The sequence below is a fragment of the Anser cygnoides genome, chromosome 5 (genome assembly GCF_040182565.1).
Source record: "Anser cygnoides isolate HZ-2024a breed goose chromosome 5, Taihu_goose_T2T_genome, whole genome shotgun sequence".
Lineage (NCBI taxonomy): Eukaryota > Metazoa > Chordata > Aves > Anseriformes > Anatidae > Anser > Anser cygnoides.
The window spans coordinates 54,435,314-54,723,671 of NC_089877.1; the positions used below are offsets into that span (position 1 = coordinate 54,435,314).

At 38.1% G+C, this 288,358-nt stretch overlaps 1 protein-coding gene and 1 long non-coding RNA gene across 4 annotated transcripts; one reads left to right on the forward strand and one right to left on the reverse strand.

Moving 5' to 3' along the window:
• Nucleotides 1–11,757: 11,757 nt before the first annotated feature.
• Nucleotides 11,758–163,747, reverse strand: BEGAIN (brain enriched guanylate kinase associated). Of its 3 annotated transcripts, XM_048069803.2 has the most exons (8): nucleotides 162,797–163,747; nucleotides 126,680–126,708; nucleotides 89,151–89,240; nucleotides 74,645–74,806; nucleotides 68,565–68,631; nucleotides 21,509–21,616; nucleotides 18,022–18,105; nucleotides 11,758–14,756 (listed from the first exon to the last, which is right to left on the reverse strand). In XM_048069803.2, the coding sequence occupies exons 1-8, from the start codon at nucleotides 163,721–163,723 to the stop codon at nucleotides 13,404–13,406; spliced, it is 2,820 nt and encodes a 939-aa protein (XP_047925760.1). In that variant the 5' UTR covers nucleotides 163,724–163,747; the 3' UTR covers nucleotides 11,758–13,403. The 3 variants fall into 3 exon arrangements, with proteins under 3 accessions (XP_047925760.1, XP_013054931.1, XP_013054930.1); XM_013199476.3 differs by lacking the exons at nucleotides 89,151–89,240; nucleotides 162,797–163,747 and having other exon boundaries at nucleotides 12,235–14,756; nucleotides 126,680–127,559; XM_013199477.3 differs by lacking the exons at nucleotides 74,645–74,806; nucleotides 89,151–89,240; nucleotides 126,680–126,708; nucleotides 162,797–163,747 and adding an exon at nucleotides 69,744–70,272 and having other exon boundaries at nucleotides 12,232–14,756.
• Nucleotides 33,102–36,283, forward strand: LOC106047815 (uncharacterized). The gene is made up of 3 exons (XR_010832007.1): nucleotides 33,102–33,218; nucleotides 34,668–34,752; nucleotides 35,711–36,283. It is a non-coding gene; the product is annotated as an uncharacterized lncRNA (long non-coding RNA).
• Nucleotides 163,748–288,358: the final 124,611 nt, after the last annotated feature.

Genomic DNA, 288,358 nt, shown 5'->3' on the forward strand with positions numbered 1-288,358 from the left:
TTCCAATAAAGGCTTCCACACAACGTCATTGTGCAGGTCTAACCATTACAAACTCCTACACAGCTCTTTTCTTTTTGCTTTTAAATATATCTTTTGCCATATATCTCAATATCTCAAGAATTGTTTTAAATTGCTCTGCTTTGCTGATTTTTTTTTCCTTGTCTGCATCTAATATTTCTCTGCCAGTCCATCTTTAATGGCTCCTCAGAAAAAGGGCTACCATGTTTTTGTATGTCTGTAAAGCACGCTCTTCCCATCGTGTAGGAAGACCCCTGATGTTGGAGGACTCAGCCATCAGTTTTATCTGGCCTCTACAGAACATGCTAAACATGGTGGCAGTGGCCGTGTCTGGGAAGCTATTAAGTATGTATCAACACAACAGTGGCATCGTTAATCTTTCCATTTTGAGTGTCATTTTTCATCAGCTGAATAATACGATGATTTGTCAAAAAGGCAAACATGAAGCAAATTATTTTCTGCTCATCCAGGTGTGGTGCTTAGTTTTCCAGAAACTAGTCTTCAGAACGGCCTTTCATTCAAGCAGCAATTTATAAACATCTTCTAGTGTTATGACATGTGCAACCAGTGAGATGATAAAGCTTGTTTCTCTTTAATACTTCTTTGACCTTATGAAGCATGTAGGACATTCATGGTAGCCTGAAATTCTGTTTTCGTCTTGTAACACACTGTAAAGGTAACAAGCTTATGTTTCATATATTACACTGGTCATAGAACAGAGGGGGTCCTGACGTCCTACTTGCAGAAGATCACTTCCCAGGAGGAGACATCAGGGTGAGAAGTGCATAATACACTTGTCAATTCTCTTTAATTTCCGAAGAGAGCTCCCAGCTACAGGATTTCATGTCAGATCCCTTGAGCTAGAGGCTGTGTATCAGAATGGCATTCTCTCAAGAGCAGACCCAGCTCTATCTGGGCAATGCATTGTTTCTGGAAGAGACAGCTTTTGCATGGCTTCTTGCCATCTGCAGAGTCCTTCAAAGGGAAGGGGGAACTAGAGGAAGTTGGAAGATGCAGTGGCAATGATTTTTGCTCCAGAAAGGCTGATACCTTTCTGTGTTGAGCGTTTACTTGCATCCTCATGCAGGTGAGGCACCCCTGTGACTACCACAGGGGAGACAACCTCCACTGGGCTGGTGGAAGATATCCATAGTGAAAAGCCTCTCTGCTGTGTTTGCATAGGAGTTCTCAGTCTGTACTCTGGAAATTGCTCCTACAGGCTTTTGGAGGATTTGGACGTGGATCATTTCAAAGGGTGTGCAAAACCCTATGTTAAACATTTAGCACATGTTCATGTGCAAGTGCAGTGGTAAGTCTTGGTGTCACTGTCAATCCTCTGGCAACATAGTCTGCAGGGTCCCAAAGGGTATGCACATGGTGAGGTATTTACTGACAATACCTTTACTTGAGAGGTTGATCTGTAGACCCTCTAAGCCTGTGACAAAACTGTCCTTTTGCAGAAGTGCTGGGGAACAGAAGAAACTTAGTATTTGAAGAAGAAAAGCAAACTGCTATGTACTTTTGTACTTCAGTAATATTTTTAGGATGAGTTTTGAATGCTTTAGTGGAATAAACAAAAAAAAAAGTGGAACTAACAAGTTGTCTTGCACCTTTATTATGAAGAGGAGAATATTCTGTAATCCCAAACTCCAGGAAGCCAAGCGCGTCAAATTTCTGCCTGACATTGTGAAGTTTTTGCTTTGGGCGGCATGATACCCACTCTGCAATGGGCAATTGTCCCAGATAAGTCTTCTGCAAGGAGAATGTTTCGGGAGAATGAGTTCCTCATCTTTCAAGGAATTATGCTGTTTAACTGCAACATTCGTTCCTCGTTGTAAACGTAATGCACAGTTTTGCTTACTGATTATATTCTATCTTTAAAATAGGCTTTTATTTGTGTGCCAAGGGCCTGTTGTGCATTTAATGTCTCTTTTGTGTCTGGGGTTATAAATGTATATCTAGCTTTTACGATACAGATTTGTTTCTCAGGTTTCAGATTAAATGTTCTTGCTGTGTGGCTGAAACTCATCTGAATTATTAATAGAAAGTTTTTAAGGTAAGAAAATTGTCATAATTTCATTATTAGGAATAATTCATGTAAGTTAGCAAGCATTATGGTAGAAAATATCTTCCTCTTAATCAGGATGTGTGTATACATGCAAGGATAAATAAACAGCTCAGCAAAAATCTCTGCTATTTTTTTTAGGCAAACAACGTAATACAGCAGTCAAATGGAAATTCATTTGTTAAATAAAATTCAGAGCAGGTTGCTGTAGCTACTGGGGGGTTATGCTGACAAGGATCAAGATGGGTAGTTCATCTGCAGTTTGTATTCTAATTTGTCTAAATTCCCAAATAATTCTAATGTGATTCAGATGTGTAAAGCAATTAAATGTGATGGTCCACAGCCAGATAGCACGCTCTGTGCATCATCAGTATGTTTAAAATGAGTCCTAAATCCTTTATACGATGTGGTGTGTGGGATGTCCCTAGAATGGCTAGAGGCATGAATTGAATGTGCTGTAAATAAACTATGGCATGAAAACTTTCACTAGTGCCAAGAGAGGAGAGAAAATGCTGACGAAAGTTGAAATTATAACATTTGAATGCAGTGGCTAACTTCTGCTTGAAATACATAGGGCTGGAGCAGAGAAAAATTGATTAATTCAGCCAGCACAAGACAGAAAGAGAGAAGCATGATTCTGACACTACCATTAATTAGGAAAAATTTTGAGAGGGAAATCAAGATATGCTATGTTTTCACATCTGTGTTTCCAAGGAACTACTGCCCTTGTGTCCTCTCTGCAGATGTGGGTCTACAATACAAAGAGACACAACAATTTTTGTGGGGTTGCCCTGTGAGCCTGTGGGAAAATTTAGAACTTAATAATTCTAATAATTCACAATTGATCATGTCTCCTCATTTCCAGTCTCTGGATAACAGGCAGCAGGATCAGCATGGTAATGGTAAATGTAATGGTAGCCTAGATCCTGAGGATCTGGGAGGTCCACAGATTTGGCTGCTGCTTTCTCCCTTGTTCTCTGGATGTGTCTCGCTTTGTTGTGTTGTTTGTCACTATGCAGTCGAAGGCTAGTATTACACGTATGCCCCAAGATGTCAAATGTAAGCATGCATTTTTTCTCTTTTGTTCCTGTGATTTTTTTTAACTTTTTATTTTTTTACAACTTTTTTTTCCTTCAATGAGTTTTTTTTTTTTTTTGTTATTTGTAGCTGTGCAGTTCCTTGCCCTATGCATGTCACAAATGTCAAAACCTGCCTAGATAGCCTATATTACCTCCATATCTGATGTAAAGAGCAAATGTTCCTGTGTGGAGTACAACTAATGCTGCAGTATCTGCATAGCAACTGAGAGCCTAAAAGGAATTATCCTAGATTTGTACAAGTGTAAATGTGATGGGCTTAAATAAACTTAATAAAGTTTATATATATATATATATAAATAAATAAGCTTAATAAACTAGGGCTTCTTCAAGACTCTTGCATACTAGCCACCTGCTGAAGACAGGGAGTGTAGTGTGCTTTGCAATAAATGGGATATCTCTGGAAAGTCTCTCTCAGATGATGGGTGCTTCCTTCTTGCCTTATTAGTAGGTGCACCAGTCCAATAATGAACTTTCTGTGTAGCTCTGCTTCTTTGAAGCCTGCCAGCCTTCCTTTTTTTTTTTTTTTCTTTTGGGAAAAGCTATTTCTTGTAATCGTTGTGTGAAGCAGTATTCACTCAGCAGAAGATTATCCAAAAGGTTCAAAGCAATCCATAAATATTGATGTTTAGCTAGTTTAGATGGCACTAATGGAAGAAGGGGCAGATGTGTCAAGGTAGTTTGTGACAATGCCTTTTTTTAATAGATCTCTTGTATGGGTTGATAAATAGTTTTGGCTTACAGGCAAGTATATATAAATTGAGGACTTAAGAAATATGATATATATAATGTCAGTGCCTGTAGAAATATGAGGTGGAATCCTGTAATTTCTGAGTACTGTATGCTGAGATGTTTGCTCCACTAATGTAAAGTCTCAGTGTAAGAGGGCTTTGTAAAGAGAAAGAACTGGGAAGAGAAAGGGATGGACTGGGAAGATGAAAGTAATGGACTTTCTGCAGACTCTGGAGAGCTGTCAAAAGGTAGTACCAGGTCCCCTGGCTCTAAGAGCTCTGGCCAAAGTCTGACATATTTGCTCTCGATCTCAGAGAAATAGAGGAAACTATTTGAACCTTGTCCAGTACGTGAAGTATGCATGTGTCTGTGGTAAGGTACATAGCCCAGGAACTGGCCTTTGAACAGGACATTTCAGATTTCACATTCAAAGTGATAAAAAGTAAAGGGTAAGAAAACATATATTTGGTAAAGGTAGGCAGGTAATGCAATATGCATGGTCTATGCAATTACAATCAAGAGACTATCATGTCAAGTACTGTATAATCAAGTGATAAGAGACAATCCGTCATTCATAACCATACATTATACAAATATAGAAAAATTATCCTAACTTTTCTTAAAAATAAAGCACAAATGTTGGACAATAACTTTTTGGCAGGGATTGGGATTTGTGTGTGTATTTTCATGAATTGCAAGTTAGGTGGTTTGAGTGGGAGCAATGCTTTCTCTCTGAACAAAACAGAAATTTAAAGCTCAAAACAGAATTGGCTTAGAAGTGAGAGACAAGTGGAGTTATGAGGATCTCAAGCAAGAAATCAAGTTTAATTGGTGCCGTCTGAAGTGCCAAAAAGTGCATTTCATCTTCATCATCAATAGGGCATGAAAGAAAAGTAAAAGATATTCTAAATCTATTTTAAATAGAGTACATGTTCATGTTCTTTTCAAAGTCTGACTTCAGTGGATTTGTTGTGTTTCCACACCTTGGCTTCCTGGGCTCTGAGGTCTCAGTAATGAGCTGTTTACCAACACCTGTTTCAATTAGATAATTTGTCTCATGGTTCTTCTGTTGAACTGATTTAGTCTCTGGATTGTTTTTCTGCAATGACACAAGTCAGGTCATTGTAAGCAGGACTAACAGTTCTAGCAAAAACTCCATATCACTGTAACTTGCACTACACAATCTTTGTCTCCTTAAAAACAGAGAGAGGAAAAAAAAAATCAAAATGAGAATGAAAGAAAATAGTCGGTGTTTTTCCTGGGACTTTTTCATAATATACCTAAAGATCATGGGAACACGTTAAATGTTGTGAGTGGAATGTTTTACTGCATTATCATTGTGCTGACACATCGAGCTTTCTTGCCTTGCCTCTGTACCCTTATCTGTCATGGACCTCATCAGGGAAACTCAAGGTGGTCCAAAACAACAAGCCACGAGTTCTCACCTCAGTTACATATTTGTCTGGACAGCTCAGTTGTGTATGATCTCTGAGCAAAATAAGAAAAAAATGTGTTTTATTGTACATGAACACTAACATCTTAGAAATGATTTGGCCTTTTAATAGTTTTGATGTAAGGATTAATATTTGCATTTTCCTTCTTCCAGTTTCAGGTCTAGTCTTCATCACCTTCAGACTACTGTGGGCTCTGAAAGCACAGGTAAGGGGGGTGAATCAGAAACTATGATTTAGTACTTGTGCTAAGACTGCACTTGAGAAATCAAGCTTTCATTCTTTATTTCCCAATTAATAACAAAACCAGTAGAAATTAGGCCAAGATCAAAATCAAATTAAACTGAAATAGTTAACTCCCAAGAATCTTGCTGGGATTAGCCATCTCATCCTACTGTAAGTCTCTGGGCTTTGGGGATAGGAGCATTTCCCTAAATTTTGGAAGATAATGACTGTGAGGTGCTGAAGGCCCATTGAAGTAAATTGTCAAATTACAGTCAAGCGAATCATAACCCCTGAATTTATCTCCCTGACAGAAATAATCCCACTAGAGTCAGTGCTCATTTCTCGGTTAGAAGTGCTGCTGCTGCTGTCTGCATCTCACCAGGCCTGTGGCACAGTAAGATCCCCCCAGTGAGAGGTTGCATGCTGTCTCTTTATTCAGTACAAGGCTTCCTCCTCATACCATGCTGCACAACTGGTGTCCAGAATAAGGGGTACTGTAGGAATGAAGCTAAGTGAGGGCTTGACTGGGAGCCCACTGAAATTCATAACCCATACGTACTGAAAATACTTTTTATTCCTCCTGATCTGTTTTGATGTGTCACATGTGAAGAAGTGAAATGGGAAAGGATGCTGACTGGCACTGATAGTACAAATGCAATTAATCTGGGTCTTCACTTCTTCTAAATCACAGAGCTGTCATTGCTCAGCTTGGTATAGTAAATATTGCTGTGGCTCATGTGTGAGCTCTGATTCAGAAATTATGATGAAAAAATCTAGATGGGTGGATAAATTTAAATATGAATTCATTAGAGCTGACTTCAAAAATAAGAATTTGTCTGAAGAATCACAAAGTATTAATGCATATATGTCTGTGTTGAGCATGCTGCTGAGAAGATATTTAACTCCCATCAGGAATCTTTTTCAGTGATTGCATCTTGTATCAATTACAGTTTTGGCCCTTGCAGGCAAAGACATTCTCCCTACTCTGGGATGCAATAATTTTATGCAGGGATAATCTCTCCTCTTGGGGGCTGGAGGGACCTTGTCAATTCCCACAGGTATAGGGTGTGAGTCCACAGGCAGCTCTGAGAAGCTCTCATCTGGCGGAAAGCACAGTGCATTTCTCTGCAGCATGGGTTCTGCAGAAGCCTGCAGAACCCCAGATCAGGGTGCTCTATATAGCAGCTTTCCACAACCTGCAAGGAGGTTATCATGGTACAAATTACATGGCTCTTCACAGCGGTGCCTTAAACACCAAACTGGTGTCCAACCAGACATTTTTGGGTAAAAAGCTGTCCAGAGATGACTGAGGGTTGGTCACCGTCTGAGCCTACCGCCCACTTCTGTTGCAGATTGTCACTTTATTCCGGGATCTCACTGGATCTCTGACCGGTATTGTTAGCTGAAATTTAACTCAATCTTTTCAAGGCTTTAGGAAACGTTGTTCCAGTGTTACATGGCAGTAAATGTGACATTAGGATCCTGTTTCCCTTGTGATTCCTAGGAAAGGCAGAATCCTTATCTGTTCTTTCCTACTAATCAGGAGCTTGTAGTAGTTGGCTTTGTGTGTATTTGGGGATAATTTATAGGAGAAGTTACTGTAAAATAGGAGTTCATAAAAAAAAATTAAATTTTAACTATTTTGGAGCAAGTTGAAGCTCAACATCAGTGTATTTTCCATTCTGCAATTTGTCATGAAAATGATTAGTAGCTATTCATTGGAGACAACATATATACATTTAACTACCATTGTAAAGGATTATGGTATATGGCTCATATTAGGCAAATTCTCATGGCACACAGTAGATCTACAGATAATGGTATATCCTCTCCAATCACATAATTTCAGCAGAGAACTTAAGTGCACACTGAAATAATCCTGAGGTTAAGTTTCTCCTTGAACATTTATTAATTCATTTAGAAAGCAAATCTAGAGGAATTAGGATAGACTGAGAAGTGATAAATATGGCTTTGTAAGGTAGACAGCTCTGAGATTTGAGGGTTATAAAAGGTCCTACAATGAAAGTGGAGAAGAATTGCGATAGAAGCTTTCTCAAGAAGGAGAAGAAAAAAAAAAAAGACATTTTTCTGCAGAGAGAAAACACTAAATGAGCAAGTGAGAAGGGCAAGACTGAACCTCACTGGAAGTGCATCCACTGCACAAGCAGCAAAGCCCTTTATTGCATGAGAATTCAAGTTATTCTATTTAGCTTCAGCTGAACAAAAACACACAGTGACTAAGAACAGCTTTGCTAATACAGTCACAGGAAAATACAAAGAGAAAACAACTGCAGAGGGGAGCTGGAATGAGTGACAGGCTATTAAGAATGACTGAATTACTAAAGTTGTTTTATAACAATGAGGTTTTTAAAGAAGACATAGAGAAATGATTAGGAAAACAATGAAAATCTTCTGATAGTGTTGATATAACACTATGCAGACAGGAATATATCAAGATTTAATGAATGCAGATCAACCTGTCTGGCTCATGGTCACCATTACACTGAGGACTGTTAGACCCCGGGCACTTTTGAAACTGTCTTAGTGCTTTTCTAAAAAGTTATGTAGATCTTTAAGGCTAGAAATTAAACCACAATATGGGAATAGCAGGCTAAGAAAACTTGGTACTAAGGAGCCTCAGATCTATTGACTTCAGGAGGGATGCTGGAGTCTGACAAACCTGCAAGTGAAACTGTAAAACTTGAGAACATAGGAATTGAAACCAGCATTGCTCACCAGTGATGGAAGAAGGATAATACAAATCAACTCCACAGTGTTTGAGTCCATCTTTAAACCGAAAGCTTTTTGAGAGCATCCGTCATGTTACTATGTAAGTGCTGAAGAAACCATACCAGACACAATAGGGAAGTACATGAAAAATCCTTGCCTTTCAAATGCACTGATTTCCAGGAGACAAGCTCCCACTCCAGAAACATGGCCAGGCATTCTTTGCATCAAAATGCAAACTTGCAATTTGGTTATGTGAAAATACATTTCATTTGAGTGAGGCTTTGCTTGTGGATATCTCGGACCAACTGCCTATGTCAGTGCCAGGAACAGAATGCATGCAGTCACTCTCATCTGCATAGTCCCCTCCTTTCCTTCCACTGTCTTGGCATTACCAAATATTCGACCCAACTTAGTGTTCATATTAAAATGCTCTGGTGTTCAGCAGCAGAAAAGTGAAGAGGATGTTTCTTGAAAAGAACTAGGAACAGTTAGAGTCCTGAAGGGAGTGTCTTCCAAAGAAAAAGTGAGTGGACTGCATCTGCACAATTTAAGCAGTATTTAAGGAGAGGTATCACAACAGTCTGTAAGAATTACAAGGCTGTAAACATGAATGGGGGAGAAGCATTTTATAAGAAAGTCCAAAGTCTTTAAATTAGTACATTAAAATTAAACAAAGGGAAATTAATCTAAGTAGCTGTCTAATCATGCTCTGTGATAGATTTTGGAGTGGAAATTCTTTTTAATTAAAAATGCTGGAAGGAGAAAGGATTAACTTGATAAATTTTCTAGTTTGGGAGCAGAAGTTAGAAACTGTCAAACTGAAAACTACCTAGTTTGGGGTTTGCGTGGCTTAAACTTAAAAATTTCATCTATTTGTAGACTTCTAAAAAGTTTGAAAGGAAGTGATATGTGTTATTCAAATTTATTGAGACTTTGATTTTTTAAGTTCTAATTTGTGAGAAAAATATTTTCATATCTTAAAAATGTATTTGCTCTTCATGATTTCATAATACTTCTGCAACATTTTTCCTAGTGAATTGTGTGCTATTTCCCAGGTATCTTTTTGTATTCTTTTCTGTTTTGATATGTGATTTGGTATGCCTCACTCTGATCTTTCAGCCTTCGTTGTTTTTCTGTGATCAATGTTCTGTGTCATGTACACTTTGGTTTCACTTTTCATTCATTAATATGACATTTCTCATCTTCTGCTTCACTGCACTGTCAAGAACTTGTCACATATTTTCTTCACCCTTTCTGTTCTTACTCATGGCAAATGCAATAGTTGATCCAAGCAAAAATCCTGTTTTAGGTACCTACAAACCCTGCATATAGAATTCGACTACTTTGGTCATCACTTGGAAAAGTGAGGTTTTGTGGCAACATGGAGACACCGTGGCAGTTTTATAATGTTTGAGAGGAAGTCAGGCTTTTATGTCCTTGGGAAAAGCTATCTCAAGGTAAATTCTCAGACACTGGAATTGGGTCTGAGGCACTTGTCTTTGACTGAAGGTCTCTTGTTTTGTATTTCTGGAGTCACTTGTCATTAAGTGAATGTCACTTAACACTCTCTGATCACTTAATGATGAAAGTGAAGTTCATCAAACCACACCTGCTTGAATGAAAAATCAAAGTAAGATGTTGTGAGAACAATGGTTTAGATGTTGCTCTCCATTGTAAATGTCCTGCAGAAGGTAAGTGCTCTGAGAAACACTGTGGCAGTCAGCTCCATTTCACTTGGACCAAAGAAAATCTTCTCCTTCTGAACAAGAAGTTGTTGATTTGCTCTCCCACCCTCTACTTTTTTTAACCAAGCTTAGTCTCCTAAAACTTCAGTGACTGTTAAAACCGTACCTGGACCAAGTACTTTTTCTGGTGGTACAAGAACCCTCCTAAAGCCACAAGGCACCATGATGAGTGGAGGACTTTGTCTGGGGAGTCCAAGAAATTCAGTAGCTAGTCTAAAATATCTTCAACTATATATTCCTGAAATTAAAGTCATAACAGGATTATTGGACGACTTTCTCTCAGTGTGAAAACTGAAGGTAAGCAAAAAAATAAAGCACTACTACCACAAAGAAAATTGAAATCAACAGTGAAAACACCTTCCTAGCCTTAAACCTCAGGTCTCTGTTGTAGTCTCAAGAAATCAGAACAATGTATGAAAAAAAGGAGAAAATCTCTTATTATAATCTTTCAAAATTTCTTGTACAGAAAAGAAAAGAAAACAAATCTTGGCTAAACCAGTAAACCTGAGAAAAATTGTGTGATTTATTAATTTTTTTCTTATGTTCATAGAAAATATGCAAACTTACTGACAGTTTTTCTGATTAAAGAGTTTTTTTTTAAATCAATATATTAAAGTTGAATAACTTTTCTAGATATTTTGATCAATTCAGTTGAAATTCTTTGCAGGGTTACATACTGTTCTGTAATGAAATTCGATACAGAAAAATGTTAAAGGGTTATAGGCTATTTTACAAAAAAAGCCCAGTACTAATTGGCTGAAAAGTCAGGTTTCAATCTCCATATTAGTGCACAAAAACTGAGAGAAAGAGTCAAGTGAAGCATAGAAGCGTACTTTGAAACTTCAGTAGAAGGAAAGAACATAATACAACAGGATATTAAATAATCAGATCTGTAATAGCTAAAAGAAACTTAATTTTGTATAATTGCCAAAATAGCAGTTTTGTGTCAAATAATGAATGATATCATAATAGGATTGCTCTGATACTATGTTCTAGTTCATAAATATCAGGATTTATTGTTCCATAGTGTATATACTTTAAGGTGATATAAAACTTAATTTTCACCTCTTGCATACAAATCTTTGTATTCATTGACAAAAGAAGTGAATATCTCATTGCAGACTGCCTACATTTTATGTGCCCGAATAAGTCAACGGTAAGATTTTTTTTTTTTCTAGTCAGTTTTCTCTCAGTGAGGAAGGGGGAGATAGCAGATTTTCTGGATCTCCGAGTCTGTTTTGTGCAGGTCAGATTCTGCCATAGAACCAGTTTGCCTTTGGGAACTTTTTTTTTTTTCTTTCTAGTGGACTTGGTGGAATTGTTTGTGACACAGCCTCCCACTAGCTGTACGTGTGGGAGCATAAAAGCACAAGGTGCATAATAGTTTTTGTACTGAAGTAAGGCTCACTTTAACCTTCTGTTGTGGCTTACCTGTGTGATATTATTAGCTACCATTGTTCTCTTCAGTGCTAGTACAGCTTTCTGAGGAACTGTAGGGATGTAATGCCAGATCTTCAAAACAGCACAGCAAGTACTTGCATGCATTAATAATCGTCAAATTTTTATATTATCCAAGCAGAATGTGAAGAACAGTATGAAAAGCAGTGGGAATTATTGATGCCAAATGCATTGAATGTGTGGCTTCACAATTTAAGATACTTATGTGGGAAGTAAGCAGTTCTATAGTCCTGGTTCACATTAACTTGCCAAGTGACAATTTTCAGTCATTCAGTAGAAAATATATATTTTTTGAATATGTAATGAATGATAGGTCATTATTTTAGCTTAATAGGAACTATTTTAGATTTCCACAGTGATCTCACTGATTTACTACCACATATTGCACTAAGGAAGGTCTTTCCCTATATATGAGCCTGTCAGAGACTGTATTTCAAGTACAGAATGAACATGACATAAAAGAATGATTTAGCATTTACTGCTGTATTCTGCCTGTTAACAAGAAGCAATACTCAAGCCAGGAAAGAAATCCACAGGATTTTCCCTTCTCTCTGTTTTTCTCCTCTTTTGCTCTCTTCCTTCTGCTCCTGTCCAAGTTGTACACTTTGCATGGAATGATGAGAAACAGAAAACACTTGGAGGAGGAAGTGCAAAAACTACAGGTTAAACTATGGCTTCTCATTGCCAGGGGTGAAACTGCCATAGGCTACAGAAGACCAGCTTTTCCTTACATGTTAGAAAAATATCTGTGAAATACATATGTGAAAGTACAATTTTGGAAGATCCATAAAGACCTGAAGGGTTGTGTCAAGTACATGTGTAATAGAGGAAGAGCTTATGTCACAAGTTTTCAAGTAGATTTCAAGTTTCTTTTCAGTGTGAAGACCCTTTCCTAGTGAATTTAAGGTTGTTGATTAATGGTTTATTTCCTTGTTTTGCTTTCACAGGCTGATGAGAACCAGTCCTTCCACTCCCTCAGGCCACAGGATGAGAACTGCTGCTCCGTGGTTTATACAGACTCCTTTGGAAAGCAATCTAAAACAGTAGCTTTACTCAATAACTTTTGCTGCACTGATACTACCCAGAGCAATCCCATATTCTATTGTCCAAAGCATGTTTTAATGAAGGAAAAAAAAACCATAAAATATCTCCACTGGTGTCTTTTATTAAGTAATGCAAAATACAGTATTAATTATGACACTGCATGCATTTTAGACAATATAAATGCAAGCCTACAGAAAATGTGACAAAGAAACCCTCAATTACTTTTGAGGTAGTATACAAGGAAAAATAGGAAAGCAGAAACACAGTGGATTAAAAGAACAAAATATTGGTATCACTTTGTGCATACATTAGTCACTCATAAATACATTTGTATGAAATAACTTAAGATACAATTCCATTCTTTTTAAAAAATATACTTCTTCAAATTCACGATTCTTGTTAGTTTTGTTTTCATATGACATTTTATGGTATTTTATCAGGTGGATTTATTTTTTTTTTGTCACTGGCGTCATGATTGTACCCTTTTCCTCCAAGAGTTTAGGCACAGATGGCCTCATGCACAAAAATAAATAAGAAACCTGCTTGAAGGGAAAAGAATCCTGTTCAAATAGCTTAGGATAGTATAATAAATACCATTTTGTTTATAAAAATATTTCAGGTTTATAAAAGAGGGGAGGGGATGATCTCCCATGTGGAAAGGATGTTAAGTGAAAAGTGCTGTATAACATTTTTGGAGAGATTTTGTTTTAAACATATAGTACCATTATGAATATATATTTTATAATAATCCTGTTTCTGAGAACCTTATGTTCACTAGAAGTATCAAACGCTGTTTGCTTCCTTTTGTGTGTTGTCTTATTGCAGTTCTGGAAGATGCCTAGTTCAGAAGGGTTCCGTATAGTTGTGCTTTTGTAAGGCTGTCCTTCCGACTCAAGCCAGTACTTCCAGTCCGTTGAAACTGCTGCTGTTTGCTGTGAATACCCGAATGGCTTCCTTGCTCCATGGAAGACTGGTGGATTTCTGAAGCCTCCATCGAACTCTGATTGAGGGACTCTGCCGAGCTGTTGGGGCTCACGTCCACGTATTCTCTTTTCAACACTGGGCTATTTTCAATGTTTTTGCTACTGCATAACTGGACAGTGATCCTTTCATTTTTTTGGTCTCTTGATTCTTTTGTTTTGTAAGTGGGCAACTTGTCCTGCTTACAGCTAGTGCTGATGTCAATGTTCAGGCCACTGTCTGTTCTCAGGAAGCAAGAATCCACAAGTCTGCTTTGGCAGATATCATCTCCCTCTGAGCAGCTATCTGCTTTGTAGCTGGCATAGATGGGGCTTGTTCGACTGTCTCCCTTTTTAATCGGGCTGCTGTAGTACTGCTCTGAAAAACTGCAGGGCGATAGCCTGCCAGTGTTCCTGTAAGAGTATGCACCAATGTCCTCCACGCTCAATTGCCTCCATCGCCCAGGCAAGTCTTCTTCTGAAAGGTGGGTGCTCATTTTCTGATTCGCTAAAGCCTGCTGTGGTGTCATGGCTGAGAAATGAAAGGGTTCGTTTGCATAAGGAGGCAGAGTCCTAGTGAAAGTGGGCGAGTTCTCGTTGTCGTCAGCAAGCTCCATGTGCTGCGCAGGTTTGGACTTGGCAAACCTGGGGCTTCCCTGATGCTCGTAACCTGCAGGTGACTTTCTTTCAAAGAGTTCGTCTCGGTTGCTCATGTAGATCGCTTGCTGAGAGGCTGTCATTGTGTTGGCTTGGGCGTTCTCCTTCTCCTCGGATGTGACACTGAAGCTGGAATAGGAGCTGGAGGTCGGCAAAGAGGTAATATACTCTGGGAAGGCTTCGTGAGAGAAGCTGGAATGGAAACCATCTTCTTCGACAGTACTGTCTGTGGAGTTTTGGGACCGCAGGAACCCCACGTCTTTCACTTGCGTGTCCACACTCTGCCTCCTCTCCCTCCTCCTCTCCTCAGGGCAGTAAAGGGCAGTGTCACTGCAATAGATGTCTGACTTGTACTGGGGCCTTTGCCCAAGTTTTCCAGCAGAGTCCTGAAATTCCCTTGTAGAGGGGCTTGACAAGTGTGAAGACAAGCTGTTTGGGTCTGGTTTTTCCAGTACTTTGGCAATGACGCAAGTGGGTATGGTGTCCGCGTAAGATGTGTGGCACAAGGGGACAGAAAGGCTGCACCCATGTTTTTCCAGATGGATGCTGACTCTTTCCTGAAAGTCAGATGGCAACTGCAATACAAAGAGATGGGAGAGGGAGGGGATAGGAGAAAAAGGTGCATATCAGTTCTGGTGTCTCCTTGGGCTTATGCAACATTGATAGAGGAGTGCAGTTTATGACATTACATAGCTCACCATATACGGCTCTTTGACTAATGTGATGGCCACAATCTCTGTGCATTTCTGAAAACAAATGTAATCAAATTAATTTTATTTATTTACTTAACATTTGGAAGTCTTCATTTGCTTCCTCTCACGGAAAACACTGAAGCTGAAAGGGTTGCTTCCTAATTAATTGAAGTTGGATAGAAATGAAGTAAGGAACATGGTAAACAATGACCTTAAAAAGCCAGGTGAGGAATTACAGCCTACAGCAACACTTTCCGAACAGTGTGCATGTGTGTGATTTGAAGTTGGGGTGTGGAGGTCTCTGCTGGGGTGAGGAAAGAAGAGGAAGAGGTCAGATATATTCTGTTCTTTTGCCTTTCTTTGAGCTTCTCTTGCATCCAGTCCAGAGCCAAATTGTCTCCTGCCCTTCAGTGCTGTGTTTTATAAATGATGTTATTTGAAGAGGCAGGATAGTTGGTTTCACTGACACTTAAAGCAATGGTACTGGTTGCTGTGAGAGGAGTGTTTCTGTGCTGGGAGGAAGCAAATGAAACCAGCTACCTTGCCCCAGAACTTGGACCCTGCTTATCAGGTTGACCATCCTTATAAGCCTCTCAGCATACCCTCTTCCAGCAGCTGCAAGTGGCTGCTTTTCTAGTTTCTTACTGCACCAAAAGAAACAAGAGCTAAGACCTAAAGATGTATTTTGATTCCTGTGGTGGACCACTCAAAATTAACCCATAAATCTATTATGCATCAAAAATCATATTGTTTCTAGGGAATGATGGGATCGGCTCTGTGGGCAGTGATTCCACCTGCCATCCTCTCATGTGGAGCAAAAGAGGTTGAAAGACTGCATTCTGTGGTGCAGCTCAAAAGCCCAGTAGGTAAATATTACACAGGTATAACCAAGCATGATACTAACCATACTTTTTCTACTTGGCTCATTTCAAATCTCTACTGATGATTCTGCAGGAATACAAGTGACTGCTGCATGAGATCTCTCCCTCAGTATTTCTTGCTGGAAATCAAAGAACTCATGTTTGGGCTAAGTTTGTAACTGGATTTGTGACTTTGTGACAAGGTTAGCTCCCTTGATATCCATGTTGATTTGTGCTGCTTAAGAATATAGCCCCTGAATTCTTGGCTGCACTGTACTCGGCTCTAATTATTATTATTATTATTATTATTATTATTATTAACTAGAAATCAAGTTGCTCTTTACCAAATAGATAGTGGTTACTCTTCTATCCCCAGTTATCACACTCCCACCTTAACTTTGTTTCTCTAGAGGAGACAGCCCTTTAAATATTGAGGGAGTCCCCCTCAGCCCCTCTCTTTAGGCAAGAAAAATTCAAGGTGTCTATTGCCTCTAATGATCTAATATTATATAAATTGTGAAGTCTCTCTTTTAGCTTCACTGGGAACAGATTAAAGTTGGTTTAATCCCCAAAATTCAGTGTATTCAGTATGGCATGCTGTGAAATGGCACTCTTGTTAGTCTGGAGTAGGATGAGAGCTTTTTCAACCAACGGAATTTCTGTTATTTTAGAATAATCATTATGTTGATAATTAGCTCATATATCTTCCACTGGAAATAAAGAGTGCGATATTGCCAATCTGCTGGCAGACAGCAATATTAGTCAGAGTAAGTACGGATGGAACAAAGATTGAATAAATGGTTTGTAAAATAGGGCTGCTGTAAATTGCCACAAAAGTGACAAAATGAAATACGGTTCATTTAATATGAAATTGCTGTATGGGTCAACTATCATTTAGTATCCTGTAACATCACTCTTTGGTCTATTTTGTATACATTATTTAGATTATGAAATGCATTAAGAAAAGGTTTTTTTGTTTTGTTATTATACTGGAAACTGGAATTACTAAAATGATATTGCTATCACATTACTTGTCTTACTATAGTTTAGGTTTCTGGATAATATACAATACTTCAACAGGCAATAATTGTGCTTGTAAGGAATTTAGTGACTGTGACAATGCATTCACACTTGTTACATTAATAAAAACTTGGAGTTAGGAGTGGAGTCTGCCCATTTAACTGAGTGTATGACAGTCTGTGAAGTTATGGGAGGTCCCTTTTGTGATGGTTTTCTGCAGGTGAACAACTAAGTAACTTTAAGGTCCTAATTATTGCTAATAGGCAGGGTGCTTTTGATATGAATAATGTGATGATGACTCCTGGATAGGAGTTGCTAAGGAAAGTCAGTTACTAGGAAGAAATAACAGGATGATGGTTAATCTGGAAGTTTTATCTCAGTTCCAGGAAATCATTGCCCATTTGACTGAAGAGTATTGATCTATCTTTGTCAGTTTTGTTTAGTGCTCTTAAGCAGTCTACTAGCTTAGAAATGGTTTATACATTTCACATGCAATTTTGACATAATTCTGTCACAGAATCGCACAAGAGAGGCCATCTGGGGGGGACACTAACCTGATGGAACTGATAAAAGGAACGCTTTTCTCTGTGACCTTCAACAAGCAAATATACATGAGGAAGGAGCTGTTGATTTGAGTAGGGTCCTACTTCACTAAAGACAGCCTTGTTCATGGAGATAACATTTGCTTCCCCTTTAAGGAGTTTGTTTCTCATGCCTAGCTTCCTTGGAAGTGAAGATTATTAATTAAAGCTTACAACTTGGAAATCAATCATCCAGTGCTCTGGTTGCTTCACAGAAAGATATTTGTTCTGTCATTCTATTTTAAAATTCAGGTTTATAAATTAGCTGGACTGCAAAATAGCTTCAGGAGGAAAGCTGGTTATATCAGAATCTCTGATGCCTACAGGTTGTAATTTCCCCCCTCCTCCCCAACACCAACATTTTGCAGTCCAGAGTTCTCACCACTTGGTTTTAATAAAACCTTTACTTTTCAACATGGTCAGCAGAGACCCCATTCTATTGTATAGCAAAGTTGTGGGAAAAAGAGTGCCATGAGGTTACATTACCAGCTGTGATTTTGTCAGCACCCTTTCCAGCTACACAGAATAGCAGCACCCTTCCACTTGCTTAAAGAATGAAAAAAAAAAATCACAACCTTAAGGGCAACAGAAGTTCTGGAATTGATACATGTAAAAGAGCCTATTTTCCATAAAATATTTATTTATTTATTTATTTATTTAAATATTCATCAGTTTTAGTCACATTACCTCAGAAAGTTTGTGTGCCCTGTCATAATTCTTGCTGCACTGGAGCAATTGAGCAGCTAAATTGCAGTCCTTCCTATAGAGCTCCTAAAAAAAAAATAAAGAAAGAAAAGAAAAAGAAAAAGCCTGTTTTAGAATTTGACGGGGAACTTTGGAGCATACTTTAACTTTTAAAATCATTAAGATTCTGTGTTTCTTGTGTGGTGCAGAAAAGTTTGTCCCTTTGCTCCGTGAGGGTTGATAAAATTACCAGAAATTAAAAACTAGCTATAGAACAGTAATCTGCATTTCAGAAGATGCATACTTACCATTAGGAACTTGACTATACTGTTAACATGCATGGAGCTATGAAGGCTAAAATAAGCATGATATTTTAAGCAAAAAGGAAAATTTAAGAACTGTCAATTTTTACTGAGTGTTATCGAGATCAGCACTGAGATAATAGTTTATAAAATGATGAAAAAATCTTATGAGACTGTGGGAGAAATTCACTGCAGAAATATAAATTGTATATTTTTTTAAATGTCCTTTGTCTCCCTATGAAATGTTCTTGCTGGTTCTTGGCTCCTTTCTTATCTTCCAGAATGTAACTATACAAATACATTAAATCTCCCTGCAAACATTTGATGCTAAAGAACAGCACATTTTCCTTGGATAAGAAACTATCATGAGAATTTTACAAAGGGAAAAAGAGAATTTAGCAGGCTAGTTAAACTATTTTTGTATTGAATGGCTCCCACAGCCTATCTAATGTGAAAATTCAGTACAGGGATTTGCCCTTAACTCATTTTTCACCTTAATTTAATTGAATATACATGGTTGTTACTGTGTCCTTCAACCAGTTTCTTTGGGTCCCTGGAGGTAAGAGTTATATGTTGCTTCTGATCAAGGTGCCATTAAAAATTAAGTTGGCTTCACAAATTGACTTTATAGGTTGATTAGATGAGACAGACAAAGCAAAAATGACTGTGGACACTAAGCCATGTTAACCTGTAAAAATTAGAAAATATTTATAAGAAAAAAGTGTTAAATATGGATTTTTTTCTGGTGCTAATATTATTTCATCGCATGCGCATTTTTACTGTTTTGCTTGTTCCTTTATGGATACATTTTCTTTGAAAAGGACAGACGGAAATTCTCTCTGTTTAGAAATATAATTTTAAATGTATTCTGCAATAACAGGCTCAACAAGATGTTCCTGGGAATCTGTGAGGCATGTGGGTAAATGTATTTTTCTCATGAATATTAGTTTATTTATGTCTTCATATTCAAGGACCCTTAGAAACTTTTTCTGTGTGTGTGTCTGTCTGTGTCTGTGTGAACATTAAACATGCTACTTTCTGCTTTAAATGTACTGGGGAGATAGATTTCACTTATGTAGGTTTAAATTCTATGTTAGTACACATTATCTTTATTCCTTAAAATAGATGCAGTAGGAATCCAGGAATTCAACTTAGAAGCAAAATCTGTTGCACATGCATGTGATTCTGACACGTTACATGCACATTAAATGCATAATACATTGCTGTAGAATGGATAGCATAGACAAGTACCCCAGGTCCCTTACGGCGCACAAAAATGAAATCACTCCAAAATCCAATACTTTCTTTAAAAGCTTTGGGGCTCTGTTTCTGTGAAGTGGTTGTCGTGGAGAGTAGAAAAACCATTTCTGGCACTTTATTTTTAGCTACTTTAAAAATTACTACCAAAAAAATTACATGTGATTTGGATGTGCCATATGTATGTTGTTCTCAACATGTTAGGGCACACTGTGTGACTGGACAGACTTTGTCTTAAATACTTACCTGGATGGTAACTAGCCACATCTGTGGCAAGCAAAACAATAATCAGATCCTAATTCCAAAGTGTTTTCCATTCTCTTAAATATAGTTTTGCATCAAAATCATCATTTTATGTGTTCACCAATGGAATAGGGGGAAATAAAGTTGGAGGAAGAAATACTGGCAGGAAAAACATGTTCTCCCCTGGTGGGAGTCTTCAGTTTAACACCCTCTCTTCTTATTAGACATAATATTAATGGATTGTTTCATATTTCTTTATTTTAAAATTTGGAATTTATCCTTTACTTTTGTTAATTGCACCACATAACTAAGGGCAGAATTTTGTCTGTGAATTGACATCAAGTGTGAAGCACTTATATTTGAGGCTTCTGTACTGTAATGTAATATTCAGCACGGTTCACAATAATTCTGATGTCTTGGAAGAGTACTCTGTATTCCAGGTCAGTCTAATCTGCCTTTAAAAAACTATCAATATTGAAAACAATTCTTCAGATGTGGGCTCAAACCTGACTTCATGAAGTAGAGATAATGCATGAATTCTTATTATGAAAGCTTTACCATTTCTTTCACTTCCATTTTAAATATGAATTAACTCTACTGATTTCAGCTGAAATTAGTCTGGATTTATAGGTGTGCTTCCAAAACCCAAAATTAGCCCATTGAATTTACCAAGTTCATTTAGTTACAGATAGTGGAATTATGAAGTATCTATTGTTTCAACGGTTTCTGTAGAGATAAAAGATCATACTGTGGACTCTGCATTGGATAATTGCATTGGTTAATCACATAGGCACAACTCACATCAACAGACATGTTAATTGCATCGGATGACCCCTGCTTTGATTTCTTGTGAAATATGGGAAGATGGCAATGTGTTAAAGCATTAACAGAAACACATCTTCTGTAGGTGATTTTTTTTTTACTAAGTGTCTAGGGAATGGCACAACAATGAACTAAATGTCTGCAACTTTCCTTTCTTTGCTGTCTATATTAGGTTTGTCCCTGGAAGGATTTCATGAGCTCAGTTGCCAGCTGCAGAACATATGCCAGGTTCCAGCACTGTTTAATGAGATGCAGGGTGACAATCACAAAATATATACCCTGTTTCATTTCACGGAGATAGGTAAAGTGTTAAATGTGAACCATAGCTGGGGAAAACCTGGCTCCCTCTGTGATAATCTGAATGACCAGGTTGGGTCAATCTTATTCACTACTAGCAGAGCTCTCTCATGCTGGGCAACACGTGTCAGTGAGCAAATACTGAAAGATTAGAGGAACTGTGGGAAATGTTGGGTTGTACACCGTGCCTACAAGCCTTATGATGAATCCTCACTTGAGACATGTTCATGCAGTAGCTCAGAGCATGCGCTTCTACTTGTCTGCTGTACTAGACCAAAACCAATGGCAAATTCATTGTGGAAATATTTCCATTTTTTAGAATATATTTTTAATCAGGTTTTGGTTAGACATAAGGAAAAAAAGTGTCAGTGAAAAGATTCACTCCAGCCCCTTAACTTTAGAAGAGTCAAAATTACAAAATGGTGAGAACATCAAACATGAACTTTAACTGTAGGTAACGTTACATTTAATGTAAACATTAAGAAATTATTCTATAACTACATAGGAAGTGTATTGCCTAATTTACTTCTGAGTATAACCTCAAGATGTATTCATAATTAAATACTTACATTGTCTTCTGACAACTTATCTATCGTCACCTTGGCCTCTATTAAGTGATTATTGAGTGCAATTATTTCATGGCTCAAAGCCCGTTTTTCCTCTTCGTAATGTTGACCCTATGAAGAAAATGGAGTAGTCAGTATTTTTTATACTGTCAGAATATTTCAGTAAAATGCCCAAAGCTTGATGTCATTCTCAAACCTAGGGGAAAGCACAACAGATCAATATCTTTTTTTTTAATTTTTTTTTTTTTTGCTATTTTCTCTCAGCAGATAAGGTGATGTGCTTTGAAAACACAGAGGTCAAATTAAACTCACACTAGGTACCTTCACAACAGGCTCTAGCTAGCGTGTGAAAAAGGATTCAGTTCAGCTTCATCTGTTCCTTGTTTGATGGAAGCCAGGGTTTCTAACCTAGAAGTGACTTAGGCTGCTCTTGGCTTTTGCTACAAGAATGTTTCAGTTATGCCATTAGCTCCCATTCTCATTGGGATGGAAGAACAATGTTTAAAGAGGAAAGTAGCTGTGCCTGAGCCAATTTCTTTTTAGCTGTTGACTGTTCTGGCTGCTTTAAAAGTCCTGAATGTGGTTGTTCATTTCTCAAGATGAATGTTTGCCTGACTGCGGGGTTAGCACAGGCACTAGCAGAATGTGACCCACTGGAATAATAGGAAAATAATCTGATTCAAGCTTCTTTCTGCCCGCCAATTTAATCTTGTTACCGTAAAGTTGTAACTCTTTATTATAAATGCAAAAATTCAGCAGGAAAAGTAAAGTGCCACTGGACCTTCCCCCTTGTGTCCCAGTTTCATATTGCAGCGTTTGTTGCACCACCTCGTATAAAAAAAAAAAAAATAAAAAATGATCATTTATAACCCTGCCTCCAGCTTTACATTAGTAATGAAAAGTATGGTAGGTTCTGCGTACTGTATCTCAGATCAAGGTATCTTCTCTGTGCTGTATGAGACCATGATAAAAAGGAGGCTTGCCAATTATCTGGAGTGATATTTTAAAAAGCAGCTTCTCAATAATAGAAAGTAGGGTAAACTTCAATGTACATCTGTTTTGTTTTGTGAAACTACTCCAGTGACAAATTCACAATCTCACCTTCCATTCTAAAATTGTTAGAGTAATTTGTGAAGGATTTTCTCCAGCAGGCTGATGATGTTAGCTACTGAAGTTTCCCAAATGCCATATTGCTGGGGTCACACAAAAATCTTCCATCAACACATGCTCGGCATTGTCAGCTAATTGACAGCGATGGGAGCATTGTGTCTTGAAGTCTGAACGAATATCAAGGTTAATTATCCAGCTGCAAAGCACCAGGCTATATTATATAAAAAAGGGTGATTACATTGGAAGTGGCAACTCATCCTAAATCGCTGTTTAAAGAAAAACACTTTCTAAAATGGTCTAAGTGAACCCATATCTTGCTTTAAACAGTGAAGATATGATTGAGGGGTCACTGGCCTAGACTGTTTTAATATCAGCTTTTCTACGGACTGGCTGCTCCCTGCTGTTACAAGCCTGGAGCCTGGTGTAGTCTCAAAACTCTCCTGTTTTCTTCCCCTTTGATCAGTTCACCAGTGCTCTTGCTGGCTGCCTGGGGATTCTGTCATGGAAAGCCAAAGTGTAGCTTGGAGAGCTTGCAGGAGTGGCAACCTCACTGGTTTGAACAAGACGCATGATCTTAGGGGCTATGTTTTTTAATTAGGCAGATCGACATGGTTTTATACGAGGCCCTTAACTCTCATTGATTTTAATGGGAACTAAACAGCTAGGCACTTGGTAAACCTCCTGGACATCTGTGCACCTCTAGAAATCTGTCTCCTTTGAGAGCGTGACTGAAGATTACATTTTCAAAGGTATTTAGCTGCGTAATGAGGTAGACAAGTGCTATATTGGCATCTCCAACTACCTAAATACCCGGGGAAAATGTATCCCCTCAGTTTTCTAAATTGTTTCATGCTTTTGAAGGGTCCAGGTCCTCTGAGTACAGACTTAATCTTCCATATAACTTTGTATTGAAGATTTTATCAATCCTTGCATGAAAAGTTGTCATCAATGTCAGGGCAGCTGATTTGTGGGACCCCTTTTTGCTCTAAGTCTGATTTCAATGCATGTTGCCCTTGCCTAACCAAACTGAACTTGGCTTAATATATTTTGCAGTTCAGGCAAGATTGCCCAATCTAGGATTTATAGGCTTCAGCACAGACAGGAACTCATAAAAAGGCAACAGATTCAGGCTTTGGAAACAGTATTTTCCATTGCATTAAGTAATGCTGAATTGACTGAATTATGGTTTCCTTTTATTCTAGTTACTGAAGCTTTTGGGCTGACATTTTCCAGACTTTGTATCTGACCAAGTAAGATTTAAAAATATATTTTGGATTTGTTGAACTGTAGAATTCACCTCAGTCCAAATGTATATTACATAGGCCAGGAGCTAGACACCAAAGTTACAGCCATCTCATCCATGCTGTGGAGGATTGGGAATGAGAAAGAAAGGCTAGTCTCAGTTTTCTTCACCAGTTTCTGTTAGCATCTTTCTCTTAAAATCAGTGTTGTTGACATGAGCAAAGAGCAGTTTGCCCCACTGTGGCAAAACGAGGTGGACTGGACCCTGAAAGGCTTTTCTGTATTGACCACATGTTCTGTGTCCCCATCTTTGAAAGTTTAGGGCTTCAGCCAGATATGACTGTGGTGCATTTTTGGCAGCAACAGAGCAGAGGCTTAACCCTGAGACCAGCTTGGGGAAAACAGTGCAGCTGGAAGATGTGGCATGGTAGTGCTGGATAACTGCATTGAAAGGATTGCTGAGTACTGGCAAGCGCAACTTTGAACTCTCCAGTTGCAGTCAGGCGGTCATTTTTCCAGCAGTGATTATAAATGATGGAGTGGGCTGAAAGGAGGACAGCCATCATAATATCAATGCTATGATTACAAGTTACAAATAGAGATGCTTATTTTACTTATAGCCACCTTCTGCAGAACCCTCTGTGCCTGGCATCTCTAGGATGCTTTCTTCTCCTGCTCGTCCACAGTGCTGGTGACCTCTCCTCTCTCTCCTTTTGGCACAGCTTTCTGTTCTGCAGGTGCTAACAACCTATCTCCTAAAACTCAGTAACAGATCAAGTTAATGGGGTTATTGATATGCCAACAGCTTACAGCTGGGCTGAGGGCTGCTGAAGCTCGATCCAAAATGTCGTGCATCTTTGTTCAGGAATTTTTGTTGAGTCAGCTCAATGCGTCTTGCCCTGGCCTCCTCCCTTGGCGCAGAGCCAGCCTGAAAGAGTACAGTGCATGGTGTCTGACTAATTTGCCAGAACTGCAATCATGTGCCCACGTCTGAGTCAGACCAAATTAGTACTGCTGGGTGACTCCAGTGCTGCACAGTGCTGATACTCATGTTGGGGGATGCAAGCGCTCATGGTTGTGGCTCCTAGCCCGAATTTAGCATGGGCCTCACTGCCTCCTACTCAGATCCCTCCTGATGAAGGAATTGGGTACCTACTCTTTCCAAGGGAGTCTGGAACCTTCTCTATCTATTAATATTTATCTATGACAGTTGCAATATCCCTCATATCTTCACAGATCCACAAAAATGTAAGGTGTGACTTTCAAAGCTCCCTGGTATTGCCTGGTCCCTGTGCCTGTTATTATGAGTGGGGTGAAAAGAGTTTTGATAGGTTGATACAGCATGAAATACTTAATAGATAAGTGCATTTTGGTATGTGACAAAATCTGGATGAAAAGATCTGCTCGAAGCTTTTCTTATGTATTAGGGCATCAACGAAGACTCCTACTCTAGTCCTTCAGCACAGATGGATAAAATGTAATGAAGTTGGTCGTCTCCCTGGTAATGTTTTACTTTCCCTTCAGTGCTTTCCTGTGTTCCAGCAGCTGGAGGGTGTCCTACCGTAAAGTGTCAGCTTTTTGGTCAGGGCTAGGCTTTGTACTTTGCTGTCCTGCGGGAGCTCTGAGATGTGTACAGACCTTTAGAAAGCAGTCTCAGTTTTGCAAATGAGCAATGCTGCTCTGTGGAAATGTCAGCCTTCTCAAACATAGCAAAGTAAATCTGTTCTTGATGTTCCTGTAAGGAACATTTCAACGGATAGCATTTCAATGCTGTCACGAGAATAACGTCGTGGTAGCAGTGACCATCAGGACAGACCAGCAGCATTCCTTCGGAAATGCCTCTTAATAAGTGACACCTGAATGACAAAGAAAGAGGGAGAGAAAATTGTTCTGTTACAAATACCAACAAAGTGGCACTGTTATCCCATCCGGAGTGCCTGGACAGAGGTTTACCCCAATAAAATAAAAATAAAAATTAAAAAAAATAAAAAATTCTCTCTCTCTTTTTTTTTCTTTTTTTTTTTTCCTTTTTTTCCTCACTGCTGTGCTTTTCCAGGAGGAAGACAGCACTTACACAGGAGAAATTCCCCACCTTCAACACTGTTATCTCACTGTTTTTCTCAGAGAGTGCCAGTCATGTTCTTTTCACTATAAATATTAATAGGTGCTGTAAGGTATCTGCTAAGCAGCTACAATGTATTTCCTGTTATTCTGTTGATCTTAGTTGGTGGACAAGCGTCTTGGGGATATATTTTCAAAACAAGGTCTGTATATTTTATGGCCATATTTTATATTCCCTTTGAAATCATCCCATGAAGAACAAAACAGAGCAGTAGCTGAGACACAGAACTGGTAGGAGTGGCTGACACTCCAGAGGGTTGTGCTGCCATCCAGTGGGACCTGGACGGGCTGGAGAAATGGGCTGTAACCACGTGAAGTCCAACAAGGGGAAGTGCAAAGTCCTTGCACCATGGCAGGAACAAGGCCAGGTAACCATGCTGGGGGCCACCCAGCTGGAAGGCAGCTCTGCAGAAAAGGATTCAGGGGTCCTGCTGGGCACCAAGATGAACATGATTCAGTAACGTGTCCTTGCCACAAAAAAAGACTAACATTATCCTGGGTTGTCAGCAGTTCAAGAGAGGTGATCCTTCCCCTCTGCTCAGAACTGGTGAGGCCACACCTGGAGTACTGTGTCTTGTTCTGCCCCCCACCAGTACAAGACGTGGAGCTATCAGAAGGAGTCCAGCAAAGGGCCACAAAAAATGATTAAGGGCCTGGAGCATCTCTCCTATAAGAAAAGGCTGAGAGAGCTGTGACTTCTCAGCCTAGATGTGAGAAGTCTCGGGGGGAATTCATCTATGTGTATGAACATCTGAAGGGATCCAGGCTCATTTCAGTGGTGCCCAGTGACAGGACAAGAGGCAATGGGCACAAACTGAAACACAAGAGGTTCCTTCTGAAGACTGGGAAGCTCTTCTGTACTATGCAAGTGACAGAGTACTGACACAGGTTGCCCAGAGAGGTTGTGCAGTCTCCTTCCTTGGAGATCTCCAAAAGGTGCCTGGACATGGTCCTGGGCAGCCTGGTCTGGGTGGCCCTGCTTGAGCAGGGGCTGGACCAAGTGGCCTCCAGAGGTCCCTGCCAACCTCAACCACTTTGTGATTTTGGTAAGCAATTATGGCTACCACACCTCACATGATTGCTGTGATAACCAGCATACAGCATTTGGGGTTGTTATAATATTTGGTATTTTAATATCCTATCAGAAGCAAATATGGACATCTGCCATAGAAGAAAATGCTTCTACTGTTATGCAAAGGAGATTTAATATATAATTAATACATCCTTAGGTCCTGATAAAATAGTGAATAAGTATGTATTGAATATAATACAAAGTCACTTTCTCTCTGCTATTCTGTCAAGACTTCAAAGAGACCTCAGGTTAGACTTGGTGCATGTGAATGCATGTCTTCTGGAGTCAGTGGAGCAGCATCTAATTATTATTAATAATTACACTAATAATGAGGGTGAGAGTGTACTACCTATCACAAAGAAAGGGCACCTAGATGCTCAGTAAATTCTCAGTGATTGTTCAGTGACAGTATCTCAATGATGAGTGAGGATGAATTTGCTTTATAGCATCTGTCAGTGTACCTCTTATATCATAGTGAGTTATAAAAGCAGTCATCCCTTGGACAACTGGAGGCTGGGAGGGTACACAATAGTCTCTCCCACTAGGTGTGGAAACTTTTCACTGTTGCAGAAGATAATAGTGTAGCTTAGTTAAAGCTCATATGAACTCTTCTTTCCATCCAGGTGTGTCACAGTTCCTTCTGAGCAAGGCACAATTTGAAATACAGTGTTTGAACCAAGGGGCCTCTTAGCTTGCTGGCAGTCTTAAATAGAAACCAGGGTGGTGCTGGGGATGACTAGTCCAGGGGCATATCTGACAAAGTAAACAAAACAAGAATGAGAAAATTGTGAGAAAACCTTTTTTTTTTTTTTTTTCTATTATAACTCCTTAAGTTAGCAGCTGTTCTATTTGCAATGCTTCCTCATAGACCATATGCATGACATATGTTTTATCAATTGACTCATAAAAAAGCAAAATATGGTTTAGATTTGCAGATATGACTGGATATTCTCTGCAGCAATTCATGATGTTAAGCATTACTGCATGTTAGTTTCTGCTCTGCAGATCTTCTTATGACAGATTACATGTTTGTGTACCTGCATGTTTATTGATGCTTTGGAGCTATGTGAGTTTGTATGTGAGTTCAGAGCCCAGCTATAGATATCCCCTACTCACACACACTTGCACCCAGGGGCAAAACCTGTAATGAAAACTGTGAGCTAACAAGATGAGAACAAGACATAAGAATAGTGAAATAATTTTCAAAATGATAAAACTGTGCCAGCTGAAGCCAGTTCATGACTTGAACCTCGGGGTATAGGTATTTTGGTACTGACCATTGCTTGATGACACCCTTCAATGCCTCTTGCATTTTTTTTTTTACTTCTTTGCATAATAGTCTTATTTTGTTTTAATGGCAAAATAAGTATCCAAAGGAGCTATTTTCTTACAGACTCACTGAATCCATGAGTCTGTTTAAGAATGTGCATGTTTATGAGCAACTAGAGAAAAAGAGCCAAATGTTTTTGTAATTTATTAGGCAATTCTTTGTCGAGTTACAAACAAAACTGCAGGAATCTGTAGGGTCTTATGCAGAGTCGGTGGCAGCACCCTGACTGCGTTTCAGGATGTGCCACTGCTTCATCTTTGCTTCCCACTGCAGTAATCCCCAGAACACTCATCCTTGTCTCAACACCTCTTCATAATGCTAATAAAGCCTGGCTTTCGGGAAAGCTGTTACATTATGGTAAGGAGTAATGACTAATTCATTATATTTATTCTATGGTATATTAGATATTTATTGAGAATGATTTTCTGTTTCGAAGCACAAGGCAAGGCTGCATTCTTCAGAGACAAATTTATGACATTAAGGGCTTTAAAATTCTCACTTTCCTGGGAAGGACAGAAAAAATACATTGTTGATGTATCTCGTGCCTGAGGCCTTACCTGTTGCAAAAAATGTATGTCATGTTGGAGTTCTTCCACTCAGAGAAGATAGTGGCAAGAGCATTGCAACATGACAGGCCCTTCTTATGACGAACACATAAGAAAAGGGAAACGACAGCTTAAGTTGGCTCAGAAATGGTCTAGATTGTATGCTGTTGCCATAGCTTAGGTTATTTTGATTTTATAATTTTATCTAGGAGATAATCAACATAATTAAAAAAGATTACATAATCACGGTGAAATGAAAGGGAATGGAAGATTCAGCTGAGCTACTGGTAAGGAACAAAACAATTTGCAAAGAGAAAAAGAATTGGTATGTGAATGGGTAGAAACGGAGAAGTACCATTACTTCAGATCACACCAGGTAGGCTCACCAGGCTTGGAGCTTGAAGCTGTCTCTCTAATGACTGTTTAGTGCTCAAAGTTTCTAGCCACACAGGTTCATCTGTGGAAACGGAGAAATTACTGGAGACAGGATATTGCTTAGACTCTACTTAAATGGACTGGGAAGAGAAAGATGTGTTAGTGTCTCTGAGTAAAAAGTAAAATGGCCCGGGAAAGAAAATGGGGAATTCTGGAATTTGGAATCTTATATTTATTCATATTATTTGCAGATAATTTTAATATGTAAATACATATTCATTGGAGTTAACTACCTAAGCAAGGGCAATTTCCCAACCTAGCAACAAAACTAAGGCTAGACTATTTACAGTACTTTGCTCTTTAACATTTTGTTCTGCTCTAGGAATTTTTAAATTTACATTTCCTGTCACCTTTTGACATCTTTTCTTAATAATTAGGTATGTAAAAGAAAAATGAATGTAATTGCTGTCTTAAAATAACTGTTTAGCTAAATGCTCTCTCGGGAGTTAACATAATTCCCTCTCAGAAAAGCTTGCTCTGACTGATCACACTCCTGTGGCAAGGCTGAATAGGCTCTGTAGGTTTATACTTGAGCTCGAGTGCTCAAATCTGTTCTTGTAGTGCAGATCCAGAATTGCATCCAAGTCCTGCTCGGTGGTGCCTGGCCAGCTGCAACAGGCTGCTTGCAGGCTGCCCTGCTCTCCCTGCAGTGCTTGCATGAGAGGAAATCATGGTAATCAGGGTACTGGTCTTATTGCTGTGTTATTTTTATCATTTAGGTTTCTGTCTCTTGAATATCCTAGTTCATGTTTAGGGCTGACCCTTTTGTTGAAACGGATCCTTATAAACGTCATCATACAATATGTGTATGTCCTATATAATCTGCTCTTTTAATCTTTTAAAATTATTTAACCTACATTGAAACATCAGCTGAGATATTGATTGGAAAGTTTTGGTAAACTGGGTGAAAAATTGCAAATACAGTACAGGGAATGGTCACAATGTACTTGAGTCTCTTCAGTGTGAATTAGCCCCTCATGTTTTATTAAAAAATCTCTCTGCTATTTACTATGTAAAATCTCATGTTGGATAAAGATATTTAATTTTTTTTTCTCCAATCATCCCCAGCTCCTTGATAACATTGTGAGAAAATCCCCATAATGTGTTTTCAAGGCAGAGGAGGGGAAGTTTATTAAAGTAAAATGCTCTGTTCAAATATCCAACACCTCAGACCTTGCTAAAGAGGTCTTTTTGGCAGCGTCCCAATTTGAACTGCCATAACCATGTATAATGACTATATTATACTGGGCAGGAACTCTTTATCAGGGAGTGTAGAGATAGGACAAGGAATAACGGCTTTAAACTAAAAGATGGTAGGTTTAGATTAGATATAAGGAAGAAATTCTTTACTCAGAGGGTGGTGAGGCACTGGAACAGGTTGCCCAGGGAAGTTTTGGCTGCCCCATCCCTGGAAGTGTTCAAGGTCAGGTTGGATGGGGCTTTGGGCAACCTGGTCTGGTGGGAGGTGTCCCTGCCCATGGCAGGGGGCTGGAACTGGGTGATCCTTAAGGTCCCTTCCAACCCAAACCATTCTATGATTCTATTAAATAAATAATGTGAAAAAAGGTCTAAAAGATAAAAGAGTCATAATATAAATTGCCTCAGTAAAGAGAGAATTTTGCTTCCAGTCCAGCTAACATGTTACTCAAATCTCCGCTGCCTCCTAACAGAGCTTTCTGCACAAACCACCACGTTCTGCAAAACCACCACTGTTTTGGTGGTGGTTGATGTATTGCTTTCTGACATGGTTTTAGCTGCAGAATTGCTGAGAAACCTTGGCTGGAGGGACAGGCAGGTGCATGCAAGAGCACACAATGGAAGTTTGCTGCATGGTGTGGTGACATGAGGCTTTGCTAGCCAAAGTCATATCTGATCCTTATAGCAGGGCCACTGTTTTTGCTGCCTTGTGTTTCAGGAATAAACTCTACTTGTATAAGGAAAGACTGCAGAATGGATCACTCAGAGTACTGATAAAGGTTTACTATAAAGGAAGTGCAACATTTCCTCCTCATCTGACTGCTGGAACAAAATCCAAAGAAAATTAAGTAAGGATACATCTTTATGAAAGGATCTGCTCCTACAAGCAGACAGGAAACCCACTGCTCTATGTTCTTTACTTTGCTGTTCAGGGTGGTCACCTGAACTGTTGTCTCCAGAGTTTGTATAGGTAAGAGAGGCTCTACTTTTTGGTCAAAAGAGATGTCACACCATTCTTCCATGTCATAAGGGGATTGCCATATGGATTGCCTGTCTTACTTGAGTTGACTATACTGTCCTCTGCCATTTCAGAGCTATGCAGTACCCCATCCAACTGTGCTGGCACAACTTTGTTGCCATACTGCAAGCAAGAGTGGTTAAAAATTACCATTTAAAATGGAATACAAACCAAAAATTCCTCACTTTGTTTCAGAGGGAGGTCTTTTAAGCTGTCTTTGCCGCCAAGGAAGGAGTACATGGAGTCAATACATTCGGTACTTCTTTGTGGCGTTCAGAAATCTGGCCCACTCTCTGAATATTTTCCTTAGTACCTCAAGATTAAATTTTCTTTTACCCTAGAGCTTTGCAAAAATTTAAACACTGTGATTTTTTGATGTCATTTATCATAGCTATTCATATAGCTCCTAATAATATTGTCTCTAAGGTATTATTTTCACAGCAGCTTATAAATATTAATATCCTCTTCAAGGAGGCTAAGGCAGGCCTTCCCTTATTTATATGTCTAGAATGCTATTGTCCAAGTACAAGCCAGTCACCTGCCTGCCTTCCTTTAATCAGCTCAGAGAGTTTTTCAAAGCATGATTTCCCCATTGTGTAGTGATTGTTTTGAGAATTGTCAGAGAGCAGCTCTCCAACTGTGCCTGCTTCTCTCCGCTGGCTGTTGGAGTTGCTAAGGGTGAAAACGGTTCAGACATGTACATGCTAAATAGACATCTTGCTTTTAGATACATAAAACTAGGTAAAACGAAGCTTTATGAGCTAGGTGCCATACAAATCCTGTTTGATAGAGGTGAGAGCTGAGTCCTTATCTCCCAAGAGGTAACTCCTTTAGCTCATGACAGGCTTTCTTCTCTGGGTCTGTAACTGCCCTTGGGGGACAGTGTGAAGGCAATGTGCATCTCGTGAATTTAGATGAGACAGGTTTTCAGTAAGTTGATTCGAAGTGACTTGTTGCCATATCGGTTTTGGTGAGAAAACCTCAAGAAATGGAGCATGTGCTACTTCCCTGGAAAACAGCAGCTCTGTGCCTCTGCATTTGCAAACACATTGCTCTTCCCCAATTGAATCAGTCAAATCAGCTGAAATCAGTGTAGTCATCCTTCTTGTTTAGTCTGATTAAAAGCTGTCTGGTATTTAGTATTGCCTCCATGTGAAGACATTTATACAAGTCAGTCTCTTTTTGCCACACTAGTGAGCTTTTTTAGTCTGTTGCTGAACCAGCTTCTTTACTTCTCAGTCTTACTTTTCAGTTGTCAGTCAGTTTGAGTGATTTTCAACACCCTTTTAATAAATTAAATAGCCGAACTTCATCCACTGACTTCAAACTGGATTTCCCCTTGTCTGAAACTGTGGTAAAATCATCATTCTTCTCTAATCACTTTTTTCATGCTTGTACAAATACTATTTTTTTTTTTTGTCTCTGTTACGGGATACTGCTGGGAGCTCATGTTCAATTGTTCAACCAGTCTGACTTTCAGAGTTACTGACCTTTCCTGTCATTACTTTCCAGAATACAGTGCCCTCCTTTTGACTCCCCTTCCCTGTTTTTTGGATGTGGCCTGCAGAGAAATTTCATAGATTTTGTGCTTCTGGTTGTCCATGGAAAACATATTTTGACTGAATGGGCACAGCGTATGAAAGGTACAGGTCATTCTGCATGATTTACTTATCACTATTTAACAATGTAGTTAATCCTTATCTCAATTTATCAACCATTATAACGTTTTTATTTTTAGGGTGCAGTTGAAAACATTGATGAATGCTGAGAACTCTTAAAAGACTTTATCATAATGGAAATACCCCAGTGCTTGCTATTCTTTGAGGTGGCTTTTAAACATTTTGCAACCTATCTACTGATGGCTTTTGCTGTTGCATGATGTAGTTTTTAGTGAGAATCCTGTACGTGGTACTTGCTGTGACTTACTCAAGTTCAAATATATCTACTTGATTGACTTTGCTAAAGAAAGTGTGATTTATTTAACAATTTTTCATATAAAACATCTGGGCTTCCATTATTTATACCCTCGTGATTTAATTTTCCAGTAGCTGAACCTCATAAAAAATCACTTTATGTTTTGTTTAACCTCTATTTACCTCGTTCTGCACTTGACCTCTTAGATGTTGGTACAAACAAACATTTTTTTTTCAACTACTCAGAATTATCCCAACATTCAAGACTCATTTAAAATAAACATCAGCTGAAGACATTAATATGTATTTTTAATTCAGCTTGGAATAAAAAGCTGAGAATCTGCTCAGCCAGTTGTTTTAGAACTCTTATGTGGAAGCTTGTGTAGGCTGCTATTTTTTAAAAATATATGTTTTTGTGAGCATTCCCTAAGATGTATTGCTCAACATTGTCTGTAGTTTCCATCGAATTTAGAAGTTGGGTTGCAATCAGCTTAAAACAAAGAATGACACAAGAGTTCTGCCTCCTGCTGAGAGCAGCTGAGTGAAGAGGGGAAGATGCTCAGACACTCTTTGGCCCATGTCGCAAGGCAAGGACTTGAAGTGGCATGAAATGCCCACTATGTCAGAAGGAGACATCTTCTGGCACAGGCAGCAAAAGCCCCAGGGAACCTGTGACAGTGGCCTTGCAAGGCTGGTGTAAAAAGCACCTGACAGTGATTGTGTAGTCAGCAGGGAGCTGAGTCACATTTGGACACCACAGGGCCACTGAAACAAAATGATGTGGGGAGGGGTGGGATGGACTCTGCTCAGGATTGTTGTCCCTGAGCTTCCAGTTACCCTAACAGCAGAAGGATTTAGTACATCTCTGTGTAGTTTACACAGTAATTTTGAAAAATTCTTTTTCATCAGAGACAGAAACGTTGTCTGTAATGAGCGTTCAGTCTCACCTTAACACACGAGATCCCTTTTTTCAACTGTGCTGTTTGTCTAGTGACATTTCTCTGAAAGTGAATTAGTGCTTATAACTGATTAATTTGCTTTCAGACACAACTCTCTGGGGGAAAAAAAAAAAGCCCCCCCCCCCCAACAAACAAACAAACAGGCACCAAACAGAAACCATATTAAAACAAATTGTTTTCAATGTGTTCATTTGGTGATTTGTTTTTTCTCTTCTCTAAGGGATGGTCCTTCAGTCTCAGATGCTGAAATCGTTGGACAGCAATGTCCTTCCTGCCAAGGGAGTATGAAAGGCCCTCAGAGCTTGGTATGTAAACTGTCCTCTGGCACTTAGAAAATGAGATTTAGATGCCTTTACCAAATCCTCTCTCACCGTGAAGAATAAGGTCTTATTGGCTTATGTGAAAGGTAGAAACTGGGCAGGATGTTGGTCCCCTGAACCAGTCAGAAAAAGAAGAAAAATGAATAGACTTGTGCTTAGGATCAGCGCTGCTTGATCTTAGAAAAAACATTAGGGAGACTTTTTTTTTTTTTTTTTTTTTTTAAAATCATAAAGTTTGGGAAAGGAAATATCAGAGAATTCCCACACAAAATTGAAGGCTGGAGGCAAGGCCCAAAAGCACCACTCCAGACAACTCTCTATCCTTCTCCAATCTCTGCCCTGCTCTATCTTGCTTTCATTCCCATTCCTTTCACCTTCCACCTCACATGTTGGACAGAAGTATTTCTGTGGGAATAATTTTAAAGACTTTTTTCATCTAATTAGTCTGACTTCATCTTAAAGTCTTGGTTTGTGACTATCAGCTTTTGTTTTCCTTGCATTTTCACATTGTTCTACTTGAAGGATGGATGTATCATCTACACAATGTGGTACACTGCATGTACTACTTATCTTCAAAATTGACATCTACTTTACTGGTCCTTTTCAAAGGCTTCCTGTCATATTTATTTTTATTTTATTTTATTTTATTTTATTTATTTTATTTTATTTTATTTTATTTATTTTTTTTATTTTATTGTTTTAATTTTTGCTTTAAGAGTAGAAATATAATTTGTCTTTCAGCTACCAAGGTCTGTTTATTGAGAGAAATGGTGTTAATGTGGAAGGACATTGAAGAGTTGAGTTGATTCTCATTAGTGATAATAAATTGTCAAGTCTTTAGACAAAATTTCTGATTGCCAAAAGGGCTCTTTTATCTTAAATTTTTTAGCTCTAGCTTTTAATCTTAACAAAGATTCTGCTCTGTTCTGCTCTGCCACTCCAGAAAAAGAAAATGAATACTGTCCCCATGTGTGAATACATTTGAGGCAAATAAGAGGCCAAACTCCAGGTAACCTGACAGATAGACAACAATGTTGGATGTCTCTGCTCTAGTCCCAAGGTTCAGCAGAAGTCATAGGAGTCATTCTTAAAATTGAGAAGGTCAAGTTCTGGATCAAAGCTTATTTATTTCCTCTTCTCTAACCTTCTACGGTAAGGAAAACTCTTGACATGTTCCAGAATCTGGCTTCAGTAAATGGCGTAAAGCGATCAGCAGAAGTACAGCATGGTTCCCTCTCAATTTACTTGCTATAGCTGTGGGGAAAAAAAATCTTAATATAGGCATTTTGAAATATGTTAAAGTATAATTTAATACAGGTAAGGTAATACAGGTAATAATAAACTCTCATTGTTGGCAGTGGAAGTCCTATTTAAACTTCCTAACAGCCTGTGCTGCTCATGGTGATAAAACTAGGCACTCCTGGGAAGTACAGAAACATTTCCTACTGCTCTGGCATGATTTCAAAGTCCATATTTTTCTAGCAGATTAAACACAGGAGGTTGTTTCTAAGCAATGTCTTAATTGCCATTTGATAGTTAACAAAAATGCAACTTAAGAGCTGGCATGAGGTGTCACATCAGATTTTAGGTCCTCTAGATCTGTCTTGTGTGAAAATCCAGGCATTCATAATTGTGGCCAACACAGTCAAAGCAACATATTTTTTATAGGTTTTCCATGCCAGCAAAAAGACCAATGTGGTTCACTCATCTGATCCATCTAGCTCATGCCATAAACATTTCAATTAGCAATTCCCGTGTTCGAAGAATCATTATTATTTCTATTGGTAACTGCTTGAAGATCCTGCAGAAAGCTGGCTAACTTTTCATGAGATGCTTGTTGGCTAGCTGAAGAAGGCTGAGTCTGCGCTTGCCCCCTGTGTGCCCTGGAGCAGAAAGAACCACGCCAGAGGTGTCTCATTGCTCCACATAGCTGAAGGTCATTAACAGAGCAGCCTGTCTGCTGCTTGGGTTTGGCATTTTGTGCAAGCTTTTAACTGTGGTGGGCTGCTCTGAATGGCCACGTGAGTCTGTCTGGTCTTCCTTGGGAAAGCCTTGACAGCAGTCAGCTCTCTTCAGCCTCAGTGAGAAGAAGCCCAGAGTCAGGGAATTGACATGAGAGGTGTGAGGAATGCGGAAGAACGAGAAAAATGGTAGTCAAATGGTGAGATGTTTAAACTGTACAACATGTTAATTGTCACTATTTATCACTGTCAAGTGACCATAGACCTGTTAGAAGTTTAGAATTGAAAGCCTTAATGTATTCTTTATAGGAACAAAAGCTCCTGAATTATGCAACAGCCTGAAATGTTCCTACCACAGGTGACTCAGCTTCTCTATGCATTATTTAAAGAGTCGTATGATATCAGTCTGCTGCTATGTAGCTGCAATTTATACTGCACTTTTTCACTGGATTTTTTTTACAAATCCCTACTTCTAACTGCAATCATGGAAAACAGTCCTACTAATGGACTTCTGCAGTGTGCATTCATTTTCATTTAAGTTTGTGGCTGTCTCCAGCAGTATTTTAAATATATAAGAGAACTGATGGTGACTTTTCTAATTCTGGAGAATGAAAACAGGAATCTTATTTGCATTTCTAATCTGAGAAAAGACATTTCAAGAGCATCTAATCTCTGTGCTAGGAGATTGTCTGGAAGATGTGAAGCAGCATCAGAACAGGAGGTTAAGACGTTCAAGTGTTCTGTGAGCAGGAAGGAGGAGGTGGAAGCAGCTCATTGCAAGTATTTAAACTAACTGTCAAGACAGAGACCTACACCCTGACCCAGGTTGGGGGTTTAATTTTAATATGATGCAGACGAAGAAAAAAAGTTTGAGTTATGAATTCTCTTCAGGCTTCAATCAGAAAACCACTGAACGGAAACCACACATCTTATATCACTTCAACATCTCCTCCACCTCTGAAAGACGCATATTACTTTGGTTGCTATTCTTGTAGTGTTACTTAAATATAGTGTCCTGAATATTTAATAATATGAAGGGATTCCATCTCAGGTGATTTTCCGTTATTCATGCGTTGCTAAAAAATTTTCCTCAGATTACCACTATAAAAACTCTATTATGTATTTGAAAATGCAGTGGACAAAACTGAGTTTTCAGAAAGAATTGGTTTTCCAGGCTTAAATCTGAAAAGCATTACTCATGCTCATGACATGAATGAGATGCACAACATTTCTTTTAAAAGAGGATTTAAATCCAATAATCTCCTTGGGAAATATTATAGTTGCAAATCAGAAATGATGAGAGAACCATTTTATGATCATACCTCTTATTGTGTGAGGATAAACAGGAATTTCCAAAATGAAGAGCCAAGTGGTGGTGGTAGGAGGGGGGATGTGGGGAGGAAGAGATGGGGATGGAAGTAAAATCTCTCCTGCCTGAACCTTTTTGTAATACTGATGTTAATTTCCCTTCTCTCCCAAATCTCATTTTTAAAGTGACTTTTCAGTTCTCTTGATAATGGGGAAGAAAAAATGATTATTTCTACAGTGATTGAAAAGGCTGCCACCTCCTGACTACTGGGAAGAACTGATGTTAGGAGTCAGAATTGAAAATTGAGTCAGAATAGAAAATTTGTTAATTTTTCATCTGCTTAACTACATGCAACAGTACTTCTTAATGATATTTACTATCAGGACCAATTCTTAAAATTACTCTAAGTTACTCTGTACGTTAACTCTGTGCAGGACTCTGAAAGCTGCTCTGTTTTGGCATTTCTAAATCTGAAATACAAGGCTTAACAAGTACTAAATATGCTCCTGTTCCCTCAGGTTGAACACAACCTATCAATTTTAGTAATAAAATCTGGAAAATGAATGGCCTTAGAGTGCTGGGAAGCTACTTAATGCTCCTACCTTCTCAATTGCTTGCTGAGATCAGGATAAGTAAAATGCATTTTGCCTTTTATGACAAATTAAAAATAACGTCAATTATAACAGTAAAACTGGAAGAAAAAATGCAGGTGCATGTGCTGTTAGGCATATAAAAGCACTGCAAGGGTGAGTGCTCACCAAAATGAATACAAATATACCACAAGATGTTACTGCATTCCCCAATGTTGAAGCAGTGCCTGGAAGCCTCATTCATGGAACAAGAGCCTGTACCAAAAAAAGAGGAAAAATGAAGAGATCCCAACATCAGAGGGATAACTGTAGGCCTCAAGGCCTGAGACATACTTGAGCTAGATTGTATTCTTGTATAAAGTTGCATGGTTTTGTTAGAGAACATGTTAGGACTCATGCTGTTACATTTTCATCATCCCTTTGGATTCATTCTTAAAAGATGACTGTTGCCAAAGACACAAATCTCAGTCTCTTCAGCTGGTGGAAAATTTGGCATGTTTCTCACACTTGCCAGACATGAACGGGGAATTGCACACAGCTGATACAAACAGATTCAGGAGACTCCTAAAACAGCTTGATAACTTCTTGCTACAGGTACTAAAGTAAGGGAGCCAGCTAGGAAAGTGCCCTCCTAGATCTGTTACTTTTGAGCATAGAGGGTCTCATGGGTGAAGTGGAGATTAGTGGCCATCTTGGCCATAGTGACCATGAAGTAGTTGAGTTCAAAATCTTTGGTGATAGGAAGAAAACTGCCACCAAAACTTCAACCATGGATTTGGGAAGAGCAGACTTCAGGCTGCTCAGGTAACTAGTTAGTAAGGTCCCCTGGGAAACTGCTTTTAAACACATCAGGGTCTGTCAGTACTGCTGTTTCTAAGTATCACCTCTTAAGAACATAGGAACAGGCAATTCCAAAGTGTTGGAAGTCAAGCAGATGGGGCAGAAGGTCAGCTTAGCTAAGCAGGGATCTTCTTTTAGAGCTTAGGTGGAAAAAGAAAGTGTATGGCTACTGGAAGAAAGGTTGGGCAAGATGGGAGGACTACAGAGATGCTGTTCACCATTGTAGAGAGAAAATTTGTGTGGCCAAAGCTCAATTAGAATTGATTAGAAACTGTGGGGGACAATAAAAAGTTTTTTTTTTTTATTTTTTATTTTTTTTTAATATGTTAGCAGCAAAAGAAGGGCCACAGAAAACTTGATGGGGATGGTCACCTCACAAACAGGGACACAGACAAAGCAGAGATGTTTAATACCTTCTTCACCACTGTCTTCAGCACCAACGATAGGCTCTGGAACCTCAGGTGCCCTGAGTTGGAGGACTGTGACTGCGGTAATGATATACTCCCAGCCAACCCCGAGCTTGTGTGGGATTTGCTGCTCCAGCTGGATGCATATAAGTCTATGGAGCCCAATGGAATTCCTCCCAGGGTACACAGAGAGCAGGCTGATGTCATTGTGTAATCTCTCTCAATTATTTTTCGGAGGTCTTGGGAATCTAGACAGGTCCCAGTCGACTGGAAGCTGGCAACAATATCACCAACAATATGAAGTTAAATAAGAGCAAGTTCCAAATTCTGCACCTGGGAAGAGGCAGCCCTGGATACATGTACAGACTGGGGATTGAGAGGCTGGAAAGCAGCCCTGCAGAAGACGATCTGGGGGTTTTGATGTATTGAGTTTAGGTGGCAAGGTTTTGGTAGGGGCAGCTGCAGGGGTGGCCTCTGTGAGAAAAGCTCAGAAACTGCCCCATGGTAGATAACGGCAAGTTCCAGCTGGCTCCAAAGGGACTTGCTGCTGGCCAGAGCCAAGCCGATAAGTGATGTTTTTTGGGCCTCTGTGACAGCAGATTTAAGAAGAGGAAAAACCTGCTGCACAACAGCAGCTGGGAAAGTGAGGAGTGAGAAGCTGTGCTTCAGACCCCAAGGTCAGTGCAGCAGGAGGGCAGGAGGTGCTCCAGGCACGCAGCAGCAGTTCCCCCGCAGCCTGTGGAGAGGCCCCTGGTGGAGCAGGCTGTCCCCCTGCAGCCCATGGGTCCCACACGGAGCAGATCTCCACGCTGCAGCCCGTGGAGGAGCCCCCAGTGGAGCAGGTGGATGTGGCCTGGAGGAGGCTGCGGCCCATGGAGAGCCCCCGCAGGAGCAGGCCCCGGGCCGGAGCTGCAGCCCGTGGAGAGGAGCCCACGCAGGAGCAGGGGTCTGGGGGGAGCTGCCGCCCGTGGGGGACCCGTGCTGGAGCAGTTTGCTCCTGGGGGATGGACTCCGTGGTACGGAGCCATGGGGGAGCAGTTCTTGGAAAGCTGCTGCCTGTAGGAAGCCCACTCAGGGTCAGTTCGGGAAGGATGACATCCTGTGGGAGGGACCCCACGTGGAGCAGGGGCAGAGAGGGACTGTGAAGGAGCAGCAGAGACAAAGTGTTAGGGACTGACTGCAGCCCCCATTCCCCATTCTGGGGTGCCGCTTCGGGGGAGGACGTAGAAAAGGGTGGATGGGGGGAAGGTGCTTTTAGTATCTCACTGCTTTAGCTTGTAAGTAATAGGCAGTAAATTACATTAATCTCTCTATGCTGAGTCTGTTTTGTCCGTGATGATAATTGTTGAGTGATCTTCTTGTCCTTATCTCAACCCTTGACACATTTTCATTGTGTTTTCTCCCCCTTTCACTTTAAGGGGGGAGAGCAAGAGAGTGGTTGTGGTGGAGCTCAGCTGCCTAGTTGAGTAAAACCACCACATTTGGTCAACAGCAAGTTGAACACGAGCCAGCAGTGTGCCCTGGCAGCCAAAAGGGACAATCATACGCTGGGGAGCATTAGGCACAGCATTGCTAGCTGGTTGAGGGGAGAGATTTTCCTGCTCTACTCTGTGCCGGTGTGGCCTCACCTTGAGTAGTCTTGGGCACCTCAAAATATAAAAAAAGACATAAAACTATTAGAGAGTGTCCAAAGGAGGGCTGTGAAGACAGTGAAGGGTCTGGAGGGGAGGATGTGTGAGGAGCAGCTGAGGTCCCTTGGTTTGTTCAGCCCCGAGCAGAGCAGGCCGAGGGGAGGCCTCATGTCGGCCTGCAGTTCCCTCACGAGGGGAGCGGAGGGGCAGGCGCTGAGCTCTGCTCTCTGGGGACAGCGACAGGACCCGAGGGAACGGCATGGAGCTGGGACAGGGGAGGGTCAGGCTGAGGGTTAGGGAAAGGTTCTGCACCCAGTGGGTGGTCAGGCACTGGGACAGGCTCCCCAGGGAGGTGGTCATGGCACAGAGCCTGACAGAGTTCAAGAAGCATTTGGACAACGCTCTCAGACACAGTGTCTGATTTTTGGGTGGTTCTGTGTGGAGCCAGGAGTTGGACTCAATGATCTTTGTGGGTCCCTTCCAACTCAGGATATTCTATGATTCTGTGTGTTTGCATATATATGTATACATGGTATACAGTGCTGAAAGTAAAGGAAAAAAAGCAGAGGTACGGTTTGAATTTTATTGATGGGTGTGGGCTGCTGCCTTGCACAGGAAATACTTTCATGGAGATACTGATGCTTACTTAAAATTATGGTTATATGGTGGTATTCAGATGACGAGAAATTACCTCTACTGCTCTATTTTAGACACCGATTTTTTGTCTTTATCTGGATATGATTCTGTATCAAAATTGAGTATGTTGGTAACTCACAATATATCCTCTTAGCTTTTGCCATTGCTTTGTTTTCTGTCCCCTGCCCTTTTTTTTTTTTTTGTGAGAAAACAGCACATGTTGCTTCTACCTTAGCCAGGCTGAGCCTGTTTTTCTTATCATATGATAAGAAAGAAATGAAAATGTCACCAGCTGCTGAAGAGTCAGCACACTCAGCTAGGTGTATCCAAGGACAAACGTTCTGTGGCTGTGGACCATTTCTGAAAATTTGACTTTTGCCTCTGTGAGGCATGAAGGGCTTTGAAAACCTGGCATGACACATAAACACATTGAATACAGGGCAATGCTGAGAAGATGCTCAGTTCACAAAGAGAAATGTTTGAGGCCAAGGGTGCATTGGATTAGAAAGGACCCTGTGAGTTAATGAGTCCCTCTCCTTGCTATCGCAGGCAGCAGTGCTGGAAATCCTAATCATCAACTAATCATAGTCCAGCATAAATGTAACTGAGTGGTGGAGTTGTCCCTAATAAAAGTTGTTCTAGTCCTCTGGAGGTTTGTAACCTTTGTCTAATATTCAGGCTAAATTTCTTAATGGCTTGTGTCTAGCCATTTGTTATTGTAGCAGCTCTGTCTTTTAGTTTAAAAAGCTCTTAGCCTTTGCTGTGTACGTCATGATGAGTTTTTAGAAAGCAGTCAGAATCTCCAAAACCTTTATTCTCTTAGGCTAAACAAGCCAGCATCTTTTAATCTGATTTTGGAAGATAAATTCTTCGTTTCCTTGATTGTTGTAGTACTGTTACAGACTGGATTAATCTTCCCTGCATCTGGGTGCCCAGAGCTGCACATTGTGTTCCAGATGGCCTCATCATGGCCTTGCTCTTTAAAAATGCCTCGTGAGGGACATCTCAAACCAAATGACTTCTAGCGATGGTTGACTAATCAACCCAGAATTTTGCCACATCCAGGGGGCGATCCCTAATTTATAACAGATTTTTGTCATTAGTCTGAGGGCACAGGTTGTGTTGCCCATGGGTGGGTACATATCTGATCAAACTGTTGAAGCGCAGGGCCCTTGCTGCTTATTCAGTTGGAGTAATGCAGTTAGCTGCTCCAGGAGACTGCCTTATGTTCTAACTGATGTTGGAAGTGCCCATCTTTCCTGTTGACTACAGAAGGAACGTAGAGTTTTACGTTCCTAAATTGAGTTACTTGGTTAGGTGGGCTGCATCTGGTCAAAGGGCCTCACCTTGTAGTGCATGCTGCAAAATTTCATCTTGTTTCTATGACTTGGGGGCATCCATTCTCCTGTATGCTTCCCATTTTTGCATCACGGCAGCATGATGGCTAGAACTGATGTAGGACAACTGATCACTGATCTTAGTAGGAATGTATATTGTTTTTTTGTGACCATAAAGCTGCATCTTTGGATTGAAATTGCAAGGTCTGTAACAGAACTTAGAAAATGTAGGGATTCACTTATTAGGTTTACAGTGCTATCCTCAGCATGTGACTATTCCAGGTCTATTTTTTCTTAGCATTTCTTATCCAGTTAAGCCCTTTCCTTAGGCATATCTGTCTGTCCTAATACACCAGGGATTAAACAAAGTATCTTTAAAACTCAAGACTGAGCTAAAAATCCTCCTGTGTAGGTAAGGTCTGGAGCAGACTTACATGTCCTGCTGACATACAGCACATGCTGGCCACTGGGTTTCAAGTACTCATTTAACATAAACCGTGGGTTACAGACAGTTGACAGCTCATTTGTCTGGAGGTTTAATTGCTCTGGTGTGCTTACTTGCATTCTCTCTCCTCTCTCTCTCTCCCCACTCCCTCCTCCTTTCCAGTGACATTAAAACTAGCACCTTGGAGATCCGTATTTGATAACCCACCCAAACATCAGTGAGATGTGTTTGATTTCTTTCACAGTTTATGTCATGGGATGTTTAGTTGAAGGTAATTTTAGCTGCTTGAACCATGTTAAAGGAGGGCTGGGATTTCAACTATCCTTGTAGGAACTAATTAATAGGTCATAAACATGTCACTGGAAGCAAATGTTTACCCTTAATTTTGAAAAGAAGGTAAATTAGGAGTTTTTTTTACATCCTCATAGGAGGAAAACAATCTGCTGCAACACCAGTTCCATGTACCTCTTAATTAGGTTATTTAATCAGGATGCTTTTGATCTGAACATTATTGTTCTGTATTGCAGTCCAGAGGGACTGATCAGTCTGAGATTCAGCTTCCCATAGATAACCAGCAGCACTTGGCTGCAAAGCAGGTTGATCTCTTAAACTACCTGGAAAATTCTCTTAAGAGCTGCCTCAGAACACGGGGATTAATCTTGACCATGTATTTCATCTCCATTTCAATTATTTAACTGTTTGCTCACTGGAAAAGAAAATAATAAAACTTTATGGCCATTCTGAAGGGCATTTAGTTCTTTTTTAGACGTCTGTGCATTTCAACCACACAGGAACTTATGAAGAATACAAGCTGGTGATTTAAATAGGGTTGTGGGAATAGCGCTGGGAAAGGCTGAACAAATAAAATGGAACTAGTGCATTCATCATTTTAATGGCATTTAGCTTGCCTCATAAAGAAAGTGGCAGCTTTTATTGCTCTTACAAGGACTTATGCCACTATTAAAGAATGATGCTTCAGCTTCTTCTGTTCTGAATTGTGGAGTGTGACAAACCCCAGTGGACTCAATTCCATTTACTACTTAGTACCTAAATACTAACTAATAAAGCAAAGTGGAATGGCAGTGTTTGGAAACAGCAATTACAATATTTAAAATTTGATGGCAGGGAGAAGAGTAATGCCTTAAGTAAAAATGTTTTGCTTGGCATGTTGAGCTCTTAGATGTTTCCAGATTCAAATCTGTTGACTTTTATGACTTCATGTTGTGTTAAAACACAAAGGTGTGATAGGATTAAAGCTTCATCAAAACCTGACTCCTGCTCTAAAAAGCTTAGGTGCTGGGACTCCCAGTCACTGTGGAAAAATCTTGCTGGATACACTCTTAAATCATCCTAAGCCTGCCACTGATTTTCACCTAATCTCTAAAAACTGAGCTTTTATACTAAAGTGGCAAAGCGTTTAGGCTTCCCCAGATTCAGGATTTATGCTACAAAAATGAAAGATGAGAGAGAGGTAAAATCCCTGTTTGTGCCCCAAAATGTCATTTCAGAAATGTTTCCAGGAAACATCAGGCCAGGTAGCTCCTGTATGCTTCTACCTTATGAAATGGTATCTCTGGGTTTCTGATGTGTTCTGTAGTCTATTTTTGTTCTGAATCACTGCTATACCTCATGGGATCTGTTGTTCATTCAGGGCAGATGGTGTAGAGAAGTCAGAGAGACAAGGACCCAAATGACAAATCCATGAGATGCTTTGATGCCATTTCTGACACAGAATTCAGCTGAGTTTGTGGTTACAAAACAAGCACCTTTCCATTTTTTTCTAAATGAAAAGATGACGTTTGCCCTTAAAAATCTGTCACTGAGGAAAAATAATCCAACATCATCATTTTGGTGATCGAACATCAGGTTGGGTAATTTTTCACTGAGAAAGAGTTAAAACAAAACCTTCTACCAGACTTGTAGAAGGCTTTACAGGCTTCTCTTCTACCATTCTACTAAGCTATTGTTATCCATTCCTGCAGAGAGCATTGTTAGCGTCTGGACTTTCTTAAATCAAACTCTGATCAGTCTTCACTAATACCTTTACTCTTGTGTTTCCTCTTGCAAATGGTCAAGGATAGCTACTAACTGACTACTGAGTCTCTGTGGGTGTAATTTGGCATAAAATTTTGCTAATGGGTTAGGTAGAAAAGAATAGAGCAGGAAAAGCTGTGAGAGGTGGATATAAAAATATCCTGGTAAGGATAACCATGAAGGAATGAAATAAAAGCTGTTCCTATGAAATGAGAGCTGTTCCTCTGTCAGATTTATTTTGTTTTCATGGTTTACTCCTCTGACTTATAGGTAGCATCAGCTTACACTTTCCAAGCTAAATATTTTACTGAGACCAATAAAAGGTCTAAACAACACAAAAATTGTACTAGTCAGGCCAGAGGTGCATCTAACCTACAACTTGTTTGAGAGCAGAGGTACCCAGAGAAGTGTATAAGAACAGAGCAAGCACCGTCATACTTTCCTAGAATATCCACCCAGCCTCTAGCAATTCACAGTTTAAGCACTTCCTCACTTACAGGTGATACTATTTCAAAGGAGATTTTATTGTATGGACTTGTCTTATCACTTTCTTAATCCAGGTGTGATTTTAGCACCCATAATACCCTCTGGCAGGAAAACTTACAGTTTAACTAGATGCTGTGTGAGCAAGTGCCTTCCTTTTTTTGGTTTGAATCTGCCACTTGCTACAGCTATTTGATGCCCTTCAGTTCTTTTATTATCTAGGGTAAGAAATCATTCGTGTTTTCTTTACCTTGATGCCCGTGGCTTTTGAGATGCCTTTCCTGGGATTCTACTCTCTGCCATTTACTCCACATATTGAAGAGTCCTGTCTGTGTGTTTGCACTTTTTATGTGGAATGTGCTCAAAATTTTTCTCCTCCTGTTGCTATTTGCTGTTATTATTATTTTTTTTTTTTTCTATTTCTCCTATATCTATTTTTAGGTGGACAAACCTAAACTGCATACAGCTTGTGCATCATTGGATTGTACTATGGCATAAAGATGTTCTTATTCTGTTCTTTAACCCTTTATAATATACAGAATAGTTTTAAGCTGTTGTTTTCTTAGAAATATATGTTATAACTCAAAACCCTGTGTGGTAACAGCTAGTTCAGAATCTCCTGGGGCTCGTGTGAGGTTGGAGATGGGTTTCTGATATGCTGTCATTCACTCTGCTCTGAAATCCTTTGGTGGATTGTCACAATCTCCTCTTACCCCCACAGCCCTGAGTAGCTCACTGCCATCAGTGAATGCTCTCATTGCACCAGTGCTCTGCCTTTTATAGGTCTTCTCTGAACATGCGCAGGCCAGAGATCAGATCTGCCTCTCATTTTTCTTCATTCACAGAATGGACTATTTATACTTAACGTTTCATTTCACACCTTTTAGTATCTCTTAGCAATAGTCAAATATTAATTTGTAACCAGCATTGTCTGTTATACCATAATCTAAATTTAACCCCACATCTCTTCTATACCTCTTCTATGTAGAAATTATGTTTATGGTACAGCAGGTTTATAACAATAACAAATTCAATGTCATTATTCTGGTTGCCAGTAAGCACTGGCAGGGACCTATCTTGACTTCCACATCACGTATTTCTGGTGCAGGCAATTAGAAATAATGAGTATAAAGATATGAATCTAGAGTTAGCTGGTTTGTTTAGACATGCAGTTCAATCCCACCTATCCCTGAAAATGTGTTCTTTTTTTTTTGAAGATGTTTTGTCTTTAGCTGTCAGAGACCACTTGGAAAGCTAAGGTTATGACATTGATCCTGGATCCACCACTGTTATCTATGTGGTATCCTGTTCTGATTAAGGATGTGTACTGCCAACTCGAAAGCTTTAATTTTGATGTTTTGCTTAGTGTTTGGTTGGAGAAGAAGTAGGAATAATTGTCTGTAATAATGGACTGTTCATGCCTGCGAAGTAAAATGAACACATTTATGGGCTCACTTCCTTCTGTTGTTGGTGCAGACTGCTTTATTCAAACTGATTTGCAGGGGAAGCTTATCTCTAGGTTCTGGCTGTGAAAGGAAAAGTAAATAAGCCTAAGCAATTAGAGTAATGTTCACGCAGGTGCAAAGAGCCTGCACAAAGCTCTATTTACTCTTGCCTTCAAGCCCCTTTAATCATCATTGCGGAGCTTAAGCTATACATGAGGCTTTTGTGTGGTGCATTTCCCACATAGAATATTGAGTGGTTCTATTTCACTATAGAAATCCTCAGTCCTAAAGACATATCTGGTACCAAAATAGCTCTGAGCATCTTCTCAGTCCTTGATGGAATGAGGCACTTAAGTAATGAGTGGACAAGCTGTAGAGTCTCCAAGGGTATTCAAAGGTTTATAGTACTGCTTAGTAGCACTGTAAAAAATAAATAAATTCTGATGTATGTAATTCTACAAATAGATAAAGGCAGCAACTATAAAATGCTGGGAAACAAAGACCTCTGAAACACATCAGCAGTAACCTGGTAATTATCTGCTCATCTAATGAAGTGTAAACCCCCATGGAAATCAATATACTACTGGCATTGTCTTTTCTGTAATTTAATATTTTTTATAATTCTGTTTTCTTTGATAATGGAGTCTCCTTTCTTTTGCTTGCCCTACTGCCACTTTAAAATTGAGCAGTTAAAACTGTGTTTCAAGGATTTCCCCCAAAAAGCTTTATTTATGTTGGTGAAATTCACAATAACTGCTTATTTCTTTCTCTTGTGGTGCATCCTAAAATACCAAAGCAAAAAGTGAGTGATTTATCTGTTTAGGTTTACATTAGTGATGGCCTGAGGGGATAATTTCAGGCAGAAATTCTATAATATTTTCTACAGCAAAGCTCTTGCTTTAAGGGCAGAAAAATCACAAGGCTGTTGAACTGATGCTTCTATTCTCTGGTAGTCTACAACAAAAGAGCAATTTCAGCCCATTTAATAAGAAAAGATTCAAGTATAAATATTTGAGCAATGTGTATTTTATTTTTGGATGAAGGATTTGTAAAATTATCTGAGTCATAGATTTTAGGGTTTAAAGATAATGATAAATCAGCTAATATAATCTCATTTATAAATCAGTTCACTGAATTCATCTTGCACTAAGACCAATAATATGTTTTGACTAAGGAACATCTATAAAGTATGCAAATTTACTTGTACCTCCTATCAGAATAACACGTTTTTTTTTTTCCTCTTTCCTCAAAGCATGAATGATCTCAGATACCAGGCTTATTGATAGCTGAAAATTTGGATCATTTATTAATCACTACCTTGGTCAGTTTTCAGACTTTGCTCCCATCTGCTACCACATCTCTCATCAGTTTTATTCTCTTTTGCATATTCTCTCTGCACATCTGTTTTTCCCTTGGTGTCTTTTCCACCCAGGCTGACAGGATAACATTTATTTATTTATTTATTTATTTTTCCTCCCAGCCAAGATATTACAGGACGAAGAGAGGAGAGCACTATTAAAAGCTGGAGCTGGAGAAATGAGAGAGAATAGCCACCATAAAAATCTGACTTTTTATTCACCTCTTCCTTCTGGAAATTGGAGGCCAGTCTCATGTCTGGGTGACAAAACTTGCCCAAGCATTATGGTAGGTCAAATTAATTTTTACAGTAGCAGTAAATTCCTGGCAAAGGGAAGTGTTGAGGAAGCAAACTGAAAGGAATTATTTGCATTTCGAAGCTGACAGGGTGAAGGATGAGATCTCTGTGAATCAGCAATGGGGCTTAGGGTGGCTCTGACTGAAGAAAGATTTAGCAAAAAGCATTGGGATTTTCAAAGAACTGTAGGTGTAGGGGTAGAAACAGTCAAGGAGTTTTTCAGAGGAGCTCCACACAAGAGTCTCAGGCTCTCATCCCCTTTCCTTCACTCTTCTGGAGACAAAGATTTTTCCTCACCGCCAGGTAGTTGACAATCCCTACCATTTCTCACAAGAACTGATTTGGTCTCCCTCTTCCCTTTCCAAACTTCTGGAGGAGAGAAAGGGAGATGAAGGTTGTGGTCTACTTAAGGGAAGAGAAATAAAGGCCAGGAGGAGAAGTAGGAGAAAAGAAGCTGTGGAGAGCTCTGGTGAGTACTGCTTTCTGTTCCTGGTACTAGAAGGAGTAGCAAGGACGTTACAATTTCTTGAGGGAAATACCGACTATTGTGCCGTGTCTTCTACAGGCCATACCACAAATGCATACGCTCCACGTCCTTTTCTCTTTCCTATTTATAAGTCCCTCTCCTAAGCCAACAAACTTCAAATCTTGTGTAGACAGCAAGATTTCAGGTTTACCAATTTTGAAGTTGGTATTGCTAATTTCCAGGAATGATGACCAAATCCTATGAAAATCACAGGTCTGATGATTCGTTTTTATTGTGTCAATTTTGCTTTTCCTTCTTATTTCAGTAGCACATATATCTAAGTTCCTTCTGTTCCTTGTACAGAACACAGTTGGCACCTTCTCTTTATATCAGCTTTAACTTCTACTTGCTTCTATTTCATGAAATCATTTTTTCAATTACTTGTATTATTATTTTTTGTCTACCCTTCCAAATCTGTGCAACTGCAAATCGGTCCAAATGAATTCTATTCACCCTACAAGCCCATTTCATCTTCCTTTTTCATGGGGAAAAGGTCCATTATATGCCTGGAAGACATGAGTATCTCAGACACACTCCTGCTGTAATTCTTGCCACTTCATTGAATAGATGTCATTCTATCCTGCAAATTCAGTAATTCTTCTTGGATGCGTAGAGTTACTCAGATTGTCTGTGTTGCTTTATTTACATGATAGCAGAATAAACTAGATACTTGTGGGTACAGCTGAATGCAATGGGATCCAGGCATATTCAAAATACAGAACACTAGCAAGGGCAGCTCACTGGTAGCTGGTTCTACTTCAGGCCGTAACTAATAACTGAATCCTTCAATACTCGCTTGAAGAGATACAGAAGTCATCTGCTACAGAGGAATGAAAGATGGCAGCTACTGGCCTAAGTCATGAGCCTTTTTGGTAGAGGATTATTTGCTCTGTACTTGATGAATTCATGTATTTTTCCATTTATGTTCATGTTATCCTGACAATTGAATAATAAAAATAATATTTATTTTATTTTATTATTTTATTTTATTCTGGCTTTTGGATGAATGTTTTAAAATCATATCTGTTTTCGTAGTGCAAATTTAAGGTGTTTCTCAATTATGAAAAAATTCATCTTGTAGATGGCTGGGTGCTTACTCTTTCCAATTATTTGACTTCTACATCTGCTTTTAAGAAAACCAAGAAATAAGTATTAGATCCGTCAGCTAATTTTGGAGGGAGGATTGCATTTGAGAAGCAAATTTGAGGGTTGCAGGGTTGAAAAATGCAAAGAACTGTCCTTTTCCATCTTGGAGACCTATCATTCTTCACTGTGTGAAAGAAAATGTCTGCCTGACCTTCAGGCCTAAAACTAGATGATTGCTGCCAGACACCTATGAGTAACTGCTATTATGCTTGAGAAAAGGATGAAGGGTTTGTATTTATATAACAGAAGTTTTAAGTTCAGCACTCTCTGTACCGAATGCTGTGCTCTGAAAAGTACTGAGTAAATGGTAATGTTTTCTTTGTAAGCATAGAGCTGAAGTGACTTCCAGTTGGAAAGGTCTGCTTTGGGAAGGAAATCTGATGGAGACTGGGAAAGGTGGAAGATGCCTGGGAGACATGAGCCTGTAGTCCATGAAGGCAATAGGAAAGCCACTCATGGGAACTGGTGAGTGAGGCTGTGATTCTTCAGACTCAGTTAGGCACTATGCCATTCAATACCCACACTCTGAAATACCAAGAAGTGCTTTGAAAACTATCATCTCCTGAAGACATATCCCGTCTCTGGAATGAATTCTATAGCCTCTATTTATAGGAAAAGTGCTGCTGAAGTCACATACGCTGAATTCTCAGTGTAGATTTAAGTGAAATAATGTTAAAACCCCCATGAAGTGCAAATTAATTGGAAAGAGCCTAATTGGAATCACCAATTTATTGGGATATTTCCCAGGAAACTGATTTAGTCTAATGAGAATGGATGGCGGTATCTGCTGATTAACTGGAAGAGTGTTAGCATATGTTGAGTTTAATGGGGAGGGCTCCACCAAGTTTCAAAGTGTGTTCAAGGTTTTTCCTAGCTCAGAAGGGTGAAGTCTGCTTTTTTGTTTCTATAGTGGAGATTTTATTTAGGAATGAATCTCATCCAGACTGTTTTGTATACCAACTCTTCCTTCCACCAGCAGATCCTCCAACTGTGATGTAATAAGGAAATGTATATTTCTGAAAAGTCAGACCATCTGTCTTCCTACAATAAATATAGTTAGAGATAGCTAAAAGGTAACTTAGCAGAGAGAGAAAAGGCAGTTCTGCTGTCAATGGACAGAGCAGACAAGACAGGATTGATAGATGCTTGTGATATTTTAACAGATATGTTCCTAGACTGTAAACTGTTTGCCTCATTTGGGTTCTAAAAATGATTCCCAGTCAGGGGATTTATTATTAACTTTAGCTAATATGCTTAGCTTTACTGAATTGCTGAAACCCCAGCTGGATCACGTATGAAAGTTTGCCTTCAAATTTCTTTGAAGTGCCACGTCTAAGACACATTTCCAGTTCTTGTTTTTACTGTCTTTTCAGATCCTTTCCCTGTTAAACAATCTCTGTTCCTCTAAAATTCTTGGTACCCAATTTAATACAATTCAAAATTTCCTGTGCAGTGTGTGCTCTAATAACCTATGCCTTAATATCTAATAATATTGGCCTTTGGTTATCCTTAATTGCTTATAGAAAGTCGCTTAGGTGAAGAGCTTTTACTTCGAGTTCAAAAACTCCTTCTGTACAATAATGTCCTGCTGAAAAGGTTCTGATTTAAGACCTTCCCCTGTTTAACTTGGTTCATACTTAAATATTTGTACTGCTGAATTTTAATGCTCTGTACTTCACCCAGGGATTCAGGGCAGAAAATTTGGAGTGCAACAGCAATACAAATGATAATGCAGCCTGTATCAAAGTTGTCCAACTTGCTAATCTGTATATTTTCAATGTTAATGTTTTCTATAAAATTGTCAATTAACTTGTCTGTTATGGTATTAAATAATTCTGGCTGCCACAGCCAAGCTGTGCAGAAGTCAGCTACACAGTTATTAAACACATTAAAGTAGAAGATAGCAAGAAAGTGCATTTTCCATTCCCCCAGCACCCTTTATTTGGTGCAGGTGTTCGACTGTATTTCAGGAGTTGTAGCCGAAAATCCATGAAAACAGCTTATTCTCCAGGGTTCCATTTCACTATAAAGACAACAGTTTATAACACCATTCTGCTCTTTCTTAATTTCTACTGTTGATTTCTGTTACTTCCTTCTACTTCCTAATCTATCGCACCCCTCCCATGTGAGACTAGACCTCCAACTGACAAACTGTGGTTGTGGAAAAAACATTCCTCTTTTCTTTCTAACTGTCATTTTCCAACTACCGTCTCCCATTAAAGCTCTCATAAGGGCTTAGATGGATGGCTCCCATTAAGGCTGTCAATCACGTGAAGACTTCTTGGGTTCAGTCCCCCTCTCTGGACTCAAGACTTTTCCCTGACATGATACCCTTCTCTCTCCCCTGCCTACTGTAAGCAGAATTTTTTTGCTTTTGTACCCCCACCATACTCTCTAGGATGATATCCGGTCCTGTTCTTTAACTGACCACATATTGAGGCAACTTTTCTTGTGCACCTCATGTTCTAACATCAGCTTTCTTCTACATAGATGAAACTTCCTTATGAATTACCAGGACAAATATACAGCATACATTTCTGAACTAGGGAGAATGTGAAAATATAGTTGTTCTTTGACCATAGGAAGTGGTGTAAGTTTATAAGAGATTGTGGATTTTTTGAGTCTATAAAAGCAACTTGTGTTGTCAAAACAAAACAAACTTCCACCAAGAGCCCCCTGACCTGCTATTTCCCATAGAAGCTATGTGCCAATAGAAGCATTTCATATTCTATGAGGAGAGGTGTGGATGGTTTGGGTTTTTAATAGAAAATCATGGATCTCATCAAAGGGAAGTATTCATCTGATTACTAAGTTATTTTCAACAAGAACAAGTTGCAGCTAAGAGCTGACTTTGGTGCCTACATCTGTCTGAGAGAGTTTTGCAATTGAATTCTATCGATATGAAGTTATGTTTAAAAATATTTATTACATTTATACTATGAAGAATACATTAACGCTATTAAACCTGAGCTCATCACTCTTTCTCTTCAGGTGAATAATTGCTTGATTCTCACTTAATGATGTAATGACACAAATAGAAACACTTAAGAAAGTCAATCATTTAGAAGACAGGGTCGGGAATCTTGGTCTCTCCTAATTGTGTTAGCAAATTTTGACTTCGTGAGCAAGAACTTCCCATCCTGCAGCATTGAAAATCTCTGCAGAAATATTTTACTATCTGCTATTGATGTAGAAGGAGGGGATAGAGGCTCAGTAGGATGGGAAAAGATGTGTGGACACACTACAACCACATCACAGCATAGGGCTCCAGCAATTCTCTTCAAAACCCAATGTGCTGCAACAAAGTTGAGCGGGCATTAGTGTATTTGGTAGAAGGAGGATTGCAAGTAAAGATGAGAGTAGGTAGAGAGGCTTAGAAAATCTGTAAAAGAAGCTTTGTAGAGATGACCTTCCTCTGAGACTTCCTCCAGCAGCTGAGACCTTAGGCGAGACTGAAATAAGCCCTTAGAGCTCATCAGATTTTTCTTTATAAACCCACAGTTACAGGGACACCCTTCAGGTTGTGCAAAGTCTTTGTTCACTTCAAGTTAAACCTGATCTCCCCTTTATAATGAATCAAAGCTTTTATAATCCTCAAGTCTTGGTAAAGGAACTGTTTTGTTTTAAAAAGCATTGTTGGAATGAAAGAAACAACAAAGCTAGAAAAGAGTAAAATATGAGATTTTGTACCCTGCTAAACATAGAGTGATACTTATGGATGCTACTCATGCAGTCAGCTATTCAGGACTATATCCTCTTGGCCCAACATACCGTCAAAATATTATCATTACTGACATTGGCTCTGCATGCTTAAGTAATTATTCTTGACTTGTTTTTAATAGCTGTTCTGATATTTTTCCCAGCTTAATACATTGTTTTCAAGAAAATCAATTTTCATGGCACAGCTTTTTAACACATTGGACTGTGGACTGGATTTATCTGCTGTACTTAAATCTTCAAAGTCTTCAGTCTCTTTTCTCCTTAAGAAAGGATCAGCTTAAGTGTATTACTCCTCTAGAGCACAAAAGAAGCAACACAGATATCCAGGGTGAACAGGAAGGGATTCATAGGTTTGAATGATAGAGTATTATCACAGACACAGGAAGGCAGTATTCATCTCACATAACTTGACCTCATCTTACCATCTAGGAATAAGGCACTGGATAAAGCTGCTTTTCTAGTCCCCAGTCAGTGGAAGAGATGTGTCCAAAGAACATTTATGCTTAGGTGCTTAGACACCTGTTTTAAGATGACACTGTAGAGATGTTTCTTTCTTTTATTTGACTAGAGGAACCTGAGGACTAGCTGAGCTCTTATACCTAATTTTAGAAAGGTAGGTGACCTTTTGCACACCTTTTGTCTCACAGTCATGCTTGTAGTAACTTTGTTGAAAATATAGTAAGCGACTGAGAGTAAGGGGAAGAAAATCTAGCATGCGGCTCTTGGGGAAAAAAAAATCTGAAGACCTCTAGTTCACTGCTCGTTCCATTTCATTTCTTTTATATAGTGACATATTAGTTTTCTTCCAGACTTCTGGCAATTCTCCATGGTTCTTAGATTTGTTAGTTATACATTTTAAACCTCAAATGCTTGTTTGATATAGCAGTTTCAAAACCTGATACCATGTTTGTAAAAAGTTGTTGATTTAAAACCATCCATTTTCAGTATCTGTGTTTAATATTGTCCTTGGTTACTGACAAAATACAAAATATTTTGTCATCTCATAATGGAAAAACATCTTAACCTGAATACAAAAAAGATCATAGACTTCTTCAATAGAGTACTATAGTCAATGCACACTCTACCATGCCTGGTAAATAAAATAACAGAGCCATTCTTTAAATTTCTTCAAGTTATATGAACTTCAGATGCATCATTACATCCAATAACCTATAAATTCTTTTCCTGTATCGTTATTCTTCCTTTATCTATTCTCTATATTTCAGGGCTTATAATTGATATTGACTGCTATCAGTTCTTCATTACACTTGCTACCTGTACATTTTCTATTTTACATAGCAATTCTTACTTTCAAGGTTTTTAACCGCAACTTTCTTTTATTTTATTCCTAAACATGAGATCTGTCTTTAGCAAAGCAATGTGAATGGTGACTGGTAAATATTTAAAATCGTTTCTCCCAGATGGTTTGGCTCAAAATAATGATCAATTTTGTGAGATTCACTTTTCCCTTTTTGCATTGAATACATACATTGTTGGATTGTATTTTATTCTGTGTACAAATATCAAATGCAATACATTCACGATCTCTTACCCTTAAGCTACAATTCATTTCAGTTCAAAGATCATTCTTTGTATTTATCATAATAAAGGTAAAGAGAGAATCTCTTTAATGCAGCATTTTCATAATTAGGAAATTTTCATTATAAATCTTTGTAACCAGTTCTAAAGAGCTCTGTACTGGCTGTAAACTATCATCAGCATAGGTTGTTAAAGCTAAAGATGACAGCATTCTTTTTCTTGCGTGCTACAAATAGCAATGTATAGAGATGCTGTTCACCTCCTTCTCTGTTGCAGTGTGGTGGTCTGTAGCTGCATAGACCAGCATGTGATCTGCCTCTGCCTTCTATTAATAATTCAAAAATATTCAAGACTACTTATTTAGAGTTGCTAGGCACAATACAGAGTGCCATTCCCAAGTTCTGCAATCCACTTGATCTGTCCTAAACAATCTGATTTAAATATTTTAGCCACAAAAGTCTTTTCTGTAACTTCAGTCAGACTGTCTGACAACAATACACATGCGTTGCATGAAAACTTCCAGTTCTTCTAGGTTATCGCTATATTGCTAGCACTGGCATAAGAGCAGCTAGAGAGTCTCTTTTCATACCCCTTGGTGACTTGATTAGTTTTATCCTTGACACCTTGATTTTTTTTTTTTAATTTTATTTTTGTTTTATTTAGGTTTGATGACTGGCTGGTATAGCTGGCCACTTCCACATAACGGTACTTTCCTATTTGCTTTAGCAGAGGACAGCTAAACCAGACAGCTTCTCTTCCTCATAGTAAACGGATCAGCACTCCTCAGAGCCCAAATCTCTTATCTCAGTTCATGTGCCTGGTTAGCAACTCTCTTCCTGGGCATCCTGCTTTTTATCCTGTTCTACTTGTAGGACAGGAAGAGGTCTATGACCAGGAATTACATGGATGGCTCCTGTCTTTCAGCAGTCACTGGGAACATTTCTGTTGAAGAAAATGAAGCTAGTTAGGCATTAGCCCCTTTGAGGAAACTGCTAGTAAACTTTTTCATTCTGATCTCTGGGCCTCTATAATTGTGTTAAATCAGCTTAAAGAAGAGTATATATAGATATAATATTTGAAGAAGCAGGCAGATCCATGCTCCTTCAGCACTCTCTTCCAAAAGGGCTTCTGGCCTATAATTCCCCTTCCTCATTGAATATGTTGTCACTCTTTATTCTTCAGCTCTGGCTGTTTACCCAGAAGACAAATTCCTGGAAGTTGAGCAATGGAAAGCTGGGCAAGACCATGTAGTGAGGGTTTATCAAAATCTCATTGCAGCAGATAAAGCCAATTATGTGAGTCACCATGGAGGAAAATGAGTCTTGTTCAAATTAATTTTCTTCCCTTGATGTTATATTTACTGAGCTCCTGCATCACTTTAACTGGGAACCCTGAGATGTAGATAGATTACTATAAGAGTATGATAATTCACAGAGGAACACAGCAGCTACAGGGGAGGGGACTAACAAGCAGATAATTCTGTAGTTGCCCCGGAAAAGGAAGAGGAGACAGCCACTGTCCTTGGTGAGAGTATATGGCAGGGCTGCTAGCATCTCTCCTGTCTATAGACTATTTTCTTCCCCAGTGCACGTCTTCTAAGAAGAAATATGTAGCTGGAAAAAAACCAGGAGTGTACATGGTATCTGTCCTGCTGTCTAGCAAAAACACCACTGATGGGGTGGGCTCTTCCTGACTGCAGCGAGGGACAGAGGCAATGCCACTCCTGGGGTGGCTCCAGGGAATGGTTTTGCTCCCTCAGCTTAATACTCAAGTCAGCCCCATGAAGACAGATGACTTGAGCTTTACAGATGGGAAACCTTAGTGCAGCAGGTTGACATGGCCATATTTTGCACTCTCTCCGTTTCCTTATTAGACTGTTTTAGGAGACCTGACAAAACCATATTCCTTGTTGAGACACATCTCATTAGTATCTTGAGTTGGGTATTGAACAGTTGATCCCTATTAGAAGGAATTAAATCTATTTTGCTTGATAACTTAGATATCTCTGATGGCATTTAATTTGCTTTCCTGGCATCTTCTATAAAAACTTAAGATTTATTTTACTTGAAATCCTTTGCCTATGCGTGCACTATATTTCTTGATATCTCTCTGTATCCTTACAGGAAATTTGAGAGAAAAATTCCTAAAATGTTTAAGCAGGAAAGTATAGAAGTTTTGAAGGAAACCTTTAAGTGTCAGGTAATTATGACACACATGCAAAAAAATCCTCAGTGTGTCTGTCTGTGCTCTCTTCAGTTAGACCTGAAACACAGAAGACCACATATTGTGACAAAACAGAATCAGTTACTACTCTGACATCACCCAACATTGGAACAAACTTCATTGATCTTACTGCAGCTGGTATAAAAAATCCATTCAGTAAATTATGCTTTAAACCCTGCATTGAGAGACTTGGGCAAATTTTATTAGAGGTTTTAATTCTGATTCTCTGTCTAGTAGTTAGGTAAGTGTAAAAGAACTATTTATTAATTTAAAGCTCATACAGCTGATTGATGCATGCTAATGCATTTTGAATTTAATAATCACATCTTCCTAATTGAATTGTATTTGCTCAGACAGAGCATATAATTAAATCAAGTCTTTTCTAATCCTTCTCATGCCAGATTATACTATGGTGCATTGGGGAAGAATAGTCAAAAGTAAGAATTTAGTTAATTTAAGCCCATTGAAAAAATATATAGTCACATTGTGAATGTTTTGGATATTCCTGACTTCCAAAAATCCCAAAAGGGATGTATTTTTCCATACACATCTTTTGCTATAATTAATAAGTGTATAGAGGCAACAAGGCTGAAAAATATGGTTAGGAAAGAAACAGGTTTAAGAAAATCCATCAGATTTACACAGCAGATAGTGAAATTTGCATACCACATGACTAGCAAGCTCTTTCAGACAAACATCTCAAACTCCTTTATGGAGAAAGGAGAGAGTCCCGTTGCTTAGGAATATTAACTTGCTTTTACCTGTTCCTTACTATTTTGTTTGATGATGCAGAATTGAACAATGTTATCAGAGAGAAGACATAGAAAATGCCAAGACATAGTTAAGAGTTCACAGAAGAGGAGGAGATACTTTACAGGGACACGCTGATGTGCTTGTGTATACAGGGTCACGTGTTTCCAGGATGCGACTTCAGGACCAAGGGGATTCCAAGTCACAAACCTGGCTTGAATGAGGGAGTTTTTTTTTTTTTTTTGATTGGAGATGTCTTTCCGTTGGTATGTCTTCCTGAAAGCTACAGCAAGAAAGGAATTTGGCAAGAAAGAGGTTGTCAGATGAAATTGTTGTGATCCATGTTGCCCCTGTACTAAAAGAGTTGGAGGAGGAGGAGGGTAGAGTTTAGACACACAGATGTTCACTTTTCTAACACTTCTTAGAATTCATAGCGGGATGTTCAAGTTTGACATTTATTTTATGATAGATAAGAGGAACTGGATATGTGTTACCAGTGTATCTCTTGTGTCCTTAACACTTTAAAATATTTATTCTGCAAAACAGAGCTATGGAATGAAGCAGCATCTTTTTTTCTGATAAACAATGTAATGCCTCAAGTTTAAATTACCGGCCTGATCTAATTTGTCCGGCAGAGCTAAATTATAGAATTTATCTTTTTTTAATAAACATCACTGGCTGCTGATTAAAAAATGACCTGTGGCAGAGTCTGATATCTCTTCTTGATTTCCAAACAGAATAATATTATTAAAGATAACACTGTAGGGCTATAGTGATTTGTCTGAGGATTTTGATCTCATGCTCTATGACATTTCACTGGAAGAATGATTTGCTCTTAATATTATATTCAACCTTGTACTTGGAGAGGTCTTATAAAGATTTGTTTCCTTGACTACCCCATGTCACAGTCTTGAAATGTAATTCCATAGCGGTACAAGAAAAAAAAAAAAAGAAATCCAGCACTGGTGTATAATTAATAAAGTATCACAGAAAGAAATGTGGTTAGAAAACTGCTGTCAAGGTGCTGTTTCTGAAGCAAAGGCATGCTTTTAATTGCAAATGATTTGTCAGATATATGCAGGATGATTATTTACCTTCCCACTATAAAAAGTACTAGTGTTAGTCTAAAGTTTCTTCATGTGGACAGGCATGCATTGACTGAGGTCAATAGGAACATAGCCATTCTGATCAGGGTACGCCAATTTATACTACTTATCACTGACAGCTGAATCAATTTGCTCCTTCTTTGAAATAAGACCAACCTACACCATGTAAAAAGAACTGCTTATATTTGCTCCTCCTGCTAGAGGTGACAGTGCCATCTGGAAATATATCTGAGACTTTCAGTTCGATGAATGCCCCATGTTACATGAGCTAAAGGAAAAGGCACTTCTCACCTCTTATCCAGATCATTTGGAATGGAAATCTGAACAGAAAAATTAGTATAAACAGCGACACTTTGTTTATCTAAATTAAATGAATGTAGCCTGGCCCTATTCTGGGGAGGGGTCCTGTCATTCCTGGCCTGGGTTCTGCTTATATATGCACTTCAATATAAAATATGGATGAAGGGGGTATCACTGCACTTCCTGATTACTCCCCTAAGCAGGAACTAGCTGGCTGCTCAGTAGCAGTTGCTTTGCAATTTCTCCACAGGATGAGTCTCTGCACAAGTGGTTGCACAGATGAAGTTAAGAGCAGCACATCTGTACCCTGTAACCCTGACTTATCCCACTGTATTCCTTTCATTTGGTCAGGATTTTACTCCAGGCGCTAGATATCATCTGTGGCTAAAAGTTTATTTGCTGTTTATCTGTCTGATCTGTTTGATCTTGCTAACTTAGGACCAGTTCTTTAGGGAATCAGCTGTGCTTAGGGTCAGCTGTTTATAATTGAACACAATCAGCTCACTGTCTAACCTCACTGATAATGTGGCCTACTTGTTGGAAGCCAGAGGTGTAGTTTTACTTGCCATCATCCTCCCCAGTATTGCAATTATGCTTGAAAAAAATATACCTATCAGCTTCTCAAGAGCCTTTCTAAGCTGGGTAGTCAGCTTCCCACTCTGTGCTCTTTCTGCTAGTAATTCAGCTGAAGCTGACAAAACATGCTTATAGTCTGTCTGTGTATCTCCCACATTTCACATCAGTGGCATGTCTTTCCAGAATAGCCCTACTGGAAAACAAAACGCTAAATAAATTACGTTTGGAGGGACAAGAGGTGGTGTTGATTGATTGTAATTTTCTGAAGTAAATGTAATAGTACCTTCTGATGCTGTGTTAGTGCAGCAGATTGAAAGAAGAGATGCGTGTTTCTGAAGAAAAAAGAAAAAGTTTACAACTCTTTTGAGCAAGGAGGACTCTGCTTGAGGTACAAGCCATGTGTGGTAAAAGTGATACAAGGTCTTACGATGTTGATGATCCCATATGCTGAAAGTACAGTTCAGTGAGCATGAGGGATTCAAATAGAACAAGAGAGTATACAAATCAGTCTTCCTCTCTCCCCCCTCTTTTCGTTTTCTCTCCACAAAAGTCATTATCTTATGTGAATTAATTCTGCATTCCCTCCTGTACGTTATAAATGACATGGTCTTAAGTTCTGTGTCTGCTCTACTATTTCATAAAGGTACTTTTCTTTATTTTGAAATAACATAAATTATAGAAACAGATGACAGAAACTTTCTAGGTGAAGCTCGTCTAGATGGGCCAATACTCTCTCTCCCTCTCTCTCTCTCTCTCTCTCTCTTCTGATGAACTCTGTCTTTGCTATTTTCTCTTTAAGTTGTAAACAGGATATATGTAGTTGGCATCAGAAATTAGACTGAAGAGAACCCAACATGTGTTTTGATCCTTTTTGGAGACACTAGATTTGGGTAGAGAAGACTTGGGATTTATTTGGAAATTTGCTCTTTGATGAACAATTTTCCTTGCTGATGACCTTGGCCAAGACCCTTCACTCTCCTGCACTTTGTCTTCCACGTTCATAGATGCTTTCATGAAAGACTTTGATGTGTGGGGTGCCTGCTACACTGTACCTTTTCAGGCTTACTCTTACTTGTTCTCTTTCCCTTTCCTGGTGGTGGACTGACAGATAATCACAAGGGCTAAAGCACTATAAGAAAGGCAGAGGTCAAGGATACCAAGTCCCAGATTTTATTATTATTATTATTTATTATTTATATTTTATTCTTTTCAGTTACTTTGAAAACAACAGCTTTTTCTATTCTTATCTGGCCAAGAGGGTAGCTCTGGGAATGTCCTGACAGGTAGAGACCGAACCATGGAGATTGGGATGAAGAAAAATATTGTTTAAAAGTTCAGATATCAGAAATGCATACAGGGGGCCAAGAGGTAAGACATGTTGAGAAGTAAAAAGCTCTGGAGCTCTGTCATCATTAAACAAAGAAGATATTGGAGGTGAGGCGTGTCCTTTGTCACTTTATGGCTCCCCTACGTTGCTAGTGCTTGTGGAAGACATCCTACTAAGAGGGAAAGACATAGCAGAATTACTCTATGGTTTCAGAAAAAGGAAAGAGTTTCCAGAACAGTCTTTCATGATATTGTGCTTATGTACATTAACTAAGAAGAGGCCAGTTCTCACAGGAAGTGAATCTCCATTCAGAGAGTGTTGGAGAAAGGACGGAGGATGCCTGAAAGCCTGTGTGCATGACTGTGCTTGTGTGAGGCACAGCTGTTCCCCCAATTTATACAAGGCTGCAAAACTGACAGATCTACTTAGTTTGAGTCTGTGTAGTTGCTACGGGTGTTAATGTGTGTGGGTTTAAAAGGCTGGTCTTACAGCCTATCTGTTTTTTTTTTTTTTTTTTTTTTAACCTGGAGAATTAATGTGAAAAGAATTAGCGAGAGATGGAGAAGATATTTAATGCAAAATGCCTGTAAGCATAAAAAGATGAAAGCTAAAGACCTCTTAGAAATGCATTTTTTCAACCACTATTTTTATAAATGATGTGTTTTTGTAGCATATGTGGTCACTTCCTTCCTTAGAAATGTTGTTTTGCAGTTGTTTTAGTCCACAAAGCACAGACCTTCTCTGGATTCCGCCTCAGCTAACCAACCAGTATAAATTTCTCTTGAAATTCACAGCTGTCTTCACTGAATGTGAGTAAATGAGCCTGTCAGGTTGAGCTGACTCTAAACTTTTCTTGTCTTTGGGATGCAAATGCTTTTAAGTATATTTAGGTCATCTCTGCTTCTTTTTCATGGGACATATTGGGGGTGGGGGTGGGGGGAGGGAGATCCACAAGATATTTTTCATAAAGGAACTAAACCAAAAGAGATGTACTTTAAATCACTGTGTTCAAAGTCATTGTCAAAGTTGTCATCCTCTTGCAGGAAGCCAAATATGCTGGGCTTCTACTTTCCTTAGGTTAGCACAGAAATAGGCAGACTTTTTTTCCATTGTTATCATCATTCGGTTACGGTTTAAACTATTTTAGGGAGTCACTGATAGCTGTCATGAGAAACTCAGACACAGTCTAGTGAAAGGTTTAAATTCCAAAGCCAAGGCACTGGGCTCACCCTGGTAGCCAGGTGGTTTTAATGCCTGACTGGAGTTGTTCATCAAATTCCTCCCCATTTCATATTCTCTGCCTTCCTGGCCTGGACATCCAGGACTTTGCTTACTTTAAAATGACAATTCCCTGACACAAAGCTTCAGAGCATGGCTGAAAATTACTCAGCTCATATTTAATTCATCTTTGAATTTCCTTAGCTGGAGATGCTTGGGTACATATGGCCAGCAGAGTGGAAAGCCCCAGATATTCAAGAGCTGGATAAATAACTTATAATAACATAAAGTATTTGCTGTACCTTTTAGTCCTCCTCTAACTCAGTGGCAGAGGAAGAAACAGGATAGAAATCAGCACAGTGCTCAGATATTGTAGCATTTCAGACCTGATAGTCCTTAATGCAAATCCCTCTTTACTGCTAGTTTATATAATAATTTCTTCCAACTTACACCCCCCAGCCTGCCTCAACATGAATGAAAAATCAGGCATTGATGTGGTGTAACAGTTTTAATTTTGACAGATGGTAACATATAGTATGCATGGTGTGCAGAAGGATGATGCTGGTTTTGCACAGAAGGAACTGAAGCCCTGCTGGCTGGGCCTGGTGGGGCTGGTGCCCAGCAGCTCCTGTGCTGCTGAGCATAGGAGTCCAGTCATGTCCCTGGTGTCTGACAGTACTCACTATTGTTTACAGTGTCAAGAGGTCCTGAACCAGTGCTGAGAGAGAAGATATATATATGTGTGTGTATATATATATATATGTGTATATATATGTATATACACACACACACACACACACACACACACACATATATATATATATATCCTTAAAAACAGCAACCAAACCCAATTGACCTGGCGATGACACTTTGAAGAACATGAGGTTCTTTGTACCAGCACATCAAGGTGTTGGTTTGGTGGCAGGCTTCCTGGAGATGGGTCGGCAGCCCAAGGAGTAATGGGAGTAAGGGTTTACAACGTGTGTGTGTGTTCTAGCTAGTTCCCAGATCATCAGACGGCACTGTTTCTTCCCCCGTTCCCCTTCCCTGTCCATCTCCATTGCTGTCTGTGCAGATAACATGACTTTTAGACCAAACAGAGGTGTAAGTTTTGCCTTCTTGAAGGACTTGGCACAAGAACTAATCTTATACAATGTAGGAGTCTGCCAAACTTCCTAGATACAAGAGAGGTATTTTAAGGTCTTTCTGGGGAATAAGGTCTCATGAGCAATTTGCAGCTGGATTTCTGGAATCAGATTTTCAAGAACATTCAAAATGCAAATGGGGGAGGAGAATTGGGTGCGATTTTCATTATCGTTTAGATTTATTAAGCAGCTATTATTAGGTATCTATTAGTTCTTCCCAAATGTAAACACCATTAAAACGTGGCTTATAGCTTTAGAGGTAAAACACAGATCTAAGTACAACAGAAAGCCTTAAAACTTCAGAATATTTTTAAAATAAGTGAGGATCATATGCAGAATACAGTTTAATTGAGATTATATAAAAGATTTCTTAATGTGTGTTTGTGAGGGCTTGTATAATCTACTTGTAAGTGCTGCTTGTGAACAGCAAGACCATGGCAGAGCATCTTCAGGAAACTAAGACCAGCATCAGGGAAAGTAAAGAATGCTGGTAACAACTGCAATTAGATAAGAAAAAAAAAGTTCTTTAATTCAATAGTCCTGTGATAGAATCACAGTACAAAATTTAAGGACTCTGCTTAGTCTGTTACCACACCATAAAAGAAAAAAAAAAGAATTATAAAGCTTAATTATTTAAGAAGGACAGTTCGCATATTCCCCAGCTTCACCAGTGCTTACAGGACCAAACAAATCTTCTCCACTTAAAGACTGTGGCTGTGTTAGCAACAAAAGTTTATACAAGTAGTGACAGCAGAATCTTAGTTTTTTTGCCTCTATGGTGTCATCTATTTAGTCTTGTCCAATTTAATACAGCAAACTCTCCACTGATTTCAAGGTTGCATTTTTCAGTCCTTAGCCAACACAGACACTCTGGTTTATATTTTTATTTAGAATTCTGATGTGACACAGGTTTCAACTGGATACCATTTGCTGTGATCAGAAGTGTGCTTTCAAATATTTTTAAATATTTTATAGGTTAGCACTCAAAAGGAAGCAGAGCCTAGAAGAAAAATAACTGCTACTTCAGCTTCTTTTCTGTGACTGCTGATGAATTAATGATTATTTTTTACACCCCTTATCACAATAACAGGCAAAAAAAAAAGCTTTAACATTCAGGGTATCCAAAAATCATTAGAAGAAGGAGGCCAGGGTGGAGTCCCAGATTAGTTATGATGAGCTGGGGCCAGCCCCTGGGAAAGGGGAATTATGGATCACCTGTAAAGGCAGGGAGAAGGGGTTCTCCTGGGAGCATCCCAGGTCACCCTCAGGCAGGGAGAGCCAAGGGGGACATCTTCTTTTCCCTATTTTTTACTTTTGACACATTAAATGGTCAAAACTTGTGTAAGAATCTGAGTGTACACGTGTGCATATATACACAGAGAGATGGGGAAGGGGAGATGGGGAGAAAATAAATATGTATGTTTATGTATTTGGATTTGCGTAAAGGTAGAGAAATCAAAGACTTTTGATTTTAGAATGTCAAACTGAATAAATTGGATCAAAAAAATAAACACAGCTGCTCCTCTTAAATAGGAAAGAGAGAGAAAGGTATCCAAGAGCACAGTCCACCATAAGCTGTTGACTAGCCAGACCAGCTGTTATTTAATCCAACTTGCTATGAAGTATTGACAGTTTTTGAAATAACCTGAAGATCAAACAATTTAGTACTGTTAGTACTGTTTTTTTTCTATTTTTTTTCCAATATGGTACTATTTCTTGCACTTTTTTTTTGTTTTAAGTAGAATTTCCATCTGATTTTTTGTTTGGTTTTATTTTATGTCTTCAGTTTCAGTGTTTCAGAAGGCAAAACAGTCTGAATTTAAGTGGTGTACAGAGCCTGGTTGATCTTCTTCAAGCCTCTGAAGCTGCCTTGGATGATTGTCATACTAATGGGATAAAGAAAGGTACAGTGCTCCGTGGAAGCAGTCTTGCTTCTTCCTGAAATCTTTGCTCTGGGTTTTAAGTGGATGCTGAAACAGCAGTTTAAAAATTCTTTGCTTTGATCTGAAGTGCCTGTTAAAAAAGCATGGATTTCCTGGAGTCCTTTCTTTCTCTTTTAAAAAAATAAAATAAAAAATTGTTGTTGCTTTTACCAGTCAGAATACAGTTACTTTATTTCTCTTTTGTAGCATATATGTAATAAATATTAGGCCAAAGAAGATAAATTCCTGAAGTGATTTGGATAAAAGGAAAAGGAATGTAACAAAGGAATAGTGGAGAAAATAACAACATAAGATCAAATGTTTTTTATGCTTGTACATAAAAAAAAAAAAATCAGCTGTAACCCAGCTGAAACTTTGCCCTGTTGTTAGCCAGCTACAAAAGCATCAGTACTTCATTCATTGCCAGCTATTTAAACAGACTCTCGAGATAAGAATAATGACGTTTTCAAAAATTTCTTTCCAGTTCCTTTGTAAAGGGTGGTGTCTCTCGAGTATGTTGCCAATCCCTATTTATTTTCAAAGTGCAATAATCTGTTGCCCTCACTTCAAGCAGCCCACCCATGCAAATGTTACGTACGAGACCTATGTAAAATGTAGGCTTAATGTAGCATCCTTAGAGCAGTATGTCAGGACTCTGCCTGGACATATATCCTGTAAGTTCATGACTGTGCACTGTTCTGGCTTGGGACGTGCCAGTTTTGGGGCTGGGCAGCAAGGAGAGCAGGAATGACCGATCGTACTGATCTAGGAGAGGAAGCTTCTCGGGTTGTGTTCATGACCTGAAGATTTTCAAATCAAAATAGTTGTTTTCCTCTTTAAACATTACCCTTACATTTCTCTCTAACTTTTCTCCTAGCAATGGTGCCCCAGCAGCATTAGTAATGAGCCACGGCATTAAAGACATTGCCATTTCTCTTTAACATCTTCAAACCATTTTGAACAAGTGGTGCTGTGTCTTGTAATATTTTCCCTAAAAGTGGACACAATAAATGGTGCACTGATTTCCTCGCTTGGTTACTAATTGGCTTGTGACAGTGACATTGACATTGTAGTTGCAGATACATGCAGATTGGAAATTAATATGCTGAGATTGATAATTATGACAGCATATAAAAGTCAGGCTATCCAAGCTATATTAAATCACTTAATAAAATCTGTGTGAAAGTATCTAAGAAGCATGAGAAAATGTTGAATTACCTTATTTAAATTTGTTATTTAATGAAAACATAAATATTTAAAACCCACAAAGTTATTAACTAAATTAATGAGAATTATTTTAAAGCTACAATTTACTCAGCCAGATCATCAGCAAATGCAATCTCCATTTAAATTAATGGAGACATACCATCTTACACAGCTTGGGCTCTGGAACATGATATTGATAAAGCCATATATCACTTTTTTAAGCATAATGCATTTGGAGTATGTATGTTTGTCCTAGGATTTAAGAACCATAAAAGCACATTTGATATTTAAAAAAAAAAAAGTTCACATATGATAACTTACCATTCTGTAAAGTTTATCTTCCAGATCCTGATTAATTCTTTGTAAGGCTAGGTAATTGTTTTGTATCCTAAAACAAAGATGATATCATGTAATTTCATGTATTGTTCTTTGTGTTGTTTTTTCACCTGTAATTTTCACATCAGTACAAAACCTTGGCTTTACACTACTTGAAATCTATTTTCTTATCACTCCTGTTGCCAGTCAGTGGTTGCCTTTGAAAGATAATTACCACTTACTTCCTTAGCAAACTTCTTTGTCATTTTGGTTACTATATTTTGTGGCAAGTTCCATCAAGAAGTGAAAATGTGTTTGCCGTTCTGCACTTGTGTGCAGACATGCATCACAGCTTCATAATTTGCACAAAGGCATTGTAGTTTTTCATCAGGCTCAGGAATAACAAACACATCAGGCGGGAGACTTGAGCTTTCTACTTAGACACTACAGAAAGAGAATTACCAGGCTCTCTTAATATGGAGAATTGCAGCAGAAACCTAATAACTGCAGTAAAAGCAACATGCAGGCAATTCCACATGACTTAGAAGAGAATACTCTTTTGACAAAAGTTCAAGGAATTGCACCTCCTTGAACCTCAGCAACACATCTTATTTTTTACAGCAAATAAATTTAGATAGTGTGGCCTGGAAAAGGTGTGTATTTATTTTCCTCAGCACTGAGGGATTTAATGGACTCACAAAATGAAGCTTCCCTGCTTATTCCAGAGCAATACACCAAAGAAAAGTTTCAGTCTGTACATCTTTAGGTTCCTTGGATTGTAACCTCAGCACTGTTGTGAGCAAACTGCATAGCCTATGGGAAAAGCCTTCCTATTTCAGTAGTAGCTGTGCCTTTCTGTCCACAGAAGATAAAGAGGGTAGCTCCTTGTTTCTGTTGCTACATACCACTTCAGCAGGGTGTATAATAAATGTAAAGCCAATGTTAGAAGTTCAGCTGTAAAAAGTTTGTCTGAATGCATCTAAATGTTTGCGCTGAGAATGTTAGGTCAATAGGTCGAGGTATTTTAAGGGGTAAGTTGATTTTAGGCAATGTGCTAGAGAATTGTGTAAGAGCGAACTCAGATGTAATACACATTCATTCAGCACAAAGCCACTTTGTGTGAGAAGCCTGAACCTGGATTTAGTTTCCACAATGACCAGCAAGGGATTGGAATTAAAGAATTACCTTTGATTTATCCTGTGGATAGGAGTGGCTGCTGAAATCAGAACTGAGATGTGCATTCAGCCCATGCCATGGTTACGAATGGAGGGGTCCATCCCACCCCTTCCTTGCAGTGACAGTTCAGGTCTCTCCCTCCTTCTGTTGCCATGGAGATTTTCTTTCCAGTTGCATAAACCAAATCCTCCATTCAGGGGCAGGCCAGGGGCTGGCAGTGCCTCTTGCAAGGCTCCCAGTTATACCATAACATCTGCCACACAGCTCTGAGAGGAAAGCTCTGTGCTGAGGACAGATGCTTTGTGGGCATCCCCACAGATGAAGCTCCCAGGGGCACAGAGATTCAGCCCAGGCTTGGGGTGGCCATTTCCAATATATATTGTTAGTCTTGGGAAAATTTTGGTGTACTGCATATTTTGCAGAGCTGCTGAACAGAGATTTCTGCCCTGTGAGGAAGATGGATGGTAAATGGTGTTTGCAAAGGTGGTGACCTCAAAGGGCTGGAAATTTGTGAGACTTTTACTAACCTATGGCTCAGTCATTACTCACCAGTTCTCACAATGACATTGTGTAAATGTCCAGGTGACTTAAAGGGCTGACTGAAGTTCATGGATCTCTGCATTCTCCATGTTCCTGTTAGATGCAGCATTTGCTACTAAGCCTCTGTATAGATATTTATTTGTGCAGCTGCAGATATACTTGGCATTTTCACAGGTATTTAGCTAAAGTCAACACAACAGAGAGAAATCTCAGGATACCCTGTACCCATCTTTTCATGGCAAAGGAGAAGGCAGAGATGATTTTGATAAGTTAGTAGAAGTGAGGAGGCTTAAAGTGGCTTTGTCTGCAGAGAGCTACTCAGCACTAGTACTTATGTTCTTGGTTGGACTGCATGCCATGGTGTGGGGAACAAGGATTTGTAAAAATAAGATAGAACCTGCTGGCTGAGACCAGAGGTGCCCTAGTGTCTCATCAGTCATGGTCTGCAGCTTTTCTCAAGTAAATCAAAATAGAACAGATTAAATATATTTTGTAGCAAGCCTCTAGCATTTTGTGGCTCAGCTAGAGATGGTGTAAAACTGATGTCAAATTTAGCATCTGCAACTTCGTGAAAGTTTGCATGGGTTCAAAAGTATCTGCAAAAATTCATGAAAGAAAAGTGGAAAGAATATTGGTTCAGGGCTTTTCTAGCTCAAGCCTCTCCGTACCCCAGTCTGTTCTTCTGTATGGATCTACATGGAGAGCTCAAGGGAGATACTGAAGGTTGACATACTGAATGTTCACTTTACATGTCTTGAACAAAACCAACAGTGATTACTACCTGGATATATGGCTTATTACAGTGGCAATGCATCAGTGGTTCTGCAGAGACCATTTTTCTCTTGGTGTGAATGACTGGAAGATCAGTTACCATTAAATAATCGTTCTTGGCTGGCAATGCTTCCTTTTTCTTTTTATTTTTTCTACAAAAAATTGCCTACTAGGCAAATCAAATCCAAACAGTAAATCTAAACCAAAAATCCACAGTATATAGGAAGCTGAGCTTCAAAAATTGTTTCTATTGAGAACAGTATGCAAAGGTAGTCAAAATAAGCACAAACGCTCACATATACCCAAACACATACACGTGCACATGCACATATAAAACCCAAATTGGAAATCCACTCTGCCAAAAGAAGTGTCAGCAAATGTGGGTGGCAGGAAGAGAAATGGACCCATAAGTATACGGAAGAAAGTGTTAAAGGGATAAAAGAACCCAGTAATCAAATAAATCTTTGGGCAACAGTGTGAAATAAAAGTGGAGTAGGGAAAATAATTCCAATTTGAAATGATCAGATGGGGAAATGGTAACTTAAACCTGTTTACAGGAAAAAACACAACAAAACAAAAAAAACCCACCTAGATAACAAAAACCTTGTGAAGTATAAAACATTTTGATGTTGTAAATTTGTCTTTGTAAATAAAACAAAGAATAGGTCAGCTTCACTAACCCATGAAAATGGTTTAAGAATAAGCTCCTTTTATGTGAATTGATAACTTATATTTTTATGGCTTTTTTGTGCTGTTAAATTCATATACTTAGATGATACCCATGTGCCTCCACAAGTACATGTGCATCATGCATATATGTGCATGCATTAAATGCATGTTTAGATTCTCAGTTAAATTAGAGTCTACTGAGAAGTATTTAGACCACGTTTAATGTTATGTATCAGTGCTCTAACACAGCAGACACCACATTTCTCTCTAAGACTACAGATCATCACTGAAGAGAAAGCCTGCACAAGTCTGTTTCCACTCTATTTCAAGCCCTGTTAAAGCCATGAGATATATCTGAAGTAAAACAGGCTTGTGCTGACCTGCAAAGAAGAGAATTTCAACCAGAGTGCAGTTTAGCTTTGAAGAGTGACTGTTAAAATAATAACTTCTTGTTCAAAAGCCCTCTTCCTTATCTGTTATCACAAGTAATACTGGCTTTCTTATGAAAACAAGAGTTTCCCCCCTATTTATTTGAAAGCTAACGCAGCCATAGGATTTTTGTTCAGATAACCCTTTCAATCTATGATATGTCTTGCTTTTGGTGCAAAAATTACGCATGTGGGCTAATCTTTGCACTGAAAATATATTTGTACGGGTTTACTCCTTGTGTCTTAAAATAACTGTACTCCCTGGTAAAAGCTAGGAAGGGAGACCTTGCACAGCTGGCACCCAGGGTGTGGTCTGGAGCAGGAAACCCAGCATGACTTTTGGAGAAAGGTTTTGGTTCCAAGATTGGTATTTGAGTATTATTAAAACATTGACTTGAAAAAGCCATGCTGGTCACGTCAGATAGGGAGATCACTGTGAGGCATATGAACCCCCAATATATTTTCAGTCTGTTTTCAGAGCCAAAGATACGAAGCTATGCTTTACAGTTAATATTTTCAAAACCACTCAGCTCTGCCTTGCTCTGTCTCCCACTGGGACAAAAAAGAAAAAGAGAGGTCAAAAAACTTGACCGTGGAGCCATGTAAATGACCTCCCTGTGAGGGTTAGAGAGAGGAGGCCTAGCAGTAATGCCATTCATTCTGTATGAGTTAAGGGAGTAAAGGCTTTCAGAAAGGAGTAGAAAAGGATGGCCATTCAGCCTCTTGGAAAAATTCTGCACTCCTTGATAATGGAAGTTTAATAACAGAAATGTTCTCTAGTATGCAACTGGGATCATGTTACACAGGGTTTATTTATTAGTAGCTGCTGAATTTATCTCCCTGTGCAGTGAATAAAGCAAGAAACATGTTATTGAAACTAATTCTGGTTCCTTTTTTTTTTTGCACTGTTTTTCCTCTGTGACGTTGCTGACACGCTTTTGGATGGCAGTTTTGTTTCCGACATTATTCTTTTCCAGGTTGGGAAACCTAGTCATTCAACTTGCTGTATGCCTTAATATTCTCAATAGAAACATTTTTAAAGCTCACCTCATAAAATAATTTGGGCTTCCATTATAATATATCTTCAGGGGAGTAATCACCTGCCTGAAACAATTTTTAATATAAGTTTTCTTCATAATACTGTACAATGTTCAATTAAACTATTGGAAAGCGACTTCTGCTAATCTGATGTTTAAGTACAATTGCTAGACTTTGCCATAAGCAAAACCAAGACTGTCTGACATGATTTTTGAAGGGTACTTAAATCATCAGTGCCCAATGAAGTTGATATGAGGCTTTTTACTGTCTTTTTAGAGAGACTGTATTTTGCCCCTTTGTTTTAATGAATGTGGGATGCTCTGATAAGCATGATGTAGGAATTATGACGACTGTGCCTGAAATAATGTTTCAAGAGAAAAGACTATTAGCGTTCCCTGTCCTTAAAGCTGTAATGGGACAAAACTACATCAAGAGCAAAGTTACTTTCAATAGGTCTACTCTAAGTGAAGTGATAGGGAAAATATGTAGTGTTGGCAAGAAAACGTTATGGAAAGCCTCCACAATGGTCATGATGAATATGTGTAGGTTTCAAAATCATCATCCACCTGTTTATTTTGGCCTTGTTTTAGGAAGCCTCCCAGTTAGAGAAACACCTAAGGTATAAGTCCACAATAGGATGTTTCCTAGTTTGAGATCTTGCAGGCTAATTATTTTTTAAATTTTCATAGAGTTGTTAGGTTGGCTCAGTTATTTTGTAATTTCTGGCTTTGTTTGCTTTTTTTTTTTTTTTTTTGTTCAATTTCTGCAAAGAGTGAAAAAAATTTCTTTCGGTATAGCCCTGGAACGATTTGTTCTGAATTTTGTTTTGACTCATCCAGTGAATTAAATCAAACGGTTCAATTATCCACATAAGCTTAGGAAAGGTCTCACAAGAAATGCAAATACATTTCTGCATAAATGGATAATTGTAGGTTCAGAAGTTTTACAAACAAATATAAAAATGGATATTAAGAATCACTGATAAATTTAAACTTTGTCTCAGCTTTGAATGAAGAAGGACCAAATTTCCTTTTCTTCTATCAGTGCAATGGAGACTAACAACTGAAAATATGCAGCCAAATTCATTAAAATATTTTCTGTATATATACATATATACAGTATATGTGTATATATAGTGTGTTTATAGCCTTTGTGTAATGCAACATAGTACTACCCCACATGTATGATGTTTACACATAAACAATATGATAGATATATCTACCTATATATTTCTATTTGCATGTTTACTCTCAATACAAAGATATATATCATATGTACATAATTTATGTGGCATGTAATATATGTTCAGATATGTGATATACATATATTTAGTATGAAAATACAATGTGTAGTCATCAAAATAATTTGTTTGAGAATATGTTTATATTTTTACTTACATATGCCTTTAACATAGCTGTTTGTAAATTCCTCAAAACTGTTTATTTCAAAAAGTTAGTTACTAACCTTCTCAGTTTTTCAGTTACTTTTTCAAGTTCCTCCTGAGCACGTCTCAATTCTATTTCAAGATACTGACGTGTAGAATCAAATTCCGTTTCAAGCATTTCCAGCTTATGGGTAGTGTACGATAGACGCTTTCGTAATTCCCCCTTCTGTTCTTGCAAAGTACTAGAAAAACAAAGACCACAGCTGTAGAATTTAGCTGCTCCTGAAAAGCTTTTCATGATCTACTCTTTGACCAATTCCCTATAGTATAAGTTGGCACTGAGCCAGAGAATTGTGCTTAATAATTTGTTTACTGCACTTTGAAAATCTTCTGATTTAGACAGTTGACTATCTTCCCATCTGTCCTTTCTAGTGCATTTGTTGCTAATATCTCATTAGCCATAATGGAACATTTTGTGGAAGAACCCTCATTAAAAACAAAATATAGTCTAGAGTTTGGTTTCACACAGGAATTTTCATTTAGGGTTACCCAAAAATACAGTGACTGAAGTAGCAGATATTTATAGAGCAGTGACTCTAAATAAAGTGTTCAAAACTATTCTTTGCCAATAGTCCAGGTTATAATATATTTTGTAGAGAAAGAAGATTTTGTTTCATTTGGATTGATCAGCACCTTACTTCCTACTTGTAGGGCTGCTAATGGTGTTACTATTTAGGATTTCATCTGGAGAATTGTAATTCTAATAATCAATTATTATTATGTATCTTTCCCCATTTTCCTGCTTATTTAGGAGGAAAGACTTTCTAGACACAGATGTAACCCCCTAATTTTTCACAGTACTTTCATCAGAAAGAATTTATGCCCTACTTGTAAGCTAGCATCTGTTACAATCCTTGAGAAAGCAAAGCAGTAAGCAGAGAATTTGGAGAGTGAGGAGGTTTTTCACTTTATTGTTTTCTCTTTATTATAGAGAGGATATAAAATAGCCTAAGATCAGGAGATGCAAACGAAATGTTTATTGTTATGGTCAAAATGCCATCTGCCCCAAACTGTCCACCTGGATTTGCAGTGATGGTGATACTTTCCCTGACTATACTACTTCAAGTGAGACAGTCTCCTCTTGCCTCAATTCTTATTTGCATGATGGAGATCTTTCCTCCTAGTCTATTTAGTTTGTAAGCTCCTCAATATTCTAATACATTTTCCAAGGGAACAGCAGGGTGGGGGTGATGTTACTGTAACTTGGTTCAGATACTGCTTCCTCTGTTAGTATTGAGCTGATCTCTTGGCTTCAGGCAGGAGCTCTGAGGCACCACAGAAATGCAGCCTGCAGTCACCTAGAGGGTGCAAAGAGGGCTACCACATGATGTGCTGTGTATTGCCTTACTTTTTTCTAAACATAAGATAATAATAATTCTTCACAAAAGAATGGCAAATCTTGATTCCCTTTGATGTCAAGTCAGTCCTGCCATCAGCTTCAGCAGACTAATATTCTGGGTCTTTAATTAGACAATAGAGGTGGAAACAACATGCCATTCATCAAGAAACACTCATCTGAACTCACTTCAGGGGGACTGCCTTCTCCTCTACCAGCTGCTATAGGAGCTTCAGTAAGTTAATACAAAAGCTTTACAATTGCTGCTTACTTGATCCGTGCAGCCTAGATCTAGGAAACAGTCTAATGTTTTGCCAACACTGCTCTATTTCAATTACAGATATTGCGTGGTTACAGTTATACTTAGATTACCACTTGTAGTTATATTCTCTTAAAATAATATATTCTAATTCAGACATTTAATGCAGCTCCAGTTAATGTAATCATTTAGTTTTTATATTTCACTCTAGGAGTGAAATATAAATTATCTAGGAAATAAGAATCTGAACCCATGTTGCTCATTTCTACACATCCTCATTCATGAGATTGTCACATCATTCCACCTTTCACTTGCTCTGCTTCTGGCACATGGTTCTTGCTATTTATCTGCTCAATTTAGGAAAGAAGAGTGGTCAGTTTTCCTTCCTATAACCTGGAATCTTCAATTTTCTATGAAGTGTGAGTTACAGAGTCATAACATTACAGTGGGGTCTCACTCATTTGAGATATTCAAAAGCTGTCTGGATGTGGTCCTGGGCAACCTGATCTGGGTGTCCCTGCTTGAGCAGTGGCTGGACCAGATGACCTCCAGAGGTCCCTTCCAACATCACTCATTCTGTGATTCTGTGAAAACTGTTTAGAGTGAAAAGAGATTTAATCTCAAGTCTTCTGCTGTTCTAAAAATCTGCCCACTAAGATTTGTATAAAAAGTGAACAGTAGCTCCTTGAGCTAAAAATGTCCAGACTGCTGCTCTGTGCTGGACAAGTGCAGATAATACAAGTTAAGCTAGATCAGGGGCAGTTACAACATCCTGCAGCACTGGGGAGTTTTGTTCAAGAGAAGAGTTTGACCTCAGGGGACTGGGAGGCTGTAGGGGTACAAACGAAATGGGAATTTGAGGAATGTTTAAGTCAGTAACAGCTGGTGACTGTGTAAAACAATCAAGCACATTCTAATGAGGCAAGGAAACAGTCTATATAGATGCACTCTTTCACATAATGCTTTGGGTATCAAAGCACAACTGTAACTTTGTAGAAAAAAAAAGGAAAAATGGTAAAAGTATAAGTTAGGCAACTTCAAAGTTATTCTCATTCAGCAAACCATAACTCAAAAAACTGTCTGTCCATACTATGAGCAAGAGTACCTTTTCTACTTGCTGTATTACCCAAGCTGGAAAGATGGCATCCAGAAATGTATATTTTTAGAAAATGATATAAACCCTCCAAAACCTAATGGAATGTACTTTGGTTCATCTGATACATGAAAAAACATCTGGCTGCTTATAAGTAGAATTAATTTTTAGACAGGAACAGTAACATCTAGTATATAATGGGATTATTTAAGATGGGTTAGTAGATACACAACAGTGAATCATTATTAAAATACAAGTTGTTAGACAGAAAACTAAGAATTTTAGAAAGAAAGCATGGTCTCACAAAAATATGCTGAATAGCCTGGAACTTATAGCCACTTTTATGGGAGAAAGGAAGAAAGGGAGAAAGAGGGAAAGAGAGGGGAGAGAGAGAGAGAGAGAGAGAGAAAGAGGGAGGGAGGGAGGGAGGGAGGGAGGGAGGAAGGAGGGAAGGACGGAAGGAGGGAAGGAAGGAAGGAAGGAAGGAAGGAAGGAAGGAAGGAAGGAAGGAAGGAAGGAAGGAAGGAAGGAAGGAAGGAAGGAAGGAAGGAAGGAAGGAAGGAAGGAAGGAAGGAAGGAAGGAAGGAAGGAAGGAAGGAAGGAAGGAAGGGGGAAAAGAAAGAAAAAGGGAAAAGAAAGAAAGAGAGAAAAGAAAGAAAGAGAGAAAAGAAAGAGAAAAGAAAAAGAGAAAAGAAAGGAAAAGGACTCCAATTGAGAAAGTACTGGGAAAGTATTTAAACATTTGATTCAATATCCTTCTTGAACCAGGCAAGTTCTGAAATGACTTAGTGAAACTAATTCTTATGGTAGTCTATCTATTGGCACAAATACAGAAGTTTTCCTGAATTTCAGACTGAAACCCTTGAATGGGTGTTAATAGCTATAGTACTACTAGAAGATTTCTCAGGATTCCCAGGATGGTTTAGATTTAAGCATGAATTGACCCTTATACATTACTGTTTTGAGGTAAAGCTTGTTGTTTTCTCTTGCTTCCAGTAATATATGAAAAAAAAACACCTAAGAAGCAAAGGTAAGGAAAGTGGGAGAAAAAGTAGAAAGATGAAGACCATACAATGTCCCTAATTTAGTATCTATAATAGCAGAATCAGAAGCTCAGTTTTTGTTTTATACACATCTAAGGTATTTCATGAGCTTCTTCATTTGTTAAGAAACAGACGTTCTTTCTCTGAATGCCTTCTCCCTCCCCCTCACTGTTATCTTCCAGTGTTATCACAGAATGCAATGCCTGAATCCTCTTTCCTGGTGCTGTTGTGTACTTTCTTGTTTTAGAAGGTCTTTTCATAAAGAATACTTCATTTTGTCATGTGCCGCTGTAAATTTGGCAGTGGTAATTTTGACAGGGATGAAAAAAGAGAAAAGATAAAAAGTCAAAATATGGAGTCATGAAGTCAACCATTGAGCATTTTCCTGTTTCTCCAAGGTGACAAACTCCACACACTAACTGCATTTTGATTCTGCTTGTCACATACAAGTTAATTAGAAAAGTTCACTGCACGATTTTTTTAATGCTGGTAAATCAATATATTTTAATTAGTATTTTTTCTTTGTGTTTTTTTTTTTCTTCATCATCGATCTAATGAAGAATATATATATTCAGCAAACATATTTATATACATATATATTGAATAAATATATTTTAAAATATATTTGCATATATATTTCTTAGTTGAAAAGTAAGAATTTAATTGAAAAAATGCTGCTAGGAGAAAGGAGAGGATTTATTTGCAAATAACAGTCTGTGGTAATCTGATAGTGCTATGTCTTAGGAAACACTGATCCTATATAGCACGGACTTCCTGAAATTCAGGCAACAGGGGGAGGAAGGAATTACAGGAAAGGTTTCAAAATCCTATAGAGTAGATCCTTTTGCATGAGTGGCTCTCTGTTTCTTCTACTGTTCTCTAAAGCCCCGCTGCTGTGACAACCAGTAGTGTGCAAGTCTTTACCGATTTTTCTTCATTAAAATATTTCTTTAGAAGAAAAGGACAGTGAGTAGGATATTAAATATTTAAACTGGTGAAATAAAACCTCTCAAGGGAGACCACTTTAAAGGTTATTAAAAATGGGTCCTCAGACTTTCCAAAGCATTATTTTCACCAATTAGCTCTGTTTATACACATAAAAAAATATAAAATATATGTTGGCACAGAAATTTGTGTTCATGAACAGCCAGTAATTGCCAGGTTTGAATTCTGGAATTGCTGTCAGCCAAGGCCTTTGAAGCCCTGTCCCCTTGGGCAGTGCTAGAGAGAGACACCCGTCCACAGTGTTGAATGTTGTTGACGGAGTTGTCCTCTGCAACTATTCAGAGGCAGTTCAGAGGAAATCTTACCAGGTGGGAGGTAGCACTATTCAGGCTCTACATTTAGGGAAAAGTGGTCTATTTTACATGAGAAAGTTGAGAAGACTTACAGACAAGTTCAAGTACCATCAAAGTATCTGGTACTTTCTTGGTGTTAAGAATTTGCCATCCCAGTTTGCACTAGAGTGGAAGCAAACAAATGTTTGCATCCTTGGTGTCACCTTTCCGATAAACTTCTGTCCACAAAAGGCAGCAAGTGGACAAACTAGATTTTTTTTTTCCTAGAAGTTCTCGCCCATCCTCTACCTCAAGCTGAATATTGGGGTCACCCTGCACAGCCCCAGGGAAAGGTTAGCAGGTTGATGAGTACCATGGTAATAGAAATCTCTTGCTCAACTCAGCCTGCAGTTGGTTGGGATTCATCTGTAGCGCTGGCTGGAGAAGCTCCAGGTGAATAAATTTCACTGGAGCATTTCAGTCAAAGCTGAGATGCCATGTGGTGACAGTTCTATTCTGAGGAAGGTGTGCTGGAAAACAAGCAGGTTTTCACTGTACCTGCCTGATCTCCTGCCAGATCATCTGTCCGGCAGATGGCCTGATAACAGAGGAATGCTGACGTGCAACGTCAGGGCTGATCAGCTGCCTGGAGGCCAGAGGATTTCTCGAGCATGTTACCCTCAGACAGACCCCAAAGACTGTTTCTCCTTGAGAGTTGACATCTGTGGGGCTGCCCCATCGTTGGAGTGTCCTGGAAACCCCCAGGTCTCCACCTGCAAATGAATGTGCTTTGGTGGCACTTTCATGTTTTCTGCCACCTGGAGGCTTTGCCTTGCAGATGGTTCTGCAATGTTGTTTCAACATGGAGCAAAACCATTTCTGAAGTGCTGAAATTCTCCCTGAATGAACTGATTACATTCCTTCACATAGATCTAAGAGTAAGTAAAATAAAAACTGGTTAACAGTGTTTAGATGGAAATAAGCAGTGAGAATGCAAAATGAGTTCCAGGTAGAGGTCCATGTCAAATATACTGAAAAAACAAGTTGAAGGTTTTCAATTCTGGATAGTGAACAGAAATTGTAATGCAACTGTGAAATCCTAAGTCAAAATCATTGTATTTTGTGGGTAAATATCCTGCCTTGGAAGAAGGAACATTTAAGTAGGAGCTGACCTGAACAGTGTTTTGGGGCTCTGAGTCTTGTACCTGGCTTTGCCACACATGGCTGGTATTACACCGGACAAGTGAACTAAAGCAAGACTGGCCTGACCAGAAGTAAATGCCAGTGCTATTGGTCAGCTGTGGCTCCTGCTTTCAGTCTGTAGTAATGAACAGACACTATCAGGATGAGATTAATCTGACCTATTTCAGAAGCCTACTTTTAGATGAGGTGACGCAAATCTGGAAGTACCCGTTTCTTTCCATTAATTACAAAGGAACTCTAGTCAAGGAGCTCAGACATAGATAACCACAACTTGTCAGATAACTCCCCCTCTTCCTGACTCAGTACTCTGTGTAGGAGATGAGGTAATACTATTTCCTTTCTTGTCTGCTCAGATTGCGTGGAGACCCACAAAAGAGAGCCACTAAATGTTTCAAAAGTGTTTATCACATCTGTTTCATGTCTGTGATGTGTCACATTCTAAAAAAGGGCTTCATAGGATCAGGAATTTGGGAGCACTGACGGAAACTTTAAAAATATATTCTGGAAAAGAATTTCAAAAAGCATCTTTTTTTTTTTATTATTCTTTTTTAAATGTAAGGAACATCAAAATTGGCCAGTTCTGCTAAAGATGTTGTTGTGAAAGGGTCTATAGAGCAGGAGACAAGGCGGCAGGATGGGGAAATGGGGAAGTGACTGCCTATGAGCCCAGAAACAATGTGCTGACTTACACCACTGAAGAAACCCAGGAGCAGTGATGTGGAGAACAGCCAGAAAGCCTGGGGTCAGGTTTGTGCACCTACTCCTGTGGAAACACTTTCCTAATAGCATAAGGCTTCTGTGGACTTTTGTGAAGGGATGGCCTGTTTGGATCAAGGAGAACAAGCAGCCACATCCCCATTTTAATTTCTGGTCTTTGAATGGAGCCTGTCAGTACAGAGATGAGGGCAGCTGGGCAGGAGGCAAAGCCCTGGGGGCACCTCTTCCCAACAGATGGCTCACACCCAGGGAGCAGCAAGCTGGGGACACAGAGCTCTGAGTTAGTTTACAGCTAGCAGAGATGCCAATGAGTCCTCTACCACTGCGTTCCTACTGAGTGGAGCTGGGCTGCATAGGCAACTTGATCTTGGAATTACCAGGCTTCAGCAGGACCTGCTGATCCATGGCTGGTGGTCTGGATTACCCAGTGCCTTTTCTTCCAGCACAGCTCTGCTGCTGGTCAAGGATTGTGTTAGATCTGCATTTCGCCCAGGTTGGACATGCTGCAAGAGAGGCACCAAAAGCTTGGCCTAGTAGCAATGGCTCTGAGATGACTGTTGTGTCATTAAATCTGTCCCCAGAGTTATTTATTTTTTACATTTGTAGTTGTTGGGAAATGAAGTCCAAGCATTTAACAAGTGTTTTCTAGATTAATGAAAGATAGTTAATGAAGCAATAATTGGATTTCTATGTTAATCAAGTTTTGATTATGTGGTACATGCTCAGGGTCACAGTTTCAAAAGATTAATGCCAAAACTATCTTCCTTGTCTGCATTTTTTGTTTTTGTTTTGTGGCTAACCTGACCTTTGCTTCCCTGATTAGAGGGATCAAATCAGATTACAAATTCTACATCCGGATATGTTATGACGAGAACCAAGCTATGGACTTGAAATTCATTTTATCTGGGAAACAGATTATATTGCTACTGCTCAGACCTAGAGCCCAGTCTACAAATTCCAAATATTTGGTGCTCTTTATTCAGCAGCTTCATTTGGACTGTAACAAATACATCAGCAAATGTTTATCCAGGTTATACAACAGGCATTTTCCTATAAATTCAGGTGTATACATTGTTCAGCTCACCTATTTTTTTTTGCAGATTTTCACTGAGGTCTATCAGGTAGTTTTTTCACTAAAGCAAACCCACCATTTTTTTTTTTATTACTTCCACAGTAGTTTGTTAAATACTTTAAACTTCAGGGTATGAACAGCTTACATGCCAGATTCCATGCAGATCTTTCCTTCATATGTATGTACATATACACATATATAGATGTCTCTTGGAACTTTTTTTTTTGCAAGTGTTAAACCATTTGAATTTTTCTTCCAGTACTCATTTTCAAAATAAATAATCTGAAACTGGGTTTGGATTGTGAGAGGGAAGGCCTGCACATATGTTTCAGAAAAAACGTGTGGGTGATCCAAATCTGGAGCTCAGATAGTTTCCACATGACTGATGGACACATAAAACAAGTAACAGAGTCCTTTTCTTAGGTTCCAGGCAGAATTTAAACCAGAGAAGAGGGGTGGTTTATCAGAAACTTAAAAGAGAATGCTTTGGAAAGGAGAGGGGAAGCAGTTGAAGTCCTAAGTGCAGTGAGACAGATCCTTAACATGAGAGTTCACTTACAGTACCCAGGGAGCTGATAAAGGTACCTAAAACCAGAAGAACTGCTGGATTTGGGAAGGTAATCTTTCTTATGATGTGAGAACATGCCTGTTGCATAATTCACACAACTAAAAACTCAGACCTGGCAAGCGATATTATACGGTAAATGTGTCTAAACTATGCTGGGCTTACTAGTAAGAGGCAGAAAAGAGGAATCTTTCTTAAAAATAAAACTGAATTACATTTTGGTTATACTGACCTAACAGTCTCACTGCAGAAGGGATGGCTTCTATATCAATTATATGGAAGCCCACAGACATCTATCCAAGAGCATTCAATATTAACTGTAATATGAAGTGATTAAGTTATGAAAATTCAGTTGCATGTTGACATGCAAAAAACCCTTAGAGGACCAGCTGTCAGCACTGAGTGGTCTTAAGTGAATGCCATTATTGTCAGTGGAACGTGGTAAGATTTTTAATATGTGCTCATAATAAAGACATACAAATAGTCTTTTATTTAAAGGTACTATCCATAACCTAAGGATGTGAACGGATTGAATAGAAACACAATGAATAAAATTACAGCTTTCAGAAATAGACACTAAAGGTGTTTTGATTATTTTAAATGAAGTTTCTTCAGCAAGCAATTGTGATTCCCCCAGTGTGATGCAAACTCTAAAGGGCAAAAGAAAATGAATGGCGAGAACCCAGACATGCATCTAGGGAGCAGGCTATTGTGAAGAGCGCTGAGGAATCCAGGTTTCAGCCCAGCTCATGGCAGGGAAAGAGCTTGAACTCACAGATCAGGACAGGGACCATCCACCACGTGCAGCTGTGCTGGCTAGACCAGCATTGTGCTTCACTGCACGGAGACTGAAGAGCTGAGCCAGCTCTAGGAGGACTGATTTAATTCTTCTGTAAACTTGATTTGGATCTGGAGTTTAAAAACACATTTCCATTTCCTATTAACAAGATGACCACTTTGATTGTGAGACACTTGTGAGGGTAAACACCTGCGTGTAGTCTGGCTGGCTGAATGTGAGAAATGAATGCAGAGCACAGTGGAAGGTGGGAGCCTTTTGCCCGAATTCAAAGGTGACTGAAGCAGATGACAGAGTGCCACAGCGGATGTAACAGAAATGGGTACAATCTCTGCCTTTTTCCAGGCTGCCTCCTAGAGCCTCTCTTAGGCTCTTCTGAAAACTTGTGAGGACTGACTGATTTCAGCTCAGTCAGGTGTACTCAGAGTCAGTGGCTTTTACATGCAAACTGTTATGTTTGGTAAGTGATCCTACTGGAGTCTGAATAAAGCCTGTCCCTGTTCATTTTGTTTCTCTACTGCTAGAAAATGAAAGGATGAACAGGTGTGAAAAATAAAGGTGCAAGAGACAAAAAATCCCATGCAATTCAAGGAGGAATACATGTTTTCTGACTCATTCTGTTCACTCAATATTATTCACATTGTTCACACATTGCCTCATGCTCTAGACTACCTCTGAAATGAGGTCAGCTGGTGAAGCTGGGAGAGAAGGAAGTTACATTCTGGCATGGCAAACTTCAGCCAGCATTTATCCAAGAGAGAAGAGACATTGCCTCTATGACCATTCTCAAGGATCGTCATACTGCTTGCTGCCCAGATGCTGCTCTTGACATGACTATGGAAGAATATTCATCTTGGCTGTTACTTTCTTCTTTCTTTCCTTCTTTCTTTCTTTCTTTCTTTGCGGAGGCCAATAGGTTCGTATAAAATGTTTCACTAGAAAAATGGTGAGTTATCATGTGGATTGGCAAGATATGACAGAATAAGAAAGTCAGGAGAAAGGGAATGACTTGAACAAATACTTCTTGCTGTAACAAAGGCTGGGGATGGGGGAGGACTGCCTCACAAGGAAAATGATTTGAAGCTGTTGAACAGCTGCTGTCTGCTTTTTAATGTTTGGCAGAGTCCTAGCAGTCTGTACTGCATCTCACTAGGGAATCCAAACTACTAAGCAGTGATGAGAAAGGAGAGACAAAAAAAAAAAAAAAAGAGTAAGGTATTGAGAAATGGAGGTAACAAAATTAGAGGTAGACTTCAATTTATGATTTGGAAGCAAACGAGAGCTCTCCAGGTGCCTGAGCAAGCTGCCTTCAGTTGCAGCATCTCTCCTTACGGCTTCGAGTGGTCAGCTTCTAGATTGCTCTGGTTTGTAGTCATGGATATGCACTCCCTCTGGAAATTACTGAAAGCAGCATGCCACATCAGCTCACAAGCTTATAAAGTTATATTTTAGTTGTGTTGTTAAACCTTTCTCATTTTTGCTTTTGTCTGTTCACCTTCCTAATTCATCTGGATCTAACTGTGCTGGAGCAGGACCGTGGGTCCTCCTGGATTGTATTGTTTGTTTGTAATAGGACATGTAATGAGAATGGGTGAGAACCATTGCCCAGAAGCAAGCTGAACTTTGTATTATTCTTTCTTCTAAAGGACTGAGGTTGGAATGGGAGCAGGGGAGTACTATAGAAATGTGCTTTAGTAGTAGGGAAAGAATGTCAACCTGTCTCATTTTGCAGTAAGCATCCAGACATAAGTCTGGGCAGAGGTTATCACCACTTTTCTCACCTTGGCTCTTTCCTTCCATTCACAATCTTTTTTTCTTTCTACTGGCTTGAAACTCATCTGTGTCTGGCTCAAGGAACTCATTTTGGTGGGCTGGCTTAGCACTTCCCATGAGAAAGATTATGCTAAGTAGCTGAAAAAATTAAATATACTCTTTTGGCTCCAGGACCAGTCAGACAAAATTACTACTTGGACAGGGGGAGGAGAAACTGCAGGTGCCACTGATTTTTTCCTTTATAAGCACTGTATGTTACCTGCTCTGAGTAAATTACAGAATTATCATTTTAATTATACCTGGTCCCAGTTGCGTTCTGAGCCTGTTTTGTGATAGGATTCACATGAAGAACTCACGTTGTATCTCTAACTGTAATCCATAGGTTCTTGCCTTTAAAAAGATGCAGATGTTTGCCAGATATTTTTAATAAAGAGTATAGTAGATAACACTTCTAGTGCTCAGGGTGACAGATAGCGCTGACCTCACAGACACTTTCAGTAGCCATCAGTGCAGTTCTGCTGCAGTCTCTGTTCCATATCATTTGGTTCCCCCATCACACAAGGCTGTCTGACAATACTACAGTGCCAAGCCACAGAGAAGAGCTCTAGGGAATTTTGGAAGATTTTTCTGGCAGCAGAATAGATCATTGGTCTGCTAATACAAACAAAAAACAGAGCTGATTAAATAATACACCTTAACTTGGACAGACCCACATTCTCGGCAGTGTACATGTAATTCATATTCTGAAGGCTATTCAGAAACTATTACTACGCACAGAGTCATATATAAGGTGTTGAACAGCAACAAGGAGAACTATTGGCTGTTATCTGAATGTGCTTATTTTGCTCGAGTGTTTCAACATATTTTTAGTTTTTCGCACAGTAATAAATGTTCATCAGCACTTTGATCAACTTGATATTACAGAATAAAAAAAAAAGAAAAAGAGAAAGAAATTACCATCTGTCATCTTTTGCTGATTATTTTGAGCCCTACCTTGTTTTATACAGTGTTTTATACTATTTTAGGAATTGTTAACTGAGGAGTCTTCTACTCTGCAGGAGTATAAATAAGTTCACCTCTAGCAAGTTCAACACTGCTCAGCATGTTGTGCTGTCACTTCACACAACCTTCCTCCCAACCTGATATCATGATTTATTAGTTCAGTTGAGTCTATTTTGTCCTGGCTTTTCAGTGTAAGACTTTGTTTGTTTGCCTATTTGTTTGTTTTGATGGGTGTTTGTCAAAAGAGTGGGAATAAATAGAACTTAATTCCTCTGAACAGTCCAGCACTTTAGCATGGGCGATCCTGTGGTTTTTGGAGTGAGACAGCAAAAGAAGGAGCTCTTTGCAAGTAAGGGACCAAATGAAACAGAAAGCAGCTGTCTGAAGAGATGCTTGCGCTATTCACATGAAAAGCAATAGACAGTGTGCTTCTTCAGAGGATACCCAGGACCTTCCACTTACCCTGCAGAGGCAGCACCCCAAAGAACCATGCAGAGTGACAAAGCAGATCTATCTTCTACAGACTTTCCCAAAAGAGATGCTGTAAATTCTTTCTGTACCCAGAGATGTTGATTACCTAAACAAAACCCACAAGTTTTTGCCTTATACCTGAATTACTTAAACATTCCAGTTCAAAATTTTGTTGTTTTCTAATTACTTTTTTGAAGGTTAAGGTGCAGCAGGCTGGATAAAATAGAATCTATCCTCATTTTGGAAGTGCAAACAGTAGTCATACTCAATATCTTTCATTTTCACAAACGTTTTTGTTGTTCTTGTTGTTCCTCCAGCAGGCTGACATTTTGAATACAATTGGAAAGCAAGTTTCCAGATAAATTTTTAAAGTTTAGATATGTTGAAAAAATGTGATTAAGATATGGGTAAATAAACATAAAAGAGGCAAGCAAGGATCCAAGAAATTACTAAAATCTCTCCAGTAAAATTTAAATCATATTGAGCTTTTTAAAAGGAAGAGGAATAAATGAAAAATATCTTTCAGCATCTACCTATTCTATGAAATGTTTAGATAGCCTGGGATAAAATCTTGGATTTGTGCACTTCAAGTTTTGAAATGGTTGGAGAAAAAGTTTCATATTGTTCTCCAGAAAAGCAAGCTAATTTTCATTCAAGAGTAAGAACTACAAGTGGACAGCAATGGTAGGAAAAGATACTTCTCTCCAGGGAGCCTTTCAAGACGGCTAATAAATGTCATCCCAAGACCCTGAACTTTGTCATAGGCATCCATTAAAAAATATCACATAAGATCAAAGTCATCAGTTACACCATGGCTGCGTGAATCTGTTCTGATTTTAAATGACTTCAAAATATTCAATCAAATTTAAATCAGGGTCAAACACTTTGAAAAAACAGTTTCATGTCCTGATTATATTTTGCTTCACTGGTCATCTCCTGGTTTTAACAAGGACAAGCAGCAGAACAGAGCTATTTTTTACGACAAACTCATCTAAACCCACCTAAAGGTAAGAACAGAGCACGTGCAGAGCTCCAGGGGACTGCTAAACAGGAATTCAAGTAACGTTTCCAGAATTTTTTTTTTTTTTATTCCACAAAATGTATATTGTGCCAAAAAATACTGAAAGAATCTTATCTTACCTACACTAACAGCACTCTTAAAATGAAAATTTGTGAACATTATTCAAAGAAAATCAATAGAATGTGAAAGGACAGTCTGAAGCTCAGCCTGTCTTTATTTTTTTTTATCTAATTAATTTCTTACCTCAAAATCTATTTCAGTATTTCATATTTCATTGAAAACTATAGGATTAGTGAATGACATTTCTTCTACACACCTGCCACTTGTAACAATGTCAAGCAACAAAGAACAAAGAGTAAATTCAGGAGAAAAGTAGAAGAAAATCTAAGCAAAATATGGAAAAATGAGTCATAATTTAAACTTACACTATATGCTGCATAGGGATGTAAACTAGAATCAGTTACAACTCCTCCATCTTTTCACCATCTCTATATTTATAGCATTGAAAAAAAACTTATTCAGGAAACCAAATACTAATGTAAACCTAACAAAGGAGAGATAATATATAAGTACTGTCAATTAAGAAAGGTGAGTAAGCTGCCCGGATAACTGTTGTATCAATAGTGGAATTCAATGCACTCCAAAAGAAAGAAAGAGAAAAAAAAGATGTTAAAACTTCAATTTTTATACATGCTAATAATAATTATTACAGGCTTGGCTGAGGCAAGCATCTAGAGTACTATAATAAACAGATCTGCTGTCATTCTCCTAGTTTAGAAAAAGTAGGACAACTGAACGATGAGAGACTGTAGACTGACATGAAGAAATGAAACATTTTTACGGACATCAGAAAGTTAGAAAGAAAGCATAACTTCACAAAACATCACTTATTCATTACCTGTCCCAGAGAGTAGGTGAAGATTTTGCGAGCCTGCCCTGGAGAATTCTAGGTTGCCATAGGCAGGTTGGCACCCAGGAATTTCGTACCCTGCAGCATGAATAGAGGATAAACCATGGCTAGGTATGGCTCATAAGACATACGAGTGATAACCTAGCTAGATTTGCTGCATATCAATAGGCTATGGCATAATTTGGTACTAATTATTATTCAAGAGATCTTACTTTAAAGCAGTATTAATTCTACAAAACAAGGTTCCAGCGCACACCTTTAGTGATTTTCTTGTACAATGTCTGTTGTATGTCAGAATAGGCATTTAAGATTGACTTTATCATGGCTGTAAATAGATGCTACTCCATCTACTTTACTGGAGAAGCATTTGCTCTTAAGATTTGTGAATCGAGCCCTTGTATTTTTTCATTGTTAAAGCATCAGATTAAACAAATTTATGCTTCATCAAAAGAGGGTCACCAAAATTCCTTCTGAGCACCACAGTGAGAACATGTTTAATAGTTTTAATTAAATCTGGGCTGAGGTTCAAGTTCCACATACCAGGTTCCATGCACATCTACTAGCAGCAGAACAATAGCTGCAAAATATTTGCTGGAAATGAAAAGCACAAAAGGAAGCAATCTGAACAAGCAATATAAGCCATGAATAACACAAAGCAAAAGCAGATCCGGAGCCCAAGAAAAGGCCAACAAGGCAGGCAAATTAGCAATGAGAACTGTTACCCAACATTAACATCAAGCAATGCTGGTAAGATTCAAAACACTCTGTTCACTCCTCAGTCAAGCAATTTTCTCTCAAGTCAAAGGTGGTTTTTCCTGAGTAAAATCTGAGGAAGAACTACAGTACTGGGCCACACAGAATACCCCATAAAGTATTACTGTAGTCCTTTGTAATATCAAAAATGCACATAAAATGCCTTGAAGGATAAACAAAATAAAAGATCATGTTTTCCTCACTCAAGCACATTCATATTTATGAACCAGAATTTTTGCATGAGTTTTCCCTGTGGTCAGTGGTCATTGTGCATGCAGAAAATCCTACCTTCCAATATTCACCATCAATTACCAGTGGGTACTGCATAGTAGTGACCTTCTATATGTTCCTTAAACCACATATTTACATACAGGGACATTTCAGGAACAATAGCTGTGCTACAGAAAGCAGCAGAGAATCTCAATATTTATGATAATGGAGAACTCTGATGAGTCTCTTGCCACTTCTGTAAGTCCACCTGGGAACAGCTTCACGTCAAGAACTATTGGCAGCAAGATGCTGCTCTTTAGGGTACTCAGATGAAAAGCACAATGTGAATTCCAGTATATTGCTCTAGTTGTGCCACTGAGTTATTCATTGAAAAATGAAGGAGCATTTTGAGTATTTTCTAATTTCTTCCACACCAGACTTGGACTAGGTATGTGAAGACACCCAGAGAAGATAGAAAAATAATAGATGGCCTGAGGTGTATGTGTTGTCATCACATGAATTTACAGCAATATTAACTTGAAATTCAAAGTGGAGGTGAGGAAATCTCTAATATCTCAGTATCATCGATTCTTCAGTGAGCAGTCAGTATTACTTTGGATTATGTATCTCTCACAGCTTTCCTGATGTTCTCAGGCAAGCTGTAAATCTCACAATCAATACATGTGTATTTATTTAATACATATCAGTCCTGTATTTCACTATATGTTTATATTCTCAACTCTGGATGACAGGAAAACTTTCCACTGTAAGAATGTAGATTTGAAAGTGGTCTCTATCTGTCATTCCATTTTGTATCTACATATTTTTAAGTACAGAATTGTAAACTGCTCCTAAAAATCTGATCCTTGAAATCTTAATTTGAAACAAAATCTGAGAATGCAGTCACAGTTTTTTTTCCAGAACTAATGGAGCTTTTTCAAGTCACTGCATTTTGCGTATTTCTCCCCAGTTCAGTGAGTAATCCACAGTGTTATTTTTCTAATGAAGTAACAAAACTCGCAAATTTTGAAATGGGTGAAATTAAAACATTGCCTGGCTTTTCAAGCCCACAAAATTAATTAAAGTGATGATTTTGGAGCTAAGACATTATCTTAGCAGGGACAAATCTCTGCTGTTTTCAAATCCATTGCCACCTCCCTTCTGTGTAGTGTCAAGCTAACCTATCCCATACCTTTTACTGATACATAGCAAATAGCTTTGGTATATAGGTAATCCTGACAAAACATTTTAAGGCTATGAGGTTGTGAGATGTTTTGATAGAGAGAGGAGTGGTGTAAATTCCACTTAGCTGTTTGTTCACTGTTTTTCTTGACATTTTTCAGTAGTAAATACTGTGTAATCGCTACATCAATGAACTAATGCACATAAAAGCTCTGCTCAAAATGTGGTGGGTCTTACAAAGATCCCCAAAGGGATTTAATAACATCCTGTCTCAGATAATCAGTGTCAGATGCAGTCATTCTAATCACATTCTCATGTGCAGGGTTTAAAAATAATTAGTATTATTTGTCAGATATACAAATGCAAAAGTTGATTTGTCAGCTTTTGCAATTACATGGGTTCTATCATTGGCAAATCAGAAATCAGCAAAACATATATATATATATATTTGTCTAAACAAATTATGAATTTTAAAAGAAAAAAAAGTTCCCAGTTCTGTCATTGTATTGTTTCCTTTCTCAAACAACAGCTGTAAGAAACTTGTAACTATTGAAAAATAATTTTAAAAGCCTATTTGAAACTATTTTTAATAGTATCAATACACAAAGAGCAATTTACTATAGGAAAAATATCCGTCTCAACAAACTGATGCTAAAGTATTTCAGATTACCAAATTTTAAAGCGACTTTTTATTGTACTATAGCATGATAAAGTAACTCATTTTCCTTTTCTTTCTACAGAGCTTCCCTTATCCCTCACTGAAGTGATTGAGACAGACTCCTGTGTCAAGTGAGGTTCAGACTTGAGCATACTGTTGTAACAGCCTGTGTTTCCTTGTCTTGTCCTAGAACATGCAGTACGTTACTTCAGATATTGTCTGTGGCTCATCTGACAATAATCACAGATGATACTCACAGACCTATAGCAATTTTTATTTTTTTCTTAAAGTGGATTTCTCAGCGAGACATGATCAACACTTTATTTCACCACCCAGACAGGAACAACTAGCAATTCATCAGTTTTGGTGGCAGAAGATGATTGATCCATTGTGCGTATATTAAACTCATAGAGATTACTTTTTCTATTTAAAAAAAAATGTTATGAGAAAAATAAAAACCATGAACTTTATGCTTCCATCTTCATATTTCACAGGTGAGTATAATTTGTAGTCTGATATTATAAAGATCCTAATTTCACATGCTGCTCTTCAAAAATACTGTTCTTTTCATGCATGAATATACACGATTCATTTATAAACACCAAGGAAAATCTGAATGATTTTTTAAAATTCTGCATTTTTCAGAAGTTGGAGAATTTCAAGGTTACTCCTTTCTCCACTTGTGCATGGAGAACTTACTGAATGGATTTTTAATAGTCTTTAAGCAAAAGTCACCTCAAACCTTGCCCCCTTGAAAGGGAGAAGGATTTTCTGTAGAACAGGAAAGAACATCTCCTGATCTGATTTTAGCTTAAACTCAGTGTTCTTTAAGACCTGAAGGGGATTTGAAAGTCACTTAAACTGGGTTGTTCTAATATCATTTCTGGACTTGCCCAATTTAGCCCAATTTTGCCCCAGTATAAAAGAAGCTAAGCATAAAAACTGCTATTTTTGCTTCTATTAACACCATGCAGCTATTTTAAGGCCATGCTTTTATAAACACTAATAAGCCCAGATGAAACATTGACAGAGCAAGCTGGAAGAACCACAGGGACACCTTGGAACATACTGTCACGACTCTACCTCCACATCCCATCCTCATTGCAGGAGCACGTGACGGTGGTGCTGATTTAGCATCACAGACTTGTGAGATGCTGTCAGCTGCGCTTGCTACCTACTTTCCTACCAGTCATGCCAAAGTAGGTAACTGGCTGTCATCTCCATGGAACAAAGGCTGGAGCTGATAAAAATGTCAAACAATCCATTTTCTGTGAGGGGGTGGCAGTTCTATTCCTGGAGTTACCCAGAACTATCTATGACCACTGCATTAAATAATGTAAAGCAGCTGTAGGAACTGTAACAATATATCTTTGTGAATATTTTAAATGTAATTCTCTAATTGAAATATTTTGGGTCTTTACTACAAACCAGGAAGATATGAGGACTTTTTAATGAAGAAAATAATAGGTTTTTTTTTGCTATAAGTAAAACAATTTTTTTCCCATTTGTTATATTTTCAGAAATGTCCAAGCCATTTTAACATAAAAATATTGCATACGAGATTCCAATTAATACATTTCGATTTTGCAAAGTGTTAAGCCATCTGTCAATGGAAAATTTTGGGTGACCTTGGCTATCAGTTATGCTATCAGATTTTTAATTTCTATCATACTTATTTATTTATGTATATTTACCAAATCATGTGAGCATCCTTCTGTGGATGCATAAGTATGTACTTTAAATCTACTATTTTTAGAAAATATGTATGGTAAATAGTATATAAAACCTTTAGAATTAAATGTTTGTGCTCAGACGATAAATACCTGAATGAATCACTGTATTAGGCATGTTGACAGAACAGTTGTAGGTTTGGAGCTACCTGTAATGTTTGATTTCGTTTGTTGGTATCTTCAAATATGTGTGTAGCCAAAACACAAATTATGTTCCATTCAGACACAAGGCAGTTGGTTCAATACAGGTGTACCAAAAAAATGTAATGTTTTATGACTAAATGAATTAATGAGTTTTGTGTTCTTAAAATGTGAACGTCATAGCCTCTGTGAGTAACGCCACAGGAGAAGACATAAGCTAATCTGTTTTATATACATTTCTAGTAAATATAAACTAGTTTAAGCTCTCAAAAGTATCCCTGGAAACTGTCCATGTTTTTCCAAACTTTTGCTAAAGTTACTACGTTAACTGGTACTCTAGTTTGCATATGAGTATCCACCATTGTCTTCAATATAGTCATGCATTACAACAAAATGCAAGAATGTGTAAAGTTTTGCAAAGTTGGGGATAACTTCTCTTGGTACCAATCTAACATTTTATTGTGGCTATATGACTTCATATTTTGTCAGTCTTTAAATGCATGAAATATACAAACAGAACTGAAATTAAACAGCTGGCTGAGTACAATTTTACTGATGATTAGATTTGGGGGAAGAGAAACAGGTGCAGAAACACTCCGTCCTGCAACTACAGAAAAATATGATAGGAATTAGTCATTCCGTATCTGCATGGAAATAATCATAAATTGTTAATAATATTTCGAGTTTCCTACTTGGGAAGCTGATAATCTGCATACTGTGAAAAGCATTAGCTAGACTGGCTGTCTTGCAATTCATAAACTATTGCTGTAGAATACAAACAGTCACACTTTCAAGGTTATAGATTGTTTTTGAAATGTATTCAATGACAGTTGGTAGTTTCTACACTGTTTAAATGCATTCTGTTATTTTCTATGTGAAGCAATAGCCATAAATATATTGTACAGGTGCCAAAATATACCTATTGTCTGTAGGTATGTCCCATCAGAACCATACATGCTCACATGTTTAGTATGTTTCATGAGTTTTAATTTTTGTAATTTTTTCCAATGCTGTCAGTGATAACAGCCAACAGGTTCACTGAGGCATTTGTTTTGAGGATGAGTTTTTGTGTAATGGCAGAATCCAGTGTTCATGAAGGATGTTTTTTCCATGTGTAGGAAAACAAGTATCAGGCTGACCTAGGGGCTGTCCTTTCCTACATTTCCTCTGGATTCTTTTCTTCAACTATCTGAATAAGTGTTTCTAACTAGGCCATAATGGATCATTTTCCTCTACTTTCTTCCTATTATAATTGTTTTCCTCCAGCATCCCAACAGCAGTTCCACATCTCACCCTTTTTATGGTTTGACTTCAGGCAAGATTTACATTACTCCAGTTGCCCTCTCTGAGGGCATTTAATAAACCTTTGTTTCAAAATGGAAAATACTTTAGGGTAGCTAATTTTAAGTATCTGGATAAGATGACTTCTATCTCTAGAAGTGAATTTTTATGAGTCTGAATGAGAAAAATTTGGAGAAGATGTTCTGGATTCCTAATATGTAAGTATATAGATGCTCAGAGTATCAGCTGCATAAATTGGTAATACGTTAAAAGCTAACTTGTAAGTCCTTTATTACCAGTGTAATTCTCCCCTTTTCCTGTTTTTCCACAGTCTTGCTTGTATCCTTTAAGCTTGGGAGTTTTGGATAATCACTGACTCATTTTGTGCTCCAGAAATGGACTACATAAGAGGACTTTTCTAAATATATGAAAGTATTTATTGCATGCATAAGCTGTGCTTGTACTTGTATTTCATACCTTTCCAAAATCCAGAATGATTTTTTTAAAGTAGGCATGTGAATGCCTGAATAAAATCATACTGAATAAGAATTAGGCTAAATTTTACTGAGAATAGCAGCTCTTCTGTGTGAAGTTTTGGTCTGCACTTGCACAGATCCAGCAGTCCATGAGTGGTGCCTCCAGAGAAACTGAAAGAACTAATAATTACAAGACGTTTTTTAAAAATGTTTGACTTGGTAAGTAGAATAAAGTTAACATTTAAGAACAAAATGTTATAAACATTTCACTTCGGATATCCTAAATAATATCTCACTCACTCTCATAACTTTAATTTGCCCAAGGAATACACAGAATAAAGACCGGTTTTCTAAGCAGCTCCAGCAAGCTATTGGGTGAGGTGTTTCAGCAAGAGAGGGAAGTGCTGGCATGCTGGGAAGAGGGCAGGAATGTCTCTCTGGGAATGCTATCATAGTCACCTGTCTTCAAGACAGGGATTCAGTCTGGAAGAAATGGAAGGGAAAAGCTTATTCTGAGACTTAAAGGCATCTTAGAAACAAACTCAAAAACAAAGCTGGTCTAGATCAGTCCAAGAAAAGCAAGTCTGAGAGAGGATGCGGCTGCCCTTTTAAGATAACAGGGAAGGGATATAATTAATTCCTCTAAAGAAAGGTTTGGCTTAAGAACAAGTAAACAGAACTGGCTATGATTATATTTTCTTCTGGAAATTAGAAAACTTCTAATGATGGAACAACATGATTCTGGAACAGCCTTCCAATAGGAGTAGCAGACAAAAACACTCAGAAGACGGAGTATGCAGTTGCCTGTAACTGCAGATAACTGCTCCAAAATGTCCATGTTCCTGCATATTTTCTTCTTCTTTTTTTTTATTTTTTTTTAATTTTTTTTCCCTTCCTAACTTGCTCTTTCACAAAATGACTTTTGTCAACAGATTTATTCTAATAGCAGGTCTCAGCCCTTCTGGATCTTACTCCCGGTACTTCTGGGAGATCAGAACCAAACACTAACTTGGTACTGACAATGACAGGGCTCAGAAATGGAAGAAATCTCATTGAGAAGGCCAGTGTCAAGCATCCTACCTTTCAGAACCTGATGCAGCTAATGAATTTGTCATTTGATCTCTACTGACAATACATTTATCAGTCCAACAATTTTACTTGTGCACAATACAAATGCACTGCAGCAGAACATTTGTATTTTGAACTGAGAATACTATGATTACGTAGATAATATCTAGAGAAACATTCCCAGAAGATGCTTCCAGGCAGCTTAAAATCAATAGAAATGATGAGTATTCTACATTTCTTCAGATTTTGTTTCTGGTTTGTCTACATAACCCTTATCTTTTACCCCTGAAGAGAATGGGTGCTTTCACTGTGGATAAATTTCTATGTCCCTTTTGCTGAGAAAATTAAGCACCGAATGATCTACTTCAGAAATCTGCTCACTGGAGAGTTGGCAAATATGCATGTAAACAACTGCCCTAGAGTACTGTCTGAGCTATTTTTGCGTTATAGTTTGGTAGGTTAGATGAAAGAATTAATTAAAAAGAGAGAGAGACAGAGAGACTAGATTTCATTTCAGAAATTGTTTTTCTTTTTTCTGACTGCTCAGAAACTCAGTGAAGTCCTCCTCTCTTGTCTGCCACCATAGATTTAGATCCTTTTTGCTAAACTCTGTTCTTAGTAAAGAAGTTATTCATCACTGACTGTACCTCTGATGAAATAATTCACTGGAATTGCCTGGGCTGGTTGGCATGGAGTTTATCCCTTGTATATCCATAAAGGTTATCCCAGTCCATCTTACACTCTCTGGGATTATTTGCAATTGATTCTTTCTAGTTTTATGTGTCTTCCATTATAAAGGACAGATTTGCTGTTGTCTTAGGGTATACTACATCCATTTTAAAGACACTTATATATGCCAGGCACTGTTACATTGGACTCTCGGGTATGTCAAATAAACAATATGGCTCCTGATGTAGAGGAAATCAATTCTCTTCTTTCACTTGACTTCCTCTCCTACCTTTTGCCTTTCTTATCTATTTAAAGTATTAGTTCATTGAGGAAGGGGCAGTCTCTTAGTATATGGGGGGAGCAGCATACAGTGTAATGAATCCTTACCTCAGAATGGGACTTCAAGTGATACAGTGAAAAGAAAATGTGAGGAAGATTCTGGGAAATTCTTTTGAGAAATCAAGAAAAAGGCAAGAAAGGACAATATCTGAAGGATGGCAGTCTTAGAGATGTATTGAAAACAATCCAATACTCTTGGATTTGACTGGGGTGAAATTTCAGATTAATGGCAAGACTTGAAAAATATTATCTTGAATACCACTTGAAACCACAAAAATGTTGATTAAAAGGTTGAATCTGAAATACACAGAAGCCAGACCAGGCTTAGAAATAAAGGCTATGCAGAATTTCACCTCCCCACAGATGAGAGCTGACAGGAAAAGGGGCAATGCTGGTGTGAAGAAGCAGGCACGGTACTTGTGCCAGGGCAAGGGGCCACAACTGCTGTTTCTGCAAGAGGGCCGAACAATAGTTCTTAGCCTCCTCACAGCAGCCTTTCCCTTGCCAGTAGCAGTGGCAGGTCTCTGGCAGAGGCAAAGCAGGCAGCTGCCCCAGCAACTGCTTACTTTGTCTATGTCTAGAGCTGGCTCTGCAAATCCCATTCCGTTTATTTCAGGGTTTGAATCATATACTATACCTGGCTCAAGGCCCATTCTATGCTTCAAAAGTGCTTTGGGGAAAAAAAAAAAAAGTGCTGCAAAACAAAATTGCCAGGTGTGAGCAATCAGAGCACAATTACATCTATTATGAATGGAATGAATTATCTCCTTAAAAAAATATTAACTGTTGTGGAACATGTCTCATTTAGCAATTAAAAAATGTATACATTCAGGTGAGTCTTATTACTGCTGGCTAACTCCTGTCATGCTTTTTTGTACTTCCTTTGAATGTCAGAACTGACTCTGTTGCAGAAAACAGTCTCAGTCTTTATCCAGATGTACATCAGTGAGTCATGAGCACGAGACTGTTTTATTCAGTATAGACAATGTCTAACTATGATAACAGTGAACTAATGTATACATTTAAAACTACAGAGTTATAAAAGCAGAATGCGGAATGGTGAGAATTCATTGATATGGAAAAGACCTCTCAAACGGAGAGCATCAAGGATTACACGTGATACAGCTCTGAAGCAGTACTTGGCTGAAGTGCAGGTGCCTGCCTTCAAGACAGGGAGGAATAGAGAAGGGTTGCTCTCTAAAACAAGTCTCACAGATGCTGACAGTCGGGACTCTGGAGCTCCCCGGGAGGCTGCATGGACACAGAGCTGTCTGGGGCTGAGCAGCTGGGCTGAGCAGCTGGGATCAGCTTCTGGGATACCTCTGCAAGAGGTACAAGTCCCTGGAGGAACTTAGCTCATTCAAATGGGTTTGCAAATCCACCTCACTCAGAGGGCTGGGCAATATGGAGTTAGTAGAGAACCCAGCTGCTGTGACCACTTCTATTTAAGGACCTAGTGATGATAGTATATGTCACACCCTTTTGGTGATCTGAGTGGGGAGCACAGTTTAATTCCCATTTGAGAGACCTTAGGTCCATTTCTACATTTTCTCAGGGTATAACCTTGCTAAGTAGCTATCAGCATGAACTTTCAGGCCATCCACTGAAGCCTGGTGCTGGACAACTAGAAATACAAAGTTACAAAGCCATCAAGAAAAACAACAAGAAAGAGGAGTTTGCTTCTGTAGCTCTTGCTTCCTTGACTAAATGGTATGCCTGTCTTTCTTCAGCTGCTTACAGAATCAGAGCTCCTTATTCAGATGGTCTGAAGGTCCCTCCTGAACCCAGGGACTTCTCGAGGCAATGCAGTGCCTGTATTTTGTGCCCAGAATATGATTTGGATCAGACATCAGAAGAACAAGTATATGTGACTTTAGGTGCAGTAAGCTAATGCTAACTACCCTGTGCAAATAACTGAAATTTTTATATATATATATATATATTTTGATTTGGCTGCCAAATGCAACTGATGGCTAACTGGACTTGAGGTTTGTAACACCGTTAACTTGTTACAGTACAAACCTGGAAACCAGAAGGTCTGACCTGGTAGCTGATCCCCTTGAATGAAACAAAAACATTTACAGGAAACTAGGAGGGCAGAAATTGCAGTAAGACAGTGGGGCCAAGACACCTGGAAATCTGGTTCCTACATTTGCAGGCTTTTTAAAGACCATAAGTGATTAGAATCAAATTCCCGTCTCAGCCAAAAGATAGCATTGTAATATTCCTTAATGTATACTGAGGCTCTGTGCCAGTCCTGAAGGAGTTGGAAGAGCATCACGCGGCCCATATAATCAAACCTTCTAGGCATGCAGCAGTCAAGTGATGGGGCGGGCTGTTAAAATGTGAACCTGTTAATATGAGACTGTACTCCCTTATTTCTCATATAGCTATGGATGCTTTAACTTTCCCACAAGCCCTGCTTGAAAGTATCTCCTTTGCCAGAAATACACTACTGTTTAGTAGCTGAGTAATGTTTTTTATCTATTTGCAAGCTTCAGACTCCTGCCAGTTCCAGACCAAAGCTGCAGCCTTTTGGCTTCCGCAAGCACAGAATGTATTGGTTTAAACCAGGGTAGATCAAAGACTTGTCTCTAGCTAAAGGAACTACTTCGCTTGGCTCTTGGGCTGGGGAAAGCATCATACGTGATAAACAAACACCACAGCTCAGCTAATAAAACTGACTGGGAATGGGTAGCACTTGGTTAGCAGGTAAGCATTCTCCCTGAGCAGCTGGCAATGCCCTAAGTGTTATCTGCAGAAGATGGTGACTACTTAATAACGTTATAGTCTGCAAAATACCCCAGGGAATGTGAGATGAGAGAGAGGATGTTTGTGAGAGGATGAAGCACTAAGTTGAATGATCCTATGGACGTGTTTAAGGTAGCTCAGGTGTGAAAGCAGTAAGTCCTTAATTATCAGATAGTTAATTCAGAAAAGCTTAAGTTTTCTTTTTGTTGTGGTACATTTTCTTTGCTTTATACAAAGAGAGTTTCTGGAGCTGAAGGGCTACCTCTCCCAAGCTTCATTAGTGCTGCTTGTACATTTCTCATTCCTAACATCCCTGTGATCTCCTCTGCATAATTAGAACTGAGAGTAGAAAATTAAGAAAGGTTTAACTTTCCCATGCCTTTGTATTGTTTTAGTACAGCACAAGATCACAGAAAGGACTGAAATTTCTTTTCTGCCCATGCAGTAGCTCTTCTGAAGGAAGGGCGACAACCTTGGCTATCACCAGAGAATGCTCTGACTCACTGCTAACACTGTTGCAACTGGTGAACTTCTGAGCTCTTGATATTAGAATTCAGATTTATTTTACAACACATTTCTGTATTTCTCTGCCTCTGAGCATAGCTATACAGCACATCTTGTTGCTTATTTCATCAGCAACTAGTTGCTTTCTCTCTGTCTATCAGTCTTTGGGGAAGAAACCACACTCTTCCCTTGCTACTGGAAGGCTGATGCTTGATCCTGGCAGCTGTTTTACACCTTCAGATGAGCAATCTTCTTGACTGCTCATAGGAATATCCAGTTAAGGTCTTCATAGCTTGTCCTAAGAGAGATTTTTCTTCCTGACTCTCTTCCTCCCTTGCAAAGTGTATTTTAGCATCATTCTCAAACTTTGTACTGGCAACTATCTCCTTGCTGAGAAGTGACATCCTTTCACGGTCTAACGCCCAGTGTCTTGTTGCTGTCTTGTTTTCACGTAATCTATGTTTAACAGCTCCAGACATCTTGGCAGGAGGGCCAGAACATACTTACTCTCTGTATTTCTTGGCCTCCTTCTGATACAACTTAGAGTTCCTCTGCTCCCTATGGACCTTTGAAAGAACAAAGTGGAAGGGGAATGCAAAATCCTGCTCTCTTTCTCCCTTGCTGTGATCAAGTGCAATAGGAGTGGCAGTTCCTGTACTCCCAGGAAAAGACATACTAAACTCTTTGGATAGCAAGAAGGACGTCCTTTGCTGGCAACACTGGCCAACATCTGGGGAAGCTCCACAGGCAGTCTTTTGATGCACCTCCACAATTTATTTTCAATAGGGTGTGTCTTAAAGGCACATTTTAACATTTTAGGATAAACTCCTGCCCTAGTGAAGTTAACATTGAAGAACCAGTGGGAATTTAGGTATTTGTTTCTTCTCTGATTTATTGTGAATTCTTTGAACTATGGGCCAGTCCTGTAGACAAATTTAACACTTTACAATCCTATCTTATGGTATGACAAGAGCATTATGCTGTTAGGTAGATTGCCTACTTATAGGTTATGTGTTTATGCCCTGGCAGAGTCATGAACTTTCTGACTCCTAAAGACTAACTCAGGTGGTAGATGATGAGATCTATTGTCTCACATTAATCAGACCTGAGTTAACAAACAAACAAACCAAACAAACAAAGAAACAAAACAATCAATCAATCAAACAACAACCAAAAACAAAAAAAAAATCAACATAAAAACTGTTGGAGTGCTCTGATATTTGATACCTTTTCACAGCTCTTCTCTCTCAACATAACTCGGAAAGTTTTCAGCCAAACTGTTTGTTTTGGAGAATATGACTGAGATACAGAAAAGGGAAACAGAGAAAAAGAAAAACTTTGAAATTAACTAGTGACATTCCGTTAGCTGTGCACATTTCTAGTTTATAGCATGAGTTGAAAAGAATTAGTACATCGAATGTCAGTAGTAAGCATGGGAATAGTTCATTAAAAAAATGTGGATTTTATACTCCTTTTATAAACTTGTGTGACCAATTCAGCCTATGCTAAATTCTTCATTAAAGGTTATGAAGGTTGAATGATGGCAGTACATGTGGGAAAAAGAATTTTAAACAAGCTGAGGTCTCTCCAGGTTTCTATAAATACAAGGTTTCTGTGATGGTAGGCAGCATTTTTTTATTTTATTATAATTTTATTTATTTATTTATTTATTTATTGTATGCCAACACTTTTCTGTTCGTTCGGACCTGACAAAGTAAATGAATAATAAAAGTTGAACAGGAAAGGTAGATACAAAGAAAACAGTTGCCTGGATTTATTGAGCACACTTGATGGTGTTGAAATTATTATTATTTTTTTTTATTTTTTATATCCCTTCAGGCTATAGTATAGGCCATCTAGTATATGTTACACACCACATAAGAGAGCAAAGAAACAAATTTTGCTTACCCATTAGTGATAATGTTGTACTCTAAAATTAGTATCTCTGCTGTGATGTAGAACTACTTATATTGAACAACTGTTTCTCTTACCAGTAAATTAAATTTAAATGCATATGCAATATGACAGCACTTAGTTCAAATGGACAGTCCCACTGATCTGGAAGGTAGAAACACATGAGGATCTCTACTAAAGGCAAACAAGGAGCAAGAAGGCGAATCACCACAAGTGTTGGGGAGGTAGCACACATGCCAAGTGTTGGGGTATGTCCCCACAGCACCCGAGCCATGCGCCTATCCGACTGGTGGCAGCACAGTGTTTTGCTGGGAGGCTTTGACCTGCAGGTTAACCAGCACAGGTGGCTGTGGGGACTGAGCTCGCTCCCAGTGCTGGCTCGCTCCAGGGTTTGCTGAGTGAGGACTGTCTGAATCATGCTTCAGAGACACCACTGGCACTGGAAGGGCAGAGAGAGAGGTGTCTGCTGTATAGCTCCTGAGAAGGTTATTGGCAGTTTACAGCATGCGCTTCTCCAGGTGAACTGCAATGGGGAAAGTTCTGAGGAATCGCCATTTAGAGAGAAGCAGAAAGATTAAAGGGTGGTTGACACAATATGGAGACAGCAGGAGAGCATATCTACCCCTTTCTTCAACAATTTTCTAGGCACTTGTTCCTTCCTCACACACCACAGCAGAGGTGTTTGTTGCCCGGGGTAGCTACAGCCTCCAGCAGAAGCTCCTCTGTCCTCTGCACCATGGAAAATGAGCAGCTGAGTGAGCTCTATTAGTCACTCCATCCCTCCTTAAGACTTATTTCCTCACGGAAGCTGGCAGAACCAGTAAAATCTGAAACCAAAGTTCTCTACAGACAAAGCTCCGGCTGACCCCTCAACTCATGAGACTGACTTTGTTGAACCTACAGCAACTTGTACCAGGTAAGCTTTTGGCTAATGATATTTCACGCTGCCTTAAAAATAAATATTATGTTATGGCCTGAGGTTTTGTTCCTCATCCCATTTGTTTAGTGTGACTGCGAGTACTTGGCAAAATATGAGGTAGAAATATTTTAAGTATCTGCAGTCTTGGAAGAACAGAGTGAGGTATCATTTGTGTGAAATACTCTAATATGTTAATTTAAAAGAAAAGTTGTATTTACATTTGGGTGCTTAAGGTTAGGACTATGTACAGAACCTTTGGAAATATGTGTTGATGTCAGATCAGAAAAATACTTTTCTTCTAGTAAATGACAGACATGAAGATTTTAGTCAAGTAATGCACTTTGGACCATTATTTTTCAATTGGTGTGCTTTTTTTCAACCCTTTATCAGAACTACTCTTGTGTCACAGGGCAAGGAAACCTCTCTATTTAAGAAGAAAGGTGGGGTAGTGGTGTTTCTTAGCTGTGTCCCTGGAGCGTTTTTGGTGTGTGCAAATGCTAAATAAGTGAAGCTGGAACACTTTCAGATATGAGTTGTAGTGAGCCGTCTGCAAACAGTCTTTGGGCCAAAGCACCACTTGTGCTTTGGCCAGTGGACAAGTGCATTGCTGCTATTAAAATGTATACTGCATGTTGTGTTTTCTTATTTTTCAAACAAAGGAATAGTTCATAATCACTAAGCAGAAAATTAGGGGTGTTTTTGCATGACAGTATGGAAGAATATGCTTCATTCTTATAGGTCAGTAGCCAGATATAATATCACAGGCAATATTTGCAGAATACAAGAGAGGAACTTCATTTTTTCTAATCTCCATCATCTTGGTGAACACAACACTTTGAAACACAGCCTTCCAGAACTAATGCAAAGAAGGCAAATTTTAGATTGCTAAATTGTGAGAGCCTTCTGACCCATTGTTTTGTGTGGATCAGACACAGCAATAAAAGTGCAAAGGATACTCAGTAGTGAATTACATGGGTTCTGCTGCCAGTCATAAAGGTAAACGGCTTATTGCCCTAATTTCCTTCCTTCCTACCACTCAGTGGTAAAGAAAGATCATGCTTGAAGGACTATGAGATCTGCCTTTTAATGTGTAATGTGAATAGAATTTGAACTATACAGTTTATCTTCCTCTATGCTGGATTCTCTGCCCTCCAGTGGTGTTTGGCCACTGCATCTTATATAGACTTTTTTCTCTTCCTTCAGCTTCTGACCTAGCCTTAAAATCTAAACAGATGAAATCTCAACAGAAAACAGAGAAACAAAGCACAAAGAAACAGTAAACGAAGTTTCACAAATTTTATGGTAATACATGGCTGAAATAAGCACTCTGGGCCACAAGGATGCATTCCCTGCTATGATGTACATAATCCATCAACTGATCAGGATTTTTCTTAAAATGAATTTAGCCTTGGTCTTTAGTCCCACTTCCATGGTTACAAATAGTCTTTCAGCTGTAAGACTAAATGTATGCCTGCTCAGTTCATGCTCACTTGTTTTCATGCCTGTGCTGCACCATAGCTTAAAGCATTTATTTTCTCTGCTCATCCATACTTTTTACCTACATACAAATGACAAGACCAGTCAGGGAGAGAGAAGGCAGCCAGAAAAGGTACGTGGGAATAAAAGATTTAACAACGAAGGAATCTCTAGACAGTGGAGGTCTTTGGAGGATTTGGAATTTGACTTTATGTTCTCCTTGGTCCTCCTACTAGTGCTGGTTTAAATCAGTTGTATCTGCTGATTTGTGAGATTTGACTCCAGGAATTGCAGAACTCCAACTGAGAGAAATAGAGCACCCTAACAGCTACTAGGGGTGAGGTTAGAGTTGACCAAGCATGTTGGGACATTTGTGGGGAAGAGGCTGACCAGGAGTTGAGTGCAGTAATGCTTTTGCTCTGTTATTATCTTGAAGACTGGCCTCTTCTGTTTGAACTCTGGATGTCTGTTGTTTGCACTAATACAATTTCACAATTTCAATAGAAATGAAATAGTTATTCTGGTAGTTTTTAATGAGGGCTTGCTGATTTCTTTTGCCAGCACGCTGCTTCCAATGTTCTCCAAATGAAAGAGCGTAACGTTTGTTTACCGCTTCCAACTTCATAGCCCCTTTATCACCACAGTAACAAAGCAATGAGGTTTTTAAATGCATCATCTCTCCTGGTAAATATGAGAGAACTGAGCCAAAAGAGACCTGGGCTAGAAAATGAGCAGCAGAGCCAGGTGGGAGGTGAGAGTTCCCTGCCTGCGGACCCTTATGTACTGCTATGTGCCTCTCTCCCCAGGTGGGTCTGTGCTTTTGCCATGCTCTGCAGGCAGGGCAGGGGAGGTGGCAGTGAAATAAAGTCAGAAATCATTCCCCGTATATAGAAACTGCATAATATATATTCCCTGCATAACAAGGCTACAAGGCTGCATGATCCCGCCCGCCCCCCCCCCCCCCCCCCCCCCACCCCCCGAAGAGAAGAAATAGTCCCTTGGTTTATGCTAAGGCACTTTCCAAGGAAGAAGCCTGTGCTATAACAGAAACACGTGTGGTAAACATCAAATCTTTGGAAGACTTGTGTTTTAACGTTTCATTTGTGGCACAGGATGCAACTGTTTTTTGTTCAAGTAACATATTTCATCTGAGGAAATGATAAAGGCAGTCTCTCTTTTTTTTTTTTTTCCTTCCTTTCCTGCCTTGCAGGTACTTTCTGTGTGATTTAATCCCTTCCAGTCCTAAGGAAAGGCTTTGATCTTGTGATGTATTCTCATGAGCTGCACAAATAATGTCAAATAAATTTTTGGTGTCATGACCTTCTTTGGTTTCACTGGTCAGATGAAGTCCTCCAGGGCAGGCTCAAAGTTCTGGCATTTGATGGCTCTGGTTGTTTGCTCTGAGTGGTCCCATTGACTACCGGACTCGGTGACACCACTTTCCTTCCCATCAGTGCCAGTTATTTTCAGGCTGCTCTCTGAACTTCATCATTACTTGTTTTGAACAGCATGCTTAGTGCTCTGCCAGTTGTTTTTATGCTGCTACAGCCAAGTAACCTTTCCTCTTTTCAGATGAATCCAGTGTGGAGGTGTTCAGACTGAAAACTTTGTTTGACTTTGTACGCTGGGGAAATAGAGTTTTTGTTTTTCATCAGGTCAGAGTGAACAGGAATCTTCAGTAACAAAATTCAAACTAAAGACTTATTTCAGGCTGCACTGGAGGAGGTGTGCTGACTGGTATTATGAATACACTTTAGCAGGGATTTTTAAGATTTCGTCATAACACTAAATCAGTATATGTTACTGTAAGATCTTCTTAGGACAAGATTGAAGCCTCTGACTTTCCAAAGAGGTGCTTATATAAGCAGAAATGCATTTGAAACACTTAGAGTGAGAAGAGGGGAAGCAGGCACAGTGATGGAAATAATGCTTACATGATACTGGAAGACCTACTGACTGGGCAGTGCATCCAGGTTGAAATGTTTAATTATCTTACATTTTGTGGAGGATGTTTCATAGCCCTGAGTTGGCATGGTTCTTGCTTGCACATGGGGACAATGGAATAAAAGCAAAGCACCCTGAGAGATTTTTGACTTCAAAGAAACATCATGTACTATTAGTAATAATCTGTTCCAGGTAGGTGTATAAAACTTGGTGGTTTTTTATTTTATTTTATTTTTTTTAATATATATATATGTATTATTTTATTTTATTTTGCAACATCAAGTACTTAAAAACTATACCTGAAGCCATACCTTTTGCATCACTGTTGTAAAACATGACTGTCTTTTCTCTATTAGCAGTAATGGCAGTGCCTTAGCAGTGCTATCCAAGGTGACTGGCAAAGCTGTCTGCATAAGTATGAGGAATGCCACTGCTCAATTCCAAGCAAAAAACAATTTTATACAACTGCATGTCATGCCAGACCTCAATTAATTTTCTCCCTAGCTTTGAGCTGTAGTTAATGTAGGTACTTGCAGCATACCTATTACTGCAACATTTAGACATTTTCAAATTTGGTGTTTAGAAGTGTTTGATGTTTATTTAACTAATTGGAAAAAATAGACTATCCACTTTCATACATGAAAGAGCAAAAATTAATCTAAGAGTAACCACAATCTAAAGTACTAGATCAACCAAGTTAAAATGGAGTTTCACACTAAGATTAATTATGCTCTCTGCTTCCTGTTGAGTAATTATGTTCAATAAAAATCATTCCGTGCAATTCAGTACAAGCTGCCATTTCAGCGAGTATTTAATGGCATGTAATGGGCTGAGATGTACACCCTGATTTGTTTTACACAAGCAACTTCTACAAGTCTGTTCTGTTTAGTGAGTGAGAAGGGGCTTACATGTGTTTATGGTAAATGTGAGACCTCACTTGCTTGGCTCTTTGGGAGCAGTGACAAAATGTGCCCAGCAGCAGCACTTTTCTGACAGCTGGAAAAACACTTCCCCCTAGGCACTGTCTCAAACTGATTTTCTTCCTCTCCTGTGTAAGTACATCCTGAAGAAGTGTGTGCTTAGGGAATGGGGAGCTTGCTGAGAATGGGCTGGGAGAGATGGCAGTGTGTGTGATGGGACAAGGAGATGCTGGTGAGGCACAATGGTGGGCAAGAGCAAGGGGAACTTGTGACTTTCAGAAGACTCTTGGCCATTTCATTTGCTGTGACCATTTCCCATCCTTGGCTGGCAAAGAGGGTCTGAGGTGACGTGGTGCCCACAAACTGCAGGGCTGGAGCAGCCACCTCTCTGAGGCTCCAAGCTTGTTCCTGTCCCAGACATCTCCACTCTGTTCCTTGCTATTTTGCCTGAAGCCACTCATATTGAGTATCCAGATGGGAACTCCTGAGAAAGTAGCCCTTGGATTTAGTCAGACAACATACTCTGTTATTTTGGACAAATGCTGACCCCATAATCCATCTTAAGCACCTTCTTTCCCAGAAGTGCAGTTGTTGGGGTACTTTCTTGACAATTTTCCTCTAGGGACAGGTACAATCAAGAAAAGATTCATAAAGACTTTCTAAATATTTCTAAACTTATCACCCTTTAGTTAGTATAAGATGGACTCTAAACAAGATAGAACAAGTTAATGTACATGCATTTGCCCCCCTCCCCTTAGTTTCCTACAGCCCTGGAAAATTTCCTGAGACCTCTCAGCATCAGCCAAGTTCTTCCTTTGCTGAGCCCTACTGCTGTGTGAGGATGCTCCCCAAAATATTCATCAGTCCTTCCTATTTCTTCTTGCTCTGAACAACAACTGAGGAGGGAGCAAACTGACCAAATGCAGCTTGCCCTTCCCACAAATGTCTTCTATTGCATTCCTCACTCAACATCATGGTAACTGAAGTGCTCGGAGTCCTGCAAACATACGCCCAAACACCAAGGGAAATAGAGAACTTGCCACAGTCATTTCTGAATAGAAGCACTTTGTCTTTTTTTGGCAAGCACTTTTCTTTAAATGAAATATAATTATGTGTTTTTGCAACTAACTGATTGAGATTGATGTGTAACAGAAATTACTCTGTTGGATGGCATCTGTCTGGGGAGTGTGTGGGGATGTGGGGTGGAGGGTGGGGAGAGAAGGAAGTAAATACTTATGTCCTGAAATTGAACCATAAAAAAAAAAAAAGAGGAAAAAAAATCTACTGAAATGAGACACATCCAGAGTTCATACAGATATTGCCCTTCAAACTCCAGCACTGCCAAAAGGAATACCAGCATATAAAGGACCTGGACTGTGAGAATCACAGAACAAATTAGGCTGGAGGTCATGAAGGCCAACTTCTTACTCAATGCAGATTCAGTCAGATCAGGATGGTTAGGGCCTCATCAACTCAAATTTTAAGCATCTTTGAGAATGGAGATTTCAAAACCTCTCTAGGCAGCCTACATCACCCTTCTTCTCTCCTGTGATCTAGTTTCAGACTGTTGGTAAAGGCAGCAGAACTAAACCTGACCAAAATGCATACCAAGAAAAATATTCTGTTTGGGGGCAAAAAAAAAAAAAAAGTAAAGTAACCAAAACCAGCAGTCCCACAAAGTTTTCCAGTATCAATTTTCCCTACTGCTGTTCCTAACAGGTGAAGGGAGAAGAGGATGACAGCAAAGCACAGATTGTGCTACGGAATGTCAGATTTTCAGGACTTTGCAGTTTTTAGAGGAAAGTTTTGTCTGACTCCAATTCTTGCTTACCCTTGAGAGTGAGGCATTCCCCACCCTATGACTCATTGAGCAGACCCAGCCTTACAGAACAACTTGTCCGGCCTTTAGCTTACTTCTTTCTTTCTTCTTTCACAGCCTGAACAGTTCTGCCAGGCTTGCAGCTCCTTTTGCCGGTTGAGGGGAGGATGGTAGCTTTTCTACCATTGGATCCAGTGGACCCAGTGCATGTGGTCCCATTGCATGACAGAGGTACAGATGCTGTGGTCTGGCAGCGCAAATTGATGGGAGCACTACTGGAAAGGGCTGAAAATAATCCCTGTAGGTTTGTCTTTTCAGTGCCTTGAAGAGAGTTTGGTTGATGCATTGTGGAAGATTGACCATCCCTATTCTTTAGTAATTTGAAGTAATGTGAAATTTCTTACTGCACTCAAAATAAGTACTCTGGATAAGGAGAAGGCACGTCCATACCGTGCAGTAAAACGTTGTCTTGTTCTTACGCTTTTAGAGTATCAGCACTGGTATGGCTGCAGGAACAGTCAAGACAACAGTATTCCTCCCAGTTGTGTGCTTTTCAGCCAATTTCTCTCAGTCCAGCTGCAGCATATACTCATTCTCATTCCACTCTCCCTTCCTTTGATATCTTTTTAATTGGATGCACAACACTTTCTCTGCTCAAGCAAAACACCATAAGCAGACAAGGTGCTCACTTGTGAGGAAAATCAGCCTGATGCACAAATTGCTTTCTTAAACCCTCCTTTTTTTGTGGTGTGGTATTTTCGTTCTTTTTTTTTTTTTTCTTTTTTGTGTGTGGAAAGATAAGGCTTACTTCTAGCACTGCAAAGTACAAGCAGCTCTCGCTTGGCATTATTTTTAGGAAAACTCTTAAAAGTACATTTTAGAAAGATGCCAGTGGCAGCTCAAAATGGCTGTGTGTATAAGCATATGCATGCATTTACAGTGCACCCAAGCCTGATGCTGAATAGGTGTAACACTGGGACAATTTTCCTCTCAGAAACCACAAGAAGCTAGGGGAGGTGAGTGAGGAATGTGAATATCTTAGAAAGATGAAACTGCAGAAGGAGGACCTGGAGTGCAGGATTCCCATTGCTGAACCCCAGACCAGGTTCTCTCACGGGTTGCCCAATGGCTGCAAGCTTGGAACTGTTACCTACAGGCTCTTAGATGCTGGGCTAGGGGAACTGCAGTTGCTGAGCTTATTCATGTAAGTGCTGAATGTTTTGTTTTAAATTACATGCTTAAAATGTCCATTTGTTCCCATCTGAATATACTCCATTCAAACTTGCCAAGATTTATGTTCTAAAATGGGAACTGATGTACCATTCTTTACAATCACTGTATTATCACTCAAATAGTCTTGCTACCCAGCTGGAGAGTCTTTTGAACAATTACAGCACCTAAATATGGGAGATCCATATCAAGAATGCAATATATAATGTAGAACTTAAAGTTCAACAGTATTCCTGAGAATGGGGGCAAAAGATAGAGATTAAAAAAAAGTCAAAGTAAAATACATGATTTCTCTCTAAATCAGAGCAAATGAATAACTTCAAATTTGAAGATCTACACAAAAAATACTGTAATACTATACTTTACATACATACAATACTACATGCATACAACACTGAAGTAGCCCACCAGCTTTTAATGATGGAGCATCAAATAGCAAATATTATGCGATGATCGTTCTGTACATTTGAGTCTTCATCTGGTATAGTACTGATCAATAAGCTCCCAGGTCCTACCTGTACCTGCTCTCTTTGAATTAGATAGCCACTGTACGGAGGTTCCTCATAGCTTTTGGTGTGCTTAATTCAAGTTGTCCTTTAAGCTGGCAAAGTGATCTGTCATCTTTTTTTTTTTTCTTTTTTTTTTCCAGATAAGGACTGAGGCCTCAAAATGTTAAAGGTTAGGTCCGTACAGTCATTCTGATCTTGAATTCCTTATGTCTGCAGTATCTATTTGCATTTTGGTAGTTTTGAGAGGCAAAGTCAGTTTCTTAAACTTGCACATTTCCAAGGTTTTTCCTGTAAAGTTGTTTCCAGCCTGTGTACAAAGTAAAAACTAAACAGCCCTCCCTCTTGGTTTCTTTAATCTTTTCCTTTCTGATCAGAAAGGAGTCAGTATGTTGAACCCTATGGCTGCCAACATCCACTGCTGCACTGTTGCTGCTGCTGTCTGGGCGTAGCATGCGTCATTGTCAGCTACCAGGCAAGAAAAGAGCCCCAGGTTTTCCCTCATAGCGAGCTTCTTTTTACTTTGTTACCCCCCTTTAAGTGTCTCCTCTAGTGGTCGGTACCAGAAGAAAAGGATCTGAAAGTCTTTGATTGATATCTCAATCTGTCTTTTGATTTCTTTGGCTGCCCATTTCACCTAGATTCTGTCACTGATAATTTGCTTTTAAATGTAATGGATAAGATTCTGAGCAATCCATCTCCTCCTTTAACCACAACTGCTTTCAGTGCATTAATGACTGAAAAGTTACACTTTCATTTAATGTGAATTTGCAAAGCTTTTAGATAATGGGTAGCTCTAATATTCTGACATTGTTGAAGCTATTAGAAGAATAAATCAAAAGAAAATTCTCCTGTTGCTGCCTGCACAAAATGGGGAGAAGTTTAGGGTAAAGGCCCCAGTACAGTGACGCTACAAAACAGCAATTACCATAAGCTGAAAAGGGCATAGAAATGGTACTTCTGTGGTTGGGTTTCTCTCTCTGAAGCTGTGATAGATGTTAGAGAGAGGATGGGAGGGAAACATCAGTATCAAAACTGGAGTTGTGTTAATTGCTTTCACCTCACACTTTTGTATTCCTTGTTGGTTGACTTTTTTTTTTCTTTTTTTTAATTCACAGGAAATCATCCAAATAAAACATAAATTAATTTTATTCCTATAGAAACTGCAGTAACTATTTTGATCTGAATGCAGTTGAGTCTGCTCACACTGGTGGTAGGTTTAGCTCTTTAAAGGTACTACTGTTCGTTGTACTTTGCTAGGAAGAACATAGGCAGTGATGCTTATCCAATATCCCAAAGTGATATTAAGAGCCTATATCCGTGCAGTAAGTAGCACTGATTTTTGGGGGGATTTACTTATACTCAGGGACACATTAAGGACAAGTCTGCATATCTGTATCTTTCCTCATAATGGGTTTATGTTACCATGCTGCTGAGAGGAAGTAGTGATAGGGAGAAAAGACACTGTCACAGATAAGTTTTGCAATCCTTTGCCAGGCAGTGAAGAAGCAAGCAGTGCCATGAGAGTTTTGATTTGGCTGATGGATGTTCTGCTTTGGAACTTGGCCCAGCTTCTTGGCTGAATGCAACTACTCATTTCAGAAACAGCTACTTGGTTCCTGGGGGGAGAGTTGTGTTCTCTCCTCTCTGTCTTAAGGCGCATAACTTGCATGCAGTCTCCTGGCTTTGACAGGAGCCCCTCAAAGATTTTGCAGAAGTCACTTAACCATTCTCAGTCTTGTCTTTAAGAAAGGAATAATGCTTGCAGGAGCCACAGAGGGTTTCTAAGACCTAGTTGACATCTAGAAGTGAAAGCGTACCTCTGTTGGCCAAACACATACACAGTGCAGGGGCGGACAGTAATGATTCTCTCTGCTATGCTTCTATTCTTTATTCAGTGAAGAGTGGGCAAGGAAGGCATGCTTAATATTTATTTGTTTCAAAGAACTCCAGTGCAATGTTGAACGTGTTGCCTTTAGTGTTCTTTTCCTACATTTACATATTTAATGGTTTGCATGCTGATCCAGTTGGTTTTGTTTGTGGATTTTCTTTTTGTGTTTTTTTTTTTTTTTTTTTTTTTTTATGGATATTAAAGTACTTTACCTGCATCACTCATTATGCAGGTGAACCACATAGCCGCCTATACGGTGCAGATAACGCTGTACAGCTGACAAGGCTCCAGAATCATTAGTAACTTGACCTTCCTGCCTGATTTGTACTTATGAATCTAATAATAAATAATCACATGTGGAAAAGTCAATAGAGAAATAATGTAGCACACTTCTTTTAGTGCTCTAATTCAGCAGAATAAACCATGAGAAGCATTTCAGTAATTTACTATAGTAAGTGCTCTCAGCAGCTTCTGTGTTTCAGCTGTTTGGTGCTCCATCATGAAGATAATTATCTTGGTAATTAGTTATATTGTTATTTAATAGTCCCCAGACAATATTCTATTTTTTTGAAGGAACAGGCCTTTCCTTCTATATTTCTGTCCCCCATTACAGAAAATGTTTATCTAAGAATCTTTTCTCTTGCCAAGTTTTTTTTTTCTTTCTGTTTACTACTTTCTCTAAAAAGGTCTCAGTTACTGAAAGACAGTTTCTGTTTAGCAGCTGCACAGATGTAGCCACAGGAGACTCCCTCTTCTTGCATCTATCTCAGACATCCTCAGGAGCTGCTCCTGAAGAAACAGGGATGGGAACAGTGCAGGTGAGGGGCCAGCAGCACTACAGGCTGGAGCCTCACAACTGTCCTTTAGATTCTGAGTTTCACCTCATCAGCACTTCTAGGGAAACAGGCAAAGTGAGAAGATTGGTGAAATAGACTGGGATTGAGGAGAATAGTCTTTTAAGTTTGATGAAAATGAATCTTTCTTACAACTGCATGAATGTAGGCAGGAAGTTTTCAACCATTCCTAGATTAATAATGGTGAGAAACAACAGATCAAGGGTAGAAATCAGCATGAGGAAGAATGAACTCTTTTCTGGGGGGACTCACTATTAAGGGAGGTAGCTTAAATACTGAATTAGTCTCCTGAGAGTTGCTGGGGTGAGAAACATGTGTAGCTAGCAGTCTGCAGACCTAAGCCACCATTTGGGGAGGAGAAGATGTGGAGCTGCTGATGGAGGACCAGGAGAACCCCTGCGGAAGGTGGAGGGGTGGCAAATGCCTGAGGGAACTGCTTAAGGCCAGGGAGAAATGTGTGTGTGAAGAAAGCTGGAAACTTTTGAACTTGTGTAGGTGGTTATGACCTCAATAAAAAGAAACTTCCTCCAGTGTCACCCTCACTCTCAAAGTGATTTTTAGTCCTATTTAAAGGGAACAGACTGTTGTCTCTTTTTTTTCTGTCTCCCACCACTCCCTTTGTGATACTATTCCTCACAGTGTTACCAGGAAACAGCTTGTTTGCATATACCTCTTATAATAAAGAGTGTAGCTTCTAGTTCAATACCTCCAGATTTTGTGCTTTCTGGGTACTGTTCTTGTTGCAGTTGTCCTTTCAAGCAGCTTCAGTTTTAGGAAGCCAAGATTTTCTCTGCAACTTTTTGACTGTACAAACGATGGACTTTTTTCTTTAATTCACTTAGTGACTCAAACTCCACAAAGTACCATTCCTACTTCTCACCAGCTGGTGGTCCATATGCCACTGCATCTTTACTCTTGTAAATACAAGTTTGAAGTCATGCTCACAGATCAGACTTTTGGTGGTTAATATGGCAATATGTTAAAATGTCAAATGATGCAGAAAGAGTGAGTCAGGGGGGAAGGAAAAAAAAGCAGTAGTCTGTGCATTTATAAAACTTTCCTTCTAAGGGGCTCCCAGAGGTTTGCAGGCATCAGAGGATTTCTGCAAGTCTGGGGTCAGCTGGCTGGGATTTGGGATCCACAGCATCTTAAGAGAAGCATCTGTGCAAGGCAGTGGTTCCTAGCTTCTCAATGTTGTCTACCAACAAGTTTAAGGTCTAAATTAGGAACAAAAAATACAGTCTGGCACACTGCCCATGAAAGATTGCCAGCTTCTAGCTGAAACTCTTCATTACTCTAGAAAGGGTGATAAGTGTTCCCCAGGGAACTGGAAGTTTTATGACTTATGCAGTGCTCAAAAATATAAAAAAAAATAAAATAAACAAAATGCTCGGAACATTGACAGTATTCCAGAGAGAATCTTAATAGCTGTGGCTGTTTCCCGTGTCCATAGAGCAAGAATGTCAGATCCATCGATGCTTTGGACCTCGCTCCATGTCTTCCAATCAGTAATGGGGGCGCCTCTACCACATGGATTTCAGGCAAATATACAATCTCTGGTCTGTTGTATTTCCTCTTTCCATTGCATAATTATCCTTAATTTCAGCAAGCGGGGCATGACTCTGCGAGCCAATGCCCTAATTTCAAATGCTGAAAAAATAGCCAGGGCAAGAATAGAAAATGCAACTAATAACTTTCAGTGAAAGAGCTGCCATCGGTAAAGGGATAAGACCTTTGTTGATTTTACTGGTTCTGCTCTTAATGTTTCCTGACATTGTGAAAGTTAGCTAGTCTCCAGTAAATTGGCTCATAGTAAAAAGGTAAGGAAACAAATTCTAGATGGATTTAGAAAATCTTAAACGGTTTAATAGTTCTGTGCCATGAATCCATGCTGCAGGTGTATGCCAGCAATGGTTCCAATTAATGCAGACTTGTAGCAGGCAGCATTCTGGAGATGAATGACAGGAGTATCATGTGAGTGCTTTGTTCTTCACGTGAATGTGAAAAATGTATAAATAACACTGCCTTTTAGATGAAAGAATATGTTCCTTTCCCAAGTCTCTTTCATTAAGATCTCTGCAAAACTGTAGTTAGCTGTTTTCAGCTTCTGTGTGGTCTGTGCAAACCAATAACATAATGTAACTAATCTATGCATAATGAGGTAGATAACACTCAAAAAAGAGTTGTAGTTCTGGGAAAATCTGGAGTCCTCCAAGGATGCAGTAATGGATTCATTCAGTTGCTTAGAATTCAGCATTTATACCTGTTTGTATCTTAAGACTCTTTTCCCATGTTTTGTCTATAGAGATGATGAATAAGGAGATGGGATGGTCTACAAATCCAGGCTGGCAATTTAATCAGAACTTTCTGCTCTGTGTGCAACGATAATTAGTAGTTAAGTGCTGTAAGAACCTTAAGATGAAAATCCTGGTAAACGTTTTTACTGTGCAATAGAAATTGGCGAGCTCTTCAGGGTATGGAGATGAGAATGCAAAGCAACTGCAAAGTCACAGGACAGCAGCCCGGTCTGCACCTGTAAGGCATTTCTCAGAATTTTACTCTCAAAACTATAACTGAAACCTTCCACGTTCCTTGAATCCAAGTAACATGCAGCCATTATTTGTTTGCTACATGTTCCTAGGTTATAATAAAAGTTGGTTTTACACAGTGGACCATGGGAGGGTTTTCACTCAGTAAGAAAATGCTTTTAGAATAGAATAAATGTTCTTCAAAGCAAAGTATATCAAGCAAAAACAGACGGGTTAGCATTATTTCTCTCAAATAGCTCCAAGTGTACCGTGTGCTGGAATTAATGGGACATTTCTCTGAGAGGTTTTTACTTTTACATTTAGGTCCTGGTTTGTAAAGAAAAACATCCAGAAGCTCACAGCATGTGAAACCCATCAGTTCTAGTACTGAATCTACTGAGGCTTTGTCAAATTAGAAAGCATAACACAGCTAAAGGAAAGCAAGTTAAAGTCTACAGGTACTGTAAAATCTGCATCAGCAGCTTTGTCAAGGTGGAAAAAAAGGTTCCTGTTGACAGAAGTTACCTGTTATCTGGAACTACTTGCATCATATGCAGTAGACAAGCCATGAAGCTTCAGGCTGGATATTAGGAAAAGACTTTTTCACTGAGAGGGTGGTTGGGCACTGGAATAGGCTCTCCAGGGCAGTGGTCAAGTGGTCACAGCACCGAGCCTGCCAGAGTTCAAGAAGCGTTTGGACAATGCTTTCAGGCACATGATCTGATTATTTTTATTTTTAATTTTATTTATTTATTTATTTTGAGTGGTGCATTTGGGGCACAGGAGTTGGACTCAATGATCCTTGTGGGTCCCTTCCAGCTTGGATATTCTATGATTTGTGAAGACATCTTTGCTCCCCTAAAGTGACATCTGTTAGAATACCTGCTTAGTGTTATAATTTCATATAGTTTTAATTTCTCAGGAAAAAAAAAACACAAAACAAAACAAACAAACAAAAAAAACCAACTTCTCAGTATTTTAGCTGATGGTTTTCTCTTGTAAGTTGGGGGTGAGGGTGGGCGGGATGTGGGGGGTGAAGAGATTACTTTTTTACCAAGCCGTATAGGTCACCTAAATTTGGACCAAAGAAACTCATGTCAGTCCTCTATCTATGACTCATTTTGTCCCTTTCTTGTCCATATGCTCTGTTGCCAGAGTTATACAAAGGGCTAATTAATTTACTGATGGAAAAGCCAAGACTCTTGACTTAGGCAGTTCCTTCAGATGGGACTGGGGAGGACTGTGCATTTCCTAAAAGGGCTATATCTTTCCTGCTGTTGGTTTGTCCAACAGTGAAAGCTTAATAGCAAACAGTTGATATTAAGACAAGCTGCAAACTGGCTGTGTATTGTGAAGAAATAAAACAGGACCTGATTTTTTTTTTTTCACTTGCTTGGGATGATCACATTTTCCTGTGTTGAGCCACAGTGAAATGCTATTGGTCTCCAGGTAGCTTACTTACATATCATTGCTGTTCTAGTTTTCTCCACTCTACTTGTATTGCTTTGGGCTAGTTTTCTGAGTTTCTCTTCTACTGTACAGAGTATTCAGCTTTCAGAGTATTTGACTCTCACTTGATCGTTCACTCTTTAATTGTTGGTCTCACACCAATTGGAATCAAAATGCAAATAAAAGCATTGTTGTTATTCACAATCTGAAAGTCAAAACTAAGCATACAATTTATTTTGAATTTAAATATAACTGTTCTGGTGCTACAGATTGTATGTATGCAGTCTAAAATCTGTGTTTCTCTACAGAAAACAGCACTTTCCCCATCACGAAGAATGTGCCTCTGTCCATGAGCATATTTTATTACTAGTTTCCTGTTGAGTTGCTAAGAATAGTGGGCAGGGCTGCAAAACATTTATATTTCAACACTCATGGATCAGTATTAAATCTTGGAATGTATTTGGTACAGTCAGTCAGGACTGTTTCTGATTAACTCTGTGGTAATACTGCTTCCTTATTACAAGACAGAAATAGGATTCATACCAAGAGGAAATAATATCTCAAAGGACAGGTGACCCAGCAAATACAAATTCAGTTAAAAATATGTGTATGTGCAAACTCATTCATCATGCATTTAGTGCTATTTAAATGTCATATCAAGCACCTACATCTGTAGGACTTCTTGGTAGTTAAGACCAATTATAAAGATATACAGACAATTTCTTTTTCTATTTGTAGACTACTCCGTACAGGTGGACCATTAAAAACCATGTTAATTTGTGCAGTATCTTGGTTAAACTGGAATCCCTTAGTTAAATGGCAGCACAAAGATTTAGCACTTATTAAAGAGAAGCGCACAGAAAAGGGGAGTACTGATTGCTTATCTTTTCAAATTGCCTGTGGTAAGAATGAGCTCTTGGGGGATGGCTGGTGAAAAGATTAAGTTGCCATTCATTGCTCGAAATTCCAGTATAGCTCTTGGAAAGCCTTAAAATTAGAGCAGCTCCTTAAACTAATGCTCTTGTCTAAATAGCAGTTAAAGCTAACAAACATAAAATGAGCTCATCTGTTTGACTTGATTTGTATGGAAATGTCAAAAGTAATGCCCCTTGCCCTGACATAGATAGGAAACTTGGTCTTGCCTAAGAGGGCAGCACTTTGGAGCTGTCAAGTCAGCCTAGCAAGGGCTCCCTGCAGAGCTCAGTGGCTTTCAGAAAAAAAGTTTGAAGCTCCTCTTTTCTTCTAAGACACCATCCTCCTTCTCTGCCTCCTCCTTCTTTTAAAGGGAGGTGAAATCAAAATGATCTTGTTCAACTCCTGGAAGAGTTGAATAACAGAGTTGTGCAATTCACACAAGTAGTAGGATGGTCACACACATGAGAGAAATCTCACAAGGACCTACAGGCACTTATGATCCCCCCTGCCCTACTTGGGAGCTCTGTAAATTATATAACCCTCTTATTCATGAATTCCTAAAAGTATGATTATTGCTCACTGACTGCTGCCTATGTTTAAGCACATTGTACTTCATGCTAAGCTGACTCTAGGTCATCGCTAAAACATTAAGACAATTCAGTCTCCTGGATTTTTTTTTTTTTTTAATACAAAAAGCTGAATATTTTGATATACTTCAGATGCTTCTGGTTTTTAAAGAACATTGAATTAAATATGGTAATAGAGTTTTTATTTGAATGCATTTTAAAGACACTTGTGTGTAAATCAAGAACTGATTGGTAAATTAATTGTCCAAACCATGCCAGAAGCAGCAGAGCTGGCAATTGCAAAAGCCTGTAATAAAGTGTTGCAGACAGGTTATCTTCTTCTTTTCATCGGTCTGAGCACTGTAGCAGCAGAAGCAAGCATTCAAATTGTACTTGATTTCACCACAGAGCACACTCAAGTGTGGTTCACAAACTACACTGCCCTTGAACCATCTGGGGTTTGCAGCTTGGAAGCTTTTATACTCTTCAGCTTGTAAGATTGTTTTGTTACTGCTGCAGTTGTTGTCTCTGTTAGCTTTGTAAGTCCCTGCTCTCACTGTTTAGCACACTTCCCTGATAGCTTTGGTCAGAGTGCTTACATAAACTGAAATCTAGTTGCTATTAGCAATATAGACGATGTGGAGAGCATCTAATTTTCCCACCTTTGATTTTCTTGACGATCAAGGATGCATCTTTGTAAAAATCTGTTTGATGCAAAAATTACATCTTTGAAAAAATCTGTTCTGGAAGCTCTAATCCCTGTGTCACAAAGTTTTGAACTAATCACAAACACTAAAAGAAAAAGGCTTTTTTTTCTGATAAATATTGTGCAAAACTCCCCCACCCCCCCTTCTTTTTTCCCCCTCCTGAGCAGCTCATAGTATTGCTCAGTGATGCACTTTGCCTTGCAAGAAAGGGGTAGGCAGAGCATTATTTGTAAGTCTGGTATCACCTAGGTCCAGCCTCTTCCCCATGACTCACTGCAGCTCCCAGTTTGATGGCATGGCTCATCTCCTCCTACCTACTTCCTCAGTCTCTTCAGATGTTTGCTGTGCTCCCACTTGTCCCTGCAGGCCACGTTCCACTTCCATACCAGGTTTCATTCAGCTTGAATCTGTTCTGCCCTCTGTTCCTGTCATGTTTCTTGTTTGCTGGACACTTCCACTCCACTCAATACTTACCTAGAGCTAAAAGATATTATAACGCAACACTTGTTGCAGCACATGACTGGAGATTATTCCTTCCATACTGGTATCCCTGCTTTTTAGAATGTTTTTCCAAGCAGTAGATAGAGGTTTAGGGCACAGGGCTGTAGGACACCGTAACAGCAACCCTATTGCCTCAGATGAAGTCATACTGGTTTGACTGACTAGCGTAGATAACACCAGTAGTGGAAATTAAGTGGCATGGACTTCAGTATAAGCTACGCGAACATACTGTGCCCCTGATGGCATTAATAGAATTCCCAGAGCAACTGGCATAGGTAGATCAGCATGGCTCAGCACCCCAACCGATCCCAGCTCCAGGGTTATAGTTCCCCTGGGGGCTATGAATATATTCTTGTGTGTCCATTGCTCCTACTGCTGTGGTTGTCAACCACCAAACTTAAAGCTCAGTGTAATCTCTGGGGGAAAGAGACGTGTGGTTTAGCTGTGCTGCAGTCACACCTTGGATGGCAGGGTGAACAAACCAGACGTGCTGCAAACAGCACTGCAGGGCTGTCACTGCTGCTGGGACTGCCTGGGAGATGGAAACATCTTGCAGAGCAGAGAAAAATAGAAACCAGCTTTACCAGTTGGAATATAAGTAGTCAGCTCTGTTCGTCTTTTTTGTTTTTCCTTCCCTCTTTCAAAATGGACCCAAAATGGACCCTAGCTAGATGACTTTTCTACCATAACCTTTAATGACCACAAACTCATGGCCCTTTCATGCCAGCATTTCCCTATGCTCTGTTTCTTCTGAGCTTTCCCTGTGCCATCTCTTTGCTTGTGTCCTCAGCTGGGGTTTCAAGCCTAAGCATCAGTTAGAGCCTGCAGACATTGCTGAGCAGATGCTGGAGCTGCTGCTTGCACAGCCTTACTGTTGTCCTGTGGCATTGTGCCTCTGTGCATTCAGTGGCTCCCAGCACATCAGCTGTGGATGCAAAGGCAAGACCTAGTGTAAAGAAAGGGGTGATTGTTGGGTAAGTTTCTGGAAGAAAATCCTCTCCTTGTGTTCAAATAACTGTGGTAAAATTAAAGTAGATACAGGTTGAGAGAAGGAAGTGCAAGGTGGGAATGACAGGAAATTGCACTGTGTTCATTAGCATATGAAGAAGGTTATATTTATACCAAGCACAAGGAAGGCAGAATGATCTAGTGGGCATTTAGGAAGGCATTCACATTTCCACTAAACTACCATATAAGCTTTTCCCCAGGGTTGCACGTGCCTTTGTTGTTCCTTGAAGAGTGATTTTCCTTCCTTACCACAGATGAACTCAAGCATGCTTGAGAGAAGTCCAAGATTGAAAATTCAAGAGACATAGATCGAGCTGCTGATTTACTACCAGCTGTTTGTGCAAAACAAATCACTCTCATATGCTCTGTAACAAGGGCTATAATGAACTAAAGATGTTACCTCACAGGTCCCTTGTGAGGCTTGGATCACTTTGATCAGAGATCCATAGATGATGAGTGAAGTGCCACTACTGGTAAAGTAATCCTTAGATGGGGAATAACACAGATACACTGCAATCTAGGAAAAGGGGAGTCTCCTTGCAGGCACTAATTATGTAAGTCTGGCAGTTCATGGTGGTGATGATGTGTCTCATTTTATGTACCTTTAGATATATGGTTCAACATATTGTGGGTCTTGAAAGCTTTGACTTAAGAATATTGATTTATAGAGTTTCTGATTTGTCACTTAAATTTTAGGAGCATCTTTTTTAAAAAAAGCAAAAGCTTTTATTGAACAATATCTATTGCCTTAACTGGCATTTCCTGTGGAGTGAGATACTCTTCAGTATAAGAAACACTGTGAATCTGGTCAATATTTGTGTACAAAAATGTCTGGAAGTCTCTTATGTTAAACTTCACAACCTTTCCCTTGAAATGTTAAATGTTATAATCTATATTTCAAGTAAGATTAAATGGAAGCAGTGAAAGAAATACTGTGTGAGTTTGTGCTGAAGTTGTGGTGGAACTGGCAGGTGTCTTCCTTTTGCATGTCTGGCCGTGCTATGGATTAAATCAGACTTGAAGGAGCAGTTTCCTGAGGATTTTCAATTTTGTGTGCCAGCCACAACAGATCTGCAAGGCCCAAGACTTGGAAGGCATGTGCTCCTCTTGAAGATACACACCAAAGACAGTACAGGGCTAAGAGTCAAAATAAGATAGTATAGGTACATTTGAAATGTGCTTGAACTAAAATTTTCGGTCCTTGTTTACAGACATGATAAAGAGGCGAATCCATGAAACTGTATTTAAAAGGTTGCAGTCAGAAGTAATTAATGTTTAAAGTGACTGTATAACCATACACAGCCAACCTACATAAGTGCAGATCTCCAAGGGGTTTGTGATTAGTAGTTAGCCTTACTTCCTGCCTAATATATTGGTACCTTGAGATGTTATAAACACTATGTAGTGTTAAGAATTGTTCAGTGTGAAGACTTCATTGCAGCGACATATCCTCCTAGTCGAGGTTTCAGCACAAAATAGCACGTTTCCACTTCTAGAAGAAGTCATCCCCATATCAGGCTAAACACTGATAACCTCCCACGTCTGCTTCCTACTTCTCCTTCCACCTGTACTGCTGTCACAGAAAGCCTCTGCTGAAAAGGACAGGATGAGACATCAGAGGTCACAGCAGCCCGTTGATCTGCAAGGGGAATTATTGCTGCATTATATGAGATGAATTGCATCTTTCCAACCAGATTCCAACCAGTGAAGGAACATAATGCTGAGAGGTGTGTTAGTTCACTGCATTGTTGTGATGCCCTGGCTCACTGAGTTCACTGTTCATTAAACTACGGGTGATCCGTGGATCAGTTTTGCAGGCTCCTGTGTCTGCCTCTCTGTCTCTCAGGGGTCTGGCCACTCCAGTCCTTGGGGGTGTACCAGATGCACTGGAGAAGGTGCTCACTCCCCTGAAGTCTCTTAGAACTGACTTTTAACATGTCTGGGCCTGTGGGCACCCAAGGGCTGCCACTGTGTAGCAGCTCCTCTGAGAAGTGTGATTCTCTGCACCTATTCTGCACATGTAAAAGGCTTCCTTATCTTGAAGTGCACTGTGGAATGTAAACCTGAATTTCTCTAACCCAGGGAGTTTTCACACTGGATGAGTAGGTGGTCCTGTGGGTATCCACCCTGCTTCTCCTGTTTGTCCAACAAGGCTTTGGTTTTATTTTTTATTTATTTATTTTTTCTGATTCCAGACCCCTTCCTCCTCCCTCCTTTGCAGGAGCAATGTGTACCCTCTGTGCACCCCAGCTTGTGCCCAGCTGCTGCAGGTGACACATCCTCAGCTAGCTACAGGAAGAGTGAGGAAGAAGCTGGGCCTAGCAGAACACCTTCAAGGACCATGTAGCAGTGGCTTTCCTCTGTGTTACACTGGTTTCTACATCCCACTTATTATAAAAAACACCTCTTTCCTCCTGAGCTGTCCTCTTCCCTCATTTATTTATTTTTTTTCTTCCCTGACTTCAGGTTCTCTCTCCTCATAGCCTCTCTGAAGCCACTGTGAGTAAGAAATGAGGCAGTCTGTCTTAACCCGGGTGTCAGACTTGGATAGGTTTAGGAAAGATCTAATCTGTCAGGTCTGTGAAGTTCAGCAGGTATTTAAAATAACAGCTCCAGATTTGATTTCAGTTTCTGTGTCAGTTTGCATCCAAAACAATGATTATGGACAGGAGCCCGGAAAGGCTCAGGATGGAGCAGCACAGTTTCTGCACTGAGGCCTGCTGGAGCGCCCCCAGCCCAGCTCACTGCTCCGCTCAGGCACCAGCTTGGGTGACAGGGACCAGCCTCCGTCAGAAGTAATTTTTACACACGAGAAGTGTAAGCAGAAAACTTCATTAACAAGCAGCTGACACAGCCTGACCCTTCTCTTGTCAGAGTTAATAGCTAAACTCCCACCTCCTCCAGTGGGGCAATGTGAGATTTCCATCTGTACAAGTGCTCAGGAAGTACTGAGGTGCTGCTGCATGTCTGACAGCTGCAAAACTAGGGTGCTAGGAAGATCGAGCTTTATGGTTATTTACTCTTGTCATAGAAAACTCCCTCTTCTTCTGTTTGTTTCAGAGTTTATTCTCCTGGGCTCTGCAGCACGTTATTGCAAATGTAGCAAGAGCCTGACTATTAAAAGCAGAGGCCAAAGAATACTGAGGAAAGTATAAGTATTGTATTGTGTTTGTGCACACATGCTTATCAAGTGAACATGTAAATATGTATTTGCTTGCATCTACTAACAGAATAATTCATGGCATGAGTATGCATACACCATAGGAGATCTTGCTTAGAATTTTTAGTAAACACAGGACCACGTACTGAGGTGCTTTCTCAGTCCTTACTCAGGAAAAACTCACAGCTGTAATGTTATAGCACTTACATGCAAAACAATAATACGTTGCACAGGGTTTTTCTTTTAGCTCATAAGTTATTTACTCCTTCAGTCACATAAAAGAGTACAAAAGATGTACAACTGAAGTACGTTATAAATAAATGACATTAGAAACTTTCTGATGTGCATCTTCAAGTCCACTGTAAGAGACTTAACCTCCTTGTTCTCAAAAGAAAAACAGGATTTTGTTTCCAGCCCAGAATTCATTGAACATCTCTGCTCTTTCATAATTGCCACTTTTCCCCCTGTTATTTCCAGAATTCTAGAACTTTTATGCATTTCTGAAAACTCAGGATAGCTATTCTAAACTCAAGGAATCTAAAAAGTTGTGCTTGGACAATAGTTGTCACTAACCAAACTGAGTCACCAGGCTCAGGGAAGGAATTTGGACTTGTCCAATAAAACCAAGTAAGAGCAGGGCTAGTGTTTTGGTTATCAAATAAAGCTCCATAAAATATTTAAAGGGTAATTAAAAGTTCAGCTTTTACTTATCACTTTGATAATACATGGGGATTTAATTAATAAACACAATTTTATTTTTTAAATTATTTTTAAAGGGCTAGAATGCTTTTTTCTTTTTTCTCTTTTTTCTTAACAACATACACAAAAGCAATATCCCCCAAAGCAGACTTGCACTCGGACGTGAGATGGAAAACTTGTGTTTATAAAAGCCATCTCCTTTTGCTTAAAACAGTGAGATGTGCTGAGAAACTGGTACAGTATGACAACATTTTAAACACAGAGGAGACAAGATTTATCTGGCCAGTATACAATATAAAACAAAAATCGAACACCAATGTTACAGCATTATACTGAAACAAACCACAGTAATTAGATGCTTTGAAGTCAAGCCTATATTTTCTTCAGCTTTTTTTTTTTTTCCCATGAATTATTGATCCACTTTCCTCATTAAATGGAATGGCAGGCTCTTGCAGTAAATGGACAAGTGACTACAACATTTATATAATCAAATATCCTCTGCATCTGGCAATAAAACGTTTGTGTATAAAACACCCCTTCTGAATTGACATGTCTGAAAAACAGATTTACTAGTATAACCACATTCCTTTTCTTTTGTCTCTAAAACACAGCTTCCCTTACATCGTCATGCAATCCCATATTTTACACTGATCATATTAAGCAAAATATTTTCAAAGAGCCTGTATTGCCCATTGTGCAGTAGAACATTTCTTGTCTATAATGAGATGTAAATAAACTGTCTCACTTACCTTATTTTCTCCATCTCTGCTGCAGAGGCCTACAAGAAATCAAATAATAGGAGCAAGTGAATGAAAGAAAACATTCACTCTGCAGATTTATGCATAGTTAAGGTTTCCAAATGGTTTTCGACAAGTGTCTACAAAGCGACGGTAAGCAAACCCCACATCTGCATTAGCTGAAAATAACATTGAGAGATTAACTCAGGAATAATGCAGCACGCTGCAGGAGCACTGTATACCCACGAGCCATGGGCAACAGAATGACTCAGTTGTAGCGCTGAGGCAGAAAATGGGGAGAGAAAGGAAAAAAAAAAAAAAAAAAGAAAGCAGCAGCAAGTAACAGGTTACTGTGCCTCCTGGATTTCACAGGAAAAGTTGAAATGCTGTGCTAGCCTCTGCGTGGTGGGCATGGCAGCAGTGCTCGGCTGGCAGGGAAATTAAAGTGACTTCATCACACATGAATTTTGAGCTCAATTCATCGTGTTTCACGGAGCCTGACAGATGGAGTGGACACAGGCTTGCATCCTTCGTGGGAGTTTCAAATAATAAAATTACTTTCCTCAAGTAATACGCTATCTTGACAATTAGCATCTCAGTATGTGTAGGCTTTTCATTAACCCCTTCATTGCTACTCACCTACAACTCCAGTAACCCTCCAGTTCTTTCTGCCTGCCGGGCAGCTGGATTTCCATTAACCCTTTGGCAGTTGCCCATCAATTCTGCAGCCTTAAATCTTTACATCCCAGTGGAGCAGAAGGTGGTAATTTTATTAACCTGCCTTGTTTCTTTTTAGCATATAGATGCTGTAAATTCCTACTTATCTATAGCGTGGAGCATTAATCTGTCAGTATGTATATGAAAAGCAGACCCCTTGGTTAACCCCTTGGTTTCTTTTTCATCATTATCTAGTGCAGATCCTTAATAGCTGCTTCCATTTCATCTTATCACACCACTGGCACAGGATCTCAGCAGTCCTCCTGGCCCCGCTTTACTGTAACTAGGGAATGAACATTCAGAGCAATCCTGCGATCTCTAGAGCCAGATAAATCTCAGCATCTCAGAATCTCTTATTTATACTGAAGGCATTGCCCATTAATCATGGACACTTTAAACCTTATTGATTAATGACTAACAATCATATTTGAGTATGAAATAAAGATTAAAAATAGGGAAATATTAATCAGTTAACCAGCAGGAAATTTGTCAAACTGCCTAACAAAAGATCCCAAATGACAAATTGTTGGTTCCTCATTGTGTCACTCATTTTTCTCTTCTTCATATTTATTCTTGATTTGCCCATTAGATAAGTTGTCAGTCAGGCCAGTGTTTGTGCGATAATTTCTGCTGACAGACATTAAGACTCTTAGGCATTCACCAGAACTTGGTACGCAAGAAGCCAGCTGCAGGAAAACCCCTCCTCAGCTTCCCAGAAGTGGATGTGATGCGCATTATGTGCTCCCTGCATGTCTGCTGGAAGCACAGGGTTGCCCATGGTAAATCCCAGATTTTGAGATTAATGTCTAACTCAGGGACCCGTAATTGCTTTCTCTAATTTATATCTATCCATTGAACCCATGCTTATTCTGTAGTGTGCAGGAAATAGTTTAAACATTACCAATTGGAAAACAAACCACGGGGGCTTTTCCCTGTGCGTAGGAAGCTGCTGGCAGCCCCATAGGCTTGCTACTTTGGTTTTCCTGAGATGTACTCTCAAAAAACAGTCCTAATCATCATGTTTCTGTCATTCTGGGGAGAATTCATTTTTGCTGGAGCTACTCACTATGGCTTCGCCTTGAACTGCAGGAGTCACCTGTGAAGACTGAATACTTAAAGATCTGATTTCAGTGCTTCTACTTTGGCAGTTTCTACAGATAGAAGGGGAAGTTGCCTAAGCTTTGCTTTTGCCTAGTGCAAGAGTGAGGGTTGTTACATGTGATTAAAACACAGGATGGATAAGAGCTGTAGGTTGTTTTTTGGCTATATTCTATTGACCTCATCTGTGAAGCAGGTGAGTCATTAGCTGCCAATTCCAACTGGAAATTAGTGGGGAAAAGAAAAGCACAGGAAAAGCCTGACACAAAAACAAAACAGAAAACTAAATCAAGCTGCAATTACTTCTGTCAGATTTATTCTCTCTCTCTTTTTTTTTTTTAATTTAATGATTCTATTTATTTATTTATTTATTAATAAGAAGTCTATTTTTTCCTTCCTCACAGTAAAGTTACTTTGTGTGTGTGTGTGCGTGTGTGTGTGAGCAGGGCCAATTTTCCTTTGGACCATTGGGGATGTTCTCCTCTACCTTTCTCTGACAGCCTGGTCCATGAAGAGAGTCTTGTCTCCTTGTCTGATGATGGGAGCAATGGCTTCAGATGAGCCCTCCTCAAGGAGGATGCTCTGATGTGGGTCAAAGCCTTTCTGGGCTGTGGCACTGCAATGTTCTGTCTTTTGATGGGGATCTACTTCCAGTAAATAAATAAAAGCAGATGAAAGGACTAGATCCCAGGTATGTTTCAGGGGAATGTCCTAGCCTGCATGTTAGAGAGTCAAATGTGTATACAGGAACCTATGATGGTGAAAATAAAGATAAGAGCATCCATAGAAATACAAACTTCATACCAAGCAGTTTACTTTCTCAGATAATTATTTTCCTTTGGAAGACCATTTTTTCTTTTTTTCTCCTTTTTGACTTCTCTTCCCTTTCCTTCTCTTTTTTCCTTCCTTTATTTTTTCCTTCTCTCTTTTCCAGTTCCTGTCTCCTCTCCTCTCTTTTAAAATTCTTATATTCCCTCCCTTAGAAATTCAAAATGATTTTAAAAGTCTGTTTTTCTGAAACAGCTCTGTGTTCACAAGATGACATTTTTTACTGAGACAAAATTGCTGTTTCCTAGTCAATTCCCTGCCACTGCTACAGCCTGTGGAAGCTTAGAGGCTACATCATCCTTAGACGGCTCTCTATGAAGGCTCCCATCTGAAACGTCCTACTGAATTGATTTTAAAATATATTCTAAATGGCTCTGAATTGGACAATTTTAGGGTGTCTTGTGGGACCTATTTCAAGTAAAAAGACTGAAGTAAAGGTTGGTATGAGGGTATCCTTTATGATATGTCATTTATAAGTTGCTGCTTGCTAGTGAATTGATTTATTGTAAGTGCTTCTTGATGTTTGAACTGAGCAGTGTGATTAGAGCCATGTGTGAGTTTTTTAATAACATTTTTAATTAAGATCAGTAATTACCTTTAATTACAGAAGTATCAGATGTAATTTAAATACCTTTTTTTAAAAAAAAAGCAAAACAATATCAAGGCAGTGTGACTAAAGAATTTTTAATCATCCTAAAAATAACAATTTTTGCCATTAACAAATAGATTGGCCTTCGTAATTCAATGCCCTCCATTTCTGTATACAGTCTCCTACATAAAATATGGAAATTGGATTGAAGATTTTCCTTCCCATGGAAGTCCTTGGTGTGCTAACTTTGCCTTGGAGCACTTTCAGGCAGTGTCTAAAAGCATTGGTAGATATTTGTCTGGTTTTCAAGTATTTAAAGAAAGTGTGAAACATAGAACAATTGACAAGATTCTTTTCTGGAAGTGGCAAGCAAGTCCATTTTGGAACAGGTATTCTAAAGTTGTTCTTCTTCTTATCTTCTTCTTCTTCCTCTTCTTCCTCTTCTTTTTCTGTGCTTGTTTTAAATGGCTATTTGATATTCTTTGCTATTTGGTTTTTTTTTTTTTTTGAGAACAAAGTCATTCACTTGCTTGACTGAAAGCGGGGATGTTGTTAATGGAAACCCCAGGAATTTTACTGTGGCTTTTTTTCCATTTAGAATGTGGTTACTGCTTTTCAGTCAGCATGACAACCTCTCAATTGTTTTCAAGTCAGTAGAGCACATGAAAAACACTGTGATCCCCTATTTTTTTATCTCCCCATATTTAATTAATGAGTCAAAAAACCACAAGACAATGGCAGAACATTCTTAGTCATTTTCGTACATAAAACTTAATATAGTGATCAAATTATTTGATTGTTTATTCTTATATGATTAGTGTTTGCAATGTTGATTGTTGAACCAAAACCTTTTTAATAAGGTAGAAAATCAGGCTGACAGATCTCTCAGCTATCTAATAAAATTTCCTTTCCCTAATCTTACGGTCAATTTTCATCCCTCTGTATCTTCCCAGATAATGTCTGAAAGAGAAGGTCTTCTCAGGAGGTGACAGCTCTTTTTTTTCTCTCTCTCTCTCTTTCTCTTTAAATTCATCTGTTTGTTTGTTTCTAGTTTATTTTGCTTTCTTGGAAATATGTTTATTTTTATAAGGAGAGACAGGACCCTGAACCTGGCTCAGTACTCACCAGTCTTCCCTTTGAGTTCAGTGGACTTTAGGTTGACATGTTGGCTACCAAACATATAAGACAAGAAAGGGCAGCAAGAAATTACTTCTGCTCCTTTAGTCTGATGTATTACTTTAAGTTGGTCAGTATTATGGAAGTTACTTTTATTTCTGTGGTGAGGAGAACTGTAAATGAGAGTTCAGCTACTGCTAAAGTCTTGTGGATTCCCAGCGCATTTGTAAACTGCCACATGTTTTCAATCACAACTGTTTCACTTCAACATTCCTTTTGTGCTCACAGTTGTACTAAAGACTGATTAGCATGAATCAGTTTGGCCATTTCCTTTTCTTTTCTACAGGGTACAAGAGTAAAAGAGTTGATTTAATAAAATTTATGGACTACATAATTTGATAAGATCAATCTTTAATTAGACTCAATCCATTTTTAGAGATAAAGTAGAGGCTTCAAAGAACTACTCAAGTGATGAGAAAAGGCTAAAATTTACTCTATAGTAACTTTCATAGAACTGAAGGAAACATCTGGCTGTATTTGATTTGGCTTTCCAAATCAAAATCACTTTTTTGACTGTATCTAATGGATTTTTATCAAAGAAGAAGAAACTTTCTGTAAAAATCTTGCCTGAAATTGTCATGGAGATACAAAGAAAACTAAATTCAGTTTTCCATGGTTGACACTGTAATAGATATTTTGTTCAGAAAACACTACCTCCATGCACCCCTCCAAACCACAGGCCATAAAACACCTCCACCGTTCTCAGACCATTCAAAGACACTTAGTATACAAAAGGTGAAGAGGCATAGTGATTCACTTCAGGAAGAAGGCAGAAGAGGTCAAGAGCATCTCTAACATCCTATGTCCCTGCAGTAAGGAATGTATTAGGGTCATTGGACATTTTTCCTTGTAAAAAGGAACATTATGTTTATTACAAAGAATGAGAGGATTTCATTAAACTGTAGGGTTTTTGCATGTCTGACCTGAGGAAAATTATCTGACAATCAATTTAGACATGAGTAAACATGAGTAAGTTGTACCAATTCTCACTGTACCACCAAGAGCAGCATTGTATCATTTCAGCCTCCCCTCCCTCTCTGGCACCAACTTCTGATGCTTTCTAAAGCGGAGGAAGAAGCTCTCCACAGCCAAGTGGGAGAGACAAATAGAAGAAAAAGACAAATAGAAGCTCAGACCTTTGGAACTAATAGAATATGACAAAGATATGCTGTAAACAGGCCCACCTTAGTAAAGAAACAGATAAATTGTCGTTTTAGTTCTTAGAGAAAACAACTAAGTTCAACACCGAAAATGTTTACACCATACCTGCGTACGTATCTCCAGATCACCACTACTCTGTCATGCAAAGTCCATAAGCCTGTTGAGCTCCATCTTGAAAAAGTCATTTTTTTCCCCATGTGTTCCTGGACACTCCTAAACTGATGGAAATCAGAGGGTGATTCCAACCATGCTAAACTGTGTATGACCGGTTTATCTCTGTTTAATCTTGAAGCAGGTTTGTTTAAATTTAAAGCATGTTACTCCTACCTTATTATTATTTTTTTAAATTCCAACATGCATTTATGAAGATATGTCTTATTTGAGAGGGAAAACAAGACACGATTCTTTGACTGCTCTCAGAAGATTATACTCCTTACTTCATTCCTTCTGTCATTTCAGTGTCCCTTCTCTGGATCTATTCCAAATTAACTTAATCTGATTTGCAAGTGGGTGATTAGGGCTGTATATCATGTACAAAACACCTTGCCAGTACCTTGTATAATAATATGAATGCTTCAGCATCTCTAAAGAGAATATATCTGCAGTATATCTTAGGCTTGTCTCAGATTTCCCATAGTTCAGCTGAATTGGAGGCTCATAGCTATTTTACAGTCTAACAGTACACCTAGATCTCAGTTTCTCTGCTACTTCCAAATGAGCCCCACTACATGAAGTCTTTACGTGGATGGATTTGTGTTAAATTGCATCCTATTTCCATTATTCTGTTTATCTTGTATGCAAACCTGATTATGAACTCATGGTTACTAATAAGCATTTGTAATAGGATGCATCCAAAAACTACTTGTAAAGTAGTTAGCAAACAGACTTCCTTTTAAATGTGGTATTTAAATTTCTTTTTAGTACTATTTTCATTCAGATTAATAATCTTGATTTACTCTGTTTTATCAGTTTTAAACAGTAATTCTCAGATGAGCATTTTATGTACTGCTTTGTGCAAATCTAGATAGATCAAGATACATTCCTTGCATCTGAAATCGGTTCCTTTAGCAGTTTTAACGAAAGTATATTTTTGTGTTTTAAGCTACTTCTTTGCATCCATGACTGCTCATCTTACTTGACCATGTAAGCCTTCACCCTCTTTAGAGTTACATTTTCTCTTTACCAGTTAGAATACAACATTTGAACCAATGCACTCAGTGAAAATCTTTTTCTTCTGGGCTTGCTGCTTCATGTGCCAATCTATCAGGATCTTGGGCTGAGGATTACCATAGGATTCCTGATATCAGCAGGGTGAATGAGCCCAACTTGTTCTCCTTACCTATGGTAGTTATTGTTGTGTCTTCTTCCTTAATCATATATCATAAAATTTCCCCCACATTCACTGTCATCCCTATTTAAAGGTGAGACAAATTATCACTTTAATAATTGGACCACATCTAAATTATCCTGAACTTCTCTCTGACCATAAGCATACAATAGGTCTTCTTTTTTTTTTTGTTTTTTATTTATTTATTTATTTATTTTAAATTCTCTTCCCTTTCTGTTTATATGGTTGAAGATATTTTTAGAGCTAGTCTTTGAAAAATCCTTAGCAAGGTCTATCTTCAATGAAATTCTTGCTGAGAGAGTGGGGAATAACCACAACAAAACCGAGATAGAAATCTTGGGCATTTTTCTTACTGTAGACCTTTAAGTCGTCCACAGTGCATAATGCATGTGTGAGCATGTATCAAATAACCACAAATTAAAATGAAAATATAACCTACAGGCTTCTCTTTCGCATGCTTGGGAAAACATAACATTCTCAAGCTGTTTTATTTCCTAATATTTTAGGATCTTTGTTTTGCTTCCTTAGTTTCATTTTCACTCTGTAAAGTCTCAGAGCCAGCTTCACAACAGGGGTAAATTAGCAGAGCTCCAGTGAAGTCAAGCCTTGCTGATTGATACCACTAGAGGCTCTGCTCTTAAATGGCTGTTTTGGTGAGTCAAGCTGATTTCTGTGATACCTAGTACTCTCAGCTGGCATGAGATGCTACAGTCCCTCTGTCTCTCTGTCTCAAAAAAAAAAAAAAAAAAAAAAGACCCCCCCCACCCAAAACAAAACAAACAAACAAAACAGAAACAAAACCAAAAACAAACAAACAAACAAGAACAACAAACAACAAAAAACAGTCCCAATAAACTTGCACCTGCTCTCTATGTCGCTTGGCAAATCATCCAGTGAAACCTGAACAAAGACTACCAAAATTAGGCAGCTTTTTGCCTTAAAACAACAGTTAAGACTCCTAGTTGCTCAGTATGCTTTTTCTCAGTCAGATGATTTGAACCTGTACAGTTAGTTAATGTGATTAAATTGGCTATTTGTATTAAAATAGTCCTTGTAGCCATCAGCAGATGAGGCTCCATGGTGCTAGGAGCTGTACAAACTAGTCATGTGAAGAGGAAAGCCTTTCTCTGACAATCTGACTGGCTAAAATAGACACAGATCCATTCAGTATTTTCTTCATCTGTGTGATTCCAAGACACAGTAGCACTTGTGTTTTGTGAGACTGGATTGATGAACTATGTTTTCTTAACAGTTCTTCAGCATCATATGACGCCACAGAATTTCAGAAGGTTAAAACAGAGAGGTGAAACCAAGCTGCCTGTCCAGCTGACCCTCTGTACACTTCACTTCCAGCTAGCTTGACTCCATTGTGACCCCACCAGGTATAGTTCATCAGTAAATATTTTAAGTGAGTGGAGGCTGAGGAGCCAGAAGAAAATGTAATCTAATTGACTAACTGTAGTCTGTGTGTCTTAAACCAATACATGGCACTACTTACTGCACATTGCCAATATACTTATGTGGGTGTCTATATTACAGACAATGTTAACTGTAATTATAGACATTACATTAAAGTATTTAACCACAACAGCTGCCATTTAAAAAGCTCCTGTTTGTCAATACATAAAATAAAGTTGTGTCTGAGGCAGTCAGGAGTAACTGGTGCACTGACTCCTGACTTGTTAAGGGTGACGTGGTAATGAGTGGGACCAAAGCTTGGGTCATCGTGAGCCAGGATGGCTTATGAATTCTAACACAGCTGACACAAGTCCTGTACATTTCTGTGTTTGCATCTTTATATCTCTACATATGTCTCTACATACTGGAGATGTTTTTTTCATGAATGCTGGCGACAGGAAGTGGGAGAGAGAAATGAGAGGGGGAGCAGAACTGCAAAATTCCTACGTCCTACACTCATAGAGTTCTGTTTGTTACAAAACATGTATTTTCTGCTCTAACTACATCTACTTCTGTCTAGGTGATGGAAGCAATCACCCGTGGCCCTGTTATACAAGCTTTTAACCATTTATTTCTTATCACAGTCACTAGCTTTGTGCCTTGTTTTCAGCACTATCCTTAAAGGAAGAGTTCAGAGGAAGACAAAAAGAATGCTAAGAGCTGGAAAACTCTACTAGCAAAACCAAGACGGAAATGGGTTAAGCTGCAGGATGTCTCATTAAGTTTGAAAGCATTTAGGTACAACTTTCCTATTACGGGGCAGGACTTCCTTATCTGTGACTGCTCCGCCACTAAGAAAGGACAGCACAGACCAGCACAAGCATTTCTTTCAGCAAATGGGGAATGCCTGTTTTACTGCCTTCAGATGAGGCAGTTCCTAAGGCACCGTCGCTTCCCTGGGATCCAGGCACTGGGGAATCAAGTGAGTCTCCTAAAAATAGAGCTTTTATGTTCATGCCTTTTGTCACTTATGAACTTATCTGTGGACAGGGAAGAGTAAAATAAACTAGGTGCAGTGATGTACGCAGACAATACCACAGATATTTCCTTGAAAAGAAAGCCAAACTTCAAAGCTTTCACTTCTGTCACACAGCACTGGTGGAAAACAATATCTATTTATTGATTCACCTTCTTTTTTATCCCATTTCCAACCAATGTGTGTGGTGCTTCAAAGTCATATCAGTGGGACTATATCTATTTCTGGAACAATGGGTATTCCAGTGAATAAAATGTCATGGCCTATGATAGATCTTTTGGATTTATGCCTGTAATTGTTTAAGAAGAGAATTTAAGCAATAAAAGAATGAGGTCAGAGAATAATATTAAGGAGATCTTTGATATTCCTTGTTCAAATCAGTCTCTCTCTTCACCAAAGGAATAGGATCCTCCTAACAATATTATGGATGAGATTAAAAACAAAACAAAACAAAACAAAACAAAAAACTCTCCAAATCCACAGCAAACTATGAAAGAATTAGGATGTTACTGGAATGAAAGGAACTGGTTCTAGTCACCATTTCAGTTTATATGTCAGGGGAGTATAAGTAAGGGTAAGAAAAGAGTAGATCATATTCCTTGAAGTGTTGTTGGTTGACAGTGGATTACTTTTTTACCACAAAATGTGCAAAATCTACTCTGTGCATTTGAATTCTCAATGGTATGAGGGTCAATGCAAATATGGATCTGTAAAACAGGCTTAAAAAGTTGCATGCCTCAATTGTTTGCTATTAAAGATATAAGAGTCTTCTGCTATTTACTTGGAGGTCGAGAGATTATGGGAGGCCACTATATATTTATAATAGACATTTAGATAAAAAAGATATATTTACTGAGAGCCTTAAGATGCAGAATATTAATTACCATTAAAATATCTTCAGGGTACAACAGGGCTTAGAGAGGTATCTATTTTACAGAGAGCATGAGTTCTTTAAGGGAGTTCGAAGGTCAGATGTTGATGTTTGTAAGGTAGAAGAGACTTAACTTGACCCTTTACTCTCCCAAGTCTTCAGCTAATTTGCTAACTACTTAATCAACCAATTTCTTAATCGTTTTTTTAGTCAAGGTGTGAAGGTGAGAAAATCTCCTTTTGTCTGCTCCTCTCTGCAATCCTGCATAAGATTCAGCCAGATTCTTACTAAAATATTGTCTAGCAAATAAGGCAAAATATTTCCTAAGCTGTAGTGGTTTTGGTTTCTGCAAAACCACAGTGTTACTGGTCTGTGTCAGCATTGCTGATTCCAGTTGTGTTATTGTAATAATTTTAAGCATAAAGTGACTTCTATCCTGGACTTAGATGGTGTCTTAATTGCTGTAGGGTCATAAGAGGTCTTTTCTTTTTATATTCTTGCATTCTGCATTAACATTCTTCTCTGCGGTTCTTTTCTGCAAGTTTAAAGAAGTCTGTTCTTACTCCTACACAAAATGTGGAATTGTTAGGCTTTACTGTGGAGACATTAAATCAGACTCTGGAGATTCCTTTGTCAAAAAGGAAGCTGTATTGTTAAAATTACATCTGGCTTTTGCACGTGTCACATTTCACAAGAGCATTGAGCCCACATCATCTAGTGGCTTTGCTTGCAGTCTTTCTTCATGCAGTGCTATTTTTAGATTTTCATCCTGTTGGAATTCAATAGTCTGGTTGTCAAGGCAAGCAAGAGAAGATAGCTAAGGTTGAATTTGTCAATGATTCAGCCGTGTTCGTTGTTACTACTACTATATAAGTGTACCACAGCAGGGGACAAATACCACAATCAAGATATATAATTGCATGGAACTGTAAGGTTTTAAACTGAAATTTTCAAGGGCTTACAAACCAGGTCTGAATCGTTGCAGAATAAGTAGAAGGTTATTAGAAGATTTTTGGGAGAATTTGTAGCTTTCCTGAAAAAAATGTCTGTCCCCCCTGCTTTGATTTCGGCTGCTATTTTGCCCTTTTTCCCTCTCCCATTCCCCTTATCTCTCCATGGGCACTGTCTTTCATATACCTTTACTGTCACATGAAGGAAAAAAGAAGTTGGCTGTGGAGTCAGATAAGGACAGAGAAGGATCATATGAGAACATTATCCTACCCTAGTGAATGATAAGAAATGAGGACTTCTGCAGTTAAACAGAATCAGAATCAAAATCCATGAAAAAGGCTGATTCCAGTGGGGTACAGATTGGGATTTAATAGTGACTTTACACTGAGCAACTGAAAAGCCATGAGTGAGAAAGCAGATGTAATTCTTAATAGATGAGTACCTTTGTAATGCATACCTATTTACACAGTGCTAAAGGTACACAACCAGCGAAGCACACAATCTCTATGCAGTACACAGTGAAATACAAGTGGTATTTCACTGAAAATGGGGTGCTTTTGTGCTTAGCACAGCTCCTGGGTCATAAAGAAAATAGAGCTTTAAAGACTGACAAATTATAGCCCTCAATGATTTCTGAGATTCTTACTGTGCCCTCTTAAACATTGTAACTTTGGTTTAGAAGACATGGGATATTTCCTTTAATTAAATTAAAATTAGGAAGTGCTGTCAAATTCACAAACGCTGTGATGGCTCCCCTGTCACTGGGTGTATGTATCCTGAGATGTTTAGGTGACCAGGAGACAAATGCACTTGCTCTTGATGCAGCCGTAACTAGGAGGCCCCAAAGGTACAGGGAGCTGCAGGGACTGAAGATTCTGCTTTGAGGCTTTTCAGGTCGCAGCCTGTGCATGTGCGAACAGAGACAGCAGGCCTGGGGATGGCAAAACTCTTGCTCTGAACTGTCAGAAATGAGCTCAGCACTTTTCATGCTGGCTGAAACCTGCCAACACACTGAAACTAAGTTTCTAGATATTGGGCACCCAGTGTACTGACTAAAAAAGGATGTAAAGGTGGCATATTATATATACGAGATAAAATACCTACTTCCAGAAGTCCAACAACTCTTAAATTTTCCTGTTCTACAAATTTAAGGTTAGACCAAAATTTTTAAACAATAAGCCATAAACTTCAGTTGTTTGAGTGCTTTACAGCAGGAAAACCTGATTATTACCAGTTTGCTTTTTGCAGTGTGGAAGATTTGCAGGACTGAAGTACCAGTCTCCTAGCAACCACAGATCCTCTAAGAATCTTCTCTTTGGTAGTCCCTAAAATATGTTAATGCCACTAGATATTGCAAAATAAAACACTGGGACCCACACCTAATGATATAAGGAATTTTGATTTATACCTTCGGTCCAGAATAACAATGCCACTGCATACAGTCTGCAACTGTAGCACAGTTCAGATGGTGACTCAACGTGGTTTGGGTTGCTAACCATTTTTGTTTTGTTTAATTAGATTCTCATTATCAAATCCCAGCAGCACAAATGCTTATACACATAACTGTGTACATGAGCGGTCCCAGTTAACTTGGTGTGACTATTTATGTGTTTAATTACTTGCTGGACTGAAGATTTACTGTCTGATTTTCAGCAGACAATATTTTAAAGGTACTGCTCCTCTCTCTTCCCCTGGTTATCTACATGCGTCTTATTAGGAGATTATTCTCTGACAATCTGTTACACATATGCTGAGAAATAGTCAGAGAAATTAAATCTTGAAAACAAAGTTCAAAGCTCACATCCTCATGGGAGATTTTGATTCAGCAATTATGTTGTCCTCAAGGCATCCACAGAGTGCCTCACCCTCCGGAGTACAGTAAATCTTTCAAGGTGCAGCCCTGAGAGCAAGAGGGAAATAAAAAAGGAGCAAGCATGTTAATCAATTCAAATGCCTACTACAAGGGACAGCTGCAGTGGTGTGCCGAGAGACATCAAAAGGGCTACACAGATGTAAGCCAGCCCAGGATGCGGGAGTCTGCATTTAATGTAGAATCCCAAAGGATATATTCATGCTGCTGCATTGCTATTTTTAATGAATGAAGCAGGAAGGACCGTAGTGTCAGGCAGAACTTGTTCGGAGGGACTGAAATTCCAGATTTCTGAAAAATAGGGAGGACAGTTCACTTTTTTTTTTTTTATATTAAGATTTTCCTGCCTAACTCCTGGTGTTATGGAGAGACAAAATATAAGAGTTCAAAGAAGAATAAACTGTATAAATTAGGTTCTTACAAATCTTGGAATTAGCAAAAATGGATCCACCCCACTGGAACTGTGCTATAAAGAATGGTCTGTGTGTGAGGCCTCTGTAGGGCAGTTGTGATAATTACACAAAGCGTAGCATTTCTCATCCGCTTCTACTGATTATTGTTTAAATGCCATAGAATCTCATTAGTTCAATCTTTATTACATTCATTATAGGGGCTTTACCAGGAAGAAAAAGGCTTCCCCCTCTTGCTTATATAGGCAAAGGACAAGTGACTGTTTGTGGTCAGAATATCTGACTGGCTTCTTTTAGAGTGAAAAAAGAGACGGTAGAACGAAAGTGAAATGTCTGAGAGGCAGTTTTGTGTCTGTCTCCTCCATAGCAGACTTGTCTGAGCTCTTTGAGTGCAACAGGGAAGGGAACTTTCCTTCTATTTAAAGCACATCTATTTGCAGCGTGTTGAAAAGAGCTGCCACTAATTTCTGTGCTTGTAATCAGTAAGCAAAGCTACAGTAAAGTGGAGGGGGATCCTCAGGTAATGAAGTCCTCTATAACTGAGGACTGTGGCCTTTTTGGAGTAACAAAACCAGGTACTTCTAGATCTTCTAGATTTCTGAAACCACTAAGAAGTATTGTAGATGTCTGACTGTTATTCTGTGTCCTTTCAGATGTTACTGCAAAGGCAAGGAAATTTTCTTCTGTGAGTTCTCTGGTGTTTGTTGTCAAAAGACACAGCGATTCAGGTGATTACTGTAATGGTCCAAGAGGTAAGCTACCTATAAATTGGATTTATAAGTAAAGAAAATAAAAAGGAAATTAAAAAAAAATCATAAACTGGCCTAAAATATTTCTGTATTTTTATTCTCTCTCTTAAATAGCACAAATGATGATGGAATTTCATGACTGTAAGAGAATTTTTTTTTTCCTCTATTCAACAAAAATCTTTTCTTCTTAATGCCTGCATCTTTCTATTTAGCACAACTGTAAAACTTGTCCCCACATCAGGGAACTTATTTGATTTCTTGTTATATCCAGACACATTATACAGACTGTCCTCCTTTGTGACCCCAAATGATTTCTGAACCACAGGCCATATGTGAAGCAGTGCTATTGACCGAGGTCAGTCTTCTGTTTGCATCCCAGGTGGCTGCCATTGAGAGAAGAAAAAGGGACTGAAACATAAGGAGAGCCTACCAAAATGGTATAGAGAGGAGAAGAATGGGAGGTATCAAATAACAACAGCCTACACCTGCAAATATGCCACGTTGCACTGATGAAATTTGTGAAAGAAGTATTGCTGCCTTAATAATGCATCATGCAGTGCTTTGCTGGGCTCATGGTTTTGTGATGAACACCTGGCAAGGACAGGTCAGGAACAGAGAGGCTCTGGCCTTTCCTGAGGAATGGAGCTGCTGAGCCATTACAGAACGGCTCTCTTTCACCTGATGTCAACAGGAATTCACTGGACCCTGAGTGCTGAAATGTTTTTAATATGGGCCAGGGAAGGTTCGCCCTTGCCAAGTAGCAATGAAAGACGCTGAACAGGCCACATCAAAAGGACTGCAGCCAGAGAGTCCCGGTAAATTACTCCAGTACAGCTTCTGGAGAGATACAAATGGAAAGAGAGTGAGAATCAAGGGGGATTTCCTCCAGTGCCATCAGAATTGCTGTTTTGAGGGTGCTTTTTTTCAGTTGTTATTATTTCAAAGGCATCTTTAGAACTGGGCTATGTCCATCACTACTAGGAGAATGGCAAGTTTGGGCATCAGAAAGATAAATTTGTAGAGAAAAGCAAGGACAGTTCCTTGCAGAGCCTCAAGGAGATTACACAGGTTTGGAGAAACTAGGAATGTCTGAGTGGGACCCTAATAAATTAATGAGCAATGCTCTATAAATAGTGTCACCACATGCTGCCTTTCCAGTCAAGGTTAAATGAAGACATACTGACTTTCCTTTAAGAAGTCAGCTGAAAAGGGAGTTAGTATTTGAAAGGGGATGCTAGCAACCTGGGTTCAATTCCTTCATCTACTTTACATTTCCTTTCTGACTTTTGGTAAGCCTCTTGGGCTCTGCTGTTGTAAATATAATTAACTGTACTCACATTTGGGGGCTTGGGGTCTAAACCTCAATCTGTCCTATAGCTTATAGTGTACCTGCACTACAAATGTCATTTTCTTTTTCCTGTGTATTTATTTAGCAACTCATGCAACGACAGTTGCAATCCTAATCCTATTTCAGCTAGGAGAGTTATATTACTTCTGCAGTGATTTGACAAAAAAGGCCAGGAAAATATAAGCCGTAAAGATTCATCTTGTTAAGCTCTATAAACTGAAGTACATTTAGTATGTGTTAAAGGTTTTGTTTTCCATTTAAATGGAATTTTTGTATCAAAGAGGGAAAGATGTTGCTATGTTTTAAGACTCCATTTCATCTAGCTTTCCAAATCTTACTTTCCAACTCATTCTTTGTGTGACAATGGGACTAGTTGGAAGATGGATTTGGGTCTTAGTCTCTTTGTATTGCTACCTGTAAAACAACGGTTTTAAACAACTCGTCCCAAAATCACAAACATGCAGAGGAGAAAAGAACCAAGGACTGTGAAATCTTCAGAGACAAAAGGAGTTGGACTCAGTGAAAAATTCAGAGGGAGTGTCATATCTGTAAAGCACTTATGCCTGACTATGGCAGAGATACAAGACATTAAGTAGGTATAAATTAAACTGAAAGCACAGATTTATTAGTAGTGATCTTAGAAGTGAGAATACAGTTGTGAATATCAGACAGAAATAAACAAAGGAAAGCTATGCATTTGCCAAATGCTTTGTAGCAAAGTAGATGGAATTGTAGTGCTGCAAATTTGCTTGAGAAATTAGTCAGCCTGATCAAATGGGGACATGCAGACCGATAAACAGCAAAGCTTAATAAGCAACTACATAGTACATAATGGTGTTTTCTTAAATTATCTTTCTGGATGTCCAAAAAGTAAAGAGTCACAGTTAGAATTTGAGACTCAAGGTAGAATATTATCATCTCAAACAGTTGTACATTTCTTCTTTTAACAGTGTAAACACGAGGCACTGAGGGAAGAGAATCAAGAAAGAAGCACTGTCACCAGTGTGACAGAATAAAGAATCCATTGAACCAAAAACTTCACATGAAGCATAAAATTAAAGAGAGTGAGATAACTAACCAAAATAGGGAAAGGGTTAAAAAGGGCATGTGTAGAAAACCTAGGAGTAAATGGAAAATAAAATGCTTAGCAGTCAAAATAGAATTTTCAGTATATAACATAACTACATAATTACAATCAACATGCCATAAGCCTTTTTTTTTTTTTCACATAAACTGTAGGAAAATGCCAGAGCCAGTCAGAGAAAGCCCATCCTCTGATGTTCTTTTTCAACTGGGAAAGGATCTAAATTTATAGACTGAAATTCTGGCTCTGTTGATCTCTGTGTGATTTTTGCTATTTGATTCAACAGTTTCCAGAGTTTCATCCAACAGGCAAATTCCTTTGGGGCAGAGAATTCAGTTGAACTTCCAGTTTGATACTAGTATTTATCAGGGAGAGGACGACATCACTCTCCTCTCTCTTAAACCAAAGGGGATAATAAGGATTTGCCTGTAAGCCTGTACTTCAGACATCACTAGAAAGGGTTGTCAGGATCAGCTCCCCTCTAGGCTGCAATGAGGTCAGTCTGGCAGCCTGGCTATGAGTATAGAGCCAAATGAGCCCTCAGAAAGAAACATTTCATGCTGTCAGGTCATTCTTTCGGAAAGCAAAGCTGATTTTTTTCTCTTTAGAGCAATAACCGGCACATATGAAATGAGGTAGTCAAGTTTTATAGGGAGAATTAATATATTTTATTACAGCGGTTGGTACATTGTGAGAAGCAAACAGAAAAGCCATGATGTTCCTGAAACTTTATTTGGAAGAAACAAAGTTTTAAACACATAGAGAGGCTGCTTTGGTTATTGTTTTCTTTCCCCAGCAGTATTGCTTGGCCCAGTAAAAGCTCTCTTGCCCTGCAAACATTGCCTGTTTATATCCTTATGTTTTCAAAGCTAGAATAGCCCTCCTACAATGTGTAAAAAGGACATTGTGCATCCTTCGCTGTTTGGTTACCACTCTGTAGGGCTGTCTTGGTGTTGACCTAAACACTCCCCTCTTTCCTAATCTTTCATGTTAGTGGTCTCCAGAGGTGTATTTTGGAATTTGTGGCTCATAGAATCACATCATCAAAACTAAAGGTCTTATCCCTAGTGTTTCACAAGAAAATGTATGAAGTGAGCAATTATGGAATATCCTAGAAGTAGGAACTAACTTTCCAACTCCTGTCAGGTAGACTTTGGATTATACCTTGCTTTCTGAGGACTTATATACCTTCAGATAAACATCTAACTTTACTCTGATTCCTATTGATCTTTTAGACCTTCAGATTGTTTTGTGACAATGAGCTCCATATGAAACTTTGTGTTTAAAAAACATTTCTTTTGATCATTTTTTATTTTTTATTTTTTTTTGCTTTTCTGTGTCACTTGAGTCTTTCATTCTTGTATTAAGAAGTTAGAAACTGGAACGGCTGACAATCATTTTTCTACCACTGGTTTTGTATATATTCCTCCTAAACTTTGTCCATTATTTTTGCTGTCTCTTCCTAAAGAAGAGAAAAATTTTTCGTTCCTGTCCTAAAAGCTTTCTGTTTCTGCCTAGTGTTAGCAAGATGAAGATCAGATTTTATCCATTTCTCTAGACCAGAGTTATATGGTTACAAAAGTTACGTTTTCTCTACCTACATGTTTGAGCAGCTGTGTTCAGCAAATGTTCCTACTGGTTTTTTCATAAGGGCTTTTTGTTCTATTCCTGCCTCTTTCCCCCCAGAAAATTCAGACTTCTTGACACCAAGTGCACTTGCATTTGTCACTACTGATTTTTTGCCTTCCCTTGTGCTACACATTTTCTCAGCTGTTAGTTCACTTCAAAATCTATCATCTCTTGATTTTTCCAAATAAGTTTGTTTTATCCTTAATGTTTTTTTTTCTTCATTCTTCAGCTGCTTTTCATACCTTACTGCTACAGTATGACTCAGTAGTCATTGTGCTAACCTATTATTAATCTTTAACTTTTATTAACCTTTTCAGCCACTTAGTCCTACACTTTCTTTTCTTAGCTTGTTTTGTATAACAGCAAAACTTTACCTCTTTCTCACAACTTTCTGACTTCTTGAGTCTAACAGGGGCTCATCTTCTCTATAGAGCTCCTCAGTACCCAGGAAACTTGGCATATGCAGTCTCCTGGAATAACTAGAGAACTAACTTTAAGACACATTTGAGATGAAGAGATGGGGAATTACACAAAACCCAGCCTTACCTCTGTGGTAAGGACCATGGAGCACATTCTCTTTTAATTCATTTCCAATCACACATGAATTTCTTCTGGTGCTGGATAATTCTTGGATAATTCTTCAATACCATCCTTGATTCTATTTATTTATTTATTTATTTTTGTCAGTCTTTCTGCTACTGATCTTGTTTATTCTACGCACAGATAGGAAAATACCTCTTTAACACTCCTATCCTTCTAGTCTTATATCCAAGGTTACGTTAGTTTCTTTTTAGCTATACAGTCTTATTGATCCTCCACAGTCTCAGTTTTACAGTCTCCTAATCCAAAAGCATTAACTTTCCTTCTTGTACATAGATATATAATTTTATCATTGATGATACTATTTTTTTCCCCCAAAATAAAAGTGAGATCACTTTGTTTCCTCTGATCTCATAATTGTTTACCACACTGTCAATGTTTGCATTATCCATGAATTAATAATTAATTAATAATTATTTAAAAGGTTTACCTTGCAATCACTAATGAAAAGGCTTAATATTGTTAGGCTTAATTTCTGAGAACCTTGTAAGGTGATTTCCTTTGAAACAATGCTTTTGAGATCTGTTAGTCACTGAAAATGGGTTTTACTGCTATTGTATAGCTCTGTACATTTTTAAAAGGAAAGCATCATGTCATACTAAATCAAATGCCTTTCAAAGATTGTTACAGCTGCTCCTTTAAGCTCATCAGTCATTTGGGGAGTGTTGGCCAGAGCGTGAAGCTGACAATGTTGGCAGGAATAGATAGAAACAGCACTGTACTTCTTATCAAAGTGATGAGGTTTTATAGAACTCTGGAAAAAACATATTTTTAATCTTTCCTCCCAACCTGCTATGACTATGCAAGACCCAGACTGAGAACTGAGTTGTTACAATCTTTTTTAGCAGCATAAAGTGAGACTCAGGCTCCATAAGGACTATGCAATCGCTGCCTATAGGGGGTGTCCTTTGTTTCTGGTCCCTGTCTGTTCAGATAGGGAACCAGAGTGAAGCACCCTGTTGCTTTTGTGTGGAACAGGCAGCTGTTTTTTTTTTTTTTTTTTTTTTTTTCCTCCGTTAAAAAGCATAGCAGGACAGTGGTAGAAGACAGAGTACAACCTGGAGTCTTGTGTTTCATGGAATCAGGATTACTGGGAACCTGTATTTGATAACAGGAGCATGGAAATTTCCTTGAAATTAATATCAGGCAAAGGAAGTCATAAATTCTCCTACTTAAGTATGTGGCTAATTCAGAAGGAAATGCAGAGTGTGGGAGGAAATGCAAAAAAAAAAAAAAAAAAAGAAAAAAAAAAGAAATGTGTTATCAGATAGATAGCCTGAAGACAAGACAGCATTAATGAATAACTACTGAAATTCCCATTCAGAATTCTTGAGGAAATTATTCCTTTTTTTTTTTTTTAAAGAGTATTTAAAAAGTATAGACAGGGTAATGAAAGGCCTCTTCACAAAAGAGAGACCCTTTCCCAAAAGAACCAAATGGAATGGCATGGTGACATTAATAGAGAGAGAGAGAGAGAAGAAGAAGAAATGCAGCAAGATTTCTGGAACATTTTAAAGCCAGCTATTCCAAAAGATTACAAGTCACATCTAATTAATAACTTATGTAGATGGAGTTTTAAACAAGCTGTTGCTTTGAAGACATTCTTACCTCTATACTAAGTAGTTTAGTTAAATAAATGATCAAATTGAAGGCTTTGAAGTTATGAACATTAATCAAAATGTTTCAAATCAATGCTGGGTAAACTATTAATAACCAAAAAGTCATAGGAGCAAGCTATTTTTAACCAAAGGGAATTGTTAACATTCTTTATCATCAGAAATTAAAGCATCTAATTCTTGGTAAAATTATGCAAATCATGTTGTCTGCAAAGGTTGCTAGCTGTGCCAGGTTTTCTCCCATGGCTCCAAACTGGGAAAGCTGCATCATCCTTTTCCATTAAGAAATTAAAGGCTTAGACAAATGTGGTCTCCAGAGCATGTGCCCTGCTCCCTGATTTATACATAAACTTTCTGTGTGTTCACAAGAGCTGTAACCAGATGCTTTCCAGGGCATTGCAGGACTGAGCAGCTCAAGGGCAGCACTGGTGCTGATGAGAAGGGCAGGAGAGTGTATGGCAGCAGGGGTTTGTCATGATCTGAATCTGTCTCCAGGGCAGAGATGAGCTTATGAGGGCTGCTGCAGGCTTACCAGGTTGCCAGGCTGACAGGCCCGGGACTCACACAAAAGTGCCGAGACCCCAGGGAAACCACCATCATCCCCCCAGGAGTCCATCCCAAAACTATTCCCCTGTTATCAGGAGATGCTGTCACCAGTGTCACGCATCTCACTCAGTTTTGGTATACAACCCACATAATAAGGAAGTCACATTCACATCTGACTCCAAGAACATGCAAGTAATTTCTTGCCTGCATTGTCTAACGCATCAGAAAGCACAATGGCCCACAGTGTTTGCAAGATTGGATACCCAAAGACTACTGCTTTGCCTTTGAGTTCACAACTCAGTAATGAACAGCTTCACAGTGGACATGATATATTATATTGATAATAAAACAGCACAAGAATCATTAGTCTTTCCTACTTGAAATATCTGTCATAATCCTCAAGGCATATTTTTCAAAAAAAAAAAATGATCTGTGCTACTGAAAACCCAGTGATAGGTAATTTCAGGCTTTTATGTCAAAAGTATACGAAAGCTGAAACTGTTTTATCTTTTTTTTTTCCCCCTAATTTCACTTTTATGTTTGTGTGTGTTTTGTTCCTGTTGATATTTTGAGAGGTAAAGTGTTAAATAAAACACAAACATGGCAGCGTTCTCTTAAGTGGAGACAGGTAGAAATGCATCACAGACTAAAGAGAATTTATTTGAAGTACTGTAGGCCCAAAGCAATCATGGAAAACCCCACTGCAGAAGTTGTAAATAAAAAAAAACAGAAAACATGACAGGATCAAAGCTGTGCAACGGTCTGCTAGATCCAGGAATTTTGGAAAATACAAAAGACAAATGGAAAATATTTTTATGGTGTATTTTATGGAAAGCAACATAATCAGAATGTAGATTTATTTTTGACAGTAGTAAGGTCTGCTGCACTTGTTCTAAAGTTAATAGTTTCCAGTTAATCCAGATACAGTAATTTAACTGTAAAACTGCATTACAGGGGTTTGAGCACTGTGCTTGGCATAAAAACATAAGATATTTTTAACTTTCAGCCATAAAAGGAAAGTGCAAATATAGAATGTCTGTGACTGAGCTCAGCCTGAACTGCACTGCCCTCCCAGTTCAGAGAGGCTGTGAGTCCTGGGCTGTGGCTGGAGCAAATGTCACTAGCTGCAGGAGAACTCAGGACAAACTTTAAACAAGACAGCTAAATTTGCCATGTTATTAAAGTCATTCTATATAGATCAAGGTTTTGAGGGGTTGACAGTGCACTGACATTACAGATATAAACTGAGAATTCAAAATGTAAAAAGCAGCAAGAATAAAGATAAACATTATCAGGCAAGAGATGGGTTGAATTATACCTAATATAAAGATAATCACGTCTGCACATAAGTAATAGAGTATTTCATGAATTCCTTGGGAAAGTCTGAAAGCACCAGGTTATGTATGTCCTTGACAAACAGGATAGTGACAGAAGTACAAGTTCAGCTGAGAGAGTGACACTGCAGTAGAAAATAAACAGATCAGTAACTAGAAAGAAAAAAAGACATTGTTATTTTGATATCAGATCACAAGTTTTGGGAGTTCAGAAACATTGCTATTATCAGCACATAAAGTAAAGTTAAAAATAATGGAAGGCAAAGAGTTAAAGATAGGAGGTGATATATATGGGTACATAAGAAATACGAAATAATAAAATGTGTAGATGAGCCAGGACAAGAAGTATCTTGTATCGTGTAAAACATGGTCAGTTCTTTGTTTTATGGAAGAACCATTATATGAAAAGGGACAAAGGAAAGGGACAAAGATCCAAAACAATTCAGAAAGTGTTGGAAGATAACTGCTAGGTGGTAGGGAAACTCAAAACAGCCCAAAGAGAAATGCAAGAAGTACCCAATTATCCTGCCAGTCATGTTTCTGGGAAAAATCCTAACATACCAAGGCAGAGGTCCAAGGAAGACCTGGATGGTCTAAGAGTCAAAGAGTGACTGGAGAAAATGTGTGAATAGTGCCATTACTGGTGAGAAAATGACTTGATTTAATTTTTGGTTATCTGCAGCCCCACTGGAATTACTTAAGTACAAAATAATAATTTATTTAGGGAAAGAAACTTAGGTGCCATACATGGGGGTTCATAGATTTAGGCACCCTTAAAAGAACAATGAAGAAAGAATTGCAGATATATTTATGCATATCCAACACCTTCCTTGGAAAATGTTGTTATATTTGATAACCACGAAATCTGCCCAGCAAATATAACACTCCTGGGCCATTATTAAGGCTTGCAGAGATGAGGCCCTGATCTGAAAGGAAAGAATGAGTTAATGTCATAACAGGTATAGGTAACTTTGGAAAGAACCAGACTTACTGGTCTGGAGCTAAAAACTGTTTAATACTGTATAGAAATTTTCCTTTCAATAAACTGAAGCAATCTAGAAGCAATTCATTCACTAGTTTTTTTCTTCTTGTCATCCTAGAGGCGCATACACATGCTTTTGTAAAACTGTGTTATGGCTAGGGGGTCCATAAGCTATACTAAATGTGAAATAACAAAAAGGCATTAGTGTCACAATCCACTGTCAGCTTGTCCGCTCTAGTAAAAAAAGATAGGTGTACAGAGATTTGTGGAAACAGATCATTCTTTTTGGGAATGCATGTCTGTTTCCTGAAAGAATCTGGGAGTGACACTTGTGAAAAACATCCCTCTGCAAAAGGGTTGCTAACGTCAAATATTTTTAGGAAACTGAGGAGTGAAATAAGCAGTTACTTAGGTACTGAGATATTGTGACAGTAAGCACAAGCTTCAGTTGTCTCTCAATGCCTCAAGATGGTTTATCTTGTTGCTCCCACTAAACTAAAATAGTGGCTTACCTATGAGCATCTTGCAGTGCTATACCTTGATATCGCCGACCACACTGCACTCAGTGTTCTCAAAGTTATTACTTTTGGTTTTGAAGAAAACCAAAGCAAGGCATGAACACTTAAGAATGGTAAGAACAGATATGCTCTTAAGCAATTTAGACAAAAAATACTGGTTTTATATTTGGTAAATAACCCAGGAAAGTGGCCACAGCACCAAGCCTCCTGGAGTATAAGAAGTGTTTAACAACAACACTCTTAGACACATGGTTTAATTTTTAGGTAGTCCTGTGTGGAGCCAGGAGTCAGACCCAATGATCCTTGTGGGTGCTCTCCAACTCTAAACATTCTATGATCCATAATACTATAATTCTAATATTGCATATGGGGAAAGGGAGACAGGTCCAAGATGGGCCTTTATCTAAGGTTAAATAATAAACCAGTGACAGAATGAGGGGGAATGGGCTAAAGTTGTGCCAGTGGAGCTTTAGGTTGGATATTAGGAAGAACTTCTTTACTGAAAGGGTTGTTAGGCATTGGAATGGGCTGCCCAGGGAAGTGGTTGAGTCACCATCCCTGGAGGTCTTTAAAAGACGTTCAGATTTAGAGCTTAGTGATATGGTTTAGTGGAGGACTTGTTAGTGTTAGGTCAGAGGTTGGATTCGGTGATCTTGGAGGTCTCTTCCAACCTAGATGATTCTGTGATTCTGTGAAAGGCCGGTATGATGCCCTCCCTTGCTTTGACCATCTCAGAAAAGCTTTTACCTACCTCAGGAGCTTCCCTTGTTGTCCAGATTTAAAAGAAGGGTTTCACATGTAGTTGTAAACCTCCAAATCTACAAACACTTTTACCTACATTTTTCAATAATGCGTATCTGAAAAAAGAGCTGTCACTACACGAAACAATCAGCACTGGAACAGCTGTGGTCTTAAATGTTGTTCAACAGAAAGTAAGGATTTAAAAGACATTTGTTCAGTAGTTCCTCCTGACATATTAAAGCAGTGTACATACATCTTTGTGAAATTCCATTACAGCTTTGAGGACACATGCTAATATTTATTATAGCTATTAGGATTCATAGTTTTGAGAAATGCGAGAATCAAGCTATTGATCTGTGGTACTAAAATAACCAAGTTACTAGAAGAGTTACCTGTTGTTTTTCTTCTGATGATAGAAGTCCAATAAGAGTGGAAAATACTTAATCCCTAGTTGTCATGATGTTTAGCTAATTATTATGTTATTAAATAGTGACTCAGCCAGAAGGGCTCATTTGTTTCTTCCTTCTCAAAGGACTGGAGATGTTATGCATTGAGAAAATGAAAGCTGAAACTTTCTTCTCAGCACCCTTCTCTTTGTCACTAACATTTCCCAACACAGGGGAGAGATTTATTTCCTTCAAGGAAGGAAGGAACACTTAAGATGTGAATGAATACAAGAAAAGCAGGAAACCAACCACAGCTGTCAATACACAATTTATAGAGCTGTAACATTGCTGTGGTAATATCAAACAGAGACACAATAACCTGTAAAAATGATTCCTGCAGACCTGAGCTCGGAAATGAAGCAGTTAGCTATGTTAGTACCCAGCATTTGTTCTGAAGGCCTGGTGTTTGAGGAACAAAGCCTCTTTCCTTCCCAGGCTGCTTCCTGCGATGCTGATTCCTACACTCCAGAATAGGTACAAATAAACTGCCAGTAGCTTGAGTGCGTAATGGCCTTGGTCCTTTCTGCCCTTGCCTATTCCCAAAATAAACAAACAGATAAATAATTATTTACCAACAGTTTCTCTGCAGCTGTAGGGGAATGTTTCATATTTTGTTGGAATAATTAACATTTTTGTTTTTGTTGTTGTTGTTATTTTCTACCACCATACTCTCCTTTCCTGCTCTGTATTTGCAATTCTTCAGTCCAGGTCCCAGTCTCATGGTGCTGGGAGTTGAGTGGCAGATTGGCTGTGGAAGATGGCAGAGCAAGAAGAAGGTAGGGTGCAGGTCTTTCGCACTTACACCACAGTACTGGTAGGAGAATTGATAGCTGTGTCAGATTTGCTACTGTAGCTACCAATGCAGTAAAAAGCCATTTAGTTTTAACTGGGGACCGAGTCTGGCTCAGCAAAAGAGCCAAACTAATTTTGTTTTAATTATTTATTGTGTTCCAGTTCTCATCACTGTTTCTTTTTTAATTGTATTTTTAATTAACTGCATTGATTGTAATGGACTGTATACTTCCATCATGTAACTTTGCTGACTAGTTCAGTGTTCATTTTATGTTTACTACAACATCCAAACAAGAACCAAGAGGAAACCTCAAAATACCGAAAAGTGGAGAAGGTAGGTATATACAGGGCAAATTAACAGCCTTTTCAGTGTTTTACTGCTAAATATAGGCATTCATAAAGACAATTTTAGCAGTTTTGTTACCAATTTGTTCTTCCATTTAAATTCCCAATAAAGAGTGAGTAACCCTGTCTTTGTACTGTTTTCAGTACGGCAATTATCTTTTCTCCTTGTGATAACCTCTCATATACTGGGATGTATTTTATCTTTTGTTGCTGTTCATGAATTGACTCTGCTGTGGTGGCAGGAGTGTCCCCATGTACCCTGTTTGCCTGCCCGGTTGCTGTCTGCAGGCACTGCAGGCCTTGGGGCGTGCTGGGGATGGCGGCAGCTTTGACAGGCTCTTGGGGCACGCCCTGCCAGCCAGGACATGTCCCACCACCCCACTTTTGAGCAGGGCAGTTGGGGGGAACCAGGGCAGCCCCGGCATTAGGCACCTCCTGGGGGGCAGGGCCAGGCTGGGACATGGGCCTGCTGGTGGGCCTGCCTCAGCAGGGCCCACTGCTGGGCAGGTGGGCAGGGCCTAGCAGTGAGGAGCTGAAGACTGGCCCTTCTGCAGCCATACTGGGGCAACAGCTGGTGGCCCTGAGGCCTGGCATGTGCTCCTGGGCTGTGGGCAGAGACACAGGCCTCCAGGCATGCAGGACCGTTATGGCCTACTGGTGCCCTCCAGTCCCAGGCAGTGTTCACCATTTCTTCCTTCACAGCACAGACCCCACTGGCCACTGGTGTTTTTTTACCTGCTGCTGGCTTAAAGGCCATCCCACTTTTCTTGTTGCAAGACTATGATTCAGCTCTGAGTCTCCAGAAATAGGTTGTGTCTAGTACTTTCTGTGAGCTCACAGCAAAGAGCTCAGCGAAGCAAGTAGTGTGAAGGTTTGGCTGACTCCTGTAGAAATAAGTGGTTGCAAACTAGTTTTTGAGTCCTCAACAGCTGCTCATTTTAACCATATTGACGCAGCAAGGCTTTGTTACTACAGTTAACTAGGGAATAGCAGTTCTTTGGGGCAAATGTCTTTATTTCTGATATAAAAATGTTGCTGTGTGAAGAAGGCATTTCAACATGTTGCTAAATGAACAATAAAATTTATTCCTCTTTTTTTTTTTTTTTTAATGCTCTCATTATCTGAGCAGAAGGCAGAGACTGCCATACCACTGTTCATTCTTAGCCATCTTAACATCAGATATTAACACAGGCAGCTCACAAGCTCTGTTGATGCAGATGTGAATTTGAATTACTCTTGTTTATCCTTGCAGACGTATTTACTGTCAGAAACTGGGAGCTATTGGCCAACAGTTTCTGAACAGAAGGCTATGCTGGCTACCATCTACAAGCTAGCAGTAGGTATTCCAGCTCATGTGAATGTTTTCAACATTAAGCTCCCAACAAGTTCTAAAAGGAACAACCTTTTACTATTGGAAAAGGAAACAGATTTGTTTTTAGATAAAACGGTGATTTGAGAAATGGGGTCAAACTGAGATATAGATGAACTGACAAAAATCTTTTTCCGGTCTAGGAACTGAATGCCTTTACTAAAATACAGAAAAAACAAAACAAAACAAAACAAAACAAAACACCAAACCAAACCAAAAAAAAACTTGAAGGTTTTTCCACCAAGGGTGATCTTCAGAAATGGGAAACCTTCCTTTAAACTCAGTAAGTGCCTACTTATTGTTGGGAGTCAGCATTTTGGAAATTTCACAAGCATCCTCTCAAGATCATTACACAGGGACATAAGTTCACTGCTGTAGCTTCTAAATCAGACAAATGAGGAGGATTGTATGCTTTAGTTATTATCTGTAGATAGCAGTGCTATCTGAAAGCAAATGCATTTGCTTGCTAATATTGGTCCCACTGAGACCCCGCTCATGACTGAATATTATGAACTACCCTCTCAATAAGGTTTTCCGTCCAGTTTTGTATATACCTTTAAATATTTTTCCCTGTGTTTTCCTGGATTGCTTATGAGAATATCAAGGGAGACTTTTAAAGCCAAAATTTATGGCATCTGCTGCTTCTTTCTATTGACAAGATGTGTTTTTCTGTCATCTAAAACTCCTGGAACTGACGAGTTTCATTTGAGAAGGTCAAACTAAAATCCCTTTGCAAAGAGGAAGTCGTTGAAACAAATGTTTTAGCTAGTCTGTGAAAATGCCATTTTTGTCGAACTTTATGAAAAGATGCATATTTTACAAATAGAAAACAACTTCCTAAATGTGATCTTTTTCCTTACCAGGCTTGAGGTCAATGTCCACAGTTTCTGATATTCTGAGACATGAATGCATGGTGCTGGGGCAGGTAGACTTCATTTCACTGAGGCCCACAGCTAATATCAAACAATTCACCCTCCAACTCATAAAAGATTCTGCTCTTGAAATTTGTTGGTCTCATTGTGTGTCAAAAGTTTTAACATTACATTTTCTGATGTACAGAATGATGTTACAGTTTCTGCTAAAACTCACAGAACACCAAGACCTACAGAGAAACCAGAGTATTTCAATTGCAGTTTTGGCAGAGATTAATGTAATACTGATTTTCTCTATTATGTCCCCCAAATGCATGTTGTGCTAGTTTCATACTAAGAAGTGAATTTTTATTTTACTCAGGTTGTCACGTATAGCATGGTGGGGAAGGAAGCAAGATTATATCTGTGTTTCTGTTAACTGCATGCAGTACATTAGTGGGCAGAATTTTAATAGAACTGAAAACAGTAGAAAGAATGGAGCAAAAATATCAATTATGAGTAAAAAATACATAAGAGCAACCTCTGGCTCTGGGCATTGCCTTGCACTTGAATCTTCTCTTGGCAGTATTCAGAGATTTTCACTATGTTGACCAGACAAAATGGTTGTTAATTATTGCATGCGTCTATGGGAGAGAGCTACAGCATGCTGAGGCCTTCTGCTTTTGTGTTGTACCAAAGCCACGCTATAGCAGGGCAAAAAATCAATTCATAAACATGACAAACACTGGCTGCTCTTTGAAGGATGAAAAGAAAAATGATTTGAAACACCTTTAAAACCTGTTGTCATAAATTACACAGAAAGGTTTTTAGACCAAACCTGGGCTAGAGAAGAAAGATCTATTGTTGTCTTCTACCTTTTACTATTTTGCCTTCCCTTGTCTGGCTCTGCAGTTTTCTGGCATCTCTGCTAACGGTAACTGTTATAAGCCTGTTGTAGCTTCCATTACTCTGAAAGAACCATTTCTTTCTAAAGGCACCCAAAGATAGAGTGTGCAATTGAGAAGTGATTTTCAAACTCAAAGGAAGGAGGAAAGTCATGTTAACAAAAATTGCTGGAAAAGGAACACTAAACATTTTTGATTGCCAATGTTACTTTCCTGTGGCTGGTGCCAAGAGATATCGAAATCAATGCGAAGTGCATGCTGTCAGCATTTTTCTCTGGCTCAGTAGCCACCCTACTGAAAGCTAATAGTGCATTTGGGTGGCAAATGATTTTGTGTTCTGGATGGAGCCCTGAATCCTGTGCTGAAATTCAGCATTGTAGTAATCCCTGTTCCTTTATCCAAACATTTCCCTCCTGTGTCACTCGCTACTTGCCTTCTCGTCTAAAAATAGGTGGTGGTGGTGATGGGAAAACCAAGTACAAACCCTAACTTCAAAAACTGCAGGTTTTTTAGTGAGATACTTAATTCCATTGAAATCACATTCTTTTTATTGTCAAGCAGTTCAGACTTTTTATTTTATCCTGTCTTGAAAAAATAGCTTACTCTGTTGAGTACTGGCTTATAGATGTCTTTGCTCTGTAAAGAAGATTTTGATCTAATTTGTATTTGATGAGCTGAGAAGCTGTAAATGACCATATGCGTCATCTTGGGAACATTATAGCTTTATGCACTGTGTTCGACTAGACGAAGGATCCATTAGTGACCCAACGGAGGTGTTTTAGAGCAGGAAAGGAGAACTCTCTAAACACCATCTGCTCATACTGTTGCTTGTAAAATTATGTCACATCTGCTGCTCTAAAAACATTATGCTGATCTCTCCTACAGTACAAGGCTGCTGCACTCCTCTTAGCAATGGAAAGGAGTCAATGCTACATTATTGGGACAAGAGGTGTTAACTATAGATGAAACTACACATGGCCTTCTTGGCTTCCAATATCTTGTGAGTGTGCCATAAATGTCACAAACAAAATGAAGGAGAGGATACAGCGCTCTATATTTAACTGATGAAGTTGGGTAAATACTTAGACTGTAAGTCTTTGCTGAGCTCCATCTTGCCCCTGCTTGGCTGCTGCTGGTTCAACTAATACTATTACACGCTTCAAACCTAAAATAGCCAAGTCCTCTCAGAGGTTGAGGAGATATTTAAGATAGCTTGATCAATGGAAGAGGAAATTGTCTTTGATGGACTGTGTGTCAGAAAGCATTGCTATTTGTTTTGCTCATGAGATCTTGTAGCTGAGTATTTGGCTGCCTATCTCTCATGAGGTGTTGTAAAGCTGCTTTACCAACCATGGAAGCTTTACTGACCCTGGAAGCTCCAAGACTACACATCTGCATACATTTGCAATGCTACTCCTTACAACTGCAGCCAGTGTAACAATTTCACAGTAGTTGTGTAAAGAATTAGAAAAAACAGTCAGTGTTGGTATCAGAAGGAGATGCCAACACTGATAATGATGCATTAGGAGTCCTTGGAAGAACTGAGCAAATGCTGCCCCAATTGACTAAAGTTGTCATTTAACTCAAGTTCAATTATTTTGACCTGTGATTATTGTACAGTGTTACCAAACATATAGGATCTGTAGACAGAGAAAAAACAATAGCATGAAGTTGTTATTGTTTATTTAGCTAGCAGCTAAGTGGCTATGTTTGCTTTGTATGATAATGAGTTTAAAGCAAAGAAATGCGAAAACTGACTGATGTGTCTAAATGGTGAAAAGCAGTCACCAATGTCTTCTCTCAGTCAAGTATATGGTAAAGGAATTAAGCCTTGTATTTTAGTATCTATTTTGACAAAACGTTTTGAGCCTATTGGAAGCCTGAGGGTCATCTCCTATATGCAAGGCAGAAGGGAGCAAACTTCTAATCATGTGAGCGTCATGTGAGCTAGCATGACAAGAGGGAGGCCAGGATGCCAGCAAAGGTGGTCATGTGGCATTTTCCATTGCCATATAAGACTCATATGAGGCCTTAATGAGATGATCTGCCATGTGTATGTCATGTGCTGAAGAACTGAAGTATCTGACGTAGTTCTCTCAGGGTTTTCTTCCTCTGGAACCTTGAGTTACCAGAGCTGTGGATCAGTGATATATTATTTCTGCTATTGAGGGTGGTTCTTTATTGTCCTTCCTGTCTACAAAAAGCTCTACAAAAGCAGGAACAGACCAGAAAATAGAACACAGGAAGGCTTTTCAGGCCATTTTTATGCTACTGGCTTGATTGCTGACCTGGACAAATCAATCTCTCTGCACTTATGGTGCCACCTCTTACTATTTTTCTGTTAGCAGATTGTGTGCATCAGTCAGTGAAATGATAGACAATTTCCTTTATGAAGTATTTGAACCCAGATCTTACTTGTAAACATAAATGGACTGTAAATGGAAATGAAAGACTTTGCAGTCTTCCAAGAACAAAGCAATTGCCTTTTTTACAACACAACAGCAGGGTGGAAGGACTGAAAGAGGACTGAAAGTTTTCATAGAATCATAAAATCGTAGAGTGGTTTGGGTTGGAATGGACCTTAAAGATCATCTAGTTCCAACCCCCCTGCTGTGGGCAGGGGTGCCTTCCACTAGATCAAAGCCCTATCCAACCTGGCCTTGAACCTGGCCATCCCCTAGAGATGGGGCATTCACAGCTTCTCTGGGCACCCTGTTCCAGTGCCTCACCACTTTCATAGTGGATAATTTATTCCTTATATCTAATCTAAACCTGACCTTTTTTAGTTTAAAACCATCACTCTGTCACTACGCTCTCTGATAAAAGTCTCTCCCGATCTTTCCTGTAGGCCCTCTTTAAGTATTGAAAGGTTGCAATAAGGTGTCCCCGGAGCTTTCTCTTCTCTAGGCTAAATAACTCCAACTTTCTCAGCCTTTTTTCATTGGGGAATTGCTCCAGCCCTCTGATCATCTTTGTGGCCCTTCTCTGGACCCACTCTAATAGGTCTATGTGTTTTTTATGCTTTGGGTCCCAAAGTTGAATGCAGTACTCCAGATGGGGTCTCACCAGAGCAGAGTAGAGGGGGAAGGATAACAAGCTCTTTCTTGTATAAATAAGCTTTGACCTAGAGCAACAAGGATAACTATCTTGTCTGCTCTTTCAGTGAGATTCTGTTAGAAATGAAATGCCCTAGGAACTGAATATCTTTAGAAAATGGAGATTAGTTACATGTTCTACTGTATTGACATTCCACTACAGCTTTTGCAGGACAGTCTTACTCTACCTCAAGTTCCTTCTTGCCTGGGAAGTTCTGGGGAAGGTATCATTTTTATAGGTGACCTCTGAATTTGCAGAGAGCCATTTCCATGCTAAGATGTTCTTCTTGCAGTGGAACCCATGAGAGGAATGAAAACGAGTGTTATTCTAGCTTGTGCTTCACTCATCTACATTTTGTAAGGATGCAAGCCTTTTTAACAGGCATTTTTCCCCTTCCATCTCAAGGGCTATAGAAAACAAATACTTTAGGGTGTACATTGACTGAAATTAGAGCAAGAATGAATACTTTGCTTTCAGGTAGATTTGCTAAGGCTACAGGAGGGAATTGAATTACTTTTATGGATCCAACGTTTGGCCCGTTAGACTAAATCACAAAGGAGGTGGCTCTGTCATCAATGACTCTCCAGGTGCCTGGTGCTGGCAGGTGTCTAGCATTAACCTGAGTTGGATGATGAGACTAGTGCAATTCAGTTGAGAGATGGAGGACAGATGCAGATGTGAGACCAGCAGGGACATAGTTAGCTCAGTAGCTGCAGCATATCAAATACAGTAGAAACCCTGAAGCTGATGCCAAACCAAGTTGAGAAGCCCACATAATGTGTTGCCACACAGAAGCATCACTTTGGGTTCAAAAAAAGTCTGTGTTCATGCAATGATGCTACCTAGGTAATAATAATAAGCCTTTGTTTGCCCTACTTTCTAGGGTGCAGTTTTGTATGGATGCAGCAAGATTATTCTCAGACATGACTGCAAACATAGTTTGTTCCTATGGAGCAGGGACATGTTTCTGTTTTCCTGCCTGGTTTTCTCTGAAACATACCCTCGATCAGAGGAAAATGCATATTGTTTGGCCCCTCTGACATTTCTCTCTATGTTGATCTGTCCTTTGACAGACTGCAACAAGCATTTCTTCCCAGTACTGAGAAACACTTTTCATTGTGTACAATGCTTTTCGCCCTTTTCCTGCATTTTTCAGCCTATTGAACTGGTCATTTCACTTCAGCCTGGAAGTATGACAGAATCTTGAGTTGTGCACACTCACCGTTATGCATTGTTGTGGGTTCGGAAGCTTGTATTCATCTGGTTACATTATTTTGCTTTTCTGCTAATTTATGCAATAACTCCAAATTTAGATCAATACATAGAAATAAGAAATAATTTCATCATGCTGGCCAGGTGGGAAAAATATTTAGACTATAGCAATGCCATGTTCATTGTATTTGGTAATTGCTTTCTACTATCAGAACCCCACTTAACTGAAGAGAGTACCTTTTTGATACTGTTAGCTGTCTGGAAGTTCCTCTGCATAGATCTACAGTGAAGATGTTTTCTTGATGAGAATTCATTTCAGTTGCAGTTGTTTGCAAAATGATAAATACTTGCTGCAGAAACGTTCCTGAACATTTTCAAGAGTTCTCAAAAGTCTGAAAGTTGAAAATCACTGTAATAGGTCTGGATGCAATATAGATCTATCAAATGTAGTGCACGCACAGTTATGGACACCTCAGTTGTCCAGAAAACATAACAGGTGGCAGTGTCAGAGCATTTTTCTTCTAAGTCACCTTTTCATTTTTATTAGTTTCAACTTTCTTAACCTCAAACTTTCAAGCAAGGTCTTTCATGCTCTTCAGGACTTGTGTTGTTACACTTCTGCTATCCTCTTTTTATATCTAAGTCAATATAACCTAATCTATTTCTTTCTCTCAAAGATTATCTTCTACATATGAATAATAACTTGGCAACTAACACATGAAAAAAATTTAGTCAATGTTTTATATATGTATTCAAATGAACATTATATAACCAAGTACCTTTTAAATATCTTTACAATAATGGCACTCAAGACTGTCTGTACACTTATCCTTTTTCTTTATACTAGGCATGCTTCAGGTGAGGACTTGCACTAAATAAATTGCATTGAAGTCAAAGTTTTTGCATGTGGGAGACATGATATTTCAGATGTGGCTGAACACGTTCTGTTTCATTACCTCCCCTTCCCCCTTCCTTTTTTCATGTTGAGCTCTGCAATCTGAGGCATTGTTGAAATAAGGTTTGGTAACTAGTGTTTTTAATTCAAATGACTAGATTTAGAGCAGTCTGATGCTTAAACTGGAGCAGAGTGATGCCTACATTACTCGACTGGAATTATTTGGGACTATTTAGTCAGCGCTTGATCGGTTAGACATTTCCATTTATACAGTATGAGCAAGCCCACTGGAAAAGGTCCTTTGACAGATGGCTAATTGAAATGTGAAAAAGCGTATCCTGCCATAGGCTCAGGTTGTAGCCTCCTGACCCCTTTGCAGAACAGACCCCATTGAGGAGTGGAGATGCAACACAGTGTGCAAATTCTCTCTGTGTTACATTACCTTTCACCTCTTCTTCCTTTAACCATTGTTGATAAATGATAATTAAAATATCCATGGACATCCTGTAAAAACCTAAGCTTGGGTTGCTGAAAATTGCATGAAATTCTTAAGACTGGGATGTTCTCCCACTTTCTATAAGCCTATGTGAAAACAGACACCTTTTTGTTTCTTTGTTTTTAAATTTGATTAGACTTTTTAAAGAATAATGAAGATGTAGAAGCTCCCATTTTAGGAACATATATGTGCAAATGTATACTTTTAAATAACAGTACCTGGACCTTTATTGTTCTAGCTGTTCTAGCAGGATTACAACTGTTGTTCTAGAGGCACAATAACATATCAGTTCAAGGTTTGGCAGCTCAGGAATTCTGACAGTGCCATACAAGCAAAGAACAGCAATCTCCCTTCACCCCCTTTCATAGATGTAAACATCCCTTCCTCAACCAAACAATCTCGTAAGAATAAATAAATAAATAAATAAATATTTTTTGCCAGATCATAGAAGAAAGCTTCAGTCTGTCTTTACTTTCTTTTTCAGTTTAAGATTTATTTATTTATTTTCAGAAAAACAAAACAAAACAAAAACAAAAACAACAACAACAGAAAAAAACAGGAAAGAAGTTATCAGATGACATGTATAAACTCCAGAGCCAGAGACCTTATTAACAATTTCAGGATGTCAGAGCTCTCACTGGTATTTAAATATGCTAACTGAACATGCCTGTTGAGTGCAGAGATACCTGAGCAAGTTCAAACCTGCTGACCTTCATTGCCTTAGTGGTCTGTCACAGAACCCTCTGCAAGCTAAACTGTTTTACTGTGAGGGGTGCCCTGACTGCTTAGCTAGAGCTGACCTGGTTATGGAGTTTCTGCAGTGCAGAAATAACTTTCTTGCTTGATCCCATGAAGTCTTCCTTTAAGACACCAAATGAAAAGGACTGGAAAGGACTAGGGAAGGGTATCTCCTGTCTTTCCTTTTCCTCATATGCCCTACAGTTGATTTCTTCAGCTACTTAAAAACCCTCCTTTTTTTTTTTTTTTTAACCATCCTGCAGAATAGTTTGTGTAAAAAGTAATTGCCCACCCAGGCAGACAGCAGCACTTCTCAAATAGTCACATTAATGCGCAAGTACTTGTCACATACGACCCAAAGAAGTGATTTGAGAGAGAGCTCACCATGCTTGTGCTTCTAGGCAGAGATGCGGATTTTGTGGCTGGCATTTCTTTGCTTTGAGAAATCATAATTTCAACAGGCAAGCCAGATCTTGTTCTGCATGAGGCACCATTACCAAGCGACCCGAGAGAAGGACCTGCATCCAGGGACAAGGACTTCTCTAATTTGCGTGTTCGTGCTCCGGCCACAATGTCGTCACTTTTCAGACTGTCTAAATCTATTTCTTGATTGCTTTTCCCAACTAAAATGTTCTCTTTCCAGCTTTCAGGAGACTTTCTCTTAATACGTAAATCATCTAGGCTTCTCACACCGGATGGAAAGGTATTTTTCAGTTTAGCAGCTCGGTATGACCTCAGGCTCATGGGATCAAGCACTCTGAAAGTAACTTCATTAATAAATTGAGAGAATTTGAGTTTAGCTTCAATTTTTTCTTCCACGACAGACAGTGAACTTGATGATCCTTGACTCACCAAGCTCAAGTCAGATGCAGAGGAACTGCTTTTCTTGTGTGTTGTCTTCTGCCTCTGGAGCTTTCGGCTGGCGTTTCCCCCTTCTGCTGGATATAGAGAAGAGTGTTCCAGTCCATGGGTTTTTTCACCCCCTTTCTGACAATGCTTTGGTCGATGGGGTCGATAGCCTTCATCCTTATTTTTGCTTTTAACAAAGCTTTTAGCTTCTGACCTTGTACTGCCGTGTAACTCAAAGCTATCCTCACTGGAGCTGCAGCGTTTTGAGTAACTGTTCATTGTCAAATCTCCAGAGACTTGCCTCTCCACATTAGTTCCTGCTTCTGGCACACATGTAGAGGTGGATGCACAGCATGCCCTTTCTTCAGTCACCCTGCCAGCCCCCTCTTGTTTGACTGGTCTTCCAAGCACAGCAGCCTCTGGCTTAACAGGGGAAATGGAGCCCTTAGACAGTGACTCCATTTTTGTGTTGGTGTGTCAGCTAGTGTCAATGATAGTGACATTCCTATAAATCTTTCTCTACCTTGTAAGGCAACAGGCATGTCTTTGAAAGGCGTAATAGTGCAGCCACCACATTTTGCATATGTTTCATAATTAGATCAATAGTGCATTCTTATCATTTTAATTAGCCATACTAATCAAGAGAATCTATAGGACATGCAGATTTTCCAGGGTATTGAATGCTTAGTGGATGAGCATGGGCTTTCATTGATCGAAAGCAGCATATGATAGAGTCCTGTCTGTTGATCTGGAAACCAAACTACCATGATGTAAATTAATTCTCACTAAGTAAAGTCTGGGGTGGTTCTGTTTCAGGGCTTTTTAAAATCCAATAGTAGAGAAGGTCATGCTATATTGTCCTAATGCTGCTAGTGTTTGCTATTCTATTAGAAAGCTTAGTGGCAGGTCTGCTGGATCCAGAAAGGCAAAAAGAGAATGTGATTCACACTTTCTGCCTGCTTGTTCTTGCCATTGTTTTCATTCTAAAATAATTTGTTAAAGGTTTGAACCAAAGCAAGGTTCAGTAATTCAGCATTATAAATGAGTCTGGAGCGGTAATGATGTTTGTTTCTACAACTTTTCATGTGAGGCTCTTCTCATTCTTTACAGGCAGGCAAATCTGAACTGTGAAGTGCAGAACTTCTGTTTTTTATTTTATTTTTGCTCATGAGGGAATATAAAGGCTACTTTAAGTGAGCTTAAAGGCTATAGTTTGACTTTATGATCAGTGTGAAAGTTTGGAGTGTCCTGATCACACATGAACTGACTGATACATTTAAGATTTATATTAAACATTAGGAAGACATACTCTACTATGAGGGTGATAAGGCACTGGCACAGGTTGCCCAGAGAAGCTGTGGATGCCCCATCCTGGGAAGTGTCCAAGGCCAGGCTGGACGGGGCTTTGAGCAACCTGATGTAGTGGAAGGTGTCCCTGCCCGTGGCAGGGGGTTGGAATTAGGTGATCTTTAAGGTCCCTTCACTCAAACCATTCTGCGCTTCTATGATTCTATGATATAACCCTTTTTGTCTGGTGGGAATCAAACATCTTTCCAACTTATGCAATGCAGCGGATGGAGACAGAAAAAAGAAATGGATCACAAGAAGAAACCTGAGTGATCTGCCTTAAACGGTGGGGCAACAAGATGTGAGGAGGATCCCTAGAAGGGACTGAGGCATAGTAGAAGGTGGCAATGAAGGGGAAAAAGTTAGTGAGGAGCACGTTTAAAAGTATCATACATAGCTGACAGGTCAATGGCAGTTCAAGTTAAAATGTAATTCCGTGAGCTTTTGAAAGAGATATTGTATTTAGTTCCCTCATTACCAGTCACTTTGCCCACTGCAAATAATTTATTGTCTCCACGTTGGTAATTCCAGGACTCATTTAAATCATTGTTCATGAAAGCTGCTGAGGTGTTGCGAATCTCTCAAATTAACATAGTAAGTGCATTAATTTTGCAAATAACAAGGGGACAAGAAGATCCTTTTAACACATCAGAAATCAATTGCTTTTACTGGAATTACTTTCTGAAATGCTTCCATATTTTCTATGGGACTTGGCCATTCCATTGCATGTTACAAATATTATCCTGACCACAGAGACAATGTAGATTAAAATGCATGAAGTCTTAGTTTAGATGAAATTATTCCCCTTTTACTTGAACGTAAATGGTGACAGTATGAAGAGCTAGTGAATGCTTTCTGTCGTCAACAGAAAGATTTTCATGACCTTTTCAATGCAGTCACAGAACAATAGTGCGCTACTCTCTTCTTGTAAAGCCAGAATTTAGGGCTTTTTCAGTATGTCCTAATACAGATGTCTGCAAACTTATGGTTACTCACTGATGCAAACAGGATTCCCCAAATGAGGGGGTAATTCCCCAAATGAGAGCTTACAGAGGTAAGCTCTGTACTAATGCATCTCAGAACGTTTGCCTTCCAGGATGCATTAGAGCCTGGCAAAGTGTGAGTTCTGCAGTTTTAATGGAGTTCATTAATATGTCTGTTCAGAAACAGAGCAAGCCTCATTCTTGAGCCAGAATCTGAAATGGCTTGTACATATCTGGAGAAGAGCTTTTTTATTCACGAGGGATTGGGACCATTTGTGCATGAACAAAGCTGTGTTAACTACAAGCACAAATTCAGCTATCCATTGCATATGTGCAAATTTTAAGGTGTGAATGTGACAGAAGTCTGTGGTACAGCCAACAAAAATGGCTCATATAATTCTTTTCTATTGTCAGGAATGAGGCCATTTGCTTTGAAATGTCATAAGAAAATAGGAATAATGTCAGGCTGTATGTTATAGGTAACCTAAGTAGAGTATATAACATTTGTGGGTTTTTAATACTGCTTCTCCTATTTCTTCAGATGATTTCTGCCTAATGACTTTAGACATATGTTCTTAACCAGTTGGGAAAAGGTGACACTGGCATTTGATCTAATTACCAATTATTAACCAAAAAATTGAAGCCATCCCTGCAAAAATGACGGATTTTTTCTAGCCTGAATAAAGCTGGGCTGGAATGAAAATTAATGATGTAGATCTTTTATTGCGAACCCCTCTAAATCTTGACTGCAATAGATGTTAGCAAAGTTGATAGTAATATTGTCTTTACAGTGGTCTGTCTTAAGTATTAATTCACCAAAATATTGTCTGGAGAGTGCATGAACCACAGAAATTATTTCCACTAGTCACATATGCTAATAAAGTATCTGAATATTAAAGCAGTGTATGCTTAAGAGTCTGGATGTTTGAGACTTTGAACTCTCTTATAATGATTTGATGTTGCTGATTTAGTTTCCATATGTTAAGTGACTTTTTAAAATGTTAAAATTATTTTGCCTTATATATCCAAATCTCTTTGAAGACATTGCTGATAAAGAGAATTCCTCTTTCCAGTGCAAGCAGGTATGTCTGTGAATAGTAATGCATTGCTGCAGTAGTCTGGGCTATACTCTTGAAACAAACACCTTCAGGAAGCTGTATTAACAATCAAATTCTTCTGTTCTTGCTACAAATTGCCTCTGCTAGGTGGATGTTTGCTTGGTTTCTGAGTTCTTCTAAAACTGTCATATTAACATTAAAATAATCTTAAAAAAACAATTTATGCATTAATTTTACATTATTTCAGAAATGATGAGCACAACTGTTGGAATTAATCAGTATGTCTGTGCAAGTCAGTTGAAAACTATCTGATCTAAGTGACAGACTTGACTGTAAATAACACAACCCTTGTAAGCACCTCATTCATTAACTTGCCAGTTGACCTTTGGTGAACACCTGCACTTTCATTTGTAGCCACCATTACCTGTCCTTAAAATTTAGGAAGGGACTGTTTTTTTCCCTGCATTGGTACATTCTCTTATGTAATGAGACCCTGATCAAATCAACATCTCTAAATACTAACAAGACTTACATACTGAAAATTAGTAAGTGGACCAGTTCCAGGGACTCGTGTACATCCAGTTTGTAATTTTGTGTGTTGCAATGGCTAAGGTAGTCTATTCTATTTTAGTATGAACATAGGAATGTAAGCAAAGCAATACCAGTCCTTCCTAGCTTAATTGACAGCTGAATCTGAAACCTTTGTAACAGAATGATAGCTAGGATCACAGCTTAAATGAGACTTTCATAATGAGTCAGTATTTCATTTGACAAGACTGAGGCATTCAGAGACCTGTCTAGTAAACTTGTTACATAGCAAAACATATGAAGATTTTTCTAAAGGTTAATTTAGGCTTATTTATGTTCTAAGTGTCATTTTACAGAGACATTATTAGAAACCTGCATATTGTGTATAAAAATGGAGCATAACAGTTACCTCCAATCAAGAATTGATGCAACGTGATATCTTTACAGACCATTGTCTGAAGACTGCAAATTAAAATCTGAGTTTTGTGGGAATTAAATATATATATTCCCCTCCCTTTTAATAGCAACCCCATTTTTAAACTTTTGAAGATTTAATTTTTGCTAATAGTATCAAAAGCAAATGCAAGGTAACCATGTAGGAAAAAAGCTGCAGTAGGTTGTTATGACAACTGGAAGTTTCTTTATGTAGAGCTCTGGAAGATATGCTCATTTTTGGGTCAAAGCAGACAATATTCAACAGTTCTAGTACTGAAGAAGTGTGCAAAGCTTTTATATATCTAAAAATATGCATTTTGATATACTGATGATAAGATATTCAGCAAATTATTTTGATTAAAAATAATCAAATCTAAGGGTTTTCAACATTCCAAGATTCATAAGAAAATGTTAGGTTATTAATTAAAAAAGAAAAAGAAAAGAGTGTAAATCTGATTTTAAACAGAATTTTGGGTTTTATTTTAATTCCAATTAAGGCTGTTTCCAGAGCATTTTGTTGTCAGTGAGTAGACTCCAACATTTTGGATCAAAAATTACAGTTTTCTGTGCAGTTCTCGTTGCAGCAAAGGGTGAGTTTTTCCATTACAATGGAGTGCATTTCTTCTAAGTCACTTTGTTGTTAGATCTCAGCCAGCCTTTAAACTGCTCAGAAACACTCTGCCTAAGCACTAGAGCCAAGCCCACTGGAGCTGGTAGGAAGTGCAATTCATTTCAAAGTTCTCAGTTTACCCACAGTTGTGTAAGTCCTTCAAGCACAGTTCACTCTCCAAATAGCTACATCCAACTGTTCCAGTGCCCGTTCTTGCTCAGATACTCTCTTCCCTCCTGCCTTTAATGAAAATTTTATCAAATCTTATCCACTACCCTACACTTAATGCAGTTCAGTGCAGTTCATTTTGGAGCATTTAATTTGACCTTTCTGCTTTACAATTAAATTCATCCCTTTAAATATTACAGGTGTTCCTCTCTGACTGGATTGCCTTTGGAAGTTCTCTCTCACTCTCTCCTTCTCTCTCTTATTTTTTTTAAAGAAATTTTAATGTTTGCTAAATAATGCTTTGCTTTTAATACAAGAGTGTCTAGCCCAATTTCTTCAGCAAGACAGTGTTGCCTTAAAACCTTCTGAGCATTGCTTCATTTTGTTGTTCTCCAGAAAATGTATTGTATTTCCAAATTAGTGGGAATAATGTCTATTTCTAAGGTGCTAGCTGTCACACAGCAAAGTATCCATTTCACTAAACATTACCTTTATTTTTTTATTTATTTATTTTTTTTTTTTAGAGCAAATTATCTGTAGTGGACAGGAGACATAGCAAGCATTGCCTCCAGTCGTTTTACCTCACTTGGTTCTCCTTGAAAGCCTTGCACAGTCCTAAGCATTCCAGCAGATGTTTAACCTATCTGTGTAAGATCCAGGCATATTCAGGACCAGTAGAATGAGAGCTTGGTTTCTTTATTTTGTGTGACTGGTAATTGCAATTAGTTAAAAATCTATATATATTTTTTTCCTTTCTCTATTGATTGTTGATAGGTCTATATCTTGTAATGACAAATAATTGTGCCAGTGCTGCCAGCATTAAATCAGTCTGGATTCTTTAAAAAATGGTAGGTTTTAGTGGCATGAAAAGAACTTGAAATGGTACTGTGGTGAGTTACAGACCAGAGACATTTGAGACATTCATGCCTCTGTACAGGAATCTGCGTTGTAGATGGTCTTTGCATTCAACCTCTAATCCAAATCCAAAGATTTAAAGGATTGAAAATCCTCTAAATTCCCATTAATCTCATCAGGCTAAGAAAAACTTTTATCTGTCTTGCAAATAGAGTGACCAAAGACAATGCAACAAACAGTGGTGCCATCTTCCTTGCATGCAGTCACAAGTCTGATCTATTTAATTTATAGCTGCATGCTAGACAAAGCTATGCTAAGCTTGTAAAAAGTGTTGAATGTCAGAGGAAAGGGAGGTGTTTTTTAGCATAGCTCCTGCACCACCCTGAAAATGGAGTCACTGTGCTCTGACAAATGCTACAGCTGCAGTACGACTAGAGCCAGCCAGCCGCTTCACATGCAAGCTCTATTTATAGCTTAAAAACGAATTACAAATTAAGGGAGAGAAAAAATGTAAGCTGAACATGTTTTAATAAACTAATTTTAAAATTATTTTTTGGGGTAAGTACAAGAGAAGAAAAGAGACTTTGCATTCCACACAGGCCCTTATTACAATGGCCAGTATCATACTATCAGAGCACCTTCCATTAGTGTGTCATTAGCATTAGTTGTAAGCTGTTGGCTTTTGTATGATTTGTTCCCTAGCATTAAAAAAGTACACTGTGGACATGTTGTGTGTATATTTAAAGCTGCTAAAAGAAATGTACCAGGGACTTGTAGTATTAGATGATAAGACATTTGGTTGCCCTTAATTCCCAAAGGACTTTTTCCCTTTCAGCCTCCCATGAAGACAAATTTTACTCTTGCTGAGAAGAGTCAGAGAAGTGAAGCTGTAGACTGTGATCTTTTTTCAAGGGTTTTAAGTGATCTTTTATTTATCCACAGTTCAGACAATGGACTACTTTGAAGAGAGGAATACAAAATGATATGGAGGCTGATCTACAGAAAACAGATTTGTGGTCTAGTTAGAGCATATACATGATAGCATTTTCTCCATGTTGGCACTTAGCACTAAAAGCTTGTTGTATCACCTGCCTGAGAGATTGTTGTCCTCAGCCAAGAGAGATGGAGCTACTTGAAAACAATAGCATCTGTGAATAACAGTTTCTTTATCAGATTAGTGCTTAGTGACCAACCGCGGCTGCATACCTTGACTGTCAATGAGTCCTCAAAATGCTTTCTGTCCTCTGCCAACATCCTCTTTTTCTTGCTCAGCTTCTGCTTTAGCCAGCTGCTCCATGAGCTCTTCTTCACACTCTGTGCCTTCTCTGTAGCCGTGCTGTAGGATGGGTAGAGCTGTATGTCATCTGCATTACACTAGCATTTGAGTCTGTCTCAGTATCTCCGGTTCACTTTGTAGTCACTTGGTGAAAACAGCCAGCAAAATAATTGATCCTTCTGAGAATACAGATGAGGAGTCTTAGTTTCTTCCACTACTCCTTTAATCTGTGTGTTTTCAGGAAAGTGTCAAATTCTTAAACCTGTCCTTCTTTGAGGTGGGATAACAGTATCATGTAGTTTTCCAAATTAGATATACCCTTTTTCTCTCTCCCTTTTTTTCTCTTACTCTTTCCCAGCCCCTATATTATTATTATTACTACTGTTTAGCAAAGGAGAAGGAAAAATACATAAGACAATTTAAAAGAGAGAGGAAAACTGAATGGAAGAATGGAAAAAGTTTCTCATGGAATATCAGTCTTGGAATAAAAAATGTGTTTTGTTTTTTGGTAGGTGGAAAGAAAATATTTCCCACTCACGGAATTCTGCTTTATTTTAAAATTAATGATATTTTTGATACCATTTTATTTTCTTTTGCTTAAATCCATCCTAGCTTGATGCTAGGTGAGTTAACACTTGAACCACACTCTGCAAGGCCTTGCTGTCTCTGAAGCCATATAACATCACCACCTTACTAGTCAATTCAGGCTACCCAAAATCCACTCTAGTGATGCTTCCAGGGGTTACTGTAGAGATCTTTCAGTGCAGCAGCATTTTTCTCATCATTTTTACGTCATCCGTAGTTCTACTAATCAAATGTTAAACATAGAGGAAATTTTAACTGGGAGGACTGGGAGGAAAAATTGTTGTCAAATTCATAAACCACAAGGGAGTAAGATGTTGCTATGATATTCTACTTCTCTCTCCCTCTCTTTTTCCTGTCCAGTGAGCTTATTTGAATTAGAAAATTCTGTGATAGACTGAATTGTTCAAGAGCACATTGGAAAACTCAATTTTTTGTACTGAATCAAATTTCTGGAGGCTTTGACTTTCATAAAAACAATTGGCCTGTAATAGGTTTGTGGAATTTCATTAGGATCCTTGTTTTAAAGAATTAGGCAATCACAAAGGATAAGGAAGAAATGAGCCTTTTCTTCTAAGCAATGCCATCTCCTTGATCATGAAGTCACCATTTCTCCTTGGAGGCCTCGCAAATGCAACCCTCTTCCCCCTCCTCACTCTCCTAGTCTGTCTCAGAAATAGTTACTGATGGTTGCTTCCTCTTTTGGCTGGCTACTAATAGCTGTGGAAAGGATCAAAGCTTGTTAGTGGAGTTGCTTCCCACCAATGTCTCTTTTTGTCTTGTGGGGAAGGAAGGTACCGTGTTTTAGTACTTGCTGGCCATGTTATAACCATCCTGTGTTTTCTTGAAATTTTGCAGTAACTTTGGGAAGGGTTGTGGGATTTCAGGCTAGACTTTCCCTTTATTGGCCTCTAATTTATTAGTCTGTTCAGAACTGGCCCTAGGAGACTTAGTGTTGCTTGTGAAGGAGATATATATTGTTGTTCACCATAACTCTAACACTAATTTTGATATCTCTGCTTTCGTTCTTTACCCCTCTCTAAGCATAATCTGCCAAAGACTTTCTATTTCTATTATACAGTAAATAAGGAAATGGTTGTTCCAGTTCCATGCTTCAATATGTCCTGGAAAAGTTTGCTTAAAAAAGCTTGCCTGCATATAAATGAGTTGGCATGGCAGTGTGCTTTAAAATGTGTTGTTATGAATAATTTGAAAATAACTTGGAGGAACAAATGGTAATTTCTTGACTTCTGTTGTCATAGGATGTTGGGAGATGGATAACTTGAATGGGAGGAAAGTATTTAGGTAGCTTTCTGTGGAAGTTAATTAAGCAATTTGATTTTATACCACGTATTTTTCCCTACAATAAAAATTATGGTAAATAATATTATTTGGAGGTATAAGACATACTTATGATAAAAGCTTCCAAGATACTAACATCAGAGCCGTAATGTCTCAAATGCAGCTACTTTTGCAGAGTGCTGCACACCTGTGTGTTTGTAATCAGAGTTGTATGTCATAGGAACTGGTGCTAAGCAGCTAGGAGTAAATGGGAAAAAAATCTTGTATGCATGTGGGTGTGTATGTGTTTGCACATCAGCTGTAATGGGAGGCTCATCGATTGCCTGTTCCTAACTCCTTTGTGCTGCAACAGTTGCAATTCAAATGCCAAGCAAAAGATTATTTTTTCCCTTCAGCTCCCATAGCCCCACCCCATTTCACTAGATTAAAGAGACATGTTCATCAGAGCTGTTTAAATACTCTTGCAGAAAGCATGCGACAGTATGTGCTGTTTGTTTTGGCAAATGACATGCATTTGTGTTTCTCATGCAAACAATTATTTTGTCTGTACTCTGCTGAGTTTAACAATGATTGACTAATACTTTGTATAATTATACAAAGTCATCCATTACAAATATTTTCCTTCAGGATTTAATACAAGCTTGAAGTAGTTTTAGTGTGTACATATTAGCTTTATTATTTATAATAATGCCACTATATGATATTTTCCTCTCTTGTAGATAGAAATGATTTTGCTAATTTCATACTTAATGGTCAGTAGCATATTCAGGATACATATTCCAGTCCTGATGAAATCAAATAGATATGTTCCATGATGTGGATTATGCAAATAAAAGATACATAACTCACTTCTAAAAACCTTAGCATAATAGTCAATTATAATCATTCCATTAGATTTGTAGCACTGCATCCACTGCAGCTTTGAGAAGCTTCATCCATATAACTTGCTGTCTTATAGCTTAATGTATTAAATGTTTCCTTTTTAAGACAGTAATGTCTGCCAAATGAAACAACAGAACATGTTAATTCATGTTTAAAGCAAGCATTCAATTGTCATATTGCAGCACTACTAATTTCATGCTGAAGACTCCTTTACTACCTGTTACACATTTTAAATGGAAAACAAAACAAAACAAAACACAACAAAAACCAACAGACATGCTGTTAAGAGAAAGCAGTACTTACTTGAGAAGGATTCTGCAAGCTCTGTTCTGCTAGTCCAGAGTCTGAAATGATGGAGCCAGATTTAGAAGTAGCTTATTAGGTGCATGCTGCTTCAACAGTTACAGCTTTTCTATTTTTTTTTTTAACCGAAAGACAGGATCGTTTTCTTTTAATGAAGTCAGCCGAGAATGATATGCTGTCTGTGTTGCTATGAGAGCATAAACTTGAACAGCAAAGTCAAGCAATTGGTGAACAACTTATCAAGGGTCATTCGCTATCAACTTGCCAGTGCTTTTCTGTGTAGTCACAAACTTTAACAGCATCAAAGATGGTCATGGTATGTCACAAATGTAGGAAATTACTAGCTAGTCATGTACACTTGAGATTGAAAGTGATTGACTCAGTATTGTTTGTGAATATAAGTAGATAACTGGATAAAGCCAAATCTTTCAGTTGAAACACCCACTGAATTCCCCAAAAGGTGGTAAGGCTCTGATTAAAATCACAGTACAGTACCAGCTGCTTTAATTGGCTCTGGTGGTTGTATGTGATTTCTAGAGCTCCAGTCCTGTGAAAGGAGTGTAGGAACTGCCCCAAAGGGATCACACAAATGTGAAAAACAAACAAACAAACAAACAAACAAAAAAACACAACAAAACAAGTGTTGTGTTTCCCATTTGATATTCTGGGAGAAAAAAAATAAAATTTAAAGCATCACCTTATTTTTGAGTGTACAAAAACCATTGCAATTATAAAGCCATGGTATTATGGTTGTAAAATCATCCCTATGTACCTATGTATTATATATACCTATATATAAAACCCTACTCACTTTTAGAATTTTTGTCACCATTTAAATTATGTAAATGCTTTTGTTAGAATTCTGCCCTTGTAAATCCTAATGCAAAATTATATGTCATAGTTCAGTAGTCAATTATATCTGCAATGTTGCACTGCAGAAGAGAAATAATTCTTTAATTTTATCCCTACATTTTGAAACATTGTACTGTAAAAGGTCTTTTGCCCAAAGATATTTTAGGATAGAGGAGATCTCCAAGGTATTTATCAACTGGAAATTGCACTGAGTAGTCAGGTTTTGGCTTGTCCTGATTTGGGTTGTCCAAAAGACTAGACCTTTTATTCTTCATGCTTGTGAAGACGGAGATGAGCTGTGTTATCAGCCATGCTGTGCATCATTAGCTTGCCAGCCTGAGGTGGGGAGATGACCAATGGTTAGCCACACCTCAATACCTTGACTTGAAAAAATAAAAGGTGGTAGTGGAAAGAGAAGGATAACTTTTATTTGTCTATATTGTTGTGCTGCTGCTGTTGAGTTCCTACATGTATCCCAGGCAGAGTGGGCAAGCTCAGGATCTTCCCCTTACAGTTACTCCACATATTCTGTCAGATTTTGGGTTTATCACTCCCACTTAGTTTTGAACATTGCACAATGTGCAAGACCTGGGTGTTCAAGCAGATTCTCTCAGCATCCTAACTCTTGAGAGTAGCACCTTAATTTCGACAGAAAAAACAGACCTTGCCTCTTAAAAGGCAATGATTAATGCCCCTGGGCTGACACTGAGTTCAAAACAAATTCTTCAAGATACGGAAATCAAGCCAAAGTTTGTAGCTCATGGTTCCTGATGGTAGATAGATTCCTGATAGTAGTAGAATGGTTCCTGTAGTCATAGGATCTTGTAACTACATCCCTGCTTGTGTTCCCAGCAAGGCCATTGCATAGCTACACAACTAGTTTTTCCATGATAAGATCTTATGACTAGCAGATTCATCCCACCTGGAGCAGGCTGATGAGATTCAAACCCAATATAAATGGGCAGATATTATACACTAGGACCTCCAAGACATGTATGGGAAAGGGAGGAAGAACATTGTATTTCTTATGAGAAATGGTGTTTTTTTCCAGGGAGCTGATGAGAGGAGAGGAAACATGGCTGCATTTGCAGCTGTTGCTTTAGCCATCACAATACTTACAGATGGGAGGTTAGAGGAACAAAATATTACCCAGTCATTTTTGTATCCCCCTTTTTCCTTTGTCTATTCCTCATGTAAAAATGCTTTTTCAAGTGTCAGTGGTCAATTCCAAATTGGCCCAATGAAATTACAGTTCCAGTTCCCAAATAAAAGTAAGACAAAATAGAGTAAATCCCCTTTGAACAAAACTTTTGACATGAACTACAAATAAACTCTTTCATTCTACATCCTTTTCCATTTCTCCATTTTTTTTGCCTTGCTTTTCTTTGTGCACACCATACAATGCTGTACCAAACAAGCCTCCTTTCACTCTCTGCCCCTCCTTGAGCAGAGCTTTCCCTTGAATCCATAATCCTATTGTGATTTCCTGTATAAGGAAACATGAAGCATTTCAGAATGAATGGCTGGCACAGCCACTGGGCTTGAGGAAAGATACAGAATTCATGATCACTAGCCTGGCTGAGAAAACAGTAATAAGATTGATTCTAAGTATATCTTGCAGAACACTGCTATCTAACCACTCATTCTTTCTCTCTCTCTCTTTTATTTTTTTCCTGCACCTCCCTCTTCTCTCAGTAAAATAATTGCTAACAATAACCTCAGAAGCAGTAAGAAAGGAAAGTACAGTCAAGGCTCAACTTTGAATTTCAGCAGTAATGTGACTGGAATCTTTGGTCTTGCCCTTTTAGAGCATTTGAATTGGGTATTTTAAACCTCAAAGTGAGGGGAGCAGGTCGTGGAAGGATGAGAGAACGGATGCAATGAGGCAGGTATTTCTGAAAGTTGGTGTCACGAAAGGTAAAAGCAAAAGTCTAGGGCAAGACCAATACCATTGTTCATTTGGACATTGTTTGTATAAGTTAATTTGTGGGTAACTTTATGAGAATATCATGCAATTTTTATTTCACCAAACAGAACACGTATTAACTCCTCCAGTACATTCTATTACTGTTCAATAGCTACAAATACTGCTTAAGTGCCTACAAAAAAAATAAAAAAATAATTAAAAAAATCATCTACAGGAGATCACAAGTATACATGTGAAAATACATGTGAAAGAAGTCACAATATTTGACAGATAATAGAAGCTTTGTAAAGCTTAATGCCTATTATTGCCACCTCCTTTCAGTGTCACCTTCTCCCAGTGTCATGTTTTAAATCCCTATTGTCATAAATACTCTCATCACCTCAAGCCTAAATATAAAATAGCCAAAGGTAAGAAGTTAGAAAACTATTTTATGCAAAATAAAGCATCACTCTTTAAGAAAGACAGTAGTTTTCTCTCAAACAAACTGCTATGGAGTGCGATAAATTCTTCAGCATTTGAAATTTTTACTGAATCTGTTAAGTGTACACACGCACACATAAATATAGGTACATATGCATATGTTTTCATTTGTAAAGCAATTTATGCTTCCATGGGAAAAATGAAAAGCTCCCTTTTTCATTTACTTCTTCACAGTAAGTTATAGCTAAAAACAAGGTCACAGTAAGATAGTGAGTCTGAACGGTACCTTATGGTTTTAAAAGGAGCCTATTTTGTGGAGTCCAAGCACTTTATTTGCTTCCAGTTATGATGTGCAGAGCTTGGAAGTGTGTCTTTTTTAAATCTTTCTTTGCTATTCCAAGGGAATAATGTTGCAAACAAAGTGAATGTTCACTTGTTTTTAAATACAATATTTTTCATTAAAGTGACCAACTGTTATGCTGAATATAATGTCTTTATTGGATCTTGCTCATTCTCCCTTTGTGGAGTGATAGAAGCAAGAAGTGTAGAGGAGGAAGCTTATTCAGCCATTGTGCATGGGGAGTATTTTCTGTTGCTCAACCACAACATGACTGAAGGGGCTTGATAATGGCCTTCAAAAGCTTCCCTGACAGTGTAATAATAGTGATGCAAAACTTCACAACTCCTAGAGTTTTAACAGAGAGAGAGAAAGAAAGCAGGCTTTGAAGTTCCCTTACTAACTCAAGACTTCAGAGGAAGACTGCCTCGGCTGGGAGCTCCTGGGGGACGAGGAGCCATAGGGGCTGGCCCTGGGGCTGGCAGGGCATCACCTCACAAACCAGGGCTTCTGCTTGCCCCATAGCGCCTGTGCAGGTCTCTCAGATGGCCATGGGGAAAGTCATATGCTCTTGGTGACTAGTGTAGCTTGTTAAGAGCAGAAGTATGATGGATTAGTTCTGCAAATGGCTTATATTGGCACAACAGGACTTTGTGAAAAATATAAAGTCATCCTTTAAAAACTAAAGATCTGGCTAAAGCTATTTGCTGAATTTGACCTCAGTCTGAGAATGACCTTAGCCATTCTGAAACTCCATTTCTAAATAAAAAATAAAAATGCCCAGCTTGTATACTGAAGACCTAAGTTGTACCTTGGCTGGGAGATTGTTCTGTTTTCCTAAGTCCTCTGAGATGGTTCAGTAAAATAAATGTGTCTCATCTGGCTGCAGTGCTCATCACTCTGTCAAGCATAATCAAACATGGGGAGAGGAAAGGGGAGATAACCTTGAGAGAGGGGGTGTACTGCAAATTCAGGCAATATATAGCAAGTTCCCTTTCACGTGTGCACTAATCTTTTCTTCCACTGTGTTTATCATTCTCCACACATAGCCTGCTATCTGCACATCAGTCACGCTCAACTTTCAGCAGCCTGGCTATTGCACACCTACACACAGATTCCCACAGCCTTCATTCATTTCACATTTGTATTGGCATTTAAACACCTCTATGAAAACTATAGCATACAAAGAAAATTAATGTTGTTAATCGTGTGCTTGTGAAAAGACCTCTGCTGTGCTGAGAGATGGTCATTCTGTGTTCCAGTAAATCTTGGCTCAATTATATTAAAAAAAAAAAAAAAAGCCAATGTGCAATGACTTTTGAGGAACATAGACTTTACTTTTGTCAAAAGTAACACATAAGAATTTGATGATGTCAAGCAGAGAACATTATAAACATGGGAGATAAAACACTGCCCTCTTGAAGCTACTGATTCAGTATAGCTTGGAGCAAAAATTACTTGACCTTGGGTCAGCACTGCTAAGAACATGACCTGTTAGCAATCTCAGCCTTTAAATTTCAAGTGTATTTGGTTAACTCTGGAAATAAAGCTACTAAGCTGGAATGCTTTTAGAATTCATGAACTATTTTTGTATCCCATTCTTTTTGTCTGTTGCTTTGAGTCTTTATGGCTTTTCAACAAGATAGTGTTCTTTATACCATCTGTAACCAACATCTTTCCAATATGTTGCCAATGTTGTTTCTCTGGTTATTTCTCCTAAAATTGCTTGAAGAACATATAGGGAAGGCAAAATAGAAAATCATACTCAGGATGCCGAATTGATTTGTGGAAAGGCATATTCCTGTTAAGGCCTATTTAGCCAGCTTCTTGCTAAGTATATTTGCTGTGCATTGTTAAATTTGACTCACTTTAAAATGAGTCTCTTTTTCAGAGTCTTCAAGGTAGAAAAGGGATATTTACAGTCTTACATCCTGCTAGCTAATGTGAGAAAATAGGCCTTCCAAACCATAAATATCTTGTCTTCTTTCTAAAGACAGAAAATGTATGCTACTTCCTAGAAATTCTTTTTTACCAGTTTTCTAATTGATCTTTTCTAATCTTCAGCAAAAGTTGAAATAATAAAAAGTATTACCATGAAATACAGATGGGAAAGATTACTTGTGATTTAGACTTAATATTCTCATTTCTTGATAAGAATTAGTTCCAAAATGCTTGCTTGTTTGAATGACTGAAGAAATATTAATTACTTCAGTGTGGATGTTTCAGCCCAAGGCATAGGAAAGCAATTGTTTTTAGAGACTTACTTTGAGCTACCTACTTTTCCTTTTGAAGGGAATATGATGAACAGATTTTTGTAGGTAGTCTAACTTACCAAGATCCCATTTGTCCAGAACCCCCCAAAAAGAGATATATCTTATGGGCTTATAATATTTCAGCTGAATGTATTTATTCATTCTTTTAATTGCTTTCCAGAGTAAATGACATAGGTACTAACCTCCTTGTTGATATACCAGAGATAGTTCAGTCCAGCTTGGTAGCAATGACAGTCCAAAAAATCATTTGTAGCAAATACTGCTAAGAAAGAATGCAACAATTTTTCTAGAAATTTTAACAAATACAGCAAATAATCCACCTTTGCTACTGTCTTCCTCAAGCATATCTGGTGTTTAAAACAGTAGACATGCTCTTTGTCCTTAAGTGTCTGTCAGAAAGAGCTGGACATAGAGTGGAAGTTCCAACCTAAACAACCCCATCAAAATAATTTTCTCTGTCACTGTAAGAGGTTGGTACAGGTCTGCTAGTAGGTACACAAAATGGCACAGGTACAATATATATTATAGAAGTGAGAGGAAATGGTGCATACCTGGAACTAAACGCTTTAGAAATTATTTGCTGTATATCAAATATATCAGTTTCAGCCTACTCGAAGGTCATATTTATTTTACATATTAGATTTATATATAGAATCATCCATATATTCTTATCTTCAAGTCCAAAGATATATCATATCCTTTCATGTGTTTGGAGAAGTAAATGTTGACTTATTCTGAAGGAATGCTCTTTTTCTGCATGTTGAGTCCATACAACCTACTTGTGTTGATGCTTTTTACCTAAAGGAAGGACTTAAAATGAGGTTGCCAATGGCCCTCCAGAGTTAGTTGTTCCTTCTGAGATATTATTTGATAAAAGTAACTGAAATTCCATTTTTGTCATGGCTGTGTCAACCACTTGGTGAACTAAAGCCCTTGAAATAAAATTGATATGCAGATAAACAAATAGTAAGTATGAAGAGAGGAAGGAGAAGATTTATTGATGTTTTCTTTGCAACAGAAATCCACAGTTTTTCATCCATTAGCACTATAAGTGTTATTGACAACTTGAGGACTAAAGAGGCAAAGTGGTTGTCCTCTTGAAGAATAATATGTGCACTGAGAGCCGTGCCAGAAGGACTGTTGTTTTTTTTCATTGTCTCACTGTCAAGTAATTGCAAATGAAAATTCCCTTAAAATGACATGTAATGGTAATTTGAGCTGTGTATTCCATGCACTATTTTACTTTGCACTGCTGTTTTTGTGGTAACTCTGCTGTTGTAAAGGAAATCTGTTCTGGATTAGTTCAAGCATCTTATGCTGGTCTTTAGAATCTTTTGGGATAAGTTTGTGGCTCTGATCCAGAGTTGGCTCAAGAAGAAAATTAAGTTCCTTCTTGTTGTGACTAACACACCAATTGATCTCTCCACCAGTCCTGTTCATCAGTGGCTGTCAGGTTTCACTGAAAGAGACATCTAGTATAATGAATAACAATCCTCTTTTAAATGAATTTTCTTAGTCCATATATAGAAGAGGATTCTCTTTTGTATCCAAATCTGCAGTGCAAATATTCTTGTTCCCCTTGCAGGTTGCCAATAATTTTGCCAAGAATTATGTAATATCTAATATCTGAAGATGCTGTCAGCTACCTCACTGTTTGGAGATGGGACATAAAAAGCATAGACTGAAAAGTGAAAGTTCTGTTTCAGGGCAGGTATCATTTATATTTGCTGATTTAGACTAAACCCAATCTCTCTTGAATATATTTGATTCTACTAATGAAAAATAATAATATCTGCCACAATTATCATTAAGCTCCTGAATGCAAGTGATATACAGGTGATATACACCTATAAAGTGGTCCCTTATAGGTGTATACATAAGCAAGACATACTAGTGCTTTCAGTAAGCTTGTGGCAATGAGGAGTCTTGAAAAGTTCATCTGATTTCTCTATCCAAATGATTTTTTTTGATTAAATTGGAATTTTTAATCTTCCCAAAAATTCAATGAGCTTCAGAATTTTAGACAGAACTTGTGATTGAACTGACAGATACTCCATTTAAGATTGTTACATCAAAACACAGTAGGATAGCCCTGACAACCTGTCAGAAGTTGGCCACATAGTGTGGTCTTTCAGTCTTCCACATAGATTTTAGCAAAGCTGTGCTTTGCACAATAGTCTATATTTCATGTCTTAACACCTGAAGAATGACTCTGTTACTGCTCTCATCCTCAATGAATTTCTCTGAAGAAATATATTGTTTAACGAGTCTTTCTTCTGCTAAAAAAAAAAAAATATCTTTTTATTTCTGGCAGCTAATAAGACCGTCTCTTACTTGTGTGCTGTCAAGGGGATTGTAATGAGGCTGCATTAAAAGATACAGACTAGAAATTCACAATCAGTCTGGTAAAAGTGTTCAGATGCTGATGATGGATTGTAGTGATAGTGGACCAACAAAATAGTAACTGTCATTATTGTATTATCTGTATTTTTTGCTCTATGGAATGCTTTCTTTTCTCTTTTTGTGAATCATAAGGCTTCTATTTGAGTCTTCGTGTTTATTTTTCTCAATAGGATTGTGAATCAAAGTGTTTATGAATGGAGAAAGATTCTTTATGGGGAAAGTTGGATTTCCACTGTGATACAGTATGTTGTTACAGTATTTTGAGAATTAATAACTCCTAGGAAGATATTAGAATTCCTACTAGGAAGCATAAATGAATCTTCTATCCATATTGTTGGATGAAGTAATATTCGACATGGAATTTATGGGATATATACCTTTGGGGTCTTTTTATTTATGTATGTATGTATGTATTTATTTATTTACTCCCTGTATGAAGTTTTGGAATTCTTGAGTTTGAAACAGTGAGATAAGGAGGAAGCTGAGGAATAGAAGTATGTCAAGGAAGTTCAGACCAGTCATTTCAGTGCTCCCAAGAATGGCCAGACATATTATCTGAGATACGGTAGTCCTTGCAGTATGCAGTAGCTAGGTGGACTAGCACTGTATCAAATCCAAGAATGAACACAAATAGCTGTTGTAGATGAACTGCCTTCAAAATTGCAAAACTTGCCTGAAATAGTATAGTAGAACACAGGCTATGAGAGTCCATATAGCAGGCAGGAGATGCTTGGAGAGATTAACATGTTTAATCTAATTTTGTATTAAAAATAAAAAAAACAGGTAGGATGAATTCATGAAGCTAATGAAGGAAGAAGGATAAATTCTCATCCAGTGTAGCACACTTGCCATATAGAAATCCTTATGTTTTTAGGGCAATTTGCTGAGGTTGCTTTGCTGATCTGAATGTAAATTCAGGTATTTCAGACAGTTATATAACTATAGAGGATGATCATTTTCAGAAGTGCTTAGTGCTACTGCCATTGAAAATTATATCAAATCCCCAAAATTTAAATGTTGCACCCAAGCATCCAGCATCAGACTGTTGTTGAGAACTACTCATAGAACATGACTGATGTCTCCTGTCTGTCTTTGATGCATCGGCATCAGCAATTTTGTCAGGGGACAGTAGTCTCATTGTTGCTTACCAAAGAGGTCCTGGGCCACAGTGACCACCCCAGATTCCTTCATATCACTCCTTCCCTTGCCTTATCCAATTTGGCCAGTAGTCTGCTGGTAAAATCTATTACTATGTTTTTCAGTTGTGAAAAATACTGTTGTTTTGATATGTGTTCAGAAAGCGAAAGGTAGAGAAAATTGCTTTGCCGAACACCTGAAGCCTAACAGATCTCTGCTCCACTTCATGAGCCTCTGCATGACAGAGAATCAGCTCTAGCTCTTCAAGGTAAAGTTATTCAAAGATGCAGCTCCCAAGAGAAAACTTTTGGAAAAATTATATATCGTGCATGAATGGAGTTATATATCTTACATGAAACCTTGTGCCATGTCAAATTAGGATGCTTCGGAAGAAGGTAAAATACCTTCTTTCCTGTGGCATATTTTTTCCAGTTGAAGATCTTCAAATCCTATATCCTAGTAACCACTCAGATATCATGTGCTAATAATATTATGATAAAATATAAAGTTTCATATGAGGTACTTTATCAAGTCAATTGCTGCCAATGAAGACAGGAAATATTCTTCCAAATGCTGCATAATATTTTTCTATTATTGGATTGTGGTAATAATGTATTTCAAGTTACCTGTGTAATGCAGGAAAAGTAAAGGCAGATCCAGCAGAGTCAGTTTGTCAAGAGTACTGAATGTCTAGTTAATGCTTTTTTCTGTGGTTGAAAAGCCCTCATTAGGTTTTGAACGAAACAGACTAGTTACAAAAGCTATAGTACTATTTATCAGAGCAATATACTGTATTTAATAATTTAATACATGAAATATATGATGTCAGGAAGAGAGGTTCCTGTTTTACTCCAACAAATAATTGTTTGGACAAGGACCTACTGTCCAACTTTTCAGTCTAGACCTACTGCAACTGGGAAAATTTCATTTTCTCTTCATAAAAATTTCCCTTTAATTTCAGTTTAGGAAGGACATTACTTTTGTCTGTTTCTTGGCTAGAACTGCTTTTGTAATACTGTGTGGTGTAACAGTTCCCAGCGACTTTCCTTAGGTGCCTTCGGTAGTGATGGATGAAATGATCTCTCTGCAAAACAAGAGGTGTATTTCAGTTTATAAATGGCATATATTGTCACAAATTTTTTGAATGTCAACACTGTACTCAGCATGGTGTAAATACACATCTTGTTTCAAAGAAAGAAGAGCTATTAACTTCAACTGCGAAATACTTGAGCTAGCAACTGACCATGTGCCATGCCTTTTGCTGTTCATACCTGTTCCACAGCCTCTTTTCAAGGTGGGTTACCCAGTAGCTTCAGACAAAACACTTGGTTAACAGTTACAGCAAAATGTAGCCTGTGTTTCTGTGCTCATTTTGCCTCATGCATTATAAGGCAAGAAGTTCTGATCCTCAGGGAGGCCTTTAGAGGAGCCCGTGTTAAACACAGTTTAATTCCTATCTTTTTACTATTAAGACCTTTATTTTGACATACCTAATTAACTGAACCAATCATACAGTCTTTTCTTTAGCATATAGTAAAAATGTATTATATGTTACTCTTAGCATAAAATATATTCCATCCCTCATATGTAAGCAAATCATTCTTTTGATTTTTTTTTAATTATAATTTTTTTTTTTTTTCCGGACCACTTCAGCCTAACAATTTTGGATCCAAATCCCACTGAATTGATAAGAAAAGCTACCCTTGGGTCTGGGTCTGCAGATTCTGCTTTTACAAGTCAGACTGGCTCTGCCTCTTAACTAGTAAATTAACTTCTCTAGATTTGGGGCTAACTGGCACAAAATAACTTGCCCCTTTACTGATGAACTCTCTTAGCTTCCAAAATAGGAAGAGTATCTGAAAATTCCCTACTGGGAATCTTCCTTTGTTCATATGAATTCTTAGACTGTACCAAGGAGTTATTTGGGAAAATGGTGGTTATCTCAAGTCAAAGCTGTGTCAAGCAATAATGTCATTACAATGGTGCAGACAGTTGTGTTTTATTGCCTAGGAATGTTTCTTCTTACTGTTCACTAACATAGGACTGGTCTATCAGAAATTCGTTTTTTGGAACGGTATATCAAAAAGACACAGGATCTTCATTCTGTCACATTTCTATTTCTTCTATAATTTTCATCTGTCTAAACTCAGCTGAGATAGCAACCGTAGTATTCATGTTATTTTATTTCATAGAACTATGCTGTTTCAACCTATTTTTATTATGCCTTACTCTTGAAAAATCCAGTGAACTCTTTGTCTATTCAAGAGTCATAATCAAAATGTGATTTGGGGCTGTTGTTATTTTTACCTACCTGGCTTCACTTAACTTTAATGCCACATAATGGTTCAACACATTACTCAGTGTTTTCCTGAGTTCTATACAAAGAAATCCTTCTGGATAGCTGCTTCTTTTTTTCTGACCAGCATTCATTAATTCTAGGATGCTGATTGCCCATAAATAGCACTAATTTTGTCTTTCATGATTTCTATTCCTCTTTCCTCCAGCTCCCCACCTGTATTTCTGCACTTCTCTCTTCTTCGCACTGCTTAGAACAAGTACAGTCTAAAGTCAGCTTGCTCTCCTTTTATTTCTTAGTGCATGGATTAGGAATTCTAACTTTAGATACCTAAACTTGAATATTGTGTCACCACATATAAATATGTGCCTAGGAATAGGCTAGCTCTAGGATTCATAAGTTTGTCTTTGCTAGTGATAAGTAAATCCCCCAAAACTAACTCTGAATAATTACATTACAGTTCAGAAGATTCTAAAATATGTTTGCCATAATGTTTATCCAGCTATCTTTTATAAACTTTCAAGAATGGTTTCTTGACTGGGAAAATGTATTATTTTATATACAGTGAAGTATAAAAATTAAGGGACCTCTAGAATGTATGCTGTGAGCTACACTGTACTCCATGACTGTGACCTTACAAATCCTTACAACGAAGTGAATAGCCTATAAGTAATACCTTTTATTGTGTAGATACTTGCAAAGGTTAGGGACCAAATTTTGTGCTCTGTGCGTATTTACAGTCATTATATTGGACATTCAAGAATTTGGGGCATCTCAAAAACATTACCATCAGCTATGCTAATTAAAACTACTTTCAGCTGGAAATCTGCCTTCATTACAATCTTTTGGCAATAGTGAACGTTGCATTTCAAATTCTCAGTTCTTCATTTTTGCTTCTATATATGTATATATTTTGGGGGCCTAAAACGGAAAGAATGGCTACTGGAGCAGCTTCTCCCTTTGAAAGGTGAAGAGGGAATAAGTACTGTTATGTCTAGAGTAATTTCACATAAGTAACTAGAAAATAGTGTTTTATCATTATTATCATTTTTATTAAGAATACATTGGCCATTGGTTCAAGGTTTTTTTTTGTTTTTTTTTTTTTAAAGTATTTTTACAGTGTTTTTTTAAGTGGACAATGAATTTTGTTCATTACAAGAAGAACAAAATTTTGTGAGGTTTGGGATGATATTGTGAGAAAAAGCAAAATTTGTCTGAAGTTTGCAAACTAAAAAAAAAGTACAGTTCATTGCACCAGTAAATAGAAGCAAAATTACAGTCTAGCCAACAGAAAATACTCTGATTCAGATGGGTGCTCTGGACACAACAGGATGAAACATTGATATCAATAAATGAGGTATTCTGAAATACTTTAAAAGTTATAAAACCTGTGTAGAGCTCAGGCCAAGTCCTGACAACTTGTCAGGGACAAGTTGTTCCAGTATTCAGCCACTGTCACAATAAGAAGGTTTTCTCTCTTGTTTAAAGGGAATTTTCTTCATTTCAGTCTGTGCCTGTTATCCTTCATCTTTTCACTGTACCACTGAGAAGAGTCTGGCTCCATCTTCTTTTCTGCCCTCCATCAGGTATTTTTACATGTGTATAAGACCCCCTCCAGGCCTGTTCTCAAGGTGATAACCCAGGCTGTCTGAACCTCTCTTCATATGATAGATGCTCTGAGGTCTTCAATGTCCTCATTGTCCTTCAAAGGACTTGCTCCAGTAAGTCTCACTTTCCCTTGTGTCAGGAAAGCCAGCAAACCCAGCACTAGAGATGTGTCTCAATGGGGCTGAGTAGGGAGGAAGAACCACTTCCCTCAGCCTGCTGGCAATGCTTGTCCTAATGCAAGTGAGGATGCTGTCAGCCTTCTTTGCCACATGAGCACACTGCTGGCTCATGTTCAAATTTTTGTCCCCCCAGAACTCTCAGGTTCTTCTCTGAAAATCTGGTTTCCAGCTAGTTGGCCCCCAAAGCATGGGTTATCCTCTGCAGATACAGGACTTTGCATTCCCTTTCTTAAAACGTCATTACTCCCTGCCCATTTCTCCAGCCTGTCAAGGTCCTGGACCTGAAAAGTAGCACAACCATTTGGTTTGTAAAGTACCTCTCCCAGTTTTGTATCATTTACAAACTTGCTGAGGGTGCACTCAGTCTCATCATCTAGGTCATTAATGAAGATGTTTAACAGTATCAGCTGCAGTATCCACCGTTGAGGTATAACACTACTGACTTACATCTTATTAGAGAAAGAGAGAACCACTGTAGTTGTGCAAGATAAAATGAGTAGAAAGGGAGAAGAATAGGGAAGGGGAAAATGGAATTTTGCCTATTGTGCTTGTAAGGCCCTTCCTTAGCTCAGATACCTTGGCATTTCCTGTTTTGCATTCCTTCACTAAAAATCTAAATCCTGCAAGGGTTATATCCATATGGTTTTCAAGGATTTGGTGGAGAAGGGGAAGGTGTAGAGTTTACATACATCTACAGTATTGAAACATGGAAAAGCAGTTTCAATTACTCTGGAAACTCTTAATCATTTCAATCTCTTTTATTACTAGTGACCAATAAACCAGATTGCAAAAGAAATTTTATGACATGCAAGTAAAGAATGAAATATCTCAAATTTTCTTTCGTAAATATGCACGTCCTTACATCATCAAAATATTGGGGAGAAAATGAAACTGAGGTTTGATTTTGGACCACTTTTAGAGAGCTGTTCCAGTCAATTAGCATAGTTAGTACATGCATTATTCTTTGGTTTCTGCAGAAATTGAAAAAGAGAAACAGATACTGGCAACATGTCAAAATTGAAGGTACTTATTTATCATTTGATAAAGTAAGTGAATGGTTTTTGAGCACAGCTTCTGAACTTTTTAGAAAGGTCACTCACTCACTGAAAGGGAAATTGTCTTTCAGTCAAGTCCTCTCCCTGCTTTGGCTCGATTTATGTCTTATATCACAAGTATCATCTGAAAATGAAAAATAACATAATGCCATAAAGGTGTTATTGGAAAACAGAAAATAACATCACTTCTATTATTGCTGACATGAAACCAAGATGATCTGTGAATAAAAGCATTGCAGTTGATCAAAAGCTCCCAGTTTGTTGTTGTCACCAAAGACACGTCTCAAAATAGCATATCTTTTTGTGGTTACTTACTTTATTTCCATTGTTGATCGTGTAGGTCTTTCCTGACTCTGGGAAAAGCTAAGGGTCATTATTGGCCTAATATAAGCTCACAGTTGTGGAGATGCTTTTGGCAATGAGATAAGCACTGAAGGGATTTGAAAGAGGGAAAAGGAATTTCCTTTGTGGTTCAGTGAGAAACCTTTCCAATACCTAGAAGGCAAAATAGAGAAGGAAGAGACAAGATAGGGTGAGAAGAAGATAAAGCATGCAACTGTATAAATTATAGATGGCTTGGCAGATAAGGTGACCTTTAGAGGTGGATTGTATTTCCACTAACTTACAGCATGAGCTTGGGATAGTCAGTCTCTGGTACCTCAGTTTTCAATTTCCAAATGTGGAATTACTTCACAAGAACACTGGGAGGACAAAACAATGTCAGATAGCAAAATGCTCAAGAACTAATGAAAAGAGGAGGCGTAAGACCCCATGGGAGTCTTACATGAGGTGGAAGAGTTATGACACACTGAGAACAGACAACCAGGAGTTTGCTGAGATGTTGCTCAGTATGAGAGGAATGAAATCCAAGCACATGTATGTACTCTGCTGCTGTCAGCACTGCATTAGACAAATTGGTTGGTATGACACACCCGAAGAGATTTTCTTGCAAGTCAGAGAAGAGGAATACCAGGGGCAAAAAATGCTGAACCATCACCTGATATGAACAATTTTCAGAGTTGACTTTTTTAAAATTTCTCTTTTATAGAGAGCAGATTAGAAAAACAAACAAACAACAACAACAACAAAAAAAACACATTATGGAGCATTTGAAGAAAATGCTTGCTTTTTAACGGCCATTTATTCAGCCTTGTACTTGGACAATATGTTATCTAGCAATAAAACATTATTCTGAAAGAATACAAATGCATTCTCAAAATGAACTGCAGCAGACAAATCTTCAGCACATAATTATTAAAGCATGGTCTAATTATTAAAACATGCTCAGGCTCCACTCCCCAAAACACCTCTGTCAATCAGCTGGTATCTTCTAGTGACTCTCAAACCTGTTTACTGAATATAATGAATAGTTTAATCACTGTTTGGAGATGTACACTCAGTCATTAATGTATTATTATACATTCACACATTTTATTAAATGTTACAGTTTTTGCTTGAAGCCTGGGACTTGGATCTCAAAAGAGTTTTTTCCTTCCAAATTGAAGGATATTTTGATTGTTTGTTCATATCAAGCTAAAACAAAAAGCCTTTCCTGTCAGCTTCCTGTCCATGTGATCACTACTAATTCTACTTTACAGATGACATGAAATCCCTGGCTCATCTTTATAGAGTGCCTTGTAATCTGTTGCTCTAAAATACAATTCAGAAATAAACATGATTATCCATGTCAGATCTCCATGCAACCTGCTGTAAGACAGTTTGAGTATCCTATGAAGTGCATGATCCTGTCACTTTGTTCTGAAATGCAACACAGAATAAAGGTGCAGAATGAAAGGCCTGCATATATCTTCCTGTATGGAAACAAAATACTAACAGTATGGTAAAACCTTTGTTTTGTGGCCTTGGAAGAAAAAAAAAGCAAAACAAAACAAAACAAAAAAACACCAGGAGCCTGCCATGATTAAAATCACTGTCAAATATACAATGTCTTTCTCTCAGTATTTGTTCAGCATGCATTTTCAGTGCTTTTGGGAATATGATTATTCACTGATGAGCAAGACTGACTATACTTTTGTAAAACAGATGACTGACACCTAGCTTCAAATATGGATAGTTCTTATCCCCACTGAGCTGCTTGTACAAATGCTGATAGGGAATCTGACATGGTGCTGATGTCTATGTAGTGACAGCAGGAGATAAGAGGCAGCAATATAGTGATGTTGACTTCTGAACTGGAATTAATCGGAAGTAGAGCAGCATTTAAAAATCTGACCTGCCTGGACTGGGGTTTGGCCAATTGAAAAGTAGCAAAAACAATTTTCTGTCTTTAATATACATACATGACACTACTGCTTGTCTTTTTACTGGATGTTTCTTTCTTAGGACACCTAGCAGATGTATAGGGAACAGTTATGGAGAAGGAAGGAAAAGATCACTTTCTATATCCTCTGTCCCTATACTTCATGGGGTTTTCTTGTTTTAGTAGTACAGAATGAATTTGAGAGAAGGGTCTTGTTTGCTATGGTCTTAATTTTCAACATCAGAGTAAGCTAAATCAAAATGTTGTGTTTGGATTGTATACAGCAGATAAAAACAAGGGAAGAACTGATTTACTAGATTATTTATACAAGGACCATTTCTGCTGTTTCTTACTAGAATATATCAAAAACAACTCAACATGCTCTTCACTTGCATCTAGAAATTGTCATACTTTTATGTTACAAAATAAATGGATGATGGGGAATCTGAACCTTTACATAACCACTGAGATCATAAGGTGCCAGCAACACCTTACACAGGAAAGAGTTGATCTGGCTGTTCAGATACCAGATTCAGTATTGAAACTGAGATATTTTTGTTTTCTGTGTTGTGGGCAACACATTGTTGTCTCAGAGATAAAAGGAAGATGTATTCTGTCCTGAACATAAAAACTGAGCCTGTTCCCATGACGGTGGAACAATTTCTACTTTACATGGACTGACACAGAGTGGCATTTGTAGTATCACACTGCTATTATGACTACTAGAAGCTGAAAGGTTGAGGAAGGAATTTTCCCATTAGAACCTATCCTGGCACTGGAGAAACATGCAGAATATCAATGATAGGCTGAAGATATAAACTTTTTGTTATTGTTGTTGAGAATTGTGTCCCTTCTGTAAATTGCTTATATTTAAATTTATCTTTAGAGATATTCATTTGACTCAACTGGGCCTTTGTTGTAGTGGACATAGGTAACATAAGTTGGTGACATTGGCCTCCAGTTCCCCATCATGCAACTGTAAAAGAGGCCAAAATTATTTTGTAGGGTTAAGTTTTTATTCCTTGCTCTTGTTAACACAAATTTGAAAATACTATTTGGGAATGTTTTATGCAGTGATATGCCTGAGGCTACAAACAGTTTTGAGCTCTAAATTTCGTGAGAAAGAAATTCCCTGGATAAAGACAGTGGCTATAGTCTACAGCAAAAGCAGACTCCCTCTCCTTCCCAAATCTTCTCATTCAAAAATTACAGAGGGGAAAGGAAGAGGTAAGAGAAAAAAAAAAAAAAAGAATGTAAGGAATGTAAGTAATGTAAGTCTGAATGCCACTTTTGTAATTTTATTCGGTTTGGGTAAAAATCCTCTTTAAAGAAGAAAGAAGGCATTTCAGATGGAGAAAAATCCTCTTTAAAGAAGAAAGAAGGCATTTCATATGGAGAAAAATAAAACATATTTTAAAATAAAATGTAAAATATATATTTTAAGACTAGGGTAATTAATTAGAGTAGGAGACATTCCTAGATCACAGGAGATTCTTGCAAGGAAACATCTATTCAGATCTTTGTGCTGGGGAATAATTATGGTCTTTAATGGTATATTCATGACCTAGAAGTAAAGCAAGGAAAGCTTAGCTAAAGTGAGGAGGATCAGCTCATGGGAGTGGGTGGTGCAGAATGAAGAAGAAGTCAGGAGAAGGGACGAGCAGACAGCAGCATGGAGGCAGCTTGCTGCACAATCAGTGGCAGTCTCAGTTAAACTTTGGTGCCAGGCCAGACTTGACAGACCTCAGCAGATGTAAAGGCTGTAAAATAGCATTAGTTACACTGTAGAGCTAGGCAGTGCTCCGCTGGTTATCTACCATATTGAGTTTTTATTTTCCTTCAATAAAATATTGTGAAGGCAATTGATTTATGTTTGCAAATTTTTCTCATTAAACACCAGGTTTAACTTTCTTAGATTGATTGAGAGGCCCAAGACAAAGTTTTATTTTTAGTCCCTTAAACTTTAGCCTGGCCCTTGTTGCTGCTAGTCAAGACCTGTCTGCAGAGTTACAGCTGTCCTTGGTTATCTCAATCAGACTGTTGTGGCTATGGAGCTTGCTGTTAGGTTGGTATAACAACAAATTTTAAACACTGAGATGTATGATTAAACATTGACCCCATGGACGTGTGGGGTCAAAGACAAAATGAAAAATAAAATAGAATACTTTAACACAAGTTTTTATTGAAATGTTTTCTTTATAGGCACACAGGAGTGGAAAGGGAGGAACAGATTTATAAGAATATTCTAAAGGAGGAAGCTCTCTGTCAGTCCTTTTCCCTGATAGCTGCCCTACCAATTAGATTTTACGACTTGAGGAAGCTTGGGGCAATTCTTTCTTCTTACCCGAGGTGACTAGGCTTCTTTCAGAGAAGTGTCATAACAACCATACTAGCAGAGATTGGGAATTTGATTGACCTTGATGTTTCCTGTTAATGTTGTTCTCATAATCTCTAGAGCTAAAATGAATCCGAAGTGGTTGTCCCACCTTTTGAAGTATGTGGGTTGTTGGCTAACAGCATCAGTAACAGTAACTGTTGCAAAGTGTAGTGGCTCTGTACAGTGCTGAGTGTTTTCATAAATTGAGAAAATAAGAATGACTCTGTAGCCTTGTGATTTGGCGTTTCACTAGGGGAACAGAGGATTTTAGTTTCTGTTACTGATTACAAAATCAAACACTTTTAGAAGTGGAAAGAAAACAAAGAGAAGGATTAAAAGCATGCCACAAGCCAACAACTGATTTTCATCACACTTAGAGAAATCTGGTAGTTAGGAGATATGTGCTTATCTCCCCGTGTCACCAGAGCAATGGGTGTCCCATGCGTTACCTGAGCCACAGAGGAAGGGGTCAGCTGTTATTACTTCCTGCAGGGATGCCAGCCCTCCTAGTAGACTTGACGTGTCTAATTTAAACTGAATGGGAATATATCTAAGATAACAGCATTGTTGGTTGAGTGTTGAGTTTTCCATAAACAAATACAGGAGTGCCTCAGACTGAAAATAAAGCTGTACCTAGTGCTATCAACTTTCCATCAAGACTGCATGTTTGACAAGAAGACTGTAGTTTGTTCACCTAGGCAACAGGGGAGCTGTGCCAGTGAAAGGGGTACTGGAAGAAGAAGAATGCCTGTTCTTATCCCATCTTCACTAAAAGAGGTAAGACGACTAACACAATGGAAACTGGATGTGCAGTATGTGGGTCAGGCTGTAAGGAGAAGCTGTCTTACAGGTAGGTAAATGGGATGATCTAACTATTCCAGCCTGAGGTTCTTGAATGTGCAGCTATTTTAGCTGGCAGAGAATGGCCAGCCTTTCTTGCAGGCTGGATGGGGAATTTGCATTTTGCCATTTTGCAGTCAAAGCTCTCTGCTCACTGCTGCTTTCCTTTGGCTCAGAACTGGCAGGAGGCAACTGGTACTGTAACCTTACTGGCTCTGTGGAAGTTTCTTCAAACAGGAAGGCATACATAACCAATTATATAACCTATATATGCAATGCAATATTTTCTGACTAACAAAAAAAAAAAAAAAAAAAGAGCCATTTGTTTGAATTTGCGTGTTTCCAACACAGCTTTTCTTCAACTACTCAATTATAACAATATTACTGGTATATGAGTGTTGCTCTAATCAGCTATTTGAAGGTTCCAGTTATTTGCTCCCTAGTACAGGGGGGTCATTAAAACCTTGACACTCTAGTATTTAATTAACTTATGTTTCCTTATTCATTTACAGCCACGTATTTCAGTGCTAGCTGCAAGTGATAGGTTTGCTTTTACCCAATATCATTAGAGAATAAATTGTACTATGTACTTTCTTCAGTCCTAATAGTCTGGAATCTTTGAGCTGAATTAATTTGACTCTAATTACAGTGCTGTGGCAGAGGCATTATGAAAAACAGAAGTTTTATATAGGAATTTATTTTTAAGAAGCATTCTGGTTTTATATATATATATATACATATATTTAAAGTCGAAAAGTGGTGGTGAACAAATATAGCTTTTAATCTCATATACTGTAACCTAAACTATATCTGCTTAAAATCTAGATTTCTTTGGCTGGAAATCTTTATGGGTAGAGGTGGTTCACTGGCTCTTCTGAAAGTTAACCAACTTTCAGCTGTTTATAATGAGAAGATAAGATTAAATACTGGATAAATGTTAAATGCTAGTTATTCAAGTCAATCCTGGGAAACAAAACATTTCTAAGAATAAGCATAAATTAAAAAAAATAGTTCTGGTAAATTGGCAAAATAACTGTACTCCTCTAAGCTCTTGAACTGCATTTTTTGATTTGGTAGCAGTGCCTTTTGTATCAGAATGTGTGGTTTTCAGTGCCTAAAATACTGCAGAAACTTTTCCAAGGTTTAAGTCTTTAAGTAAAATTGAAGTTTGCGTGAGCTCAACCGAGACTTCAGTTTTATTGGATATGTCCAAATATTCCATTGTGATTGAACATAGTCAAGCTCAGGCTACAGGAATAACCTGAACTTGATCTGTGATAGCTGTGCTGGACCAGGCTATAAACATAGACATTAAAGCACAGAGCAGGGAAGCTGTCTTTTTCTCATCCTCTGTGACATCTGTGTTGGCATCTGGTGGAGGAGGAGGGGGCAAAATACCTGATGAAAAAGCAGAGAGAACAAAAGCGGACTGCAAAATGGAAAGGTAGAGACAAGGAGCTTGATGAAGGCTGGGTAATGAAGAAATTAAATGAAATGGGAGTTAACTGAAGTGGGAAAGAAATTAACTGAAAATGAAGCAGAAGGGACTGATCACATAGAGACAAATTAAGGATATGGAGACAGCTAAGGATAGCTAAGGAAATGTAGTTTACTCATAGAGCTACCGGAGGGTAGTATAACTGCTTGCAAAAGGAGGTTGATGTAGGGAAGAGAATCCTGAAGAAAGGATATTATTTCACAAGCCAAAATAGGAGACAACGGTAGATTAAGGTAAAATATGTGTCCACTTATTCTACCATTCTTATCTGAGATATTAAGAGCCCAATTTTTAAAGAATGTTTAGAATTAAATAGCACTCTGAATTTAGCTTTAACTGATTTTAGCCACATCTTCAAGCACTCAGTGCATCTGTAATTCCAACACTGTGGTGTTGGATACTAAGAAAATGAGACATGCAGTGTGGCAGAGGCCCTACAAAACAACTATGTTATGACATGATCATGTATATTTAAATCGGATAATATTTTTCTGATGTTACAGGCAATTTCTGATACTTTCTGCTGGACTTTGTGGTTTTGGTGTTCATATAGGCATATATAAATTTGTTTATCTCTTGTATCAGAACCTTTTAACAACCAGTGTAGTTAAGTTAATCTGCCTTTTAATATACCTGCACTATGAATATAATATTTCATAATGGTGATTGCTCCTGAACTGCACTTTAATTAACCTCACCTGTTCACACAAGCACCTTATGATCTCTCCTGTAGCATGAGCACCACCACTGTGCTTTCTGCTAAATGTGCAGGAAATGACTATACTCACAATACACAGCCAAAGAGGAAAATCCTAGGTCTTGTGTCTAGAACGTTCCCTGCCTCTTAGGGAAGCCTGCCTCTCCTCTACAGTAATATTCACAGGAGGGGCCAAGCTCTTCCTTTAAATACACAACTGGCTCCTGACATGAGCACGAGTCAGAGGATGAAAGATCTCTGCTCTCCAGACAGAAGGGACTCATATTCCCTCTGCCTGAGCAAAGGTGAGGCATACCTGACAACCTCTCACCGGGCGGAGGAGGAGATAAGAGACTTTTTCTAATCAAGCCTTGATGTTAGTGCTTCTATTTTTGAAACAGGCTTATTCCAGTCCCTGAGCTTAAGTCAAAACAAAGCCAGGGTCCTGTGAAGCTGAATGGATTATATTGTCACAACCTCCTATCCTAGCAGCATAACTCCTTGAATAGTTTTTCATGATTTGATCCAAGATAAAGACATTAGCTTATTGCTCCTGTGTAGCACTTCGTGTCTGTAACGTCAATCTTTAACATTTCCAAAGGGCACTTGAACCACTCAGTTGGCAATAACTCTTTTTTATCTAGACTCTTACAGATAAGATTTTGATTTTTGCCTGAGAGCAGTACAACATCAAAATTCCAGAAGCTAATAATGACTAAAGGCTTTAGCCACATTTATCCTTTGGAACGTTAGTTGTTTCATTCTCAGTATCTCAGATTTCTCATTGACACTTCTGGGTCACATTTAAACTGATTTTTTTTAACCTGCAGCTTTTTTCCAAGCTTTCTCTTATCATTTTGAAACTCCTGTAATTAAAAGAAATCCTGATTCTGTGCCTAGTATTTTCTCCAGCATTATTATTTGGATTTGTAAAATCCCAGGGAGTAAGTCAAACATTACAATTAGTGCAGTAGAAAAAAATATGTCATGTTTTATGTTATCTTTCCTTGTGCTGCTCCCAACCCATATGACTTCTGTAAAACTATATCATGGTCCAAATTATCCACGTTCTTTTTTGTTTGCTGTTGGGCAACTTCAATTGATTAAATTCACTTGTTTCTATATAAGCTTTGTTTCTCTATTCTGGGCTCTGCTGATCAATATACCCTATGCTGAACGAGTTCAAAATGGTTCAGACTTGCTCAATGGGCATTTGGCAAAGTGTTAGATTAAATTTTAAAAGAGAGAGAGACAGCAGTTTTTCCTTTTGATCTCTTCCTGTGCATTTTAAGCTGTATAGTTAATTCTAGTGCAAGGTTCGGATTTGCTTTATCAGTGTTTATCAGCAAACACTGTGACTCTTTTTTTTGCAGTTTTCAATTCCCATTGTAAGAAAATCCGTTATGTTCTCTCCTTCCTCCTTTTCATTATAGTCACCTATGTAGAATGGATTAGAAATCTTTCTATATCCAGAATGATAATTTTGCCTTACTTTTTTTCTGTTTGGAAACCAGTATGCATAATATAAGGTCAGAATGAAAACTGAGGTTTTGTTTTGGATGAGGGCTTTTTTTTTCTTTTTTTCTTTTGCCAACCATCTCCATAAACTGTAGTACTTGTGACTTTCATTTTGCTTTTTCTGCACTAACAAGAGGAGCAGTGATTCCCACCAGCAAAATACATCACTTATTTTTGTATCAAAGCTGGCTGATGCAGGAAGAAAGCTATATTCTGGTCTCACTAGGGAAGCATCCACAGCTTAGTTTCCAGCTCTTCCCAAATAAAGTTTGACATTTTTAGGGGTGATAAGTGTATAAACCGTGTCTTAAGCATCAATCTATTTTTTGTCATTTGTAACAGTGATGCTCTTGCATCCTGACTAGGGCCTTTACTACCTCCATCTGACTGTTTCCTTGCCACACATCCAGGCAGTTTTCTGTAAAATCTGATCTCTAGAATTATCTTTGCATCCTCTTGGCCTATTATGTAGGTCTCTTCAGCAACTACACCATTAAATCTGACTGCAAATATAGAAAAGCACTTTCTGTCCATCCTTAGAAAATACTTTCTCTCTCTGTACATTTGTGAACCTGGTAAATATATCATTATACTGACTGTTGCTGTTAGAAAACTGCAACGCAAATCAAATGACACATTCTCTAGTATAAGAGAATGTTGTATAACTTGTATAGACTGCTATAGTTGCATAAGGCTTTGCTGAGGCTTTGAGAATTCAATGTTGGTTTCCACAACCCCAGGCATTAGCTACAAGTAAGGAGGATCACGAAAGGTGAAGTGGGAAAAATTCTGGGGTTTTGCATTAAGCTTCAGCTATGCCATAGGTAGCTGTGGAGAAAGCTGTAAGCTGAAAGGTTCTGTCTTTATTCAAGCAGTATCCATTGCAACTAAGTGACTCAGACTCCTACTTACTGTTAAAAAAGATGCTTATATAAATTAAGATGCTCCTTCTACACTTCTTTCCTCCCTCCCTCAAAATAAGTTACTAAATCTTTAAATTTCCTTGAAGTATTCATTGTTAGTATGCTGCAATGAGCTAAAATGTCTCCAAAACTGCACACCTTTCTCACATAGCAGGGGTGAGTGCAAACTGACTCAAACAGTTGGGCTTTATTTTTAAAACCGAGTGTGACATCTACCAGATTTATGGTACAAATGTTCACACCCAAATCTGGCTCAGATTAGTAGTGTCTTTAGCCTTTCAAAATCTATATGTTGTCATTACAAAATCTTTTGAAGGAAAAGAGCTCTTTACTCCCCAAAATCACAGAATCACAGAATGGCCGAGGTTGGAAGGGACTTCTGAAGATCATCTAGTCCAACCCCTCAAACTGTATTTGCCTTGTATTAATATACATGATGCTTTCCAGAAGAAACTTTTTTTTTTTTTCTTTGGGGAAAGAACTTAAAGAAGTATGATTTTCTCAGGAATGATTCACAAATATACAAATATATGAAGGTTTTTGTGTTTGTTTGTTTCTTTTTTTTTTTCAAGCAAAGCTAATACGCCTCTGTCAGAATTTTAATCTTCTTCACTTTTTTTTTTTTTTTTTAATAAGTGATGTTGCATATTGTACACATTTTATAAAATGACAGAATCACTGGATAGGAAAATTAGCTTCAGTGCCTAGCACAAAATGACAGTTAAACATTTATATCTGTGGGACAGTTAAGGACTTTCAAGTTATTGCTCCAAGGCAAGATGTGAGGAGTTCTGATGTATTTTTTGTTGTGGAGGAATAAAAAATGTCTCCATCGCTTTCACCTGCAGCTGCATATGGATGTTTTTTGTTAGACATGTTGGCCCTCTGCATTGAAAAATTATCCTGGTGAGTGGTTGCCAGAGCAAGGTAAGCAGTGTGAGGTGCTGGGGGTCACAGATTGCAGCTCTATGGGGCCAGATATGTACCTTTTCATCAGTACCACCAGACCTGGAACTGGCTTGGTGATTAGGGACCTAGTCACCTTGTGACTTGTTTGCTGGCCATTAATGTCATTTTCTACTTGTTAGACAAAGAAGGACACATTAATATAGGCAGGAGAGTCCAGCCCCTCACATCAAATTGAATTCTTCTTCCAGCAATACCTGGAAAGCCTCTGGTGTGGAGTATGCCAGCAGAAAAATTTAGGTTATTTTGGAAAACGGAAATCCAGAGCATTGCAAAAAAGGCAGCATGTTGAGAACTCTTTGGCAACATCCTTTTCTTCTTATTACAATCAGGGCAAATTTTTGTTTGATTGGAGCTGTAGCAGGATGCCATGAGCAAAGAACCAATTCAAACAGCTTGGATTCATGTTCCATTATCCTGAGTACCACACATGAGAGAGATACTAAGGATTTGTTGGAAGGGGACCTTTAAAATCTCAGTGGGAATTTTTTCTGAATGAGAGCTGGGGAAAGCTTCTATAGTAGGCCAGGATACAGGAATGTAAATAAGTCCCCAGACTGAGAAGGAAGCCTGTGCCTGTCGGACACTAAAATAACAGTTGCTTAGAGCTAACTGAGCCTCTATTTATGATGTAAAGATTAATAATCTGAGTGGCAACTAAAAGGTGAAGTGATTCAGAAGTCTAGTTTTCAATTTTTAGAAATATGGAACAGGCTGGGTTTTATAGCAGCAGATGTAAGAGGGGAGGAGGAAGGGGCAGGGCTGTGAAGGAAGCTGCAAGATGATTTTTAGATTGTATGAAAAACATTTGGCTGTGAATCAAAGAAAGGCACTTAGTGCCTCTGTCCCCTCCCACCCCCCAAAAATAATCGGGGGTCTATAGAACCAAAACTAATGAAAGGACAATTTGTATGTCATGAAGTCAAAAGTGGTTATGCGAACATACTAAATAAGCATCTTTTGTAGCACATCTGTAAGAAGACATGGACAATTGTTCTGCAGTTTCTCAGCAGCCCAGCAAGGAGTGCTGCTGGCAGATACTGGACAATGTGAAGGGGAGAAAGAGGCAGCATGCAGAAGAAGTGACAGTGGTCAGCTGAAGTTACTGTTACTTGAGTCCTAACTTAGGACGCCTGTAGCCAGTTTGATGGAGTCAAATCACTGACAAAGGTGTACATTATTCAGAAGGACAATGAGAGTCTTTTGTGGTGCTTGGAGATCCTGCTGGGTGCTACAATTGCTGAAGTTATTACTAAACTAAATATGGTCATGACCACTGGACTGCTTATTGAGGAAAGTGTCTTGGGCACTGTGGGGCAGTGGCTATGCTGGATCCTTAAGCAATGCCAAAACAATTCAATCATGTCCAGTTTGGAAACACATGCCCTAGCATCATCCAGAGACCTAAATGTGTTTTAAAGAATTTTAAACTTTTCAGTCCAAGTTTTCAGTCACAACCTGGAGTTTTATGTACCCATGTTCACACATACACCCCTGTTTTCTGGGGTAAAGAATTCTTTCAGCACAACAGACATTCAAAATTTCTTATTTTGAGTCTTATTCTGAAGGAAGTTGATAGCATGGTCAAACAGTCCTGGCTTACAGCTTATGGGAATATGGCCCTAGCACTGGTGAAAGGTGTGATGTCAACCTACTGAGAAGAGTTCACACACAGGAGTTCAGCCTTTCTTGAGATCTGAGTGCCAGCCAACTTCAGAAGACCTAAACTCAATTTACAAGATTGAAGCTGTACCTGACATTCTTTTCTCATATTCTGTTGTAGTGATGGCTCTTACTAAATTTAAAGATACTTTATTTTTAATCCCTGAATTGTTGTATTCTAAGTAAATGTTTTGTACAAGGACAGTTCCATAACACAATTTGAGAAATTCAGGTTTTTGACGGCTTCTAGCACCTTATGGTAATACATCCTTGCATTTGCCAACTTTATTTCTCAAAACCAGAATGGAGCTTCTTTTTTTTTTTTTTTTCTTCTTTTTTTTTTTATTTTTTTTTCTTATTTTTTTTTCTTATTTTTTTTTCTTCTTTTTTTTTTTCTTCTTTTCAAAAAGCAACAGAGATCTGATCAAACATTGTTTTTTCACAGCAACCAATGCTAAAAACAATGGGGTGGAGGCACTGTATGCAGTAATTTGGTTTCAATACTCAGCACCATTTATGGATTGCATCTGGATTTTTTGAAAAGGTGATAGAAAGCCAAAGAGAGGACTGGATGTACAGCATGTTAGTTTTCCTTATCATGATAAAATCTGTATGTAGAATACAGCCGTCAAACCTGACCGGTCACAAATCCCCTACCCACTCATTCAAACAGTTTTTCCCGTCTTTACTCTTTCTGCCAGATGCTTCAGATGTGGATAGAGGGAAGGAAAGATGAGCCATGAAGGTCATCCAATATAGACTATTCCCAGACAAGGTTCTAGGCTCCATTCCAGTAAAGTCAGAACTCAGAAATGGCACAAGTTCAGGTTTCCAGTGCTCAGCACTCACAGCTGTGACCAGATGTAAGATGCTTAGCACAGCCTGGCTTCCAACTGCCATATTTATGGCTGCATTTCTCAAAAGATCTTGTATTTATTATTTTTTTAATTATTATTTTTTTTCTTAAAATAACAGATACATCCATAGCCCCCCCCCCCCTTTTTTTTTTCCCCTAGAGAGATATAAAGATGTATTTGCCAGCCAAGTGACCTGGAAATGGTCCAAGCAGCAAGTACTGGATCTTAAAATTCCAGAAAAATATGGGAAGAAGCTTCTGTTATGCAGGGAAAGTGAATCTTTCTTTTCCATTGATTGATTAGCTGATTGATTTCCATTTTGAATACCATACAATTGTGATTTCTTGGGGTCTTTCCCCCCATCTGGCTATTTTATTGCTTCCTTATTCAAATAAACAAACATAATATCCTTAGGGAATGGCCAGGTTCAAGGCCAGGTCAGATGGGGCTTTGAGTAACCTGGTGGAAGGTGTCTCTGCCCAAGGCAGGGGGTTAGAATTAGATGATCTTTAAGGTCCCTTGCAACCCAACCCAAACTATTTTATGACTCTATGACAATATTTTATGTCGTGTATGAGCATGCTCTTCTTACCACTCTTGATCATGTACTCTGATGCTGCTCTGAATTAAAATCATTACAAAGAAACCAAAATTGGCTTAGAAGAACTTGTAAGCCTTATTTATTTATTTATTTATTTCTAATAAATGAGAAATTTAAGTGAATGAGTGCTATTCAGTTTCTGGTCCCAAAGGGCATTTGGAGGGAGAGTGAGTGCATAAATTCTACTTAGAAAGTTGCTTAGAATGACATAACATCCAGACTGGAGATTTTAAATGGAAAGCTCTACCAAAGGCACTCCTCTGTAGTTCTACCAATAAATACCCTAATGAGTCCTGAGGAAATTCTTTGTTATTTCTAAGTAGAAGTAGCATGAAGAAAGGATGCATAGAAAGGAGAACACAGATTTTGTTTATTTCCTCAACCTTTAAGTTAATCATCATAAATGTGTTAGGCAAAATTTGAGGGGGCTGAGGTTCAGATTCCTCCTTAATTCCTTAGTTTTTTTTGTTTGTTTGTTTTGTTTTATTGTTTTGTTTTGTTTTTTAAATAAAAAATCAGATTTCTGTTTCATGGCTATTCAGAAAGTTTCCTAGGCTTTCTCTGTAGACACTGGAGAGAGATGTTCTTTAGTTGTACTAAAAAAAAAAAAAACATTTTTTAAAACTTCAGAAAATTTATATGATTACAAGGGGAAGAACAGAAAGAAGGACTAGTGACAATCCATGGGTACCCTTACAATGCTTCCTCATGTACCAGAGCTGGATACACAACCATTTCTTGACTGCCACAGCTGCAGTAGGAAGATAGTAACAGGCTTTGGGGGAGTCCATCTGCACCTCACGCACCACTTTCCAATGGCTGATTTAGGACTTAGTGTTGTTCTTCTCACTCTGTTCTCTATCACTGAGCAACCTGCTGCTTTTTTTAGGGAAAAAAAAAGAAGAAAAAAAAAGATTTCGGGTGGTTAAAAAGAATATTCTGCATCTTGCCACCACAGGCAGCTCAAATTTGTGCTGGGGTAGCAACAGCAAGGCCTGACTTGCCACAGAACATGGGGCTCTTTGCTGGGCTGCACACTGCTGTTTCCCTTCAGAAGTGGCTTTTGGCTCGAAAGATCCAGCTGCCGAGGAAAAATCAAGTCATTTGTCTAGGTTTTTCTTTTCCCATACTGCAGATGGTAGAGACACTGTTCTATCTGTTCAGTTCAAGCATTTCTTCAGTCATTTCTCCTGGCAAGTATAAGAAAGAAATATATGACATGTTAAATTTTTTTTTTTCATAAAAAAAAAAAAGTCAGATGTCAGCTAAGAAATAGAATTGCAGGACAGATTCTGTAAATTTTTGCAATATCTACTAATAACTGCCACTATGTTTAATGTATGTTTGGATTCTCATTTGCCACTTCTTGATGGTATTCTGCAGAGAGTACTTAGCTTATTGCTATGGAAGTGTTGGAGAGAAAATAAATAGAAGGGGTGTTTTAAAGCAAGATGTTGGCCTACTTTTTGACTACGAAGAACACTTGCTTGAGACACAGGGAGATCAGCTGTGATTTTAAAAATCATTTTGTACAACAGCTACATTGAGTAGTTAAATCACATAAATACTGGTACCACAAACTAGCAAATTGATCAAAGATAACCGTCTTTTCACCTTTTTCACTCCAAGTTTAGATGTTACAAAGCGGTTGTAAAGTTTAAATTGTTTTTATGATCAAAAATGTGTTTAGAGCAAAAAATATGATTTTGGGATACTTGCAAATGCTGTACGTACATACATACACACACACATATATATAGTATGTATAAATATATATTTGTCCTGAGGGAGAAGATGTAATATGTCAGTGTGACTAGATTTGGCCCCTCATCTTAATGATGTATCAAGGGACCTGTGAGGTGCATTTCACCAAAGATTTACATTCTCTGTGTCTGCTGTGAATTCTCTGCTGTCTGCCCTTTGGGCATGAGATAAATAGTGTTGGTTTCAGGCAGTTCTCTATATCAGGATGCTTGTGTATTTCCCATATGGAAAATGTTCATGGACAACAGAAAAGGAAAAATTGTGAGCCTAGAGCATGCACAGAACATTTAATTATTGATTTTTTATTTATTTTATTTTATTTTTGTAGACTTCTATGAAAATTTGTATTCTGGCACAAAGTTGAAGGGGTAACTTTTCAGCTAAGGTACTTTATATTGAAAGTATTTATTGGTTGGCTTTTCAAATATGGCATATGGAGTCTGGTTCCTTTAAATTTATATGGATTTGGGGTGTTTAAGTCCCACAGATTCTAGCATAAAATTAAAATGCTAACCTTCTCTATCTCTGGATATATGACAGTAAAACAATTGCCTAGAGTTATTAGTACTAGAATCATAGAAATAAGAGATGCAAAAGTACATAAATGTCCAATTTTTCATTTAGCCAGTGCCATAGTAAATACTACAAAAAGTCATGCAAGAACATGGCTGCATTAAGACACACTGCAACACATTGATACTGGACAGATGACTCACTGGAAGTGTTTCAAAACAGTTTAAAGGAATGTAAATACTTTAAGAACTCTAAACCAGTGGGGGAAAAATGGCAGCTTATTTTGCTCTCCTTCGGTGTTAGTGAAACCTTCTTTGTGTTTTTCTTGAAACATTCTGAATTCAGACAGGTATGTGAGATTTTGCATCATCAAGGGGTTTTGCTGACATGTGGTTAAAACAATTAACTAATTCATTTTTGTATCATTTTAAAGCTAAGTTTAGAGTCATATATGGCCTAGATAACACCACAGGATTATGTCTGTGTCCTGGTTTTGTCTGGGATAGGGTTAGTTTTCTTCATAGTGGCTGATACAGTGCTGTGTTTTGGATTTAGGATGAGAATAATGCTGATAACACACCGGTGTTTCAGTTGTTGCAGTTTACACTAAGTCAAAGATTTTTTGGCTTCTTGTTCTTCCCTGCCAGCAGGGAGGCTGGGAGTGAGCAAGGAGCTGGGAGGGGACAGAACCATGACAGCTGGCCCAAACTGGCCAAAGGGGTATTCCACACCATATGGTGTCATGCTGAACAGTAAAGCTGGGGGGGTTGGCTGGGTTGGGGAGGTGCTGCTCAGGGTCTGGCTGGGCATCAGTCAGCAGGTGGTGAGCAATTGCATTGTGCATCACTTGCTTTGTACATTCATTTATTATTATTAATAATAATAATAACAATAATAATAATAGTAATAATCTATCTTCCTTCTCTGTCCCGTTAAACTGTCTTTATCTCAACCCATAAGTTGTTACTTTTTTTTTTTTTCCTGATTCTCTCCCCCATCCCACTTGGGGGCGGGGGGGGAGAGTGAGCAAAGGGCTGTGTGGTGCTTAGCAGCCTCCGTTACAATATCTCATTCAGGTGTGCTATTAAAACTAAAAGGATATTTAGGTTCAATGAATTTGTTCAGTTGGCGGATCCGACAGGTAATGACTTTCAGCTATCCCTTTCATTACCATTTTCTGCAATGTTATGCATTTCCACCCACACCCATTCCTAGGGCAAAAAGTGGGGAGGAGTCTGATGGGACTGAAGAGCTTGTGCTTTTTGGTTGCTTCCTAAGGTCACCCTGTAGCGTAGCTGCTACAGAAGCCCTGAGAGCAGAGCTGAGGGTGATGCCAAGGGCAGGAGGCTTTGCCAAGCCACTTTGGGGACCAGCTGATTCTGCCCTATTCACTCACAGGCCAGGGACCTATAATGTCTGCTGACATATGGGGAGATGTTTCTAACTACTCAGAGAGGCTAACTGATGAGCTCTACTTTGAACTGACATGTTTTCTAGGGCAAGTTACTCCTCTGTGCCAGTGCAACAGAATTGTTAACAGTCACTGACAAATGAGCGCATCTGCTCATGTACACAAAGTGCAGGAGCAGGTCAAAGAATGGAGACCATGTATTTTTAACTCTGTCCTTACATGTGGTTTAGAGTGTGATTCTGCTCCTGAAGCAATAAGCCATCCCTCTTAAAAAAAAAAAAAAAAGTTACTTTGTTCTGTCTTGTCTCTAATTCAAAAATTCAAAAAAGTAGCAGAAATTCAGAAATAATAGCTAATATCTTTGGATGCCTACAGTAAAATTTGAAAAAAAATATCAAAATAAACAGCAATTTATGTACTTTTTCGTAAGTTTCCTGAAGTGATTAACATCGTCAAAGATCTCTACGCCTGATGACCAGCTTGCGATTGATAATTCTAATATAACTTATGTTTTATGACCCGATCTTCAGCATTTCTTTGAAACTATTCTGACCTTTAGTTCCAGAGCCTCAAAACCAGAGCACCCACACTCACATACATAAAGTCCTTAGCCTTTATTTGAAGCTGCCTTCTCTTTGGGATTGTTGCAACAGTAGCATACAATCTTATTATTAGCAAATTGGTTAGATTTTCTGTGGTCTTCTCTATGCAAGGAGAGACAGCCTTCTGCATTGACATCTTATGTTGGCATTAATTTGTCACAACGATTCAGGAGTCCTTTCTCTCTACAGTAAAATGAACGGTCTCAAATACCCAGTACAAACAGAACTTTGTCCTTCACTTTCAAGTGCAATGCTGGCAACCTTTCCCTTATGTTTTGCCGTATAAGTATACACATATTAGGCAGGTAAGTTTTTAACTATTAGCAATCCATAGCTGGAAAGGCATCTGGTATAGAAAGTGAGGTATACTACGCTTTCACGAACATCACCTCAACCTTTGCCAAAACTGATTTTCGAAAAGTCTAGGGATGACCAAGGGTCCTGGCCTCTTACCATTTCTAATCTTTCTCAGGAAAGACAGCTATTCACTGGTGTAAAAAATGCAGAAAGAAAACCCCTTCTGCTTCTGTTTCTTGTAATACTTGCAGTTTGTGCACCTCCTGATCAGACCCAAAGACTGCCACTTTGGCAATATAAATCAGATAGTCAACTGACTGCAGATCAACTGCAAAAACAAGTTTTCAGAGAACTCACAAAATGTGGTCATTTGCAACTTTTTTTTCTTTTTTTTTTTTTTTTGAGCTAAAAGTCTATAGTCAAGGATAACAGATCACTAGCTGGAGGATATTGGCATTGCTCTAAAGCAACTACAGTGAGGTGAATAGTGAGAATTAAAAGGGAGCCAACATTTGGAGTGATGGTTATAAAGGCTAAATAACAGGAAGAAAGATCACCTTAATAATTTCAGTCTTTCAGTGGACTGACAATGGGTTTGTGATAGTATCTGCAAAATATGTTTTCTAGTGCATCCTTTGATTTCAGTAGAACTGTGCTGATTTACACTAGGAAGGAGTCTAGCCCAAGTTTAAAAACAGAATTATATCAATCACATGTAATATTAGCTTTGTGTCTCAGATCAATTCTGGCAATTGCCATTTCTGTGTTCATATGTTTCAGCCTTGTTGTACAGGGAAAAAAAAAAAAAAGCAACTGATGATCTTCAAGGAGCAGTGCATGGAGGGTGAGGCTGTCTGTTGTTCTTACGTGTGTCATGACTGTAGCATGAAAGGCACACAGCTCATGGCACCAGGTTACATGTTGTGTTTACTTAAGCCATAGGAATCCTAGGCTAGGATTCTCCTGCTATTTCACTGTTATACTGAGACACTAACATGAATTTAAATAAGGTGAGTCCACTTCAGTCTCAGTGTAAGGAGAAGCAAATAAGTATTACAGCAGAGTTATGTCTACATCATAGTTACCCTGCAGAGTACGCAAAGTGCAAAGTATGTCTTGCTTGAATTCAATAGATTCCAGTAAGCATAGACCTTTCCTGAAAGCTGAAACTCACTAATTTTATTATTTATGAGTCAACTCCTATAAGTATAAAACAACATATTTTACATCAAGGAAAATGAATCCTGAATAGAGAAGGGAATTTTAAAAATAAGTTGCACCTAACTGTGCATGAACTGTGAAATGCATTTGAAAATTAATTTTTTATTTCCCCTTGTCATTTCTTATCTTGAGTGCACTTGTAGCCATCTTGTACCCATCACTTCTGACACACAAGGCAGACCAGAGGTGCAGACATCAACCCTGCTAAATTTACTTCTCCACTTCCCTCTCTCCTGCTTCCCATCCATATTAATAAATACCTTTTACTGGTAGATTTCCCTTTCACTGGGAGAAACTTGGCCAGAGTTTTCATAATCATCCTTTTGTGGTGACAGCACTTGTGACTGGTACTGAGCTCCTGTATGCTTGCATTTTTTTACACTGAGAAGTAACTGTCATCTCATCTACCTTCCTTGGTATGTGGCCTTAAGGTACCACTAAAGCCATCTTATAGCTATCTGCGACTGAGAAGCATGGTCTTGCCTGCACCCATCTCTTTCTGATAGGATTTTCAGTACTGTCCTTTCTTCTGGCATTGATCTCACAAAAAGCAGGCTCAGAAAGCTAAACCAAAAGAAAGCTAAACACTTTTTTTTTTCCTTTTCTTTTCCTTTTTTTTTTTTTTTTCCTTTTCCTTTTCTTTTTCTTTTGGGTTGATTCTCTCCTGGTTTAGCCCCATAAATCAACTTGTCATGCGACTAGACATTTTATCAGAGTCAGAAGCACATGTCCAGGCCTGGAGCTGCAGGAGACCAATGAGATTGTCCCTGTGCACAGCAGCGAGACACTCAGTGGGCTTGTCCAAGTCACACATGGCAGATTCCAATGCCTGAATTAGCTTAGTCTGCCCTCAGCACTAAAGTAGAATTAAAAAAAAAAAAAAAAAAAAAAAAAAAAAAAGTTCTCAACTTCCATTAAGCATGTTTAAATATTCAAACATTTAAATATTTAGGTGACCTGATCTGTTTCTGAAAGGCCCCAAATGAGGGACAATATTGTCTGCTAATTCAGATACCCATGCCTAATGGCCTGAGCACTCTCCCTGAGTAGAGGAATATTACAATTTCTGACAATTTCTGAATCCAAGGTAGCATTTTGATATGAAGAAGTGTCATTTTAAAGCCCATTTCCCAGCTGACTACACTTCCAACTGTTGGTTCAGTTCAGGAGCAGATGTATGAACATCCTATATTAATGACATTTTTTTTTCATTTAAATTATTCAGGTTTGTTTTAGGGAGTGTACAAGCCAGATCTGCTATAAAGCAGTCCATTAATTGCTTGAATGTTGTATTGAAAGTGAGTTTTGTCCAGAGATATTAAATCCACTAGGAAATGTTTAAATGAAGAAATACTGCTCTTACTGAAATAAATTCCACTAGAATATTATAAATACATAGAACAACAGGGAGAGAAAAGAATAGCTCAAGTGAGTCAGCATGTAAGTCCTTCTACATTCTTTGTATTCATCTTCAAATGACACTATTTCACTTTTTAATTTCAGTTATTACTGTGATAATGGCATTCAGATTGTCAGTGCAGTATGACAATTACTGTAAAGAAATTATCTGTAAATCTTCAGAAGGAAATTCATCATTCATTTTAGCACATACAATAGCTCCTGCCAGCATAAGGAGAAGCCACTGCTTTTATTCAAGTGACCTGGTAAATACTACCTACCATATCAACCAATATATCCTTGTCTCAGCAAATCAGCTCTTTATAACAGTCAGAAACTTACTGCTGTTATTAATATACCATCTACTCTGATGTAAAACTTTTGTTGTTGTTGTTTTGCAGGGGGGTGAAGGGCAGAGGGGAGAAGAGCTAACAGAATCTTACAAGGAAGTTTACTAGATTTACTTTGAGCAGTTCAGAAGAAATGCACTCAGAAGCAGATTGATGGGGGAAGAATGGAGAGAATACAAACCCTACCTCTAGCTCCTGACTTCTGCTCCTGTGCCATAGGACTAGGTGCCCATAAGCTGCCTACTGCAAGTTTTCCTTTAGCTTCCCCCATTTGAGCACAGGGTAGGAAAGATGGAGAGAATCTGCAGTGTTGTGCAGACTCCTTGGTTTCTCCCTGGATCCTGCCCCACATTGCTGACCTGTTTCATCAGGTAATGTCCCAGTGACATGCCTCTGTTTTGTAATAAGGCTTAATTTAAGTGAAGTCCATGCTTGCCTCCTACAGTGTAGATAAAACTTCAGATAATTGATGTTCTGTTTGAGGTACTCCTTCTCATTATAACAAAAGATAATAAATTCTTGTTACCACTGATGCTCCTCATTTGAGCTTGTGACTTAACTCACTGCATCACTTTGCCTCTAGAAAAGCTGAGTGATGAATGGAAATGTTCAATATTGGGTGAAGTTTTTTATCTCTGACTGGATGTACAGGAAAGTTGTCATCAGGGCTTCCCTAGGCTTTGCTTCTCTTGTGATTTAACCCAGCAGGCTGCTAAAGAGCCATACACTCACTTCCACCCAAAAGAATAAGAGGAGGAGAGAATGGGGGAGAGAATAAGAAAAAAGGTAAAACTCATGGATTGAGATAAAGACAGTTTAATATGATAGAAAAGGGTTAATAATAATAATAATGATAAAAGAATATACAAAGCAAGTGATGCACAATGCAATTGCTCACCACCTGCTGACTGATGCCCAGCCAGGCTCTGAGCAGCAGCCTCCCCACCCTACCTGAAGTGAAGTCAGGGTGATGATGATATCATTTAATATATATCTCTGCATATCCTTTATGTCAAAAACTAATTTCCTGAACAATTTCCTGGATTTCTGAGGGCTTTGCCAAAATTGACAACTGTGTGTCAAAAAGACTGAAGTAATTCTAGTATGAATAAAAATGTACTTTAAAAAAGGCCATTTTTGGAATACCTCTTTCATTAGATTCTAAATTTCAGATTCCTCTGGGACTTGGTGTGATGAGATATTTTGTTACCAGAAATTCCAGGATGGCTTTAGTGTTTAGTGCATTTTTAGTATTTTATTGCAACTTATTTTTATGAAATGCAGAATTGAAATCTGAGGTATCTCAAGAGGTCATTTTGGCTTTGTCCCAGCCCCAGGTCAGGATGATCTACGCTTCTGTCATTCATGATGGGCATGTCCTTCTAGCTGTTGATGACTCATGGTGGTGGAGATTTCACAGCTTCCCCTGACAGCATAGTCCACGTCTGCGCTATATAAACTGCTAAAAATTTATCTTAGTAGCAAACTTATATATTCCTTGCAGCAATACAGGCCCATTACTTCTTTCCCTTCCCACCCTGTACATCTGAAATGGCTCTAGAAAACTCTGTGTGGGCGTCTGAATAGAAGTTGGTATTCCAACCAGGGCTTGGATGGAAGGATTGCATCACAGGTCTGGTGAGCTATTCCTGTCAATAGAGCCTAATGCAACATTTGCTTTTTATTCAAACAGCATGACATTGTTGGTTCAAGTTCAGTTGGTGGCCTACAGCACCCCTTTGATACTTTTTTTCCAGAATTCCTTCACAACCAATTGTTTCCCGGTCTTTATTTGTGCAGTTGACTATTCTTGCCTAATGTCTCTTACACCAACAAACCTAACCTCTTACACCACTCTGATTAAGATTACCAAGACACACATGGCAGCAGTACATCAGATCACAAGTTGTATGCATTTCTCCCTGGTTCTACACTCTTGGCTTTGCGTTCACTGCATGGGCAGGCACTGTCTGTATCCTGACACTCAGATCATTGGGAATGTGCAGTGTGTTTTGCCACATACTGAAGGCAGATTTGCAAACACCAAATTAAGTCAGTTGTATCCATGGAAACATCACTTACACATATGGGTAAGCAGTTTCTCTTCTAGTCCTCTGATTGGGCTATTCAGGATCTGGCTGTTCTGTAGAGCAGGTCCTCCTAGTTGAAAAGACAAATAAAATGGAAAATTCGTTGTATTCCAGGACAGTCTGTGAATATAAATGACACTTGTAGAATTTATTAATTGATTACATCACAGTTTAAGATACATCTCTACTAAATATCATTTTGTTAATTCACTATTTAAAGCCTAAGTCAGAATTCTCAGGTGGGCTGATTTTTCATATACTTCATTGAGCTTAACTGCAACAAGAATCAATCTAGAAAGCAGAAATTTTTGGACAATTTCAGAAAGAATTTATCCAATGACTATAGTACCTTCTGAAAATCCAGTATTCACCATATTAACTTATATAGATGCTGTTCTTATTTTCTGTTCTATGAACTAGCAAGCTGTTATGAAGTTGTGAACAGAGATGTGAAAGAATACCTGACCAGAGGTAACTGATCAAAATGATATTCCCAATTCAGATGCAAATTTATGACCTTGTTCAAGACATTTTGTCTCTGCTACCCAGTTTTGTAGCTAGAAAATGGTTACTGGCTTCCTGCTCAGAAACACATCACTTTGAAAGCAATGAGAAAAAAATGTCCCTGAAGAGAGGAATTATTTTCAAAATTAACTTTCCAGTGCAATATTTCAAATGTGCTTTCTATCAATTAAATATTCTACAGCATTCACTGTTTCATCAAATATTCCCATCACTGAAAATATTTAGAAAAGTCAATTTAGAAGAAATTTGAATGGTGCCAGAGATAATTCACTTTAAAATGTGAATGAAAATATATGAGTTGCATACTCAGCTATGAAATTGGCCACAGAACTTCAAATGTTTTGTACTTTCAAGTAAAAAATTCTGGGAAGGAATTTATCTGCAAACAGTTTTCATGATTTCCGTATGCCTTTTCCTCTTTGGAAAGTAACAATTTTTAACTTTACATGTCTGCCAAATCTGAATAAAATTCAGGGGACAAAGAAAAGGCTCTTGTGAGCCAGATGTTATTCCTTCTGCTAAATACCAGGCTACAGCAGATAGCGGTGGTATGTGAAACAGAAGTGAATTTCAAAAAGATCCTTTTTTATGAGAAAAAAAATCTGGGTTCAAGATCAGCTCCACCTTTACTGAAAAGTGACTTTTCTTTCTAGTGCCATGATGCTCTGTGAGAAGGCCAGCCGCTCACTTCAGATTTGAATTTTCATTGCAAAAGGTCCTTTCGGCAGGAATATTTCTAACTTTTTTTTCTAAGTACAATGTTTAAACAGTCTTGCTTACTATAAAAAAGAGAATGAATTTAAATTCTAATAAGAAAAAAAAGCAGTGTGTGCCAACATAAAATTAAAGTTTTCTTCTGCTGCCTTTTGCCCCCTAGGGTTTTTCATGAGACTGGTATCATTCTAATATTAATTGCCTTCTGTATTTCCCATGAATGTTATGATTAGGATTTATAGTTACAATATTTTTATTAGATGAACATTTTCATATAGCTCAATGATTCCATCAGATCTAAGGCTTAATGAGAGGAAATGCATTATGAAACAAATACAGGCATGTATTTTTGTGTTTTCAACTAAAAACAACACACTATAGATTGTTTTTGTTACATATTTTGTCGAAATTTATTGCAATTATGCTTAACTGAGCAAAGATGCCACTGGCTGTTGGCAAGGCATTGTTACCTTATCTTTTATTATTGGGCAAAATCAGAAAATGACAATTTCATTAAAATGTACAGCTATAATTAAAGTATAACATTATTTTTACAATCAGGAAAAAAAATGAGCAATTATAATTCTCATTAGTATTAGATACAGCATTTGGGAGACTAATTATGAAATGTAATGAACAGGAGAGAAGGCAGCTTGAGTTTGTTATTATTTTTATTTTTATTTGTAGTTTTGTACACAGCTGTATTGCCTTATGAAACCCAAAGAAGAAAAGATTGGTTAGAAAAAAAAAATCACTTGATGTGACAGGAAATATAGGATGAGAAGGTATTTCTATTCTTATATAGTTCTTTACAAATGTTAAACTAAAATTAAATATTCAGCACTGATTAAAATGGAACATATAAAGCTTGTTTTTGAATTGATGCAGTGAGATAGTTTCAATGAAGAGAGTTAGTGCTTTTTACAGGATTTTACAGGTTTCTGATTCTAGTCAAATTTTCAGTCCTTTTTCACACTGAATTCACATAACTTTTGAAAATTATACTAGTAAGTACCTGTGTGTTTGGGTTCCCAACTACCTTTTGTCTAACACAGAATACAAAGCAGCAACATTTTGTACAGTTTTTGTTGTTGTTGTTGTTTTCCTTTGTACTATTTTAATTATTATTATTGTTATAATTATGGCAACCTAAATTAAACTTAATTAGTCCATAGGAGTTCGGCACAGATAATAAACACCAATACAGATGATGATTACAAAATAGTAGAAATTTGGGGTTTGTTTTATAGCAGCATTGCTGCTCTCCTTAGTTGACACAGTGCAGGTAGTAAAATGAAGTAAATAGATTTTTACAAGAAGGTAGTAAATAGTTTTCTCCTAAAGTTATCCCTGACATCTCTTATTAAGGGTATTCATTAACCACTTTTAGCCTTCAAATGTTTCCTTGTGGAGATTTTGACTCCCTCAGAAAAGGTCCCATTCTCCTTCAGACTCCATTAACACTGCCTAAAGAAAAGGAAATGTAAAGAAAATAAAACATCTCTTTTCTCATTTCCTTCTGTGGTTCTTCACAAAGTTCTCTTCACCCAGAATAGATTTGGTTGAAGAGATGAGAAATTAAACAAACAAACAAACAAACAAAGTCTGTATGAGTCTCAGAACTGAGCTGTTAGTACATATTTATCAAATGTGGCCAGACGTGGTAGTTGTAAATAGCTTTTTTGATGTTAATGATGAAAGTAGAATTTCTTCATTTGTTAGGTCTTTCCCATTCAGCCAAGATTTGTTTTGGTTTTGTTGCTATGTGACAATGACAGGAATATACTATTTAGATGCTCTAAAATTTGGATGTTTAGCATTAATCTATGAGTTCAAGACAGCTTCTCACAGTAGCTTTGCAGTTTTCTGTAAAGACTTCTGTAGAGACTGTAGAGACTTCTCTACAGTCTCTGTAGAGACTTCTGGTTGATAGTCGGCTGAATATGAGCCAGCAGTATGCTCAGGTGGCCAAGAAGGCCAACAGCATCCTGGCTTGTATAAGAAGCAGTGTGGCCAGCAGGTCTAGGGAGGTGATTGTCCCCCTGTACTCAGCTCTGGTGAGGCCGCACCTCGAGTACTGTGTTCAGTTTTGGGCCCCTCGCTACAAGAAGGACATCGAGGTGCTCGAGAGTCCAGAGAAGGGCAACGAAGCTGGTGAGGGGTCTGGAGAACAAGTCTTACGAGGAGCAGCTGTGGGAGCTGGGGTTGTTTACCCTGGAGAAGAGGAGGCTCAGGGGAGACCTCATCGCTCTCTATAGGTACCTTAAAGGAGGCTGTAGAGAGGTGGGGGTTGGTCTATTCTCCCATGTGCCTGGTGACAGGACGAGGGGGAATGGGCTAAAGTTGCGCCAGGGGAGGTTTAGGTTGGATATTAGGAAGAACTTCTTTACTGAAAGGGTTGTTAGGCATTGGAATGGACTGCCCAGGGAGGTGGTTGAGTCGCCATCCCTGGAGGTCTTTAAAAGATGTTTAGATGTAGCCCTTAGTGATATGGTTTAGCGTAGGACTTGTTAGTGTTAGGACAGAGGTTGGACTAGACGATCTTGGAGGTCTCTTCCAACCTAGACAATTCTGTAATTCTGTGATTCTATGATCTGTGACTTTTTTTTTTAACATTATGTTAGTTCTTGGTGGCTTCTTATTATTTGAACACTGAAAACTTCTCTTTAGATTTTGGTAGTACATGGTTAAGGAGGAAATTCTGACGACTGCTGCAGAATCATCTGGCAATATTTGTAGACTTTTATTAAATGCTCACACTAGAAATATCTATTTCTCTGCATTTTCATTGACCCTAATTAATTCATAAATCTTATCACAAAAGATAGAGAACCCTGAGCTAAAACTAATCTTACTTCTTGAGTGAATTGCTAACAAAATATCCCTTGCCAGTCAGACTGCCTGTGAAACCAGTGGGCACTGATCACATTAATCACTTGTTTAATTTCACATCTCTTTTTGTTAAAAACCTATCCAACACTGTGATATAGCTAAGATCAAGTTTTAGCTGCATGAAAGGTTGTCACTGTTCTCTTTCTAAAAGTCTTTTATGTCAGCTGTATGGTAATACATAGGCAATAAACCATAAATTTGCATTAGAAGACTTTGATTGCCTCTTTGTTAGGACTTTTTCTGAGACATAAAGGGTAGTCTGTGTCCAGCTGTCATCAGAAGTCTCAGTGAGTAGGACATACAGTTCCCTTTGCAAGCCCTTGCCTTAATATTTTGAAATGAATACGATATCCATGTGATCTACAAAGCACATACTCACTTCAAATATCTTCTGCTTGCTTCTAAATAAGTCATACCACCTCTAAACATATTCCTAAGGCTTGTTTGAATTTCAGGAATGTAAATCAATATAACCTCAAGTTGTCTTTATTTGTGCAAGGATCTAAGAGATTTCTTGTGACGGAGAGAAAGCAATAACTTGTCTTTCAACAGACAATGGGCACATTTAATAGCACTTGGCATTTGCATACTTTTACCATGTCTGCAGTGTGTTGTCAGATTTTATTGTGCCAGAAAGGTCACTGGACTAGAATGGGTGGGTGATAAGGACAGAGCAGCTGACTGTGAGCATCCCACATGTTTGACAGCAGCGGATTTGGGTGATCTTGAAAAGGCCGATATTGACTGATATTTCCAGGATGTGACTTTTACATTAAAGAGCATAGTGGTGCCTGGGAAGTTGTCTCCATCTGTAATGAAAGAATAAGCGTAAAAGTTATTTTCTAAAGAGGTGAAAAATGTTGTGAAGCCAAACAGAAAAGACTGATATGTTGAGACATTCAGTTAGAAAGGGAAGGCCTGGTGTAATTATGCTTATTAACATAATGCTTTTATTTATTTATTTATTTATTTATTTATTTATTTATTTATTTATTTATTAACATATGCTTAGTAACAGGGTTAAACAGCAAGTAGAGAGGAGTAGATATGCACTGTACTTCCATCTAGGAGTAAGAGAGATAAGGCCTGAATAATGGAGGATTCATTAGGTAGAAATATTTCTGTAATAAAGACATCAGTGCAAATAATAGCAGTGATATTTTGTGCTGATGTCTTAATGTCAAAATAGTAGTATATAATTGAATTCAAGCTTAAGAAATTCATACATCTCTCAAATGTTTACATGTGTTACCAGCTCTGTGTTCAGCTGCTTTTAGGTACTTGCTAATATCTGCCCTTCATGTTGTTCATTTTTCTTGCCAACTCTGTGCCGAGGGAGAAATCACATTCCTTTTCCTGATACTCACTTCAAACACCTTAAAACCCCCAGTTCTTTTTGACCCAAAATGGCTGCAGATTTGTACAGTCATTTTGACCTCTAGTCATGAAGAACTTTTGCAGTCCTCTCATGAGTTTTGTTTTCATCTGCTCAAATGCAGACACAGTCACATTTCTCCACTTCTACAAATTGAAATGAGAAATGACCTTTATTATTATTATTATTAGTTATATGCTCCATCCTTACAAAACTGCTATTTTTTTTTTTTTTTTGTGGCTCCAGATGAAGTATTCAGCCATGTAGTCCACATACTGTATGCCCCATTACCCATTCCAGCCACAACATTTAGCAGTGGTTCCTATTCTGCAGGCAAGGTCTGGTTTTCTCTTTGGCAGAGAACTATTCATTTGGTAGAAAAATTCTTTTGTTTAATGGGCAGAACTTAAGTGCAGTAGAGGTCACCCTGAATGCTCTCTACTTGTCAGTATTTGTGTTTTGAAAACATTTCTTTTATGTAGATTTGCCAAGCTCAGAAACTAATGGAGGAACCTGTATAGGGATGGACCTCATTAAAAGTATTTCTGTTTGATTCTTCATGGAGAGCTACTTTTTGAGGTCTGCCACTTGTCTGGTCTTTGTTCACTTACTGTGTACTTTAGAGATACTGTGGGGAGTGGTTTTTTTTGCCTTTTTTTTTTTTTTTTGAGAATGCAATAATGTAGAAAAGCAGCTTAATGAAAGACAGGCGTATTTTGCAGTTGCTTATGTACATCAAACTTATCTCCTAGAAATGAAATCAGGCTTGTTCTACAAATACTATTTTCTATCACAAGATGTTGATTGGCGCTAATTACATTCCTGTCCTTTTTCAGCTAAATGAATGTTCCATTATTTTGGCCATGACTGACATTAGACTCAGCAGCCTATAGCTGCATAGCTCATCTTGCTTATCCTTGTGAAGTACTCACAAGTATTAGGTTTATTCTTTCTGTCTATTTCCTACTTACTCCACAATGTTTTTCTAAGGTGATAGTTAATATCCAGGGCTCACCATAGAGAATTTGTAGGATTTTTAGGTGAAAGTTCTCCAGAATTTTTTGCTAAAAAAAAAAAAAGGGGTCAAACACTGATGTATCATTTTTAACATCTCTTTATAGATGTGCACTATTCTTAATGTACTACAATCTGTTCTCTTTGGATATGTACATCAGCAGCTTTTTTCCAAGTATAGATCATAAATATTTTCAAATAGTGTTGTCTTTTCCTTATCACTAAATATTTTGCCATCTCTATCAGATAATTATAATGGTAATAGTATTTCACTGCTACCAAATCATGCATCTTATACACATATATAAAAATTTGGAAGCTATGTTTCCATAAATATTAATTAATAACATTAATTTTTGATGGATATTTATTTTTCCCCTGTGTCCTTAGATTTCCTCATCAGATTTCTATATGTTATAAATTCTAATTTACACTGATATCCATTTCTCCTGTTTCCCTTTCAGTCATTTTCCATCAATAGTAATTACTACATTTTTTCATCCACTGAGTTCAGCTTTTTAACAGCCTTTTATTCATTCATTAAGTACTCCCAGTTTCTTTTAATATTCCTCACACTAATTTTTATTAACTTTCTTCAGCCTTGGTAGAATTAACCTTCTTGATGAACTGTGCTAGTATGTGTGTGTAAGAAACTGTTTTGAAATTATCCAATTTACTACATTCAACACCACCAGTTGTTAATATTGTTTCAGCATCAGTCCAGTGATTAATTCATCAGAAATTATCTTGTAAAGTAAAATCCCTCTTGATTTTAGAAATGATAGACTTGGAACAGTATTTTACTATTTGATGGCAGAGTACCTCCTGTGCCTGCTTCCACAGTCAAAGTCCTTGTTAATACAATTTCTATCAAAATATATAACCATGGTCTTAAGGACTCTGTTATCAGATTTGATTCACTAGTGATTTATGCATACTCAATTTTCGATACATCAGTAACTCAAACTATTATCAGCAATTCAAAATAATTCATGAGATTTTAATATAGAATACAGGAATCATCTTTTCCTTCCTCCCTCCTTTTATTTTGTATTTGTTCTGCTTTTCATATCTCAACTGTAAATGCACCAGATTAAACAGAAAAATGCCTAGATATTTATGCTAGTTTCCTGCTGCTTTTGCAAGTTCATATTTAGAATTTACTCGTAGTGTGCTGGCTCTAAAGTTAGTCACAGTCTAGTTCTCAAGAAATTCAGGACAAAAGATAGAAAGAGGAGATTGAGCTCATCCACAAATTGCTCAAGTAGATGAACTCAAAATTTAAATTTTGGCATTTCCTATCCAAAACTGAAGAGCCACAGGTTGATCTCTGGTAATAGATCTAAAAATAAAACAATGCAAACTGAAGTCCATTTCCTCAAAATAAACATTTGATTTGGTATGGCACATGGTGGTGAAAAAGAAAAAATAATGGATATCCCAGGTCCATGAGGTCTCTGTATACTTGAATTCCTTTTTCTGGTGTCTTTCCATTGCTTTACTGCAACAGAAAATGTTGATGAGGGGAGGCTACCAATGTCTTCCAAAAATTTAACCACTGTCATCCTCTCTGTGTTGGTTGAGGGCAAAAATTACACAAAATACCCCTGTATCTTTTTGCATCCCTTTCATATTCTTAGTAAATGCTGTTCATGTTTGTTTTAACAGCAATTCAACCAATAGGTGTCTATAAAATTAATACTTATAAATTTTAATATATTATACCTTTACTTATCTCCAGAGCATGTGAATTCCTTCACATGACTTCAGTAGTTCAGAGCAACCTCTCTACCTGGATTACCTGATGCTTTTCTTAGTTTTGAATAAAATGGAAAGTTTTGAAATGCCTTTGGAAATTTGTTCTGTTTTTTTTTTTCTTTTTTTTTTCTTTTTTTCTTTTGGTTGCTACCTGTATAGCATGTCCTATACCATTAGTTGGGGGAATTAAAGGTCATTTGCTGTGATATTCATTTTTGTTACACTGGAAAACTCCTATGGCAAAAACAACGTTCATGGTATCTCTTTGCAGTGACGAAGGCCACATTTCTGTCAGATTTATTTTTTTGAGATTTATTTTTTTAGGGCAGCTTTCATGACACTTTATGTATTCATTTTTCCTATCACCATTTTGAGCCCTTTGTTTAACTGTGGTTAAGCCAAAAAAAGTCCCAACAAGTGGCGACTGGAAATGAATTCTGGAATTACAAACCTGCTAGTAATATTCAGTGGCTGAATAGACTGAGACCAGATACTGATGCTGAGTGCTGAAAGAAGCATCTAGCAGGCTGGGCAAAGCAATTTGTAATGGACTTTGAGCATAGCAAAGCTGTAAATCTTTTTAAAGCACCTAAATTTGGGGGTTTGATTGAAACAGCAAGAAATCTACACTGGAACTGTAATGCATATGTGTGTACAAAGAGGATGTTGCTAGCTTTGATCTTCTTACTACAGGATTATCAGTCCAACACACTTCACTTAAATAATTAAATAATGTCATAGTTCTAAACTTCCATTTAATTAAGTAAATATCTTCTGACAACTTCCATGGCTGACTCTTAAGGCCTTTAGAACTCCGAGAGGAGGAAAACAGCAGCTGTGGACTGCTCGTGCTACAGCACCTGCCAGGTCTGCAGGAGCCATTGTAACAACTGTGAGTGGTCCTGGGAACAGGAGTACAATTGATTAGATGATGGCTTTGTTCAGTAGAACATCTGGGGACTATCTGAGATATAACTCATTAGTACAGCTTGTAACCATCTCAATTTGGAGGATGATGGTTTCCGTCTTCGTGCTTCATAAACAAGCCTCTAGTAGAGATACTGAGGTAAATCCCTCCTCTGGTTTCAGGCAGAGATGGTGGTCGTGCCTGTGCAATGGGGGATCTAGTTCTATTGTGTGTCATCTTTACCAAGGACCAGGGCACATATTGCTCATTTATTTTCACAAACACCTGATTTCTACCCAAAACATAGTCTACTAGTCAGGTTTTCATGCTGCTGAGATGGTGAAAAGGGCATTGCTGAGAGCAGTCTGCCTGTAAAAGCTGCCAAGTTTTCCTAGCCTTGAAATTAGCTTAGTACTCATATAGAAATCCAAAGTTTTATCCCTTTCCTGTAAAGTCTCTGAGGTTTGAGGAAGAGGTTAACAATCCTCTGTGGGACTTCACTGGCTTTGTTATGTCAACCTGCTTGGGATTCCTCTTCTCAAGGATACAGGGCTCAGTATATGGACTATCCTTAAGAGAGACCTGTGTTTTTCCTCTCCTTTCAAACCCAGATAATTTTATTGCTGTAATAACACAAAGAGAACAGAGGCAGGAAAGTATTATCCATGGACCCATATACACCTGCTTGTCTGTCTATGAAAATCAGTACGACTGACAAAGAGCAACACTGAAATCTGAGCAGGTTTGAATGAGCCTTTGAACACTGGATGAGGCTCAGAACAAGGAAGCAATGTAAAAATAGAACAAGGATGTTATTTCTCTTTACTGTAAAGATGTGTAAGCCATGAGGTAGGATCATGGCAGTTGGTTGTGTTCAAAGTAAAGCATCCAAAGATAAAAGCCAAAAAGTCATCTTAAAAAGTCAAAAAAATATATAAAAGCCAAAAGTCATCTTAAAACCAATTGCTAGAAAAACAAAATATTTTAAGAAACCATTCTATTTTATTTATGCATTTAGGCAGGTAGGCAGAGAAAATGGAAGTGGCCACATGAACTTAACCATGGGTGTGATATCCACATAATTTTTGCAAAATGTTGTTCATAGTGTCACTGTTAATAACTTCTCTCTGATAAGAAAAAATTCTGTAACAGGTATTCCTTAGAAACAACAATGAAGCAGTTCATATGTGAAACAACATATTACTTGTATTCAGAGAGGGTCCGTAGATGTTGCGAGGGGACCTTCTGGTTTGCCCATTGCATGCTGAGCCTCTCAGAGCCATGCAAGCAGGGCAATTGACTGACACTGAAATTATGGCTTTTTCTTCAGATGCTCATTTGCACTGAGGAAGTGTGTAACAGGCACTCAGCAATAATTTCTCCAAACACCAGTTACCAGGTAATTATTTCTTTTAGCCTGACTCTAATGTGAAGAGTATGGCTACAAGACTGGTTTTGGATACAGCATAGGGCAGTTGATCTTGCTGTCTTTCAGGAGTGTAATTTGCTCCTTTGGAGGTGTTTTTATGTCTTTTCACAGGTTCAGCTAGAACATTATCCTCCAGATGGAAAGTACAGTATTTTATTGTTTCTCTAAGAATGACTAATAGTTTTGTATGAAAAAAAAAAGAGAGGGGGGGGAAGGGGGTTGATCATGATGAGGGAAAATATCTGATTAAGTGACAGAAATACATAAAGGTACCATCACTTTGCCAGCTCTCCTGGAAAGCAGGTTAAGCAGTAGTTCAAGGCATAAAAACTTTTGAGGAATTTAGGCAAGCAGAGAAAATCTGAGGTGTTATGGGCCTTTGGAAGACTCTCTCGACCTGAGACTGCAAACCTGTAATTATGCTGACCTTTCCACTTAACAAGTAAGTCTAAAATCCTCATGTTCAGTTGTGGGTGTAACATAGAAAGAATAGTTAAAATTCTCCTGGAAAACTATCAGCAGTGATCTTTAAGCCTTGAATTTCTGATATTCTTTGAATTTTGTTTCAGAAAGTGAAAAGTTGCAGTTCTCTAGAGCTGACAAATATTTTACTTTTTTTCACCTGGCACTTGTAAAGAGATATGAAACATTTATTTTACCAATCTTCTCAGAATCAGCTATAAATTGTCAGAGCCAGCCATTCACATCTGGTGGATTTTTAAAATAAAGTATTAGTCCTTCAATATTTCATTTTTCTCCATCACTGTTCTGTAGGCTTAACTAGAAGGAAGTAATATATAAAAGCTTGGGTGGGAAGAAGCTGTTTGTCCAGCAGCAAAGAGGTATGGACATGTGATTCTAGGAGATGTTTTAGTTTTTCCCTCTTCCCTGCTCTGTGTCTATATAGGGGTGTGTACAGGTGTGGGAGACCTGAGGGAGACAGACTGGCTGTCAGAAGTGGTGGTTTCTGTCAAAATTGTTCCTGAGGACTTTTTGCAGGCCAGCAGATTTCTGACAGAATCAAACAGTTGATAGGAAACTATGCCGGGGATTATATCTTGCTATTACCAATGTGGATGTATTCTTGGGAAAAAAATAAAAAATAAAATAAAAAAAATCAAGCACTCAGTAACACACACAGCCCTTCCTTGCAGTCCGATTTGGAGGCAAACTGCAGCCCTCTGGAGATTTAAAAGAGCAATCTGTTCTTCTACATCTTTTCTCTGTTTGTCCACTGTGTGGAATTTGGACTGGAAGTACTGAAATGAATAAATGTGGATATAAGCACATATCTCTGGAAAAAAGTGTGCAGCTTTTGAAAGGTCACTGAAAAGTCTGTTCTTGAGGAGATTTCCCTGTCTCTACCCTCCTGCCTGGTGTCCATCTCCAGGTGTGAACAAGCTAAGTGCATGCCACTTTTCTCCATGGCTTTGTATTGAAACAGCTTTTTTGGGAACCAGTCTCCTGTGCTCAGCTGATTTTCAGCCTCTATATGCAAAACAGAAAGGAAGGATGTTTACCTGTTCTCTGTTTTCCCATGCCACTCTCCAGTGATGAGTGAGATGCCCTCGGTACACATTATATGTGGCAAAAGGAATGTGAACCGAGTGCAAAACATTTATATCCCTGCTAAAGTGCTTATTCTGGTTCTTTGGTTTTGGATGGATAACTAAGCTCCAAGAATGAAGAAGATGCTACTTCCAGAAATCCTCTGCTCTCTGTGCAGGTCTGGTCGAAGAGAGTTACAGCTTTTTAGTTTCAAGGCTGTAATTCTGTCAGCCATTGTGAAATGCATTATGGCAGTGAAGCCATAATTTGAAGGTGCCGTGCTTAAGCACAGAGATAAAGTTAGAAAGAGCAGGGATTATATAAACATCTGGTACATCAGTTTCTCAGATCTTACAGAGAGAAAATGCCAGGTGATACTTTCTCCTTGCAGTAGGACTCCCCTGTACACCTAACCCCACAGTAAGAAGCACAGCACCTATGTGTACTCAGCAACTAGTCTGATGACGGATGTAGTGGCTTTTTCTGAATTAACTACTGAGGCAACTCAAGTGTGAAGTTATAGCAAAAAAAGGTATACATTTATGGTCTGGTACAGATTACCCAATGACTTACAGTCCTGCCTGGAAACCACAGTTCCCACTCCTCTTCACCGAGACTTTGTATTTCTCTCATCATTTAACTGAATTTTAGACACCTGAAAGCATCAGAAGAAAATCAAGGCAGAAAAGGAGAGGCAAGGTTAATATTGCAGGAGCTGACAGAAGGTGGGGGTCTGATTTGGGTTCTACGGTAGTATAAGGTTATATTGAGCAAAAAGTGATGCATTTCATTACCACCTGTGTAGCACTGAGGTTATACAGCAGCTGGCACTGCAAAAACTAGTACCTAGGGTTAGCCAGATGAGGCCTGAAGGTGATCAGGCAGAAAGTGACAGGAAAAGCAGTAGTGAAATATTTACCGTGATATGATGAAACCATCAGCAAATCCAGCCCGTTTCTCTGGAATGAACAACAAGGTGCTGAAAGCTTCTCAACTGTGCAGCACAATTTTGGCTCCAGGCAGTGAAATTGCAGAATCTCCCTGCAGCGCAGATTAAGAACATGGAAAAACAGTTTTCTCAACCGGAGGGAAAGGGCCTGCATTGTCTGGAGTTACTGAGGTTCTGCTCATATCGACTCCTCAGAAGACATGATTATGACTAAAGAGCTTGGCCATATCATAAAGTATATACTAATGCAAAGTAACAATAGCAAATAAGTTTTCTTGAGACTTCTCACTCCACACTTGTGTCTGCAGCAGGATTTGTGTATATCCTTTTCCTTCCTGGAGAAGTAAAGCGGAGAATGGATGGATTTTGGACCTCTAACAGCAGCAAGTTAACTCATATCCATTCCCCTTTCTTCCTTCCAAGTCAGCATAATGAAACTGTCACCCAAACTGTCCTGACTCACTGCTAACTCTCAGGTGGAAAAAAGTAAGAACTTGGCAGTAAGGAGTGCCTGTGTCACAGTACCTCCTGATGTGCAGTTGCAACTGAAATTGTAGCAATTGAGACAGTCTCCACAGGAGAAGATAAGGTTTCTCGTGCCCTCCACTCTTTTAAAGATGGTCTTTCAAGACATTTACTACAATGGCACAGTTTTAAATATGTAAAAATTATTTCAAAAATAGGTTCAACAGTGTGTATTAGAGACTTTCCAACATCTTGGGGAAAAATACTATAAAGCCTTTCAGTTAAAAACTGTATTGTAAAAACTGGAGTCTCTTCCTTTTTATTTATCATTTAGGGAGTCTTGCAAGATACCAGGAGCTTATTGCTTAGAATTGATTTATTTGCGTTGCTTACTCCTTACCTAAACTGAGTCCTCTTTTTGTAGCATTTGCTTGCTTTAAAGGTGATTACAAGGCTGCAGATGGTGTTCTGTGTCACCAGAAGAAGAATAAGTAGCAAGAGCAGGTCAAACCCCTCCCTGAGATGAAGCATTTCTGGTAGCTGGAGCTCAGACTCTGCTCTTCAGGAAAGATCCTTGGCTATTATAAACTCATTTACCTGTTACAACACAAATCATATGCTATAGTCTCACATGTAAGCAGAAGATGGGTATTTCAGTTAAAGACATTTTATTTCCAGATCAATCAGAGAAAGCAAGGAGTCTGATAAAAAGGATGTTTATCTTCCTTTTTGCTGCTGTGATCTGCTTTGAAATGAACATAAATGGGCAGGTTCCACTCTTAGAGATGTAGAAAACATAAAAGGCAAAAATGAAACCTGTAACAGGTTCCATACAAATTTAGAGCATGTGGAAATGGGAGCTCAATAGTGAACTTTATGGATTCCAAGATTTTAGAACTCAAATATAGAAAAAGTTTCACTAGAATTCCCCTATTCAGTAATAAAAATCAAGAGAGAAATAAAGCATTGTTTATAAGAATTGTTTCTTAAATGTAAGTATTTTTAGATGCTACTGCTCAACATGATTTGTAATGTGCAGCTGCTGTGCAATGCAGTACTTTGAAAATCAAGCAATACATTTGTTACGTTTCCTGTCAAATAAAAGGAGAGTTAAGAAAAAGTATCTGATCTATCTAAACATTTAAAATGTCATCATCCAATCCTATTTAAAGGAGCTCAAAATGAAATATACAGAGGGTAATGTTTGCTAAGCCTTAATGTAGGTGTATGATGCCTTTGGCTGGCAGATGTCTTTATGAATAGAGTGTCAGAAAAAAAAAAAGAAAGAAAAAAAGAAAAAAAAACTATTTCATAGAAAAAAATGTTTATTATGAGACTTTAAAACATACTCACAAAGAAGAATCACACATGGCTGTACTGTGAAATATTCTAAGACACGTACACAGGAAAAGGAGATGCCTTTCTAGTTATCCCACTGAGAACAAAAAGTTGTGCAAGCAAACGGACTGTAACAAACTGCTCTTAACTTTTTTTTTTTTTGCATCAGGTTGTTCACTTGCCCAATTAAAAGCAGCTCTTATGTCACTTGTTTGGTTCAGATTTCAAAAGGAATTGATGTAGTTCTTTATTTTAGACTGTAATGCAAAGATGTGAAAGGATTATGCTGTTGACTCTGCTGAGAGCTGCCTTTTCCAACAGCTTCGGTGTTCATTTCATCAACGTGAATAATCATTATTCTGTGGAAGGTGTGTTAATGACATTTTAGGTTTACTATATTAGGTGAAACATAGTTACTTGCAATGATAAATAGTTATTATTTCCATTATAAATTACTAACCTCAGCATTGCAGGAGGAATTTATTTCATTCTTATGCGTACACTAGGCTTGCATCAGATAATTTCCTGTAATTTGAGGACTGGAGAAAATATTAATAAGACTTATGAGAAAAAATCCTTTGAACATCTGATAGTAAATTGGCCTGATGTTTTTGTAAAAGCTTAATTTTCAGCCCAGTGGACTTTGAAAAGTATTCCTGCAAGGAAAGTGTAAGAGTGATGACAAATACTGTCAGTTCTGTTGACCTGTTTCCCACCTAATAAATATTTTTAATCCTTTGAGCATTGCAGCACTGGTGGAACTTGTTTTCTTTACTGTGCATTCATAGTAGGCATTTTACTAGCATGCCTGGAAGCAGATTTTTTTCCTATATCATGCAAATGCACAATACCGTTGTCAGCCTGATACCAGTTTTCTGTTACACCATTTATTTTTTCTTTTGCAGATTTGCTGAAGGAACTAAAAAGAAGAAAGAGCTAGCATCGACTGCCTGGCCGTTCTTATGTTTCTGACACCTACCAGTCACTGGCATTTAGGTGAGCATGGGATGTATAATGCTTAAATACGGGGTTTCTTTCAAAATCAGTGCCTAATTCATCCCAAATGAAGGTGAGGACCTGAATAGTCATTAAGGGTGCACTTTCTTTGGGAGTGACAAGCCCTGGCAATTACAGGGGAGGAGATCTCATGGGTCATAACACTCAGTTTGCAGCAAGCAGCTATTGCATGTGATCTCATTCCTCCTATTCCCCATGGATCCAGAAGGGCTCAGTGCTGACTGCAGAGAAGCTAACATAGCTAACAGCTGCCTTTAAACTCCCATGGATATACAGTAAGAAGTACAGTTTCTCCACTCCCTTTTCCAGCAGGGCCAAACGTGAGTTTCTCTGCCCTCAGTGCAGTGAGGTTTTCTGGCCCAGGTGGGTATGCTCTGCATCATCCTCATCTGTTCTGCTGCATTTGGCCCCTGGATTGCAAATAGGAGGAAAGCAAGGCAGTGCTATAGGAAGAAAGAGTTGCAAACTCCCCCTTCTCCGCCCCTTGAGTTTCTCTGAAATGACACTACCGAGAACTGCGTCAAATTTGTGGCTATTGATATGCAGATGTTACAGTCTTTCACTGCATCAGGACAAAGATGAATGCATTACCATGTCTGTTTTGCACATAAATATGTATATTATCACAGTGCCCCCGCTTCCTCCAAAATGATAGCAATTGATGTTCAAATAGGACAGGCTACGCAAGACCAAAAAAAAAAATACTCATGAAATATTCTCTTCCTCTTCCTTGTTTCTGATTTTTCTTTTCCTCGGCTATGCACAAAGCTCGGGCCGAGCAGGATCCCTCCAGCTATGTGCGTGGGCGGCCGATCTGGTTTTCTCCCAAGGTGACAGCTGCCTGCTTTGCATTAAGGGCTGCGACTGCCCCCACCTGGTGAGAACAGAGCTTGGAAACTTGCCATTCCCGGGATATTGCTGAATGCGAGCATCTCTGCCAAACGTGACAACCGAGCCATGCCTGCGAAACAAAGGGTCACCCCCTACACAGGAGCACGGTTGCTAAAAGAAGCTCTTTAAAATAGCTCTTACTCTCTGACTTGAAATACAAACGTGATAGATTTGATATTATTAGATGAAATGAAAGACTGTTCTGACACTCTATTGTTACAGTTTGAAGGCATTTAATGCCCCATTCTTTTAATCCTGTCATAAGTTTGCGTGATTATTCACAGAACCAGAGCTAGCTAATAAGTGTTTCTATGCAAATCTGCTTAGTCGATTACACTTAACGAGATATTATTTTGAAAAAAAGAAACCTCAGGGTGTAGTTCAAGTGAGTCAAAAAATATTTGAACAGTAGAAGAAAAAATGTTAAAATACTTTAAAATACATTTTATTTTATTTTGCTAAATATTGGTGTTTCGTAAGATATAATTTTACAATATTAAAAGTAAAATTAAAAAAAGCAGCTTTGCTAAAAAATTTCTGATCAATTCAAAATGCATTCAGTCGTGTGTGGATAATTCTGTAATGGTGGACTTTCATCTCTGTCTCAGAATAAATTTCAGAAATCTTCAGGTCCTTCCTGAAACAACGATTTTGCTCCCTGCACAGGACTAAATCATGAATGTGGAACAGCATCAGACACTGTATACGTTAACTGGGGTAGCAGTTTAACTTCTCACATCCAGTAAATTAATTCTACCACAGTATAACAGTGTCGTAGTGTAAGATCAGCTTTCTGAGTCACTCTCTTGGAACTTGTTTACCAATGAGGAGACCCTTCCCTCACTGAATTTAGAGAAAGCTGAAATGCACAGAGCTGCTGGGATTAAGTTGACTCAGGAAAGAACATAACTTGATTCAGAAAAATACCTAGCACCATGTTAAATCTGTGCCTGTAATTAGAGGACATACACTGTTGTGAATAGTGAGGATATAAAAACATCTTTGAGCTTCTTTCTCTGTATTAACTTCTCAAGAATTTAATATACATTCAATAACCTAACAGATAAGGTGGACTCTTCTACACCACACTTGTGATGGTTTTGGTTATTTATACCTAGAGACTATATAGTGCAACTCAGTATTATATGTAACTATGTCTGACACTACTAGTGACAGAGATCCATTGAAGAGAAATGTATTTGCAGTTACTGACTGCAGTTACTGTGCAGACTCCACATGTGTTTTGCCAGTCCTCTTTGACATCCAATTATGTTTATGTATAGATACCTTTTTCCTAAATAGAGAAGGCTTTAAATAGAAAAGTGTCCCTTTTCTTTTTCCCTCACCTGCCCCATCATTCTCACAAGACTTTTCTAAGGACCATGTTCCTTGATAGTCCCTTGACAACTTGCTTTTTATCTCTCTGTGGGTGTTTCGTACTTATTTCTTGCACATACCTCTTGTAAATACAAAATTCAGTGTACTCTTTCATCTTGCTTCTGAATGCACATTTTCAGTGTTAATGGTAATAGCTTGTGATGTGAGTGTTCAGCACAAGAGCAGTATTATCTCAGGATTTTAATTCTATAGATAATTCACTGTTAATTTTCAATTGTTTCTTATCTTTACCAAACTCAGAAGTAATTGTACATGCCCACCAGTTTCAATGGGAATTACTCAACTCACTATACCACTGTATAGGTTCATGTCCTGATACAGATTAAAATGATACTCTGAACAACTTCTCCCAAATGAAATGTCATAACAAATACTAATGGTAACATTCAACTAAGCAGCTGTATAGAAAATATGTTAGAGCTTTTTGCAAATTACCAGCGCCAAATAACTATGCTTTTGTTCAAACAGTAATAAACAAGTTTTAGAGATCATCACTGCCCATTTCAAAAGTAAAACAAAATAACATTTCCTTTTGGGCAGGAATTATTTATTTATTTATTATTAATTTATTTGCTTTTCCTGAAGGACTGAAGCTATTGCTGTGACAAGTTACCCTCAGGCTTTCTGTTCCTTCCAAACCACAAAGCATTAGCGCTAATTCTTAATGTGAAAGGGAATAAATTCAGAAGCAGTACTTCAGGCTTCTTTTCAGCATGGCATGCCTTTCCCCAAGCCCTGTGTCTGTTGCAGGACTGACATGCAATTGCAAGTCAGCCTCTTTCATTGACATTTGAAAGTCTTTGAAATATTTGCAAGTCTTTTGGACATTTGGAAGTCTTTGACTTCCCTGTGTACATCGATAGCCACAAGCTCTGGTCCAGCAAAGAACATAAAAGCTGGTTTATTGGCTACTTCTTTCATCCTGAAGTTCTCAGCAATGTACAAATCTGCAGTGGTCATCTGTCAGCCAGATTGGGTAGGTTTTAATGCTTCATTCTGCTGAAGGCTTTTTTTTTTCTTTTTTTTTTCCCTAGCTCCTAGCTAGCCTGAACATGATGATGGGCTCCAAACCATATGTTGTGGTGGTTGTCAAACATCAGCCTGTTCTGTATCATTGGTAATTCAATTTCTGAGTTAGATTATACAGTATTATTTTTCTTGACCACCTAAGATATCAGGGACAAATTCACTTTTGAGGTTTTCTTCCCTGCCAATCTTTAAAATTATGTTATCGAATTGAATCATGTAAACCCTATGAAATATTTTCTTCAGAGATAATTCATCATCTGGAGCAAAACATTCTCTCTTCCCCAGATCTCTTCAGGTCAAAAATGAGGGAGAAAATTGACAACTTCCTTGCCAACATATCCACAAATGGTGTTTGCATTGTGCTGGCATAACAAAATATTAAGAGCATGAGGAACCCACCCCATTGGAGTTACTTTAGCAAAAGTGGAGAGAGAAGTGCCATGGAGAAAAGCTCCTTATCTCATATACGAGATTGGAGATGACCTCAGTGCGAGCTGAGAGAAATAGATAACATCATTAGATTTGCTGTAAACTACAGAAAATATAAGGAATGAATAAGGTCACGGTAGCTGTAAATATAGCTGGTTTCTGGAGAGTATCTTAAAAAGCACATTATCAGAAGCAAGTGGAGCCAAAAAGCGGAGACTTTTGCCTCAGTTAGAAACAATCCTGCAGCAATTTGAAGTGATGGATTTCAATTTGCACAAAGTGACTGTCACGTTGGAAAGGTTAATGGAAAAGGTACTTTCTGCAAGTCTCTGTTGGTATGTTGATTATACCTAGGTGATACTCTAGTGCATGTGAAAGCCTTTTATATGTTCACAAATGCCCTGTGAGAGCTTTAGTGTTGCCACATGGATAGGAAGATAAATAATAATAATTAAAAAAAAAATAAAAATAGAAGCCTTGTTTCATAAAAAGTGTTTTTGTTTTGTTTTGTTTTTTGATCAATGAGAAGTAATTCCAAATAAAGGATGTTAACTTTGCAGAGAGAAATAAAAAAAATAAATAAATCACAGTTCTCCACTCTTATGAAAGTTTTAGCTACTTTTTCTATCATCGCTATTTGGGTTGGGGTTCGCGGGAGGAGTAGAAGTCCCCTCATGCATTTTAGTAGCAAGCTTGCTAAGAAAAGTTATTGCCTGTACCTGTGTAAGGTCAGAGAACAGCTGAACTGTACAGTAAGAGGGACTTTGTGAGTACTCTGTACTAATGAGGAACTTTCAGTGTGTTCTGAAGGGAAAACAAATGTCATGCGTAAAAGGAATATTATACAAGAGAAACTATTTTTTTGGATTTATTCAAAGAAACAGTTTTACAAATAATCACCTTAAATACAGAGTACTGTGGGATTATTTTGGTGTTGTTCATTGTTTTGTGGGTTTGTTTTGGTTGTTTTTTTTTTTTTTTTTTTTTTAAAAAAAAAGGTACTCCCTAAGTTTCTCTGCCTCATTGCTCTTCTGCACATAGTTGAGAGAGAATTGCTTCATTTTATGTGAAGTATAATAGATGGTGCTGTATGTTTGGGAAGGATAAGCACTTCCCATTCTATTGTGGCTTCTCTCCAGGTGCAGTGGGAAGGTGATAGCAGCTCTGCCAGACCACTTTGTGATGTCTGACATGCAATTGCTTTTGCATTTCTGCTGCTTGAGGAAAGAACATTTTCAGCTTTTCCTAAAGGAGAGCTCTTTGCTTTTCCAGAGGACCTTGAAAGACTCAATCCATTTCAGCAGAGAAGGCAAAGGAAATACTCCCATTGACTTCAATGAGAGTTGGGTCTAAGCCCAAACAAGGCCTGATGAATGAGCTGAATCAGCTGCAAGTGTTCTCTGCTGATGTGATTGCTATCTTTTATGTACAGCTGAAAAGGAGAGGGGATTGGTTTTTTGTCCTCCTTTCACTACCTTCTGTATGTCTGCTTGAGAAACTTCAAGAATAGGATATGTTTCATCCCAAATCTTAGCCCTTTGTCTCCTTGCTGATCGTTGCAAAATCACTAGTAACCTCTTCCTTCTTTTCTTCTGCATTGCAGGCCTTTGTGCAGCGCTCCATTAATTACCTGTTCACAATGTACTTGTTGTGCATGTGCAATGCATGTATGTGTTCTGGCAGTTAAAGAGAATTAAACAGATTTCCTGTCACATATGCCATTTCTGTTTTGCAGTGAATCCAATTACATTTCATTTATCCAGCTTTTATACACCAGGCAATATATATTTTTATTATATTGTTATGGGGTAAAGGGATCTGTTGTGTGGACACTGTTCGTTTTTATTTCTCTGATATGAAAAAGAATCAAAGGTATCATCAGAGTATTTAAAAATACAACCATTTTTTAAATTATTATTATTAATTCCCTTAAATATTAAAAGTGCTTTGTAATGTATATACACTACAAAGCATATTAGTTTAACTATATGTGTTCTGACTAAATGTGATTTTCCACAAGGAACTTTGAAATAGCAACTACTGGTAACTAAGCTTTAGAAATCTCTGTGATGTGTTTTAGCCTTACAAAATTGATGCTACTGACTGCAGCATACCTGCATTGTGTTCAGTGGAAAGAGTTGCACTGCTAGTCATACACAGCAAGAAAATATTAGATCTCTTCCATAAGCATGTCACATTTGAACATTTGATCCTGTCCCAGTCCTTTGGAGGAACTAATAGGTTCCTCCAAAAACTTGCAAAAAGAAATTATATGACCAGAGGAAACTTTCCACTGATGTTCTTCTTTTTTATATTATTGAAAATAAAATTAGTATTTATGAATGGTAGATTTGACAATGCTTGAAAATGGTAGTACAGATACATGCAGAGCAAGGACAATAGTTTACCTTACTGCACCGTGGTGGTTTGCCTCCAGGTTTTTTGGGAAGGACAGTCTTTTGCAATGAATAACAGAGTGCTGGGCACAAATTATTCTGTGCAAAATAGCCAGCCAACACCTTACATATCTTACCATCACAGTTCATTTTTAATTTAGTTAATTTTCAAATAAGCCACCAAGCACATAAATATATGAATTATATTTGGCCACTCCGAAATTTTTCTCAAAAAAAAATTTAATTAAAAAGAAAACCAAATAGCTTTTGAGCTTTTAAAATAATTCACTATGTTTTTTGTCTTTTGTTAACAGACAGCAATAAGGACAAGAACTTTTTATTCAACAAAAGAAAATTATACGGGACATGAAGAAAAAAAGGGAAGAAGCTGGCATTTTTTTCCACACGTCCAAGTCCTCATATATACTGGGCGCTACCCAGTCTGATCTCTAGTGGAAGTAGTTCCATCTCCATTTCTAGAGCACAATTCAATTAGAAAACATGATAACATCATTTAACAAATTTTGGTTTACTAACAGCCAGCAAAGAATGAAATTATTAGCTGTTCACCAGTCTAAGTTAGGCTTTGTATATGTGTTTGTGTGTGTTCAGATATTTGATGGTCTTTCGACGATCTGCTCAGCTACATTTGCTGATCTTCCGGGGCACCTGTTTTGTAAATTATGTGTAATAGTACTTCTGAAAACATAGCTGAGGTTGCCTTATATTTCATTTTCTTGTATGAGGTAAATATCCTCCGTTCTTTCTTCTAGATATGTTTCCAGACACTTGGCAATCTCCTGAGCTTCTAAATTGGAGTGGTCATGTTCTCCATTGCCCTGATTGTTCGTTGGGAATCAGTGGAGGATTTTGCCTGATATCCATTTGCATTAGGTAAGGGCACATTTAGAGTGCACTTTTAATCTCTTTGTCATTAACTTTTCGTCTTTTTTCCTAATCTCACCATAAATTTCATGACTGTCTAAAGCCAGTATAACTACAAATTGCTATAGTGACTTGGTTGTCACATATACAAGCAAAGTGATTAGACCCTCTTCCCAGCTGCAAGATGACTCCAAGCCCAACACAAGGCAAGTGACAGAAAAAATGGATACTACTCTTTTTTCATGTCAGACCACTGTCAAGAAAGCAAAAGCTGATTGTAAAATCAATTTAATTACCTGTGATGTCTTCAAAAGAGATGTATCAGAAAAAGAATTTCCTTTGGCTTGAAACTTTCTCTTAAGGTTTTTTTTTTTTTTTTTTTTTTTAGGGGAAGACATCTGACTTCTTTCTTTCTTTCTTTCTTTCTTTCTTTCTTTCTTTTTTTTTTTTTTTTTTTCATGTCACCCAGATTTGGAACAAGCTGTGAGATTGTAGGTGTGTAGCTGACCATGCACATGTGATTTCCAGCTCATAGTGGTGTTTGACATTCCTGGAAGATAGTGTTGGAAGCTCTGTGAGCATGGATCAAGTTGTTAGAGGTCTGTTTCAATGTACATTTTATTTTTCATTTTGAAATACTAAATCATCAAATTTGCCAGTCCATGCCTTTTCAGCTTTGAGGTGCTTTTTCTTCCTGAATTTTTTTAAACATATGGTAGTAGTTGCCAGTGTTTGGAGAGCATCCTTTATTTCCTTTGCATTTTTTTACATTTTTTTTCATTTTCCAAATCTTCAGCAAAACTTGAAGTCTTCAGTGGTTTGAAGGTTAACGTTTTTTGTTTTGTTTTGTTTCTTATGTTTTTTTTAACCTGTACCCCATACATTTCAAAAAAAAAAAAAAGTTGGATAAAGTTCAAAGCTAGCAAAATGAGGAAAGGGAGGGGGTGGTGTGTGGAAATTGTTACCTAAAAATGAAAAGAAAATTCACCATTTCCACACTAATACCTCCTTCATGGCCATTTTTCTACTGTCTGTCTATCAGGCCCACATGGACATTTGCACTGTATTGATATGATAACAATGCCATTTCTGTGAGGGTAGTCACCTTTATAACAAAGCGTTAAACAGATTCAGAAACCTGTTAGCTGTAGTAAATCATCCAAAATGATGAGTTGCTCTTATTCTACAGTGTGTGGGCAAGAATGAATCACCACCCCAAAAGCCATCCAGAAGATTAGGCTCCTCTTGAAAAATCTCTTCATTCTCTGACTCACTGTTTCTTTCCAAAAAAGCATGTGACAGACAAAACATTTATTTTCAAGCAAATGGTTCTGAAAAAATAAAATAAAATAAAATAAAATAAAATAAAATAAAATAAAATAAAATAAAATAAAATAAAATAAAATAATAAAATAGTGATGACCAGTTTCTAACATGAGCAGTATCCTCTTTAATGCCAACTCATTCACTCATCCTCTTTGTTTAATTAGCTGCTATTAATAATCTGCTATTTCCTGTTGGAATAAATGGTTTTTCAACATGTTCTTGCTATTTTCAAACTCGTAAAAATACTGATGCTTCAGCAATATTTGAAGAAGAATATTTATGACCAGGAAAAAACACAGCAAAGAAGGCTGTGAGGATGATGACTATAGTTGGCAGCTTGACCAGAGATCTCTCTTGCCAGGACAGGAAAGGGTGCCACCATGGACTTAGAAGTACTAGGGTCAGAAGGGGCTCTGATAAGATACGAGAGAAAATGTGTTCGTATCTGTCTGTATGACTAAGTGACAGTATCAGTATGGATAATCCAAGCTATTGTTGCTCAGCTCATGTCCTAAACCAGCCTACATCCACCAGCATGGCAGCTTCTCTCCCAGGAACATGGGAACAAATTTGAATGTGTCCACATTCTGAACACAGTGTGACTCCCTCTCTGCCCCTCATGGCATTCACAGCCTTCTGGGCTCCCGCTGCATCAGCAGGCATCAACTCACCCGGCATGATGGCTGTCTTCTGGGAATGTCATAGAAGAAGCCACAGAAAGAGTTACATTGAAGTAGGTAAATGGGCACAAAGAGGGAGCAGACATAGGGAAGTCATGGTGGTGCCACTAATCAGGTACTCAGAAAACAACTGTGTGAGGTACATAGGAAAGCACTTAGCAGGGTATTAGGAAGCAGAAGGTCAGAACTGGAGTATCAAAGACTTAATAGGAAATGGAGCTGAGGATGGGGACCAAGAAGGAGGAAAGATTTCTTCATCCAGGAAGAGACTGTCCATATCATTGAGATTCAAGTAAAGACAAGGAGGTAGATATCAATTCATCTGGTGAGGAAAAAGTAGAATTCAAAGGAAGAGTGATTTCAACAAGAGCTCTAAAGGTAACTGAGTACTATACAGATAGACGATGTGGATAAGACTCAGAGGGCTGAGCAATAAGAAAGAATTGGGAAAGAGAAATAATCACACCAACATAGAAGAGAATGACTACCTATTCCCAAGGCCTGCACACATCTTGAAACAACCTGTGGCAGAACAAAAATTATTTTAAAATGTCATAAGGCTGAACCCCCAAATGCTAACATGTGAACCTCAGGTGTGTTGAGTACAAGTTCATACCTAAGCACATGTAAGATGGGCATCTGTTTCAGTGCTTCTTTATCTGGGCAATCACCATGTATTTTATTTGCATTTGAGTGGTTACCATTGAAAGGAACTTTCTTTCCTTTATATACTTTCCATATAATGACAAGGAGGGAGGATGTAATTTCACAGTGGTCAACAAATAGGCTAAAGGCCATGTTTCAGAAATAGAGAATGAATACTTGCTGGCAAAACTCCAGTTTTGGAGGAATGGCTTAAAGGAGCATTACTTGAAGGAGACAACATGTGTAATCTGAAAAGACCAAAACACTCGTTGCTATTTGTCACACCTGTAGATCTCTTGGAGAAGCTGAAGCTTACGCGCAAATATTTGAATGCTGATGGCCTGCATGATTAAACTTAGAAAAACAGTAGGATTAATTAGATTCTGTATACATCCCCTCATACAAGTTGCTGCACTGTCTTCTGCTGGGGAGTTTCATTTTGGAAGTTAATCTATTACTTGCAGCAGAAGCAATTCAAAGAGGCATTTGCACTGAAGAGACCTCTGAATTAGACCAATTTACACAAATGTGCAACATTACATAATGGTAATGGACCAGATTGGAGTCTTAACTGCTCAGTTTTTCATACAAGTCATGCAGTTAGTGAGTGATTTCATGAAACAGCTCACATGAGTAATAGCTCAGCACTATGAGTAAGGGATCTGCAATCTGTCTTTCTATTATTATTTGTCTAATTATAACCTTTGTTACTGAAGTGCAGATTTGCTGTAGAACATGAATACACTCACCTGAAAGTTGCATAAGTACTGATCAAAGCAGTAATGTCCGGGAGAGTTTACAACCCTGAATGCAGTTGTGTGATAATAAGAGAAAATTTTTAAAATAAATTATTAAAAAAAAAAAAGAGAGAGAGAGAAAATAGATAGATTTAATAAAAATAAACAGAGATATAGGTAGGGTTAGGAAGGAGGCCTGGAGATCATCTTATCTTATAATTACCATATGTATCTTATAGTTAATATACATATAACTTATAGAAGAATGAGAATATAGAATATACTCTTATAACTTATTGAGTGTATTGCATCTTCTGATTACCAAACGTTGATAAAAGTGGAACAGGTACCATTGGTACCACCTGATCAATACCATATTTTTTTTTCTGTAAACTATCCCCCCCCGAATGGAAAGTTTTAGGGCTTAGACCCTCATGGATGAATGGAAATAAATTTAGTCTGAGAAAATTTTACAAAAAATGTATACTAAGGAAGATCCACAACTTTATTCTTCAGCAAATACATTCAAATATGTATTTAATTTTGTCTTTTTTTTTGTCTTTTTTTTTTTCTTTTTTGTTAGCATAAAACAGTAGCAAATTTCTAGAAGCCATACTAATTATTTGCAGGAGTAATACCATTTTTTCCTTGCCTCAAGCTTTGCTGTCATTCAGCTGATTGAAGTGATAATTCTACATGATGTTTGAATGGTGCTGGATAGTTTAAATGGCTCTGATAAATTTCAGCTAATACTAACTCTAAAGCTAAAGAAAATACCAATTTTCACCCCTGTGGAGAGAATAAAAAGTTACTTCTTGTATGCAAACTACCTGAAATATGCTTGCTCTCTGGCTTTCTAAAAAATTGTCAAAGTTTGATTTGCTTATAGGACTTTGAAAAATCTGAAATTCAGGTGTAATCTGTAGATTACTGAGCCAGGATTGAGACTGAGAGGAGAGGAGTGTGAAATGAGGACCATAGGACAGATAAAGTACAAGGCTATGAAAGAGAGTTTGAGAGTAGAGGAGAGAACAGGAAATCAGCAGGGAGAATTGAGGCTTTTAAGAGAGCACACTTCAATCAAGTGCATGGAAATGAACTGGGAATCATTTTTCTGCTGTCACAAATATCCATGAAAAATGCTACTAAAGTGTCCATTCCTCTCTAGAGCTGGTTCACGCTGAGAATGACAACATGAGATTGCTATCTATTATTCCATTAGCTAAAATGACTGCAATCTCCTGAGCGCAGCCGAAGGTTTGAGCCCTTCTGTTGAATCACACTAGTGTCAGTACAGATCATGGCAACTTGGGCTCTGGCTTTTAAAAGCCAGGGAGTGATACTGAAAAAATGAACATGAAGTGAGCAACACTGCTGAAGCTGGAAAATGTACACACACGACACATATACACTCTTGTTAGGAACTCCAGTGTGGAAGTTTCTTGAACATCTTCAATTTGGCACCTTCTCTGCCTACCTGAAACTCCAGAGGAAGCAGTATAGGCTGGCCAGAGTGAGCAGATGATTGCTCAGTTCAGGAGCAAATGTTCAATACTCTATTTATTTCTCTGCTGTTCATTGCAGGAAGAGAGTTTTTCTGGGAGCCAGGTGGCCCTGCCCTCTGTCTCCAGCATAGGCAGACCAGCTGGGTGTGGGACCTGTGCTTGCCCCCATCTGGTGAGCAGCTTGTATTCATTTACTGCCTGGTGTTCAAACTCTTCAGCAGCTCAATTGCTTCCTCATGCCTTTATTTTTTCATAATTTTTAAAATCATGCCCACTGATCTCAGCACATCACAAGCCTTAATTATTTTTTTTTACATACTGTGAAATCAAGAATTGCCATTTGTTTGTAAACGATCACAACCTGGATTTCCAGATAGAACTAATATGCTGAAAGCACAGTTTCCCTTTATTCCAGAAGCACGGAAGGCTAGCCAGCTTTCCTGCAAATTTAGCTCTGAGGTATATTAAATACACATAAATGGAGACACTCACCTAAGGCTCACTTTTGAAACTCTCTGAATGACACGTCTTTTAACACATACTGTGGTAGAGGCAGATACTTCTGCAAGGCAATATTCAAATCCTGTAGTGTTGAAATGGTCCTTATGGCTGGGATCTCCTGTCACATGTATCACGTAAGTTCTCACATCAGCCCCATGGAAGAGAGCATCCTATAGCCAGGGCATTTTTACTTTATATTGAATCAGTGGAAGTACGTTGTAGTTATAAGTTGTAGTTTAAAAAAAAAAACAAAACAAACAAAAAACAGTGTAAGTATGAAATTTAAGACTGCTTTGTAATGACTTAGGTTTGCATAGGTGTTCTTAAATTTTTTGTACTTTATTTTGCCACAGTGATAAGTATTAATGTACTTTGTATTACACAAAGAGAGATTCTGCCAACACCTGTGACCCATAGTAAAATGTTGACAGGTAAATTCAAGAACAAACATCCTATTTAATTCAAGTAGAATAGGATGTCTTTCTTCATATTTTCTGAATTCTCACTCTCTTTTTTTTTTTTTTTAAGATAAATTAATGTATTTTAGATATTGTTCTTCTTAATGTGTCTGGAACTTGGAATACCTATCATTCACTCAAATACTTGTCTAAGAAAATGCAAGACATAGTCTAAAGCACATTGTTGAAGGTTCAAAACACATTGTTGAAAGTTCTAGGCATGGAAAATTAAATCAGGCATTTAATTGAACCTTTCTGTAGATGTAAACACAAAACATGGGATTAGTCAGGAACAAACATGCTTGCAAGATCTAAAAATATTTTTAAAATAGCAAGTCAGAAGTTTTGAACAGTTTTCAATCATGATGATAAGCCTGACATATATTTTCTTAGTGAGATGATGGAAGTGGCTTATAACAGCCTTTACCACATAATTAATATCATTTTGAATGTTTCAAAACCAAAACCTAAGAAACTCCTCATTGAAAGAGTAAATCACAGTCCCTTATACCTGACAATTTTAGTCTAATATTCCATAATGTACATAATAAATAAGGTGGATTAAGGATTGTCTTAACTAAGCATATTATTGTGCTTTAACACTAAATACTAATACTGTTGCTGGTGCAAACACTGGGACATTGCAGTTGTTTCTAAGTTTAATGCTATTTCCATGGAAATGACTGAGAGGGTAACACCACATTATGGAGAATTGCTGATCACATGATTTTTGTATTAATGTTTGATTCTCCTATGTATGAAATTAATGGGAAGAGGCTGGAAAATGCAGCATAAATTAAAATTTTAAATTGCTACAGCTTCACCCAGGTTGAAACGCAGACTATCTAAACAGTTCCACTGAAGTGGTAGATGTGTGCTTAGAGAAAATCTTTAATCTTGATAAAGTATTGAAGAGACTTCATTAATCCTTTGACATGAACGGGCCAACAGTCATGCTTAAAGAAGCAGTGGAAAGACGTGTAGAAGTGAGAAGTATTTTTAAACACTTTCTGCAAGTTGTAATTAAATAGACTTTTCTATATTTAGGGAACATTTAGCTTTCTTTGACATACCGCCCCAGAATGGTGAAAGATTTGCTGCTCAGAATGGCTCACTGGATGTAGTCTTCGCTCACCATTTTCTGCAGGCATTTAAGAGAATAACGGAGTTAGAGCATGGCTGTTCAAAGAGCTAATAAAAATGGTTCTTGATTATAGTACACATTATCAAACTTAAATAGGTTAGCAGTATATTCTGAATAATTTATCAGAAGTTTTTCTCTGCACAAACAAGGTATTGGGAAAACAAATATCATTGCTTCACCAGTCAGACACATTATTCAGTTCATATAACTATTCCCATCCTAGACAGTCTAGGCTGTTCTTACCAGCTTTTGCAGTCAGACAGCCCAGATACCAGCACACAATCAATTTCTTGGATTCCCACGTGTGACTTTTTAGTACCACATATTTTGAGCAGATATTGGTTGATTGTTGTGTCTAGCTTCCTATCCTCCATTGAGTTTTCCATTAAGCCATCCAAAATTTGGTGTTTATTTTCAAGATGGAAGATTGCACCTGAAGTGTTTGTGAAATGTATTGACCTCATATCATTTTTTCTCTCACACAACAAAAATATATTATAGACCTGATGTTCTGGGAAGTCTACTTTTTGGATACATAGAAGCTTCAGTCCTAAAGTCTTAGGGTTTCACTGAAATTCAGAGCTAGATATTCATCTTGGGTGGAAAATGCACTGCGTTCATTTTCAGAACACAGAAATCAGGCAGGCAGGTTTTTTTAGACTTAATTAATCATCTGACTGTGGAGTTTTAATCTATATTTCAAGATGATACAAACGAAAAAGTCTCATGGTAAAAATGTAAATGTAGCAGCAAACCCTTCAGCACTGCATAATCATGAATCACACTAACTTGAACAGAATCTATAATTCATATTGTAGGTGATCATCATTCATTATGTATTTTCATTTTTAAAAATTCCTTACTGTATACTTCAGGGTTTGTCAGCACTTATAAACAACATTTATGAGGGCTTGCTAATTATTTCCAGAGGCATCACCAAAAAAAATGGTAGCAGAACTCCTTAAAGAGAACTAAAGTGGTTGTTGTTTACCTGCTCTCCAACTGATAGTGGAAACATCGCACATTTAAAGTTGAGATGCCTCTGTCTATGCATCCTCTGTGTGTAGTTTTCACAGCTGATAAAATCACATTCTCATTTACAGTTGTGTAAGCTGAGAGTAATTTCAGTTAGGGACTTGTAATGGCACTTTTGTGAAACGATTCTTTGTACAGTCAAGCAAATTGCTTTTCTGTTATGATATCTTTTCTAATTAAAGCAAAATCTTGTTTCATTTATACAAAAAACTCATGCACAAACAGTGTTAGATGAGCAAAAAAATATAGAAGAGCAATGACTAGGGTAAAATCTGGACTTCTGTTTTAATAGAAACCCCAATTGAACTCTGAATTCTCCATTGGTTTTGGAAGGTATTCCATATCTAGGCTGAAGTACCCCATCTCTAGCCTGATTCAGATGATTTCAGGGGCATCATATTACATTAAAGCTAATTTTACTCATCTGTATAAAAAGTCTATACATTAGTTTTGCATTCATTTGTGGGTATCTGCAGCATAACGGGGTTAAGCTGTGTATTTATGCTAACTTCATGGCCATAATCTCCCCACACAACTGAAGATTTTAACTACTGCAAACACTTACAACAGCCCCATTGAAATAAATTATAAGAAAATATGAATGCATTTAGTATATGAAAATATAAGAAAAGAATTTGCAGTTTGGCCCATTCTATTTGAAAAATCTACATCAGAACAGCATCTGTGATTGATTTAAGCTTGAAGCTGGGAAAAAAAAAAAAAAAAAGACTTAAAATAGCAAAAAATTCCCAGGGTGTGGAAATTATAATGCTAACAGACCTAACTGGAACAAAGGATATTAGCTCAAGAGCAATTTGGAAATAGGTGTTCCACCTGGCCATGGTAATTAAGGTAATAATGACACATCTGTTCAAAATAACTTTGAAATGTTTTGCCCTCACCAGGAAGAATTGATCACTGCTGGATTTTTGCAGATGTGCAAAGTCAAAAATAATTTTAGGGACCTGGTCTCTCTATGGATCTTGCCCACAACTCTTTTCTCTATTTGTGTTTCTAACTTATTTATTACCTAAGGACAATTGTGTTTTAAGCTTAGCTGAATACGGGGGAATAATGAGAGCTAGTGGTCTTGAGAGCAACAAGGGTCTGTGAGCACAGCAGGGAAGGTGAGGAAGAGGGTGCTAGGATCCTCTGCCATCTGGTGGCAGTGGGGAACATGACTCTTTGGATACATGAAACAGGACAGAAGGACAGTGTACACTCACTCTTTCAAAGAGAAGTCTCTGGGCACTGAAGGTGGCCAAGACAGATAGACAGATAAACAGGTACAGGATGGTTTCTTTCTAACTGTCCATATATGTGTATAGTTCTACTTTTAAGGAAAGTGTTTACATCTGCTGTGCAAATATTTAATGTATTTTACTGCATAATTTCAGTTAAGGTGATATATCTGGGGGAATACAGTCTCCCAGTCAAAAGGTCTAACTACTACCGAAGCACAATTTTCAGCTGAATTTTAATGCTACTTCTAATCGTCAATTTTATGTATTGTTTGGCTTATTATCTAGTCTAGATTTCTGAATGTGGAGAGAACACTAATGTAAAACATATATCTACATATATCTATACGTATATACTTAAGATGGCAAAATGTGGAAATAAATTTCATTTTAAGTGAAAAAGCTGCTGATATTAGTTAAAGATTAGAAAATCATGATGTGGGAAAAAAAAACAGCTTGAAAGATAAACTCTTTGCTATGAACTATGTCAACTGAAACAAAATCACATTTTCTGAGATAAATTCTTTTGTGGGGTGAGGTGAAATTGCCAATGAGCCCCAGGTGTCAGGATTCAGTCAACAGCTGTAATGGTGTCCTACTAATTCACCTTGCAAAAGCTATCTTAAGCAGTCTCTCAGAAGCAGCCTCTGTTTCCTGATGCACTTGCTTGGTCATAGTGAGTAGAATATGTGTATGTGGTGCCTCTCACAATTATCAGTCCTTTCTAGTTGTAAGATACAATTTCTAATTCTTTATAACTTTGTTAGATGTAACCCAGTTGCACTAAATATCCTGCATGTAGGAGGAATCTGGAAAAATGTAGATGGGGATTAGTGGGAAGAGATGGATACAGCAGGGGAGCATAGCTGCCTCTTGAGTTACACAAGAGCTTGAAGGAGAAGGGTAGAAGGAGGAAAATAAGTCAGCTTGCGAGGTAACCCTAGAGTTGTTGAGGTAGCAAGGAGATCCTGAGGATGGAGGCAGGGAAAAGAGGTCAACAATGGTGCTACGTTGTTAGTGACAAAGCAAAAAAGGTCTACCTAAGGGGTACCTGCACGTCTACCTGCTACTAGGCTGTCTACCCTACTGGTTACAAGGTAATTCAAGTCTTACATGGTCTGTCATGATAGAGAATATGTCCCATTAGTAAAGTATAGCCTTAATCCCTACCTGGCAGAGCACAACAGCTATCAGTTGCTGCTGTTGGTCAAAAGCATGACGGAAATTGTAGGAATACTTCAAACTGTTGTCAAGTGTAAAATTATTTTTTATTAGCAAGTGCAACCATCTTGACCTCAATACAGAGGCTTACAGTTAAAGTCATATAAACAGTGTGCGCTGCCTAGATAATGTTTATGTAGTACTGATTTTAGTGCAATATATTTACATGTTTAGTCTTTCAAACTGAACTCAGAACTTAATCATCGTTGTGTTCTTAGTCTTGCTATAAAGCATAGCTTTCTTGGGAATAATTGTCCAAAATAGCTATTTTCAATAATAACTTTTAAGGGTTTTAACAGGAACTGCTCAGTGCCTTGCTGCAGATTGACTTAAGACTCACAGGATCTGAACAGAATTTTAATTTGGTCTTTGAACATCAAAGCACAGAAAAGGACAATGCATTCAAATTACTTGGTTCTCTTATTTTCTTATTTTATTTCCATAGCTCATATATTTTTATTATTATTATTTTTGGCCTGCCTGTTAAAATAATAGACTCTTGGCTCCTCCATCTGGTTTCTAACTACACATAGTGAAGTGGTTTGCTAAGTACTAATCGTAAGGTAAAAGGTACTGTTTTTTTTTCTTTTTCCCTTCTGTTGTCCTTATATTTAAGAGAGAAATGTGGTATTCTAACACATTTTATATGGCTTTCACAAGAAACGTATTGTGAAACAGTGTATTTCTATGACTATGTATGTTTCCTCTATCATTCAGGAAATAGTCATGTTTTATTCAAAACAATGTCAACAAAAGATGCACTAATTTTTGAGAACTTAATAAAGAAAGTGGGAAAACCTGATGCTATTATCATGAAGACATTCAAAACCATCTTATATAATCATAAAACAGTCCTCCAAAGAGCTCTCTTGGTAGATTAATATGGATGTTATGGTGCCTAAGGTAACACTGTGTGTTTTCAGTTAACTACCTTTGGAAGACTTCTTGCTAACAAGAAACAAAAAAATAATTTCTTACTTCATGTTTAAATAATATCGGAGGTGTAAATACAGACTAACAGAAATAAAAGAATATTCATATTTAGGCCATTACTAAATGTTCATGTGGTTCTGCCCCCTTCCCTTTAGAAGACAAGCTTGTGTTCACACCCTCTTTAGCAGGCTGTTCTCCAGTCTGCTCTCCTTCTTTCTTTGTGTGTAATTTCTGTGGGTTTATCAAATCTATTGGACCTTATTACTCAACATGCAGGTGCAAACATGCAATAAACATTCCAGCTGCATGTACTTAATCATAACTTAGTGTACTAGACAACAGCTTTGCCAGGAGGGAAAAAAAATAAACGACAACTTTAAAAAAAAAAAAAAGCATGGGCTTATAAAATATTTCAAAATGTGTGGAAACAATTCCATAAGTCCTTGAAGGACAGGTCATGAATATCCTGTCCTTAGCCATTTTATTGCATGTGGAATGTTGATTTAATATGCTATAGTATATAATTAAAACTTGCATATTCATTGATGGTTATTGCCTGTAAAAATCGCCATTGCAACAGTAAAAATAATACTTACAGTTAAGAATTCTGGAATGTAAGCTTCATTTTCCTAGAAATAAAGTAAGTGAAAAATGTTTCCATGCCAAAGGTCCTCCTACAGTGGAACTGGAATGTTCTTCCACCAGTACACAAGTGTGAAAGTAGGGCATATCAATCTAGGATAGATATTTCTTTATAGAGACATTGTCATCTGAGATGTTATAATGGCTACCTGACTCTGTGGACCTCCAAGTTTTTTGTCAGTGTGCAATTGGTCAAACCGTCGAAGAACTGCAGAGTGACAAGGATGGGGGAAATTGCTCATCCTGACCCAAATGGAAACATCCGTGCTATTCAGGTTGAAAAGTCAGTATCAGTCTTGAATCAGGATGGGAGCTATGACGGTATTTCACAGTGAAAGCCGTTTGGTAGTGGGGAGTTACGCGTGTACCTGACGCTAGAAGAGAACTTTTCTTTTTGTGGAACCTGGGATGTGTACTGAACTCATTTCTTACAAGACTGAAGATGAATGTAGATTTAAATGAGGGGATATGTTGAAAAATGTTGCAGGAGAATACATGCTGTAACTTACTGACCTGAACTTCTGACTTTCAATACATCATGATAAATATTGCTATTTGGTTTTATCTGAAAGAATTAAAATCTTCAGATCTAAAAAATATTTAATAATATGGTGAGTGGTAAGTCTTATGTTTTAGGATCACATACTTATTAATAATTGGTGAGCTATCTGCTGACAGGGTGTTGTTTCATAGAACAAGTCCTAGTGGATTTAATTATACCCTTTGAATGGTTTTGTTCTCAAATTTGACTTGCTGGGCACGTATAGTTTCAACCTAGACAGTTCAATTTTCACAGCCTTTGTTAGGGATATGGGATGAAGTACAAACCAGGTTATTAAACCAAGGAAGCTCATGATGAATGTAGTAAATGAAAGAGGCATTGGTCTGGAAATACAGACTTCATCAATGTTTAAGAAAACAAAGCTTATGCACTTTTTTTTTTAACACCTAAGGAGAGAACATGACAGGAAGGGTCTAAGCCCAAATACTGCACCTATCTCTGGGGAAGCATGTATTTAGCTATTGCAGCTGGCTGTTATTTTTCAGAGGGCTGGGTAGGAATGTGAGTGTGGCACACACAACATTGCACATACTGAGCACCTGATGGTGACCAGGATGCTCTATGTTTTTTTCTGGCCCGGGAGCCATGTGTTGGACCCACTTCATGCTCTTTTCTCACATGCACAGCTGCTGGGCTTATTCAAGCAACTGTGCAAGAAAGCTTTTTAATGTAGGTAAATAGCGCCCTTATTTTTATTCATGCTCAAAGGAAGCTTCCGTTAATAGTAGTTCCTTGTAATAGTGACTGTTTAACTCCCTTTGGGAGCCTGTGGCCTTAGCGCATGCTTTTTGAATAAACCGTCTGTACTACTTTACGGTTTCTTTGAATAATGTTCTTAAACCACCTGGTCATCCTCATCTTGCAAGTGTTCTTTCTTCCTTTATTTGGAAATTATCTGTTCAGTAAACTGTACCTTAACCTGTGCTTTTAGACCATTTTTTTCAGTCCTATTTCATAATATTTTAAAGTATATGTTCATGTTAATTTGCAGAAAACATATCTAAAATCTATCCATTGGACTCAGTGTTTAAAATGGATTTTTTGAGAGAAAAAGATAAGTTTATCTCAAATGTATTATGTTTCTGGTCAGAGACACTCCGAGGGCTTGTTTGGGAGATCTGCCTAATGTTTCATTCTGCTTGTATTGTGTGTTTTTTTTAATCTCCTCAGTCTCCTCCTCTCTCTTTCCTGCTTCTGGACTACACCAACAGCTCCACCTCCAACTGACTGTCTCTCGCATTTGATGCGAGTTCAGATCTGTGCTGTGCGATGTGCCTATTTTTTTACTCACACAACAAATACTTTGTATATATGGTTTTGTTTCTCACTGAGCATAACATCTAAATCATAGAAATCATTTTATCCCTGAAGAAAATGATCATGAAACAATGTTACAAAACCATAAAAGGAGTTCTAACTCAATTCTGTTTTATACCTAAATAACACAAGAAAGGTGTGATGCATAGAAGACAGAAAAAATCCCTACCTACTCTCCAGCCTCAAAGTTCTTTGAGATTTCCTGTCTAGTCTGGGAATATATTGTTTGTTTTCCTGAGCACCTCTTCTTCTGTGTTTTTTCCTGCTCATTTTTGCTTTCTTCTTTGACAGTGGGATTCAAAGAAATGCTTTTTGTCTTATAATTTGTCCTACCCAGATGTGATGTTTTTCCAATCCATTTTAAAGCCTAGCTGAGAGATTTGATTTTTAATAGCTATCATACCCAATTAAGTAGTAGTTAGCACATTACTGGAGGTGCTGCCCAAGTGAATTGGTGATGGAATAGCAGCCAATTTTATTTAATGCATCATCTTATCTTAATATTGAGACTACAGAGATAAGTGGGTGTAAAACACAACAGTCAAAACAGAAAACAAAGGGAAATATTTACCATGATCTGAACATATACAAATAAATATCAATATAAAGTATGATGGTTTCATATTGATTTTTATTACTGAATACAATGAAATTACACTTAATGTAGTCTTTGACTTCCCCTATTTTTCTTTTCTATTATTTAAATATTAAGCTACCCAATTTATTGTTAAAAATTTGATGTAACAGTTAAATAATATTACAGAGAAGAAATATGTAATGACTTTGAACTTTAAACTATCTGGAGATTTTACATTGTAATCTGAAAATGATTTTTTGAGTTCTTTGTGGAGAAATAATTATTTAGAAATTATATCTCTCTACTGTTTCTATGGAAACACTTTCACCTTATGCTAATGATATACAAATGATGGGGAAAATGAGTCTTTTTGCACAGTGTTAGAATATGTATATATTTCAGATTGGAAAAGTTTAATGTAGATACAGTACAGCTGTCAGTACAGCTTCAGAAATGGGTTAGGATCATCCTATTCAATGTTGAATTCCAAAAGGTGGAGTGCTTATCATTAGGGTAAAACCATCTTGCTGTGTTCTGGCAGTGATGTGTCAAAATCCTTTATTTTAATTTGAGTCTAGGCATCTGGGCTCAGCAAGAATTCTGTTTCCTGCTTCATTTTTTTTCTGTTGTTTTTGATTGTTTCCCTTTGGCCTATCTGACATCATGTATAATTAGCATTTACCTACTGTGATAACTTTATTCTTTCCAGACCTGGGGAGTAGGAGGTGAAAGTTGGTATCAAGTGTGTGTGTATATATATATAGTATCTAGTATGGCAATCAAGGTGTTGGTTTTATTCCTGGTTCTACCTTGGAGGTGAAGCTCTAATCAATTTTCTTGCAATGGATAGCAAACCTTTTCTGGCTTCTGTGACAATTGCACCAACTCTTCCAGTGCCTCCAGGTCCTCACTGGGATAGACCCACTGAAGAGTGTCGGGTGGCTCTGAAATAGGATGCTTGGCAAGCAGTCAGGTGAAGAGCTGAACAAGCTATATCTGAGTGGTCTTCATTCACTGCAGTGAATAAAGCCCATGTTGTCTTCATGTATGCTCCAGAGCAGAAGCTACTGTTTGGGCACTGAATTTCTAGGTCTGATCTGGGGGAGCTCTGCCCGCAGAAGGACAGGTGAGATCCATCACCACAGGGCATGGGCTGCCCCAGGCAGTCATGGCTGTAAAGGTTGTTCTGTTGAAAATATTTGCAGCCCAGTGGTCCCAAGCGTCCTCTCAGATTACTTTGCACACTTTTTGGAAAATACTTTAACTCTGATTGCAGGTGTGTTTTGTTTTTGGGTTTTTGTGTTGGTAGTGGTTTGGGGCATTTTTTGTTTTTAGTTTAGGGCATTCTTCTGTGCAAAGGTCAGGAAAAAAGGAAAACTTCAGTTTAGAAGTACTTTCATTTGGCAAGTTCTTCGTCTCTTCACAAGAAGAAAACAAATATCAAGAAATGTTATTTTTTAAATCTATTTTTGTAAGGCAACAAAAGAAAACACTTCAGACAATTTTTTTCAGACCTCTCAGTAAGCAGTTTCACCTGAGTTGCATTATTTCCATGAGAAATTTTATATATTTTTCATGCTTTGTCACCTTAACTTTTCACTCTGAAGTCTTCGCAAATTCACTTGAAATTGCAGAAGATGCATATTGTTGGGTAAAGGCTATGCATTGGTATTGTAGAAAGCACAAGTAGGATCCTATGTGCATTTTCAATAATATAAAGGGCTAATCAGTGTAGAATTTCTTTCTAATTATGGACAAAACACATATACATAAACTTTTAGATATTTCAGTTTTAAAAACAAGTTCATAAATGCTTCTTTGCATGTCATATCACTTCAGTGTGCGCAAAAACATAAATGGATAGGCAGGCATGTACCCTTCTCTTTTAATTACTTTAAATTATATAGCAGGTCAAACTAATTTTATTATATTTCTTCAGGTACAGTATTTCAATACATAAACTATCAAGAGAAAAACATGAAGGTATATATAGTAAGCTTTACTGTAACTAGTTGTACAACAATGCACACAGTGAGCGCTGTGCATGTAGCTGTGAGCGGTATGTATGCTTGGAAAATACACCTTCATATGTTAGTTACCTGTAAGATTAATTTTGGAGAATTATGTTCTCATTCTATTTGTCCTTAGATAACTTTGAAATCACTCGACAACGCTTACACACCCTTTTTCTTTAAAAAGCAAGCCAGGTAACTGTAGTATCTACCTCATTCAGCTGACTCATGAGGAAGTTTGTAGCTCTGAATTGTGGAATGCTTAACATGTAGAGGAGTAGCTTCTAGAAGAGCAATGATGAGATGGACATATATGAAACTTAAGAATATATTCCTACTACATGCTTCTCACAGGCATGTGAGGAATGTTAAACTACTAAATGTTGTATGCAGGAACTATTGCTTCTTGAGTGGCTTCTACATGGAAATAAACTAACTAGAGTAAGAACTTACTCAGACTCTTAGCATAGGTATTGCTTATGTGAGTGGTGGTAACAGACTCAGCCCTTTGTGGTTGCATAGGTGAGAGGCAGATATAATCACTAGCTCTTTTAACTGTTGCTGAATTAGACTGTTCCCCTTGGTTTGAAAATGGAGAAGGAAATGTGCCTGAAAAATGTGAAACAGCTATCAGTAGCCTCAAAAAGTTGTCTTTGCTGGTTATTGTATTCAGCCAGAAAGTTGCTGCCAGTTCAGCCTCCTGCTGCCACCCACAGCCAGCTGTACTACGGAGTTCTTCAGCTGACATTAGTCAGATAAGAGGTGAAGGTTGCTTTGCATTTTAGGAATGCACAGTTTAGAGGAAAAAAAAAGTGGCTATGGACTTAATTAAGAAAAAAAAAAAAAGACAGCATTAGTTTATGGTGTCTGTGTTTTTTTTCAAATTCAGAGTGAGAGCAGCTATTGTTTTTCTCTTGATCTTCTCTATGGACTGTATTTCTATGGCAGGGTATTTAGGCTGAGAATCTCAAATCACTGGAAGATAGGGTCCATTGATTGTCTGAGGGCTTGGATAAAGCTGTTACTGAAAGCAAAGTTCCTGGTACTGTATGTTTTACTCCACTTCTCTGCTGCCGGTGAGGTTCTTCAGTCACGTGCCAGGCTGGAACAGAGCCGTGCTGAATTGTTGTTCATACAAGCACAGGCTGCTGTCCCTGAAGAGTCTTTTGTGAGGATAGGAATCTGGATTAAAAATAAATAAATCCAAAAAATAGTGCATTACAACACAATTAGTGACACATGGGGATGCCTGATGGCTTGGTAGGTCACAAGGTTGAAACTAGCTTGCTTGTGAAGCAGGATACCTTTTCCTTTGTGAAAAGGGATTGGGAAAAAGCATTCATATTTACAGTTACAAATGTCTTTCTCATTCTCTTGTAGCATAACATGAACTGCTTGTACTGAATCTTTCAGAATTGAAATCTTGCAGTGGTCACCCTGACTTGACCTCGTCTCACAAAGGGAAGAACTTGATCTGTTTGGGATAAACTGAAATTTCTTGGGCACCTTAACAGATGTTTCCACTGCATAGTAGTCTCAGGGTAGCATCACATACAATCAATTGTGTTTTCATACCCAAGCCATTCCTCCTCCAAACCCATTGTATTAAGTCTGGTAAAGTCATGTAGAGTCCTGAGTGTCTGGAGAAGCAATGGGAAAACAGAAGTGGAAGAGTGTCTCAGCAGCTTGTACAACAGTTATTCGTGTCAGAATCAGGTTCAGCAGTGTCACAAAAAGAATTATGTACTTCACTCATAAGAGGGAAACAGCAATATATTTAATCATGAAAATAGAGATTGGGCAGTGCCAAGTCTCAGTGAATGAGACGGTGATTTAACAAAGTTCTACTGGTAAATGCAACATTAACAAGAATATTGATGCAAGATCACTTGATTACTTACTACTTAGGAAGACAGGGCCAGACTAAAAGCACTGGGGAGACCCTCGTGCCATGAGGTTCAGAATGGAGTCCTTTTTGCTGTCCAAACTCAGGAGTCTAGATATGACTGGACCCTATCCCAATCCCAGGTTTAACAGTTTATGCCTGAAGGGTTATATGCATAACAATCCTCTACATCACTTAGCTAAGATTACAAAGTTTCAGCATACTTAACAAATCACTTATAAAGCTTCAACAAGCTAGCTATTAGTCAGTGAGTTTCTGTCACAGGTAAGGAATCTCTCGGCCTCAGTGAGTAACCTTGAGAAGAAGCCAACAACTCGCACAGCTTTCAGCCCAGGGCTTTATTCAGATTGCTTCCTTGTGCCAACATTGATCTATAAACTGGTTTCCTTCCTTCATTTCTGCTGCTCTGAGTACCACCACTCTCTCTCTGTTTGCATGATTGTGTTTACCTGAGTAGAACAAACTCCTGGTGGGAATTGACTCCAAAGACTGGACTAGATTTGTTTGTATGTCAAGGGATGGGGACCAGGGTTGGCAAGGGATACCTTGGCTGGGAGTGTCAGTGTGACTGTAGCCAGAATGTGTACCACTTTTAACTTGGATATATTAAACCACCAAGGTTCATTGAATATGATATTCAGCTTTGACCTTTGGCTTTCTTCCATTAGAATTTTAACTGTTTGGCTGGCTAATTACAGACTTCCCAACCTGTGGCCAATCAGAAGTGTTACAAACTACTCTTGGCCTGAAGAAGGGTAGTATGCAGTGAATGCATGGGTTTTACTAATGTGCTTGTAAAAATCTGATATGGCTGGCTGCCTTGATATGTAGCTTCCTGCAAAGGCAGGACAGGACAAGGGTAAAAGGAAGACTTTCCATTAATTATATCTAATTTGCATGGCAGCTTTGCTCAATCATTGTTTCAATCATTTATACTGCAAGTTGAGTTGTAATAAAGCTAGGCTTCCTGATCAGAAGTGTTTAATGTCCAAAGGTTGAAAGGAAAAAATTTTGGATTGATTTCCCTAGACCTGGTCCCAAGGAATATGGAGGTGTATATAATTCTGAACAAAAGCTGAAGCAGGAAGATTTTCTTCTGTTGCTTTACATCAGAAGGAGACAATTTCAAAAGCTTATATCTGTAATGTTTGGCACAAATAAAATTTATTGAAATTAGAGGTCACTTGCAACCTAAGTTACTCTATGAAGGTCACCTGGTTCAACCTCCTCCCTTAAATCATGGGATCTTATGTACTGCTATGCTCAAAAATGTGTTCTGGAAATATATATGATGAATTTGGAGTATGTATATATGACTTAGTTTTGAATCTGTGACCTTACCTACTCTTGGTACAAATGTCCTTTTTTATGCATCTTCTCCCAGCATATCTTTTATCAGTATATGTACGTGTGCCTTATGCAGTGTATGTATATATAAATGTGTACTGGTTGGTGATCCTGAAGGATTTACTAATGAGCAATACCTTGGTTGTCACCCCTCTTCTCCACCAATCACTTATTTTGGTGTCATGTCAAATAGGCCAGCTTAGGATGTCTCCAGAGGTCCAGGATTTTAGTTGAAGATTCTTAAAGTGGAAAAGTTCTGTACTGGAGGAAACTTGGAAGGGGTGATCTGTTGGTCTGGCCCCAGAAAATATGGAAGAATAAATGAAAAATGAGGAGGCAACATAACTTCTATTGACCAAAGGTGTTCAGAGGATGGTGCAAGGGGATTTGGAAAAGAGGAGGTACAAATCTAAGTAAGAAAGGCAGGCATGTGAGCATGGAGAGAGGGTACAATCAATTACAAATGATTCAAGGGTTGAGTTTTAAGCTGTTGTGCTTTTTGGTGTTTATGTGCACTGGTCCCTAATGTTGATGCTTAAGAGATCTGTATTCCAAAGCTGAAATGTTATAGGGAAGAATACAAGGGGCTCCTCATTCAGAGATGAGGACAGAGGGGAGTACTAGTAGGGTGCGATTAGACATCAGAGAGCCACTCTGGTACATCCTCCCAGTCTCAGTATCTGATTTGTGCCATAATATCCTTTCAGGGGAAGTAAATATTCACTTAAATCTCTTCTGCTCATCAGCGTACGCCCTGGTATATGTGACATTTAGGGTTATATATTTCCCTCAGAGCTCCAGCTACTCACCTGTCCAGATGAGGAATTAATGTGGCATGAACACAACAGAGAATTGTGCAGGAAAATAAATTAATATCCTTCAAGCAATAATTTATTTATTGATGATACACTGTTTCTAGTCATGTACTGAGCCTGAACTAATTTATTCTACCTGTTTTTTCTTATATCTAACACTTCATGACAAAGACCATGCTTTATTGCCAGCATTGTAATACAAGAATTAATAAATATGCAAAGCTATCTGTTATTGCTCGTAGTCATGAGTAATGAGCATCTTATATATCACACTGTGGCTGTTCTTGTTTATCTGTCTTTGGCTGCCATACTACTGAGATTATTTTCTGTTCTCCTCACTTTGTAATTTTTTATTTTGCCTTGTGTTAGAAACTCTCCCCTGTAACAACTGCTGTGCCTCTCTTGATCTTAAATACAAGCTACAGTGCATTAAATCTGCTCATTATTTTTAAAATGTTTTGGATAGATGCTTGATAATGTAATAAAAAAGTATACCTCATCCATTAGTAGAAAACACATCTTAATGTATTTGGATATTGAACCACATGTTCAAAGCTGGGCAGAAAAAAATAAGTGAGCAGAAGTGGCAGGTGGTCAACTTGAGGTGATGTAATTTGCCCAAGTGTGGTTTTTCTAGATGATGTCCAGTCATAATCTAGTGGAAGAGGCCTGTTACTTTTTTGAGCTGATCCTTACAAAAGCTAGTAAGAATAACAAGCAACTCTTCCAAGCAAGACTTCGAATGTGTTCCTAAGGATCTCTGGTTGCTCGTGAAGCCTGATTTTCAGAGCTAAAAATCTTAAACTATAAAACTCTTCTTTGTAAGCAGCACAAACTTTTCTCAACAGGATTTGGATCTCATCCCTATCCTATTTGAAGAAATTTTCCAGAATACATCAGAGGCTGGATAGTTTTCTCAAATACTTTCAGTCTGGTTTTTATCTTAACTGACAATATTTGCAGTGAAGTCTTGAAATCATGCAGGCTATTCTGCATGTGTAATCTGTTATATCGGGACTGACTCCAAATAAGAATTTTTTACATTTGGTTTAGTCCTCATCTATATGGTCTGCTGTTTAGTTTATTTTCATGGTCTTTTATATATCCTTACTTTAACCATCACGCTCATCATTACCTTACCTTTAAAAATGAACTAAGTCAGCAGAATGCCATCTTGTAAAGGATTCTTTTGTGGCCCCTGGCTTTGAGAAGAGCCTTTAGGGTGCTGTGAAATGACTGCCCTCTCCTGAGGGTGGGATAGCCAGGATTTGTGGGTGACCGGTTGTGAGGAGAAGGAATGACACAAGCAGGTTGGCCTGAGGAGGCAGCATGGCCTGGCATTCTTCTATTACTTTTTTTATTATTATTATTTTATATAACAGAATTGGATGCCAGGAATTTTGCCTGAAGGTCTCAGCAGCTTCTGTACTAACTGAGGCTTATCCTGTTGATGTCTGTTTGGATAACACAATGCCATCGTTAAGAGTGAGGAATTTAAGCCAAACCTCTGGAGGAGGTTTTGAGCCAAAATTCCTGGGGGATGGGGAGGAGAGAGGCAGCATGAGGATGCTGAACAGTGCAAAGAGACCGCAGTAAAAGGGCGTCCTCCTGTGGCCAAACTGTGACGCTAGTGGCAACGCCGGGTGTTTGGCGGTGCCTGGCTTGGCTAGAGCTGAAGGAATTATGCTTTTTCTCTGTCAATCACTGCAAATTATCCCTGCCCTTACTGATGGCGCAAGAGGCAATGGGTTTATCCATAGCAGGGCAAGTCCACAGGTGGGCAGATGCCAAGGTCTCATGCTGAGAAATAGAAAAAGGCACAAGTTATATCACTTTAAAAATAATAAAAAAAAAATCAGGAATTATATAATAGTAAATCTTACCTCCATACCAGGCAAACTAGTGTTTTAAAAATAAAATCCTAGTATAAATGTTAAAATTTGTGTTGTTAAGCATATAGAGGAGCAGTTAACACAGGTGGTAAAAAAAAAAAAAAAAGCCTTGAGGTGCAAATGTATCAGCTTGATGGAGGTTGTTAATAAGAGTCAACTGATATTTATATATAAAAATTCCAGATACCTATATTTAGGTCTTCAAAAAGCTTTTGACTGAAGTTCCTCATTAAACACTCTTTCTGAAACAAAAATTTATCATGGAATAAAAGAGAAGGTCCTTTCCTGACTTAATAACTGGTTTATGGAGAGGAAGCAAAGGGTTAGAACAAATTTGAAGGGGAGGGAAGGCATCAGTGATGCCCCACAGGGGTCCGTGTGGGCATTGTGCTTTTCCGCATGTCTGTTGGTCTTCTGGGAAAAAAAGATGAAAAGTGAGGTGGCAAAACTTGCTGATGAGAGAAAATTATTCACTTTAGTTAAACAGGAATCCAGCTGTGAAAGAGGAATCTTACATCAACAAGTGACTGGGAAATAAAATGACAGAGGAAACTTGTTGTTGATAAAAACCAATTGAGCTTTCAGGGAAGAATAACCCTAAATATACATACATTCCAAATATCTTTAAATTAGTTCTCACCATTAAAGGAAGGAATCTGGGACTAATTGCATCTAGTGCCCTGGAAACATCACCCTAGTACTCAATTGTGGTCAAAAAAAAAAAAAAGGAAAAATAGGGTGGTAGGAAGTACTAGGAAAGGAGTAAGGAAGTAAGCAGGAAACATGATTATGCCACTATTCAAATCTACAGCACACCTGCATTTTGAACAATACATGCAACTTTTCAGTTACTCCCACTCAAGCTACAGAGGAAATAAAAAAAATCGCAATAAGACATAGACAGCAAGGGTGATAGGAAACTTCTGTGTAAGGGGAGACTAATTGTGTTTAAATCTTTTGCCTGAAAAGAGTTGATGGAAGGGAAATATTCTAGATATGATATAGTGAATGTCATGTAGGATATGCGTAGGGAGTGTTACTCCCTTTCTCAGCACACGTGGAATAGCAAATAAAACACTCAAACATCAAGGTAAAAAAAAAAAAATAAGGGCAAGAAATATTTTTTCCTCTTAATTCCCACTGCTTCTCTGCAGGATATTGTGGATGCCAATAGTTTAGTTGGGTTCAAAAAAGCTATTACACATGCTGATGGGGAAAAAAATAAAGGTAGGCTGGTATGTAATGAAGAGATATATCCTCCAAAATGGAAACCAGCAGCTGTAAGTGTTCCACTGCATGCTTGCCTTGTTATTACCTTCTGTCCTATGCAGAGATTGCATATATTTTTGTATTGACTAATAGAAAATTGTTCTGTGTTTATTCAGTCTGTTGAGGTTCACCCATCACTACTTCACACATTGCTACTAGAACATGGTTTGTACTATTAGAGGTCTAACCCCAAATATATTGAAGTCAGTGAGGAGACTTCATTGACTCTGAGTGCTCTGTCAGGGGCCTCAGATAAAATCTCAGTTCTGTTATAAACTTTGTAAAAACTGACAGACTTCAACAGGGCAGAATTTCAGAGAAGTTGCTAGTTTTTTTCTAAAATGTAAGAGGAGTGTCTCTAAGACAACTGAGTTTGAACCAGGAGGTTTTCATGGGTTGAGGAATAATAGATTTTCATTTCCTGTCAAATATGCAATGTATTTTGCCAGAAGCTGAGACTGCTGCAGATGCATTCTTCAAGATAGTTTCATGTCTTACAGAGTCAGTTTAGCATCAAGAATGCTGTTTCAGATATTCTTATTAATTTACACTCCCCAAAACAAATTACAGCCCTGACTGAGCAAAGGTAGAATACCTCTTCTGAACTCTGTGTGTGTAGATTTCTTTTTCAGCTGATTTCAGGGGAACATCTTTTAAATACCAGTGGGACAAACTTTTATGGCCTAGAGAATGGTTAGCCTTTATTTAAGGTACACAAGTATGCTATAGATATAGTTTCCTTTGATTCATTCTGATTGTGTTGCTCTCCGTGGTCTTTAAATATGCATGTAAATAAGTAATGTTTCTAGGGTACCGTCCCTTGTGTGTTAGCTGGCTGAGATGCGGAAGGATACAGGATTATAACCATTTTTCCTAAGACCAGCAGACAGCTTGGAAAGCACAGCTGTGAATGCTGCTGCCTGTCGCATGGAGCTACTATCTCTGTGCTCCTATTGAGCACTGGAAAGGTTTCAAAGATAGCTTTGTTTTGTACTCAGTAGTAGGAAATGTCTTCAAGTGTTAATCTTGCTTTACACTTAAAGACAGGGAGCTGTGTTTGTGTTGTGAAACAGATCCGTTTGGGACAATTAATCTTAGGTTGTAATTAAGCCTACTTAAAGCCCCTTATACTATAAATAGCTTATCTGGGCTAGAAGCCACCTTCCATTTTATGGCTGGCAGGAGCAGTGTGGGATAATAACACAAAAGAAGGATTATTTACCGTGTTTCATTGGCTTAAATAATATCTTATATATTTCAAGTATAAGAGTGTATGTTTAGCGTGTTTAACAGAATTAGAACAAGCTATACTGTAGAAAAAAATACTGGAACTTCATGAAAATGTGATACCATACCTGTACATTTTGTTATGCCTGTAGTTTCTGTAGTTATAGAAAAACTTATAATCAAAGTTAGAATACCGCACTGAACTGAATCATCAATACCTAAGCTCTAGTTATCCCTTCTCTTAGGAAACGCAAAACCTTTATACTTTTTATTTTATATTTGTCAAATAGCTTTCGATGCTTTAATATGGTATTCAAGTCTTTTTTCCTCTTTTCTATTATATAAGATAACTCAAATTACAATAATTACAAAGCATACTTCCTAATGTTAGGTAACTGATTAAACAAACAATGTGGATCAAAGGAAATTCAATAATTATGCATCTAAATCTGCATCTAAGTTTTAAAAACCCCATGTTTTAAAATGATGAATTATTCACAGCTCAAGATGAAATGGGTAATATTCCAACTTGTGCTTTTGAAGTGTCATATTAATCTAGGCCACTTTAGGCACATCTATAGTCTTTTCATCTCTGGAGATCTCTGCAAGATGGTGGGTTCTTGTCACAAAATTTCTGTTGGCATAGAGTCAAGAAATAAGTATGTTAAAACTTAAGTTTTTTTTACTGTTGTGTTTCTATTATTAATCAGGATTCCTGAAGGAGCAGTGAATATGATCTTTCTTTCCTTTTCCGTATTTTGTGGCTTCTGTGGTTTTTCTCCCCTCCGGTTATTTTATTTATGCATATTTGTTAGATGAATTTTTTGATTAGCTATCTTTATTCTCAAATATGCATTTCAAACTTTTCTTCCTTGCCCCGACTCTATAGAACTCCAGACAGGCTGTTTAAAATAATGCTGTTAGTTAGAAAATGCATAATTCAACAGCTGGGTCCAAAGTGAAAACTGAACACTTAGAAAAACAATTGAGAGAAATCAGTTCCAGATGCAAGTTTTTCAGTCTGTCCCTATTTTAGTAAGTTTTTTAAAAGAAAAAAAATATTCCACAGCTACAGATTTGTATCTACATACAAACTTTGATTGCCCTCTCTTCAAGAATGATGTACACTTTCACTCAAAACACTTGAAAAGATACCATTCATAAATTTGTTAAACTAGTCTCTTATTAAGCAAGTTGAGAAGTATCAATACCATAATGTCATTGAAGTGGGAGTTTCACTTTGAATTTATTATCAAAAATGCTTTACAAATTCCTTTCCTTTCCAAAATCCATGAATGAATGACCTGTGGGATTGCTAAATTTCAAAATGCAAATATGCGGCAGGACGCTTAGGTTAATGTAGGCATGTGAATGATCAGAGTAAGATGGGAGCTAGTCAATATTATGTATGAAGTGTGTGATGCACCCCCACTTCCCAGCTTTTCTGTTCCAAGGAACCTCAGCTTATCACAACCCCTCCACAAGCCCCTGTGAAGCAGTCATTGTCTCTGTCCTTCTGCCCTAGAACCAGACGTACACTAAAATTAATTCATTTTTTTGTTCCTATTCAGAGCTCTTTCAAAGTTAGCCTTCTTCAGATCCCTCTCCTTGGAGCCTCTACCCTTACACCAGCATCTTTTCCATACACACGCTCACCTAGACGTCTTTTAAGCTTTGAGTTTTTGCATATTAACAATACAAAATACTGGAGTTTCTAAAAACAGGCGTACTAGATAATGATTTACAATCCTGCTAGGTTGGAAAAAGAGGATAGAGGAAGACAGCTGTCTAACATTCCCATCTCTGCCTTTCACCTCATTATGATCCCTGGGTTCTTCATCACCTATGTCTCCCTACCTTCTTTCCAGTGCCATATTACAGATAAAGCCTTCAAATTTCTGATTTTTCTTTTGCACAAGAACCCAATATACTTTAATGAATAATATCTCATCCATAGACATTGGCAATATGATATGCTAATGACCTTCACACAAAGAAATGTCAACTAGTTATGGCCATCCACAGAAAGTAGAATACATTGAGCTCAGCTTTTCTTTTCAATAAAAAGTATAGTCAGTCATCTCCATCAACAGTAAAAATCAGGTAAAAGCTTCAGAACTGCTCACACCAAATGCACTGTGTATAAAATAACTTTACAATTCAGATGTCTCCTGTGTACTTGTTAAAATGAAACAATGCCTTTCCTTCAAATTCTTCATGAACGTTTCAGTATCAGGATTTAATGTTCTCACTAATAGTGTCTTAATTCTGTACAGGAAATAGTGTTCTTGAGTGCATCCTTTTGCTTATCCTGAATATTTCTGAACCCAGACAGTTTAATTCTATCTGAAATGCAGACAATTTCTCCCTAGCGTTCTAGCAGACCAAGTTATGTTTCCGCCATAGAGGTCTTACCACCAGAAACTGTGACTGACCTCCAAAGATGAGGTTGGTGAAGGTGCCTTGCAAGCCCTCTCACTTTCACGTTAAGAACAAAGAATGGCCCCATGAAGGAGAAACACCTTTAATTCATTTTCCAGAGGCATAGTCATATGAAATCTCTTTAAGGATAGAGGATAAGTAGTAAATGCTAAAGTTTTCTAAGTACTGAGGCTCCTCTGTACAAAGTATGTGCTTTGACAGGAGACCCCTCCCAACAGGAGCCTAGTAAAAAGCATATACCTTCTTGTGTGTCTCAGATTTACCAGCTGCTGACAAAGCTGGAAAAACAGACACAGTGCCCCTTTCTTATTTAGTATGAAATGGGTGGAAGCTAGGTTACCTGGCCATCAAATTGAAGCTCACTAGTTCATTCCTTCCCTGATGAGTTCAATCCTAGCTTCAATTGTGTTGTGTTAATTACTTCTACTATAAACATGTTTGTCTGAAGAAATGTGCCAAACGTCCTAAACACTTTGCAAATAACTTCAGCTTCAAAGATGATCCCCAGAGCTTTGAAGAGAAAAAGGCACGTTTTCTTAAATGTATGGAAATTACAGCACATGAACTCCCATCTGTCTGGACAGAAAGAAGGATTTGGCTTTTTGGTTAGCAAACCTGCATGGCATGGGCCTGACCCTGCTGAATGGTACTGCATCTGTGGTCTTTGGGGAATGTAAGCATATAGGTAGGTTACATAGTCATAATAAATTATTTGCTGGAGTTGTTGTTATGTCACTTTATGCCAGACTCCCTTGGACAGTCAAGTTAGAAAAGTTTGTTTTGTCAAATATTCCAATTCCTGTGTATGCATGTAATGTTCAGTGTTACATGGATCTGTACGTTTTCTACAGATTGGACTCATCCATTGTTCTGTGCCAAATTATCTCAAAATGCAGCTACTTCCTTGTGAGGGATGATTCATTTTATGAATTGAATAGTTTATAACTACACGTGTATTTGTCTACCAACTAGTCAACAAAATAAACCAAATCTATTAAAAACAATTGCAGGCTTTGCTCCACACATTAGAGATGTTCTACGGGTTTTACATACCAAAGAATAAGGATGCAAATCTTTGCTTTAACAGTCTGAACTTTTTATAGGGGACAGGTGCTTTTTTGCTATATGAAATTCTCAGAGACAAAAATTTAAAATATAACACAGCTGTTATGGATTGGTGCAAATAATGACTCAAAAGGTAATAGCTCTTTGGAAGACAAAAGCGTCTTTCTCCAACCACTGCTTTTCTTATGCAAAACAGATACATCTTAATGTATATAATAATGACTTATCATGGATATTTACAAATGGAATCATGGGTTTTTGGGGAGTGGCAGTGGGAAGCTGTTTTCAAACAAAACACTCTATTTCTGCATGGCTCTAAATAAAATGAAGTATCTTTCTACTCACCTTTACTTAGGATGTTATTCTCATTTGAAGTTATGTCAGCAATATGAATATTGTAGGTATGCAAACTGATGGCATATGCTTTTCCTTTATATTTTGACACATTGATTTTTCTAAAAATAGTCATTACTAATTTGCCACAAAGTGCCAAGTGTATTTGTTTGTCATTAATTTCTTGTCTGTTTGGACATGGACTTATCAGGACATGGTTCAGCAGAACTCAAAAGCTATTTTAGACTTCAAAATAATATTTTGTGTCCTTATGGTGGTTTCCACCTGAAGAAGATGAAGTAATTTAAAAATGTGTATGGTTTCAGGCTCCAAAGCTGCTTCTATATGATGTCTGAATCAGTGTTCTCATATGGAAAATATGAAGCCATGAATATTGAATTACTTTCCTGAGGTATGAGAGAAAATTTGAAACACAGCTAGGAAAGGCTATAGATGATAACTCTTGACTCACCTAACTTGTGGGGTACAATCAACCTGTCTTTCATTTTCTTTTTTTGTTCTTTTTTGGTTACCATATATGGGGTATTTCTAGCACAGAATTTATTTGCAGTGTTTAACTCTTATTTCACACTATTTGATTTTTCCAGATGAGTAGATCTGGGAGGTTTTTATTCTGCTCTTTGGGCAAAAAAGCATGGTAAAGAAATGGGAGAGAGAAGATTTTTACAAAAGTAAAAGAGTAACTTCTGCAATAGGAACAGTTCATATAATATTTAGTCATTAACGGTGTCAGGCTCATCCAGATTACAGTAGCAGTTGTCTCTGAGACTAAACCCTTTAGAGAACCTGGTGCCATCATGTCAATCTACTGAATTGATCAAGTGAAATCCTGTTTAACCAGAAATGGAGATTCTTTATAGGGAAAGTTATGACTTGGATCAGAGATTCACAGACACAAGTAAGTTAATTAGTTGGGCATGGAATTTAGACAGTGCCAGAGGTCTAACTCCTCAACCGTGTTCAATAATTAATTTAGAAGGTGTTACTTGAAACATACCAAGACGTGTCAGGGACTATTCTGTCAGTTTAGTAGATGTTCCTGGGAATGTTTGAATTTCCTGTAATAGATCTAACAAATAGAGGAAGAGGGGAAATGCTTCAAATTGTACAGTTTTCCTCAAAATACACTCCATTGTTTATTTTTGGTATACACCAGCAAGATGCAGTCAAAGCATTATGAAAGTTGCTCTGGTACGTCCAAAGGAAGAATATACATGAAACACTTGAAGCATATATGAAGCTTTAAACAAGCTATAGTAAGTTCACAGCATAGATTGAGTACCCCTACAAATACACTAATGGCACTTGCTCCTTCTGAATTCCCATCACACTTATATTGTTGACCAGTTAAGATTTCTATCCTGCATGAAATTTGCTTACAATGAGATTTTTCTAGACCTCTCAGATAAAATGATGAAAGCCAGCTAGCCTGAGCTGACACCATCATGTCATGACTACAGAGAAAGACAAATTGGGTTACCTAATAGTCCATTCTATCTTTTACTTCTGTTTCAGTAAATGATGCAGGTTTTCAAAGGTATGCAGTGTTTCACAGCAAACTATTTTTAATGCAAAGCAATCTATTTCAGGTTGCTGTGAGCTCTGAAATAGGACTGAGAAGAATGAGGCTGTCAGTGAGACTGTGATCTTCATCTGGCTGTTTGCCACATTTAGTCATGAGATGTGCTGCTGTGAACTCAAATCAGCTTTATATGCACAAAGTCTATTTTAAAAGACTGTCACTTGGGAAGATTGCCTTCCTAGAAAATGCAAGATGGCCTCAGAAACTCAGCTTGATCCTTGTGCAAGTACAATATTACTTAATTGCATGCTTGCATTTTTCTTCTTCAACCGCTTCCTCATGTTTTGCATAGCATGAGTGCTGATCACTTGAGCAACTATTTTATTTCACTTGTGCTTCTGCTCTGTAGTGTCTATCGTTTGTGCCCATAGGGGAAGACGGACAAATCAATTTCTATATGGAAAACTTCTAACTTTCCAGTAACTTCTCATGGAAATCTATAATTTCCCTTCCAAGTGATGGCAAAATATCTCAGTAGCACAAGGGAAATCATATCTATTTTATAGGGAAGTTCAGTGCCTGATTGCTCTACAGTTTGGGCTCCCCTGCCATCTGAAATCTATGAAACTTTGATTCCCTTGACCAGGTCTTCCGAATTTGGGAGACAAGCTGGCAGGCTAGCCACCATGAAACCATCTAGCCATGTGATCTCACAGATTTTGAGAGAAAACAAACTTTGAATTATTAGTGTTTTGTTTTGGGGGGGGGGGGTTTGTTCTTTTCTCCCTCCCTTCCTGAGAGAGAGAGATCTGATGGAAGCTGTCTGGCCAGCTCTGGTAGCAAAATACTGTACAAACAAATCCATGTATTTGATATATGGCTTTTTTTTTTTGGGTAGGGGGATGGGTGGAAGGGGATAATGAGTATTCATCATGTTGTGTTTTTGTGTTTCCAGGAACTTTGTTAAAAATAGCACAGTTTTTTTTAAAAAAAGCAATGAGCATAACTGTGAAGAATGACTTTGGTGCTTTTCCTTCCTATTTGTTCTGGTTTGTTAACTTCTTAGATGATACCACTTCTACTCACTCTCAAACAACTTCTTCCTCAGCAGAAAAGCCAGAGAAGCGTGAAGGCACAGATGCAGAAAAGTGAGGTTGGAGGGGCTTTAGGTGTTGTTCCCTCTGCTCTCAACTTTGTGGCAGGATTAAATATATCTAAGGCACTCAGCAAATTTTCACCTAACCTGTTCATCAAACCTCCAGAAATTGCAGCTCTGCCAGTGTTTAACACTTTTTATATTTTTCATCATAAAAAAGATCTGTTGCAAGCAAGTGATGAACAAACATCTAAACCTGTATAACTGTCTTAGTGTTTTTCATCCTACCCTCACAGTTCAAGATCTATGACCTCTTCGGCCCTCTTCTTTCCACTGGCTTCTCTCCAGTTGTCATTTGTTTTGGTAAATTACTGTGTGCTAGACTTGAGTTAGTCTTCCAGGTGATTGCTTACCAACAGCAAATAGCCTCAGACAATTTACATCTTATCTGAAATGGTCATACCGATACATCTCGATAACAGTTATCTCCTTTGCAGTAAGGGGTCTAGTTTTAAATTGTGAACAGTTTGTCATGAAGACTAATGCCCTCTAGAAGACCTAGATTCTTTCTCTTATATTAATCTGTCCATGTTATATTCTCCAGTTTATATTTATTACATGAGTGGGATTTCCTTTACTAATTATCTAATTATTTAATTTCATCTTGTTGAATTTAGGTACATATTCTAAATTATCAGCAATGCCAATTCTTCTGATTTTTTTTCCCTTGAAATTTCTCCCCAAGAGACCCTACCAATAGTTTTTAGGGTCTCTGAAAGCCTACTTTGGAAGTTCATTATCCTTATTGTCTGTGTTTGCACTTTTTTTGGACTTCAGAACTGTGAATCATTCCCCTGATCTTCCATTTTCAGATTCCTGTTCTATTCCTTTTTATTTTTCAGGACCACATATAAAAACAGACTTTTATACTGTTATAATTTCCTTTGTCTTCTGAAACAGGAGTTCCCAGAATCTTCCAATTCACTGGAGGTGAGGAAAGTGCTTTCTAAGGTTGTGAACAACCCAATTTCAAGTATATTGAGTAAAGAATTTAATCTGAGTAAGAGTCATCAGATTGCAGGGTAAGTCTCCCAGGTTTAGTAGATATTCCACCAAAAGAAATTTAGAGAATGAATCAGTCATTGATTCTGTAATCTACTGTGACATATAATTACATTGCATCTGACTTTTCTTAGATGAGACGGTGTTTTAGGCTTGTGTGGACTTCAAGATCAGTTTGAGTTTCCCTATGAAATTTTCACTAAAATAAGTGCTTTCTCATGAAGAGCTTCAGTTTCAAAACAATAGCACTGGCCAACCAGGTGGGGGGAATCTTAGTCAAAACATTCCTAATCAGGATAATTTTTATTTGAACAGTACAGATCTACCTTCCAGCTACATGCGTCAAATTTTGGCTCCCATATAAAGGAGAGGAAGTGTGATTGTTGTTATCACTTCAGATGCAATGCTGGAGAGCTCATAAAACAGCTCCAATTATGGGGTGCAACAGATGTAACCAGACTGTGATGTCTTTTTGCTGAGTTTTAAAGCTTGTGGTGTCTCATTCTTCTTAAGAATGGCAAGCAGACAGGGTGGATAGGTAAAGCAGAGAGAGGGCAATCTGAGCCCTACATTTAGATTCATTCGCTTAAATGGATGTAATTCTATATCAGTAGGTCCTAAATGGATGCTGAGAAAGAAAATGAGGGTGTGTTCTCTAAGCTTGGGGTACCATTTAGTCTAAACCAGAGACACATTATCATGATTCATGCAGAGAGGAAATCTGGTAAACAAAGACTGCATAAAATGTACAGTGTTATTTAGGGCTTAGTGAGGGATCTGGCATGGAAAGTCTATCTCTAACTTTGTATAAGCTACTCCTAGGGATGTCTCCATCCATACCAAAAAGGTTTTGCTTCTGTTTCTTTAAGCTTTTATTTTCAGTTGCAATCTTGTGTGTGGCAACAGCTACACTGATACTAGAATACTCCCTGCTTGAACTTTAATGTTTGTTTAAAGCATGTCAAATGGAAAGATAGAAAGGGATGCACACAACTTCAGAACACTGCAGCTGAAAGTCACAGAATTATCATGTTACAGAATATTGTGAAACTAAGTGCTTTTTAGCAGAAATACACGCAGAGAATCTTGGGTTAAGTTTTCCATTGTTTTATATAGCTAGTTCCCATGAAGCAAACATTTCAGTTCTCAGTAGATACTGGATCCTTACAGATTGATCTGTGAAACTTTTTGCATTCCATAGTTTTGTTCTGTTGATATCATCAGGGTGGAAAACAGCATTGTTTCTCTTATGTTAACTTGTCTTATGCTCAGAGAATCTGAATTTAACTAGAAAACTAAACTTCATAATTTAAAAATCTATTATTCATGTATGTGCCACTTACTCAATGCTCTTCTATATGAAGGTAAAATTGATTTACAAGCTTTCTTTAGCCTCTATTATATATGAATAAACCAGTTACCTTGCACATCATTATCTTGGATGTTTATAAGTTTTCTTTGCGTTTGTGTTTTTGTGCGTGATCATATATGCAGAGGTTTGTGTTTGAATATGCAGCTAGCTCAGAGGAAAGATCTAGCACTGTCAAAGAATGCTTGATGAGGCTGCACCCCTCAGGAGTAAAAAGAGGCAGGGGTGAGGGGAGAAAAAAAAAAAACTTTCCTCTCTTTAAAGAGGGAGCAATATTAGAGATGAGAGTTAAATAACCATCAGGAGTGTTGAAAATGGAAACCCCTTGTTTTCCTGTGTGGCTTTATGGATTTTCAAGACTGAACATTTTCTATAAATGTACATCAAAACATTTAATGTTAAAAAAAAAATAATCCAGAAGCCTCAGTAAAACTGTATGAAAGACCTAAGCAAAGGTTAATTGTATGTAATCTTAAATGTCTCTAAAGGGTGACTATGTATTCTTAAATGTCTTCTAGCATGTAGAGTTTTATAATATATATATTATTATTATTATTATACAAAATGCAGTAAATGCAATTCTACTTCCAAGGGCACTCTTGCCACTTCTTAATGAAGACTTCTTGTATCACATGGGAATAAAAGATTAGATACACCCAGGACAGGGTTAAAGCTGATCTAAAGCCTCATTAAATTACACCTGGGCCCAGTGAAGTCAACTTCAACAGATTACCTGTTTGACTTGAACAACACAGTATAACTGTGGTGAATCTTTACCTTAAAATTCCATTATCAGTTTCAGAACATAAACTAGACATCTCTGAAAGTTACTTTCAAATGAATGTTTGGCCTGAAAATATCTCTGCTCCAAAAACGTCTATCTGAAATCATCAAAACCAATTTGAAACTATCAGTGTGTTGGCTGAATGCCTTAATAGCTCCATTCAATGGAGATCTTTGACACTTAAGAACTGTGATACTCTGCTTACTCTTATCAGATTTATCTTTAACAAACTTTCTTTGTTTCCAACTACAAAAAAAAAAGATACATTTTCTTCATCATTTAGTAGGTCCATAAAGGAATACATTGTATATTGCAATCATTTTCTTTTCTTTTTTTTTTCCTGAACTTACAGGTAGGAACTGCAAATGGTTATATTATTCTGAGGGAAAAAGATTGTCAAATGAACAGCAAAGTTTTGACTTTTACTATGTTATCCTGTTTTAATCAAGGATACTGTAAGGCCTTTATACAGATAGAGTAACAATAGCAGCCTCCTTGCGAACTGCTACCACTTCAAATGTCCTGGGGCACTTACATGTGTATCTTCCACTGGTCTAATGGAATTTCTTACCCTTTTCTAAAGCAATCAAGTGGCATTTTCACAGAGAAGAATTTAATTTTTTAATCCTGCCAGACTGAATTTCTGACTGGTTTTGCGGACTTAATCAGGTACATGTGGAAAATGAGAGCCTTAGATTATATATAGCCTGCAAAGTGACTGTGCATTCTCCAGATGTTCTCCACCTTTTAATGACATCTTAAACATCTGTTTATTTTCACAACTAGTATTCTGTAATGATATTGGGCAGATTTATTTTTCAAGAAACTCTCCATTTAAGTATATAAGTTTCTTTTCCATTTTTGCTGAGATTCTTGACTCAAGTCAAGTATATTCATTCAGAAGTTATTTCAGCTCTTACTGTCATGGTTCCCATTAAAATTTAAAGTGGTAATAATTAGATTAAAACATAAATAAACATATAATATTTTCAGTATCCTGAATGGTAGGCTTTAATGCACTCTGGAATCTCACTGTTCAGTCTCAAATAGTTGTTTATGCTGGTCATTCTAGATGGGTAAATAGGTATTGTCATCTCTATAGATAAGACCTCAGTGACAAATACAGGGTCTGAGTTAACACCGTGCAGAGTAATGATAGCTTTCACTGACTTCAGTAGCTGTTACTGCTCATCACTCCTAAACGTTGGAGCTACTTGTGTTGACTGTTAAACAAGAACTTGTATTTTAATGAATGTTTTTTTCTAAAGAGTCACATGAAATAAATTTAAGTTAATCTAGGAAATATTGTACTTCTTTACAGTGGAAACTTCAAGATACAAATTTGATTTTCATTAACCTCAGATGAGAATTAGTAAATTCTTTAACAGTTATCCTATTTGTAATCTCTGATTCAGCAAGGACAAGACAAATGATTTTAGAGTGCTCTCTCATCTTTGGGATCACCTGTCTCTTTTATATTTATTGTATATCCACGTCCTAAGTCCTATACTTTTTTGCTGTGTCCAATACTCATATCCACTATAAAAACTAACACAAGCTTCAGCTAACACCTCAAAGATCTAATATTGCTTCATGTCTCCATAGCCTTTATTACTCTAAAGTTCAATCATAAGCAACAAATATCTTGCAGAGCAGCAAAGCTGCTATCAGTTGGTTAAATCCCAGAGAGTCTTATGTACTTGTACTTAAATGCTTTGCTGAATGGGGCTAGAGTGTTGTTCTGGGGCCAGAACACATTGCCTGCAGCTACTAAAGTTATTAGTTTCAGCTTCAGAATTACAACTGAAGTTCCCCATTCTCAAGCACGTATGCAGGTCACTATACCATACTCTATATTGAAGTTGATGCTACTAATAAGTTTCACTGGTGTAACAAGTCATAATAAGAATAACTGGATATGGGGGAAACAGTTTCACACAATTCATTTTAATGCATCAGCTCATTTTATTCTGTGAGTAATTTACATTTATTATGAAAGCAGAGAAAGAATGTTTTCAGATTTATTTTTTTCCTCTTGATTTTATTACTGGTAAGATGGGAAAAGGGGGTGTGATTGCTCTTATTTCCATATACCTGTGACAATTACCATTTTTAAATCAATAAAATTAAAGTGGGAGTTCACCTTACCAGCAAAAAGATTTCTTCCCATCAGAGAACGTGAAGATAAGTGGAAAATTTTTCATGTACATCATAATATACAGATCACATATTGAAGAGCTTGTTGCTTTCATGTTATATCCAGTTAAGATTAAGACATTTTAAAATAACATTTCTCCCCTCCCCCCTCAAATGGTTATTTCTTTCCAGAAGTTGCTGCATTAGTGTGTCAGACTGAGTTCATGTCAGTAAAAATGCAGAAGAATTCAATACTCTGCAGCAGTATAGCCACTGGACTGTAAAGCCTCAGAGTGCTTCAGAATCTTACAAATTCCACCCCTCAAAACTTAGGTTCAGGGATGACGTTTTAGCCCCATGTCAGCAAAAGTGCGAGTGCAGTCACAGATGAAGACAGATCAGTTAATCAATACATCTGATGAGGGATTCTTAAACATCTATGTTCTCATCAGCCGTATGGAATGTGTGCTTTCACTATGATTAAGATACATTAGGTACCTATTCAGTGAAGTACCTTCAAGTGAGGGTTTGACAGGGCAGGAGGGAAGAAAAAAAGGATTTTAAAAAGCTGCTGAAGACAAGACAAGGTACCTCATATTGGATTCACAAAGAAATGACTTTTGGATTTTCTATCCAGACTACAGAATTCCTGTTAATAGCTAGTTGCCAAAACAGATGTACTGATTAATGAGAACAGATGGATTTCTCCAGAGGGTCTGCAGATTTAGACAGTACTTTCACTAAATGAAATGCTAATGATCTGGCACTGTGCTCTTCTGTGTGGATTAGGCACCAGCACTATTATTTTATTTGTATTTGGTGAAGTCAGAATGATCCTTTTTAGACTTTTCAGATGTAAAGTTCTAGTATTTTGCATCGTCTTCTGAGAGGTGTACATAAAAGTAAGGTTCTTCTCAAAATCTAAAGGAATATCTCCATTTAGCATTTTTAAAATGCAGTATCTCAAAGCAAATCAATCTCTTGATTAATTCTGGTGAAAAATGTGTGTGGAAACTTTTCACTGTTACATGCAGCATGGTCTAGTTTGCCTGCTTCTTTTTCACCACAGTTTTCAAGTAAATGTACTTTTCTGCAAACTTTGCAATGCAGACAAGTTATTTGTGGAACTGGTCAGCTTTGTTCCTTAAATCTGTCACTAACAACTATGTTTGTAATTTAAAAAATGGTTTTGATTGATTTTCCACTGATTGAAACTCTTAGCTTAAGAGTATAACATTATAAATACTAACATTAGTATTTACTGATTTTAAATTATTTTTTTAGTTATGTCTAGTAACTGTAGTAATATGAAGACAAATGTTGAAACAAGTGAAGAATTACTTCCCAAATAGTTTTACAGTCCATATAACATGTTATGGTATCTGGGGGAAAAAAAATGAAAATAAAGGGGGGGAGTTATTACTTGTATAGAGGAATGGTGGGGCAGGGAAAAAAAGTTTCAGGGTTCTGCTGTTATGAGAGATGAGCTATGTTCAGAAATTGAAGAATTATTCTATCATCATCTTTGTCTTTCTATTACTATTACCCAAAAGGCAAAATCTGAAAAATTAGTGTTCCTGAGGTGAAGAACTGTTTTTCATCTTATAATATAAAACTATTATTATTATTTTAATGATTAACTGTGTCCAAACTAGCTGACTCAAAACACTAATTTCTTCTTTTGAGAAATTTATTTAATCTAAAAATCTTCTTTGGTCCAGTGTCAATTTTTGGCTATTGTAGGTCATAAAATCATGTTTTGCTTTGGTTATTGCAATAGAAATCCAGTATTTGCAAAATTCACACCTGAATAGTTATATCTTTCTGTTGGCTTTGTCTGTCTTTCCTTTTTTCTTTTTTCCTGGAAAGACTGAGAAAAATAATGCAGAACTCAATTATTCATACGAATAATTTAGGGCTAACTTATCTTCTCAGAAAAACAAACAAAAAAATCATTAATATCAAGAAAAGGATCCTTAGCTGCTTCTTGTCTTAGAGAGCCTGCATCTAATATTGTAGATATTCAAGCCAGGAACAACAGATTTTCACTTATAAACAATTATTTTTGCTAAATATGACTCCATTTGGAATCATAAAATAAAAGCAAACTCTTTTAGGAACTCTTGCAAATGTATGTACCAGTGGTGGGTGTAAAAGTTAGAGACCATGACTAGGAAGTTGACTGGATGTTAAAATGGTAAAGGAGTTTGCAATTTACAGTGATCATGGTGACTAATTAAGAAATTGTCCGCTGACATTCATCTTGGGGGGGTGGGGGGAATAAATCCTATTTTCAGGAACTGAATACTGGCACAAGGAAAGATAATTCAGCAGGAGCCAAAAGTGACTAACTTTGGAGCAGCATAGTCTGAAAAGAGAACTACTAATAACATGCATCAGTGCTGTAACCTGTGTCTATGGCTGAAAAGTGCCAGCATGCCAAGGATACCACAGAATTTGCTGTGTGGTCTCACAGAATAGCCTGGCACATGGCAGGAAGTCTTGTTTTGTTCTAATGTTGTACACAATCAGTAATTTGACAACCTGTTACTTTGCGTAACTTTTTTTTCAGGAATATAAAAGTTATGGTGCACAAATCCATCATAGTGTGTTAAGGAAAAAATAACTTGTTCAGCTTGAAATAACTTGAATTTGATGCAGAGTATCTTCAGTTTCCATGATTTAATTAAAGAAAAGATGAGACACCATTTGGTGCAGGCATTTGATGATGACTTCCCTTTGATGTTGACCTCCCTTTTGGAATGAATGTTCTGTGCCAGCAATTTTGCCCCTTCTAAATCCATTTCATAGGCACCCCACTTTTTTGTTCTTCTCCTTTTCTAGTCAGAGCAACAATTGGTATCTTGTCTGTACACTCTACTGAAATCTAAGTTACATTGAAGCAATTGCATTCACCAACTATATTTATACTAAAAATAAAAGTATCAAATTTGACAGGTTCTGGATGCTATGAAATGAATTCATGGTGATTGACATTAATTATATTTCCTGCCTTGAGTTACGTATTAATCACATAATCTTCTTGTTCAGCTTTCTCCTGTGGGGTTGTGTAGGAATTGGGATCTGATAATAAAGACTTGGAATAAGGCAATGTGGGATGCTGTGGTTCCAAATTAATAAATAAGCAGAAATATCAAACTCTTGCAAAATAGCTACTAAAAATGTCTTGCTCCCATGCATCAAGGTAAAATATTAAAAAAACAGTCAAAATTCATCTTCATCTCATCACTGACGTTACCTGGAATGTGTTAATAATGGTCAGGATGAAAGTTGGCTTTAAATTTTCAAATCACTTCTGGTTGTGGTGCATCAAGCTTGCCCTGTAGAAAAATGGGTATGGACTCAGTCCTGCTGCATGTTATATTCTGCTTAAATCCATTGAAATTCAAACTCTTTACTGCAGAAGTGAAATGTGAAACTTTCAGTACTGATGCTGAAGACCTTGTGTTTCTTATATCTTGTTAAAGCCCATGTGAGGTGACTATATTGACACAAGAGAGCCCCGTGACAGTGGGAAACGTAAATGACTTTTTCTGTAGCACTCAAAAATGTCTGGAAGCAGGTTTTGTTATCTGTACTGAATGGGGCCATAAATGCAGCCATCTGTGCTGCTTGCTTTGTTGTCTGCCATTAAAAGATGACAATAGATGAGCCCTGACCATATGATATTTACACTGCATTAACTTCTTGATGGATTCCACATACATTTCAGGCCAGCAGGGTGAACGCTGTGGATCCTTGCCTTTCCTTCCCCTCCCAAAACAATCTGGAAACACCTTTTCTTGGACTGTAGTCTCCAAGCCTGCTTGGTGCTAGAATGGGGAAGCACTGTCCTAGTGAGACAGCTGACTTCCCTCTATGGTGCCACAGATTTCCATGAACAATGACTTCTCCATGATGGAGTGCTATCCCTGAATTTACAGAAGTATCTAGTGACAAAATGGTAATTTATGAAATTCTCTGTAAAAACACCGGGGGGGTGGGGGGAATCAAGAGTTAGAAATGAAACTGCTGGAAAGGAAGAGGGAATTTTAATTTGTTTTGTGGATTTTGTTGTTGTTTTTCTCCTTTTGTTTTTTTCCCCCTGTCACAGTTAAGCTTACTGTCAAATGCCCACCTTGTAGTAAACAGCTTCTTTGACAAATTAACACAGGAATTAAAGAAAAAGCTTTAAATTCCCATGTGAAAGTAAAAAGCATTCTACCAGATCTGATTTATTTTAACATAATCTATGTTTCTTTCCTTGTATGTGCAGCTCATATCAAGTTAAGAGAGCTGAAAACAGGAAGAAAACAGTGGAGACCATAAATTATTCAGGTCTCACTTTACATGAGATTGAGTACAAGTGTCAATGCTTTGGTTTTGGGACACAGACCAGCAGCTTCTGACACTGGTGAATGACTGCTGTAGGCTTTGATATGTCCCTAAAAGAAACACAAGGAGAGAGAATAAATTTTTATATCTAGATAATAATGAATGCAAAAACTATCTTTAAACATTTCCATGATCATAGTTATGTGGCAAATGAAATTTGTACAGTTTACAGTGAAAAAGCATTTTTATTTTCATTTGAAAACTCAACCTGGGATTAGAAACCCAGGTGGATTTTTTTCTAGCTCATGCTTGGAAAAAGCATTACAAAACACATAGCAGCTAGAGCTTGGCTAACAAGACTTCAAGTGATGCATAAGGCAGAATTTGAACCCAGATCTCATTCTCAAAAGTCTAATTGGCTCCCTGAGGCAAACTGTCAAGAAAAGAAGCAGACATGACTCTGAATTAGAGGTGGCCTAAAAGCAGTTTCACATCATAAGAAATATAACCCTCAGATCTGAGTTATTTTATTACAACATCTTGAAAACAGGATTATATTTAATTTGTGAGTGCACAACAACTATTTATCGTTTAACAGACGTAGTAAATTGCTGGGACTAACTTGGTGCTAAAGCAGACGTCAGCATTCTCACCCCCTACCTTGTCACTACAGGCACCCAATAAGTCTTAGATGGACAGGCAAACTTTAGGGAGACACCCTGGGAGAACTCTGCTCTTTGGAACAGGATGATCCTAGTTTTCGTCAGGCTGCTGCTTTCTAACTCCCTGCTTTTTTTTCCCTTTTCCTTTTTTTTCCCGTTTTCCATTTCCTTTTTATTATTCTCAGATTCTTACACTTTTTCATGCATTTGTCCCTCATGACCTTGGGTTACTGATTATTCCCAAATCTGCCTCTTGATTCTAGTGTTGTTTTTGTTGTTGTTTCTGTTTTTAATCTAGCATGGTATTGCTTTATGGGCCCTTTAATTTACAGACTGACGATGTGTTTGGCAGTAAAACTGAGCCGATGTAATGTAGCTGAACCTCATAAAACTCGACCCTTGCCCACAATGGCACAGATTTACAAAGAGACAAAAAAAAATTGACACTTCAGTCCTCATTTCCTCCATCCTTATGCTACCATCATATAGTTGCTAGAGTGCCATGGTTATGAAGACCAGGATATGTGGAAAGAATGGGATAGCATTTAAAAGCTGAATGTTATCCCAGAAAAAGATCCATGAGGATTTATGTACAGTCACCAGTGGTGCTGTGAGATAAAGCAGGTCTTTAGAAACAAACAATTGCTGTTGTAGACCAGACTTCCAAATCTGTACACATGTGGGGGTTTTCCTTCATGTTAATCCTAATCCACTTCAGCAACCTGAACTCCCACTGATGGCAGAGGTGTACTACATGTGCAGCTGGAGCACATCTTCTGATTTGATTTCATTCAGAAAGAATGCTGCCTGCATGCTCCAAGACCCAGAGCACAGTAAACGGAGTAAAGCAAGCAGGCAATTCACTTCAAATGCTGATTATCTGAATGTTTATGCCTAGGTAGATGCAAAGAATACTCAAAAAAAAAAAAAAAAAAAAAGAATGTTATTCTCATTGATCTCTCTGCATAGAAGCAAGTCACGGCCATCCATGTGTTTGGTGTGGGTCTTTCCCCCACCCGAATGTATGCAATGCAGTTTAGTTGTGCAGCAAAAGCCCAAACCTATCCAATTTGATGTCTTTGTAAAGTCTGCAGTGTAAAATACTGCTGTAGGTTTTTTGTTCTATAGTCACCAATGCTCCTGTTCCCCTCTCCAGCACCCTGAATTTTCACTGCATATCTTTTCCATGTGTTATGATATTCAGCTTACAAAATTAATAACTCATCACTTTTACAATCCCGCCAGTTACAAGTAACAATTCACTGTGGTTACGTAATGGTTCTATTGTTTTTACTACATTAACAAATGACTAAAATGTGAACATTTATGGCATTCTATTTCTTGTGAACAACTGGTTCAGTGAATAGGACACACAAAGAATTTAGACTTAATGCATGGTTGCATGGACAGTGTAGATATCACCCAGGTATCTACTTCTCTCTGTCTTAAAGCAAAAGCACAAGAGCCCCGGTCCACAGTGAGAATCGTGTTGTGCTATGTATCATTGAGCAAACAAAAATAAAAAACTGGCAACACAATTTTCACTGATTTTTAAAACTACAGCATATTTATTTTCTTCAGTCGCCTGGTATCATACAACTGATTAAATTGATCTAGATTTAGTGCATTGCCTAAACCTTTTTTCATTAGTGGAAATGGCAACATTTTGCCTACAAAGATGAGCATGGGCTTTGTGTTCATTTTGCAGAGAAAATTAAAATATGTTCCCCTATCTGCTTCCCCTGATACCTCACCAAGTCTAATATTGTAGCTACACCTCAAGAGCATTTGGAGCAATCTAAGCTCCCAAGGCATACGCTAAGCTAAGCAAGTTCTGTACAGCACATTGATCTCTGGTGTAAAGTGGAGCTGCTAACTCTAGCATGCGCACTGGCTCTTTCACCTGAACCTCAGACTTGGTATATAATGATTCAGGTTATAATAATGGTAATAAAAGAAGCAGGAAAGGGGGAGGTAAGCAAACGTCAGAAAGATAGAAAGACTTGCAGCCGTCATATGATACAGATGTCTAAGAGCCAGAAAGATGGGTAAACTTCTCTCACAGGAGCAGAAATGCATACAGCACCTCTGTGTATTGCTATAAAAATAATAGCAAACACATTCAGCTATAATCAGAGAAAATGAATGGTGATACTGTGGTCTAAAGTATTTTCACTAGTGGATTGATTCAAGAACCTTGACAACACTTCCTGATGCTGCGAAAGTAAATAAACTATTTCTGTGTGCTTTTTTGCAGGGGAAGATTTGGCTTTTTGCTCCAATATAGAATAAGGATTTTTCAGAAAATATGAAAATAGCTGGGAACTGAATGCCGTCTTCACCTTTTTGATTCTTCATCTCCCTCCTGCTCTGAGCTGGAAGGAGGGAAGAATGCTGTGGTCTAAACCCAATGGAGGTTAGCAGTGTCTGGGGTAGGATCCACTGATAATAAAAGGTTGATGAAGTTGCTGTTTTGTTCTTATTGTTGCTTATGTTCCAGCTTCTGCTTCTATACAGAAAAGATTTGATACACGGTGATAAGCATGGTTTGCTGAGTACAGTTTCAGTTCTGGACACTGGATTTATGGTGAATGTGGAGAAGACTGCATTTGTTTTCACAATGAGGCTAAATTGTTTTTGAAAGTGGGAATCAATTTCTTTGTGCCTGGCTGAGAGACAATGGCAAATTATCATTGAAACTGAGATGACTGATGAACTAGTGGCTGATGCAGAGGGACAATGCTGTGTTTTAATCAGAGGAGCCAAATGAAAGCTTACTGTCCCCCTGAGCACAGTGCTGCCACAGGGCAGGCTGGCTGTCACTTGCTTTCCTCTCTAGCTCAGGGCTAGCTTCCAGTCTTGCCCATGCTTTGTTCCCTTCCCTGATGAATGGCAGACTTTAGTCCCTGTAAGATTTGGAGTGGAAGCCTACTTCTTTTTGGCAGTTCTGTCTAGAGCCAACTGGCACTACAAAAGGGCTGAATATCAGTGGTTTGTTACAGCTGAATGACTCTTTTCAGGACGAGGCAACGAATGTTTGTGTTTTTCAAACACAGACACTCTCCATGGAGTTTTTTGCTAGCTGGCATCTGTGCTAGTGCCGAGAAGCTTGCCAGCTTTGCCATCTGGCTGGAGTTTAGCTACATCTTCTTGGGTTGCTGTTCTCTTCAGCCAGTACTCTTGGAGAAGGCCTTGTGGGAGCAGCAGCAAAGCAGCATGTGTTGTTCTAGCTGGTATTTTTGGAGGACTAAGTCAGGAAAGGAAGAGTTAGTAAATTCATCTTAACCCTCTTTAGTCAAGTAAGGTTTGTTTAGTGCTTATTATTCTGAAGATCCAGCCAACAGCCCAGAAAAGGAAAAATCCCTTTTGCTATAGTCTACAGAGCAGAGCTGGTATAGAAAAGGAAACTGGGATCACCATAACTCAGAGGTTGTCTTACAGCATCTCTTGAGGGTTTCTTGTCTTGAACTGACCCATATGAGCAGATATGAGTTTTTATTAACCTGTTTTGTCATCCATGTTAACATACTCGGGGGGGGGGGGGGGGGGGGGGAAGAGTACCTTTGAAGTTAACTGCTCAAAAGTAGGATCCTGATGTGCAAAGACTAACTTAAGACCAAAGCTAACTTAAGATCAAGATGGAACACTCTGTTATGAAGTAAATTTTAAGAATGCTTAAATTCCCGTCAAGGTAAATACAACCAGAATAGAAGAATGGAACCCCAGTCCCATTTTCAAGAATGTAATATGTCTTACAGTGGCTGAAATGTGTTAGATTGTCTCCATTAGCAAAATGATTAGGTAATAATTGGTTCAGTTTTGAATAATAATTGGTAGCATCTGATAATCAACATATTCAATTTCCTCTCTTTGAACTGACTGGTCACACCAGGTTTGTGTTTTAATTATTCCTTTCTGCAGAACAGAAGTTATGAGTAAGTATAGATACATACCTGTAAGATCTATATCTATTCTGAATGCAGCCCTATTGACTTCAACAGGTTAATGCAAATCTGGGGCCTTACTCCATGATCTCTGAAATTAATAGTAATTCGGCATAATACCTCTTCTGCTGTGTTCCTTACACTTATCCATGATTTTCCTGTTATAACTTCATAAATTCACCAAAGGTCCAGCAAAAATTAATATTCTCTTCTTGCTACAGTTCGTGCTTAAAGTCAATTACTCCTGTCCCTATCTTGTCTGGAGAGTATAGTTCTCTGTGGACAATTAAATGAGAAAAAAATACAGTAATTACAAAGCCTGCAGTGCTATACTTTTTGCAGGTGATAGAGGGTGGCTTAAAAGTTAGCCTGATTTTTATTTATTTACTGGCTTGTCTTTTTATTTGGTGACCTCGGAAACACAGTAAGCTAGATTTTCTGCCAAAGCAATGGGGTGAAACTACTTGCGTTTATAGAAGTAGAGAATAGTGCCCTGCCATTTTAAAGTTCCCACAGCAGCATATAATTTACGGGCTTTTCTACAACAATGTTCACTGTTAAAAAAAAAAAATACATGTGAAACCAAACAAATCTTTGTGAGACAGATGGTTCTTGTTTTTGGAACCAAAATAATTTCCTTAAAAAAAGAAAAACTCATCCATAATTATTCCAGGATGAGGCAATGGTGTGTGTTTGTTTGCTTTTGGTTTTGCTTTTTTTGGTTGGTTGTTTTATTTATTTTTATTGTTGTTTTCTTCTTCTGAGGAAGAAAAATTGCATGTAGGGAATGAGGAAGTTTGGCCAAGTTCTCAAGCTATTCTCTCCATTGTAAAACTTTAATCTAAGACACATGTAAAATCTGTCCTCATATAACCTAAAAATTGGCCTATATAAAGTTCAAACTGAAAAGTTCAGAATTTTTAAAAACCCTTGTGTTCTTTTAACTGCTTCTTCCTTCCCTTGCTGGTGGAGAATGTAGTGCTGACCGACATTCTACAGAGCACAGGAAATTTTAGCTCCTTATTTTGTACCTCATGGTACATCATGTCTATCTTCCTAAGTGCTAATATATCAATGCATTCTGAGGCGTGTCTCCCTTACTTCTAGCATCTCACAATGGTACAGCTAACCTCAAAATCAAAAATCTGCTTCTATCCAGAACAGGTCACACCAGCAAAACAGTTTGGACAAGACAGGGGGTAAACACAGATCATAGATCAGCGCAAGATACTACTTTAATTTCCAGCCTGATAGTCCTGAAATGACAGATATTAGGGACTATTTTAGGACATGAGCAAAATACCTCTTCCAAAAGAAAAAGTATTCTGATCCTCTGATTTCATGCCTCTGAGGTGCACAGGGGTGAGAAGAGGTGGTAGATGCTTCCATATAACATCTAGTGCCCGTTATCGTAGCAGGTCAAAAATAAAGACGCGTTCTTTTGAGAGGTGGAGGATCTAGAGACCATGTCTACCTCTCTTTAGGGAACTACCCTATGCTTTGGAGGTTTCCATAAAGCCTGGATGTTTAATTTCAGCTCTCAAAATAACACTGTAAATTCTGTGAATTTTTTTCCTGTCTTATGGCATCTCTGTGACCAGAGGTGCTCCCCAAAGAGATTTACTTTCTCATTCCTAGTTCATTTGGAACTGTGGGTTCCATGGTATGAGGAGCTGAAGAAACATCAAGAGACCTAAAGTTCTTTCACCATTCAGCTTTTTAAAAAGAGTGGGAAAGGGACTTTCCCAAAAGTCATGCAGCTCCTAGGTGGTGAGTCACAATGGAAAGCATATTTTTCCTGCAGATTATTTGAAAAATGGATACTCCATATCTCTGAGAGGCAATGTGGTTGTGATAGGATCACACAACCACCAAGACATCTGATCTCAAGCTCTTGGGGCTTGGTATCCTATGAGGATAACATCTAATTGCATATTGGCCACAAAACTCACAAAAATATTGGGTCATAAACTAGTTGAAGGAAAATCCACCATCTACCTATTGGAGCTGGGTTATGATACCAAACCTGGGATATTTGGCTGGAAGATTTTCTTTTAAATGCACATCTATTGCAATCAATTCTCACTTCCCACTCTTGCAAAGAGAGAAGCTTTATTTCAGGATGGTGTGTGGAATAAGATTTTTTTCTTGCGCACTTGTTGTATTTTTATCTCTTCTTTTGTTGGGTGTTAACAAAAATAATTTATCATTGGCAAAAAAAAAAAGTTTTCTTCCTGTATGGCAAAACATCACAAATTAGAGTGTAGATTTTTTTCACTTTTAGATAAAATTGACTGTTTTCTATATTTCTATATTTAAAGCTGTCTCCTTTGCTTCTGGTATCTCATAATGGTACAGCTAAGATCAAAATTAAAAAACAGTCTCTATCCAGAAGATACAGTGCATATTAGAGAGGCAAGCCAGGAAGAACAGGCACTAACTGTCTCTTTGCAAAATATTCATTGCTTTAGGCAAGTTTATAACTATTTCAGTCCCTCACATTTCTGTGTTCTTGGAAGAGCTCTGTGACTGAAATATTATCTTTAGAAATTTTTGGTCACCTGCATCACTATTTGAGAGACAACATTCCTGTTGCTTCTGAGTTGTTTGTTCCCATATATAAAATTGTCAATTTCATTAAATTCATTCCAAAACCTATGTAGTAAAGACCAATGAATTGTAAAAGGTAGATTTCTTTATTGCTAAAATAATTTCAACATTCAAAGTTTATCTGAGCATTTTGCAGTCAGAAGTCAACTAAGCCAGCTAGCTAAATGTACTGTTAATCATCTGATTGTACATGCAAAACAGGCAGGTAGGGACATGATTCATATTGGCACCTTGTGGACTCAGATGTTATTGGTACAAACTGTAGCTGGAAGAAAGTGAGGCAGTATATCGAGCTTATGAAAATGTACTAGTTAATTTAAGGTCTATAAATAGACCTTCTCCAAGAATAAAATGATCTATACTCGTAGATATTAGAATCCATTTAAATGCTGTTCTCTTATTGAGTTTTGCAGCCAGAGCAATAGGAAGAGCTCAGCTGTAACTAGTCACCTGGGCGTGGATCTTTTTCTTTGAACACTTCTGTAGAATGATGATTGATTCTAGCTGCAGGCTATGCTTTTTGTCTCCACAGTCTTGCCAGGAAGGGATCACCTGGAGCTGCACAGTGAAAATTCAGCTCACCATTGTACTTGACACAGATGATGAGCCTTGTCCCAAAGAGATAATAGTCTAATATGAGGGGGAAACAACAACAACAAAAAAAGGTGAAAATGAAAATTTCTGTAGTTTACTTCACCCAGCAGACGAACATTCCCATTCAGGCCGTTCAGATTAGCTTTGGAAAATGAGGAAAAAGTAGCTTTTCTGATGTCTAAATGATTTAGGAATGCAAACCCAACTGGAGAGAGATTTCATCAAGATATTTCTCATTTCTTTAAGATAATATATGAATCTTGTATTCAAAAGCTAATGTCAGTACAACCAGAACATTTAGTAGAATAAATATACCCAGAAGGTGGGACAAAACAGACAAGGATTTCTATACAGGAACTTAGAAGAAAATTCTGCAGGGGAGCTGCCTTTGTTGTTGATGTGTCCGGGTGTTTCCTTTATTTTCATCTTTGTAGAAGCAATGGCTAATGGGAGATAAGAGAATTTTTCAAATATTATTGAACATTGAAGTAATGCTGGGGGACTCTGACTATTGTTAGCACAGAAAAGGTCACCCTGACAACCTAGTTATATTTAGTTTTAACTTGATAATCTAGTTTTATGGTTTGATTTTCATCTGAATCTTTTGTCATTCTTTCATTTAAAAAAAAAAAAAGCTACACAAAGTCAACAAGATGGCTCCTGAAAGCATCTTCTGCTTCAAATGTAACTGAAACTGCAGGATTTTTAGAATTTAATTACTTGGGTGCTTGGCCAGGGCAATATGTCTGACTTCACTGATATTTTAAGAACTGATCCAGTTTTATGACATGCTCAGGGCTTTAATTTCATGTGTGGTCTCTTTGACCCACCCCTGTGATAAAGCATGCAAGAAAGGAGGTATCTTGTGCTTATCCTTCCTCTCAGTGAACTCAGCAAGTGGCAGGAGCCCAGGCTGTGTTTAGTTAATAACTTATTCTGTCTGGATTCTGTTTCCTTCCCTCCTTCCCTCCCAGCCACCTATGTCCTAACAGGGGATTCCAGTTTCAGAAAGTAGATCCACATCTTGAAATCTCCAAAGACTGGCTGTGTTTTCCTTTGGGCATTGGAGTCAGGCTGATTCCTGTTACATATCTTATGGGTGGCCAAGCACTCTAATATATGTTGTTGCTTTTGAACAAACAATATGGTGAAGAATATAAATAGCTGTCTAAAGAATATATGATAATCACTGTATCGTTATCAAATTGTTTACTTCAACAAAATACTAATGCTGGGATGAAAGCCAAATTAACTGTATTTAACAGTATTTACCATTCACATATTGTCTTAAATGTGCAAGATTACAAATTGTTCTTGTTTGACTGAGCTATACTCCAAGTAGACACACTTGTACATGCAATAAAGCCCACTGCGTCTGATTCATGAATGGCTAAATTGGTGCTACTTACCACAAATGCAGTCTCAGTGTTTTTCACATTTCATGGCTGTAAAACAGAAGAGCTTGCCACTGAAAATTCAACTAAGAATCTTGATGGAGATGATGGACAAAATGTATCCATAAGTTCAAAATTCCTGTCCAAACACTATCCTGACCAATGGATTCTTAAGCACAGCAGAGCGCTGTCTCAGTTCCACCAGTGTTTGCTACTAAACTCTGTCCTGTAGAATCTGTTCATGGATCGCTTTTGTTCCTTGCTTTGTTACCAGAGCAGCTTCCGGATAATGAAACATTGTGAAAACATAATGAAAAACCTCTGACTCAAAGATATTATTCTGGTCTTGAAAATGCTGATTTCTCCACTCGCCATGACAAATGCTGTGAGATATGAAAAGCCAAGATATGAAAAAGAACAAGTCAAGTTCTCATCCTGAACAGCTAAGCAATAGGAGAGCTTTAAAGTACAATCTTTTACAGATGAGAGGAATTCAAAATTTGTTTGAGATGGCAAGACAGTAACCCTAGTGTCAGAAAGGACACAGCTGCTGATAGTGTAAGGATGGAGATGCATGATTAATGTGATTATAATACATTTAATCTTAACATGCACTCAGCTGGAAGACTGACATGTATTTAGTGCATGTCAGGTTGCTTTCTATAAGTGCTTGTCTTATACTTCTGTTGCTTAAATAAAAGAATAAAAAAACAGTCCTGATTTTTATGCTACAGTTAAAGATTCTTACCTTTCAACTGAAAGAAATTATCATTAAATCCATGTCTAAAATCCACACACATGTAAATATGGAAATCGTAAGTTAAATATAAAGCTAAAAAATATGACTTAAACCTCCAAATAGGTTTTTATGGGTGTTGTTTTGATATATTTTTTTTTTTAAACTCCAGGGTCCTAACATTTTTAACTCAGCCACTAAATTTACATGACTAATTTATGGTCCAGCCTCCGCTTCAGCACACACTGATAAATACTTCCTTGACTTCAGTGTGTTTCAGATGAAACCCTTCTATGCTTTTTGTGATTTTCTTAATATGAATAAGTAATGTATGTTATTAGTTCAGTGTTATTAAAATGTATGTGAAACAGAGAACAATTCCTACTTTTAATGGTTGTATTTTACTATAATCTGTTGTGTTTAATGTTATTCGTTGTGTATCTTAGTTTTTAATCATGTTTGTTCAATGATATGCCCTGTTTTTCACAATAGGGATGGTTTAATTTTTGGATGTACTTATAAATTCCAGTGTCCACCGTTGTTAAAATTAACCTTAATCTGAGTATTTCTGAAAAATGGTTTGACCATGTGGCTACTATGTTAACATAGATGGTTTGTATTTATACTGCAGTTACCACTGTATAACTCATCAGTGTAAAAAACTAGGTTGTTTCCATATAACCAGCATGCCCAGCACTTTGTGCTGTCCAAGGGACAGTAGCCCAGTTCTGAGGAATGGCTCATTGGCAAGTCTGAGAGCAAGCAGAAAACACAAAACAGCTCCTCTTTCAAAGACAAAGAAAGTATTCATCGAAAGATCTCAGCACACCAGCAGCCTAACCTTTTCATCTTTGTAATTATTGTGGGCGTTACAGAGCAGAACTGAACACTCCTTAATGAACACTCCCTTACTGACAAATGTGCCTGCCTCATTCTTCTTGCCTTTGACTCTGCCTTTTCTCTTGTATCTAGAGCAGTCCCACGCTCGCACTGCTTTTTGTGACAAGCCATGCATTTACTCCAGAGAAAGCTCAAGTATCAGTTAAACCTTTACTGAATGGAATACAGGGTATTAATCTGGACTAATAGCCATTTAGCATTTCTCAAGGTCTGCTATTAGCCTGATGAGGTCTCCAGCCTACTAGGGTATGACCCTACTAGCAAAGTGCAGTCTCAAGGTAACAGTCAACAGGGTTCAGTCACAGTTTAGCCCTGTTCTGTTCATCCAAACTGTAGGGCCATCTTACGTTATCATGTTGTTTGGTCTCAGTTCATCACTATTTGGATGTGTCACTAGAACACCTTTGGTCATGCTCCATCGTTTCTTCACCTGCAGTAATTTCTATTACATTCTATAGCACTATGTGCTGACAAAACATGAGGAAAAAAAATTAGGTTTTTCTGAATGTTGGGGAAAGCTGAAACCTGAAATTCTTTTCAGGTTTGTTTTCAAAGTTCAAAGTTTGTTTTCTGGTTCAGGTTCCTTTTGTCAGCTCTCATTATCAGGTGATCCTGTAAGCAGCATAGGTCAGAGTTGTGAGCTTCCTCATACGTGATGTAGTATGTACCTGTCTCTAACAAGCCCATCCCTTACTGTGACAATAATCCACTATATTTCTTTTGCCAGTGTCTGAGAGAAGAGAATTTTTGCTCCGCTGCAGCTTGGCAAACCTACTAGTTACCAGTTTAATCTACTAGGAAAGGGGAAAAGGAGTAAGTGGAGAAGGGTGGTGGCAAGCAATGTCCATCAGCAGGGCAGCAGACTTGGTTTTGTTGCTTGAACCTGGGTTCCTGGGTTTGGCTGAAGTCTGTAGTTTCAACCACTCCCTGCCTCCTGCTTCTTCCTTCTTGGCCAGAGGGCTCAATGTTCCCTCATGAACCACCTCCAGCCACACCCAAGTGCTAACTGTTTAGTAACGAAAGCATTAATTATCAGGTTATTACAATTTTAATTATTAGGAGACTGGCAGAGACTGAGGCCAGACTACCACAGATGTATTATTTTTTATAATCATGAAATCTACTTTTTGCTCATGTGGAAAGAAATATGTTTACATGCATGATATTTAGAAGTTTTTATTTCTGTTCTAGGGAAGAGTTATGTGAAGAATCTAACATTTGCTATGCAGCCAACTTAGATTAAACATTACATGAAAGATTTTATCTCCTGGTTTCCAAATTTGCAGGAGAAGGTCTTATCCTAACCTGTTTTGAAAATATATATGCTCAGACAAATCTTTGCCTGTAATCAAAAGATAGAAAGGCTTAGAAAATATGACTTTATAGTGGAAAAACTTATACATGGAATAGATTGCTGTGAAAAGAAGGAGAATTATCTGTTCTTTGTATCTACAGTGAACAGGACAAGAAGTAATGAGGC

Coding starts and splice junctions, on each gene's coding strand:
- BEGAIN (XM_048069803.2), bottom strand. CDS start 163,723: ATGGAGTCACTGTCTAAGGGCTCCATTTCCCCTGTTAAGCCAGAGGCT. Junction 126,709..162,796: donor TGCCTAGAAGCACAAGCATG/GTGAGCTCTCTC, acceptor GATTTCTTGTAG/GCCTCTGCAGCAGAGATGGA. Junction 68,632..74,644: donor GTAACTGAAAAACTGAGAAG/GTTAGTAACTAA, acceptor TCTTTGTTTTAG/GATACAAAACAATTACCTAG.